This window comes from Phyllobates terribilis, unplaced genomic scaffold (genome assembly GCF_046119375.1).
Source record: "Phyllobates terribilis strain yellow unplaced genomic scaffold, ASM4611937v1 Scaffold_1__5_contigs__length_1240528914, whole genome shotgun sequence".
NCBI lineage: Eukaryota > Metazoa > Chordata > Amphibia > Anura > Dendrobatidae > Phyllobates > Phyllobates terribilis.
Genome location: NW_027362761.1, coordinates 178833508 through 179121865, shown reverse-complemented (window position 1 = coordinate 179121865; position 288358 = coordinate 178833508). Strand labels below are relative to the sequence as shown.

Genomic DNA, 288358 nt, shown 5'->3' with positions numbered 1-288358 from the left:
TGATGTTCGAGGGGCTTGGCCAGCTCTTGATTGCCGTGACCTTGTCAGGGTCGGGGGCCACTCCTTCCGCGCTTACCACGTGCCCTAGGTACTGGACCTTTGGTTTCAGCAGGTGACACTTCGATGGTTTCACCTTCAGGCCATAGCCTGCCAGGGTTTCGAACACCTCGGCCAGGTGCTTTAGATGGTCCTCGTAGGTTTTCGAATAGACGATCACGTCGTCCAGGTAAAGGAGGACCGTCTCGAAGTTTCGGTGCCCTAGACAGCATTCCATCAGCCGCTGGAAGGTCCCTGGTGCGTTGCAGAGCCCGAAAGGCATACAGTTGAACTCGCTCAGTCCCATCGGGGTGGTGAAGGCGGTCTTCTCCTTGACAGCCTCTGCCACAGGAACCTGCCAGTACCCGCTAGTAAGGTCCAAAGTAGAAAAGAAGTTAGCTGATTTTAGTGCGGCTAAAGACTCCTATATTCTAGGCAGCGGATATGTGTCTTTGTGAGTGATACGGTTGATTTGTCTTTAGTCCACGCACATTCTCATGGTGCCATCTTTCTTTTTTACCAGAACCAGGGGGTCTGCCCAGGGGCTACAGCTATCTCTAATGACCCCAGCTTCTTTCATTTCCCGCAGCATAGCCTTGGCGTTCTGATAATGCGCAGGGGGTACAGGTCGGGTGTCTTTCTTTTATCGGTGGGTGGCTCCCTGTGGGGATGTGGTGTTCTATCCCCTTTACTCTGCCGAAGTCTAGCGGGTGCTTACTAAAGACTCTCTCGTACTCCTGTACCACCCGGTAGACTCCTTGTTTTTGGTGCAGGGGAGTGGAGTCAGCACCCACATGGAGTTTCTGGCACCAGTCCTCCTTTTGTTTCTGGGAGCCATTACCCTCCGCCTGTGGAGATGGAGGCAAGGGTTCCACGGCCCTGATAGCTTTGTGTTCGACAACAAACAGTTTGGCGAGTGTAGCGTACCTGGGTAAGTGTACTTCCCTCTCCCCAATGTTGAGGATGCGGACGGGCACCCTCCCATGACGGACATCAACCACCCCCCGGGCTGTCAAAATGGTGGGCTTGCTGTCTGAGTACACGGGTTCTACCATGGCTTGGTAGTCTCTACCTCTCAACCCGATTGCAGTCCGACACCAGATCATCATTTCACTTTTGGGAGGCATGGAAATGGGGAATGGGTCACTCAGTCTTACGCTACCGATCTCACCACCAGACAGTTCTACCTGCTGCCGTCTCATCAGGGCTTTTATCTCCTTGTTGAGGACTCTCTGTTGGCTGGAACTAGCATTCACCGCCACCTGTTGTAGAATTACAATTACCTCTGAAAGACAATTTTCAATCACGTTAGTACCCACAGTTATTTTAGGGTGACTTTCACGACGGTCAATGTCCACAATAATCACTCCCTGTGCCGGCAGTTCAACTTTACCAATTTTAATGGTCATCTCCTTGAACCCCATCTGCGGCACGGGTAAGCCATTACTGGCGATGATGCTCAAGTTACTGTCTGGATACCGTGTGATATCAGCATCAGTCCAATACTGCTTAAAAAGTACATAAGGGATAGTGGTTACTTGCGACCCAGTATCCAGCAAGGTGCTCATGGGGATACCGTCCAGCACCACGGGTAAAACCGGGCGCCCCCCAACGTACTTATTACGCCAATTATAAGGACCTGGTGATCTTATGCCTGGGGGTTGGCCCTCTGCCCCAGGTTGGACCCGTTTAATTTACAGTACCTGGAAATGTGTCCGGGCTGGTTGCATCGGCGGCAAATGGGCTGTCCATCCTCTGCGTAGCGGTCTGTGGGCCTCCCTCGGAACAACGGGATCCTCCTCTGTTGACGCCATGGGACATCCTCCGGACTTGAAGCCAGCTCGATGGGTCTTGACGGGTCCACTTGTAACGCCTGGACGGTCCTGGTCAACGCCGCGACGCTCCTGGTCAGCTCCTGGACTTGGTGGTGCAGATCTTTCGACGGGACTTGGTTCAGAGCCTGTGCAGCAGCCCCCACGGAGTCCATAGAGGAGGGCGCCGCCTCCTGGTGGTAGGTGAGAGCAGGGCGCCAGGGGTTTATAGCGCCACTTGTTGCGGATTCACGGAGCACCCTTATGGCCCTGTCCTTGAATTGGGCAAAGGTCAAAGAACATGAGGCGCAGCTGGGTCCTGTGGGCGCTAGACAGCAGACCTTCTATAAACTGTTCTGTTAGTAGCTTATCCGTTTCCTGCACGCTGCCAGGGTCAGCTTGTTGGATGGCCCTCAAGGCTTCCTGCAAATTTAGGGCATAGTCTCTGATGCTGTCCTGTGCCCGCTGCTTACATCCATAGAACCTCATTTTAATTTCAGCGGAGGTACGTGTGTCAAAGGTACCCCGCAGCCGGGCCAGAATACCCTTCACGGTCCTTTTCTCCTCAGTGGGCCATGATTTTACCTCCCTTTGGGCTGCGCCAGTTAACTGCCCTGTCAATATGCTGACCTTCTGTTCCTCTGTCAGGGGGTAAACCTGGAACAAACTGTACAGCCTTTCCTTAAAGTCAGTTAGGGCATGGGGCTCCCCTGAGTACTTGGGCAGCCAGGCAGCTCCAGGGATGTAAGGCAGGGAAAAGGGCATCACCACTGCTGCAGCTGCGTTGGTGGTAGTGGGCGCCTCTGTATCCGACATCTTCCTACCCCCTAGTTAAGCGTGGCCTACCTTCTGACGATCCTCTTCTGTAGGCCGCGGCTCCGCTGCTGCTGCTCTGGACGAGGACCTTGCATCGCGTCCTGGTGACGTCAGCGTCGCTCTCTCTCCCTTCCAGGACCTTGCGCAGTGTCGGTGCGTGGGGCGGAGCTTCGGGTCTCGCGCCGTTTGGACGTCCACGCCCCTCTTCTTCCCGCGCGGCGTCCTGAAGATGGCGTCCGACGGCGGGTAAACGACTCCGGATGGCGGGAAAACAGCTGAAGATGGCGGGAACCGACTGAAGATGGCGGGAGACGGCTGGAAATGGCGGGAAGCGGCTCCGGATGGCGGGAAACCTCTTTTCAGGTAAGTGCAAAGTCTTTTTCAGGCACGCAATACCCGTTTGTGGCGGGTTGATTGCAATCCTGCCGATTACGCCAAAGCTGACTCGCCCCCTGGGCCGTGGGGCACTCGGATCCGGGCAGTAGGGGAACGATGGGAGTAGTAGTGGCAACCCGGTTCCGTGGCTCAGGGTGGTCAGGCCAGTGGTAGTCCGTTATGCGCTGATGATTATGTCCGACTACGCCACCCGTGAATTGCGGTTATTAGGAACCGCCGCTGCATGCAGACCGCTGGGGCTGATGAGGTGTGCAGCTAGGGTAGCGTGACTCCCCAGGGGAAGAGTGCGGCCCCAGGGCAGTATAATGGATGGTGGGAGTGATGGTGGTGAGAGTCCCAGTACCGGTAGTGCTGGAGGCGCGAAGGAGCACACAGACAACAGGTTGCAGTTCAGGGTCTTTACTAAAACAGGTAAACTGACCCATAAACAGTCCCGGCTAGGAGGGGACCTGGATGTCTGAGAGCAATGGGGAAATTGGCCCTGGTCAGGGTGAGGGTGTAGGCCTACCGTGCTTTCTGCGCTCCTTCTGGCTATCTCCTCCTTATAGGGTAACAGCCCACGTTTCCGAGCTTTCCGTGTACTCTCGCCTGTATGGCCTGCGACGTGGGTTCCTTTCTGCTCCCGGCCTGGTATGGCTGTGCTGGTCCCTTCTGTTGTGGCAGAGCCTCCAGGTTTCTTAGGCCAAGGAACATACAGTTCCCTGCGGACTGGTTATCTGCTGTGGGATGTGGAATCCTCCCAGCCTCAGACACCAAAGTCTGGTAAATTAAGTCCTTTATCTGCTAAGACAGGCTCACTTCGCCTCTTGTCTCTGGCTTGTGGCTCTCCTCCTGCCACACTTCCTCTTAGGTGCAATACAACTTTCTGTCCCTGCTCTGCTCCGGGACACGTCTCAGTTCTGAGACAGGTCATCCTGTTCTCACTAACCCTGCCCCCAGCACCAGCTTTTATAGGGGCAGCCTGCTCCCCCTACTGGCCTGAGACAGGAGGTACTGCATGCTAATGTTCCCCTGACTAGAGAACCTCCCCCCTGCTCTCAGACGCAGCTTTATTACATTTTGTGGCATCCAGGCCAGGGTGACACAGATGCAATACCTCTCTGGTGACTGAACCCTCAGGGGCGCCACATTTGGGGTTTAAACTCCTTGGCTTTCAGTGAATCACTATTATCTGCAGTGGAGTCCATATAATGGACATATATGGCACTCCACATGTATAGTGTCGATGAACTATTGCACTCTGACTGTCCTTAGATATCCTACTAGTAGTCTCTTATTTTTTATATCAAAAGACCTCCAAGTTACTTGATAATCATACCTGTTTATTACTGGAAAAAAGTGGATTACCACGTGTTGACACCATGCACACAGCAATTTAAATAGACACTGCTGAGTAAATATACCCCTACTGTCACTTCATTGACCTACAGGAAATAGTAGACTCCCACGTGTTGATCTGATGCATGCAGCATTCCATCCAAGTATTGTTGAGCAAATATACCCCTGCTGGTAGTATATCATCTGCTAATAATTGTTTTTAGTGGGGAATACTATTACACCTCGAGCCTGATTTTGAAGCCATATCATATGTAAATTAGCACCTCTTGAATTTGCATATAGGAAAATATATCCACCTGACTTGTGTGCTCTAAAGCCCAACATTTTCAATAAATACACAGGCCTAACTTTATTCTTGTATGAAGGCACTATAAGGCTACTAAATTATTCTATGTACACTGTCACTGTATCTTGAGTGTTTTCTATACGTATTACTCTAGAATCCCTGTCAGAGGAAGCACTTAGGTAATCCGAATACTTCCTCCTAAACACAGGTTCACTATTTCAGATTTTCTTTCAATTGTAGCGACAAGTGGATTGGTCAGATTACCTGCAGCTGGGTTTGGAGGCTAGTCAGGAGCGTTATTGTGGTCATTCATATTCAATTAGGATATAGAACAGGTTAGCATGTAGATTGGAAAAGGAAATGGTTAAGGTTAGGATTAGCTCAGTGAGAGGGCACTAGTGCTAATAAGAAGTGGGGCACTTCCTGGTTAGAGGGAGTTCAGTGTCAGCCAGTAAAATGTGGAGAAAAATTCAGGTTCAGATGGGGGGACGGGGCTGCTAGGGTCAGCATGGGCCAAACATACAGGAAAGTGGGCGGCTAAATGGAGATCCCTGATGGACATTTCAACAGCGTCTGGAGCCTAGGGCTCGGGTCAGGTACCATTGATCGGGCCTGGTCTTCCGACATCAAGAGGTTGGTGGAAATGGAGTTACATGGGGGGGCAGGTGGCCAGTTCTGAGTGCACTGCCGAAATGGACAATGAATTCCTGAGGTTGATGAAGTCAGTGAGTTTGGGGGTAGTCCAGAATGAATGTGTGGCAGAGCAGAAGAGTTGTACTAAGGAGGAAGGAAGTCTGAATTACTGTGCGCTATCCCACCTGTATTTAGTAAAAGTTTGACTGTTGCAGAGAACCTGGTGTTCTATGCATTGCGTGCCCTGGCTCCAAAGGACGAAAGCCTAGAAACTGAGGAGTTCTGTGAGTGTGATGCACCCCACACCCTACAGCACACTGGGACTGGGACACCCCTTGTCTGTAAAGTGCCAGAGCGCAAACAGACAGTAGCTCGGTCGCGACTACCGCTCAGGGGCACTTTACACATGCTATAGTACTAGAGAGTGCAACTTTATTTGTTAGTTATTAGTGATGAGCGAACGTGCTCGCCACTGCTCTTTACTCGCACAAGCATCACGGTTCTCGATAAGCTCGGCAAGTATTTCCTGGTTGCCCTGCATGTTTGGCGCTCTTTAGAGAGCCAATGAACATGCAGGGATTGCTTGCCACGCACTGTAATGCCATAGCCATGTTGGTTGTGGGCATTACAGTGATTGGCTGGCCGCACAGCGTCATCAGGCCGCCATGCTTGTCACAGTCTACCCCGGAACCAGGCAGAGTAGGGAGAGCTGCTGCTGAGTCAGGGAGAGATTTGCTTGTTTGTATATATATATATATATATATATATATATATATATATATATATATATATATACAGTGCCTACAAGTAGTATTCAACCCCCTGCAGATTTAGCTGGTTTGATAAGATGCAAATAAGTTAGAGCCTTCAAACTGCAAACGAGAGTAGGTTTTATGAACAGAAGCATAAATCTTACAAACCAAAAAGTTATGTTGCTCAGTTGAATTTTATTAAATTTTAAACTTGAAAGTGTGGGTCAATTATTATACAACCCCTATGTTTAATATTTTGTGGAATAACCCTTGTTTGCAATTACAGCTAATAATCGTCTTTTATAAGACATGATCAGGCCGGCACAGGTCTGTGGAGTTATCTTGGCCCACTCCTCCATGCAGATCTTCTCCAAGTTATCTAGGTTCTTTGGGTGTCTCATGTGGACTTTATTCTTGAGCTCCTTCCACAAGTTTTCAATTGGGTTAAGGTCAGGAGACTGACTAGGCCACTCCAACACCTTGACTTTTTCCCTATTGAACCAGGCCTTGGTTTTCTTGGCTGTGTGCTTTGGGTCGTTGTCTTGTTGGAAGATGAAATTACAACCCATCTTAAGATCCTTGATGGAGGAGCGGAGGTTCTTGGCCAAAACCTCCAGGTAGGCCGTGCTATCCATCTTCCCATGGATGCGGACCAGATGGCCAGGCCCCTTGGCAGAGAAACAGCCCCACAGCATGATGCTGCCACCACCATGCTTGATTGTAGGGATGGTATTCTTGGGGTCGTATGCAGTACCATCCAGTCTCCAAACGTCACGTGTGTGGTTGGCACCAAAGATCTCGATCTTGGTCTCATCAGACCATAGAACCTTGAACCAGTCTGTCTCAGAGTCCTCCAAGTGATCATGAGCAAACTGTAGACGAGCCTTGACATGACGCTTTGAAAGTAAAGGTACCTTACGGGCTCGTCTGGAACGGAGACCATTGCGGTGGAGTACGTTACTTATGGTATTGACTGAAACCAATGTCCCCACTGCCATGAGATCTTCCCGGAGCTCCTTCCTTGTTGTCCTTGGGTTAGCCTGGCCTCGGCACGGGAGGACACTTTCAAAGGCTGTCCTGGCCGTGGAAGGCTAACAGTAGTTCCATAAGCCTTTCACTTACGGATAATGCTCCCAACAGTGGAGACAGGTAGGCCCAACTCCTTGGAAAGGGTTTTGTACCCCTTGCCAGCCTTGTGATCCTCCACGATCTTGTCTCTGATGGCCTTGGAATGCTCCTTTCTCTTTCCCATGTTGACCATGTCTGAGTGCTGTTGACAAGTTTGGGGAGGGTCTTAAATAGTCAGAAAAGGCTGGCAAAAGAGATATTTAATCCACACATGTGAAGCTCATTATTCTTGGTGCCTGAACTACTTCTTAATACTTTAGGGGGACCAAACGGAATTCTTGTGGTTTGAGGGGTTGAATAATAAATGACACTCTGAATTAACTTTTTACGTTTAAAAAAAAAAAAAAAAAAAAAAAAAAAATTTGCTGCAGTGCATTTCCCACTTCCAGGCTGATCTACAGAACAAATGTCACAATGCCAAGTTAATTCCGCATGTGTCAGCCAGCTAAATCTGCAGGGGGTTGAATACTACTTGTAGGCACTGTATATATATATATATATATATATATATATATATATATATATATGACTCGCCCCCTGGGCCTGTGTTGTGCGTGCACGTGTATGCGGGGAATACCCAGAGCCGGATCGCTGGGGGTTGTAGTCTCCGTGGCGATGACCCGGTCCGTGCCCAGGGGGGGGGCTCTCGGGGGCTGAACTAACAGTCCTTCTAAGGATTAATTCAGCTGCATATATCCGGTGATGATACCAGGAGTTAGGCAGGTAGGCAGTGTATGTGGCAGACTGCAGTGCATATAGTGCAAGAGGGTCCATAGCACAATCCTGCTGCTGCTGTTCTTACGGACATTTGTAGACATAGCCCCATATATCAGGGGCCAGGGCAATTTTTTTTTATCTTAATCCTGGTTATTTGCTTAAAAAGCAATCCAGAGTACACAATTTTTCTGCTCTATTTGCTTGTTAGCACTGCAGAATACAGCCAGACGTGTACCATATTTCAACGATAAAAATCCAGAAATTTTAACTGAACCTGGAAAATATTGGCTTCCTTTTCCATTCTGTTGCAGTGTGTTGGTCAAGCTATTCACATTAGGTCTCTGTGTAGAATAATATTAGTAAATTACAGGCCTGCTATATAAAACCGTGGTTCTCTGTCCAACATATCACATATAACAGTGTTCCAAGGTCAGCCATTTCTGCCCTCCATTTCATTGCAGTGTGTCGGTCAAGCTATTCACACTAGGTCTCTGTATAGAATAATATTAGTAAATTACAGGACTGCTATTTAAAACCGTGGTTCTCTGTCAGACATATCACATATAACAGTGTTCCAAAATCAGCCATTTCTGCCTTCCATTTCGTTGCAGTGTGTCGGTCAAGCTATTCACACTAGGTCTGTGTGTAGAATAATATTAGTAAATTACAGGTCTGCTATTTAAAACCGTTGTTCTCTGTCAGATAAATCACATATAATAGTGTTCCAAAATCAGCCATTTCTGCCTTCCATATCGTTGCATTGTGTCGGTCAAGCTATTCACACTAGGTCTCTGAAGAATAGTATTAGTAAACTACAGGCCTGCTATTTAAAAATGTGGTTCTCTGTCTGACGTATCACATATAATTGCGGTTCAAATCCAGCCATTTGTAGTGAACGTGGAAAATATTGTCCTCCATTTATAGATTGTAGCAGTGTGTCAGTGTACATTATTTTACAGCTCCATTTGCTTGTTTGCAGAATACAGCCAGATTTTTTTAGTTTCATTCATATTACTGTATTGTGGAAGCAGAGGAACTTTTTTCAATGATCAGATGAACGTGATCCGTATGACTGCCGAAATAATACAGAAATTTTGTGGAGCTTGGCAAATATTCCACTCCATTTAAAGTCAGCCATCTGTGTTTTGTTGAACCAACTGACACTTGGTCGCTGTCAAATACCATACTATTAGTCCCATATGACTGCCCTAATAATCCAGCAATTATTGTGAGCGTGTCAAATATTACACTCCATTTAAAGTATTGCAGTTGTGGGTTCAAACCTATTCTCAGTTGGCCGCTGACAAATAGCATATCTGTGAACAATGTTGTCGGAGTATTACGCCACTTTGGTGGACTGACAAAAAAAACATACAAAAAAACAAGCTAAAATGGAAAAAATGTTAAGAAACATTCTTTCCAGGATAATGACTTGTATATAAGGCCAAAGAAAAAAAAATAAATAAAGTTATGGACTGTGGAAGACATTCATGTGACCAGAATGAACACTCATCTGTAGCTGGTGATGATACCACCTAGCAGCACCTGTCCCTATTGTAAATGCATCTAACAGCGTTATTGATAGGGAATAGAATAGATTTTATTTTTTTTTGGGCAGCACGCAGTATAAGGCAATAATACCTGGCTTTCAGATTAGACAGTTAATATTCTAGAATAGAGAATCTATTTGAATTGTCCTTCCCATTATTAAGGAGTGTGTCTCTTATACTGTTATTGCATATGCAACAATTTCAAGGGCTGCCAAAAATTAGGACGAACTCCAATACACATTTGTAGAGATGTAAAAAAATAAATAAATAAAAAATAAATACAAACACAGTAGGATCTTTCTTTAGTATAAAAACCAGACTCGCCAATGTAATCCCAATGTAATCACATTGTTCAGCTCCTGCATCTCCTCCAGTTTGGCCTCCATCTTCAAAATGACCACATCAGTCACAAGCTGGAAGCACTGCAGCACTGCCTTGGCCAAGCGGCAACAGGCTGTGCTGAAGATAATATGCTTCATGCTTAGGTGACAAACCGCCCACCGCTGCAGAGTTGTGGAAAGCTGTAACACAGCAGCCTGATCTGTGGCTCTCACATCTGTGGGTGGAACCTGGTGGCGGAGAAATGACAGCCAGAGTAGATACGGTTTCCCTCTATGCCAGTCCTTTCACAGAGCTAAAGAATATGGCTGTGATGAAATACAACTCTCACTGAGAAGCCGTGTCAGACTGAAAAACATTGGGCCAACCAGAGGATTTGATTCTGAGGGCCCACCTTTCTCCCCCACTCAAGAGCCCCATAGCAGCTGCAAAATTTGCGCTATCATGAACTCTCCTGATGGAGAAGCCAGGGCCCATCAGAGGATTCTCTGGTGGGCCCGTCCAACCCTGCCGAGAAGCAGCCCTGGCTAAGAAAAGTGTGTGAGAAGGTTCCTGGACATTCTATGGCTGCTTTATTACTGAGGTGGAAACGCACGCAAACATGGGGAGAACATACAAAATCTTTGCAGATTTGAGAAGAGGAGGAGCAAAGGGAGTATGTATAAAATATAAATTTTAATTAACTACTGGTTAAAAACATTCTTACAAATAACCAGGACAGGCAAAATAGCAACAAGCAAAAACCCTGGGGTAGGGAAAACACATGCAACATGCAAGTATAGATGGTATTATATTATGACTGATACGTGGAATCTTGACATGTATACAATTTGTCCTATGTCACACATGTGTAAATGAAAGTATGTCAGAAAAACCACCATCGAATAATTCAATGAAAAGAAACCTTACCCATGTGGCAGGTGAAGCCCCCCCCCCCCAGGGAATGCACAAGCAGAAAGTGCAGAGCCCTACGTACGCACGTTTCGCGTGTTAAACACACACTTTCTCAAGGGTAAAAGCCATGTGTCCAACTTTTCCCTCCTTGACAGAGTACACAGTGTATCAGGGCCTCGGCGCTGGGAGGGTATGAGAAAACTGTCCCAGACCTTTGACAGCATTCTGCTGCCTCTGCCGCATCTGGTTTGTGACTCCCTCGCTTGTACTCCTTGGTTGTCCAATGAACTGTCTGACTGTGACCTTTGCCGCCTGCGTTTGTCAGATGGGAATTTTTTTTTTGTTATAATTCTTCAACAAGAGCTTGAACTTAATATCTCCAAAAGTGAACTCATTTGGTTTCCTCCCTCTACCTGACTTTGCAATTTCCTTTAGGTGGTGCCTGTTAAGCGTCAGGTGTTTGCTGGATTCTAAATGGGTCCAGAACCTTCTGTAGTCTCCTATTCCAGTCCAGCGAGGGCTGATGCTGCTCAGCATCATCTTCAGTCCCAAAGCCTAGCTGGTCCACAAGACATACAGGTTGTCTCTTGGGTCTTTGTTCCTAGCAACATGAAGGATAGGTTGCCGAGGGAGACAGGGCTGTTAAAGCCTAAGTCCAGGATTCTCTGTACTGAGCATGCCCGTGACATGGCGGACCGTGATTGGTGGTTTGGGAGTCAGCTGATCCGGTGACCTGACACCGCCTGATTGGTCGCGGGTGACGTCACCAATGGTGCGATGGTGGGCAGGGCTTAATCTTTAAAAAGCCCGCCCACAAACATGGCAGCGCACTCTGATCTTTGAGCTGTGATGGTGTTGTGTGGACGCTTGGTCTCTTGGGCTCCACGTGTGCTTTCGTTTCTGGCAGGCAGGTTTAGTGGAAATAGGCAGGCTAGATGAAATAGGCAGGTAGCTTCATCTGACAGTCTGGCTCTGACAAAGAGGTCGCCTTACACCCCGAGCAGTCTGCAGACACCCTGTTCCCGGTACCACCTGTAAGCCACGTGGAGAGATACTCCTCAGTCCGGTAGCACGCCGGCTGAGGGCACGTATTCGCCGGCGTGAGTCACACACGCATCCTAGCGCCAACAGTGTAGTCCCTGTGCCGCAACAGGACTACAGATATATTATTTATCGCACATCTCTCGTTCAGTTAACGGAGATAGTGCGAATCCCTATTCCCGTTCCGGTGTGCTGTAACATGGAGGGGATTGCTATTTAAGTTGGTTGTTTCCTTCTCACCCGGAAGGTGTTCGGCCGCAGTCCACCAGGCAGCATCGCGGACCCCGGGTTCGGTTGTGTTCCATTATAATAAAGTTGTTTGCAACCGTCCCCTTAACCGTATCAGAGCGCCAAGCTGGAACAAGCTGACCCGGTAGCTGATATCACTGCAGTAGCTACCCAGGCGGCTTCTCAAGCAGCCAATCTGGTTAACTCGGCCGCGGCAAATGCTGCGGCAGCTGCAATTGCTCCATTACCCCGTTTTGCTCTCCCGGAAAAATTTTTTGGTGACAGCAGATTCTGCAGAGGTTTCATTAACCTATGCTCCATTCAATTGGAGATGATGGAGGCACGGTTCCCCTCCGAAAGGGCCAAAGTGGGTTATGTCATCTCGTTACTCTCCCATAGGGCTCTGGAGTGGGCTACTCCTCTGTGGGAGCGCAATGACCCGGTAGTGGCTAATGCGGGTCTCTTTCTTAATGCCCTAAAGAGTGTTTTCCTTGGTCCTCAGGTCACGCATGATACGTCTCTTAAGCATCTTGCGTTGGTCCAGGGTTCGGTCACCGCCAGCCACTATGCCATCCAGTTCAGAACCTTAGCGGCTGAATTGGATTGGTCTGAGCGGTCTTTAATCCCGGTGTTCTGGAAGGGTCTGGCTGGGCATATTAAAAATGCTCTATCTACCAGAGAGATTCCAACCTCCCTGGAGGAGTTAATATCTCTCGCTAACCAAATAGATTTGCGTCATGCAGAACACAAGTTAGAGCTGGAGGTCACCAGACCTCAGTGTCGGTTGGCACCATCCTTCTCTAGACCCATTTCCAAACCCGCGACTCCCGACCCGGAGCCTGAGGCTATGGATGTATCCCGAACTGAGTCTAGCTCTTCTCGTTCCCGACCTGCACATCTCTTGGAGGCCCCCGTTAATAAGGGTTCCAAGCAGTCGGGTAAACGAGTGTGTCTAACCATTGTTGGAGGAGGTGTGTTAGATTCTGGGGCTTCTTCCTCCAAATTATTGTATAAGGTGACATTGTCCTTTGTAGCATCCGCGGTTACTGCCAAGGCGTGGGTGGATTCTGGCGCCGATGGCAATTTTTTGTCATCTACGTTTGCCCAGAGGCATTCCATCCCTATAGAGTTACTGCCAAGACCAATGAACATTAGGGTAGTCGACGGTTCACTCCTGGACACGCAAATCACCCACCAGTTGATTCCCCTCACCATGTCATTTCCTCAGGGTCACCGGGAGGTTATCTCCTTTCTTATTATTCTCGGTGGATTAGATGAGGTGTTATTGGGTCTTCCATGGTTAGGTTGTCACACTCCACACATTGACTGGAATACGGGGAGAATTTCTTCCTGGAGTGAGAATTGTGTGTCTCAGTGTATGGTTACAGTCACCCGGAGGGTAGTCTCTGACCCTTCTACTGATGTGGCCTCCGGCACAGACCCTCTGTCTGTCCCCAAGACCCAGGTCTTGTCAGATTATGTCAAAAAGAACCCTCGGGTAGACCTTTTGTCCCAGTCCATGGATACGGCTGAGGACGATGATGAGCCCAGCCTCACCGTCCCTTCGGGAGGTATGCGGAGGGTGTCTCCAGTGTCTTTAAACCAGGTTCCTTCTGGGAGGTCGTTCGTTCCTCCTAATCTACAAAATGAGGTGCTCTCCTGGGCTCATGCCCCTAAGATCGGAGCCCATTTTGGGGTCAAACGTACCACAAAGTCCCTTCAACGGTCCTATTGGTGGCCCCGGTGGCGGCAGGACGTTAAGGAATATGTTCTTGTGTGTGCCTTCTGTGTGAGAGATAAATCATCCCGTCAAAGTCCGGCTGGCATTCTCCACCCGTTACCGGTGGCGGACTCCACAAATAGTGAGTCGGCTGACACTCTTCATCGTCCTGCTCCCGTATTCTATCTGGGCGACAGAGTGTGGCTCACGGCTCGCAATACTATAGTACACGGGGAATCTGCTAAGTTTGCCCCCCCCCCCCTCCCCCCCCCCGCTTTATTGGTCCTTTCAAAATTTTGGCCCAAGTAAACTCTGTAATGTACCGGTTACAGTTACCACGACACCTGAGGAGTCACGACACTTTCCATGTGTCGCTCCTTAAACCCGTTCACCTGACAAAACTCGCTGAACCCCAACTTGTTACAGACACCAGGGGTGATAATCTCGAGGTGCAGGCTATTATGGGGTCTAAGATGGTTCGTGGGAAAAAAGGTTACCTAGTACACTGGAGGGCCATGGATCTGAGGATCATCCCTGTGAAACGGTGGACCACATTCATGCTCCCCTGCTCGTTGAGGAAAATGAGTGTCAAGTGGAGGGGGATGTTAGAAGGGGGGATAATGTTAGGCATCAGGTGTTTGTTGGATTTGAAAGAGGGTCCAGAACCTTCTGTGGTCTCCCATTTTGGTCCAGCTGGGGCTGATGCTGCTCAGCATTGTCATCAGTCCCAACACCTAGCTGTTCCACGAGACGTACAGGTTGTCTCTTGGGTCTTTGTTCCTAGCAACATGAAGGATAGGTTGCGGAGGGAGACAGAGCTGTTAAAGCCTAAGTCAAGGATTCTCTGTACTGAGCATGCGCGTGATATGGCGGACCATGATTGTTGGTTTGGGAGTCAGCTGATCCGGTGACCTGGCACCGCCGGATTGGTCGCAGGTGACGTCACCAATGGTGGGACGGTGGGCAGGGCTTAATCTTTAAAAAGCCCGCCCACAAACATGGCAGCGCGCTCTGATCTTTGAGCTGTGATTGTGTTGTATGGACGCTTGGTCTCTTGGGCTCCATGTGTGCGTTAGTTTCTGGCAGGCAGGTTTAGTGGAAATAGGCAGGCTAGATGAAATAGGCAGGTAGCTTCATCTGACAGTCTGGCTCTGACAAAGGGGTCGCCTTACACCCCGAGCAGTTTGCAGACACCCTATTCCCGGTACCACCTGTAAGCCACGTGGAGAGATACTCCTCAGTCCGGTAGCACGCCGGCTGAGGGCACGTATTCACCGGCGTGAGTCACACACGCATCCTAGCGCCAACAGTGTAGTCCCTGTGCCGTAACAGGACTACAGATATATTATTTATCGCACATCTCTCGTGCAGTTAACGGAGATAGTGCGAATCCCTATTCCCGTTCCGGTGTGCTGTAACACGGAGGGGATTGCTATTTAAGTTGGTTGTTTCCTTCTCACCCGGAAGGTGTTCGGCCGCAGTCCACCAGGCAGCATCGCGGATCCCGGGTTCGGTTGCGTTGCATTACTGTAGCGCCGGCGTCCCTGCCCTCTGCTAGGCAGGGACGCTGTTCCCCTCACCCCTCTGCTCCAAGCCCGGCGTCCTCCTCCCGCTCTGCTGGCAGCGCGCGCTCCTTCCCGGCCACTGTGCTTAGGGCGCGCGCGCTCCCTCCCTCTTAAAGGGGCCGCGCGCGCCGTCCTAAGGAGTCCCCGGCCAACGGCCGGAGGACTTCACCATATATAAGGCACCTCCTCCAAAATGGAGGTGCCCGAGCAATGTTGTTGCACTGTTCACTACTCTGCTTCAGCCCTCAGGTCCCGTTGCCAGTTACCTGCCAGATTCCTGCCAGTTTGCTGTCTGATTCCTGCCTGATATTCTGCTTACCTGCCTGCTAGCCTGAGGTCCGACGGTCTGCCTACCGACTCCTGTCAGTCTGTCTAAGGACCAGCTTGCCCGCTCACCTGGGAGCGCTCCTCTGCTACCTGCCTGCTAGCCTGAGGTCCGACGGTCTGCCCTCCAACTCCTGTCAGTCTGTCTATGGACCAGCTTGCCCGCTCACCTGGGAGCGCACATCTGCTACCTGCCTGCTAGCCTACCTGGAGGCTCCGCCGTCACGTGCTGTGACCACCTGCCATTCCAGAGACTCCTGCCCGCTCACCTGGGAGCGCACACCTGCTACCTGCCTGCTAGCCTACCTGGAGGCTCCGCCGTCACGTGCTGTGACCACCTGCCATTCCAGAGACTCCTGCCCGCTCACCTGGGAGCGCACACCTGTTACCTGCCTGCTAGCCTACCTGGAGGCTCCGCCGTCACGTGCTGTGACCACCTGCCATTCCAGAGGCTCTCGCTTGCTCACCTGGGAGCACACATCTACCATCTGCCTGCTAGCCTACCTGGAGGCTCTGCCATCACAGGTCGTACCTACCCTTTACCCAGAGACTGCCCCGGTCACTTGCCGTGACCTCCTGCCCATTCATCCAGAGACTGCCCCGGTCACTTGCCGTGACCTCCTGCCCGTTCATCCAGAGACTGCCCCGGTCACTTGCCGTGACCTCCTGCCCGTTCATCCAGAGACTGCCCCGGTCACTTGCCGTGACCTCCAGCCCGTTCACTCAGAGACTGTACCGGTCACCTGCTGTGACTGCCTGCCCGTCTTCCCTGGTCGCCACCCGCTCCCTTACAAGGACCGCCCCCTTGTATAGTAGCTCAGAGGTTCCGCCTCCCAGACCCGTTACAGTTTGCTCGGGCCATGGAACCCGGTGGCACCCAAGCTCCCTCACTCTCGGACCTGTGTCATGAACTGTCCCGTCAGAGGTCCCAACAGGAGTCCATCCTGGGTCACCTACGGAATGTCAATACTCGCCTAGACACTCTGACTGCTCCACCAGCAACCACCGCCAGAGCCATGACTCGCAATCCGGCAGCTCCGCTGCCCACCAATTCTATGGTATCCTACCCCGGACCCCGGCTTTCTGCACCTCCTCGCTTCGGAGGCGACTCCGCTCAGGCTCGGGGCTTTATAAATCAGTGCACCCTGCACTTTGAACTCCTGTCCCACCAGTTTAACTCCGACCGGGCCAAAATTGCCTTCATCATGTCCCATCTCACCGGGGAGGCCCTGGCCTGGCTAAATCCTCTATGGGAGAGAGGAGACCCCTGGTGTCCGACTTGCCTGCCTTTCTCACGGCTTTCCGAAAAGTCTTCGACGAACCTGGACGGAAGACCTCATCCGCATCATCTCTGCTACGCCTCCGTCAGGGAAGTCTCACCGTGGGCCAATATGCCATACGGTTCCGTACCCTTGCCTCGGAGCTGGCCTGGGATAACGACGCTCTGGTATCTGTCTTCTGGGAGGGTCTGTCCGGCCGTATTAAAGATGAACTTGCCGGTCGAGACAATTCTACCACTCTCGATGACCTAATAACTCTTGCCACCCGGATTGACCTACGGTTCCAGGAGCGTGCCAAAGAAGTCACCCGTGAGAGGAGGTTTCCACGTCTAGCTCCTACTTTTCAGAAATCCGTCACTCCCTCCGTTTCTCCCCAGGTACACTCTCCTGAGCCTATGCAGGTCGACCAGACCAAGATGGTCAAAACCCGTCAGGACTTACGCCGTGCCGAGGGGAGCTGCTTCTACTGTGGCAGTAAGGAGCACCGGATCCGTACCTGCCCGGAGAGGTCGGGAAACGCCTGTGTCTAGGTTCGCTCAGAGAGGTCGACCTAGACAAGAATAAATCCTCTCCATCTCTGCTGCTGTCAGTCTCAATTATCTGCGGGGAGAATCGTTATTTCGAACTAGCCCAACTTGACTCTGGAGCGGCCGGGAATCTTATTTCACAGGCCCTGGTAGAAAAATACCGCATTCCCACCAAACCTCTGGCTATACCATTATCTGTCGCTGCTGTGGATGGGGGCCTCTTACCATGTCCCATCCAACTCATCACCGAATCCGTAACTCTGCAGGTGGGAATGCTGCATTCTGAGAGCATCTCTTTTCATGTTCTGCCTGGACTCTCTCACGCCCTCTTACTAGGCCTACCTTGGCTTCAGAGACATGCACCCGTGCTTGACTGGCAGACCGGAGAAGTCCTTCGCTGGGGACAGGACTGTCATAAGACTTGTTTGGTTCCTGTTCATCCCGCCCGTCCTTCTCCTACCCCAACTAATCTACCTGGACTTCCGATTCCCTATTGGTCATTTGCTGATGTCTTTAATAAAAAGGAGGCAGAGACATTACCCCCTCATAGACCATACGACTGTCCTATCGACCTGTTACCCGGTACTATGCCTCCCCGTGGGCGTATTTACCCATTGTCCGCTGCTGAGACCCGGTCGATGTCCGAATATATTGAGGAGAATTTGGCCAGGGGATTCATCCGGAAATCTACCTCCCCGGCGGGAGCAGGCTTCTTTTTCGTAAAAAAGAAGGACGGCTCTCTCCGTCCCTGTATAGACTATAGAGGCCTTAACCAGATCACGGTGAAGAATAAGTACCCCCTTCCGCTCATTCCAGAATTATTTGATCGTCTGAGGGGGGCTAGAATCTTCACCAAACTGGACCTCCGTGGGGCGTACAACCTGGTCCGTATCCGTCAAGGGGATGAATGGAAGACTGCATTCAACACCCGGGACGGCCACTATGAATATCTGGTAATGCCCTTTGGTCTCTGTAACGCTCCTGCCGTCTTTCAAGAGTTGGTCAATGACATCTTCCGGGACCTTCTCTACTCCTGCGTAGTGGTGTACCTGGACGACATCTTGGTCTTCTCTCCGGATCTCCAGACTCACCGGAGAGACGTTCGTCAGGTCCTGCTCAGGCTCAGGCAGAATCACCTCTTCGCTAAATATGAGAAGTGCCTCTTTGAGCAGACCTCGCTTCCGTTTTTGGGCTACATTATTTCTCAGACCGGCCTTCGAATGGATCCAGAGAAGCTGTCTGCCATCGAGAAATGGCCCCGACGGGAGGGGTTGAAGGCCATCCAGCGGTTCCTGGGCTTCGCCAACTACTACCGCCTCTTCATACCGCACTTCTCTTCCCGGACTGCCCCAATTTCCGCGCTCACCCGTAAGGGCACTAATCCCAGAGAGTGGCCGCCCGAAGCAGAGGAGGCCTTTCTTTCCTTAAAACAGGCCTTCTCTTCCGCCCCGGTGCTGCATCGCCCAGATGGCAACAAGCAGTTCTTCCTGGAGGTTGATGCCTCCTCCTCTGGAGCCGGAGCGGTACTTACCCAAAAATCATCTTCCGGGAGAATGGTAACTTGTGGCTTCTTCTCCAAACTCTTCTCCTCTTCTGAGCGCAACTATTCCATAGGAGATCGAGAGTTATTGGCCATCAAGCTGGCATTGGAGGAGTGGCGTTACCTGCTCGAAGGGGCTCTTCACCCGGTAATAATTTACACTGACCACAAGAACTTGGCTTACCTCCAGCATGCCCAGAGACTTAACCCGCGCCAAGCTCGGTGGTCCTTGTTTTTTGCTCGCTTTGATTTTATTCTTCATTTTCGCCCGACTGACAAAAACATCAAGGCGGACGCCTTGTCCCGATCCTTTCTGGTGTCTGATCTCGAGGAGGAACCGAAACACATCATCGATCCCGCCAGAGTAATGCAGGTGGCTCCCGTGAGTCTAAATCGTCTCCCTCCCGGTAAGACGTTCGTATCAGTACCTGATCGGGAGAAGATCCTACACTGGGGTCACTCGTCTAAACTAGCTGGCCACGCCGGTCAGAAAAAGACCCTCCAGCTTATTACCCGGCACTACTGGTGGCCTACCCTGCACAAGGACGTAATAGACTTTGTTTCTGCCTGTGTGTCCTGCGCCCGCAACAAGGTTCCGAGACATCTGCCAGCCGGTCGCCTCCTTCCGCTCCCAGTACCTGCTGCCCCCTGGCAGCATATAGCAATGGACTTTATAACTGATCTCCCCGTCTCTGCCGGTTGTACGGTGATTTGGGTGGTCGCTGACCGCTTTTCCAAGATGACTCATTTCGTTCCCCTGCCAGGCCTCCCGTCTGCACCCGAGCTGGCTAAAGACTTTATCCGCCACATCTTCCGTCTTCATGGCCTGCCCCTCCACATCGTGTCGGATCGTGGGGTACAGTTCACCTCACGCTTCTGGAGAGCCACTTGTAAACTGCTAGACGTCACCCTGGTCTTCTCCTCCGCTTACCACCCACAGTCTAATGGTCAAGTGGAGCGGATAAATCAGAACCTGACCAGTTACCTCCAGCACTTCGTTAATGCCCACCATTCAGACTGGGTGGATCTCCTGCCATGGGCCGAATTTTCTTACAACAATCACGAGAGCGAATCTTCCTCCAAATCCCCGTTTTTTGTTGTCTTCGGTCAGCATCCTCGGATCCCATTTCCCGTCTCCACCTCGGTGGACAATCCGGCTGCGGAATCTCTTGTTAACAAATTTTCCTCCATATGGGAGAGTACCCGATCCGCACTCCTTCTGTCATCCGAGCGTATGAAAAGACATGCTGACAAAAAACGTCTGGATCCTCCTCAATTCCATCCAGGGGATAAGGTCTGGCTCTCGTCCAAGTATGTCCGGCTCAAGATTCCTTCCTATAAGTTAGGGCCTCGGTTCATCGGTCCTCTGGAGGTCATCAGTCAGATCAACCCGGTGGCCTATAAATTGAAACTCCCGGCCAACTTGCGGATCCCTAACTCCTTCCATGTATCTCTCCTCAAACCTGTGGTACTTAACTCTTTTTCCAAGTCTACAGGTACGCCTCCTGCTCCGGTTTCCGCTGAAAACGAGTTTGAGGTAGAGAACATTCTGGCCACCAAAAGGGTAAGAGGGAAGACCTTTTTTCTAGTAGATTGGAAGGGGTTTGGTCCTGAGGAGAGAACGTGGGAGCCCCGGGAGAACATCCATGCCCCTCTCATCCTAGCTAAATTTCTCTCTGGCCTAAAAAAGGGGGGGCCTAAAGGGGGGGGTACTGTAGCGCCGGCGTCCCTGCCCTCTGCTAGGCAGGGACGCTGTTCCCCTCACCCCTCTGCTCCAAGCCCGGCGTCCTCCTCCCGCTCTGCTGGCAGCGCGCGCTCCTTCCCGGCCACTGTGCTTAGGGCGCGCGCGCGAGCGCTCCCTCCCTCTTAAAGGGGCCGCGCGCGCCGTCCTAAGGAGTCCCCGGCCAATGGCCGGAGGACTTCACCATATATAAGGCACCTCCTCCAAAATGGAGGTGCCCGAGCAATGTTGTTGCACTGTTCACTACTCTGCTTCAGCCCTCAGGTCCCGTTGCCAGTTACCTGCCAGGTTCCTGCCAGTTTGCTGTCTGATTCCTGCCTGATATTCTGCTTACCTGCCTGCTAGCCTGAGGTCCGACGGTCTGCCTACCGACTCCTGTCAGTCTGTCTAAGGACCAGCTTGCCCGCTCACCTGGGAGCGCTCCTCTGCTACCTGCCTGCTAGCCTGAGGTCCGACGGTCTGCCCTCCAACTCCTGTCAGTCTGTCTATGGACCAGCTTGCCCGCTCACCTGGGAGCGCACATCTGCTACCTGCCTGTTAGCCTACCTGGAGGCTCCGCCGTCACGTGCTGTGACCACCTGCCATTCCAGAGACTCCTGCCCGCTCACCTGGGAGCGCACACCTGCTACCTGCCTGCTAGCCTACCTGGAGGCTCCGCCGTCACGTGCTGTGACCACCTGCCATTCCAGAGACTCCTGCCCGCTCACCTGGGAGCGCACACCTGTTACCTGCCTGCTAGCCTACCTGGAGGCTCCGCCGTCACGTGCTGTGACCACCTGCCATTCCAGAGACTCTCGCTTGCTCACCTGGGAGCACACATCTACCATCTGCCTGCTAGCCTACCTGGAGGCTCTGCCATCACAGGTCGTACCTACCCTTTACCCAGAGACTGCCCCGGTCACTTGCCGTGACCTCCTGCCCGTTCATCCAGAGACTGCCCCGGTCACTTGCCGTGACCTCCTGCCCGTTCATCCAGAGACTGCCCCGGTCACTTGCCGTGACCTCCTGCCTGTTCATCCAGAGACTGCCCCGGTCACTTGCCGTGATCTCCAGCCCGTTCACTCAGAGACTGTCCCGGTCACCTGCTGTGACTGCCTGCCCGTCTTCCCTGGTCGCCACCCGCTCCCTTACAAGGACCGCCCCCTTGTATAGTAGCTCAGAGGTTCTGCCTCCCAGACCCGTTACAATTACAATAAAGTTTTTTGCAACCATCCCCTTAACAGGTGCCACTATAACTCCCACTCGGCACGCCTGCTATCTTGGAGTCATATTTGATGCACAAATTTCCTTTATTCAACATGGAAAATCACTCACTTGCTCATGTCGCCTGCACCTTAAAAACTTCTACAGAAGTCGACCTTTTCTCACCTTTGATACTGCAAAAATTCTTACTGTCGCTCTTATTCACTAGTGCAACTCTCTTCTAATCGGTCTCCCTCTAAACAAACTTTGTCCTTTCCAATCCCTTCGCCCAGGTCGTATTTCTATCAAGCCGCTTCACCGACGCCTCTACCCTGTGCCAGTCATTGCATGGGTTAGGTTAAACAATCACTACAGAATACAATAGAAACTCATCTCTCTCACCCACCAAGCTGTCCACAGTTCTGCACTGGCCTATATCTCTTCCCTCATTTCTGTGTATCACCCCTCCTATGCCCTCCGTTCTGCAACTGATCTAAGACAGACATCCTCCTTAATCAGAACCTCACAACTCTGTCTCCAAGAATTCTCTTGTGCCGTGCCAGTTTTCTATAGTGCCCAAAATGCATACAACGTGATAGTCACGGTAAAGGCAGGGAAACATAAAGTCGGCCTTTTGTGCCAGACTGCCAACAGCCAAGACTTCCCTGTTCTCACCAAGAGTATGACGGTCTATGTTCTCTTCCTCCACATTATCACCCAATCAGCGTTGAAATGAGATGAGGCTGGGCTGGGTAGCATCACCCTGTATAGTTCCTTGCTCCGCCTGCAATGCCTCCTCTTTAATTGTGAGCAGCGAGCGTTTCAGTAGACAGAGAAGCGGGATGGTGATGCTAATTATGGCGTCATCACCGCTTACCATCTTGGTGGAGTGCTCAAAGTTTTGGAGGAGGGCACAGATGTCAGACATCCATGCCCACTCATCAACTCTTAAGTGCGGAGGCTGACCTGAATGCCGACGGATGTGTTGAAGCTGGTACTCAACAACTGCTCTCTGCTACTCAAAATCATTACAAACATCTGCAACGTTGATTTCCAACGCGTTGTCACATCGCACACCAGTCGGTGAGCTGGAAGCTACAAACGCTGCTGAAGCCATGGCAGAGCGACGGAAGCAGTAGCTGACTTTCTGAAATGGGCACACGGCATACTTTCACAGGCATCTCTGGCAGATCCGTGTAGATTTTGAGAAACTGCAGAACCACTAAGTTGAGCACATGGGCCAGGCTTCAGAGCCGCCACCAGGTTCTCTGACACAGCTATCAACAACTCTGCAACGGTGTGCGGTTTGTCTCCTAAGCATACAGTCCTGCTTATTTTTATTGGCACACACAAAGTTTAAGTAAATAACCTGGAATATGTCCTGAAAAAATGAATCAAGTGATGGAGATGGAGGCTGAAGAGGAGGAGGTGGAGGTTGTGCAGAAGCTGTAGAATGACGTGTTCCATCCCAGGGTCCCACTGGGTCCTGGCTTCCACAATATTAACCCAGTGGAATGCGTCAGTGAGATGAAACGTCCCTCACCACATTAACTTGTCCACATGTTTGCGGTTAAGTGGTCCTTCCCACTTAAGTGCACTGGGGAGAGCACGGGTAATTTACTGGGACTCGCGCTTGTGGAAGGTGGAGACGATACCGGGAGAAATAGTCGCGGCTGGGGATTGAGTATGGACACCTGGCCGCCGCGGGCATGAGGGTGTGAAAAGCTTCCGCCTCCACGAGCCTAACAGGCAACATTTCAAGTGCAAGCAAGCAGTCCAGAATTGTGGCAGTTTAGTATTGCAGCCTGTGGGTGGGTGGGTGGTTGGCTGCATACTTGCGCTTGCATTCCAAGTAACACAAAGCTAAGGAGATGGATGATCCAACCATCATAAATAATTTGGTCGTTGTCTAGGAGACTGAGCACAATATTTACCCAGTGACATGCGTCAGTGAGATGTACCGTCCCTGGCCACATTCACTTGTCCACGTGTTTGTGGTTAGGCGGTCCTTCCCAGTAAGTGCACTGGGGAGGGCACAGGTAATGTTCTGGACTCGCGCTTGTGGAAGGCGGAGATGATACCGGGAGAAATAGTGGCGGCTGAGGACCGAGTATGGACACCCGGCCGCCACCACCATGACGTTTTGGAAAGCTTCCACCTCCACAAGCCTAAAAGGCAACATTTCAAGTGCAAGCAGTCCAGAAATGTGGCAGTTTAGTATTGCGGCCTGTGGGTGGGTGGTTGATTGCATACTTGCGCTTGCATTCCAAGTAACAGAAAACTAAGCAGATGGTGGCCTCTATCATCATCACGACCTCACCTCGGCACTATGAACTCTACTGATGGAGAAGACAGAGCCCACTCATTCTCCGCTTCTCTGGCAGGCCCGTTCAACCCTGCCGAGAAGCAGCCCTGGCTAAGAAAAGTATGTGGAAAGGTTCCAGGACACTCTATGGCTTTTGTTTTACTGCGGACAGGCTCTATACCGTCCCTGGCCACATTCACTTGTCCACGTGTTTGTGGTTAGGCGGTCCTTCCCAGTAAGTGCACTTGGGAGGGCACAGGTAATGTTCTGGACTCATGCTTGTGGAAGGCGGAGATGATACTGGGAGAAATAGTGGCAGCTGGGGACCGAGTATGGACACCCGGCCGCCGCCATGAGGTTGTGGAAAGCTTCCGCCTCCACGAGCCTAAAAGGTAAAATTTCAAGCGCAAGCAGTCCCGAAATGTGGCAGTTTAGTATTGCAGCCTGTGAGTTGGTGGGTGGCTGGCTGCGTACTAGCGCTTGTGTGTCACCCCTGTGGGTCCAGTTGCCATAGAGGTACTGCATCTCACCCAGAGGTGTGGTATCCCACTCTCAAGTAAGGAGAGAGCACTACCTGGGACCCAGCCACTCACATCCAACACTACACCACTTCATAAGGGAAAGTTCAGATAGCTCCTAAGGGAGAGCACAGGCCTGGTCCCTGTCAGGAGGGTGGAACTAAGTAGAGGAGGTGGGTGAAGGAAGTAGTTTAGGGGAGCACTGACAGAAGAGTATAAAAGAAGGGTAGAAACATCTAGAAGGATCCATTTTCCTGGTTCCAGTCCTTGGTGAAGGAGGTCAGTAAGTGAGGAGCGTGGAGGAGTGGGGTCCAGTCAGAGAGGCACAGTAGGGGAGTGAGGAGAGAACACGGGAGCAGTGAGAGGGGATCCAGAGATAGAAGGGATCCTAGGGGCACGGAGAGTGCGGAGGCCACTCGTGCGCCCGAGTTCACGCTGACCGTGAGGGGATCAGGCCGCAGTAGGGGTACCGGCCCCAGAATAGTGGAGGACTGCAAGACTCAGCTAGCAAACCGGAGGTTGCGGTATCTTCATGTGCCGCAGCCAAAATCCACACACATTCGCTGAAAAGGTGGCCTTATAGGACAAAGGGGAAAGACAGGACGTCGTCCGACAAGGCCCGCGGCCACTGGCTCGGGACACTGTGTGTGAGGCGCAGGGCAGGAGGGAGAGAGCCAGCGCAAAGAGACGACCTGGAAAGGTACACAGAAAGGGGTCCCATTCAAGTGCACCCAAGTTATCTGAGAGTTGGCTGGATCACTTGACCGGAGGACACAGGACGACGTGGGCGGTTATAACCTGCTGCAGCAGTAACCTGGAACTGCTTAAGAACTGTGATTAAAACCCGAAGACTGTACTCCACTGTGTCCTTGATGTATTGCTGAGTCACCGACCCTGCACTACACTGTCCCTGCCAACAACATCTACCTCATCAAGTTCTATTTACTGTACTGGAGCTTAGCTCTGCCCGTGGAGAGCTGAACCATCTTTACTGTGTCACCAACAGCCCCAGGGGATATGAACAGCAGCAGCGGCCACCTATAGCCACAAACCACGGGTGGCGTCACAAACTTTATTCCCCTTTTCTTTATTCCCCAATTTACATTGATTGACCGCCCTGGGCCACGGACCGGGTCACTGCCACCGTGACTACCCCAAAAAGGACCGGCCCGGCTACCGAGTACCCCACGGCCCCAGGGGGCGCGTCACTTGCATTCCAAGGACTGTGGTAGGGACAACTGAATGCTGCAAAGGGACAAGGACGTGGACGGTGACGGTTGCAAGTATGCAATGACAGATGCAGGGTGGGAGGCATCTTCGTATGCGCCATGGACAAGGGATTGGCGTGCACGCACAACAGCGGAAGAGGCAGTGGTGACACTGTTTCTGGACCTTGGTGTTCGCCCAGCTCGTCAGGTGCTTTGCTGTCATGCGCCTGAGCATGCTGGTGGTGGTCAGGCTGGTAGTTTTGGTGCTCTTGCTGATACTGGCCTGGCAGATGTTGCAAATTGCCTTTTTAGGGTTATCTAAACAGTCTTTAAAAAAGAACCAGACTCTGGAAGACCTAACAGATGTACTGGCAACTTCCGTCGTGTTGGTGTTCCAGGGAGCAGTTGCCCGCTTTGTGTCTGTGGCCACCACACTGCTTGTTCCTGCCTGTTGTGGTGCTATGCCTCCCTCCACCTGTGTGTTGCTGTCCTCGCTCTACATGTCCCCTTGCCAGGTTGGGTTAGTGACTTCATAGTCCACCGATTCGTTTTCCACCCTGGCCCTCCTCCTGTCTTTCTGTCCACTGTGTCTCATCATTATCTACCTCTTGCGACAGTAATTGCACTCTCCCATCACCACCTTCGGGTGACCATGGCTGCTCAAATTGCTACATGTGATTTTCTGTTGCCCTGTTCAAAGCTGGCCAGTCGAGAGGCCCAAATTTATCGATGGAAAAGTGAACAGCTCTTGGGGTAACCCTGGACTCTAATCTCTCTGTTAGAACTCTCCTGTTAGGTTTTTTCTATCTTGCTGGTCACATGACCTTTTTTGCCTATTTAATCCTGCTCCGCCCTCCTGGCCTTGCTGGACTTCATTGTAATTTCTACTCTTAAGCTAGCCTGGTGCTTAGTTACCTTTCTTACCTTAGTTACATTATGAGCGCATAGGGCTCATAATGTCACTTTTGCGCAAAGAACCTCAGGGATGGGCCTTTTCTCTCCAACCTAGTGATCCATGCTTTAGATCAGTGGATAGTTTTTTTTCTGCTTTGGGTTTGTTGTATGATGATCCTGATCGTGTCTCATCAGCTGAGACTGAATTGAGACGTTTGAGGCAGGGATAAGGTAATGTGGAAAAATATTGTTCTCACTTCCGTCGGTGGCCTGCCCAGGTGGGGTGGAACGATTCAGCTTTGAAAAGTTTGTTTCTTGCGGGGCTAGGTGAAAGGATTAAGGATTTGCTGATTGCTTATCCCTCACCTGGAAACTTGCAGGAGGCAATGCAATTAGCTATACGGGTGGACAGGAGACTGCGTGCAAGGGTTAATGAGAGTAAATCCTCTGCCATATCAGCTCCGAGTCTTGAGAGGGTCTGTACTGACATTGGAGAGCCGATGGAGATTGGGGCGATGGCACCCCGCTCTCAGGAAAAGACCGCAGGTCTTCTGAAGGTTTGTGCTTTTATTGCGGGAAATCTGACCATTTTATTAAGAACTGTGTGCTTCATATGAACAAAGAAAAAAAAAAGGTCAGTTACGCCCATATAGCCTGTTTAAATACTAAGGGGGTATTTCTTTCTGCTACTACTGCTGCTCAGGAAGAATTAATTGAATTTCGGGTATTTGTGGATTGTGGTTCTACTCTGAATGTGATTGATGGGGGATTCTTGGAAAAACTTAAATTAAAACCCAAACCTTTGTCATCCCCTATTGCTGTGGTTTCTGTCGATGGCTCCCCGTTGAAGAGTGTTACTCACAAGGTCTGTGAATTTCCCCTCACTATTAATGGTATTCACCAAGAAAATTTGGATTTGGTAGTATTAAATAATTTGCCTTCTCCAGTAGTTTTGGGGTTACCCTGGTTAAAATTGCACAATCCTGTACTGGATTGGTCTACCAATGAAATTAAGTCCTGGAGCCCTAAGTGTTATGACAAGTGTTGTAACGGACGTATTGCTGCGGTGGAAAAAGGGGAATTACCTGTACCTATTCAGGATTTTTGGAGAGGAGGAGTCACAAATTTTGCCTCCCCATAGAGACTATGATTGTACCATTGAATTTGTCCCTGGAGCGACTCTTCCTAAAAGTTGTTTATTTAATCTTACTATTCCTGAGTGAAAGGCTTTGGAGGAATACATACAGACAAGCTTGGCCGCCGGTCACATTAGGCCTTCCAAGTCTCCTGTGGCTGTTGGATTTTTTTTTGTTAAAAAAAAGGACGGCGGTTTACGTCCTTGTCTGGATTTTCGTGAGATTAATAAAATTACTGTACGCAATCCTTACCCACTGCCATTGATTCCTGATTTGTTTAACCAGTTAGTGGGGGCCAAGTGGTTCTTTAAAATTGATCTCCGGGGGGCATACAATTTGTTGCGCATGAAGGAGGGTGATGAATGGAAGACTGCTTTTAACACTCCTGTGGGTCATTTTGAGAATCTGGTTATGCCTTTTGGTCTTACCAATGCTCCAGCATTTTTTCAGAATCTTATTAATGACATCCTTAGACCTTTGATCGGCAAAAATGTGGTTGTGTATTTGGATGACATTTTGATTTATTCACCGGATCTGGAGTCTCATTGGCGGAGCGTACGTGAGGTATTACAGTTATTAATTGACAATTCGCTTTTTGCTAAGCTGGAGAAATGTGAGTTCGCTGTACAGAGAATTAGTTTTTTGGGCTACATTATCTCCAGCGAGGGCTTTGAGATGGACCTGGTGAAAGTTCAAGCTGTGCAGGAATGGCCTAGGCCTATTGGTTTGAAATCGATACAGAGGTTTTTGGGTTTTGCCAATTATTACCGAAAATTCATTAAAAATGTTTCCATTATTGTCAAACCACTGACCGATCTCACCAGGAAAGGTGCTAATGCGGTTCAGTGGACTACTGAGGCCATTGAAGCTTTTGTGTTTCTAAAGGAGAGGTTCTGCTCTGCTCCCATCCTTATGCAGCCTGATGTGACTAAGCCGTTTTTGGTTGAGGTTGATGCTTCTTCTGTGGGGGTCGGTGCGATGTTGTCTCAGAAAAACAAGGATGGAGTACATCCCTGTGTTTTTTTTTCAAAAAAAATTTCTGAGACTGAACTTAATTACGATATTGGTAATCGGGAATTGCTGGCTATTAAACTCGCATTTGAACACTGGCGTCATCTCTTGGAAGGTGCTGAATTTCCCATTCAGGTTTTCACTGATCATAAAAATCTGATCTATCTTGATGCTGCCAAGCGCTTGAATGCCCGTCAGGCTAGGTGGGCACTTTTTTTCTCGCGGTTTAATTTTTCCATTACTTACATCCCGGGTACCAAGAATGTTAAAGCTGATGCTTTGTCTCACAGCTTTTCTCCCATGGTCGGTGCTGAGGAGGAGGGGAGCATTTTACAAGAAGGTGTTGTGATTGCTGCATTGGACTTCGTTTTGGAAGATGAGATTCTTAAAGCACAGGAGAATGCCCCATCTAACACTCCCCATGGGAGGTTGTTTGTGCCTAGGACCTTTAGGAGAGATTTGTTTGTTGAGTGTCATGAGTCTCGGTTGGCAGGTCATCCAGGAATTTCTGAGACCAAGAGACTTGTGGGTCGCAGTTTTTGGTGGCCTGGATGGCAGAAGGAAGTCATTAAGTGGGTGCGTCAATGTACAGTGTGTGCTAGATCTAAGTCTTTACCTACTCCTGCAGCGGGGTTGCTTTGCCCTCTGGAGGTTCCTAGTGCACCATGGACACATCTGGCTATGGACTTTATTACTGACCTTCCCCCCTCTGAGAGTTTCACAGTCATCTGGGTGGTCGTGGACCGTTTTAGCAAGATGTGTCACTTGGTTCCTTTCATCAAACTGCCCTGCGCTAAGACACTCGCTAAGGCCTTTGTCAAGGAAATTGTCAGACTGCATGGCGTTCCTACTGACATTGTTTCGGATAGGGGACCTCAGTTCGTGGCTCGTTTTTGTCGTGCTTTTTGTGACAGGTTGGGAGTTCATTTGTCGTTTTCATCCGGATATCATCCTGAGTCTAATGGCCAGACAGAAAGGAAGAATCAGGATGTTGAGCAGTTCTTGCTTTGTTTTGTGGCAGACAATCAGGAGGGGTGGTCTGAGTTTCTGCCACTTGCTGAGTTTGCTCTTAACAACCATGCATCCTCTTCTGCTGGTTGTTCGCCTTTGTTTTGTTGTTCTGGGAGACATCCGTCTTTTGGGTCATTCTCCAAATTGGTATCGGCTGTGCCTGAGGAGGAGAGTTTTTCCGGTGATTTGGAGAGAGTTTGGACGGATGTGCGTGGTAATCTTCAGGAGGCTAACAAAAAATCTAAGAGGTACTTTGATAGGAAACGGCAAGAGGTATTGTTTGCTATTGGTGACATGGTTTGGTTGTCCTCTAAGAATCTGCGGTTGAGGAGTCCTTCTAAAAATTAGGGTCCCAAGTTTGTAGGGCCCTTTGAGGTGCTTCAGATAGTTAACCAATCTGCTGTTAGGTTGGAGGTTCCTACCTCCTGGAACATTAATCCGGTGTTTCATGTTTCTCTGTTGAAAAGAGCTTATGTGTCGGATGGAGACGCCTCTACCACTGTTCCTCCGGTGGTGGAGGACAGGGAATACGAAATTTCCCGCATCCTAAATTCTAGACGGTATAGAGGGAGTTTGCAGTATCTCGTCGCTTGGAAGGGTTTCGGACCGGAGGATAACTCATGGGTGAGGGCGGATGATGTTTCTGCTTCCAGACTTGTCAGAGCGTTTCACAAGAGGTTTCCTGATAAGCCTGGGCCTAGGGGATCCAGAGTATCCTCATAGAAGAGGGGGTACTGTTAGAACTCTCCTGTTAGGTTTTTTCTATCTTGCTGGTCACATGACCTTTTTTGCCTATTTAATCCTGCTCCGCCCTCCTGACCTTGCTGGACTTCATTGTAATTTCTACTCTTAAGCTAGCCTGGTGCTTAGTTACCTTTCTCAGTCAGTTTAGCTATGTCTTCGGACCTTTATGTTCTATGTTGTGTGTTTGTCTTTTACTGCTACAATTTCTGCTAGGAAGTGTCCAACTTTATCCCAGTCCCTAGTTCTTGTAGGGATCCCTCCCTTGCATCTATAGGTCTTCGTACAGACTAGCCGAGGACTTTAGCGGGTCTGATCGCAGGATCAGGTTCCCCGTTACATCGTAGGGATCTAGCTTAGTTCTATTGTAGGGACTGATCTCCTTTCTTTCCTTAGTGCTTGTAGCAGATCATAACACTCTCCTGCAAACCACATATCCAAGCTCTTTCCACTTCTGAGCGGACCGAGCGAGAGGCCAGAATCTATAAATGGAAAAATGAACAAAACAGCTCTTCGAAGTGTCCAAGTGTGGCATCAGTTGTCTCAGGGCACTCGGAATGGTGGGAGGAAGGAGGATCAGGGTGAGGAAGATGCTGACTCCAAGTAAAAAAAATCTCCCAGATCTGCACATTCCTCTATTACGAATTTACAAAAACACTAGTGCACTCCCTCATCATCTCCCTTCTCAACGACTTCAACCTCCTGCTCTGTGGCCTCCCTTCTAACACTCTCGCATTCCTCCAAGCTATCCTAAACTCTGTTGCCCGACTAATCCACCTGTCCCCTCCCTATTTCCCGGCCTCACCTCTCTGTCAATCCTTTCACTGGCTCCAGTTCAAAACCCTAACCTTGGCATGCAAAGCTATCCACAACCTGTCTTCTCCATACATCTGTGACCTAGTCTCCGGGTACTTACCTGCACGCAACCTCCGATCCTCACTAGATCTCCTTCTCTACTCCCCTCTTATCTCCTCTTCCCACAATCGCATACAAGATTTCTTCTGTGCATCCCCTCTTCTCTGGAACTCTCTACCCCACCATTTCTGACTCTCGCCTACTGTTGAAACCTTCAAAATGCACGTGAAGCCCCACCTTTTGCGACATGCGTACAACCTGCAGTAACCCTCGCTCCACCATGCCATTGCACGACCAGCTCTATCCTGACCTACTGTATCCTCACCCATCTCTTGTAGACTGTGAGCCCTCGCAGGCAGGGTCCTCCCTTCTCCTGTACCAGTCTCTGTCACGTTTTTGTTCAAGATTATTGTAATTGTTTTTGGGATGTATGTTATGCACACGCCCGGGCTGAGCGGCGTGTGCGTGTGATTGTAGTGATTCCACTGGACCATGAACCGGAGAGTGCCTGGAGGGGCGTGACTAAGTATCTGGCCGATCCGACCAAGATGGCACGACGGCATACGACGCCAGTGCACCAGGGAGAAACCGGGCAGAGGAACCAGGTGCTACTCCAGGTCAAACTCCGGACACGGGGGTTGACCCACACAGGGATTACTGGATCAGGCTGGTTAGGCTGGCGCACAGACTGGAGGGTATAGGCAGGCACGACTGGTATGCAGGCAGGCGGGTAAAGGCAAGCGCAGCTAGAGTGCAGACAGGGAGGCACTAGCAGGTAGGAACACAGGCGGGATAGGACCCAGTACACACTGGGACTCAGGAACAATACAGGTAGAGGGGTACAGGCAAGCACAGCTAGAGTGTAGACAGGGAGACACTAGCAGGTAGGAACACAGGCGGGATAGGACCCAGTGCACACTGGGACTCAGGAACAGGCAGGTTAGGCTGGCACAGACTGGTGGATATAAGCAAACACGGCAGGTATGCAGATGGGTGGATACAGGCGAGTATGCAGGCAGGGAGGTACTGGCCGAAAGGACGGGCTGGAGCACAGAAAGGTTAAGACCCAGTACAGACTGGGTCACAGAACCGCAGATGCGGTAGACAACCACAGCAGAGAGGGAACGCCCGAAGCGGTGGGCAAGAACAGAGCAGGACGGGGCTGCAGGAGCAGCGAGCACAAGCAGGGCAGGACAGGACTGCCGGAGCAGCGGGCAGAAGCAGGGCAGGACAGGACTGCCGGAGCAGCGGGCAGAAGCAGGGCAGGACAGGACTGCCGGAGCAGCGGGCAGAAGCAGGGCAGGACAGGACTGCCGGAGCAGCGGGCAGAAGCAGGGCAGGACAGGACTGCCGGAGCAGCGGGCAGAAGCAGGGCAGGACAGGACTGCCGGAGCAGCGGGCAGAAGCAGGGCAGGACAGGACTGCCGGAGCAGCGGGCAGAAGCAGGGCAGGACAGGACTGCCGGAGCAGCGGGCAGAAGCAGGGCAGGACAGGACTGCCGGAGCAGCGGGCAGAAGCAGGGCAGGACAGGACTGCCGGAGCAGCGGGCAGAAGCAGGGCAGGACAGGACTGCCGGAGCAGCGGGCAGAAGCAGGGCAGGACAGGACTGCCGGAGCAGCGGGCAGAAGCAGGGCAGGCTAGAACCGCCGGAGCAGTGGGCAAAGGAGTCAGAACAGGCTAGAACCGCCGGAGCGGTGAGCAAGGCAGAGCAGGGGGGACAGGGCTCTGTTCACACGGAACAGACAGGAAGAGAAAGGCAGAGCCAGATACCAACAGGGTACTTGCAGTGAAGTAGCGAGTGGACCACAAACTCACAAACGGGAGTACAGAGACAACAAGCAGGAGTTAGGTACGAGTTCAGACTCTGCAGAAAAAGGAAGGGAACGGACATCGGACATAGAGGCAAAACAGGTAAAGGATAGGAGAGAGTTCAGACTGGAACTGAGTGTACGGAGGAGACCGACACTGCAGAGGGATACAGGAGCGGGTCTGGGAATACGGCCCCCAGAGAGGCGGAACGAACAGGCAAGGAGCGTGTTCAGACAGGACAGACAAGATACAGGAGCGGGTCTAGGTAATCGGCCCCTAGAAGGCGGGAGGAACAGGCTAGGAGCGTGTTCAGACAGGACAGACAAGATACAGGAGCGGGTCTAGGTAATCGGCCCCTAGAAGGCGGGAGGAACAGGCTAGGAGCGTGTTCAGACAGGCCTGGAAATACAGCCTCCAGGATAGGCAGACAAGAGAACACAGAACGGGACCTGGCACCTTCAGAGTGCAAGCACACACTGAAAGAAACACTATGCTCAGGCAGGAATAGATGGGAGCAGCTGAGCTATATACCAGGTGACAGACAGCAATAGGCTGAGGACGCACAAGGGGTGTGACCCACAGCAGGTACAAAAAGCAGGAAGTGATCGGGCGCCGCCCTTAAGCAGCAGAAACAGACACAAACAGACAGCATGGAGGGAAGCCAGAGAGACATTCTGGACAGGAGATCAAGTGCGCGCTCTTGCACAGTGGGAGATGGACCACTATGCAAGGACGCCGCCAGGTATGTTACAGTACCCCCCCCCTTACGCCCCCTCTTCTTCAGGCCTGCCAGAATCTTCCGCAGGGAATTCGAGGGCCAATTCTTCACTTCGAAGAGATCACTTCCCCTGTCCACCGGAAAAACTGGTCTCCTCTGGGTAGCTAGGATGCTACCTCCCATCCAGCCACCCTTAGCAACAGACGAAACGGGTGGAGTACCAGGAACAGCACACAAGGAAGTCTCTCTCCACATATTTTCAGGTGGCACCCCAGAGGGTACAGGAGACAACTGGAAGTCCTCCACCGGGTTGGAGGGGGACAGAGACTTGGGGGTAATCTCTGCTTCGAGGTACATCTTGTCAAGCTCACAGGAAGAAATAGACGGGTTATCAGGTACATAATGAGGAAAAGTCACTGTCTCTTTGTTTTCTGGTGGTACCCCGGAGGATTCAGGAAACAACTGGAGGTCCTCCGCCGGGTCAGAAGAGTGCAGAGGCTCAGAGAAAACATCTGCTTCAGAGTACACTAGGTCGGACTCACTGGACGAAGCAGGCGAGGTATCGGGTACCGAGTATAGGAAAGTCTCTGTCCATTCTCCACCAGGTGGCACCCCGAAGGGTTCTGGAGACAACTGGCGGTCCTCCGCCTGGTCAGAGAGGTGTAGAGACTCGGGGGTAACTACCACTTTGGGGTACCCATTGTCAGGCTCACAAAACGAAGCGGACAAAGTATCGAGTACCGGGTGTAGAGAATTCTCTCTCCATTTGTCATCGAGTGGTATCCCGGAGGATTCAGGAGGCAACAGGGGGTCCTCCGCCAGGTAGTAGAGGTGCACAGACTCTGAGGTAACCACAGCTTTGGAGCATCCTTGGACATGCACACCGGTTAAAGTGGGTGAAGCATCTGATGCCGGGTGCAGGAAGTTCTCCTGTGTGGAGTCTGGATGGGCAGAAGTCTCTTCGGGCAGGAGAACTGGTGCACTACCCACGCACATTACCCGTTGGGGCTTCTCCGGGATACAGGGAGATGAAGCTTCAGTAGGGACTTCAAGGTTGGGGTCAGGAGGTCTCAGGGAGGACAGACCCTGGCGTGACGGCTTGCCTCTACGTCTAGCACGTCTGGACTGCCTCTTGAGGTTGGGAGAAGTATTCCGGAAAGCGTAGTCACCCTGTGAGGATTCTGGGTGGGCAGTAGTCTCATTGGGCTGGAGGACTATTGCGCTATCCACACACATTACCCATTGGGGCTGCTCCGGGATATTGGGAAGTGAAGCTTCAGCAGGAGCCTCCGGGTTAGGATCATCGAAGACCATTAGAAAGGCCACCAGGAAGGCCATTAGGTCCAGGAGGATCGGATCCTGTGTTTCATATAGGGGGTTGATCCATTCCAAGGCATCACCCGCCAGGTAAGACATAATGAATGCCACCTTAACCCGATCGGTGGGAAAACATAGAGGGTAGAACTTGAAGTGTAGCATGCATTGCTCCACAAATGCACGACTTTGTCTAGGATCCCCATAATAACGTAGCGGATCCGCGGGAACGAGAGCAGATAGATCCATCTGGACGGGTGCGTAATTCGCCTGGAACTCAGCTAAAGGAAAAAAAAAATATTTATTTATTTATTTTAATGCATGTATTCGCTGGAAAACTTCTCAGAGAGCGAAGGCCGTGGGGCTCAACGGGAACCATGGCCTGAGCATGCTGTTATGCACACGCCCGGGCTGAGCGGCGTGTGCGTGTGATTGTAGTGATTCCACTGGACCATGAACCGGAGAGTGCCTGGAGGGGCGTGACTAAGTATCTGGCCGATCCGATCAAGATGGCACGACGGCATACGACGCCAGTGCACCAGGGAGAAACCGGGCAGAGGAACCAGGTGCTACTCCAGGTCAAACTCCGGACACGGGGGTTGACCCACACAGGGATTACTGGATCAGGCTGGTTAGGCTGGCGCACAGACTGGAGGGTATAGGCAGGCACGACTGGTATGCAGGCAGGCGGGTAAAGGCAAGCGCAGCTAGAGTGCAGACAGGGAGGCACTAGCAGGTAGGAACACAGGCGGGATAGGACCCAGTACACACTGGGACTCAGGAACAATACAGGTAGAGGGGTACAGGCAAGCACAGCTAGAGTGCAGACAGGGAGGCACTAGCAGGTAGGAACACAGGCGGGATAGGACCCAGTACACACTGGGACTCAGGAACAGGCAGGTTAGGCTGGCACAGACTGGTGGATATAAGCAAACACGGCAGGTATGCAGATGGGTGGATACAGGCGAGTATGCAGGCAGGGAGGTACTGGCCGAAAGGACGGGCTGGAGCACAGAAAGGTTAAGACCCAGTACAGACTGGGTCACAGAACCGCAGATGCGGTAGACAACCACAGCAGAGAGGGAACGCCCGAAGCGGTGGGCAAGAACAGAGCAGGACGGGGCTGCAGGAGCAGCGAGCACAAGCAGGGCAGGACAGGACTGCCGGAGCAGCGGGCAGAAGCAGGGCAGGACAGGACTGCCGGAGCAGCGGACAGAAGCAGGGCAGGACAGGACTGCCGGAGCAGCGGGTGTTAGAACCTTGCTGTTAGGTTTTTTTTCCTTTGCTGGTCACATGACTTTGTTGGCCTATTTAATCCTGCTCCGCCCTTCTGGCTTTGCTGGACTTCATTGTATATCTACTTTCTAGCTAGCCTGTGCGCTGTATCTAACTCTGTTAGTTTGCTTGGTCTACGGACCTCTATGTTCTATCTATTTTGTTTGTTCGTCTGTCTGCTACTATTTCTGTTAGGAGGTGTCTCATATTCCTCCCAGTCCTTAGTACTTGTAGGGATTCCCTCCCCACATCTATAGGTCTTCGTACAGACTAGATTAGGACTTTAGCAGGTCTGATCGCAGGATCAGGTTCCCTGTTACATCGTAGGGATTCAGCTGAGTCTTATAGTAGGGACAGATCTCCTCTCTTTCCTTAGCTTTGGTAGCAGAACATAACAGTAAGTCCAGCCTGCAAATTCTCTAAGGAAAGATTTTTCTGTTCCATCATGGTGTCGGTTCAGGATTTGGCTCATCGCCTGCAGGGACTCTCTCTGGAGGTGGCCGAGCTCCGTCAGCACGTGAGTAACTGTCCTGGAGCACATTTCTTGGAGCCTAAGGTATGTTTGCCGGATTTATTTTTTGGTGAACACCGAGAATTTTTTTCATTTAAAAATGCTTGCTTATTGTATTTTCGTTTGAGACCTAAGTCCTCTGGGGATGAATCCCAGCGCGTAGGGTTCATAATGTCACTTTTGCGCAAAGAGCCTCAGGAGTGGGCCTTTTCTTTGCAACCTAGTGATTCATGCTTCAGATCAGTGGATAGTTTTTTTTCTGCTTTGGGACTATTATATGATGATCCTGACCGTGTCGCATCAGCTGAGACTGAGTTGAGACGTCTAAAACAAGGATCGGGTAATGTGGAAAAATATTGTACACATTTTCGTCGTTGGTCCACTCAAACAGGTTGGAACGATTCTGCTCTGAAAAGTCTATTTCTTGCTGGGCTCAGTGAAAGGGTTAAAGACCTGCTAATTGCTTATCCTACACCTGAGGATTTGCAACAGGCTATGCAATTAGCTATACGGGTGGATAGAAGACTGCGTGCTAGGGTTAATGAGAGCAAATCCTCTGCTATGTCAGTTTCTGGTTATGATAATGTGTGTACTAACAGTGGTGAACCGATGGAGATTGGATCGGTGGCACCTCGCTCTCAAGAAAAAGACCGTCGTTTTTCACAAGGCTTGTGCTTCTATTGCGGAAAATCTGGTCATTTGATTAAAGGCTGTGAGCTTCGGATGAAGAAAGAAAAAAAAAAGGTCAGTCACGCCCGTATTGCCTGTTTAAATTCCAAGGGTATATTTTTAGCTGCTTCCACGATTGCTCAGGAAAAATTAATGGAATTTCGGGTGTTTGTTGATTGCGGGTCTACACTGAATGTAATTGATGGGGGATTCGTGGAAAAACTCAATTTAAAACCTGAACCTTTATCATCCCCCATTGCTGTGGTTTCTGTGGATGGCTCCCCTTTGAAGAATATTACTCTCAAGGTCAGTGAATTTCCTCTCACTATTAATGGTGTTCACCATGAGAAATTGGATTTGGTAGTGTTGAATAACTTGCCTTCTCCAGTAATATTGGGTTTGCCCTGGTTAAAATTTCACAATCCTGTACTGGATTGGTCTACCAGTGAAATTAAATCCTGGAGCCACAAATGTTATGACAAGTGTTGTAATGGGCGTATTGCAGCTTTGGATAGGGGAGAATTGCCTGTTCCTATTCAGGATTTTTGGAGAGTTTTTTCTGAGAAGGAATCGCAGGTTTTGCCTCCCCATAGAGACTATGATTGTTCTATTGAATTTGTCCCTGGAGCGACTCTTCCTAAAAGTCGTTTATTTAACCTTACTATTCCTGAGAGGAAGGCTTTGGAGGAATACATACAGACAAGTTTGGCCGCCGGTCACATTAGGCCCTCTAAGTCTCCTGTGGCGGTTGGATTTTTTTTTGTAAAAAAAAAGGACGGCGGTTTACGTCCTTGTCTGGATTTTCGTGAGATTAACAAAATTACGGTACGCAATCCTTACCCACTGCCATTGATTCCTGATCTGTTTAACCAGTTATTGGGGGCCAAGTGGTTCTCTAAAATTGACCTTAAGGGGGCATACAATCTGTTGCGCATGAAGGAGGGTGATGAATGGAAGACTGCTTTTAACACTCCTGTGGGTCATTTTGAGAATCTGGTTATGCCTTTTGGTCTTACTAATGCTCCTGCATTTTTTCAGAATCTGATTAATGACATCCTTAGACCTTTGATCGGTAAAAATGTGGTTGTGTATTTGGATGACATTTTGATTTATTCGCCAGATCTGGAGTCTCATTGGCGGAGCGTGCGTGAGGTATTACAGTTATTAATGGACAATTCGCTTTTTGCTAAGCTGGAGAAATGTGAGTTCGCTGTACAGAGAATTAGTTTTTTGGGCTACATTATCTCCAGCAAAGGTTTTGAGATGGATCCGGTTAAGGTTCAGGCTGTGCAGGAATGGCCTAGGCCTATTGGTTTGAAATCGATACAGAGGTTTTTGGGTTTCGCCAATTACTACAGAAAATTCATAAAAAATTTTTCTAGTATTGTCAAACCTCTGACTGATCTCACCAGGAAAGGTGCTGATGCGGTTCAGTGGTCTTCTGAGGCCATCGAAGCTTTTGTGTATCTCAAGGAGAGGTTCACCTCTGCTCCCATCCTTATGCAGCCTGATGTTACTAGGCCGTTTTTGGTTGAGGTTGATGCTTCCTCTGTGGGGGTTGGCGCAGTATTGTCTCAGGATAACGGGGATGGATTACATCCCTGTGCCTTTTTTTCAAAAAAATTTTCGGAGACTGAACTGAATTACGATATTGGTAATCGGGAATTATTGGCTATTAAACTCGCATTTGAACACTGGCGCCACTTCTTGGAAGGTGCGGAATTTCCCGTTCAGGTTCTTACGGATCATAAAAATCTGATATATCTTGATGCTGCCAAGCGCCTGAATGCCCGTCAGGCTAGGTGGGCACTGTTTTTCTCGTGGTTTAATTTCTCCGTTACTTACATCCCTGGTACTAAGAATGTTAAGGCGGATGCCTTGTCTCGCAGTTTTTCTCCCATAGTCGGTGCTGAGAAAGAGGAAAACATTTTACAAGAAGGTGTTGTGATAGCTGCTTTAGACTCCGTTTTGGAAGATGAGATTCTTAAAGCTCAGGAGAATGCCCCATCTAACACTCCTCATGGGAGGTTGTTTGTGCCTGGGACCTTTAGGAGAGATTTGTTTGTTGAGTGTCACGAATCTCGGTTGGCAGGTCATCCCGGAATCTCTGAGACCAAGAGACTGGTGGGTCGCAGTTTTTGGTGGCCTGGATGGCAGAAGGAAGTCATTAAGTGGGTGCGCCAATGTACTATATGTGCTAGATCTAAGTCCTCACATACTCCTGCTGCGGGGTTGCTTTGTCCTTTGGAGGTCCCCAGTGCTCCTTGGACACATTTGGCTATGGACTTTATAACTGACCTTCCCCCCTCTGAGGGTTTTACTGTCATCTGGGTGGTCGTGGACCGTTTTAGCAAGATGTGTCACTTGGTTCCCTTCGTCAAACTGCCCTGCGCTAAAACTCTCGCTAAGGCCTTTGTCAAGGAAATTGTCAGACTTCATGGCGTTCCTACTGACATTGTTTCTGATAGGGGTCCTCAGTTCGTGGCTCGTTTTTGGCGTGCCTTTTGTGACAGGTTGGGAATTCATTTGTCGTTTTCGTCCGGATATCATCCTGAATCTAATGGCCAGACAGAAAGGAAAAACCAGGATGTTGAGCAGTTCTTGCGTTGTTTTGTGGCAGACAATCAAGAGGGGTGGTCTGAGTTTCTGCCACTTGCCGAATTTGCTCTGAACAATCATACATCTTCTTCTGCTGGTTGTTCGCCTTTTTTTTGTTGTTCTGGGAGACATCCGTCGTTTGGGTCGTTCTCCAAGTTGGGATCTGCCGTGCCTGAGGAGGAGAATTTTTCCGGTGATTTGGAAAGAGTTTGGACGGATGTGCGTGGTAATCTTCAGGAGGCCAACAGAAAATCTAAAGACTACTTTGATAGGAAACGACAGGAGGTTTTGTTCGCTGTTGGTGACATGGTTTGGTTGTCCTCTAGGAATCTGCGGTTGAGGATTCCTTCTAAGAAATTGGGTCCCAAGTTTGTAGGGCCCTTTAAGGTGCTTCAGGTTGTCAACCAATCTGCTGTTAGGTTGGAGGTTCCTACCTCCTGGAGAATTAATCCGGTCTTTCATGTCTCTCTGTTAAAAAAAGCTGTTGTGTCGGATGGTGACGCCTCTGCCTCTGTTCCTCCGGTGGTGGAGGACGGGGAATATGAAATTTCTCGCATCCTTGACTCTAGACGGTATAGAGGTAGTTTGCAGTATCTTGTGGCCTGGAAAGGTTTCGGACCCGAGGATAACTCTTGGGTGAGGTCAGATGATGTTTCCGCGTCCAGACTTATCAGAGCGTTTCACAGGAGATTTCCTGATAAGCCTGGTCCTAGGGGATCCGGAGGATCCTCTTAGAAGGGGGGGTACTGTTAGAACCTTGCTGTTAGGTTTTTTTTCCTTTGCTGGTCACATGACTTTGTTGGCCTATTTAATCCTGCTCCGCCCTTCTGGCTTTGCTGGACTTCATTGTATATCTACTTTCTAGCTAGCCTGTGCGCTGTATCTAACTCTGTTAGTTTGCTTGGTCTACGGACCTCTATGTTCTATCTATTTTGTTTGTTCGTCTGTCTGCTACTATTTCTGTTAGGAGGTGTCCCATATTCCTCCCAGTCCTTAGTACTTGTAGGGATTCCCTCCCCACATCTATAGGTCTTCGTACAGACTAGATTAGGACTTTAGCAGGTCTGATCGCAGGATCAGGTTCCCTGTTACATCGTAGGGATTCAGCTGAGTCTTATAGTAGGGACAGATCTCCTCTCTTTCCTTAGCTTTGGTAGCAGAACATAACAGCGGGCAGAAGCAGGGCAGGACAGGACTGCCGGAGCAGCGGGCAGAAGCAGGGCAGGACAGGACTGCCGGAGCAGCGGGCAGAAGCAGGGCAGGACAGGACTGCCGGAGCAGCGGGCAGAAGCAGGGCAGGACAGGACTGCCGGAGCAGCGGGCAGAAGCAGGGCAGGACAGGACTGCCGGAGCAGCGGGCAGAAGCAGGGCAGGACAGGACTGCCGGAGCAGCGGGCAGAAGCAGGGCAGGACAGGACTGCCGGAGCAGCGGGCAGAAGCAGGGCAGGCTAGAACCGCCGGAGCAGTGGGCAAAGGAGTCAGAACAGGCTAGAACCGCCGGAGCGGTGAGTAAGGCAGAGCAGGGGGGACAGGGCTCTGTTCACACGGAACAGACAGGAAGAGAAAGGCAGAGCCAGATACCAACAGGGTACTTGCAGTGAAGTAGCGAGTGGACCACAAACTCACAAACGGGAGTACAGAGACAACAAGCAGGAGTTAGGTACGAGTTCAGACTCTGCAGAAAAAGGAAGGGAACGGACATCGGACATAGAGGCAAAACAGGTAAAGGATAGGAGAGAGTTCAGACTGGAACTGAGTGTACGGAGGAGACCGACACTGCAGAGGGATACAGGAGCGGGTCTGGGAATACGGCCCCCAGAGAGGCGGAACGAACAGGCAAGGAGCGTGTTCAGACAGGACAGACAAGATACAGGAGCGGGTCTAGGTAATCGGCCCCTAGAAGGCGGGAGGAACAGGCTAGGAGCGTGTTCAGACAGGACAGACAAGATACAGGAGCGGGTCTAGGTAATCGGCCCCTAGAAGGCGGGAGGAACAGGCTAGGAGCGTGTTCAGACAGGCCTGGAAATACAGCCTCCAGGATAGGCAGACAAGAGAACACAGAACGGGACCTGGCACCTTCAGAGTGCAAGCACACACTGAAAGAAACACTATGCTCAGGCAGGAATAGATGGGAGCAGCTGAGCTATATACCAGGTGACAGACAGCAATAGGCTGAGGACGCACAAGGGGTGTGACCCACAGCAGGTACAAAAAGCAGGAAGTGATCGGGCGCCGCCCTTAAGCAGCAGAAACAGACACAAACAGACAGCATGGAGGGAAGCCAGAGAGACAATCTGGACAGGAGATCAAGTGCGCGCTCTTGCACAGTGGGAGATGGACCACTATGCAAGGACGCCGCCAGGTATGTTACAATGTATAACCCTTTTTCACATGTAAAGCACCATGGAATAAATGGCGATAAATTAATAATAAAAATAAAGTCCAGACTCACATCTACTGAGACTGGACCATGTGGAACACAGAGTGGTGGTGGTGGCAAACTGACTGGAAACTTTGTCTGCTATCCAACCAACAACCTTTTCACACTGCTCTTGCTTCAATAGTGGTGTTCCTCGGCCCCCTACAAATTGGGACAGGAAGTTCGACATGACGTGGGTGTTTGTTGTGCTCCCTCAGCGGGCACAATTTAATCTTGCCCACGGCCTCTGCGTGTACTATCACCATCACCATAACGTTCACTTCCCCGTCCCTTGACACACACCTTGCCCATTTTAAATGGAGTTTAAGATTTGTCACGTTGCCAAAAATGTCTGTATTATTACCGCAGTAATATAGGATCACGTCTGATGAGATGACCACAGTTTTAGGCAGTGCCCTGGGAGTCAGAGATGCTTCCAGGGGTCTTCCCCATGCTGTTCCCATGTCACATGCCACATGGCCAGATAAGGTAGTAAAATGTTAAAATGACATTTCCTGGTGAATGCATTTGTCACGGTTGAAAGCAATGCAAAAGTGCAAAAGCGTATCAAAAACGCTGCGTGTGACCATAGCCCAAGATGTGGAGGAGCATTTTTGTTTTTGGTTATTTATTTTGCCTTATATACAAGTCATTACCCTGGAAAGGATGTTCCTTAAGATATTTCCCAGGAAAATCCATTTTGTTTTTGTATGTTTTATTGTGAGTCCGTAAAAGTGGCGTAATACCTCTGACAACATTGTTGACAGCCGTGACCTGGGAGTCAGAAATGTTTCCAGGGGTCTTCCCCATGCTGTTCCCATGTCATCTTAGCACTGTTCCTATCGGTTTGGGCAATTTTCAGGCCCTCTGCAGACCGCTGAGGGGGGCCACCGGAAAAATGCATGAGTTTCCAATAGACTTTCATTGGGCTCGTTACTCGGACCGAGCACTCGAGCATTCCAATTTGGTCGACCTGAACAACGAGTACCCGAGCATTTTAGAGCTCGCTCATTACTAACAATTACATGAAATAAAAAGGAATAACGAAAGAAAAGTACTAAACCTGATGTTGCAGGAATGGCTCTTATTTTTTATGGAGGAAAGCACTCCAATTAGGAAAATGGAACATTCTCACAGTGAACTATGTCTTCCTGAAATGAACAATAACACAAACCCAAGCTCCAATTTTTAATAGCTCCCGATTACACCCTTATACCTCCCCTTGGTGAGCTCATATGGGGGCTGATTGTGGGATGTGCTAGGGTTGTTAGAATTTTATGAGATCCCTAACTTTCAGAATATCTTCGCCCCTGGAGGTCTCAAGAGGTAGATATTGTCGATATGTTTCCTATTGCAAGTTTACCTTTCTATAGAGATGAAACATGGCATGGATAGCATCATCCATTTGACCAATATTAAGTTGGAGGGGTTAGAATGGTCTTACTGTGATGTGAATGAATGCGTTATGTTCGTCGCTTCACTCCGATGCCAAAAATATATTCCCCATAAATATTGGATCGATGCAAACCCCAATATTCATTACTGACCACTGGCTCCAAAGTGTCTCAGACAAGCCCTTTGACCAGAGGAAGCTCTTGCCTTGGAAGTGTACTTCTCCAACTCTGAATAAATGAATCCCAGTCTTGGTGGCTGGTTCTCAGTCGATCTCCCATTGTAATTACCTGGTCACTGCAAGAGGTCCCTACTTTAATCGAGGTTGAAGTGTCAGCTGTCTCTCATTTCCCCAGTTATAATTAGTTTCTCACTTACCCAGTTATAATTAGTTTCTTACTTCCCCAGTTATAATTAATTCCATATGTTCAATGTAAGGGTTATATGTCCCCTCTCTGGAGATGTCTTTATGGATTTTAGTTTTCCTCTATGACACCTCCCCCTTTTAGAGGTGGCATGGGAGACTGATTTACAGATCGTCTCCCAAGCCCATCTCATGGCACAACCTCCCTGAATCCCACATTACCCTCTCCTTCTTTGACTCAAAGATGAATTTATCCGTGAGGTCACTCAGCGCCTTAAGACTGACGCCAGTCTGAAATTCCTGGCTAGAGGAAGCCGGAAGCGACCTTAAGGCCCAAACCTCACAAGAACCCTCTGGGACCTGCTCTGGGCATGAAACTGGTGCTGGATGATGAGAGTCCAAAAGGCAACGTGATACCTGCGTTCTGGGCACTCTGATTGCACAGTGGGGTGCAGTCTTCGGGTTTTACTCACAGTTCTTAAGCAGTTCCATGTTACCGCTGCAGCTGGTTATAACCGCCCACGTCGTCCTGTGTCCTCCGGGGAAGTGATCCAGCCAACTCTCAGATGACTTGGGTGCACTTGAACGAGACCCCTTTCTGTGTACCTTTCCAGGTCGTCTCTCTGTGCTGGCTCTCTCCCTCCTGCCCTGCGCCTCACACACAGTGTCCCAAGCCAGTGGCCGCGGGCCTTGTCTTGCGATGTCCTGTCTGTCCCCTTTGTCCTATAAGGCCACCTTTTCAGTGAATGTGTGTGGATTTTGGCTGCGGCACATGAAGATACCGCAACCTCCGGTTTGCTAGCTGAGTCTTGCAGTCCTCCACTATTCTGGGGCCGGTACTCCTTCTGTGGCCTGATCCCCTCACAGTCAGCGTGAACTCGGGGGCACTCTCCGTGCCCCTAGGATCCCTTCTATCTCTGGAGCCCCTCTCACCCTGACAGGCTATGGGTACTGCTTTCCCATCATCCTGACAGGCTGTGGGACACCCTTTTCCACCACCCTGACAAGCTGTGGATAACTCTTTCCTACCACCCTGAAAGACTGACAGACTGTGAATAAAAATTTCCCTGCCCCCCTTGACACCTCAGGAACAGTGCTAATCATGGGACAGCTACAACCAGCTATGTCAAAGTCCGTCGGCTGCACGGGACCAACAGCTTCAAGATCCCCATGGCAGTTACCATCCTCCCCTCATACCTCAGGAGCAGTGCTAATCATGGGGCTGCTACCACCAGCCATGCCACAGTTTGTCATGAAAATAGTCAGCTTCATGCGACCTCCTGCTTCATGAGCCCAGCGCCTGTTCCCATCCTCACCTAATACCTCACAATTGTTTATACAGGCCAATTGGACACCTGTTACAGGTAGCATATGGCTTCAGGGGTGTGGTTTACAGGGCAAAAGGAACAGAACTACTGAATTTTATATATTTAATCCAGAAAGGTAGGCAGTGTTTATAAAAAAATATACTAAGATGGTACAAAATGTGGAACTAAACAATATGATATATACAATTGCATAAAGTTAAATGAAATAACTAAAGAGAATTACTAAACCTGATGTTTCAGGAATGGCTCTTATCTTTATCGAGGGAAGCACTCCGATTGGAAAAAATGTAACACTCTCACAATGAACTTATGACTTCCAGAATGAACAAAGATAGAGACCCAAACTTTAATTTTTATTAGCTCTATGCTGTGCCCAAATGCCTCACCTTGATGAGCTCATATGGGGGCTGATTGTGGGATGTGCTAGGTCTTTCAAAATTTTATAAGATCCCCAACTTACAGGATATCTTTGCCCCTGGAGGTCCCAGGAAATAGATATTGTCGTCATGCTTCCTATTGCAATTTTAACTTTTTATAAAGATTACAGAAGACCTCAGTAGCACCATCCATTGGACCGTTAATATGTTGGAGGGGCTAGAATGGCCTTATGGTGATGTGAGTGAATGCATTATGTTAGTCCGTTTGCTATGATGCCAAAAATATATCTCCCATAAATACTGGATCGATGCAAACCCCAATGTTCATCACTGACGATTGGCTCCAAAGTGTCTCAGACAAGCCCTTTGAGCAGAGGAAGCTCTTGCCTTGGAAGTATACTTTGCCTCTGAATAAACAAATTCCAGTCCTGGTGTCTGGTTCTCAGAGCCAATCTGTTGTAATTATAGGGTCACTGCATGAGGTCCCTACTTCAATAGAGGTTGAAGTGTCAACTCTCTCTCACTTCCCCAGTACTAATTAGTTTCTCACTTCCATAGTTCTAATTAATGCCATATATTCAATGTGAGTGTGATATGTCCCCTCTCTGGAGATGTCTTTATGGATTTTAATTCTCCTTTATGACACAGTGTATCTGAAGCTTTCAGTTTATTGCATATGATATTTATATATTCCTTATTCCTTCCGCATAAAAAATCGGTCCAATTTTGAGCCTCGAGAGTTGTCAGAGTGAAATCCATTTTTGATTGCGTGCGTAATGCAAATGCATTCCAAGTATGCAATTTTTTCTTCACATTCATTGCATATGCAATCCGTATGCAATGCGTTTTTATCATGATCTTTTACGTACTGTCAATACGATAGATAGCTAAATATATAGATACATATACACTGCTCAAAAAAATAAAGGGAACACTTAAACAACAGAATATAACTCCAAGTAAATCAAACTTCTGTGAAATCAAACTGTCCACTTAGGAAGCAACACTGATTGACAATCAATTTCACATGCTGTTGTGCAAATGGAATAGACAATAGATGGAAATTATTGGCAATTATCAAGACACCCTCAATAAAGGAGTCGTTCTGCAGGTGGGGACCACAGACCACATCTCAGTGCCAATGCTTTCTGGCTGATGTTTTGGTCACTTTTGAATGTTGGTTGTGCTTTCACACTCGTGGTAGCATGAGACAGACTGTACAACCCACAGAAGTTGCTCAGGTAGTGCAGCTCATCCAGGATGGCACATCAATGCGAGCTGTGGCAAGAAGGTTTGCTGTGTCTGTCAGCGTAGTGTCCAGAGGCTGGAGGCGCTACCAGGAGACAGGCCAGTACACCAGGAGATGTGAAGGGGGCCGTAGGAGGGAAACAACCCAGAAGCAGGACCGCTACCTCCTTTGTGCAAGGAGGAACAGGAGGAGCACTGCCAGAGTCCTGCAAAATGACCTCCAGCAGGCCACAAATGTGCATGTGTCTGCACAAATGGTTAGAAACCGGCTTCATAAGGGTGGTATGAGGGCCCGACGTCCACAGATGGGGGTTGTGCTCACAGCCCAACACCGTGCAGGACGCTTGGCATTTGCCACAGAACAACAGGATTGGCAAAGTCGCCACTGGCGCCCTGTGCTCTTCACAGATGAAAGCAGGTTCACACTGAGCACATGTGACAAACGTGACAGAGTCTGGAGACGCCATGGAGAGCGATCTGCTGCCTGCAACATCCTTCAGCATGACCGGTTTGGCAGTGGGTCAGTAATGGTGCAGGGTGGCATTTCTTTGGAGGGCCGCACAACCCTCCTTGTGCTCGCCAGAGGTAGCCTGACTGCCATTAGGTACCGAGATGAGATCCTCAGTCCCCTTGTGAGACCATATGCTGGTGCGGTTGGCCCTGGGTTCCTCCTAATGCAGGACAATGCCAGACCTCATGTGGCTGGAGTGTGTCAGCAGTTTCTACAAGATGAAGGCATTGAAGCTATGGACTGGCCCGCCCATTCCCCAGACCTGAATCCGATTGAGCACATCTGGGACATCATGTCTCGCTCCATCCACCAATGTCACATTGCACCACAGACTGTCCAGGAGTTGGCGGATGCTTTAGTCCAGGTCTGGGAGGAGATCCCACAGGAGACCATCCGCAACCTCATCAGGAGCATGCCCAGGCTTTGTAGGGAGGCCACACACAATACTGAGCCTCATTTTGACTTGTTTTAAGGACATTTCATCAAAGTTGGATCAGCCTGTAGTGTGTTTTTCCACTTTAATTTTGAGGGTGACTCCAAATCCAGGCCTCCATTGGTTAATAAATTTGATTTCCATTGATGATTTTTGTGTGATTTTGTTGTCAGCATATTCAACTTTGTACGGAACAAAGTATTCAATGAGAATATTTCATTCATTCAGATCTAGGATGTGTTATTTGAGTGTTCCCTTTATTTTTTTGAGCAGTGTATATGTTTGATAGATTGATATATAGATAGGTAGATAGCTAGATGATAGATAGATTAGATAGATAGATAGATAGAATAGCTAAATGTCCTGTAGATATATAATGTCACAAGCCCCCTACATATAATAAACTAGCACCCTTTAGTGCATTTCATGTGGCCTTATTAAACCTATTATATAAATAAATAATTTATAAAAAATGGCGTGGAGTCCCTCCTATTTTTAATAACCAGCTAAGGAAAAGCAGACAGCTGTGATCTGGTTTTATTAGTCTGGGAAGGGGCCAATAAACATGGAGCTTCCCAGTCTATTAATATTTGCCCCAGCTGTCTGCTTAGCCTTTACTGGTTATTGAAAAGGGAAACCCCCAAAAAAGTGATGCTGGGTCACCCCTATTTTTAATAACCAGCAAACACTAAGCAAACAGCTGTAAGCTGATATTAATAGGCTGGGAAGGTCAATGGATATTGGCCCCTTCCCAGCCTAATTAATCCAGCACTCAGCCGCCCCTGAAATGGCACATCCATTAGATGTGCCAGTTCTGGAGCTTAGCCTCGGCTCTTCCCGATTGCCCTGGTTCATTGGTAATCAAGGTAATGGTTTTGGGGTTGATGTCAGCTGTGTAATGTCTGCTGACATCAAGCCCAGCGGTTAGTAATGGAGAGTCATCTGCCAGACGACCCCATTACTAACCCCGTAGTCAAAATAAATAAATACACACACAGAAAAGTCCTTAAATTGTAAAAAGCACTCCCCAACAACTTTCCTTTTACCCATTTATTACAATAAACAAATAATCCAAAGGGGTCCATCGAAATCCATAACATGGATGACCCACAATGATCCCCATCTTCTTCGACCAGTGTATGGAGCCCCGTTCAGAGAAGGCAGCTCCATAGACTGGAGCAGCAGCCACTGCCGGTTCTCATGCTGAGTAGCATGAGAACCCGGCTGCTGTGACGAACGGTGACATCAAGAAGGTACCGCAGTTCAGTGGCTGTGAACTGCCATAACCTTACTGACCTCACCACAATTCACAGCAGCCGGGTTCTCTAGCTACACAGCTTGAGAACCGGCAGTGACTGCAGCTCTACTTTATGGAGCTGTGTTCTCTGAACGGGGCTCCATAGTCTGGTTGAAGAAGATGGGGATCGATGGGACATCTATATTATTGTCACGGGTGTGTCGCCACGAAGATCGTCACGATTACACAGCCTGACTTCTCGCAGCTGACTTTTTGGTGCTTTGTGTTTTTCGGCAGTGAGGGAGTTAATTCTCTCTCTCTCTGTGCTAGACGAGGTCCAGCCTCGTCCAGCTGCAATCAATGCTGCTGTAGTGGGACTCCTTCAAATGCCTGCTGGTCTGTTAGGGAAGTGTCGGTGAAAGCATTTCATGCAGACTAACAGAGCGGATCGTGGTATTTGGAGTTTCAGAGATAAGTGTATTTGGAGTGTTTTTTCCCTTCCTCGCTTTATCATTTATCTCCTTTCCCGTTGGTGTTCCCTCTGTTGTAGTTGTGTAGTTTTTGTATGCAAGGTGGTTTTGGTTTTTCCCTTGCACTGTCTCGTTCGTCTAAGTACTGTGTGTGGGCATATTATTACTTGTCCCCTTTTGTTGTGATCGGGGTCCTTCTCAGGACTAGATTACTTAGGTGCAGGGATCCTCAGGAGGTAGGGGTTACGCTGGCGGCCTGGACCTCTGTACCTTTAACAGTACCTCCAGGTTGAGGGATTAGTCAGGGCCCCAGCTTAGGGTCAGCTTAGGCCCCCTACCTCCAGTATACAGAGACAGCGTGACATTTTCACCGACCACTTAGTTTTTCTCCAGCTACCATGGATCCAGTAGCCGGTCTAGCTCGGCAGTTGCAGAGTTTGTCCATGGAGCTGGCGGACGTTAGGTCCAAGGTTTTGTATCCTCAGGAGCAAGCCGGACCAGAACCTAAAGTAGCTCTCCCTGACAGGTTCACTGGGGGGCGGGACAAGTGTTTTGTTTTCCGGGAGGCATGCAAGTTGTACTTTCGGCTGCGGCCTCGGTCATCGGGGAGTGAAGAACAAAGGGTGGGAATTGTCATCTAGCTCCTACAAGGGGACCCACAATCTTGGGCGTTCTCTCTTCCCCCGGGCTCCCCGGCTCTCCAGTCAGTGGATAGGTTTTTCGCTGCTCTGGGACTCGTATATGATGACCCAGATCGGATCTCCCTTGCTGAGTCTAAGTTACGTAGGATTCAGCAGGGAGATCGTCCGGCGGAGGAATTCTGTTCGGAGTTCCGTAGGTGGGCTACGGACACCCAGTGGAATGACCCGGCTCTTAGGAGCCAGTTTTGTCAAGGTTTATCCGACAAATTACAGGATGTGTTGGCACAGTATGACTCTCCCGCGTCACTGGAAGCCGCTATGGCCCTTGCTATTCGCGTTGACAGACGGCTTCGGGAGAGGTGCGGGATAACTCTACCCCCTGTGATGACTCCACCTCCTACAAGGTCCCCTCATATGGTGGTTCCCCTGGTCAGTCCAGAGGAGCCTATGCAATTAGGAGGGACATCATTTCGGGGGAGGGGACCGGTGGTGCGCCATAAGACAGGAAGGTGTTTCTTCTGCGGGAGAAAGGGACATTTTATTGGGGGGTGTCCATCCCGTCCCTTGCAGAGTGAAGAGTCGTCGGAAAACTGTTGATCCCAGGTTGTGTGGTGGACGGCAATCTGGGAGTAGGTATTTCGTCCCTAGGTTCGTCTCAGTTTCTCGTACCGGCGGAGGTGGTGGTGGGTACGAGAACTGAGAGGATATCTGTTCTTCTGGATAGTGGGGCCGGGGCTAATCTGGTTGATGCTCAGTTTGCCCGGGTTCAAGGTATGCGATTGAGTGAGTTGGCTAAACCCATCCCCATATTCTCGATCGATGCCAGGCCTCTCGGTCAGGGAAGTTTTTTGCAAGCTGTGCATGACGTAAAACTTCAAGTGGGGGCGATACATAAAGAACTGTTGTCTTGCTACGTGTTGGAGGGTCTTCCCACTCCTATAGTGTTGGGCCTTCCTTGGTTAACTAAGCATAACCCGGTTATTAATTGGCAAACCAGAGAGATAAGCCAATGGAGTAAATTCTGTAATAAAAACTGCATGAACACGGTCATCGGTGCGGTTACTCCTTGGGTCTTACCTCCATTTCTGGCGGACTTTGAGGATGTATTCTCGGAGAAAGGGTGTCAGGAACTACCTCCTCATCGCGAGTATGACTGTTCTGTAAAACTGCTCCCTGAGGCCAAGTTACCTAAAGCTAGGTTGTATAACCTTTCTGGTCCTGAGAGGCAGGCCATGAAGGATTATATTTCAGAAAGTCTGGCTAAGGGGCATATTAGACCTTCATCTTCACCGGTGGCTGCGGGGTTCTTCTTTGTTAAGAAGAAAGATGGAGGCCTACGCCCTTGCCTGGATTTCCGTGAACTTAATCGGATTACGGTCCGAGATCCGTATCCGCTCCCACTTATTCCCGATCTCTTTAATCAGATCGTGGGCGCCAAATGGTTCTCTAAGTTGGATCTCAGGGGGGCGTACAATCTGATTAGGATGAAGGAGGGGGATGAGTGGAAGACGGCGTTTAACACTCCGGAGGGGCATTATGAGAACCTTGTCATGCCATTCGGTCTGACTAATGCCCCGGCGGTGTTCCAACACTTTGTTAATGACATTTTTCGCCGCCTGGTGGGACAGTTTGTTGTCATATATCTGGATGATATCTTAATTTACTCGCCTGATCTGGTGTCTCATCAGGAGCACGTTAGGCAGGTGTTACAGATCTTGCGGGATAATAAACTGTATGCCAAATGGGAAAAGTGTGTGTTCGCCGTACAGGAACTCCAGTTTTTAGGCTTCCTGGTTTCAGCGTCCGGTTTTCGTATGGACCCTGGGAAAGTGCGGGCAGTTCTTGAGTGGGATCGGCCAGAGAATCTTAAGGCACTACAACGTTTCCTGGGGTTTGCTAATTATTACCGGAAGTTCATTCGTAATTTCTCGTCCATGGTTAAGCCTCTCACAGACATGACTAAAAAGGGGACGGAATTTTCTAGGTGGTCTGACAAGGCTTGTCAAGCATTCTCCTCCTTGAAAAAATGTTTTGCCTCGGCACCCATACTCATTCAACCTGATGCGTCACAGCCATTCATTGTAGAGGTAGACGCTTCCGAGGTAGGGGTGGGAGCAGTATTGTCACAAGGTTCGTACCCTGGTAAGTGGCATCCGTGCGCCTTTTTCTCTAAAAAATTGTGGTCCGCTGAGAGGAATTACGATGTCGGCAATAGGGAACTCTTGGCCATTAAGTTAGCTTTTGAGGAGTGGCGCCATTTTTTGGAGGGGGCAGTCCATCCGGTCACCGTCATCACCGATCACAAGAACTTGCTATATCTGGAGTCCGCGAAACGTCTGAATCCCAGACAAGCTAGGTGGTCATTGTTTTTTACCAGGTTTAATTTTGTCGTTACATATCGTCCTGGGTCAAAAAATGTAAAGGCGGATGCCTTATCTAGTAGTTTCCCTGGGGCCGGGAATACGGACGACCCGATTCCTATCCTTCAGGAGGGGGTGGTGGTTTCGGCAGTATGCTCTGAGCTGGAGGAGGAGGTATTGGAGGCTCAGGGGGACGCCCCTGTTGGACCTCCGGGGAGACTGTTTGTTCCAGATCAGTTGCGACAAAAGGTGATCGAGGCACACCATAACTCAGTTTTTGCAGGACACCCGGGGAGTAGAGCAACTGTGGATCTCCTCTCGCGTCGGTTTTGGTGGCCTAACTTACATAAGGAGGTGGTAACTTTTGTCGCGTCCTGTGGGGTTTGTGCGCGCTCTAAGACCTCACATACCCGTCCGTCTGGGGCCCTCTTACCTTTGAAGATCCTGGAGCGTCCTTGGACTCATCTGTCTATGGACTTTATTACGGACCTCCCTCCGTCTTTGGGTAAAACGGTCATACTCGTTGTAGTGGACAGGTTCAGCAAGATGGCACATTTTATCGCTCTTCCGGCTCTCCCTAATGCTAAAACTCTTGCGCAGGTGTTCATTGGGGAGATTGTGAGGCTTCACGGGGTACCCTCCGAGGTGGTGTCTGATCGGGGGTCTCAGTTTGTGTCCAAGTTCTGGAAGGCGTTTTGTGCACGGCGGGGGATGCATTTGTCATTCTCATCGGCTTTTCATCCTCAGACCAATGGTCAGACGGAACGTATGAACCAGAGCTTGGAGACATATCTCCGGTGTTTTGTGTCAGAGAACCAGGAGGACTGGGCTTCTTTCTTACCTCTGGCAGAGTTTGCTCTTAATAATAGGCGGAGCGAGTCCACTGGTAAGTCCCCGTTTTTTGGGGCATATGGTTTTCACCCCCAGTTTTGTACTTTCAGTAGGGGGGGCTCTTCGGGGGTTCCTGAGGAGGAACGATTTTCCTCATCACTCGCTTCAGTATGGAGAGGGGTGCTGAAGAATCTGAATACTATGGGGAACCGATACAAACGTATGGCTGATAGGAGGAGAGTGTCTGGTCCGGACCTAAGTGTGAACGATCGGGTATGGTTGTCTACCATGAATATAAAACTTAAGGTTCCCTCCTGGAAACTGGGTCCCAGGTTCATCGGGCCGTACAGAATCAGTTCTATTATTAATCCGGTGGCATTCCATCTTGACCTCCCCCCTACGTTTAAAATTCACAACGTGTTCCACAGATCGTTGCTTAAGAGGTATGTGGCGCTGGTGGTACCATCACCTTTACCTCCCCCTCCAGTGGTGGTCAAGGGTAACTTGGAGTTCCAGGTATCGAGGGTCATCGATTCACGCTTTAATCGCCGGTCCCTTCAGTACCTGGTTCATTGGAAAGGGTATGGTCCTGAGGAGAGGATGTGGGTTCCTGCGTCGGATATTAACGCAGACCGATTAGTTCGGGCCTTCCACACGACTCACCCGGATAAACCTGGCCCTGAGGGTCCGGAGGCCCCTCGTAGAAGGGGGGGTACTGTCACGGGTGTGTCGCCACGAAGATCGTCACGATTACACAGCCTGACTTCTCGCAGCTGACTTTTTGGTGCTTTGTGTTTTTCGGCAGTGAGGGAGTTAATTCTCTCTCTCTCTGTGCTAGACGAGGTCCAGCCTCGCCCAGCTGCAATCAATGCTGCTGTAGTGGGACTCCTTCAAATGCCTGCTGGTCTGTTAGGGAAGTGTCGGTGAAAGCATTTCATGCAGACTAACAGAGCGGATCGTGGTATTTGGAGTTTCAGAGATAAGTGTATTTGGAGTGTTTTTTCCCTTCCTCGCTTTATCATTTATCTCCTTTCCCGTTGGTGTTCCCTCTGTTGTAGTTGTGTAGTTTTTGTATGCAAGGTGGTTTTGGTTTTTCCCTTGCACTGTCTCGTTCGTCTAAGTACTGTGTGTGGGCATATTATTACTTGTCCCCTTTTGTTGTGATCGGGGTCCTTCTCAGGACTAGATTACTTAGGTGCAGGGATCCTCAGGAGGTAGGGGTTACGCTGGCGGCCTGGACCTCTGTACCTTTAACAGTACCTCCAGGTTGAGGGATTAGTCAGGGCCCCAGCTTAGGGTCAGCTTAGGCCCCCTACCTCCAGTATACAGAGACAGCGTGACATTTTCACCGACCACTTAGTTTTTCTCCAGCTACCATGGATCCAGTAGCCGGTCTAGCTCGGCAGTTGCAGAGTTTGTCCATGGAGCTGGCGGACGTTAGGTCCAAGGTTTTGTATCCTCAGGAGCAAGCCGGACCAGAACCTAAAGTAGCTCTCCCTGACAGGTTCACTGGGGGGCGGGACAAGTGTTTTGTTTTCCGGGAGGCATGCAAGTTGTACTTTCGGCTGCGGCCTCGGTCATCGGGGAGTGAAGAACAAAGGGTGGGAATTGTCATCTAGCTCCTACAAGGGGACCCACAATCTTGGGCGTTCTCTCTTCCCCCGGGCTCCCCGGCTCTCCAGTCAGTGGATAGGTTTTTCGCTGCTCTGGGACTCGTATATGATGACCCAGATCGGATCTCCCTTGCTGAGTCTAAGTTACGTAGGATTCAGCAGGGAGATCGTCCGGCGGAGGAATTCTGTTCGGAGTTCCGTAGGTGGGCTACGGACACCCAGTGGAATGACCCGGCTCTTAGGAGCCAGTTTTGTCAAGGTTTATCCGACAAATTACAGGATGTGTTGGCACAGTATGACTCTCCCGCGTCACTGGAAGCCGCTATGGCCCTTGCTATTCGCGTTGACAGACGGCTTCGGGAGAGGTGCGGGATAACTCTACCCCCTGTGATGACTCCACCTCCTACAAGGTCCCCTCATATGGTGGTTCCCCTGGTCAGTCCAGAGGAGCCTATGCAATTAGGAGGGACATCATTTCGGGGGAGGGGACCGGTGGTGCGCCATAAGACAGGAAGGTGTTTCTTCTGCGGGAGAAAGGGACATTTTATTGGGGGGTGTCCATCCCGTCCCTTGCAGAGTGAAGAGTCGTCGGAAAACTGTTGATCCCAGGTTGTGTGGTGGACGGCAATCTGGGAGTAGGTATTTCGTCCCTAGGTTCGTCTCAGTTTCTCGTACCGGCGGAGGTGGTGGTGGGTACGAGAACTGAGAGGATATCTGTTCTTCTGGATAGTGGGGCCGGGGCTAATCTGGTTGATGCTCAGTTTGCCCGGGTTCAAGGTATGCGATTGAGTGAGTTGGCTAAACCCATCCCCATATTCTCGATCGATGCCAGGCCTCTCGGTCAGGGAAGTTTTTTGCAAGCTGTGCATGACGTAAAACTTCAAGTGGGGGCGATACATAAAGAACTGTTGTCTTGCTACGTGTTGGAGGGTCTTCCCACTCCTATAGTGTTGGGCCTTCCTTGGTTAACTAAGCATAACCCGGTTATTAATTGGCAAACCAGAGAGATAAGCCAATGGAGTAAATTCTGTAATAAAAACTGCATGAACACGGTCATCGGTGCGGTTACTCCTTGGGTCTTACCTCCATTTCTGGCGGACTTTGAGGATGTATTCTCGGAGAAAGGGTGTCAGGAACTACCTCCTCATCGCGAGTATGACTGTTCTGTAAAACTGCTCCCTGAGGCCAAGTTACCTAAAGCTAGGTTGTATAACCTTTCTGGTCCTGAGAGGCAGGCCATGAAGGATTATATTTCAGAAAGTCTGGCTAAGGGGCATATTAGACCTTCATCTTCACCGGTGGCTGCGGGGTTCTTCTTTGTTAAGAAGAAAGATGGAGGCCTACGCCCTTGCCTGGATTTCCGTGAACTTAATCGGATTACGGTCCGAGATCCGTATCCGCTCCCACTTATTCCCGATCTCTTTAATCAGATCGTGGGCGCCAAATGGTTCTCTAAGTTGGATCTCAGGGGGGCGTACAATCTGATTAGGATGAAGGAGGGGGATGAGTGGAAGACGGCGTTTAACACTCCGGAGGGGCATTATGAGAACCTTGTCATGCCATTCGGTCTGACTAATGCCCCGGCGGTGTTCCAACACTTTGTTAATGACATTTTTCGCCGCCTGGTGGGACAGTTTGTTGTCATATATCTGGATGATATCTTAATTTACTCGCCTGATCTGGTGTCTCATCAGGAGCACGTTAGGCAGGTGTTACAGATCTTGCGGGATAATAAACTGTATGCCAAATGGGAAAAGTGTGTGTTCGCCGTACAGGAACTCCAGTTTTTAGGCTTCCTGGTTTCAGCGTCCGGTTTTCGTATGGACCCTGGGAAAGTGCGGGCAGTTCTTGAGTGGGATCGGCCAGAGAATCTTAAGGCACTACAACGTTTCCTGGGGTTTGCTAATTATTACCGGAAGTTCATTCGTAATTTCTCGTCCATGGTTAAGCCTCTCACAGACATGACTAAAAAGGGGACGGAATTTTCTAGGTGGTCTGACAAGGCTTGTCAAGCATTCTCCTCCTTGAAAAAATGTTTTGCCTCGGCACCCATACTCATTCAACCTGATGCGTCACAGCCATTCATTGTAGAGGTAGACGCTTCCGAGGTAGGGGTGGGAGCAGTATTGTCACAAGGTTCGTACCCTGGTAAGTGGCATCCGTGCGCCTTTTTCTCTAAAAAATTGTGGTCCGCTGAGAGGAATTACGATGTCGGCAATAGGGAACTCTTGGCCATTAAGTTAGCTTTTGAGGAGTGGCGCCATTTTTTGGAGGGGGCAGTCCATCCGGTCACCGTCATCACCGATCACAAGAACTTGCTATATCTGGAGTCCGCGAAACGTCTGAATCCCAGACAAGCTAGGTGGTCATTGTTTTTTACCAGGTTTAATTTTGTCGTTACATATCGTCCTGGGTCAAAAAATGTAAAGGCGGATGCCTTATCTCGTAGTTTCCCTGGGGCCGGGAATACGGACGACCCGATTCCTATCCTTCAGGAGGGGGTGGTGGTTTCGGCAGTATGCTCTGAGCTGGAGGAGGAGGTATTGGAGGCTCAGGGGGACGCCCCTGTTGGACCTCCGGGGAGACTGTTTGTTCCAGATCAGTTGCGACAAAAGGTGATCGAGGCACACCATAACTCAGTTTTTGCAGGACACCCGGGGAGTAGAGCAACTGTGGATCTCCTCTCGCGTCGGTTTTGGTGGCCTAACTTACATAAGGAGGTGGTAACTTTTGTCGCGTCCTGTGGGGTTTGTGCGCGCTCTAAGACCTCACATACCCGTCCGTCTGGGGCCCTCTTACCTTTGAAGATCCTGGAGCGTCCTTGGACTCATCTGTCTATGGACTTTATTACGGACCTCCCTCCGTCTTTGGGTAAAACGGTCATACTCGTTGTAGTGGACAGGTTCAGCAAGATGGCACATTTTATCGCTCTTCCGGCTCTCCCTAATGCTAAAACTCTTGCGCAGGTGTTCATTGGGGAGATTGTGAGGCTTCACGGGGTACCCTCCGAGGTGGTGTCTGATCGGGGGTCTCAGTTTGTGTCCAAGTTCTGGAAGGCGTTTTGTGCACGGCGGGGGATGCATTTGTCATTCTCATCGGCTTTTCATCCTCAGACCAATGGTCAGACGGAACGTATGAACCAGAGCTTGGAGACATATCTCCGGTGTTTTGTGTCAGAGAACCAGGAGGACTGGGCTTCTTTCTTACCTCTGGCAGAGTTTGCTCTTAATAATAGGCGGAGCGAGTCCACTGGTAAGTCCCCGTTTTTTGGGGCATATGGTTTTCACCCCCAGTTTTGTACTTTCAGTAGGGGGGGCTCTTCGGGGGTTCCTGAGGAGGAACGATTTTCCTCATCACTCGCTTCAGTATGGAGAGGGGTGCTGAAGAATCTGAATACTATGGGGAACCGATACAAACGTATGGCTGATAGGAGGAGAGTGTCTGGTCCGGACCTAAGTGTGAACGATCGGGTATGGTTGTCTACCATGAATATAAAACTTAAGGTTCCCTCCTGGAAACTGGGTCCCAGGTTCATCGGGCCGTACAGAATCAGTTCTATTATTAATCCGGTGGCATTCCATCTTGACCTCCCCCCTACGTTTAAAATTCACAACGTGTTCCACAGATCGTTGCTTAAGAGGTATGTGGCGCTGGTGGTACCATCACCTTTACCTCCCCCTCCAGTGGTGGTCAAGGGTAACTTGGAGTTCCAGGTATCGAGGGTCATCGATTCACGCTTTAATCGCCGGTCCCTTCAGTACCTGGTTCATTGGAAAGGGTATGGTCCTGAGGAGAGGATGTGGGTTCCTGCGTCGGATATTAACGCAGACCGATTAGTTCGGGCCTTCCACACGACTCACCCGGATAAACCTGGCCCTGAGGGTCCGGAGGCCCCTCGTAGAAGGGGGGGTACTGTCACGGGTGTGTCGCCACGAAGATCGTCACGATTACACAGCCTGACTTCTCGCAGCTGACTTTTTGGTGCTTTGTGTTTTTCGGCAGTGAGGGAGTTAATTCTCTCTCTCTCTGTGCTAGACGAGGTCCAGCCTCGCCCAGCTGCAATCAATGCTGCTGTAGTGGGACTCCTTCAAATGCCTGCTGGTCTGTTAGGGAAGTGTCGGTGAAAGCATTTCATGCAGACTAACAGAGCGGATCGTGGTATTTGGAGTTTCAGAGATAAGTGTATTTGGAGTGTTTTTTCCCTTCCTCGCTTTATCATTTATCTCCTTTCCCGTTGGTGTTCCCTCTGTTGTAGTTGTGTAGTTTTTGTATGCAAGGTGGTTTTGGTTTTTCCCTTGCACTGTCTCGTTCGTCTAAGTACTGTGTGTGGGCATATTATTACTTGTCCCCTTTTGTTGTGATCGGGGTCCTTCTCAGGACTAGATTACTTAGGTGCAGGGATCCTCAGGAGGTAGGGGTTACGCTGGCGGCCTGGACCTCTGTACCTTTAACAGTACCTCCAGGTTGAGGGATTAGTCAGGGCCCCAGCTTAGGGTCAGCTTAGGCCCCCTACCTCCAGTATACAGAGACAGCGTGACATTTTCACCGACCACTTAGTTTTTCTCCAGCTACCATGGATCCAGTAGCCGGTCTAGCTCGGCAGTTGCAGAGTTTGTCCATGGAGCTGGCGGACGTTAGGTCCAAGGTTTTGTATCCTCAGGAGCAAGCCGGACCAGAACCTAAAGTAGCTCTCCCTGACAGGTTCACTGGGGGGCGGGACAAGTGTTTTGTTTTCCGGGAGGCATGCAAGTTGTACTTTCGGCTGCGGCCTCGGTCATCGGGGAGTGAAGAACAAAGGGTGGGAATTGTCATCTAGCTCCTACAAGGGGACCCACAATCTTGGGCGTTCTCTCTTCCCCCGGGCTCCCCGGCTCTCCAGTCAGTGGATAGGTTTTTCGCTGCTCTGGGACTCGTATATGATGACCCAGATCGGATCTCCCTTGCTGAGTCTAAGTTACGTAGGATTCAGCAGGGAGATCGTCCGGCGGAGGAATTCTGTTCGGAGTTCCGTAGGTGGGCTACGGACACCCAGTGGAATGACCCGGCTCTTAGGAGCCAGTTTTGTCAAGGTTTATCCGACAAATTACAGGATGTGTTGGCACAGTATGACTCTCCCGCGTCACTGGAAGCCGCTATGGCCCTTGCTATTCGCGTTGACAGACGGCTTCGGGAGAGGTGCGGGATAACTCTACCCCCTGTGATGACTCCACCTCCTACAAGGTCCCCTCATATGGTGGTTCCCCTGGTCAGTCCAGAGGAGCCTATGCAATTAGGAGGGACATCATTTCGGGGGAGGGGACCGGTGGTGCGCCATAAGACAGGAAGGTGTTTCTTCTGCGGGAGAAAGGGACATTTTATTGGGGGGTGTCCATCCCGTCCCTTGCAGAGTGAAGAGTCGTCGGAAAACTGTTGATCCCAGGTTGTGTGGTGGACGGCAATCTGGGAGTAGGTATTTCGTCCCTAGGTTCGTCTCAGTTTCTCGTACCGGCGGAGGTGGTGGTGGGTACGAGAACTGAGAGGATATCTGTTCTTCTGGATAGTGGGGCCGGGGCTAATCTGGTTGATGCTCAGTTTGCCCGGGTTCAAGGTATGCGATTGAGTGAGTTGGCTAAACCCATCCCCATATTCTCGATCGATGCCAGGCCTCTCGGTCAGGGAAGTTTTTTGCAAGCTGTGCATGACGTAAAACTTCAAGTGGGGGCGATACATAAAGAACTGTTGTCTTGCTACGTGTTGGAGGGTCTTCCCACTCCTATAGTGTTGGGCCTTCCTTGGTTAACTAAGCATAACCCGGTTATTAATTGGCAAACCAGAGAGATAAGCCAATGGAGTAAATTCTGTAATAAAAACTGCATGAACACGGTCATCGGTGCGGTTACTCCTTGGGTCTTACCTCCATTTCTGGCGGACTTTGAGGATGTATTCTCGGAGAAAGGGTGTCAGGAACTACCTCCTCATCGCGAGTATGACTGTTCTGTAAAACTGCTCCCTGAGGCCAAGTTACCTAAAGCTAGGTTGTATAACCTTTCTGGTCCTGAGAGGCAGGCCATGAAGGATTATATTTCAGAAAGTCTGGCTAAGGGGCATATTAGACCTTCATCTTCACCGGTGGCTGCGGGGTTCTTCTTTGTTAAGAAGAAAGATGGAGGCCTACGCCCTTGCCTGGATTTCCGTGAACTTAATCGGATTACGGTCCGAGATCCGTATCCGCTCCCACTTATTCCCGATCTCTTTAATCAGATCGTGGGCGCCAAATGGTTCTCTAAGTTGGATCTCAGGGGGGCGTACAATCTGATTAGGATGAAGGAGGGGGATGAGTGGAAGACGGCGTTTAACACTCCGGAGGGGCATTATGAGAACCTTGTCATGCCATTCGGTCTGACTAATGCCCCGGCGGTGTTCCAACACTTTGTTAATGACATTTTTCGCCGCCTGGTGGGACAGTTTGTTGTCATATATCTGGATGATATCTTAATTTACTCGCCTGATCTGGTGTCTCATCAGGAGCACGTTAGGCAGGTGTTACAGATCTTGCGGGATAATAAACTGTATGCCAAATGGGAAAAGTGTGTGTTCGCCGTACAGGAACTCCAGTTTTTAGGCTTCCTGGTTTCAGCGTCCGGTTTTCGTATGGACCCTGGGAAAGTGCGGGCAGTTCTTGAGTGGGATCGGCCAGAGAATCTTAAGGCACTACAACGTTTCCTGGGGTTTGCTAATTATTACCGGAAGTTCATTCGTAATTTCTCGTCCATGGTTAAGCCTCTCACAGACATGACTAAAAAGGGGACGGAATTTTCTAGGTGGTCTGACAAGGCTTGTCAAGCATTCTCCTCCTTGAAAAAATGTTTTGCCTCGGCACCCATACTCATTCAACCTGATGCGTCACAGCCATTCATTGTAGAGGTAGACGCTTCCGAGGTAGGGGTGGGAGCAGTATTGTCACAAGGTTCGTACCCTGGTAAGTGGCATCCGTGCGCCTTTTTCTCTAAAAAATTGTGGTCCGCTGAGAGGAATTACGATGTCGGCAATAGGGAACTCTTGGCCATTAAGTTAGCTTTTGAGGAGTGGCGCCATTTTTTGGAGGGGGCAGTCCATCCGGTCACCGTCATCACCGATCACAAGAACTTGCTATATCTGGAGTCCGCGAAACGTCTGAATCCCAGACAAGCTAGGTGGTCATTGTTTTTTACCAGGTTTAATTTTGTCGTTACATATCGTCCTGGGTCAAAAAATGTAAAGGCGGATGCCTTATCTCGTAGTTTCCCTGGGGCCGGGAATACGGACGACCCGATTCCTATCCTTCAGGAGGGGGTGGTGGTTTCGGCAGTATGCTCTGAGCTGGAGGAGGAGGTATTGGAGGCTCAGGGGGACGCCCCTGTTGGACCTCCGGGGAGACTGTTTGTTCCAGATCAGTTGCGACAAAAGGTGATCGAGGCACACCATAACTCAGTTTTTGCAGGACACCCGGGGAGTAGAGCAACTGTGGATCTCCTCTCGCGTCGGTTTTGGTGGCCTAACTTACATAAGGAGGTGGTAACTTTTGTCGCGTCCTGTGGGGTTTGTGCGCGCTCTAAGACCTCACATACCCGTCCGTCTGGGGCCCTCTTACCTTTGAAGATCCTGGAGCGTCCTTGGACTCATCTGTCTATGGACTTTATTACGGACCTCCCTCCGTCTTTGGGTAAAACGGTCATACTCGTTGTAGTGGACAGGTTCAGCAAGATGGCACATTTTATCGCTCTTCCGGCTCTCCCTAATGCTAAAACTCTTGCGCAGGTGTTCATTGGGGAGATTGTGAGGCTTCACGGGGTACCCTCCGAGGTGGTGTCTGATCGGGGGTCTCAGTTTGTGTCCAAGTTCTGGAAGGCGTTTTGTGCACGGCGGGGGATGCATTTGTCATTCTCATCGGCTTTTCATCCTCAGACCAATGGTCAGACGGAACGTATGAACCAGAGCTTGGAGACATATCTCCGGTGTTTTGTGTCAGAGAACCAGGAGGACTGGGCTTCTTTCTTACCTCTGGCAGAGTTTGCTCTTAATAATAGGCGGAGCGAGTCCACTGGTAAGTCCCCGTTTTTTGGGGCATATGGTTTTCACCCCCAGTTTTGTACTTTCAGTAGGGGGGGCTCTTCGGGGGTTCCTGAGGAGGAACGATTTTCCTCATCACTCGCTTCAGTATGGAGAGGGGTGCTGAAGAATCTGAATACTATGGGGAACCGATACAAACGTATGGCTGATAGGAGGAGAGTGTCTGGTCCGGACCTAAGTGTGAACGATCGGGTATGGTTGTCTACCATGAATATAAAACTTAAGGTTCCCTCCTGGAAACTGGGTCCCAGGTTCATCGGGCCGTACAGAATCAGTTCTATTATTAATCCGGTGGCATTCCATCTTGACCTCCCCCCTACGTTTAAAATTCACAACGTGTTCCACAGATCGTTGCTTAAGAGGTATGTGGCGCTGGTGGTACCATCACCTTTACCTCCCCCTCCAGTGGTGGTCAAGGGTAACTTGGAGTTCCAGGTATCGAGGGTCATCGATTCACGCTTTAATCGCCGGTCCCTTCAGTACCTGGTTCATTGGAAAGGGTATGGTCCTGAGGAGAGGATGTGGGTTCCTGCGTCGGATATTAACGCAGACCGATTAGTTCGGGCCTTCCACACGACTCACCCGGATAAACCTGGCCCTGAGGGTCCGGAGGCCCCTCGTAGAAGGGGGGGTACTGTCACGGGTGTGTCGCCACGAAGATCGTCACGATTACACAGCCTGACTTCTCGCAGCTGACTTTTTGGTGCTTTGTGTTTTTCGGCAGTGAGGGAGTTAATTCTCTCTCTCTCTGTGCTAGACGAGGTCCAGCCTCGCCCAGCTGCAATCAATGCTGCTGTAGTGGGACTCCTTCAAATGCCTGCTGGTCTGTTAGGGAAGTGTCGGTGAAAGCATTTCATGCAGACTAACAGAGCGGATCGTGGTATTTGGAGTTTCAGAGATAAGTGTATTTGGAGTGTTTTTTCCCTTCCTCGCTTTATCATTTATCTCCTTTCCCGTTGGTGTTCCCTCTGTTGTAGTTGTGTAGTTTTTGTATGCAAGGTGGTTTTGGTTTTTCCCTTGCACTGTCTCGTTCGTCTAAGTACTGTGTGTGGGCATATTATTACTTGTCCCCTTTTGTTGTGATCGGGGTCCTTCTCAGGACTAGATTACTTAGGTGCAGGGATCCTCAGGAGGTAGGGGTTACGCTGGCAGCCTGGACCTCTGTACCTTTAACAGTACCTCCAGGTTGAGGGATTAGTCAGGGCCCCAGCTTAGGGTCAGCTTAGGCCCCCTACCTCCAGTATACAGAGACAGCGTGACAATTATGGATTGCGGGGGACTCCTTTGGATTATTTGTTAATGGTAATAAATGGATCAAAGAGGGAAGTTATCAGGGAGTGCTTTTTATAATTAAAAGACTTTTCTGTGTGTGTGTTTATTTATTTTGACTATGGGTTTAGTAATGGGGTTGTCTGATAGACACCTCTCCATTACTAACCCCTGGGATTGATGTCTGTGCACATTACACAGCTGACATCAACCCCAAAAACATTATCCGGATTGCCACAGCACCAGGGCGATCAGGAAGAGCCAGAATTGGCGCATTTAATGGATGCACCATTTCTGGGGCGGCTGAGGGCTGATCTTATTAGGCTGGGAATGGGCCAATATCCATGGACCTTTCCAGCCTATTAATATCAGCCTGCAGCTGTCTGCTTAACCTATGCTGGTTATTAAAAATAGTGGGGACCCAACGTCATTTTTTTAATACATTTATTTCTTTATTACCTAAATACAAGTACAGTAAACTACACACACAAAGCACTGATTATATATCTCACTGACATTTCTATCTATCTATTCTATCTATTCTATTCTGACAGTTCGGGCTGTGAATTTACTGTACTTGTCTGATGAAATGTCGGGTTTCCTTTGAGATATGTACATAAAAATCGAACGGCACACAAATGGTCCGTGTGCCATGCGATTTTTTTTTCTCACAACCATTGACATGCATTGGCGATTGCGATCAGAGTCTCGCAGACAATCGCAGCATGCTGCGATTTTTTTCTCAGTCCGTTCCAAGCTGAGAAAAACTGACTCATTTAATAACATTAGTCAGTGTGCAATGCGATGTTTTCTCGTATTGCACTTGTCCGATTTATGTACTCTTGTCAGTGAGCCCTTATAGTGAGTCCAACTACGATTACAGTAGTAGTTATTGATTTTCTCAAATATGAATACGAATTAGTATGAAGTTACAAGCCAGTGAAAGAGTTATAACATGAGCCCTAGTCTCTTATATCTCTTACATTATCTGAAGTTCACACCATGTACATACAAGTAAACCACTGTTTACATTACTATGTGAATAATTGTAATCTTATAGCTCTTAGTTTACTTACGCAAGCAGTTTTATGATTTTAAAGTTCAAACATCTTTGTAAATCAGTGACAATAGCCTGTTAGACAACTTTTATCTTTACTTTTTAAGTCCAGAGATCAAAAGTCATTGTACCTTTTTGGCAACTGTTTGATATTTAATATTATCTCGCATTACTTCTTTAATGATAAAGTTCCAATGATTAATTATTTTATTAAAAACTTTTGTATGGATAGGAATATAATTTTAATGCCCTTTACATAGCCAAAATTAAAGGTGTTGTCAGATCAGCTAAAAAGATCAAGGTTTGTGTAGGCAACAAGGAAGAGATTTACCCATCGGACTGTATTTTCAATTCTAGGTACGACCCCTATTCAGCCTCATAATTACATATCCAAAAGAATACAGCCTTTAACATTGAGGGATATCTAATCTGTTAATCTTCACTATAGCTTGCCCCGCCCCATTAGATGTAACATCATCTATGACAGGATTTGCCCAAATCATGGCCAACATGAATCAGAGCCTGACTACATGATTGTAGCCAGGTATATTTCAATATGTCAATCACCTGGAGCAGCGCTGGAAGAAGCCAGCCAGGGACTGTCATGTTGCCTGTGATTTGGGCAGCATGAATTAGCTGACCGGTTCCCTTTAAAAAGTTGTATCTATAATTGCAACATTTGTTATCTCACTCCTATAAAGAAAACAGGGGAGAGAAGTGGGATGTAACAATCTGTAAATATACTTTAAAATAATTTATTAAAGACTAAAAGTTCAAAATGGCACCAAATAGAGGAGTAAAAAAGAAAATTAAGCAGACAATTCCAGATGTACCAAATGTATTAAGAGCCATGGATCTTTTAAAAATTAGCCATTGTTCTTACCAATTGCTTTGTCCAATTTCACAAAATTCCTAAAAAACTGCATAACAATTTGCTTATACCTGTATTCTGGCACCTTAATTAACCTTGTCTCTCCTGAGTAATTGTTTTATAATAGCCAATGTATATGAAGGCACAGTGACAGCAACATCTGTGAAAGTACAGGAAAGCTCCTATCAACACATGCAATTATGTCCTCTGATGCGGAAAGGTGAATGTCTGTGAGAGAATCAATTGAGATGGAGGATCCAGTGCCCTAAAGCAAGATTATCCCCATCTACCATGTACCATTTATAATATGGGTGTATTCTTATTTGGCTGAGGGGTCTCAATATCAACATCCAGCGATACCATACCATTGGTGCCACCCCCACCGTCTCTACACCTACACCCCTGGTTACTGTTACAGAGAGAAAGATTGGTTTTCCAGTTCTTTGAATCTGATCCTTTTAAATTGGTGGGGGTCCAACTCTTGGCAATCAGCTATTTTGAGGGTCTTGGGTGAACCTGCAATTGTCCTGTAACCTTCATTGAGTAGGCAGCACGAGTCAAGTGACTGGTTCCCTTTAATACATTTGGTGCATTTTGGGCAGCCCATTTGTCATACACTGAAAACTATGGCAGCAATTGGATGGCATAGATTTCTGCTAAAATGTATTCTGATTTATAACTGAAATTATAGTAAATTTGGCAGGCTCGCCCATCCCCTCTTTTTAGAAACCCGATGAACAAAATTTTCAACCTTCAAATTGGGCTTGCACAAAAAATGTGTGACTTTTCATCACCAGAAAACTAGTGCAGGGTCCATCATAAATGCCCCCCATGGTGTTGGAACTCCCAGAAATCAGTTGTAATCAATAGGAAAATCTAGTAGCAATTATTAATTTTCCCTACAGCATCACCTTGGGAGAAGTAAAGTATTACACAGTATCTATTCAGATTAATTGTCAGTCTGTGTGATGCCATCGCATATCAAGTCTGCCAGAATGGGAGACAATCTTTGCAGGTACACAGCTTAGGTTAATGGATGAAGGTCTTGATACAGTGATCTCATCCCGTATATTAATTATAGATCCCATAATTGGCTATCTGAAAACTGGACAATCAGGCAATGTTCCCATGATGAGTATTTGGTGCTTTTTTGTGGTTATAGATTTTCTGCATAATTTCTATTAGGTAAATTAGTTTACTTGCATTTTTTCCATTGAATCCCATCCACTTTTCTAAAAATTGGCATAGCAAAAATGTGTAGCTGCGAAAACTCATCGTGGGAACTTAACCTAGAAGAACAAAACCTGGTCATTCTGCTTTGAAGCTGAAGTTTCCATAAACTGTCTCTCTGATCATCATCCCATACTCTCCAACATGCTCTTATCAAATATAGGTAGTCAAATACACAACTTATATAACACAAAAACGCAAACAATATTATAATAAATATTTATTTTGCCTTACATCTCCATATTGTTCACATTCATTAATGTTGATTAATAATTACATTTCATAATTTGAAAAATTAAAATGTTTAAAAAAGTACCAAACACTTTTTAACAATATTAGTTTAAGTCAAAGAAGATAATGAGCAAAGGGTCTTTGTGTGTTCACAAATAACATACAGAATTTGAAGGAAACAGCATAACTTGCCAAATGAATGTACCCATAGCCATCATACTGAAAGTATTTGATCTTTACCTTGAAGACATTCATGGGGAAAATAATGTGATTTCCTGGGGCAAGTTGTTAAAGTTACAAGCATATTTTAACATTGGCATAAAAGGTACACATTAAACAAATCACGTTTTAAACCTAAATGTATCAGTAAAGAAATGGCATAAAAGACTGTATAAATCATCATTATGTATTACATACAGTATGTTACCATGAATTAGCACTGTTTTTATGAGATTTACTATAGAAGGTATTAGTGATTGTTATACAGATAGATTTTCTGCTAGAATGAGTATTTATGTAGTTAACTATTTGTCTAGTAAACCTAATGTGACAGATAAACAGGGTGGGCCATTTATATGGATACACCTAAATAAAATGGGAATGGTTGGTGATATCAACTTCCTGTTTGTGGCACATTACTATATGGGAGGGGAAAAACTTTTCCAGATGGGTGGTGACCATGGCGGCCATTTTGAAGTCGGTCATTTTGGATCCAACTTTATTTTTTTCAATGGGAAGAGGGTGTAATGCACACGCCCGGACTGACTGGCGTGTGCATGTTTAGTAGTTCCACTGGGCCATGAACCGGAGAGTGCCTGGAGGGGCGTAACTAAGTATCTGCCCGATCCGACCAAGGTCGCACAACGGCATACGACGCCAGTGCACCAGGGAGGAACCGAGCAGAGGGACCAGGGTCTACTCCAGGTCAGACTCCGGACACGGCTGTTGGCCCTCACTGGGGAATACAGGAACTGGAAGGTAAGGCTGGAACACAGACTGGGGGTATAGGCAGACACGGCTGGTATGCAGGCAGGTGGATGCTGGTAAGCACGACTGGTATGCAGGCAGGGAGGTACTGGCAGGCACGACAGGCTGGAGCACAGAGTGGATAGGACCCAGTACAGACTGGGACTTCCAGAACAGAACCGCAGATGCGGTGGACAAACACAGCAGGGTGAGACCGCCCGGAGCGGCGGGCAAGAGCAGAGCAAGACTGCCGGAGCAGCGAGCAAAGGGTCAGAGCAGAGCGAGGCTGCCGGAGCAGCAAGCAAAGGGTCAGAACAGAGCGAGACTGTCGGAGCAGCGAGCAAAGGGTCAGAGCAGAGCGAGACTGCCGAAGCAGCGAGCAAAGGGTCAGAGCAGAGCGAGGCTGCCGGAGCAGCGAGCAGAGGGTCAGATCAGAGCGAGGCTGCCGGAGCAGCGAGCAAAGGGTCAGAGCAGAGCGAGGCTGCCGGAGCAGCGAGCAAAGGGTCAGAGCAGAGCGTAAACCGCCGGAGGGGCGAGCAAAGGGTCAGAGCAGAGCGGAAACCGCCGGAGCGGCGAGCAAAGGGTCAGAGCAGAGCGGAAACCGCCGGAGCGGTGAGCAAGGCGGAGCAGAGCGGAAACCACAGGAGCGGTGAGCAAGGCGGAGCAGAGCGGAAACCGCAGGAGCGGTGAACAAGGCGGAGCAGAGCGGAAACCGCAGGAGCGGTGAGCAAGGCGGAGCAGAGCGGAAACCGCAGGAGCGGTGAGCAAGGCGGAGCAGAGCGGAAACCGCAGGAGCGGTGAGCAAGGCGGAGCAGAGCGGAAACCGCAGGAGCGGTGAGCAAGGCGGTGCAGAGCGGAAACTGCAGGAGCGGTGAGCAAGGCGGAGCAGAGCGGAAACCGCAGGAGCGGAGAGCAAGGCGGAGCAGAGCGGAAACCGCAGGAGCGGTGAGCAAGGCGGAGCAGAGCAGAAACAGCAGGAGCGGTGAGCAAGGCGGAGCAGAGCGGAAACCGCAGGAGCGGTGAGCAAGGCGGAGCAGAGCGGAAACCGCAGGAGCGGTGGGCAAGGCGGAGCCGAGCGGAAACCGCAGGAGCGGTGAGCAAGGCGGAGCAGAGTGGAAACCGCAGAAGCGGTGGGCAAGGCGGTGCAGAGGGGAGAGGGCTCTGTTCACACGGAACAGACAGGAAGGGAAAGGCAGAACCAGATACACACTAGATACTTGCAATGAAGCAGCGAGTGGACACTAAACTCACAAACGAAAGTACAGCGACTACGAGTAGGAGTAAGGAGCAGGTACAGACTCTGCAGAAAAAGGGAAGGGACGGACATATAAACAAAACAGGTAAAAAGTAGGAGAGTGTTCAGACAGGAACTGAGTGTTCGGACAGAAACCGACACTGCAGCGAGAGACAGGAGCGAGTCCAGGTATGCGGCCCCCAGAGAGGCGGGACGAACAGGCAAGGAGCGTGTTCCGACTGGCCTAGAAATACAGCCTCAGGAAGGCGGACAGACAGGCAAACAAACACAGAAAAAGATCTAGGTATGCAGCCCCTAGAAGGCAGGATGAACAGGCTAAGAGCGTGTTCAGACAGGTAGCTGGCTAGAGTGCACAGACAGGACACAGTTCAGACACGGGAACTGATACCGTAAGGCAGGGAACAGGAAGGACCTGGCACGTCAGCGACCAAAGGCCAACTGACAGAACAAGATGCTCAGGCAAGGATTCCAGGAAAGAGCTGGGTTAATTACCAGGTGACAGACAGCAATAGGCTGAGGACGCACAAGGGGTGTGCCCGCAGCAGCTACAAGAAGCAGGAAGTGATTGGGCGCCGCCCTTAAGCAGAAGAAACAGAGGCAAGCAGACAGCATGGAGGAAAGCCAGAGTGATAGTCTGGACTGGAAATCAAGTGCGCGCTCTTGCACAGAGGGAGATGGACCACTATGCAAGGACGCCGCCAGGTATATTACAGAGGGTCATGTGATACATCAAACTTATCGAGAATTTTATAAGAAAAACAATGGTGTGCTTGGTTTTAACGTAACATGAGTTATTTACAAGCTTCTCTTTGTTTACAGCCATTGACATGTCGCAGAGGTTAACATGGGAGGAGTGGATAGAAATTGTGTTGATTTCTGGTGAACGCAGGACCCGGGTCATTGCAGCAGATTTCAATGCAAGACACCATACGAGACCACCCATCTCCCATGCTTCAGTTAGCAAACTGCTTGCCAAATTTCGTGAAACAGGTTCAGTGTTGGATTTGTCAAAATGTGTACGCAAGAAAACTGTCACTAATGAAGAAACATCAGTGGCTGTCCTAGCTTCATTCAGCAAGACCCCACAGCGTAGCACTCGTCGTATGTCACTGGAGAGCGGCATCAGTCTAACATCCCTTCGGCGGATATTAGCTACTCACAAATGGCACCCTTATAAAATCCAGCTGCTGCAACATCTCAACGAGGATGACCCAGATCGGCGCACTGAATTTGCAGAATGGGAAAAGCAAAAATTGGAACATGACCCTCAGTTTACACAGAACATTATGTTCAGTGATGAGGCAAACTTTTTTGTGAATGGTGAAGTTAACAAACAAAACCACCGCTATTGGTCTGACACTAACCCACAGTGGATAGATCCTTCCAAGACTGATGAAACACAAAAATTGATGGTATGGTGTGGTATATGGGGTACAAAGATAGTGGGGCCATTCTTCATCAATGGAAACCTCAATGCCACTGGATATCTGAAATTGCTACATGATGATGTGTTGCCCTCTTTATGCACTGAAGATGGCACGTTCCCTGAGTTTTTCCAAGAAGATGGTGCACCACCACATTATGGGTGTCAGGTCCGAGCATTCCTACATGAACAGTTTCCTGGAAAGTGGATTGGTCGTCGTGGGCCAGTTGAATGGCCACCAAGGTCTCCTGATATAACCCCCTTAGACTTTTATCTTTGGGTCATCTGAAGGCAATTGTCTATGCTGTGAAGATCCGAGATGTGCAGCATCTGAAACAACGGATACTGGAAGCCTGTGCTAGCATTTCTTCTGCGGTGTCGCAATCAGTGCGTCAAGAGTGGGAGAAGAGGGTTGCATTGACAATCCAACACAATGGGTGTTATGATCTGCTACAAGCACTAAGGAAAGAAAGGAGATCTGTCCCTACAATAGAACTAAGATAGATCCCTACGATGTAACGGGGAACCTGATCCTGCGATCAGACCCGCTAAAGTCCTCGGCTAGTCTGTACGAAGACCTATAGATGCAAGGGAGGGATCCCTACAAGAACTAGGGAAAGGGATAAAGTTGGGCACCTCCTAGCAGAAATTGTAGCAGTAAAAGACAAACACACAACATAGAACATAAAGGTCCGAAGACCAAGCTAAACAGACTGAGAAAGGTAACTAAGCACCAGGCTAGCTTTAGAGTACAAATTACAATGAAGTCCAGCAAGGTCAGGAGGGCGGAGCAGGATTAAATAGGCAAAAAAGGTCATGTGACCAGCAAGATAGAAAAAACCTAACAGGAGAGTTCTAACAGTACCCCCTCTTCTATGAGGATCCTCCGGATCCCCTAGGCCCAGGCTTATCAGGAAACCTCTTGTGAAACGCTCTGACAAGTCTGGAAGCAGAAACATCATCCGCCCTCACCCATGAGTTATCCTCGGGTCCGAAACCTTTCCAAGCGACGAGATACTGCAAACTCCCTACCTGTCACAAAAAGCACGCCAAAAACGAGCCACGAACTGAGGTCCCCTATCCGAAACAATGTCAGTAGGAACGCCATGTAGTCTGACAATTTCCTTGACAAAGGCCTTAGCGAGTGTCTTAGCGCAGGGCAGTTTGATGAAAGGAACCAAGTGACACATCTTGCTAAAACGGTCCGCGACCACCCAGATGACTGTGAAACCCTCAGAGGGGGGAAGGTCAGTAATAAAGTCCATAGCCAGATGTGTCCAAGGTGCAGTAGGAACCTCCAGAGGGCAAAGCAACCCCGCTGCAGGAGTATGTGAAGACTTAGATCTAGCACACACAGTACATTGACGCACCCACTTAATGACTTCCTTCTGCCATCCAGGCCACCAAAAACTGCGACCCACAAGTCTCTTGGTCTCAAAAATTCCTGGATGACCTGCCTACCGAGACTCATGACACTCAACAAACAAATCTCTCCTAAAGGTCCTAGGCACAAACAACCTCCCATGGGGAGTGTTAGATGGGGCATTCTCCTGTGCTTTAAGAATCTCATCTTCCAAAACGGAGTCCAATGCAGCAATCACAACACCTTGTAAAATGCTCCCCTCCTCCTCAGCACCGACCATGGGAGAAAAGCAGCGAGACAAAGCATCAGCTTTAACATTCTTGGTACCCGGGATGTAAGTAACGGAAAAATTAAACAGCGAGAAAAAAAGTACCCACCTAGCCTGACGGGCATTCAAGCGCTTGGCAGCATCAAGATAGATCAGATTTTTATGATCAGTGAAAACCTGAATGGGAAATTCAGCACCTTCCAAGAGATGATGCCAGTGTTCAAATGCGAGTTTAATAGCCAGCAATTCCCGATTACCAATATCGTAATTAAGTTCAGTCTCAGAAAATTTTTTTGAAAAAAAAACACAGGGATGTACTCCATCCTTGTTTTCCTGAGACAACACCGCACCGACCCCCACAGAAGAAGCATCAACCTCAACCAAAAACGACTTAGTCACATCAGGCTGCATAAGGATGGGAGCAGAGGTGAACCTCTCCTTTAGAAACACTAAAGCTTCAATGGCCTCAGTAGTCAACTGAACCGCATTAGCACCTTTCCTGGTGAGATTGGTCAGTGGTTTGACAATAATAGAAAAATTTTAAATGAATTTTCTGTAATAATTGGCGAAACCCAAAAACCTCTGTATCGATTTCAAACCAATAGGCCTGAACCGCCTGAACCTTCACAGGGTCCATCTCAAAGCCCTCGCTGGAGATAATGTAGCCCAAAAAACTAATTCTCTGTACAGCAAACTCACATTTCTCCAGCTTAGCAAAAAGCGAATTGTCAATCAATAACTGTAAAACCTCACGTACGCTCCGCCAATGAGACTCCAGATCAGGCGAATAAATCAAAATGTCATCCAAATACACAACCACATTTTTTGCCGATCAAATGTCTAAGGATGTCATTAATAAGATTCTGAAAAAATGCTGGAGCATTGGTAAGACCAAAAGGCATAACCAGGTTCTCAAAATGACCCACCGGAGTGTTAAAAGCAGTCTTCCATTCATCACCCTCCTTCATGCGCAACAAATTGTATGCCCCCCGGAGATCAATTTTAGAGAACCACTTGGCCCCCACTAACTGGTTAAACAAATCAGGAATAAATGGCAGTGGGTAAGGATTGCGTACAGTAATTTTATTAATCTCACGAAAGTCCAGACAAGGACGTAAACCGCCGTCCTTTTTTTTAACAAAAAAAAATCCAACAGCCACAGGAGACTTGGAAGGCCTAATGTGACCGGCGGCCAAGCTTGTCTGTATGTATTCCTCCAAAGCCTTTCTCTCAGGAATAGTAAGATTAAATAAACAACTTTTAGGACAAATTCAATGGTACAATCATAGTCTCTATGGGGAGGCAATATTTGTGACTCCTCAGAAAAAACTCTCCAAAAATCCTGAATAGGTACAGGTAATTCCCCTTTTTCCACCGTAGCAATACGTCCGTTACAACACTTGTCATAACACTTAGGACTCCAGGACTTAATTTCATTGGTAGACCAATCCAGTACAGGATTGTGCAATTTTAACCAGGGTAACCCCAAAATTACTGGAGAAGGCAAATTATTTAATACCACCAAATCCAAATTTTCTTGATGAACACCATTAATAGTGAGGGGAAATTCACAGACCTTGTGAGTAACACTCTTCAAGGGGGAGCCATCGACAGAAACCACAGCAATAGGGGATGACAAAGGTTTGGGTTTTAATTTAAGTTTTTCCAAGAATCCCCCATCAATCACATTCAGAGTAGAACCACAATCCACAAATATCCAAAATTCAATTAATTCTTCCTGAGCAGTGGTAGTAGCAGAAAGAAATACCCCCTTAGAATTTAAACAGGCAATACGGGCGTAACTGACCTTTTTTTTTTCTTTGTTCATACGAAGTACACAGTTCTTAATAAAATGATCAGATTTTCCGCAATAAAAGCACAAACCTTCAGAAGATCTGCGGTCTTTTTCCTGAGAGTGGGGTGCCATCGCCCCGATCTCCATTGGCTCTCCAATGTCAGTACAGACCCTCTCAAGACTCGGAGCTGACATGGCAGAGGATTTACTTTCATTAACCCTTGCACGCAGTCTCCTGTCCACCCGTATAGCTAATTGCATAGCCTCCTGCAAGTTTCCAGGTGTGGGATAAGCAATCAGCAAATCCTTAACCCTTTCACCTAGCCCCGCAAGAAACAAACTTTTCAAAGCTGAATCGTTCCACCCCACCTGGGCAGACCACCGACGGAAGTGAGAACAATATTTTTCCACATTACCTGATCCCTGCCTCAAATGTCTTAATTCAGTCTCAGCTGATGAGACACGATCAGGATCATCATACAACAAACCCAAAGCAGAAAAAAAACTATCCACTGATCTAAAGCATGGATCACTAGGTTGGAGAGAAAAGGCCAATCCCTGAGGTTCTTTGCGCAAAAGTGACATTATGAACCATATGTGCTGTGATTCATCACCAGAGGATCTGGGTCTCAAACGAAAATACAATAAACAAGCATTTTTAAAGGAAAAAAATTCCTGTTGATCACCAAAGAATAAATCAGGCAAACGTACCTTGGGCTCCACAAAATGTGCTCCAGAACAGCTACTCACGTGTTGTTGGAGCTCGGCCACCTCCAGAGAGAGTCCCTGCAGGCGTTGAGCCAAATCCTGAACCGACACCATGATGGAAACTGGAAGTCTTTCCTTAGAGATATTTTTGGGCTGGACTTACTGTTATGATCTGCTACAAGCACTAAGGAAAGAAAGGAGATCTGTCCCTACAATAGAACTAAGCTAGATCCCTACGATGTAACGGGGAACCTGATCCTGCGATCAGACCCGCTAAAGTCCTCGGCTAGTCTGTACGAAGACCTATAGATGCAAGGTAGGGATGCCTACAAGAACTAGGGACTGGGATAAAGTTGGGCACCTCCTAGCAGAAATTGTAGCAGTAAAAGACAAACACACAACATAGAACATAAAGGTCCGAAGACCAAGCTAAACAGACTGAGAAAGGTAACTAAGCACCAGGCTAACTTAAGAGTAGAAATTACAATGAAGTCCAGCAAGGCCAGGAGGGCGGAGCAGGATTAAATAGGCAAACAAGGTCATGTGACCAGCAAGATAGAAAAAACCTAACAGGAGAGTTCTAACAATGGGCAGCACTTTGAACACATTTTATAAGTGGTCATAAAGTTGGTCATAAACCATTCGCATTTTATTTAGGTGTATCCATATAAATGGCCCACCCTGTACAGATTTAAAGGGGTATTCCCATCTCCAAGATCTTATCCCGATATGTAGTAGGTGTAATAAAAATAATATTAGCAAATACCTCCAATTAGAAATGTCGTATAGTCTTCTGATTCGTTATGTCGCTTACCCCATGGCATTGCAGTAGCTTGGGTATCCAGGGTTACGACCACTAGCAATTAACTGTCACTATATGAGTGGTCGTAACCATGGATGCGTAAGCTACTGCAATGCCCTGCACATGGAGCAAGTGGCATAGCGAATCAAAAGAACTATACTAGATTTTTAATTGGAGGTATTTACTAATATTATTATTATTATTAGACCTACTACATACAGTACTAGGATAGGATCTTGAAGATGGGAATACCTCTTTATGCCACATCTTTTTTTTTCCTGTAGTAACTCATTGTAGTCCATTGGATTCACACACAGACACACACATTTTATGGTGTTTTAGACACATTTTCTTTACATCATTTCCTTTTTTAGATCTAAAAGAGTCTACACATACAGTATTTTGGTTCTTGCCATTTTGGTAGCATTTTTGGGTTCAGTGTCTTTTTTTTTTTTGGTGCGAAGGTTTTTTTCTTCCATTTTGACAACGTTTTTCTATACAACGTCAAAAATGCCAGAAAAAAGGCATTTCAAAATATAGCAAAATATATATTTTTTTACTTAACTCCAGACATAAACAAGACGGCCTATAGACTAGAGTTGTCCTGCTTCTATAATAAACACCATTAACACTATCAGCTCAGCAACATTTTTTTTCAATCTCTAAAAACCCTTTTTAATAATGAAACAAGGAGTGACTAATACTGAAATCCTACTATTGTTAATTCTAAAGTGGAAGTACTCTTTAATCGGAAAAATATATTTCCATATTTTCTAAAAATAATAAAATACTATATATAATAATACTTAAAATTTATTACCTACAAATACATAAAACTCTGATCTTTGACTAGCTCATTTTAAGAATATTTAATAAATTATTAACTTTATAACAATAGAGAAATATTTTAACAAAGTAATGTTAATCTGTCAGCAATCTCCACATTAAAAAGAAATCTCCATACATTCTAGTAAAATATTAGTTCCTAGTAGTACTCTATGTATTGTTAGGAAATGGAACCACACATCTTCCAGCGACATAAACAGCTTTGATGTTCCTATCATCACCTACAGAAAATTAAAGATAAAGTGATCAGAGAATTATAGGAGTCAATATACAGTATATAATTCTAGGTAATATAACAAAACTATAGTAGACCTTGTTCAAATGAAAATAATCTCCAGAATAAACGGTGTCACACACAGACATATGGGAAGGTAGACTCTCTTATCCCACCTGGTTGGCTTGAAGGCCCCACTTAGATCTTACTCTGGCCTCTATTGATCGCCTCCTACTGTCTTACATAGTTATATAGGTTGAAAAAAGACTTGGGTCCATCAAGTTCAACCTTTCTCCACCAGTTATACATTCTCTGTCACTAGACTATATAACCCCCAATGCCATATGTTGTGAGAAATCATCCAGTCCTTTTTTGAAAGCTGTTATAGTGTTATTAGCTGTTATTACTGCCTCTTGTGGTAGGGCATTCCACAGTCTGCTCTGACTGTAAAGAACCCTTTCCTGTTTAGCTGCCAGAATTGTTAGAGAAACAACCTGGGGATGCTATATGCGGAGATATGGAATAATAATGGGGTCCATGCACTGTTCTTGTGCAAGGGCCCTTTAATATCTGTCCCCACCCCTGCAGAGACTTATATGAGTTTTGTCAATTATCAATGTCATTACTGGCTAGGGTATGTTCATACAAAGCAGAACTGCCTTGGATTTCTGTTGTAATTGCCACACCACACATTTGGACAAATTTCAGTGCATTATATGTGGATAAGGTTTTTAACCTCTGTTCAGACATAGTGAAAAATAAAGGCTCAGGAATACGAGCAAACTGTGACACCTGGTCATTCTTGTACAAAAATCTTGTTTACTTTCACATAGGAATTCACCCTTTTAAAGGCATCGGGTGTAATCTGTGGCCAATTCACAACACAATAAATGGCAAACACTAAAAATTAATCTGTGATATCTGTAAAGATCTTTGTTGGAAAAAGTACACCACATGCATCTATATATCGGTACAGCTTGTTCCCATTGCTGTGGTATAAAGATATATTCACGCTGGTATTTTGGTTTTCACTGATAGCAGAGGCCACAACATTGCTGGTTCTATCATACAGCAGATTCCTCTGACTCCCAATGGAACTAATTAAATTAAAGGGTTTTCTTGGACTCAACATAAATTTATGCAGTCACTTTATGTGACTGCAGATTGTCGAGTCCTGACAGTGTGCAGAATGCCGACTGTCAGGATTTCCCTCTATTTCTACCTTCTAGTGACTCCAAGTATGTAATTTGCATCTACCAACTAGCAACTTTTACTGCTTCTCTCAATGTTCAACCGAGAGAAGTGGATGAGAAGAAAGTCAGCACATGATGGCAAATGCAAATTGTGGTCACGTAATCATGCTCGAGCATGCAACACATAGGAATTTTGACATTTGTGCATATGGCACTGTCATGATCCATCAATCTGCAGTGACATAGAGTGACTGCAGAATTTAATGCTTAGTCCAGAAAACTTTTTTAATAATGGGGTCCTTCCCATTCTGGCATAGTGTCCTTCATTTTGATGTTGAATAATATAATGCATTCTGCTGCTAAGGCTTCATTACAGATGTAAGCAAAGTAAAGGAGAAACTGGCAACTGTCTTCACAGGGATAGTCGGAGGTTTAAGAGGTGAGTGGATGAGCTGCAATATTTTTTAGCCTTGAGTACCCCCTCTCCTAAATCAATAAACAGAGAAATGTTGTGATTTTTGTTGGTTTTGCAGGGAAAGATGTTGTTATATACAGTTATTAATATTTCCTTTTTATACAGTTATTAATATTTCCTTTTTATATGCCTTGATTATTTTTAGGAAACAAAAATAAGATTTAGTATGACTTAAGTGAATTTATTTTATTTAAGTTAAAGAAACATTGACATACATACCAAGATAAAGGAATCTCTGCAACATTTCCTAATTTAAAAAAAGAGTCAAATTTAGAAATGTACAGAAAATTCCATGTATCCAACTGTATATGTACAGTACATCAAATATGTAGCGTCCTAAATACTTCTCTGTTCACATATAAAGCTAAATGTAGAATGCTGCTGCTTCCAGAGAAGTATGAGGCAGTGACAACCTGAGTTTAAAAGAATTGTTGGATTTGAATGAAGAACATTCCAGAACCTAAAATCGGACTAGACACATTAGATGAATAATAGCTGAACCTGAAAGTGTTGGAGGGGCCATCCGACCATCTAAAATGTATGAGGAAAGGTAAGTTATATTGATTTTCCCTAAATATAAGTTGTATGGCAGCAGATTACTCCTCTCTAGCCATTGACAGCACATACATGCCAAGCAATAACTGATAATATGTATGAGGAGGGGGTCAGGAGGATCATCTATCATTCAAACTAATCTAACATGTATAGCTAGCTTTAAAATCAAATTTACTATAAAACTGTCATGTTTCCACCATTCACGGTGTCCAATGGATGCTGTGATTGACAGGTCTGCTGCCCTATGGGATCGAGGGATTGGTTAGCTCTCAGGATTGTGAGTGACAGCTCTACAGCCCAATCTGAGGCAGAGGTGTGAGTATTGTGAATGACAGCTCAGCCGTCCTATCTGGCTGGGTCTGTGGGATCTTCTCCAGGTGTCATCCATTGTGGGTGATTATAGGGCTATTTATTACTCTGACAATTCTCATACCTTTGCCAATTGTAGCTTTGCTCAAGCGGTGTGTGTGTTTGCTCTGTGGTCTGAGATGTATTCTGATCTCTGTTGCTGACATTGGATTTACCTTTGATTATCCGTTTAGCTTACCCTTTTATCTTGTACCTTCCTGATACTCTAACCTCGGACTGTTACCTGACTAAGCTTTTGTCTTTTCTCTTTGTCTATTATGAGCCCTCTTGGTACTGACTCCAGACCTCTTGCCTTTCCTGCCTCACGGTGAGTAGTGACTAGCGTCACAAAAATAAACATTTTACACGTGTTAATACTACCTCTCTAGATGTATTGGAAAAGACCTCATAAGGGCTGTCTTTGGCTTCAGGGTCGATTAGCAGTGCATCAAATTCCTTGCCCACTTTAAAGTTTCCAGTTATGTGGTCAATGCTTAAAGCTGTAAAAAAGGCATGGATGAACTGATTTTACTTATGTAATGAAATTGGCTGTCAGTTTATTTTTCTTAAATGGTAAACTTACCTTCACTGCCACCCAAAGTTGCTAGCCGGAATGCCTCCTTGTAACTTAACACTTTAGCATTAAATTCAGTTGTCATTGAGCCTTTTTGAGCATCTCTGTTCATTCCATTTGGCTTCTTCTCATTTTCTATTTCATTATTGTTCTGTCCATCTTTTGATCTTTCCATGAAAATAATTTTTGAAGTTTCTATTGCTTTCCGGATAGCATCAAGTAATGATATGGAATACCCACCAGCAATATCTAATAGAGATTATATATTTACATTTTAAATATTCTTTCATCAATTATTTCTAAAAATTAAAAAGTTATAGATCAATGGCATTGAACCATAAGATAAGTCATATCTAGAAACCATAACTAACTGGACACAAATGACATGTCTTCTTGAACAATTGTTTTTCAATTTACACCACTAACCCCAACCAGCCAACCTCCCCCAAGAATATGTATTAAATACCTTACCAGTCCCAAGCCCTATTTTAACTCTGTGATTTAGAGCATTTCGAACATCAAGGTGACCACTGCACAATCTGAAAGTAACAGAACGGATGCATGAAATATATTTAATTAAAGTGGTTGTCAAGTTCTTGAGCTGGGATAACCCCTTTAAGAACTTTTTATCATTCTATATTTTTCAGCCTATGTTGGTAGGACATTTTTGGCTGAGCTTCATATCTAAACTTTTACTAGCTATACTTTACTTTATAGAATAAAACAAAGAGATGGCCAACACATGTAAATCGATACATCATAGATATGATACTGCCAAGAGCTGCCATCTTATTTCATGGCAAATTACACATTAGAGACATGTGGCTTTCAAAGTTTTAGGTGTGAGCCATTTGCTAATTATGTTGTTTATGATCTTCCATTTTTTTCTATAAAAAAGTGTAAAATCTAAGGGGCTGAATCATCAAGATGCTCACGCTTCGAGTACAAGGAGACAAATTCATTAAGAAGTGCATCCTACTTAAAGGGGTTGTCCGGTCTAAATTGATAAGTCGGCAGTCACTTTGTGTGGATTCTCTAGTTCTGAGCCGGGAATGGCAGTGATGTATGCGTTATGCATACTCCCAGGCAAAACCCATCTAGTGGGCGCAGTCTCTCTCAATACAAGTGTATGGAGTGATGCTGCGCCCACTAGACGGGCTCTGGCCGAGATTATGCATATCGCACACATCACCGTCGTTCCCGGCTCAGAAACCAGCCAATCCTCATAGCTCACAGTGCATGCGCTGGGGGAATTCATAAGTCTGCAGCCACACAAAGTGACTGCAGACTTATCAATTTAGACTGGACAAGTCATTTAATGAGTTCAACTAATCTTGTGAATGGCATGCGCATGTGTGCACTGCGCCAGAAATGCTGCACCAGTCTGGGACTGGAGCAGCATTTCTCCTGCACAAAAGGCCAAAACTTTTGTTAAGCTGGAAGGGCGGGCGAGTGGGCATGGCTGCACCCCATCTTTCCCCGGCTCCCACCCAGCTCCAACCATTTCAGAGGAGCTGAGTCAAACTAGCATGAAAACACCAAAAGTCGCAGAATTTCTGAGCAATTCCACATTGCAAAATTTTTTTACAACTTTTCAAAAGTTTTATGCCAGTTTTATGGTGTAAAAGCTTTGATGAATCGGTCCATATGACTTATTATTTTACAATTACTGCCAATATTTATTAGCTTTTAAGTTATAATTTTAACTTTATGAATACAAGTTAGTCCTTTTTAACCCCTTTCCAATTCTTACAGTTGACATGTGTCCGCAACAGCCGCAGGTGGAATCGCGATCCACCAGCGGCTGTTAACCAGTTAAATGCTGCTGTCAATCTCTGACAGCGGCATTTAACAACGCCGCGCCAGAAGCGCGGCCTTAGCCCCGGCCTGTCTGTAGCAGACCCCTGTGGTTGTCATGAAAAGATTGCTATGAGTGCCACCTAGTGGTCGGCGCTCATAGCACAGGAGCATTTCTCCTGCATACAGGCGATCTGCTCGTCCGTTGCCTGTATGCAGTAGAAACGATCAGAAAACTACAGCTTCTAGTCTCCTATGGAGACTATTAAAGCATGCAGAAAGTGTAAAAAATGTTTTTAAAAATATTAAAAAAATAAAAGATATATAAAAGTTTAAATCACCCCCCTTTTGCCCCATTCAAATGAAAATAATAAAAAAAAAAACACATACACATATTTGGTATCGCCGTGTTCAGAATCACCCAATCTATCAATATAAAAAAAGAATTAATCCGATCGGTAAACGGCGTAGCAAGAAAAAAATTCCAAACTCCAGAATTACTGTTTTTTGGTCGCCGCAACATTGCAGTAAAATGCAATAACGGCGATCAAAACATCGGATTTATCCCAAAATTGTATTAATAAAAATGTCAGCTCGGTGCACACAAAATAAGCCCCCACCCGGCCCCAGATCACAAAAAATGGAGACGCTACGGGAAAATGCCGCCACTTTTTTTTTTTTTTTTTGGGCAAACTTTGGATTTTTTTTCACCCCTTAAATAAAAAAGAACCTATACATGTTTGGTGTCTACGAATTCGTAATGACCTGGAGAATAATAATGGCAGGTCAGTTTTAGCATTCAGTGAAAGTGGTAAAAAAAAAAACAAAAAAAAAAACAACTGTGGAATTGCATTTTTTTTGCAATTTCACCGCACTTGGAATTTTTTTCCCGTTTTCCAGTACAGGATATGGTAAAATCAGTGATGCCGTTTAAAAGTACAACTCGTCCTGCAAATAATAAGCCATCACATGGCCATATTGAATGAAAAATAAAAAAGTTCTGGCTCTGGGAAGAAGGGGAGCAAAGAATGAAAATGCAAAAACGGATATTGCTCCGGTCATGATTAATTTCTCATGATTGGGTTGGTTTTACCTATCCGACTTTCAGTCTGATAATTACCACAATGTCTGGATTATCCTCAGGACTCCTGACCCAAACACACATGACGCTGTTGAGTTCAGGTCAGGGAACCTGCCGCCTGTCCGAGCTTTGTGGTCTGTGCTTGGACAGTGAAAGTTGGAGGTGTGAAACTGCCTTTTTCTTGTTTTTGTTGCCATTTTGCAACCTGAAAACTCTTGACAGTCCCTTTAAAGAATAAAACTTGAATGTGTGAACTTCCCCTCAATACACATAGTAAACTTTATAGCTTATAATGTTGCATCTAATTTCTGTTAACTTACGAAATATTGGAATTAGGGCAATGTGATATTGCAGCACCACTTTCTCTAAATACATTTAGCTCCTCACTGGTCAGGTAGCAGCCGTGAGCCATTACTGTCTGAAATGGCAAATCAATAAAGGAAAAAAATAATGTATCAATAATATTTTGACAAACTAATACCTAACTTCAGTAACACACAATGGCTTGGTCTAAAAGATAGAAACACCAAACATTGCACACCTTTTTTTCTTTATGCAATATACATGTGCTTCTTGTAAAATTAGAATATCATCAAAAAGTTAATTTATTTCAGTTCTTCAATACAAAAAGTGAAACTCCTATATTATATAGAGTCATTACAAACAGAGTGATCTATTTCAAGTGTTTATTTCTGTTAATGTTGATGATTATGTCTTACAGCCAATGAAAACACAAAAGTCATTATCTCAGTAAATTAGAATACTTTATAACAACGGCTTGAAAAATGATTTTAAAATCTGAAATGTTGGTCTACTGAAATGTATGTTCAGTAAATGCACTCAATACTTGGTCAGGGCTCCTTTTGCATCAATTACTGCATCAATGCAGCGTGGCATGGAGGCGATCAGCCTGTGGTACTGCTGAGGTGTTATGGAAGCCCAGGTTGGTTTGATAGCAGCCTTCAGCTCGTCTGCATTGTTGGATCTGGTGTCTCTCATCTTCCTCTTGACAATACCTCATAGATTCTCTATGGGGTTAAGGTCAGGCGAGTTTGCTGGCCAATCAAGCACAGTGATACTGTTGTTGTTAAACCAGGTATTGGTACTTTTGGCAGTGTGGACAGGTGCCAAGTCCTGCTGGATCATGACATTTCCATCTCCAAAAAGCTTGTCGGCAGAGGGAAGCATGAAGTGCTCTAAAATTTCCTGGTAGATGGCTGTGCTGACTTTGGTCTTGATAAAACACCGTGGACCTACACCAGCAGATGACATGGCTCCCCACACCTTCACTGATTGTGGAAACTTCACACTAGACCTCAAGCAGCTTGGATTGTGGCCTCTCCACTCTTCCTCCAGACTCTGGGACCTTGATTTCCAAATGAAATGCAAAATTTACTTTCATCTGAAAACAACACCTTGGACCACTGAGCAACAGTCCAGGTCTTTTACTCCTTGGCCCACGTAAGACGCTTCTGGCGTTGACATTTGGTCATGAGTGGCTTGACACAAGGAATGCGACACTTATAGCCCATGACATGGATACGTCTGTGTGTGGTGGCTCTTGAAGCAATGACTCCAGCAGCAGTCCACTCCTTGTGAATCCCCCCCAAATTTTTGAATCGCCTTTTCTTATCAATCCTTTCAAGGCTGCGGTTATCCCGGTTGCTTGTGCACCTTTTCCTACCACACTTTTTCCTTCCACTTAACTTTTCATTACTATGCTTGGATACAGCACTCTGTGAACAGCCAGCTTCTTTAGCAATGACCTTTTGTGGCTTACCCTCCTTGTGGAGTATGTCAATGACTGCCTTCTGGACATCTGTCAAGTCAGCAGTCTTCCCCATGATTGTGGAGCCTACTAAAACAGACTAAGGGACCTTTTTAAACACTTAGGAAGCCTTTGCAGGTATTTTTTGTTAATTATTCTAATTTACTGAGATAATGGCTTTTGTGTTTTCATTGGCTGTAAGCCATAATCATCAACATTAACAGAAATAAACACTTGAAATAGATCACTCTGTTTGTAATAACTCTATATAATATATAAGTTTTACTTTTTGTATTGAAGAACTGAAATAAATTAACTTTTTGATGATATTCTAATTTTGCAAGAAGCACCTGTAAGAAATTGTTCACATTTACTAACACCTTTTGACCTATACACTGACAGAAAATCAAATCTATGTCTCATACAACTGAATCCCGTTTTATTTACTCAATAATGTGACTTATGCCAACTTTTCTTTTTAAAAAATGATTAAAAAGTGATTTAAAAATATATATATTTTAATGCTAATTTGTCATGCAGCATATTTGTGATTTTTTATGGTGCTGCTTACACTAAAACATGGTGTAAACTGTAAGTAAATGTTTTGGCACCTTAATACAAAAAACTAGTTAGGATCCATGAACTTCAGTTTTGTACTCTATTGTATATATTTGGTAGGCACATGAGAAGTCTAAATTTCTACTCAAGCTACTCATGAAGAACAGAATACTATATGGCATGTATAGTTTTGCTTCTACACAAAATGCAGGGTGTCCTTTTCAGTAAATACATTGTCATGATCAGTTGATCTTATTCTTCTTCATTAGCCAAGTCTAGTTGTTTTATGCCATCAGTGACTACTTATTTATGCTGACAGAAAATAGAAAATTAGCAAGTGTGTTATTATTCTTTACTGTAAGAGCAGTGAGACTATGAAACTCTCTGCCACATGATGTTGTAATAGTGGATTCACTACTAAAATTCAAGAAGGGCCTGGATGCCTTTCTTGATAGAAATAAGATTACAGGTTATGGGCACTAGATTCCATCAAGAGACGTTGCTCTCGGGAACTAGTCTGATTGCCATTTGTGGAGTCGGGAAGATTCCCCTAATATGGAGCTATTAGTGTCTGCCCTTTGGGGTTTTAGTTTTCCTCTGGATCAACATGTTAGGCTATAGGTTGAGCTCGATGAACTGAAGTCTACCGTCAACCTTAAAAACTATGAAACCATTATGGTTAAATCATTGGTCTTTATCCATCAAATATTCTACTGCTCTTTGGATAAAAAGTGGTTGTCCCATAATCATCCACCACCTACTCACTGAATAGGTTCCACCTCTGGGACTCCTGCCATAAATCAACAATCCGTGATTATTGACTTGTGTAAATGGGCCATAAGTCTCTGGTCAGTGTGTGTGTGGAGGGAGGGAAGAACTGTGGATATAAGGGCTACCTTTCTGTCACACCATTTCTGAGGGTTTGGGGGCACCAAAATATGTAGCCCAGGCATTGGGTCTGTAGGAGCATAAGTGCACATGCACAGCCATCTCTCCCATAGAAGTGAATGGAGTGGTGTGGCTTTGGGATAGCCAGTTATCAGAATTATGGAGAGATGCTAGTGTCCAAATCTCCAGGGATCATACATTTATCAGCTAAACTGTAGGTACAGTAGGTGTTAAATCTACTTAGCAGAATGACCCTTTAATAAGAAACTGTATAAAAAATGTTAAGCTCACCTTGTTTGTTAGAAGTTTATTTTTATTATATACTTCAGTATAATTTTTGTAAGCAGGAAATAATTGTAGAACCTCTTTGATTTCTGCGGGGGACTCACTGATGTGACTCTAAAAGAAGATTTAGAAACTAGGCTAAATAGTTAAATAAAATAAATGAAATTAAATTATTAAAAAAGTAAATACAATAATTAAAGTAAACACTAAAACAACAGTTTTGCAGCTTTCTGTGCTGGTATATCAATCACCCTGATTTCCTTGTGATTGCTCCTTTGACCTGTCAAAGATTGTTGCATCGTGCCAAGAAAATAAGATTAGAGGAACCAACGTGTGGAAAATGTAAAAACTGTGGCACACAGAGTTTATTTACCTAAATTGGAACCTGCAAAAATGTTTAATCTATTTTTTTGATATAGAAGTAGCAATGCTTTTACAGGAAAATACTATGTTGTATTGAGCTACCATGTGGCCTATAGGTCCTTGGGGTTCCCTACCTCCTATGCAGGAGCTGGATAGTGCAGGTAACATAGGGGGCTGTCACCCATTTCTACATGTCGGGGACTCCGGCACTACCTGAAGCCGGGTCACTTACAACCCAGGCACCTGGGAACCAGGGTCCAGGAAGCAGGTGGAAGCAGCCTCCCCAGCTTCCTGAGTTGGAAAAGAAGAAGCAGACACCTGAAGAGGATTACTGTATTAGCATTCTTGTATTTTTTTCCTGGCTTTGCTCTTTGTGCAAAGCCTTTATGAGTGTAGGAGTACAGCAACTACATTTTAAAAATATTTGAATGAGGCCTGCTAGTTGTTACCTTTCATGGGTCTATGGATGACACTCCTAATAATTTTTGTCCTGGCTTGCACTTTATGAGTGTATTAATGCATCAAATACACTTTCAAAATATTTACGTTCAAAAATGTTTCTGGATTCAATTAGTCATCCATACAGTTTAACACGGTTATTGTTACATTACGGTGGTATCTAAAAGAAAAACATTCCAAATTTTTTTCTGGATTCAATTAGTCATCCATACAATTAACATGCTTTATGTAAAATTATTTAAAATGTCTAAAAACCGCTTGGCCTGCTACAGTTCATAAAATATTTTTGTTCCAAAAATTGACTACAGTCATACATACTGTTTAACCTACTTTGTGTGAAATTTCATTGGTTTGAAATAAAAACAAAAATTGGCCTGCTACAGGTGTACAAATGTAGTAGTTCAAACATTGACTATTGTCACTGTCAGGGATTTATTCACCAATATCACAGCCTGGGAAGGTCACTCAGGACCACCCACTGTGATTTCTTGAGCGAACAGCTCTCTGCTGCCCCATATCGTCTGGACAATTACACAATTGGCTGACAATCAATGGAGGCCGCAGGCTATTCGCACTAACAGACCTGCTTTAATGCTCTCAAAACTTAAAAGGTCTCTTTCTGTCTTACCTATTGTCCAATCTGTATCTCTTTGTCCATACAAAATGGACATCCTTGTTAGTATGCCAGGGTCTATTGTAAATCTCAGTCTTTCTTACTAAAGACATCTTCTTTCAGTTATCGGCTTCAAAAGGACTTGCATTTTAACTAAGATGGTTCACCTCTCTTTGTCTGTTGTACAATCCTGCATCTAAGAGTGCCTTAATACTCTATGGATGAGTAATTGAATCCATACATTTTTCAATGCTTTTTTGAAGATACTACCAAAATGTAACAGAAAGCACTTAATACGTTATGGATGACTAATTGAATCCAGAAAAAAATGTAAACACTTTTTTTGAGTGTTATATACCACTGAAATGTAACAGAAAGCACGTAATACTCTATGGATGACTAATTGAATTGAAAAAAAATGTTCAATGCTTTTTTGGAGTATTATATACCACTGGAATGTGACAGAAAGGACGTAATACTCTATGGATGACTATTTGAATCCAGAATAAAATGTAAACGCTTTTTGGAGTGTTATGTACCACCAAAAAAGAAAACAGAAATCACGTAACACTATGTGGATGACAATAAAGTACATTTTTTCAGCCCCCCAAAAAAAGAATGTGGTCACGTGCAGCAGATATATATTTAGCAATGGACTGCAAAGCCCTAAGCCCTGCCTAGAGGCTCTATTCTGCCACTCTCCCTGCTCCTACAACTGTCCCTCCCTAGGCTAAATGCAGAATGTATCTGATACAACAGCAAAGCACAGGTTTAGCCCTTACAAGGACTGTTAGTATGATGGTTCAGCATCAGCACCAGTATCCACATTAGAGGACTCTAATTCGTTAAACTGTGCATACACAGGCCTGGATAACTGCTCTCTCCCTCTAATAAGAACTGTCCCTGAGATGTGCAATGGCGTCAGTGTTCCGAGTGTGGCGGCGCTGGTCCTTATATAACCTGTGATGATGTAATATGGCCAGCCAATCACAGTATTGCCATTACCAACATGGCTACAGCATTACAGTGACTGGCAGACAATTCCTGCATGTTTAATGGCTGTGTAACAGGCACCAGACATACGGACCTGGGATTTGAGCTTCAAATTCTAGCACTGGCTAATGCTCGCCAAGTGCTGAGTACATTAGAGCACCCAGATACTCGAGTGATATCCAAGTATTAACGAGCACGTTCTCTCATCCCTAATATATATAAAGTTTAAACCTTTTTCCCAGTTTTAAAATAAAGAAAAAAAAAATCATTAATAATAAACATAATTGGTATCACTACATCCATAAAAGTGCAGTATATCAAAATATAAAATTATTTAAAAGAAAATAAAAATAGAATAAAAAGTCAGCAATATGCCCCAAAATGGCATCAATGACAACTGTAGATCGGCATGCAAAAAACAAGCCCTCAAACAGCTCCACTGATGGAAAAATAAAGTTACATATCTCAGGAAATGGCAGTAAATTATTATTTTTTTTCTTCACAAATTTCTAAAAAATGTTCTATTACCGAAATACAAAAAAAGTGTACGAGTTTGGTATTGCCATAATTGCACGGACCTGAAGAATCATATTCCCAGGCTATGTTACTGAACTCAGAAAATACAAAACTCAAAAAACAATAATGGAATCACAGTTTTTTTCACAATTTCACCCTACTTGGAGTAATTTTTTTTCCAGTTTTCAGTACATGATATGGTAAAATGAATGCTGTCAAAACTACAACTAATCCTGCAAAAAACAAGACCTCATATGGCTATATAGATGGAAAAATATAAAGTTATGGCTCTTGCCAGAAAGAGGAGAAATGAAAAATGGTCTGATCTCTTAGAGGGTTAATGATAATGTGTACAGCTGCAGGGGAACCTGGCAGTAAGTGTTCAATTAGCATTCAGTGCCACCACAGGTGAAGTGTAATAGTACATGGTACCCAAAAAATGTGTAGACTTTCCGTATAATAGAAAGATGTGCAGGTCCTCCAGAAAGAGAGACATTCTTTGTAACCATGCTCTTTGTAGCTTCAGATAATGGATGGAAGTCTTTATTCTCAACAAGACCACTCAACAAAATAACTAATGTGGATTTAGAAAATCAGACGCACTCTTTAACCACACTGCATTTGAATCTCTGGACTGCAAACAATATATTTCTTATGTCACATAGTTTATATACTCATACCTGTATATGAAGGTCATGTTTAACAGCAAATTCGCCCAGCTCATTCAGCAACACTTCACTGCAGGATATTGCAAATCGAGGAGTTATAATGGGCTTTACTCTCTCATACTAAGGAAGGTACAAAGTGTACATTATTAATATTATCACATGTAGTAGTACTCTTATTTTGCAACTTGTAACAAAGCTACCATATACTTTAAGCTTGATATGATAAAAAAAATCTATACTGTACATCAAAGGAAAGTGTGACATGCTAAATATCTATGAGCATGTTAAAATTGTGGACTGGACTGTCACGTTCCTACTCCTGAAGACACCAATCGTGTTGTACTGTGTATTGTATTGTGCGTGTTTTATATTTATATTGTATCATGTGATGTTTGCCAATATATTGTGATATGGCAATGTATAGTGTTGGTAGTGTATAGTATAGGATAAGACATAGGTTAGGACTTAGGACACAAGATAGGTAGGATAAGTTACTGACTGTAGTTAGGTAGCGGCATTAGGGTAAGGATAGAGTTAATGTTTGGGACTAGCCCGCAGTGGGAGGAGCTTAGTGTTAGGGCAAGTGACTGCTTCCTGTTAGATAGTCAGATAGGGATAAGTTCAAGTTGAAGTACGAAAGTGTCTGTGAGCAGTGCTGCTGTTTGGGTAAACTACTAAGAAGAAACTAGGGGACAAGGGAGTAGGGCTACCTGGAACTGGCCGAAGACAAGCCAGAGTGGCCTTCCACCTTAAAGGGACCCTTGACTAGGACGACGTGTCACGAGAAACCCTGAACTTGCTAAACGCTGAAGGTAATGGACTTAAAGAGGACTGAGTTCGAGGAACTAGTGGGGTCCTGAGTGCTAGATCCAGGGTGCCCGTATTGAAGAAAAAGGACTCGGAACCGCTGAGCAGGTAGAGAGACTTGCTGATCAGTACTGTGGCGACAAGCTAGGCTATGACAAAATAGGTCAAAACAGTATGCTTATCATGGGGATACAGTGACAGAGAGTGGTTTCCTCCATTTCAGGGGTCAGAATATTGCAACGTTTGGCTACATGCACGCCTGCACTTGTTGGATCTGCTTTACTTTCAAGTTAGCTATGCAGATTTCCCTTGTTCATTGATTACAAGAGTTAAACTCTCTTGCTTGTCTCCTATAGCCTTCCGTCCTGACTGTTATCTCAGCTGTTCTGATTGCTCCACTCCCCTCTGGTATAAGTACTCTCCTTTTAGCGTGGGTAGTTGCCAGTGATAGCTTGCTATATCTTGGAATTGGTTTACAGCTGTGAACCGTGGAAAGAGAAATAATTTAGGAGTTGTCTCTGGAGATTGCTGTTTGGAAGTTTGTTTGATGTTTTCCCTTCCCTTATCTATATTTTGGTTTGCCTCTCCCTTCCTTTCCTTTAGTATACTGTGAGGCAGTGACGGGGATCGTATACGAGGGGTGGTATATATCCCCCAGAATGTGTACAGAGACCTATTAAACCCATTGAAGTGCATTGCAGTCACAGACACAGCTGCGGCTGCAATGCAGGAATGAAGGTGAGCATTGACCTGGTCAGGCTATCTGGCTAAGGCAGATTAGTAAAACCCGGCAGGGCCTTCATTTCTTGGAGGAGGCTACAGGAAAGCAGTGGGGATGGCCTTCTCCCTCCAACCCGAGTTTTTTAGTGGCTGTTGCCACAGGTTCTTTAAAAATCCTGCATTAAGGATTAGTGTTGTTCAGTGTTGGGTCCTGCTAGGAACATAGCAGGAAAGCTTGGCGGGCCTGTGTGTAGCTGAACCTACGCCTGTGAAGGCTCTGCACCCATCAGGCTCTGAGCGGCCCGGTGCGGCCGTTGCCCACGGCAACCGTTGTTATGGACTTATGTTAACTCGGCTACGAACCGGAGGACTTTCTGTTTTACCCATGAGTGCCGAATAAAAGCTGCTTATGTTGGACTTGCTTGGGTCACTGCCTCAGTTACTGCACGATGTGAACTCCGCCGCCTTACAATACCATTCCATAGTCTGGGTGCGCTTAGAGTGATTGCTGTTTTTTTCTATCCTTGTCTGTTTCTGTAGCGCCCCGAGGGTTCGGCCGCTACAGGGATATTGCACCTCAGACCAGAGGTGTGATATTCCACTCCCGGGTAAGGATGGAGTATGGACCAGGGCTCAGTTAGCTGCATACAGCACACACACCCCATTTCCGAGGGACAGCTCAACGGTGCTCCCACTAGACAGAAGTGCAGGCATGACCGACTATGTCCCTGCCTGGAGTGGGGAGGGGGGTGGAACACCCAGTGCTGTAGGGGCAGATAGGGGTTGGTTCCTGAGCGTAGGAAGGAGCTCATTGGTTGCTGGTCACCTGGGCTCATGGCTAGAGGGAAGTATAAAAGGGAGGAGCCATCTTAGAACAGTGTTCGGTTCAGTCTGTGAGGAGAGGGGAGCTGACAGGGAGCAGCAGCTCAGGCTGAGTGCCGCTCCAGAGGCAGGCCTAGAGAAGAGGCCGGAGCCTGAGAGGAGAAGGAGAAGTGGGCCTGGAGAAGAGGCCAAGGGAAGGAGGAGAAGACAGAACAGGAAAGAAGGAGAAGAGAGAGAGAAACAGAAGGGCTCAGGAACAAGAAGGTGGAAGGGACCCTAAGAACCCACGAGAATCCAGGGTGAAGGGTCAGGCAGATTAAGGGTACCGGATCCCAAGTTGGTGGAGGAGAAACTACCCTCAGCCAAAGACCGGTCGTCGTGATCATCTATTGGTGCGACACCTCATCAAACCTGCTAGGAAGGCACCATATAGGACAGCGGAGGACGGGGCCCACGTTTAACCGCACGAGTCCGCGGCAGCTGGACAAAAGTGGGTCACTGGTGAGGCAGGCCAGAGAAAGGATTAAAGGGGGTCCTGTGCCATGCTCCTGAACTGCCTGGGAGTTGACCGAGCCCCACACCTGGTGGACGCAGCACGGCTTGGGCAGTCACCGCCGGTACCAAGGTGACTAGGACCAGTAAAGAACTGTGAGTAAAGACCCTGGACTGTAACTTGTTGTCTGTGTGCTCCTTCGCGCCTCCAGCACTACCGGTACTGGGACTCTCACCACCATCACTCCCACCATCCACTACACTGCCCTGGGGCCGCATTCTTCCCGTGGGGAGTCACACTACCCTAGCTGCACACCTCATCAGCCTCAGCGGTCTGCATGCAGCGGCGGTTCCTAATAACCGCAATCCGCGGGTGGTGTAGTCGGACATTATCTAAAGTACAGTAGCAGACTACCATTGGTCTGACCACCCTGAGCCACGGAACCGGGTTGCCACTACTACTCCCATCGTTCCCCTACTGCCCGGATCCGAGTGCCCCACGGCCCAGGGGGCGAGTCATTTCCCTTTGAATCTGGACTAGTGTACCTGCTGCCTCACGCACTAGCAAGGGCCATGCTTAGGGCAAGACAGGGATAGGAACACGATTGCCGCATGGGGTGAAAGAACCCGTTTAGGGACGTCAGGCAGATCAGGGTTGCTCAGGACAAGTTTCAGGGGTTGTCTCTCTAATCTTTCCCTACTGACAGTGCTCCCCTTCCCATCCTTCTCGCCATGCGCCATCTGGTTCCTTGGTCGAGCATGACAGTGCTTCACCGACCCTGAAGTAGACTACAGAGGAAAGAGACTATGTGTGTGAAAATGCTTTGCACTGTGAAGGAAACGTCCATAAGAATTTGTACCCACTACCATTTGTACATAACCCTTACCAAGTTACCGTTCAGTAAAAACTGTGTTTTAGAACAGGAGTCTCCTTTACTGAACTCTGAAACCTATGGTCCAATACCATCGGCTTTAGGCAGCCTGCACGGGCGTGAGGCTCTTACAGCACCAACTACAACACCCAGCAAGGCCCCACTCTTTTATGTAGTGCTCCAGGGCGTGACAAGAGAAGACGAGTCCCTCGCCTGTGGTTACTGCCCCATGCCACGCTACAAGCACATAATTCCAACCCCCTTGATCAATGATGTATTAGAAGACAAAGGGCACAATTTATCAAGACCAGCATTGTTCTTGCCAGTCTTGATGAAGGGGCATGGTGGAGTTAGACACTCTTGATTTATGAAGAGGTACATTAGGTCAGGGGTTTTAGCAGACTCCAGGCTGTCATAGCAACCCATCGGTGCCCCACTATTGCATTGCGGAGACGTTGATGAGCGTTTAGGACAGTGTTCTCCGTGGGACGCACGCTGTAAATACTGCTGCCACAGATTGAAAGTCGCATTTCAAAGGTTAATTCATCGCACACTCATAGGAAGTTTTGCTTTTTAGTGCCAATTTATTTATACAAATGAAATGTAGAAAAAATAACAGTGGTGAAGGCGACAATAGGTAGACGTTTCGGCCACACTGGCCTTATTCATTAAGTCGCTACTGCAAAAAAGATAAATAGCATGATGAGAAAAAAATATAACAAAAGATGCATAGTTGAAAGTCATACATAAGAATACATCTCGGTTGACACTGAGTTACGAAAGAGGTAGGTAACAGAATAGACGGTGTCAAAAAAAGGGAGGAGGAGAAAGGGGGGGATGGAAAGGGGAGGGAGAGAGGAGGGGGGGGTCTTCCTTATCTGGCAGGGCCCGACTGATACTCTTACCACCTTTTTCACCCATCTCAACTCCATTAGACCAGAGTTACAATTCACTCTTAACCACGATGCAGACAAGATTTCATTCCTTGATACATTAGTCATTCAGGACGGCCGTGGCAAACTTACCACGGATCTATTCACTAAACCCACCGATTGCAACAGCTTGCTACACTACTCCAGTTGCCATGCCAAAACTACAAAGAATAGCCTACCCCGTTCTCAGTTCCATAGGGTCACCCGGATTGTTTCAGACCAGAACATTCTTCCACAGCGATTACAAGACATGTCACAAAAATTTCAGGAACGCAACTATCCCACCAAACTCCTCCTACTAGAAAGGAACCAGGCCCTGACCCCTACACCACAACATCCACCCACCGTAAAAATTGAAAGGATACCATTCGTTCACACATATCATCCTTTTATGCCGAAAATACACGCCACCATCAAAAAACACTGGCCCCTTCTTTCCAAAGCCTACCCAGAGATTCCGGCATTTTCAACCCCGGCTCTTATGTGCACCAGGAGAACATGCAACATTAAGGATAAAATCGTTAGAGCAGACCTTGGCAGCACACGGACACTCCCATCCCAACGTTTACTCAATACCCGTTGCAACGGGACATTCCCCTGTCTCAACTGTGCCGCCTGCTCTAATATCATTAAATCCGACTCTGTCACCCACCCCAGGACAGGAAAGAGTTATCCAATTAAGGGCTTCTTCACATGCGATTCCAACTTCGTCATTTATGTCATCAAGTGCCCTTGCGGCCTACTCTATGTAGGAGAGACGACACAGCACGTACGTGACCGGATTGCAAGTCATAAATCCACAATCCGCTGCAGTAAAAATTGGCTCCCACTACCTGACCATTTCTCTAAAGCAAAGCATACCGTTGCCCAACTCCGTTTTCAGGTTTTAGAACACGTAGCCAGACCCAGACGGGGTGGTAACCATATCAGGCTTCTCAAACAACGTGGGATACATACCTTCCAAATTCTCATGGTGAAATAAATTTAACTTACTAACGTGTTCCCTCTTAGTGGTATATATACCTGACAAATCACCTCCTTGGGGATTCAATAGTATATTAAATTGGACCTTCTAACGCACTCCTTCTTTTACAGACCCATTTAAAAATCCCCCTTCCTTCGGGTGAGTACCTACTACCCCACTACCGCTTCGTCTTTATACGCATGACCACTAACCCCTCTTTCCACCCCCACTTTACATTGTGACAGGCATTACCTGACATTCTCTCTCTCTCTACCTCTCTATGAGTATATATACCATATAGCATGTTGTGCATAATTATTCAGGAGAATCGTCCCTACTTGCCATAGCATGTCACTCCCCAATATATAGGGTTACTTTACATTACCTCCTACCTGTTACCATACCATTGCTGTGGGTTACTAAACTCTGTGCTTCTATGCCATGATGGGTCAGTTCATACACTACAAATATCAGGGTCGCAGCACCATGATAACCTGCATGCATCACCTCCCACATGTGACCTGCTCACAGCACGTCATTCCTCTGTATATCCTACTGCTACTCCCAGTTCAGCCCTCCATGCAGAGCTCTGTGACTCTGTACACGCCCACAGTTACTCCCTCTCTCACTACAACCCCCTACACCAGAGGTCCCCAACCGCCGGTCCGCAGACCAGGACCGGGCCGTTGGGGTTTTTCAGCCGGTCCGCGGCACCGCCACAGACAATCACTAAACATTGACAGTGTGCTCTGGTCTGCGGTGGCTCAGAGCACACTGTGTGGGGTGGATGCTGCCCGCTGTTCTAGACTCCCGCAGGGTAGACCTGTAGAGGACCTGTGATGACATCAAGGTACATAACTGTGATGTCACCACAGGTCCTGAAGCAGGATGAAGCAGGGGCGGAACTACCGCCCGTGCAGCCGGTTCATTGAACGGGGGCCCCGAGGGAGAGGGGGCCCCTCCAGCCTCCAGCAGGGCCGCCATCAGGGCATGACTGCCCTGACTTCAGTATGGGGCTCGGCCGGTAGGAGCACCCTCGGAGCCCCCCTCTTGTGCGTCTCTCTCCTCATGGGGCCCCCGGCCCCATGCAAAGCGCCGGGTCCAGGACATATCATAATTCCTCTGACTTCCGGTCATGTGACGGCGCCGTCACATGACCGGAAGGCAGGAGAACCTGGTGTCAGCGATTTGGACGAGCGCCAGGATTCTGCAGGGATCGCATGGGGGTAAGTATAACAAGTTTTAATTTTTTTTAAATACAATTAACTAGGAGTGGGGGGAATGGGAGATGCACATGGGGGGAGGGGAGAGATGAGAGATCCACATGGGGGGGAGGGGAGAGATGAGAGATCCACATGGGGGGGAGGGGAGAGATGAGAGATGCACATGGGGGGAGGGGAGAGATGAGAGATGCACATGGGGGGAGGGGAGAGATGAGAGATGCACGGGGGGGTGAGAGATGCACGGGGGGATGAGAGATGCACGGGGGGGATGAGAGATGCACGGAGGGGATGAGAGATGCACGGAGGGGGATGAGAGCTGCACATGGGGGGGTGAGAGATGCACGGGGGGGATGAGAGTTGCACGGGGGGATGAGAGATGCACGGGGGGATGAGAGATGCACGGAGGGGATGAGAGATGCACGGGGGGGATGAGAGATGCACGGGGGGATGAGAGATGCATGGGGGGGATGAGAGATGCACGGGGGGGATGAGAGATGCACGGAGGGGATGAGAGATGCACGGAGGGGATGAGAGATGCACGGGGGGTGGATGAGAGATGCACGGGGGGTGGATGAGAGATGCACGGAGGGGATGAGAGATGCACGGGGGGTGGATGATAGATGCACGGGGGGGTGAGAGATGCACGGAGGGGATGAGAGATGCACGGGGGTGGATGAGAGATGCACGGGGGGGTGAGAGATGCACGGAGGGGATGAGAGATGCACGGGGGGTGGATGAGAGATGCACGGGGGGGTGAGAGATGCATGGAGGGGATGAGAGATGCACGGGGGGTGGATGAGAGATGCACGGGGGGGTGAGAGATGCACGGAGGGGGATGAGAGCTGCACATGGGGGGGTGAGAGATGCACATGGGGGGGGTTATGTTTACATAACTTTGTTGCCTTATGAAGGGCGGGTAGGGCCCCCAAAATTTTCTTGCACAGGGGCCCACTACAGTCTGTGTCCGCCCCTGGAATGAAGTAAATGCAGCTGAACAGCAGCTGTCAGGACAGCTGCCCTGTCCTGCTGCAGGGCGTGATGGGGCCTCAGTGATGCGGCTCCTGGCACAGCACATTATGTGGGGCTCCTGGCATAGCTCCTGGCGGGGACCTGGTCTACACTATATGATAAGTATGCACTAAACTCCAAATCCCTCCATTACCCCGCCCCCATATGACCAAAGCCCCGCCCACCCCACCCCCTCCTTGCTGGGCCATGGAAAAATTATCTTGCTTCAAGCCGGTCCCTGGTGCAAAAAAGGTTGGAGACCACTGCCCTACACAGTGCGATGTGGCTGGTTACCATGGCTACCAATAAACAACCACTGTCACATGACAAACCAGCAACATGCAACTTCCGGGACACGCCCCCTAATGACGCACTTCCTGCAGCACTGTGTACATAAGGCAGCCTGACTCCCACACTACCAACAGCCTAACCTGGGAACGCTGCCTGTACCCTCCACTTCTACCATTTATGGGACTCCCCATCTAGAGACACCCCTGATACAGGAACTGCAGGTACTTATTGACCCCTATGGGCTTTACCCCTTATCCAAACCCTTTGACAGCACTGGTAACCGGCAATACTTCTATTTCAGCTCTCCACAGGCTGATGAACCCCTGTCTTTTGTTAAGGTACTTATATCCACTAACTTAGGCATTCTACCCCATGCCTCATGATACTGATCCGCAGGGCCGGCTCCAGGTTTTTCTGGGCCCCGGGCGAAAGAGTCTCAGTGGGCCCCTTTAACACATACCACGATTCATGATGCAGAGATACGGCGGAGAAATATATATATATATATATATATATATATATATATATATATATATATATATATATATATATAGTACAATGCAAAGATTTCACTTCTTACATTACATGAGTGATATCTATTGTAAATTCCACAATAGCTCAGAAACCGGTGAATCGCTCCACACAGAATACTGGCCCCCATATAAGGCTCCATACGGAATACTGGCCCCCATATAAGACTCCATGCGGAATACTGACCCCCAAATAAGGCTCCATGCGGAATACTGGCCCCCATATAAGGCTCCATACAGAATACTGGCCCCCATATAAGGCTCCATACGGAATACTGGCCCCCATATAACGCTCCATACAGGATACTGGTCCCCTTATAAAACTCCATACAGGATACTGGCCCCCATATAACGCTCCATACAGGATACCGGTCCCCTTATAACGCTCCATACAGGATACCGGTCCCCTTATAACGCTCCATACAGGATACTGGCCCCCATATAATGCTGCATGCAGGCTGTTACCCCCCCACATAATGCCCCATACAGGCTGTCCCCCCCTTATAATGCTCCATGCAGGCTGTTACCCCCCACATAATGCCCCATATAGGCCCCCCCCTTTTAATGCTCCATGCAGGCTGTTACCCCCCACATAATGCCCCATACAGGCTGCCCCCCCCCTTATAATGCCCCATGCAGGCTGTCCCCCCCCACATAATGCCCCATACAGGCTGCCCCCCCCCTTATAATGCCCCATGCAGGCTGATCCCCACCTTATAATGCCCCATGCAGGATGTCACCCCCCCTCTTTATAATGCCCCATGCAGGATGCCCCCCCCCTCTTTATAATGCCCCATGCAGGATGCCCCCCCTCTTCTCTTTATACTGCCCCATGCCTCCATACATTAAAAAAAAAAATCAAATACTCACCTCCCTTCTGCTACCCACTGCCCGCTGCCCACTGCTCGGGTCCGAACTCCAGCGTTGTCGGCGTCTTCCCGCTCAGCGCTCCCTGTGACGGCTCAGGGGAGGGCGCGGTGTAAAGACGTCACCGCGCCCTCTGACCTGAGACGTCACAGGGAGCGCAGAGCAGGAAGACAGCTGATCTGCGGAGGCACGGGGAGAGGTAAGTATCCAGCTGCCGGGGCCCTGAGCAAGCGGCGGAGAAGGGCGGGCGCTGACACCGCTCTCCTCCGCCCATAGCCCAGCGGGGTGCGCGACCGCCAGTGGGCCCCTCTGCCTGCTCAGGGCCCCGGCATTTGCCCGGGTGCGCCGGGTGCTGACGCCGGCCCTGCTGATCCGTATCCCCTCATTGTTGCAGCTTCTGACTGGAACTGCTCTCTACCTTCTATGGTGCCTTCCTGCTAAAATAAACTTGATACAAGTAAGGAACCCCCTATACTCAAATACCTGTGCTCCCCCTGGTATACCTTGACTGTTTTTAACTGCTTTTATTTGTATATAATATTCCTCTGCCTCCATCCTATCCCAGCCCTCCACCCCACACACCCACACCCCACCCCCCCCTCCTCTCTCCCTCCCCTTTCCACCCCCCCCTTTCTCCTCCTCCCTTTTTTTGACACCGTCTATTCCGTTACCTACCTCTTTCGTAACTCAGTGTCAACCGAGATGTATTCTTATGTATGACTTTCAACTATGCATCTTTTGTTATATTTTTTGCTCATCATGCTATTTATCTTTTTTGCAGTAGCGACTTAATGAATAAGGCCAGTGTGGCCGAAACGTCTACCTACTGTCGCCTTCACCACTGTTATTTTTTCTACATTTCATTTGTATAAATAAATTGACACTAAAAAGCAAAACTTCCTATGAGTGTGCGATGAATTAATTTTTACGTGATTTGAGGACATTTCCAGTCCATTGCATCTGCACCTCAACTCTATTTGACAGTGTGCACGCTAATTTTCAATTTACTGCATTTCAAAGGTTAACAACCACGAGACAGCTGTTAGAGGGAGATGATGATCGAATAACACAGCCATCATCTGCCAGGAATGAACCAGGCTCATTTTCTGAGAATGCATCAAAGTCAGTGAGTCAGTAAATGAAATAACTGTATGTCATATGTCAGTAAAAGGTTAAAGCTTCCATGCCTGAAAAAATACGGGTTTGTATGACAATACACTTAAATATATTGAATTTTTTGCTCTATAGAGTACATACTGTAGATATATAAATATGCAGTTGATTTATTGGTGCTAAATACTTATGTATACAGCCCATATAGTTCTTGAATTTATGCTACACAATTTTAAAGAACAATTTTGTGTGCTTTTCTTGTTAATATTTTTCTTTGGGTGTGGAGGGGACGCCATTTCAGTTTTCACATAAGACAGCCAATAAGCTAGAATCGAGCCTGATGATATTATTGACAGCCTTGACACATACCACTCCACTTGACAGTTCCCAAGGGTTCCTTGGTCGTTAACCCTTTTATCCTTTTACTAGATATAGGCGCTGTAGAAGCCCATGTGTCCATAGAGTAGTTACTTCCTATTGCAATGAGCTGAGGAAATAGGTGTCAGCAAGTCAGACTAGTACCAAAGTGACCTTCATAATGACAAAATTCAACTACAAAATGTAGTCATGGGATAGTCATGTGAACCCTTCCTGACATGGTGATTTCCTGATTTTGCATTGTTCTTTTTCAAATCCCCTTCTTCCAAGAGCCATAACTTAGCTGCAGGAAGGTTTGTTTTTTGGGGGAAAGTGGTAGTTTTGAATAGCACCATTTATTTTACCATTCAACTTACTGGAAAACAGAATAAAAAATTCCAAGTGCAGTGAAATTGCACAAAAAATGTAATTTTTGATTATGCCAAGCAAAAAATAATAAAATAACTTCTAGTAATTATTAGTGATGAGCGAGCATGCTCGGTTCTCGCCCGAGCATCTCACTGCTCGAGATGCTCGGCGCTCGCCGAGTATTTCCGGGGTTTGCTCGGCGGGAGCTCGGGTCTCCTCCCTGCATGTTTGGCGCTCTTTAGAGCACCAATGAACATGCAGGGATTGCCTGCCACTCACTGTAATGCCGTAACCATGTTGGTTGTGGCATTACAGTGATTGGCTGGCCGCACAGCGTCATCAGGTCTATATCAGACCTGGCGCCGCCATGCTCGTCACAGTCACTCCAGAATCAGACAGTGTAGGGAGAGCTGCTGCTGAGCTAGGGAGAGATTTGCTTGTTTCTAGTTAGTGTAGGTGTATCAAACTATATTAGAGACACATATCCATCTCAATAAACTTCTGAGGACTAATCCATCTGCAGAGATATCAGGCAGGCAGTGTATATAGGCAGGCAGGCAGTGTATATAGCAGACTGCAGTGCACATAGCACAAGAGGCTCCATTCCAGTTTTGTCTGCTGCTGTTAGATATTTCTAGAAATAGGCCCAGGTCTCAGGGGGCAGGAATCCAGCAATCCAGAGAATACAGTTTTTCTGCGCCATTTCCTTGTTGGCACTGCAGAACACAGCCAGGTCCTTTCCATATTACAGCGCTAAAAATCCAGCTATTTAAAACTGTGTTTTCTCCGTTACACGGATCACATATACGTTTTCAGAAAAAAACTGCTATTTCTGACCTCCATTAAAAAATTGTTTCAGTGTGTCAGTGAAGCAATTGACACCAATTTGCTGTTCAAAATAGTTACCTACAGGCCAGGTATTTAAAACTGTGTTTTCTCCGTCACATGGATCACATATACGTTTTCAGAAAATACTGCCATGTCTGACCTCCATTAAAAATTTGTTTCAGCTTGTCAGTGAAGCAATTGACACCAGTTTGCTGTTCAAAATAGTTACCTACAGGCCAGGTATTTAAAACTGTGGTTTCTACATCACACAGATCACATATAAGTTTGATCCAAACTGACAACTGATCCCACACTTGGACACTCCGAAGAGCTGTTCACTTTTCCATTTATAGATTCGGGCCTCTCGCCTGGTCCACTTGAAGAAGGGGCAAGAGGAGATCGCATGTAGCGATGCCCAAATATTTGAGCAGCCACGGTCACACAAAGGCAGCGGTGGGAAAGTGTCACAAGAGGTGGACGATGATGAGACACAATTGCCAGAAAGTCAGAAAGAGGACCAGAGTGCGGAAGTGGAAAACGAGGTGGTGGATGATATAGTAACTGATCCAACCTGGCAGAAGGACATGCAGAGCGAGGACAGCAGCACACAGGGGGAGGGAGGCAGAGCACCCCAACAGGCAGGAAGAAGCAGTGTGGTGGCCGCAGAAAGAAGGCAGGCAAACCTTCCCCGTAACACCAACACGAAGGAAGTTGCCAGTACAACTGTTAGGTCTTCCCGAGTCTGGTTGTTTTTTAAAGACTCTGCCGATAACCCCAAAAAGGCCATTTGCACCACCTGCCAGGCCAGCATCAGCAGAGGTGGCAAAACGACCAGCTTGACCACCACCAGCATGATCAGGCACATGGCAGCAAAGCACCCGACTTTGTGGGCCGAACCCCAGGGTCCAGGAACAGTGTCTGCGGGTGGCACCACTGCTTCTTCCTCTGTTGTGCATGCAAGCCAATCCCCTGTCCAAGGTGCATGCGAAGATGCCTCCTGCCTTGCACCTGTCATTGCACACTCTCAAGTAGCAGCATCAGGAAGCACGTCCACATCCTTGTTCCAGCGCAGTGTTCAGTTGTCCATACCCCAGTTTTTGGAACGCAAGCGCAAATACGCAGCCAACACCCCACAGGCCACACTACTAAATTCCCACATTTCGCGGCTGCTTGCGCTCGAAATGTTGCCTTTTAGGCTTGTGGAGATGGAAGCATTCCGCAACCTGATGGCCGTTCTTCGGTACTCGGTCCCCAGCCACTACAATTTCTCGGTGTGCTGTCCCCGCATTACACAAGCACGTGTCCCAAAACATTAGCCTTGGCCTCAACAACGCAGTTACCGGGAAAGTCCACCTAAACACGGACACATGGACAAGTGCTTGTGGGCAGGGACGGTACATCTCACTGACAGCCCACAGGGTTAACATAGTGGAAGCTGGGACCCAGTCGGACCTTGGGACGGAACATGTCCTCCCGACGCCAAGGATTGAGGGCCCTAGGTCAATCAGGGTTGCCCCCACAGTCTACAGCTCCTGCACCTCATCCTCCTCATTCTCCTCCTCCTCTTCAGCCTCCATCTCCGAAATGACCACATCAGTCACAAGCTGGAAGCATTGCAGCACTGCCTCGGCCAAGCGGCAACAGGCTGTGCTGAAGCTGATATGCTTAGGTGACAAACAGCACAATCCTGAAGAGTTGTGGACAGCTCTGAAAGAGCAGGCAGATCTGTGGCTCACACCGCTGAACCTACAGCCAGGCATGGTCGTGTGTGACAATGGCCGGAACCTGGTGGCGGCTCTGAGGCGAGGCGAGCTGACACACGTACCATGCCTGGCCCATGTGCTTAACCTCGTGGTTCAGCGGTTTCGAAAATCCTACCCGGAGCTGCCGGATCAGCTTGTTAAAGTACGCCGCCTGTGTGCCCATTTTAGAAAGTCACTTACAGCTTCTGCCGCCCTTGCCGTGTTTCAGTAGCATTTGCAGCTTCCGGCTCACAGACCTCACAGACTGGTATGTGATGTCCACACGCATTGGAACTCTACACTGAAGATGTTGGGATGGATTTGTGAACAGAAGAGGGCAGTTGTTGAGTACCAGCATCAACAAGGCCGTCGGTATTCAGCTCAGACTCCACACATAAGACCTCAGGAGTGGACATGGATGTCAGACATATGTACCATCCTCCAAAACTTTGAGGACTCCACCAAGATGGTGAGCGGCCATAACGCCATAATTAGCGTCACCATCCCCATTCTCTGTCTTCTGAAGCTCTCTCTGCTCACAATCAAAGAGGATGCATTGCAGGCGGAGCACGATGAGATGGAGCAAGGAACCATACAGGGTGATTACACACAGCCCAGCCTCATCTCATCCCAATGTGGATTGAGTGACAATGAGGAAGAGGAGGAGAAAGAACAGGAGCTAGTTTCATGCTCTATAGACGGTACTACCTACACAACTGTCATACCGTCTGTTCAGCGTGGATGGCCAGAGGACAGAGAGGAGGAGGAGGAGAGCATGGTCAGTCATCCTCTTGGTGAGGACACGGAAGTCTTGCCTGTTAGCAGTCTGGCACGCATGGCTGAGTTTGTTACATTGCCTTTCCCATGACCCTCGCATTCTAAAAATTTTGGGTGACAGTCATTACTGGTTGGTGACACTTCTAGACCCACGCTACAAGGAGAACTTTATATCTCTTGTTCCTGAAGCAGACAGGTCTACAAAAATGGGGCAGTACTAGAGGGCCCTTGTTGCAGAACTATTAAAAAAAATTCCCATCTGAAAACGTTGGCGGCAGAGGTCACAGTTCGTTGGACAACCAAGGAGTACAGGCGAGAGAGACACAACTTCAATCCAGCAGAGGCAGGGGAACACTGTCAAAGTTCTGGCAAATTTTCTTAGCCCCTCCCATCATGCAGTCCCTGAGGCGCGGAGTACTCTCACAAGGAGTGCGAAGTTTGGGAAGATGCTGAGGGAGTACCTTGCTGACCGTACAAACGTCCTCCGTGATTCCTCTGTGACTTATAATTATTGGATATCCAAGCTGGATTCATGGAATGAACAGGCTCTCTACACCTTGGAGGTCCTGGCCTGCCCTGCCGCTAGCGTTTTATCAGAGCGCGTTTTTATTGCCGCTGGTGGAATTATTACTGATAAGCGCATCCGCCTGTCAACTGAAAATGCTGACAGGCTGACTCTTATAAAAATGAACAAGGGCTGGATTGGGCCAGACTTCTCAACACTACCGAATGATAGCAGCGTAACATAAACTCAAATCCAGTGTCTTTTTTTGGGAGGTGTATTCCCATGCACCTCTTCACACCCACACATGGGTATACGCTTCTTGATTTTGGCTATTTGCTCTTGTCCTCCTCCTTCTCCTCATCCTCATCCTCCACCACCATATCACCAGGGTGACCGTGGTCCGTGATGCAACACCCACATATTTTTTTTAAAGGGTGTTTATGATTCCTGTAAAAAAAAATTTTTATACAGTATGCTCATGTATACCCCCCAGGGGTAAATGTTTGTCAACCCATACACTTAGTGCATTGGCATTACAAGTATAGGAGACCCACTCCTTTCTAATGGGAACATTTTTTTATGAAGCCCTCTAAGTCTCTTCCAAGGGGCATTGGAGTGCCTCCCAATTTTTGGCAGCCCTTGCATTCACTGCATAGGCCAACACTATGGGAGACCCACTTCCTAATAATGGGAACATTTTTTCATGAGGCCCTGTACGTCTCTTCCATGGGGCATTGGAGTGCCTCCCAATTTTAGGCAGTCCTTGCATTCACATCATAGGCTAACACTATGGGAGACCCTCTCCTTTCTAATGGGAAGTTGTCGTCACTGTGGCCCTGCTCTATGTGTCTTTAAATTGTAAGTGGGGTTTTTCCTAAATTTGGTCAGCCGTTGGACTCACTGCATACCCTATAACTGTATAGCACACCCGCTCCTTTGTAATGGAAACATGTCATTACTGTGGCCCTGCTTTATGTGTCTTTAACTTCTTAGCGGGGTTTTTCCCAAATTTTTGCTCAGCCCTTGCAGTCACAGCATGGACATTACCACTACAGGAGACCCGCTCCTTTATAATGGGAACATTTTTTTACTGAGACCCTCCTCTATGTCTCTTCAAAGGGGTATTGGGTTGCGTCGGAATTTTTGCCAATTTTTGCCTTGAAGTCACTGCATACGCAATAACAGTATAGGAGACCCACTTGTTAATAATGGAACAACAAAGCATAGCCGGCTGATGGCTCTCTAACAATAGCGAAGGCTGACTGCTGGCCTTTTAAGAATAGTAAGGGCCGCCTGATAGCCCTAGAAAATTAGACTTTGTGACTTTCAGAGTCCCTCCATCATAAATGAAACAGGATGTGTCTGATCGCCTGATGGCCCTATAAAAATAGGCTTTGTGACTTTCAGAGTCCCTCCATCGTAAATGAAACATGATGTGTCTGATCGCCTGATGGCCCTATAAAAATAGGCTTTGTGACTTTCAGAGTCCCTCCATCATAAATGAAACAGGATGTGTCTGATTATGTGTCACACACCACATGGCCAGATAAGGTTGTAAAATGTTAAAATGACTTTTCCCGGTGAATGCATTTGTCTTAAAAAATAACGTAAAAAAAACAAACAAACAGTAGAATCTTTCTTTAGTATAAAAAACAGAGTCGCCAATGTAACCTCAATGTAATCACATTGTTCAGCTCCTGCACCTCCTCCTCCATCTCCGAAATGACCACATCAGTCATAAGCTGAAAGCACTGCAGCACTGCCTTGGCCAAGCGGCAACAGGCTGTGCTGAAGATAACATGCTTAATGCTTAGGTGACAAACTGCCCAGCGCTGCAGAGTTGTTGAAAGCTGTAACACAGCAGCCTGATCTGTGGCTCTCATCGCTGAACATACAGCCAGGCATGGTCATGTTTGACAATGGACGGAACATGGTGACAGAGAAATGACAGCCGGAGTAGATATGGTTTCCCTCTATGCCAGTCCTTTCACCGAGCTAAAGAATATGGCTGTGGTGAAATACAACTTCCACTGAGAAGCTGTTTCAGATTGAAAAACATTGGGCCCACCAGAGGATTTGATTCTGAGGGTGCACCTTTCTCCCCCGCTCAAGAGTCCCATAGCAACTGCAAAGTTAGCGCTATCATGAACTCTCCTGATGTAGAAGCCAGGTCACACCAGAGGATTCTCTGGTGGGACCGTCCAACCCTGCCGAAAAGCAGTCCTGGCTAAGAAAAGTGTGTGGGAAGGTTCCCGGACACACTTTGGCTGCTTTTTTACTGAGGTGGAAACCCACGCAAACACGGGGAGAACATACAAAATCCTTGCAGATGTTGTCCTTGCTGGGATTTGAACCCAGGATCCAAGCGCTGCAAGGCTTCAGTGCTAACCACTGATCCAATGTGCTGCCGTTCACCCTCTGATATCTAACAGGCTGGAGAAACTTGCACCTACTGCCACTCTATCTTCAGCTCCTTTGTGAGAAACGAATGTATTTGGGCAGCCACTCAGTATACCAAATAAAATTCCTGAGAAAGAAATTGGGGATGGCTTTGTAACTGGTACTGGGGGCAGTGATAATACCATGGCATCGTACCATAGTTTACTGGAAATATTCCTGGCTGGTATGAGGCAAGCAGATTCCCACAGAAAAGTACCAGCAGTAATGTTCAGGGACCCGCGCTTGTAGAAGGCGGAGATAACACCGGGAGAAATAGTGGCGGCAGGGGACTGAGTATGGACAGTAGGCATGAGGCATGAAGTTGTGAAAAGCTTCCGCCTCTACGAGCCTAAAAGGCCACATTTCAAGTGCAAGCAGCTGCCCAGAAATCTGGCAGTTTAGTATTGCGGCCTATGGGTAAGTGGGTGGGTGGCTGGCTGGATGCATACTTGCGCTTGTGACGCGCCCCCTGGGCCTGTGTTGTGCGTGCACGTGTGGGCGGGGAATACCCGGAGCCGGATCGCTGGGGGTTGTAGTCTCCGTGGCGATGACCCGGTCCGTGCCCAGGGTGGTCAATTCAGTGGCAGTCTTATTAGTGAGATAATAGTCCGACTACGCCACCCGTGGAATGCGGTCAGTGCGGACCGCCACTGCAAGGCAGACCGCTGGGGCAGATGGTGTATGCAGCTTAGGTAGTGTGACTCGCCACGGGAAGAGTACAGCCCCAGGGCAGTGTCGTGGATGGTGGGGGTGATAGTGCAGATAGCCCCAATACCAATAGTGCCGGAGGAGCAAGAGGTCACAGACAACGTGTTGCAATCCAATGTCCTTTGCTCACAGTTTGTATTCTCCAGGTCACTCTCGCGAAGCAGTGACCACCCAAGCCGTGCTGCGTCCACCAGGCAAGGGACTCGGTCAACTCCCAGGTCTTTCTGGAGTACGTCTCAAAGCTCCCTTCCGTCCTTTCTCTGGCTCGTGCCCCACCAGTGACCAAGCTTATGTCCAGCTCCCATGGGCCTTCTCTTGGGAGGGCTACGTGCCCACGTCCCTGACCCTCTATGGTATGCCTTCCTAGCAAGGTGTCGCACCAAGGGCTGGTCACGACCTCCGGTTCTTGGCTGAAGATGATTCGCTTCCACCAATTTGGGATCCGGTACCCTGCTCTGCCAACCCGTCACCCGCAATCTCCTAGGTCCTTAGGGTTCTCTCTTCCTTCTCGTTCCTGAGCCTTTCTGTTTCACTTGTTACTTCTGTTCTGGTCTTGTTCCCTTTCTTTTCCACTGTTCCTTCTCCTCTCTCTCTCTCTCTCTGGCCCCGGCCTCTGTGCTAGGCCTGCCCAGGGAGCAGAGCCCATGCAGCAGCCCTGCTCCCTGCCTTCTCCACTTCTCCTCACAGACTGAACTTCTTCTTTCTCCTAGAGCTAAGATGGTGCCCACCTTTTATACCTCCCTCTGACCATGAGCCCAGGTGACTAGCAACCAATGGGCTCCTTCCTATGCTCAGGAACCAACCCCTATCTGCCCCTGCAGCACTGGATATTCCACCCCCCTCCCCACTCCAGCCAGGGACAGATGCTGTCGTGCCTGCACTTCTGTCTAGTGGGAGCACCGTTGAGCTGTCCCTCGGAAATGGGGTGTGTGTGCTGTATGCAGCCTACTGAGCCTTGATCCATACTCCATCCTTAACCGGTAGTGGGATATCACACCTCTGGATGAGGTGCAATACCTCTGTAGCGACCAAGTCCTCGGGGCGCTACACTTGCATTCCAAGTAACAGAAAACTAAGCAGATGGTGGCCTCTATCATCATCATGGCCTCACCTCGGCACTATGAACTCTCCTGAAGCCATGGCCCACCGGAGGAGTCTCTGGTTTTCTGGTGGGCCCGTCGAACCCTGCCGAGAAGCAGCCCTGGCTAAGAAAAGTGTGGGGGAAGGTTCCCGGACACTCTATGGCTGCTTCTTTAATGTGGATCGGACGTGCTTATGCATGTTATTTCTCAAACCGCATTGCAGAACAGGCCATTGCCCAGCTCTGTAGTCATGAAATTAAATGCTCAAAGTAAGATGTTTGTGTGTCAAAGCACCACCGACAAGTGCGAGTTGATGTTGGACTGGCTGCCATTGCTTCTGCAACAAGCTGCATTTGAGGACTTCCTGGGAGAAATGACACCCAGAGTAGATACAGTTTCCTTCTATGCCAGTCCTTTCACCAAGCTAAATACAACTCTCAGCTAAAAAAGCTGTGGACTGGCTCTGTCCCGTCCCTGGCCACATTCACCTGTCCACGTGTTTGTGGTTAGGCGGTCCTTCCCAGTAAGTGCACTGGGGAGGGCACGGGTAATGTCGTGGGACCCGTGCTTGTGGAATGCGGAGATGATACCGGCAGAAACAGTGGCGGCTGGGGACAGAGTATGGACACCCGGCCGCCAGCATGAGGTTGTGAAAAGCTTCCTCCTCCACGAGCCTAAAAGGCCACAATTCAAGTGAAAGCAGCTTTAGAGGACTTCCTGGGAGAAATGACAGCTGAAGTAGATATGGTTGGTTTCCCAAGTCCTTTCACCAAGCTAATCAATATGGCAGTGGTGAAATACAACTCAGCAAAAAAAGCTGTGGACTGGCTCCGTACCATCCCTGGCCACATTCACTTGACCACGTGTTTGTGGGTAGGCGGTCCTTCCCAGTAAGTTCACTGGGGAGGGCAGGGGTAATGTTGTGGGACCCATGCATGTGGAAGGCAGAGATGACACCAGGACAAATAGTGGCTGCTGGGGACCAAGTATGGATACCCGGTCGCCGCCGCCATAAGACTGTGGACAGCTTCCGCCTCCACGAGCCTAAAAGGCCACATTTCAAGTGCATGCAGCTGTCAAAAATTTGGCAGTATAGTATTGCAGCCTATGGGTGGGTGGGTGGGTGGGTGGCTGGCTGCATACTTGCGCGTGCATTCCAAGGAATGGGGTAGGGACAACTGAACGCTGCACTGGGACAAGGACATGGACAGTGATTGTTGCAAGTGCATGGCGGGAGGCATCTTCGCATGCGCCAAGGATCACTTATGATGGGCACACTTTTAGGTAGTGACCTGGGAGTCAGAGATGCTTCCAGAAGTCTTCCCCTTGCTGTTCCCATGTCTTTTCAGTTCTGTATGCATGTGCCTGATGATGTGTCACACACCACATGGCCAGATAAGGTGGTAAAATGTTAAAATGACATTTCCCAGTGAATGCATTTGTCTTGGTTGAAAGCAATGCAAAAGTGCAAAAACGCATCAAAAACGCTACGTGTGAACATAGCCCAAGGTGTGGAGGAGTATTTTTGATTTTGGTTATTTGCTTTGCCTTATATACAAGTCATTACCCTGGAAAGGATGTTCCTTAACATATTTCCCAGGAAAATCCATTTTGGATTTGTTTTTGTATGTTTTTATTTATTGTGAGTCTGTAGAAGTGGCGTAATACCTCTGACAACATTGTTGACAGCAGTGACCTGGGAGTCAGAGATGCTTCCAGGGGTCTTCCCCGTGCTGTTCTCATGTCATTTGAGCACTGTTCCCATCGATTTGGGCAATTTTTAGGCCCTCTGCAGACCGCCAGGGGGAGCCGCCTGAAAAATACTCGAGTTTCCCATAGACTTACATTGGGCTCGTTGCTCAGGTCGAGCACCCGAGTATTCCAATTTGCTCGACCCGAGCATCGAGCACCCGAGCATTTAAGTGATCGCCCAACACTAGTAATTATGATTTAGGTTGCATACTCACGTTTTTCTCTTTTAGAACCTCAACAAACCTGTGAAAACATAATATACAGATCTATAATCTGACTAGTAAATATTTACAAGAAATTAAACCTGCTGAAGTTAAGATAAGGGGCTGCATTTACTAATTCTATCGAAAACATATTTAAAATATTGACCTATCTAAGGCTCATTTTATAAGATAAGGATAGTCTGTCATACTAGGATCTTCAATTGGAATTGTACAAGACTTGACATAAGGTTTTGCTAAGGAACAGTGCCACCCGTGTTTAGGGTCAGTGTTTGGTATTGCAGTTCAGCTTCATTCAGGAGAACATGTTTGAGCTGTTACACTTACTGTTCTATTCATTTATATGAATATCCAAAGAAGACAAAGGCAGCACTCCATAGTCAAAATAAATGGTGGTTTATTGACCCATCATGTCAGGGCAATGTTTCGTCCCAAGTGTGGAACTTTTTCAAGCTTGAATAAGTTCCACACTTGGAACGAAACGTTGCCCTGACATGATGGATGAATAAACCACCACTTATTTGGACTATGGAGTGCTGCCTTTGTCTTCTTTGAATATTTTGAGGTTTGGTTTTACCTGTAAAGCATTTTTGCACCCAACTGTTTTGCAACAAGCCTGCTAGTGCTGCACCTGTATTTTTCTATTTTCATTTATATGAATAGAAATTTATTACAATAAAGGGAATCTGTCACCAGGCTTTTGCTACCTCATCTGAGAGGAGCACAATGTAGGAAAAGAGACCCTGAATCCAACGACGTGTCACTTAGTTTTGAAATGTGGATGAGGGACGACCACAGGACGAGGGGTAAAGCAGCAATCAGCAGACATGCACAAAGATTAGATAATAAAATCTAAATATTTACTAACTAGTTTATAAAAAACAAAGGAAAAGATGGTAGGTAAACAGTGAATTAATAACAAATACGATGACAGGAGTTACTCTAAATAACACTGACTAATAGTATACACAGTTACACTTTACAGAATTAACAGTTATATGCAAGGAAAATACAATGTGATAAACCCTTTCTATGCATAAATCCATAAAACAACAGTTTTGTGCCAGTACTTTAGTAATCGCCTACTCGGAGCAGTTTTTAAAATGTCTCTTACAGAAGAGGCCTTTTCTCCTAACTAACTAGACCTTCATAAAGTTATTTATATATGTGCATATATATTCAGATGTAAGATGGTACCGGTACGTCCTGAGACTGAAGTAGAAAGGTCCTTGCTGGGCTGAGTCCCGAATAATCAGAAACGCTGACTTGAAGCTCTTAGAGAATGCCGATCTCTCCAACGCAGGGCTTCTCTAAGTCCTTAGAAATAAGGCCTAATGTGGTCTAGCCCAAGATGCTGTGTACTTGGCTGTCCTCACCGAGTCAGCTCATGTCAAGCCGAACAAAGCGTCTCAGAGTCACCAAAAACAGATCCCAAGTCGCACTGCTCTATCCAAACCTTTTTTGCAATGATGCGCAGCTTTACTTCCACCTTGAACTCCGCTAGCAACTGTCATCAACTGCCAAATCCCCGCACTGCAACTCTGGCCTTGCCACTGCCCTCTACTGGCCAGATCATGTATTACATTACAAATCTCCAACAATACAGTAAACTCTGTTTAATACTTACAGTTTACTGAGTGAGACACAATCAGGGTCTTTAGTTGTAGCATGTACCAGAGCACAGAAAGCTAACCCGCCCACACCACAGCTTTCTATGTACATTGTATATTGACAGGGAGCAGCTTATCAGAGTAGGAGGCATGGTCGGTCTAGCAATCATGTGTGCTGTAGTCCTGGCAGTGGTAATCTCCAGTTGATAAAATTTTAATTGTAAGTAAATAACAGCAGAAAGCCTAATAAGTGACACTGCTGAAATCTGTGTTTTAGCCTCTATCTCCTGCTATATTCAGATTACATAGCAATAATCTGCTGACAGATTTCCTTTAAAGAGAGACTGTCAGCAAAGAATGACTGTTCAAACAAACTACAGGTGCACCCCTTGGTGTGGCAAAACATTTGTGACTCTCCAGACCCTAAAGCATAATAAATGGAGTTTTTCTTTAAAAAAAAAAAACAACGACCTCATCACTTACTTGTCTGGCTGCCCATGCTGCTCACTGCCTACCATCTTGTCTTCCGCAACTCTTCTCTGTGCCATCACATCTTCACTGGAGACGGGAACTCTGGCTATGACCAGGACTCATACATCCTTGCATGCCGTATTATTACTTCATGACATCATGGCATACGTCGCAAAGTTTATGGTATGCAGTCACCTCCAAGGCCTGGTTTGTAGCCAGAAGTCCCAGCCTAGAGTGACGATACCTGAGCTGCAGTGCATGATGGTGGAAACAAGAGACGCGGAGGACTGGATGGCGGGTAGTAAGCTGCGTGGGCGGCCCAGGTGAACCCATTAAGGTTCAACAAAATGGAAGGAGGCTAGCTATAATTTTGTCGAATTTGTATTTTAAAAAAATAGTATTCTACATACTATGAATATTTGTAAAATTCGACTAGAAATTAAATTCACCTAAATTCTCCAATCTCTAGCACATCTCTTTGGAACCATATGGTGGATTTAAAAAGAAAAGAAAGGGAAAAAATAAAAAATACAGTGGATCAGTGGTAATAAAATAAGACTAAAATATTTGTCACTTATGACTGGTTGACAGGTTCTTTTTATAATAGTTATAAGATTAGCTTTAGTTGTCTTAATTTTAGATATTGACGCTCTTATGACTTTTTTTTGTAAAGCAGCTCCCCTAAATCTTGGGGTATTCCTGTAAGCACTTGCAAAAGAAGTATTGCTATAGTACCTTTCTGTTTCTCTAATAGAGTCTTCAGTAGTTTCACAATAATTTTCATATGTATCATTACGATCCATGCAAACTTTTCCAATAAATGCTCTTTGACCATACCGACCTGTGGAAACATAGAGACACAATAATTGTCAGCTATTACTATAGAGATTGTGTCTTGAAAATAACTTGTGGTCTTGTTGAGGTAAGTCCCATGCTTGCATAGCTCTTTGCATAATGTTGGGGTCAGGTATTGCAAAATGTCACCGTGAGCTTCCAAGGACTATTAGACTCTCCTTGGACCAGTGACCACCTCAGTTTTAATACTGAATATTTCAATAACTGTGATTTACTAGGATGTTAATCACTGATCACCAGCTACTAGATAATGATTATGCTAGGAATCATTCAGTGGTTAGTAGTAACTATTGAATAGTAAATGCCTGTACCTTTGGCCTCCATAGACCAAAACCTAAATGTTAAATGACCTTGCAATTCAATTTGCATGGATGACAAAAAGAAAAAATGCCTGGTGCCATTTTACATATTGCCTAAGATTCCTTCAGTCATAAAGCATGCTCATGCAATGTCAGGTGTGACTGTATGGGCTTCCCTATAATGGATTGCAGCTATTACATCATATGGAATAGTGCAGCCAATCAGGGGGAAGATCACAGGCACTATAAAAGATAAGGGCTGGGAATGCAGTGGCCATTTTAGTAGTGATGAACAAACGTGCTCTGTTAACCCTTTAACCGAGCACTCTTGGGTCCTAACAGAGTATCTTTGGCATGCTCGAAAACTGTGTTCGAGCCGCCACGGCTGTATGTCTTGTGGCTGTTGGAGAGTCGCGACACATGCAGGGATTGCCTAACAAACAGGCAAACCCTGCATGTGTCGAGGCTGTCTAACAGTCGCAAGACATGTAGCCTTGGCGACTTGAACACAGTTTTCGAGAACGCTGAAGATACTCCGTTAGGACCCGAGTGTGCTCGATTAAAGGCTTAATCGAGCACGTTCACTCATCACTACATTTTAGGCCTTCATGGCCTAAAGGTAGAAGATAAGAGCACACAGTTCATTATTAGAGATAATGATAGAAAGGCCTAAATTGGAGTGTAGTATACTACTCACTGAAGAACATAGAAGATGGGAGTGTTAGTCTCAATCCATAAATAATACTACAAAGACTCAAGTGATAAGGAGGTGCTGGACCTGCAGAATCAGTGTGAATGTGAATTGATTGATCTGTGATATATTTCAGTACAGCACCTAAATAACACCATTTTAATCTCATTCTTGACATACTAAGAACAAGGAGGGCAATTTAAGTACCCTCAGTCCTAATGTTCCTATTGAAAAAGAACACTGAATCCAAGGCTAGTCTGCCTGGTAAGGTAAGCTTCCTGATTTGTTAGATGTCTGTTTGTATTTCTCTTTGTAAAAGGTATTTTTTTAAATAGACAAAAAGGAAGAGCCCAACATAAAAGAAATCAAATGCAACTGTTTACCTCACAAAGTGTATGTGTCTTTTAAAAAAACTTTTACGTTATTTGCACATCTACCTAGCTTTTCTCAGCATGTCCTTTTTTGGTAAAGGGAGTCTTATTTATATATTAAAAAAAAAAACATTTAGATAAAAAGTACACATTTAACTTTTTGCATGATTTATACATGATTTAAAAGTCTGTTTTAGCAAACATACAACACATGACAATTCTGCGTGCTGTTGCCGCATGTTCCCTTCAGAGCATATACAGTACCTACTTAGCAACGTAGCTTATTTTGGTTAAAGATTTGTTGCTAAGAAGGGGGAACTTAAAAAAAAAATTAAAGTTTAATGTTTTGCATGACTGTTGTACTAATCCAATTTAGCAACCATACAGCCAAATACAAAACTGCATGTTGTTGCTGCATGTTAATTTCTGGCCATGTACCTACGTAGCTTTTTTTTATTAAAGATTTCTTGTGAAGGTGGAATGGGGATTTGAGAAACATATAAAAGTAAAAAAAAGTTTACAATTTTACTTTACACAACTGTTTTACTAGTCCAATTTAACAACTGTACGTACGTTCCACAACAATACTGTGGACTGTTGCCACATCTTCCTTTCTGTGTGTGTGACTACCTACTAAAATAGTATTCTTGGTTGCAACTTTTCTGTCAAAGAAAAAAAACATGTTTTAATTTTTGAAAAAGAGAAAAATCCAGCTTCCATGATATAAAATCATAATACTTTATTCAATCCTTTAAAAGAAGGGAACTCAGGTACAACCACATGATGGACAGCTTGGGGGGAAGAAAAAATGTGCGAGACCACTGGACGCGTTTCGAGCACACTACCTGTTCTTAGACTCAGTATGACTACCAGAATGACAGTCTAAGAGCATGTAGTGTGCTCGAAATGCGTCCAGTGGTCTCACACATTTTTTCTTTCCCCCACCTCTCCATCATGTGGTCGTACCTGAGTTCCTTTCTTCTAAAGGATTGAATAAAGTGTTATGATTTTATATCATGGAAGCTGGATTTTTTCTCTTTTTTGCAAGTGTGCATCACGTCTGACAGACACGGTTTCCGTGCTTCACATCACGAACCTATTGAGACTCCCATCCAGGGTGAGCTGAAATCATCTTCTGTGTAATACATATACCTTTAATTTTTTAAGACCTGTTGTTCTAGTCCAGTTTGGCAACTGTACACCCTACAACTATACCGTGGACTGTTGCAGCATTTGGAAGCTGTGTACTTACCCGGCATTTGTTGTCCTTTTTGGCCATGGGGATTTAATTTATAATATATGTAAAAAGAAATTATAGTGGCTTTCGAAAATATTCACCCCTTTTGGTGTTTTACCTTTTTTGTTACATTGCAACCTGTGTTTAAACATTTTTGTACTCTGATTTGTGTGTGATGCATCAGCACTAAATAGTCTAAGTTGGTGAAGCGAAGTGAGAAAAATATAGGCATAAATTCAATTTATGGGATCAAATACCTAAAAATTGGCATGTGCATATGTATTCACCCCTTTTGCTATGAAGCCCCTAAAAAATTCTGGTGCAAGCAATTACCTTCATAACTGACATATTTAGTGAAAGGAAGTCCACCTGTGTGCAATCTAATTGTTACATGGTCTGTCAGTATATACACACCTTTTCTGAAAGGCCACAGAGGCTGCAACACCATTAGGCAAGAGGCACCACAAACCAAACAACTTGACGCAAACAAAGGAGATCTCCAAACAAGTCAGGGACAAACTTGTTAAGAAGTCAGCATTGGGTTCTAAAAATAACCACAATCTCTGATGATCCCCTGGAGCACCATCAAATCTATTATCATCAAATGGAAAGGACATGGTACCATAACAAACCTGCCAAGAGAGGGTCACCTACCAAAACTCTCAGCCCGGGCAAGTAGGGCATTAATCAGAGAGGCAGCAGAGACAAAAGGTAACCCTGAAGGAGCTGCAGAGTTCCCAAACAGAGACTGGAGTATTTATTCATACCATCACAATAAGCCATACACTCCATAGACATGGCCTTTATGGAACAGTGGGCAGAAAAAAGCCTTTAGTTTTGAGTTTGCCAAAAGACATGTGGGAGACTCCCCAAATTTATGGAGGAAGGTGCTGTGGTCAGATGAGACCAAAATGTTACTTTTTGGCCACCAAGGTAAACGCTATGTCTGGCGCCAAACCAACACGGCTCATAACCCTAAGAACACCATCCCCACAGTGAAACATAGTGGTGGCAGCTTCATGCTGTGGGGATGTTTTTCAGCAGCAGGGACAGGGAAAATGGTCCAAGTCTAGGAGAAGATGGATGGTGGTAAATGCAGGGATATTTTTGAGCAAAACCTGTTTCAGCCTGTCAGTGATTTGAGACTGGGATGGAAGTTCACCTTCCAACAAGACAATGACCCAAAGCATACTGCTAAAGCAACATTCGAGTGTTTAAGGGGAAATGTATACATATTTTGGAGTGGCCTAGGCAAAGCCCAGACCTTAATCTAATTGAGAATCTGTGGTCAGACTTGAAGATTGCTGTTCACCAGAGGAAACCATCTAACTTGAAGGAGCTGGAGCAGTTTTGCCTTGAGGAATGGGAAAAAATCCCAGTGGCAAGATGTGGAAAGCTCATAGAGACTTATCCAAAGTGATTTGTAGCTGTAATTTCTACAAAAGGAGGCTCTACAAAGTACTGACTTTAGGGGGGTGAATAGTAATGCACAGTGAAGTTTTCAGTTATTTTGTCCTATTTGTTGAAGAAAACCAAATGTTCACAGTTGTAGGCATGTTCTTTACATGAACTGATACAAACCCTCAAAAAAAAAACTGTGGAATTTGAGGTTGCGAGATAGCAAAACACAAAAAATGTCAAGGGGGTGAATAATTTTGCTAACCACTGTACACTAAATCAAGACATTTAAAGAAGCACTCCCATCAAAATTTTCATCCTTTTAAGATATTGACATAAAATTTTTCTGCACAAGTAATGAGTCACTGCAAAAGTCCCTGCCAGAGGGAAAGAGGGAGCAGCTGGGTCAGGAACTGAAGAGGGAAATGATAAATGCAGGGACAGGAGATTTCCTGTTTCGTCATAGAGCAGAGAAAAGAGAAGAATTAACTGGGTAGAAAGGCAAAATGAGTAATTGTCAGTACACTGCGCTATATAATATGATGACTACAAATTTTAAGAAGATAGAAACTTTAATAGGAGTTCTTCTTTAATATTATTAGATTATTCACATTCAACTAGCAGACAATTACTGCATTATACCAGAACTTACCATGGAATAATGACATGTGACATATACGATGCCCAGTCTAATTCCCATATAGTTGTACTAATATTTTATTTTCTGCTTAGGAAAAACTTGAGAAATTTTATACGAGTGTATTCTGTTATAATAATGATACAAAAAGACCATATATATTTCTGTTAGGTTGTAGACATAAATAAAAGTGTTTATTTCTTCCTTTTCACTTGATGGTCTGTATTAAAAGATGAAATTTAGTAAGGTTAATAAAGAGATACCTTTGTATAACCTGCATCTAGAATTGAACAAAAAGTTGTTTCTTACTGCCCTGGTCTGGAGTTCGTTCCAGTCCCCCATGGAATCAGTGAAGGTAAGTCTTCATCTGCATCTGCCATGCTCAGCCCTATGACCTGGGTGCCTCTGGTGTTTACTAGGTTCCGTAACATCATGAAATGGCAAGGCCTAGTAGACGCCAGATTCCCAGGATGCCGAGCCAAGAATGCCCACAATGAAGACTTCTCTGGTCTAGCTGCTGCAGGAGACTGAACTGGACGCTAGACTTTTTCCTCAACTCAACATGAATCTTTATTTCTTTTCATGATTTGCCTAGATCCAGCTATCTAATATAAATGTGAAAGTAGCACTCTTCCAGGAGACTAATAAATAACAATTGGGAAAGGGAAAAGAGCGAAAATGATGCGAGTAAAATTAATCTTTATTCAATAATATTAAAATGTATTTAAGAACTTATGAAACATACATCCCATTAAGGATGTATATTGGATCACGGTTAGTGTAAATTGCAGTTCTTGTGAAACCGTGATCCACTAGATTCCTAATAGACTCAGACAGTGAATCAGAATATAAATAGAATGCATCCCTAGCTAATGTCCTTTATAATTAATAGCTGGGTTTATATTATTAAATTGAATGCTATAAATTGTTGATGTCAAATAAATACTGTGCTAGTTGTGTTGGTATTCTCACCCAAAAAGAATTAATAGGCAGATTTCCTTAGTCCAAATATAAAAGGTATAACAGATCTAATGGATGTATAAGTATAATACACCCTGTGCAATAAGATATTACTGTCAGGGCACACTGTTCTCACAACCAGTATGGTTGATCCTTAATTATACTGCCCGCAAACTCCATTAGTGCGGCCGGAAGTTAAATTGCACAGGTGTTATCATGTAGTCTGCGGTCCCCTATGGTACAGCGGACCCGACTCAGGCTTAGCCGACTAGGTATATATGCAGCTCACCTATACCGTTATGAGCCTCTCACACACTGTCTGCACATATATTATAATGGTCAGTGGGAGAGGCAGATGATACGTCTAGACCACGGTCCCCTGATTGTACAGTAGATCCAACACATACTTTGCCGGCTTAGATGTTAATGGGGCTTACATATACCGCTGTCGGCTTCTCCCATGCTGTCAACACGTGTGTGAGCGCGATCAGCGGGGAGAGGCAATTAAGGAGTTCAACTATGTCTGCAGTCTGTCAGATCTTTATAAAACTGACAGACAGCTGGATTGAAATAGATCTTTGCAATGCAACACTATAACACTGCATTCTGCAGCGTGCGGTCAGATGTTATGGCATATTACTGTCTGATGAACTATCAGGGTAACGTCCCTGACGCGCGTTTCACGGGGGGTGAAATTTCTTTCCAAATCAGACAATGTGATTTTCAGGATTTGTTTTCTCATTTTGGATCTCATAGTTGAGGTCTACCTATGATGTCAATTACAGGCCTCTCTCAACATTTTAAGAGGGAGAAGTTGCACAATTAGTGGCTGACTAAATACTTTCTTCCCCACTGTATATTATATAGAGTCATTACAAATAAAGTGATTTACTTCAAGTGTTTATATCTGTTAATGCTGATAATTATGGCTTAGAGCCAATGAAAACACAAAAGTCATTATCTCAGTAAATTAGAATAATTAACAAAAAACACCTGCTAAGCATTTAAAAAGGCCCCTTAGTCTGTTTCAGTAAGCTCCACAATCATGGGTAAGACTGCTGACTTGACAGATGTCCAGAAGGCAGTCATTGACACACTCCACAAGGAGGGTAAGCCACAAAAAGTCATTGCTAAAGAAGCTGGCTTTTCACAGAGTGTTGTATCCAAGCATATTAATGGAAAGTTGAGTAGAAGGAAAAAGTATGGTAGAAAAAGATGCACAAGTAACCAGGATAACCACAGCCTTGAAAGGATTGTTAATAAAAGGCCATTCTAAAATTTGAGGGACATTCACAAGGAGTGAACTGCTGCTGGAGTCATTGCTTCAAGAGCCACCACACACACACTTATCCAGGACATGGGCTACAAGTGTTGCATTCTTTGTGTCAAGCCACTCATGACCAATAGACAATGCCATAAGCGTCTTACCTGGGCCAAGGAGAAAAAGACCTAGACTGTTGCTCAGTGGTCCAAGGTGTTGTTTTCAGATGAAAGTACATTTTGCATTTCATTTGGAAATCAAGGTCCCAGAGTCTGGAGGAAGAGTGGAGTGGCACACAATCCAAGCTGCTTGAGGTCTAGTGTGAAGTTTCCACAATCAGTGATGGTTTGGGGAGCCATGTCATCTGCTGGTGTAGGTCCACTGTGTTTTATCAAGATCAAAGTCAGAGCAGCCATCTACCAGGAAATTTTAGAGCACTTCATGCTTCCCTCTGCTGACAAGCTATTTGGAGATGGGAATTTCATGAAGTCATAAAGCCCACAATTGATAAACATACTTAAATTAATAAAAGAACCACACTACTATTATATATGGAGTAAAACTTATTTATTGGTCGGGTACCTTTGTCAAGTTTAATAAAATAATCAATATAGTAAATCCATGAATAATCAAATACATTAAATATTAAAACTGCTCCAGACATAAATAAATAATTTAATAAACAACTCATTAATAATTATCTCCATACGGATCCACCCAAGTATCTGGGTGACCCATCCTCTGACAAAGCACCCAAACCTCGGCATATATATACCAAAAGCAAAATAACCGGGGCGGGAGGGCGGGGCTTCTTCAGCTCTTGAGGTAAAACTGACCCCTCCTGACAGGAGCCGTCACCTTATATAGGCATATGCCCCCACTCTCCCCCCCTTACAGAACCAATCAGCTGTTCTCCATTTCCCGCTCAAAAACCAGTTAAGGCCAGATTTGTACCACTTCTGAAAGTTCCCAGTAATATTGTCAGTTACCTCATAACCTGACTTGACCATGTAATACATTAGGGGCTTATTCCCTCATGATGTCCCCATTTAAGGCAATGTGGCCATCTTATGAAGTCATAAAGCCCACAATTGATAAACATACTTAAATTAATAAAAGAACCACACTACTATTATATATGGAGTAAAACTTATTTATTGGTCGGGTACCTTTGTCAAGTTTAATAAAATAATCAATATAGTAAATCCATGAATAATCAAATACATTAAATATTAAAACTGCTCCAGACATAAATAAATAATTTAATAAACAACTCATTAATAATTATCTCCATACGGATCCACCCAAGTATCTGGGTGACCCATCCACCAGGACTCTGCTTAAAAAGCAGAGCCCCCCCCCCACAAAGCCACCCGACCAATGCTCAATCATAGTCTGAAAGTCTAAATTCAAAATGTCATAACCAACATCAGAAAGATGAACGGAATCTCTACTATACATCCCCACTACATATCCCTCCAACTCTCTGTGCCTATAGCAAAAACCGTTGAGGCTTGGCAAAAATTTGGAAAGATCTCTATTCACTTTACGCTTGATCTTTTCAAGAAAAAATACCCCATCCGATTTCCAACGAAGGCGGGATATTATCTCCGAAAAGGCAATCGTAGCAGCAGGAAAAAAAAAAAACTGGTAATCCAAAGAAGATCCTGTTTGACTTGCCAGAGCAGATCAGAAGACCGAAACTTGCCAATATCATTACCCAATAAATGTAAAATTAAAAAATCAGGTATAGGATAACGCAAAGATAAATCTAATAATACTTTCTTCAACTGTGACCAACGCATACCACGAATACCATGCCAGAAGATTTGAAATTCGGATGAACTGAACGATAAATTTTCAGAATAATTTCTTTTACTCGCCCTTCTCTGCGCCCAATAAACATAAGAGTGCCCAATAATCCATATACATCTGGGCCCTACAAAATAAAAAGAATCAACATGTAAATAACAAGTCAGGGCGAACATACAACTGGTATCGATTTGACTTCCACCTCCCTAATTGCTTAATCAAATTCTCATCTAGGCCAGCTTGGGCAGCTATGGCTGCCCCTATCCTAAACGAATGACCTGTAATATGTAAATTCCCCAGTTTCAGATCGCCCAAGCATTTCCTCAATATGAAAGAAAATTGGAATTTAGTTACTGGGCTACCATTTTTATGAATGAATAGAAGGGAAAAACCAAGGGGGCGAATTGACAGCCATCGTCTCATGTTAGACACAGGGCATAAGGGAGAATCGCTGATTGCCCTTACTATGATTTTAGTGCCCCTGCCCAACTGATCTGTCTTAGACCTCCTCAAGAAAAGGACCATACTGTGCTGTAGTACTGAAACGTCAGAAAACAGAAGCCCCGTAGGCCGAAGCCCATTATCTGACAATAACTCTCCCGTCCTCATTGCTGAAAAAAATAAAGTAATAAAAATGGGCCTAAAAAGAGTTGCTTCAAAAAGGTTGAAACAAACCTCAGAAACCACTGAACACAATTTGGACAAAAGTTCAATCGTAACTGGTCGTCTGGTATCTGCAGAAAAAGAATTACGCTTAAAACCCTTTAAAAATTGCTTTACTACAAATAATGACGACAAGGGAGCTGACCCATATAACTTTAAGAAAAATGATATCCCTGCTATACTTTTTGCCAAAGCTGAGTGAGACAACCCTTCATTCACTAACATGTCTAAAAATGACAAGGCTGAAGTAGCAAAACATGCATGAGGATCAAAGCCATTAACTTGACAAAATCCCTGCCATCGCTCCCACGCGCATGTATAACCAGCCCATGTGCGCGGAGCTAAGGAATGAATAATATATTTAGGAACATGAATTAAACCAGATCCCACAGGGACGTGGGAAGCCTCGTTCTGTCCGCTTCTGCCTCTGGATACCGCGCAAAGAATTCTTCCACCCGCTGCTGAGACAGAAGATCCGCCATTACATTACTATATTCTGTAGAAACGCAGGCTTTAAGCCAAATGTTGTGCTGAAGTAATAATAACATCAAATGCCTCAAAATTTTAGAGATCAACCCGTTTCTAGAAGACATAGTGTTAAGTGAAAAACAAAGACCCGGAGATCTGGAGCGCAACAAAATTCTACAATTATCGAGACGAGAACTCCAAATGGAAAAAATAGCAAAAACTGCAAAGACTTCAAAAAATGATATAGTAAAATCCTTACCGCAGAAAAAACCCGGCCAAAGCTCTGAAATCCATGCACCGCGGAAAAATCCCCCAAAACCGGAAAGACTAGCTGCACAAAACAATTGCAGTTTATCCGCTGATTGAAATTCTGACTGCCAGCAAGACACACCATTATACTCGTCCAAAAACCGGGCCCACACCCATAAATCCTCCTTCAGATCAGGAGAAATAATAATCAAGGACGTCGGGGAGGTGTGGCCTTTGATAGCATCGTACAAAAGCCTCAAAAAAATTCTCCCAACAGGTATTATGCGCAAAGCAAAATTTAATGCTCCTAATAAAGATTGAAAATCCCTCAAAGAAGCAGTGTCCCGTCGCAGAAAAAGGTAGACTAGTGATTTCAGCTTAATCACTTTATCCAATGGCAGCCTACATACCATTTCATTGGAATCTAACTCTATCCCTAAAAATTCCAGTTTCGTACAAGGAAAAACCGTCTTATCTGCGGCAATGGGGACCCCAAAAATAGCCATAATGGACAAAAAACGTGTCAACAATTGAGAACAAATGTCAGAACCAGAGGGGCCTAAGAATAAAAAATCATCTAAATAATGTAACACATGTCCTTGTGGAAAAATAGATTGAAGACACCATTGCAAAAAGGAAGAAAACATTTCAAAATAAAAACAGGATAACGAAAAACCCATTGGGAGACATCGGTCAAAAAAATAAAATCCCTCAAAAACAAAACCCAATGAACAATAACCAGACGGATGAACAGGAAGCAGGCGAAAAGCGGCTTGAATATTCGTCTTAGCTAGCATGGCATTGCCGCCGACATTCCGTAATAAATCTACGGCCATGTCAAATGAGGCATAATGGACAGATGCTTTAGTCTTATCCACCTGGTCGTTCAATGAATCGCCGGAAGGGAAAGATAAATGATGTATAAGGCGATAGGAACCCCGCTCTTTTTTTGGAACAACCCCTAATGGGGAGATCCTAAAATTCAAAAAAGGGGGATCAATGAATGGACCAGAACACCTACCGAGCTGAATTTCCTTAACAATTTTCTCTCTCACTACCTCAGGAAAACGTCTGGCTGAAGGTAAATTCTCAATTACCTTGCAACCAGACCCTTCAAAACTAGGTACAAAAAAACCCTCTGTGAAACCTTTAAACAGTAGCAGGGATTTCTCCCTGTCGTGATATTTGTTTAGAAACGGTAGCATTTCTACCACCTTCACCGGTGTCTTTGCCATTAAGAAATGGCTCTTTTGCAATAGCCCTTTGAGGCGACTGAGTAAATTTCTTGAAGCATTTATTCATTGGGTGAGCCCCCCCGCAAATGGAACATGCTTATAACGACAATTGTGCAGCCATCTGCAGGAGGACTCATTAAACGCGAAACATAACCCTTTCCGAATCTGTTGAGAAACCGGGTTTTTAAGAATATTAGGTTGCCTCTGTGGGACCATCATTTGTAGCCATAGGCCTACGTCTTTAACCCCCCATTTTAATGAAGGGTGAACAGACAATTTTTGCCTAAAGGCTTCATCATACAGCAGCCAAGCAGTACCGCCAAAATGGCGGTAAGCCTCCAATACAATATCTATATGTTGAAGGAGTCCACAGCAAAGAGACGCGGATTTCTCCCCCAACACGGCCGCATAAATTAAGAAGGCCTGTAGCCACGAATGAAAAGATTTAAAAATTTTCTTTTTTTCCTCATCCGATTTATCGGTCCGAAAAGCATCTTTACCGGGAAGCAGGGAAAAAACATCCAAATACTCCCCAGCCCAGATCCTTTCTTTCACCGATGCAGACAAGTGAAAACCCAAAGGGGAAACCTCGCAGGACAATGCTTCCTTGAAGCAAGCTGCAGGTACATGAGGCCTCTGAGAAACCTTAAGGGAGGACACCATATCAAACTTAGAAAATCCCCTAAGGGCATCCTGCACAGCAATATTAATTATCTCTTTAAGAGAGGCTGAGCTAGAAATAACATTATCAATTAAACTGTCATTATGCATTAGTATCTCACCATCCGAAGATCGTGCCGGAGATGTCTGCATCTGTCCTTGCGTTACTGATGTCTTCTCTATTCTCCCACCAGACCCCTGAGCGGTCTCAGTGAAAGGGGCCATCCCGGTACTAGCCACAACCGCTGGGCTCCAGGCCTGGGACACAGCTGCAGCCGCCTGACAGCTCTTTTGCTGCGGCTGCAAGCTGGCGCCCCGGCTCCACGGAGCGGTCGTGACCACTACCGCTGCACCGCTGTCTTCATCCGTCCTACGCCCCGGGGACCCGGATGCCGGCTGGCTCACGGAACCACGCCCCCTCGTAGGACTACGCGAGAGCCTGCTGACAGGCTCCCCGCTTAGCGATGCCGCCGGCCTCTTCCTGCCTTGGCTCCGCCTGCCTCCTGATGGCGGCGGTGATGGGGACCAGCGTCGCAGCTTCCTGGGTCTCGCACTGCGACGGGGAACCGGCGCTCCGTCCTGTATCTCGCCATCTACGGGCTCCTCAATCGCCCCCTCAACTGCCTCTTCCTGTGCCGCTGAATCTTCCTCCAGGCACCGCAGAAGCCAGTCCCGACCTCCCCCAGCGCTCGCCTTCTCCAGCAGCCGGCTCAGGAGCTCCTCCATCCCGTCTTCAGACTTCTTCAGCTCTTGAGGTAAAACTGACCCCTCCTGACAGGAGCCGTCACCTTATATAGGCATATGCCCCCACTCTCCCCCCCTTACAGAACCATCAGCTGTTCCCCATTTCCCGCTCAAAAACCAGTTAAGGCCAGATTTGTACCACTTCTGAAAGTTCCCAGTAATATTGTCAGTTACCTCATAACCTGACTTGACCATGTAATACATTAGGGGCTTATTCCCTCATGATGTCCCCATTTAAGGCAATGTGGCCATCTCATTCTCCAGCAGGACTTGGCACCTGTCCACACTGCCAAAAGTACCAATACCTGGTTTAAAAACAACAGTATCGCTGTGCTTGATTGGCCAGCAAACTCGCCTGACCTTAACCCCATAGAGAATCTATGGGGTATTGTCAAGAGGAAGATGAGAGATACCAGACCCAACAATGCAGACGAGCTGAAGGCTGCTATCAAAGCAACCTGGGCTTCCATAACACCTCAGCAGTGCCACAGGCTGATCGCCTCCATGCCACGCCGCATTGATGCAGTAATTGATGCAAAAGGAGCCCCGACCAAGTATTGAGTGCATTTACTGAACATACATTTCAGTAGGCCAACATTTAAAATTTTAAAATAATTTTTCAAGCTGTTGTTATAAAGTATTGTAATTTACTGAGATAATGACTTTTGTGTTTTCATTGGCTGTAAGCCATAATCATCAACATTAACCCAAATAAACACTTGAAATAGATTACTCTGTTTGTAATGACTCTATATAATATATGAGTTTCACTTTTTGTATTGAACAACTGAAATAAATTAACTTTTTGATGATATTCTAATTTAGTGAGAAGCACTTGTAAGTCTATGAGTCTGTGAAAATCAATGACAACACACATTGTCATGTGCAATGCTTGTGTTGCTGATTTCTAACATTGTCAGGATCTCTGTTGATTTGCGTATAAGAAATCATTCAAGTTTCATTCAGAAAACTTGGACAATTTTTCAAATTTTCATCTGATTTTCATCCATGTGCCATCCATTTGTCTGTTTTTCAGGTCTATATGACAATCGTGTGATGTCCGTGTGCGATCCGTTTTCATACATTTGTACTAAGAAAAGTACTTGATCAAATACTGTGTGCTATATTTACAAAAGTAATGTATCTGTAAAAATCTAATGCTATTCGGATATTTCGTGTGCAATTGGACTTTTTGTATGCACTAGTAGACTTGAACTGGTGAGTCTCATCCGAGACTCAGATGAAAGTAGTGCAGGCTGTGATTTTTTTCCTACAGTCCTCTGAATAGCCCTATTAAATAACATGGGTCAGTGTGCTATCCAATTAAAAATATGACATCACACGTGTGATTTTTCCACTCTACAGGGTCCTTGATGGATAGGAGAAACTTTGCAATTTTTTTTTCATACGAGAAAATCACTGATGAAACACTGATGACAAAAACTGAAACGCAGAACAAATACTGATGGAAATCACACTAAAACACTGATGAAAATTGGACCTTTTTTTCTACGAGAAAAGTCACTGAGGTCTTAATAAGGCCTTAAAGGGGTTGTCCAGTCAAAAGTGATAAGTCTGCAGTCACTGTCGCGGGTGTGTAAGAAGTGACAGACAGTCACCCTGCAGTTGGTTGCAGGAGATCTCTTCGTTTGGCATTACAGACAACTTCTTAAAACCTGTCTCTCTAGGACCCAGCGGCTACCTTTCTCTGTCTAATTAACACCCTGGCCTGGGTGTATAAATACCTGCTGTATGCCAGAGGTATTCATTACTCCTTGTGAAGGCTTGAGCAAGAGCAGTACCTCTTCCTCTCTGGTGCTAGAGGATGTGTGTGCATTTGTCTGGAGTCGACTAAAGCTAAGCTATTTCCCCTTGTCTGTTCCCCCTTGTTGCCTTTATTGTTCAGTGGGGATCGACTAGTGCTCATCTCCTCCCTTCCCTAGCCAGGGCCATGCGCCAGCGAAAGACAGGGCGAGGTACGCGTTTGGCGATTGGTGAAAAACCAATATAGGGACGTTAGTGGAGACAGGATAATATTAGATCAGCCTAGGAGGTCTCCACTCCCCCCTTTCCCTAGAGCCTGGGTTCCCTTTCCCTCATCCCTTAGTCTCTCCTACACCTTGCGTGACAGTCACTCTGTGTAACTGCAGACTTATGAATCCCCCCAGCACAGGCACTGTGCGCTGCAAGGATTCGCCAGTATGAGACCTGTTAACGAAGGGTATGTATGTGTTATACATACCCCTGGCCAGTGGGTGTGACCTCGCTCTCCATAAACTTGTATTGAGCAAGGCCACGCCTTGTAGTCGAACGCTTCCAATGGCCATCGGCATCACTAGATGGGACGTGGCCTTGCTCCATACAAGTGAATAGAGAATGGCGGGGCTGAATGGCTGGGGGTATGTATAGCCTATACATAGCCTCCGGTCCCGGGTCTCATACTGGCGAATCCCCGCAGCGCACAGTGCCTGCACTGGGGTGATTTATAAGTCTGTAGTCACACACAGTGACTGCAGACTTATCACTTTTGACCGGACAACCCCTTTAAGCAAATTACTTTGAATGCCCTTTACTTGTAAATAGATGATTTTGCTCTGTCACTCCTTTCTTTTGTGCCCTTGTGACAGGACACAGAGAAGATTAGATTAGATTAAGTGAGCCAGGGGTGCACATATCGTTGGTGCAACCTGTTTATTTGTACAGGGGCCCAAGAGGTAAGGGGACCACTACCATCTCCAAAGCAGCAAATGGTTTATATCATAGACAGAATTATTTGACAGCAAAGGGCCCATATACTGTTCTTGCGTCTGCCACTGAAGTGAGCCATTTTATATTACCTCAAAGGATCATCATTTATCCATGGATTAAGAAGTGTAATTTTATTGTCATAGTATGTGAACCTGGATAAAATTCTTCATTCAAAGAAAAGATCTAAAATGAAATTCCAGATCTAATAATGGGGTCCTTACTTGCAGTGTCAGCCAGCACAATGGAAGCATCGGTATGTATTGTAGCAAAGTAACAAGATGTCGTTGTACCATTTCTCAGTGTTCTTCTCTTTAAAAAATAAAAATTAAAACCTTCATTAATACACAAATTAAGCACTATATTTTGCAATATAGCTTTTAACCTCTTTATGACGTATGACATATAAGTGCGTCATAGGTCGCCTCCCCCTGTTTGGTGCGGGCTCTGGCAATGAGCCTGCACCTTTTAAGGCACTCGACAGCTGATTTCATCAGCTGACATGTGCCCCTAACAGCCGCGGGTGAAATTGTGATCCACCCGCGGCTGTTAACATGTTAAAAAAACGCTGTCAATCTCTGAAGGGTTGGCATGACAACCCGGGGTCTGCACGAGACCCCTGTGGTTGTCATGGTTGTCACTGCCGAACTGCTGTGAGAACTGCCCAGTGGCCGGCGCTCATAGCAGATGAGCATTTTTGTTACACACAGCAGGGCTGAAGCCCTGCTATGTGTAACATAAGTGAGCAGTCTCCCATGGAGACTATTGAAACATGTACAATTCACAATAAAACAATAAAAAAAAATAAAAAATACACGTATTTGATATCGCCGCCTTCAGAATCGCCCGATCTATCAATATATAAAAAGAATTGATCTGATCGGTAAACGCCATAAGAAGAGAAAAAAATCAAAACCCCATGGTTACGGTTTTTTGGTCGCTGCAACATTGCAATAAAATACTATCACAGGCGATCAAAACATCGCATCCACCCCAAAATGGTATCAATGAAAACATTAGCTCGGCACACAAAAAATAAGCCCTCTTCCGGCCCCAGATCCCGAAACATTTTTTTTTATATATTTTGGATTTTTTTTCACCATATAAATAAAAAAGAACCTATAGATGTTTGGTATCGACAAACTCGTAATGACCTGGAGAACTATAACGGCAGGTCAGTTTTAGCATTTATTGAACATGGTAAAAAAAAAAAACAATTGTGGAATTGTACTTTTTTTGCAATTTCACAGCACTTGGAATTTTTTTTCCCGTTTTCCAGTACACTATATGGTAAAATCAATAGTGGTATTCAAAAGTACAACTTGTTCCGCAAAAAAATATTGACGGAAAAATAAAAAAGTTATGGCTCTGGGAAGACAGAGAGCAAAAAACGAAAACGCAAAAACGGAGAAACCCAAGGTGGTGAAGGGGTTAAGCTACATTAGAGTCCCTGCTAGTAGTGATGAAAAAATGGACCGTATGTAATCAACAAAACTGTGAATCCATGGGTGAAATTTCTGAAGCAAAACAGAGCTGAGAAACCAAGATACGGAACAGAGAAAATTCATGACTTGTGCAAACCTACCACGACTGTGTCATACATGTTTCTGGCAATTTCTACATTCGAGTATGTATCTTCTGTTGGGAATGTAGTATGTTGCAACCACTCCAAAAGAGGCCTTTCCATTCCTGTTCCAATAAAGGCATACTGGGGTGCATGGATATGGGTGTCAATCATTCCTGGCATGAAGAACTCACTAAAATCAGAAAGCATGATACATTACTAAAATAAGGCCACATCCCTATTAATATGAATAGCTGACCATAAACTGACTCATATGGTCAGTAGGACATGATGTATTTATATCTTTTCTATGAGTAAAGAGAATTATTATTTAATTTAAAAAAATGATAACTTCCTATAAAGACTAACGTTTTTGATTAGGTTATAAGTATATTTGTTCTAAAGTCGTCACGACAGGAGAATATTAGGCAAGTTTTTTTTATACTACCCTTTTTCAGTATAATATGGGAAACAATGGCCCTGATAAATCAAGATTTGTGATTTTCATGCAGGTCTTGATGAGGGGGCATGCTGGAGTCAGATGCTCCTGGTTCATTAAGAGTTGCAAGCCTCTTAATGAATCGGGAGCACCTGAATAGTGTGCCTTGCCAAAAATCTTACTCCAGTTGCGGGAGTAAGATTTGTGGCGTAAGAAACGCCGCCGCTTGTCATGAATTTTATGAGTGGGGGTAGCCATGCCCTCATCCCAACCAAGTTCTGCCCACTTTGTTGGTACTGGTTTGAAAAATCCAAAAGTCATAAAATTTTAGTGCTGCCACTTGTTGCAAAAAAATGCTGCAACTTGATATTTAACCCAGAATTCTGACATAAAAGCTTTGATAACTTGAGCCCACAATCTCTGTCATGTGCAGTCTCTGCCTTGTGTGTCATGTACGTGTCATGATTCCTCCACTCAGTGTGTAGATGCAGTGACTGACAGTTCAGTCATCCAATCTAGTGCAGGGGCGTGCTGAGCTGTTGGTATTTTGATTTACAGCTCAGTCATCCAATCTAGTGCAGGGGCGGGCTGAGCTGTTGGTATTTTGATTTACAGCTCAGTCATCCAATCTAGTGCAGGGGCGGGCTGAGCTGTCGGTATTTTGTTTGACAGCTCAATCGTCCAATCTAGTGCAGGGGCGGGCTGAGCTGTCGGTATTTTGTTTGACAGCTCAATCGTCCAATCTAGTGCAGGGGCGGGCTGAGCTGTCGGTATTTTGTTTGACAGCTCAATCGTCCAATCTAGTGCAGGTGCGTGCTGAGCTGTCGGTATTTTGATTTACAGCTCAGTCGTCCAATCTAGTGCAGAGGCGGGCTGAGCTGTTGGTATTTTGATTGACAGCTCAGTCGTCCAATCTAGTGCAGGGGCGGGCTGAGCTGTTGGTATTTTGATTGACAGCTCAGTCGTCCAATCTAGTGCAGGGGCGTTCTGAGCTGTCGGTATTTTCATTGACAGATCAGCCATCCAATCTGAGACTGGGAGGTGCTGAGCTTCCTTCAGGTGTTCCCTGTTCCAAAGTGAATACCCAGCTAATTAGCTAAGCTGTCAGTCCCAGATCTTTGCCAGACATAGCATTTGCTTGTTGGTTTGCCTTGTATTCCTGTGCTCTGTTTGTTGATTTATTGCTGCCTGACCTTGGACCTCGTTCTGACTATCTGTTTGCCTAGCCTCTTTGTTCTGATCTGCTATCTTCCTGGTATTCTGACCTCTGACCATGACCTGACTTCACCTTTGTCTTCCCCCTTTAGCTTACTACATGCTCTCTCTTCCTGTTAACTGACATTTTTTAATGACATTTCGAATTGAGGAAAGGGCAACTTAAAAACACTTTGCTATCTTCCTATGGCCTTCTTCTGCTTTGTGGGCCTCCACTATTTTTATTTTCAGAGTGCTAGGCAGCTAGTTAGAAGAACCCATGGTTGCTGGTTTTTGGCACAAGGTTAAAGGAGATTGGATTTCTATAAAACTGGGAAATTTGCATCACCTGACCTTTCCTAACGATGATAGTAAACAAGCCATAACCCTAACGGGCTAATTAATATCTGAAACTTTGATCAAAGTAAAATCTCTAAGGGTGCCAAAACTTTTGCATCAGCCCATTTTCCTTTTTGCAATTTTTAAAATGTAAAAGATGAAAATATATACAGGTGCATCTCAGTAAATTAGAATATCATTAAAAACTCATCAACATTAACAGAAATAAACACTTGAAATAGATCACTCTGTTTGTAATGACTCTATATAATATAGGAGTTTCACTTTTTGTATTGAAGAACTGAAATAAATTAACTTTTTGATGATATTCTAATTTAGTGAGATGCACCTGTGTATATACATATTTTTTGTCTAAAATACAAAGGTAATGTGTCATCTTTAACTTTAGGCCTTATAGAGATCATTTAATCTACAACTTGCTTAACTGTTCACAATAACAGTAATTTTGACCAGGGGTGCCGAAACTTTTACTTGCCACTGTATATATATATATATATATATATATATATATATATATATATATATATATATATATTTATTTATATATTTATGTACAGACGTGAACAAAATATTTGGTACCGCTCGGTTAAAGTAAGAAAAACCTACAGTGGTCATTAAAGTAACTTGAAACTGACAAAAATAGTTTTCAATTTAAATTTACTAAACATCAGCTAATGAAAATCAGACATTGCTTTTGAATTGTGGTTCTACAGAAAAGCTTTTATGAAAATGACCTGAACAAAAATGATGGTACCCTTAATGTAATAGGATATCTGTAGCTCTCAATGAGACTTCTGCACCTGTCCTCAGGTATTTTGCCCCACTCCTCGTGAGCAATCTGCTCCTGCTGTCTCAGGTGTGAAGGTGCCTTCTCCAGACGGCATGTTTAAGCTCATTCAACAGTTGTTCAATACGTTTTAGAACGGGATACCTAGAAGACCACTTCCTAGTATTCCAATACTTTTCTCTTAGCCATTCTTGGATGTTCTTAGCTGTATTTTGGGTTATTATCCTGTCAGAGGACTCTTGACCTGCAACTCAAGCCAAGCTTTCTGACAGTGGGCAGCACAATATGCTCCACACTGCATTGATAGTATTGATATTTCATTTTACCCTGTACAGATTTAATGCACCCTGTGCCAGATGAAGCAGAGCAGCCTCAAAACATAACCAAGCCTCCTCCATGTTTCGCAGTAAGTACAATGTTCTTTTCTTTGTATGCTTAATTTCTACATCTGCGAACATAGAGCTGATTTGACTTGCCAAAAAGCTTCAGTTTTGTCTCATCTGTCCCAAGGACATTCTCCCAGAAGCTTTGTGACTTGTCAATATGCATTTTGGCAAATTCCAGTGTTGCTTTCAGTGGTGTCTTTCTTGGTTGTCTTCCATGAAGTCCAATTTGACCAAGACAGTAACTAATTTTTCAATCTGACACAGATGTACCTGGAAGTTATTTTGGGCTCTTTTGTTACCATTAGTATTATGCGTCTCTTCAATTTGTCATCAATTTTACTCTTGTGGCCACTTCCAGGGAGGATGACTGCAGAACTTTAGACCTTAAACTTCTGAATAACATATGCAACTGTAGTAACAGGAACATCAAGCTGTTGGGAGATGGTCTTATAGCCTTTACCTTTTAATATGTTTATCTACAATTTTCTTTTTAATCTCCTGAGACAACTGTCTCCTTAGTTCTCTTTGGTCCATGTTCAGTGTGGTACACACCATGATACTAAACAGCACAGTGACTACTTTGCTCCCTTTAAATAGGCAGACTGACTACACATTTGTAGACTCCTTCGATGCTAATTACAGGATACACCTTATTTGACATGTCCCTATGATCACATTATTTTCAACCTTGTCTAGGGGGTATCATCATTTTGTCCACGCCATTTTCATTCGTTTTTTACATTTTTCTGTTGAATCACAATTCATGATTTTCATTAGTTGATATTCAGTAAATTTAAACTGAAAATTACTATTGTCAGTTTCAAATGATTTTTCTTACTTTAACAGAAGGATACCAACAATTTTGCCCACATCTATTGGTGCCACAGAATTGGAGGATGGCTCACGTGGTACTGATATTTAAGAAAGGTAAGAAGGTAGATCCAGACAACTACTGTCCTGTATATCTGGCATCAGTAGTGTGCAAAGTTTTTGAGGGAATTATAAGAGATGACCTGCAGAGATATATTGGAGAGAATAATATAATAAATGATAATCAGCACGGATTCATGAAAAATAGGTTGTGTTTAACCAACATGTTGGGTTTCTATGAGGAGGAAAGTACAAATTAGGATGTTGGTAATGCAGCTGATGTGATTTATCTGGACATTGCATTTGATACTGTACCACATAGCAGCCTTACACTGAAGCTACAGAAGCAAGGACTGGGGGAAACTATATACAGATGGGTATGGAATTGGCTAAATGACAGGAACCAAAAAGTTGTCATAAATGGTAAGTTCTCTAAATAGGATATAGTCAGCAGCAGGGTACCGCAGGAATCTGTGCTAGGACCAATTCTTTTTAACCTCTTTATTAATGACCTTGTGGATGGGATTGAGAGTAAAGTGTCAGTCTTTGCTGATGACACCAAACTATGTAGGATATTAAAATCTGACTTTGACTCTACAATATTGCAAAACAATCTGGATGAGATGACTGAATGGGCAAACACTTGGCAGATGAAGTTTAATGTAGATAAATGTAGAGTAATGCAACTAGGACGGAGTAATCCTATTGCTGCATATATATTAAATGGGAGTATACTCGGGACTAGAGAACAGAAGGACTTCGGTATTCTGGTTACAAGTAAGCTGAGCAGCAGTACTCAATATCAAGCAGCAGCTGAAAAAGCAAACACGATTTTAGGGTGTATAAAAAGAGAAATAAAATCCCGCGATCCCAAAGTACTGTTACCCCTTTATAAATCACTGGTGAGGCCACATCTGGAATATGGGATCCAGTTTTGGGCTCCACATTTTAAAAAGAATATTCAGAAGTTAGAGTCAGTTGAAAGGTGGGCAACTAGATTATTACAAGGGATGGAAGGCCTGTCATATGATGAGAGGTTGAAAAAGTTGAGCTTGTTTATCTTAGAAAAAAGATGCCTCATAGGAGATCTCATTTACATGTATAAATATATGTGTGGTCAGTACAAAGGACTAGCACATAACTTATGTCTTCCAAAGACCATACTAAGGACTAAGGGGCACTCATTACAGGTGGAAAAAAGGCGATTCCGGCACCTAAACAGGAAAGGGTTCTTTACAGTCAGAGTAGTTGGGCTGTAGAATGCCGACCACAAGAGGTGGTAATGCCAGACACTATACCAGCATTTAAAACAGGGTTGGATGATTTCCTCAATACACATAACATTGTGGTTTATAGTTAATTTAGTGAACAAATTTACAATTGGTGGAGGAAGGTTGAACTTGATGGACCTAGGTCTTTTTTCAACCTATGTAACTATGTATTTTTATATATACAGTTTGTTACAGAAGTATTTGAAGAGTGGCTCAATCTTTGTGATTTGGGCTCTGCATGCCACTATTTTGCATTTGAAATTAAACAACTGAGATGCAATTGAAGCGTAGACTTTCAGGATTAATTAAAGGGGTTGAACAAAAATGTTCTGTGAAATTTTTAGAAATTACAATCAGTTTTTATAAAGCCTCTTCATTTCAGGGTGTGAAAACACAATATCTTCCATGGGCATAATACTACTCAGACAACACGGGGGGGGGGGTTAAAACAGTGTGGCAATACTTTATTGAACCACCAAACATATAACATATAGAACAGTCCCAGCAAATACCCCAAATGGTGCAAAATTACACAGTCTCACCCTTCCACTGGCCCGCCGGGAATAGAGCAACTGAAACTTGGGAATTTCCAGGGCCAACTACCTCAACCAGTGGCACCCTGCTTTGGGTAGACACCCACAGAGAGGGGGTAGCGGCAAGCTTAAGAAGCTGACAGTCCACTGAGGTACAAAGACAGGAGACCCGAGGGTCTCACCCTGTCTTCTCTGAACATATCCATGGAACCAGGTGACTGGATGGTCCCAACCTGGCTTTCTCAGAGCATATCTCTGGGTCCCAGGTGACTGGAGGGTCCCACCTGGTAACCCCAAACAGCATATTCATGGGGCTAGGTGACCGAATGGTCCCACCCTGGGTTCTCAGAACATATTCATGAGATCATGTTACAGGTTACCGGAGGGTCATAATCCTGGCTACCCCAAACGTCTTCATAGGGTCAGTGATGGTCAATGGAGCAGATCTGTATCCTTACAGCTGGGGCTGGGGTCCCCTAAGCTGGCATCCTGTAAAATCAAATCTGTATCCCTCTTGATGGAGCCATGTGTCCTAGCTGCTGTTCTGAAGTGTCTCTCTGATTCTCAGAGTCTCTCTTGGCTGTCATTTTGTAAAAGTGTTTCTCATCATTCAAGGGCAGGGAGGTGGCAAGGGCTCATGTCTCATTGTTTGAGCATTTAATTAATTTGCATAGTTTGGCTTCCATTACTGTGCAGATCAACAAGCTAGCTGGCCTGGTTCAATATGTAATTAGCATATTAGCAATCAGCATTGTTCAATGACCCTGTGCAAAGATAACAGTACAATAAACTGTAGGAGCTGATATAAGATGTAAATAACAGCTATTCATCAATTAACAAATATCAACTCAACCTACAAGAGAAGTCAACATTCAGACTTATGACAAAAGTCCATGTTTCTTGTCCCACCCAAAGAAAGAAACACATAAATTCAAAAGTCAACATAAAAATAATACTGTATTTCTGGCCTACTGAATTTAGACGTCTGGATAATTAAGATTAAAACCTGTGTCATCACACGGGATCAAAAGTAATTGGACAAATTAACTTTACCATAAATAAAATGTTAATTTTTAATACTTTGTAGAGAATCCTTTGCAAGCAATGACTGCCTCAAGTCTGGAAGCCAAACACTGGGTTTCCTCCTTTGTGCTGCTTTGCCAGGCATTTACTGCAGCTGACTTCAATTGTTGATTGTGTGTGGGACTTTCTGCCTTAAAGGAAATCTGTCCACAGGTTTTTGCTATATAATTTGAGAGCAGCATAACATAGGGCAAAAAAGATTGATTCCAGGGATTTATCACTTACTGGGCTGCTTGATGTAGTTTTCATAGGATACCTGTTTTGTCTGCTTTGCAGTCAGAGCAGTAGGACTGTGGAATGCCCTACCACAAGAGGTAGTGATGGCAGACACTATAAGGCTATGTGCACACTGTGCGTTTTTGATGCATTTTCGCAGCGCTTTTTCCTTGCGGAAATGCACCAAAAACGGTAGGTAATGTGTCTGGGAGCTAATGCAATGACAATACTGATGTGCTGTGCACATGATCCGGAATTTTCCGCTCAGGATTGTTTTTGCATTTAAATCCGCAGCATGTCCATTCTTTGCAGCATTTCCCGCCCATTGACTTCAATTGAACTGCAGCAAACTTGCAGGTATAAATATATTTGCGAATTTTCTGCGGTTGTTTGCTGCGTGTTTGACTGACTCAATTCAAGTCAAAGGGTCAAATACGCTGCAAAAACACACAAAGAATGGTACCTGGGCCGGGGAAGAAGACTTCTTCTCCCACCATCTGACCGGCACTCCTTCTGATAACAGCGAGAGCGGCGCAGCTGAGGGGAGTAGTAGTCTCCTCAGTCAAACCAGCATCTGTGTGCGGGGTGTAAAAAAAAAAGTAAAAATCTATATTGAAATAAAAAAACACTTTATTCTCACCTGTCTGGCATCCTCCCGATGTCTCCGGTGACCCGATCACCCAGCGGCTGGCGGTACACTGACGGGAGCGCGCACGCTCCCGGCAGTGTACATCGCTGCGCTGCCGGGACTGAGTTCACCGGAGTTCATCAGCTGGAGATCAGCTGAGAGCTCCGGGACCTCACTTTACGGCACTGGTGCTGCGTGGGAATTTTCCCACTAATTTTCCCACCAACACTGATGCAATATATGAGGTCACAAGAGCTGATCAGCTGATCTCCAGCTGATGAACTCAAGTGACCTCACTCCTGCAGCACAGCACTATACAGTGACAGGAGTGATTACTGTAGAAGTGACCCAGGTCGCCGTGGGACACTCGGATTACGTCATGAAGGCAGACAGGTGAGGGATATGGTTGTTTTTTATTTCTGTTTTTTTTACAGGAGACGAGAGATTCAGGGATTGGGAGAATAATAAAAACAATTATTAAAACCATGTGTAATTTTATTTCAATAAAATACTTTATTCTGGCCATGTCTTTACTGAAAAAGCATCAAACGCCTTTAGTACGGGGTTAGTAATGGGGGCGTCTTCTAGACGCCTCTCCATTACTAACCTGGGCTTTATGTCAGCCACCAATACAAGGCTGTGTAAGAAAGACTTGGCACTCGCTTCTTCAAATAGACTGAATTATTTTATTGTTCATAGAAATTCCAGATTTAATAAAGATGTTTCGGTCAGTAAGACCTTCATCAGTCATCTGGGAGTTGATTACACTGCAGAACACAGCACTGAAAAGGTGTCTGCGGTATCCATCGCTCAGACAAGTGGCACTTGTTTGTTATCATAATTGCTAATACAAGACTGTCATGAACCCCAACCCTATTACCCCACTCACCACCACTACACGGCAGAGGGAAGAGCAGAGGCTAAGCACCAGATTTGGCGCATCTTATGGATGCTGAATAAAAAATTTCTATAACTAGTCTTGAGGAATAGAATAAGGTTAACATGTACCCTCAAAAAATAAAAAATCTATACTTTATTAGATAATTTTAAAATACGGACTGAAAAACAAATATCCAACTTAGAGGATACAAAAAGCCACATCTGGTCACTCAATTCTTATGCATTCTTATATAGTGAGATCAGAACTCATGGATCAAATGCTATGTCCAATCAATACAGATATAAATCTCACTACTGGCAGCAATGGATGTTGAGTGTCCTCAGGACAAAGTGATTAAGTGCAGAACAAGTGATATAGTGGAAAAAACACATAATAAACATATATAGATAAGTCTATACATCCCTATCCAAGCTAATCAGGCCCTATGATAAAGGCTATAAAATGTAGCCGCTCCTCGGCGGCTCTCCCTCTCTGGCCCTAGATGGCCCTACTACTACGCTGCATCACAGTTCGATGCAACTTCCTCAATTAGGGAAAGAAAATAGAATATAGAAAAATGAAGTCTTATCTCAGATGAACAACATGGATGCAATCATGGATGTAGATCCCATAAACAGCCTCAAAGGCAAGCCTCGACACATTTCCCCATTGACTGGTTTCTCAGGAGGCAAGAAGGATGTGTGGTAAATCCACAAAGATATGTTAGAGCCAGATCATACCTTCGTATTGAAGACACAGTGAGTTGTGATGAGGGCTGGGATGAATGATTCACCCTTCTCTGACATAGCCCATATATATACACAATACTCCTCCCAAACTCCTATTGCGTTATTGAAGTGGATTAGAAATACCTGGTATAACCTGCATAGGTAAAGATCCTACCCCATCAAAGTTCTGTCTGTATTAGCCTCCATGTTGCCTGCATTGTGCTCTCAGCATGCATTCCAGCTGCTGGAGCGCTGAACGTCCGGTTTCGCGACGTCACTTCCGGTGCGTGTCTCATATGCGTTCCACATGGTGGAACGCACAGGCACATATGGATTATGTCACTTATGGTCTGTGCATTCAAGGCACTTCACAAACAGGCGAACCACCCGATCTATCCTTGCGATTACACATATGCCAGTGAAATGGAGGGCAGAGAATTGACATGTATGGATGCAAACAGAGACAATGGAGGGCAGAGAATGGACATGTATGGATAAAAAACAGAGACCAAACTCCCAAAAGGACCCAATACCAAACAATCAGGCACATACCATATAGAGACAAGGGACCATACAAAATGCTACCTAAAGATGTACTGAAAAGAAGATAACATACAGACATCCAAAGAGATATAAGCACAGGATTGTTATCAAATAGAACATACTATGAGTCCCATCAGATACAGGATTTTGACGTATAATAAGCATGGAAGCATTCCGAATCTCTGGTACGAAAAATCAGTTTAAATATGGATTAACGAAACAAGAGATGGCAGAAGGCTAAAGATATAATATTAAAATATGATATGAGTGTCCAAAACATGGACAACTCATAGATCATGGCAGTTATATTAATTACAAACATGGTCACCATTCCCAGGATATAACGCAAACTTAGCTCAGTCCCTGTCTTACAAAGATGGGGTAAACGATAATTGTTCATTTAATCCCCTGGGTGATAGGCTTTGTAATCTAAAAATCCATTCACTTTCTTTTTTAAGTATTTGTTTATTGTGGTCACCTTTCCTTATATTGCAACTAACTACCTCTATCACATTGAACGAAATATCTTTGCTATTACTATGGTGGACCCCATTGATGTGTTTAGCTAGGGGGGTATCTCTTTTATGGCGTATGTCGCCCAGATGCTCCCCCCACCCTCTGTCTGAATTCTCTTCTTGTTTTCCCTACATAATCAAATGGGCACCTACATGTGGCTTTATAGACCAATCCCTCAGTTTTGCAGTTGGAAAAATCTCACAAGAAAAAGATCCTTCCCGTATGAGCACTTTTAAAAGATTTTCCGGGGGTCATCCAGTCATACATTTTGCAATCATTACACCTGAAGAAGCCACAGATTTTTCTGTCCAACCATGTAGCACCCCTGTTTGGTTTTTGATAAAAACTATGGACAATCTGATCTCTAATTGACCGTCCTTTTCTAAAAGTGACACTCGGGGATTCCGAAATACTACCCCATAGATCAGGGTCTGTTAGCAAAATGTTCCAACGTTTCCTAAGTATCTTAAATACTTGTTAATTTTTGTTGTCAAACGTGCCTATTAATCTGGTGACTCCACTATCTTTTTTGTCTCTTCCTTGCAGCAGAGACTCTCTCTTGCAGTTATCTGCAAAATCACATGCTTCCTGTAATAGATGTGCAGCATAACCCCTCTCTCTGAACCTCTGTTTGAGATCAGAGGATTGTCTATAGAAATCTGTGATCTCGGAGCAGTTTCTTCGGATAGGTATACCTTTTTTAAGACCAACAGGGTGGTGACTATCAAACCTTAAAAGGCTGTTTGAAGCTGTGGGTTTTCAATGTGTAACTGTTTTTAAGAATTCCTTCCCATCCTTCATCACCACCAGATCCAAAAAAGGTAACATAGTCTGATTTGATTCTGAAGTAAACTTCAGTGCCACCTCATTGTTGGTAATGCTCATCACAAAATCCATAAGTCCTCCACTTGTACCATTCCATAAAACAAGATATCATCTATGAATCTGACCCACAACATGATCTTATTGTGCCACCATTTTACTTCCTCTCCAAAAATGTGGGTTTCCTCCCACCAGCCCAGGAAGATGTTAGCATACGAGGGGGCACATGTTCTCCCCATCGCAGTACCCCTGAGCGGGTGGAAGTATTTCCCACTGAAGAGGAAGTAGTTGTGGGTCAGAACAAATTCAAGAAGATTGACGGTAAATTGACTAGGCTTATCACATTCAATAGCTCTAGATCTTAGATAATGGTCCGCTGCAAACATGCCCGCATCATGAAGTATATTGCTATACAAGGTTTCAATGTCTATTGATGCTAGAATGACATTAGTATCGACTGAAACACCTTCAAGTTTTTTCAAGAAATCAGTGCTGTCTTTGATGTATGAGGGAAGTGTAGAAACATACGGTCAGAGAATTCGGTCAATGTAAATACCACTACTTTGTGTGAGACTATCCGTTCCTGACACAATTGGGCTACCTTTTAGAGAGGAAAAACCTTTATGCACTTTGGGAAGAGTATAGAACGTTGGCATCAGGGGGAAGAGTGGAAGGAGGAAATAAAATTCATTTTTTGATATTAGTTTTTCTGTAAAAGCCACTTCCACAATTCTTGTGAGAGTTTCTTTATACTTAGTTAAGGGTTCACTGGGTAATATCTCATAAGTATCCTTGTCGCTTAAAATAGTATTGCACATAGTGAGGTACTGTTGGTGGTCCATTATGACCAAGTTATCATAATTGCCAATACAAGGCTGACATGAACCCAAACCCTATTACCCCACTCACCACCACTAGGGAAGAGCAGAGGCTAAGCACCAGATTTGGTGCATCTTATGGATGCACCATTTCTGGGACTATTGAGAGCTTATTATTATTAGCCGCGGAGGGGGCTAGTATCCATGGCCCCTTCCCTGGCTATTAATATCAGCCCGCAGCTGTCTGTTCAACCTTTTCTGGTTAGATTTTATAGGGGGACCCTACGTCAATTTTTTCTAGGATCCCCCTGTAATCTAGCCAGTAAAGGCTAACCAAACAGCTGTGTGTTGATATTAATAGCCAGGGAACATTTTTGGCTAATGGCCCCTTCCTCAGCTACTAATATCAGCTCGCAGCGACCGGCTTTCCCTCTGCTGGTTATGAAAATGATGCCGGAGTCCACACCATTTTTTTATATTAGGTTGTGTGCCCAAGATCCGGATGTAGCAGCACTTTGGACGCAGCATATTTTTGCTGAGTCCAAAATGCTAAATGTGGTAAATCCACATGTGTTCACTGAACCATGCGGACTTACCGTATTCAATACATTTTAGTGGTCAAATTTCTGTTGCGGAAACTAGCGACTTCGCAAGAGAATTTGACATGCAGCGGTCCTGACAGACGTGCCGCCTGTCAGTGTCCACGGGTGATCCGCAGCCTCAGATGCACGCATAGTGGAAATGGGATTTCTAGAAATCCCATCCACTTTGCTGTAACATCTGAACGCTGCGGGTTTGATGCTGCATAAATACGCAGCTTCAAACCTGCAGCGGCTCCTGATCGTGGCCACGTACCCAAACTCACCCGCAGCATGTCAATTTCTGTAACGGAGACAACAGTCTCCGTTGCAGATTTTGACCAATTTAAATGTCATTATATGCAGTTGATCCGCATGTATTGACAACAAAAGTGCGGCATTAGAACACAGCGTTTTGCTGTGTCCAAAGCGCTGCTGGTTGCTGATCGGGGGGGAGTAGCGACTAACGAAACAGCTGTGAGCTGTTATTAATAGCCAGGGAACATTTTTGCCTAATGGCAACTTCCTAGGCTAAAAATAGCAGCTCTCAGCTGCCCCAGAAATTACATGAATGGAAATGCTAATGAGATTGGGTTTATTGGATTAGCTGACATCTAGCCCTTTTGTTTAGTGATGACAAGGTGTCAATCAGACCCTTTCATTACTACACCTAAGTAAACTAAAGTAAAAAGTTAAATAAACACACACACAGAGTAAATACTTTATTTGAAATACAACAGACACATTCTTTAATCATTTAAATTAACCAATATACTCACCCCAGGTCTGACGGCAATCCAAGGGTTAAAGTGATGTCCCATGTTTCTTTTTTCAAATATCTTTATTTAGCTCCGAAAAGCATTCATTGATGTACAAAAATACATCAAAAACGCATTAAAAACTGAATTAAAAACTCACCAAAAATGCGTCAAAATGCTTAAAAATTGCGGCAAAACACTCGTTTTTTCTGCAGCGATTTTCCTGCTAATAGATGCAGAAACGCTGCAGGAATATCTGCAATCAAATCCTGAACGTGTGCACATAGCCTAACAGCTTTCAAAAAATGGCTGGACGATTTTGTCGATACACATAACATTGTGAGTTACAGTTAAATTAGACAAAATGTTACACCTATAGTAGTACATTTTGTACGGTAATAGTAATTACATAACTAGTATCATAATTAGGTCAAGAAGGAATTTTTCCCCGTGATGCAAATTGGCTGAATGTGTCCTGGGGTTTTTGCCTTCTTCTGGATCAACAGATTTAGGCATAGGGATTTTAGGGATACCACCATTAGAGTCATAAGGGTAATACAAAATATAAAACTAATAAAAAAATTATAAACGGGTTCATTTTTAATTGTGATAGTGCAGCAATAATAAAAATGGTAATAATACATTTGTGAGGCCTAGTCCCAGTAAGTTAGTAAGTTTGTGTAGTGTTAGTGAAGGGAGTACAATAGGGGGAGGAAGGTTGAACTGGATGGACCTAGGTCTTTATTCAACCTACGTTACTGTGTAACTGTGATAGCACTAATAAGAGAAGCAGCCAAAAGGCCCATAGTCGCTCTGGGGGAGCTGTAGAGATCCACAGCTCAGGTGGGAGAATCTGTCCACAGGACAACTATCAGTTGTATTCACCACAAATTTGGCCTTTATGGAAGAGTGGCAAAAAGATAAACAGTTTGAAAGCAAGCCCTAAGACATCCTGTTTGCTGTTGGCAAAAAGCTATGTAGGGGACACAGCTACCACGTGGAAGAAGGTGCTCTGGTTAGATGAGACCAAAGTAGAACTTTATTCCTTGGTGGAAAACTAATACTGCATACCTACCTGAAAACCCTGTCCCCACCATCAAACATGGTGGTGGACTCGGTGGGGATGTTTTTCATCAGTAGGAATCGCAAAACTGTTCAGAGTTGATGGAAAGATGTATGGATCTCAATATAAGGCAATCCTGTAGGAAAAACAGTTAGGGGCAGGAAATGACTTGAGACTGTGGCGTAGGTTCACCTTCCAGCAGGAAAACAACCCTGAACATACTGCCACATCTACAATGGAATGGTTTATCACAAATCATATTCATGTGTTTGAATGGCCCAGTCACAGTCCAGTCTTAAATCCCATTGTGAATCTGGGGCAAGACTTGAAAATTGCTGTTCACAGATGCTCTTCATCCAATCTCACTAACCTAGAGCTAGTTTGCAAAGAAGAATAGGAAAATAGCCACTAAATGTGCAAAGCTGGTAGAGACATAACCAAAAGACTTGCAGCAGTATTTGCTGCAAATGGTGGTCCTACAAAGTATAAGTCAGGTGGGCTGAATACAAATGCACATCACAATTTTCAGATTTATATTTTAAAATATTTAGAAAACCATGTATTCCTTCCTTTATTTATGTTATTTTGTGTTGGTATATCACATAAAATTATATAGAAATATATTTATAGATATATATATAGTAGGGATTCAAACAGTAGGGATTCATTCATGGCACCCCTCACCCCCAATCCTGTATGCATGGCACCCCTCACCTCCAATCCTGGTATGCATGGCACCACTCATCCCTATCCTGGCATGCATGGCATGCCTCTTCCCTATCCTGGTATGCATGGCACCCCTCACCCCCAATCTTGGTATGCATGGCACCCCTCACCCCAAATCCTATGCATGGCACCCCTCACCCCCAATCCTGGTATGCATGGCACCCCTCATCCCAATTCTGGCATGCATGGCACCCCTAATCCTGGTATGCATGGCTCCCTCATACCCAATCCTGGTATGCATGGTACCCCATCCCTCATCCCTATCCTGGTATGTATGGTACCCCTCATTCTGGTATGCATGGTACCCCTCATCCCTATCCTGGTATGTATGTCACCCCATCCCTCATCCTGGTATGCATGGTACTCCTCACCCTAATCCTGGTATACATGGTGCTCCTCATACCTATCCGGGTATGCATGGCCCCTCATCCAAATCCTGGTATGCATGGCCCCCCAGATCCCTATCCTGGTATGCATGGTACCCCTCATCCCCCAATCCAGGTATGTATGGTACCCCTCATCCCCCAATCCTGGTATGCATGGTACTCCTCAATCCTGGTATGCATGGCACCCCTTATACCCCAATCCTGGTATGCATGGCACCCCTCATCCCCAATCCTCGCATGCATGGCACCCCTCATTCCCAATCCTGGTATGCATGGCACCCCCCCATCCCCAATCCTGGTATGCATGGCACCCCCCATCCCCAATCCTGGTATGCATGGCACCCCTCATTTGAAATCTGGTATACATGACACCCCTCATCCCAATCCTGGTATGCATGGCACCTCATCTCTCAACCTGGTATGCATGCCACCCCTCATCCCAAATTTGATATGCATGGCACCCCTCATCCCAATCCTAGTATGTATGGCACCCCTCATCCCCCAATCCTGGTATGCATGGCACCCTCCATTCCCCAATCCTGGTATATATGGTACCCAATCCCTCATCCTGGTATGTATGGCTTTCTCATCCCCAATCCTGGTATGTATGGCCCCCTCATCCCTATCCTGGTATGCATGGCATTCCTCATCCCCCAATCCTGGTATGCATGGTACCCTCATCCCCCAATCCTGGTATGCATGGTACCCCTCATCCCCCAATCCTGGTATGCATGGTACCTCTCAATCCTGGTATGCATGGAACCCCTCACCCCCAATTGTGGTATGCATTGCATCCCTCATCCCCAATCCTGGTATGCATGGCACCCCTCATCCCCAATCCTCGTATGCATGGCACCCCTCATCCCCAATCCTGGTATGCATGGCACCCCCCCATCCCCAATCCTGGTATGCATGGCATCCCCCATCCCCAATCCTGGTATGCATGGCACCCCATCTCTCAACCTGGTATGCATGGCACCCCTTATCCCAAATTTGATATACATGGCACCCCTCATCCCAATCCTAGTATGTATGGCACTCCTCATCCCCCAATCCTGGTATGCATGGCACCCTCCATCCCCCAATCCTGGTATGTATGGTACCCAATCCCTCATCCTGGTATGCATGGCTTTTTCATCCCCAATCCTGGTATGTATGGCCCCCTCATCCCTATCCTGGTATGCATGGCACTCCTCATCCCCCAATACTGGTATGCATGGTACCCTCATCCCCCAATCCTGGTATGCATGGTACCCCTCATCCCCCAATCCTGGTATGCATGGTACCCCTCAATCCTGGTATGCATGGCACCCCTCACCCCCAATCGTGGTATGCATTGCATCCCTCATCCCCAATCCTGGTATGCATGGCACCCCTCATCCCTATCCTGGTATGCATAGCCCCTCATCCAAATCCTGGTATGCATGGCCCCCCCAGATCCCTATCCTGATATGCATGGTACCCCTTATCCCCCAATCCTGGTATGCATGGTACCCCTCATCCCCCAATCCTGGTATGCATGGTACCCCTCAATCCTGGTATGCATGGCACCCCTCATCCCCCAATCCTGGTATGTATGGCATCCCTCATCTCCAATCCTCGTATGCATGGCACCCCTCATCCCCAATCCTGGTATGCATGGCACCCCTCATCCCCAATCCTGGTATGCATGGCACCTCCCATCCCCAATCCTGGTATGCATGGCACCCCCCATCCCCAATCCAGGTATGCATGGCACCCCTCATTTCAAATCTGGTATACATGGCACCCCTCATCCCAATCCTGGTATGCATGGCACCCCATCTCTCATCCTGGTATGCATGGCACCCCTCAATGCCCCGTCTCATGCTGCACATACCACATCTGCATCTCTGGCTGCTGTGGGCATAAAAGGGGACAAACTTATGGTGTGGCCCCCATGCTCCCCTGACCTCAACCCCATTGACAACCTCTGGAGCATCATCAAAAGGAATGTCTATGATGGCGGGAGGCAGTTCACATCTAAGCAACAGCTCTGGGAGGGTATTCTGTCCTCATGCAAAACAATTGAAGCAGAAACCATCCAAAACAAATTCAATGGACGAGAGCGTTCAGAAGCTCCTTTCGAACAAGGGGTCCTATGTGCAAATGTTACATCACCTAGAATAAAGTTTTGAGTTGAAAACTGTTTGATTTCAGTTTGTAATAACCTGCTAATGCTTATAATTTCAAAAATGACCATTTTTTTGTTCTTTATTAAAATGAAAAGGTTGAAAACTCTGCTGTGCATAATAATTTGGAACATGCATTTTGAGTGCAGTTTGAGTGTTTTATTTTTTTATAAATATACTGTTATCATAGGCAGTGTGTACAAAAACCTTTCAATTGTAAAAAACGAGATTAATTTGCGCTGCCCTGTGGGCCAAAGTAATTAGATCTCAGGTGTTAGCAGGTATATAAAAGCAGTTGAATAACAACCTAAATAGATTGGTAAATTAAAATAACAATTTAATGGTAAATTTTAAACTTTACCATTAAATTGTTATTTTAATTTACCAATCTATTTAGGTTGTTATTCAGCCGCTTTTATATACCTGCTAACACCTGAGATCTAATTACTTTGGCCCACAGGGCAGCGCAAATTAATCTAGTTTTTTATCCAGGTTTCTATCTCTGATACCTTCTGGACAGGTAGTGGCTCCTGTTCTAAAATTTGCTGCATACCCTTAGGACCACCTACTAGCGCCACCGACTGATGCTCATTTACACCTTTCAATTGTACCCTAATAGTTATTTGACTGGAAAATTACAATGACTGCAATTCATATAGGTAATTTGGGAAAATCTGAGAAAATATTATTTACATAATAATTTGGAACACAGTGTATATATATATATATATATATATATATATATATATATATATATATATATATATATATATATATACAGCTCTGGCAAAAATTAAGAGACCACTGCACAGTTTTCTAAAAATCACTATCTCTACATGTCTGACAGCCATTCCATTCCAGTGTCAGTTGAATTCCAACCAAAGTCCACCTCATTCTACTTAATGTGCTTCTGATTAGGTGATGACCTGAGCCAAATCTTATGTAATGAGGGAAAGTATAAAAAAAAACACTGCTGTGGTCTTCACAATCCTCTTGCAATAGGACAAGCTGGATGGCAAAACAAGTGCTGGGAATAGCCCAAAAGTAATTTGAATGAAAAAATAACTTTTAACCATACCAAAGGAGTTGGAAAGAAAAGTCTTGAGTGAGGAAAAGAAGGGCTCAATTCTGGCTTTACTAGTATAGGGATACAGTGAGCGGCATGTTGCCTCCATCCTTAAAATTTTGAAGACTGCAGTCCATTACAACAAGGTCAAGCAGCAGACATTGGGGACAACAAAGCTACAGACCGGCAGAGGGCGAAAGCGACTCTCTACTGACCGGGATGACCGTCATCTTATTCGAATGTCACTCAGCAACCGCAGGATGACATCAAGTGACCTACAAAAGGAATGGCAAATGGCAGCTGGGGTGATGTGCACTGCAAGAACGGTTCGTAGCAGGCTCCTAGAGGCAGGCCTCAAGTCATGTAAAGCAAGAAAAAAGCCTTTCATCAATGAGAAGCAAAGGAGAGCCAGGCTGAAGTTTGCCAAAGACCATAAGGATTGGACCATAGAGGACGGGAGTAAGGTAATCTTCTCTGATGAGTCTAATTTTCAGCTTTGCCCAACACCTTGTCGTCTAATGGTTAGACGGAGATCTGGAGAGGCATACAAGCCCCAGTGTCTTGCACCCACTGTGAAATTTGGTGGAGGATCGGTGATGATCTGGGGATGCTTCAGCAAGGCTGGAATTGAGCTGGTTAATCTTTGCGAAGGACATATGAATCAAGCCGCATACAAGGTTATCCTTGAAAAACAATTGCTTCTTTCTGCTCAGGCAATGTTCCTCAACTCTGAGGACTTGTTTCTCCAGCAGGACAATGCGTCATGCCACACAGCTGTAGGGATGAAGGAGCACCACATCAAGACCCTGTCATGGCCAGCCCAATCTCCAGACCTGAACCCCATTGAAAACCTCTGGAATGTAATCAAGAGGAAGATGGATAGTCACAAGCCATCAAACAAAGAAGAACTGCCTACATTTTTGTGCCAGGAGTGGCATAAGGTCACCCAAAAGCAGTGTGAAAGACTGGTGGAAAGCATGCCAAGACGCATGAAAGCTGGGATTAAAAATCATGGTTATTCCACCAAATATTGATTTCTGAACCCTTCCTGAGTTAAAACATGAGTATTGTTGTTTCTAAATGAATAAGAACTTGTTTTCTTTGCATTATTTGAGGTCTGAAAGCAGTGTTTCTTTTTTATTTTTTATAGTCTAAAACAACAATGTACATTTTACTCAAAAATATACAGTACAGACCAAAAGTTTGGACACCCCTTCTCATTTAAAGAATTTTCTGTATTTTCAGGACTATGAAAATTGTACATTCGCACTGAAGGCATCAAAACTATGAATTAACACATGTGGAATTATATACTTAACAAAAAAAGTGTGAAACAACTGAAGATATGTCTTATATTCTAGGTTCTTCAAAGTAGCCACCTTTTGCTTTGATGACTGCTTTGCACACTCTTGGCATTCTCTTGATGAGCTTCAAGAGGTAGTCACCGGAAATGGTTTTCACTTCACAGGTGTGCCCTGTCAGGTTTAATAAGTGGGATTTCTTGCCTTATAAATGGGGTTGGGACCATCAGTTGTGTTGTGCAGAAGTCTGGTGGATACACAGCTGATAGTCCTACTGAATAGACTGTTAGAATTTGTATTATGGCAAGAAAAAAGCAGCTAAGTAAAGAAAAACGAGTGGCCATCATTACCTTAAGAAATGAAGGTCAGTCAGTGCGAAAAATTGGGAAAACTTTGAAAGTGTCCCCAAGTGCAGTTGCAAAAACCATAAAGAGCTACAACTACTTAGCCTAACATGCCACTTTTGGGCTACAAGCCTACAACTAAACGGACAAACAGCACTCCGTATGGCCAAGATACGTCTTAACAATGAAAATAATGAAAATATTAGATCATGTTTGTCCGTTTAGTTGTAGGCTTGTAGCCCAAAAGTCGCATGTTAGGCAGAGTAGTTACCCATCAGGGGGAGGTTACCTTGCCGTGGTTGATGGGCACACATGAATTGGCCAATTTATGCGCTAAAAACCTTCATTGTTTGTAAGTACTTGTTGCTAAGCAGAACAGTTTAGATCTAATATTTTCATTATTTTCATTGTTAAGACGTATCTTGGCCATATGGAGTGCTGCTGCATTCTTTTGATATATTTTATAGTTACGGCAGCTGGCACCAGTTCACACTAGGAGGTGCTGGTCAGGTTTCTCTGGTTTGTATTACTATAAGAGGGTGTAACTGCCTCTTGCCTGATTCTGCACTCCTCCTATTAACCAGCAGGTGTTGTATCAACAGCTCTGCTTGCCCTTTAAATGTAGGTGATTTTAGCCCTGAAGAAGACATGTTTGTCCGTTAAGTTGTAGGAGTGTAGCCCAAAAGTGGCATGTTAGGCAGAGTAGTTACCCATCAGGGGGAGGTTACCTTGCCGTGGTTGATGGGCACACATGAATTGGCCAATTTATGCGCTAAAAACCTTCATTGTTTGTAAGTACTTGTTGCTAAGCAAAACAGTTTAGATCTAATATTTTCATTGTTAAGACGTATCTTTGCCATATGGAGTGCTGCTGCATTCTTTTGATATACAATACAGACCAAAAGTTTGGACACACTTTCTCATTTAAAGATTTATCTGTATTTTCATGACTTTGAAAATTGTACATTCACACTGAAGGCATCAAAACTATGAATTAACACATGTGGAATTATATAGTTAACAAAAAAGTGTGAAACAACTGAAAATATGCCTTATATTCTAGGTTCTTCAAAGTAGCCACCTTTTGCTTTGATGACTGCTTTGCACACTCTTGGCATTCTCTTGATGAGCTTCAAGAGGTAGTCACCGGAAATGGTTTTCACTTCACAGGTGTGCCCTGTCAGGTTTAATAAGTGGGATTTCTTGCCTTATAAATGGGGTTGGGACCATCAGTTGTGTTGTGCAGAAGTCAGGTGGATACACAGCTGATAGTCCTACTGAATAGACTGCTAGAATTTGTATTATGGTAGGAAAAAAGCAGCTAAGTAAAGAAAAACGAGTGGCCATCATTACTTTAAAAAATGAAGGTCAGTCAGTCCGAAAAATTGGGCAAACTTTGAAAGTGTCCCCAAGTGCAGTTGCAAAAACCATCAAGCGCTACAAAGAAACTGGCTCACATGAGAACCGCCCCAGGAAAGGAAGACCAAGAGTCACCTCTGCTTCTGAGGATAACTTTATCAGAGTCACCAGCCTCAGAAATTGCAGGTTAACAGCAGCTCAGATTAGAGACCAGGTCAATGCCACACAGATTTCTAGCAGCAGACACATCTGTTTAACAACTGTTAAGAGGAGACTTTGTGGGAAGGCCTTCATGGTAAAATAGCTGCTAGGAAACCACTGCTAAGGACAGGCAACAAGCAGAAGATACTTGTTTGGGCTGAAGAACACAAGGAATGGACATTAGACCAGTGGAAATCTGTGCTTTGGTCTGTTGAGTCCAAATTTGAGATCTTTGGTTCCAACCACCATGTCTTTGTGCGACGCAGAAAAGGTGAACGGATGGACTCTACATGCCTGGTTCCCACCGTAAAGCATGGAGGAGGAGGTGTGATGGTGTGGGGGTGCTTTGCTGGTGACACTGTTGGGGATTTATTCAAAATTGAAGGTATACTGAACCAGCATGGCTACCACAGCATCTTGCAGCGGCATGCTATTCCATCCGGTTTGCGTTTAGTTGGACCATCATTTATTTTTCAACAGGACAATGACCCCAAACACAACTCCAGGCTGTGTAAGGGCTATTTGACCAAGAAGGAGAGTGATGGGGTGCTACGCCAGATGACCTGGCCTCCACAGTCACCAGACCTGAACCCAATCGAGATGGTTTGGGGTGAGCTGGACCGCAAAGTGAAGGCAAAAGGGCCAACAAGTGCTAAGCATCTCTGGGAACTCATTCAAGATTGTTGGAAGACCATTTCCGGTGACTACCTCTTGAAGCTATATATATACACTGTGTGCCGAATTATTAGGCAAATGAGTATTTTGATCACATGATACTTTTTATACATGTTGTCCTACTCCAAGCTGCATAGGCTTACCAGCCAACTACCAATTAAGTAAATCTGGGGATGTGCATCTCTGTAATGAGGAGGGGTGTTGACTAATGACATCAACACCCTATATAAGGTGTGCTTAATTATTAGGCAACTTTCTTTCCTTTGGCAAAATGGGTCAGAAGAGAGATTTGACGGGCTCTGAAAAGTCCAAAATTGTGAGATGTCTTCCAGAGGGATGCAGCAGTCTTGAAAATTCCAAACTTTTGAAGCGTGATCACCGAACAATCAAGTGTTTCATGACAAATAGCCAACAAGGTCGCAAGAAGCGTGTTGGCCAAAAAAGGCGCAAAATAACTTCCCATGAATTGAGGAAAATCAAACGTGAAGCTGCCAAGATGCCATTCGCCACCAGTTTTGCCATATTTCAGAGCTGCAACGTTACTGGAGTATCAAAAACCACAAGGTGTGCAATACTCAGGGACATGGCCAAGGTAAGGAAGGCTGAAAAACGACCACCTTTGAACAAGAAACATAAGATAAAACGTCAAGAATGGGCCAAGAAATATCTTAAGACTGATTTTTCAAAGGTTTTATGGACTGATGAAATGAGAGTGACTCTTGATGGGCGAGATGGATGGGCCAGAGGCTGGATCAGTAAAGAGCAGAGAGCTCCACTCCGACTCAGACGCCAGCAGGGTGGATGTGAGGTACTGGTATGGGCTGGTATCATCAAAGATTAACTTGTGGGATCTTTTCGGGTTGAGGATGGAGTGAAGCTCAACTCCTAGACCTACTGCCAGTTTCTGGAAGACAACTTCTTCAAGCAGTGGTACAGGAAGAAGTTGGTATCGTTCAAGAAAAACATGATTTTCATGCAGGACAATGCTCCATCACATGCATGCAACTACTCCACAGCGTGGCTGGCCAGTAAAGGTCTAAAAGAAGAAAAAATAATGGCATGGCCCCCTTGTTCACCTGATCTGAACCCCATAGAGAACCTGTGGTCCATCATAAAATGTGAGATCTAGAGGGAGGGAAAACAGTACATCTCTCGGAACAGTGTCTGGGAGGCTGTGGTGGTTGCTGCACGTAATGTTGATCGAAAACAGATCAAGCAACTGACAGAATCTATGGATGGAAGGCTGTTGAGTGTCATCATAAAGAAAGGTGGCTATATTGATCACTAATTTTTTTGGTTTTTGGTTTTGCATGTCAGAAATGTTTATTTCTAAATTTTGTGCACTAATATTGGTTTACCTGGTGAAAATAAATAAGTGAGATGGGAATATATTTGGTTTTTATTAAGTTGCCTAATAATTCGGCACAGTAATAGTTACCTGCACAAACAGATATCCTCCTAAGATAGCCAAATCTAAAAAAAAAAACCACTCCAACTTCCAAAAATATTAAGCTTGAATATTTATGAGTCTTTTGGGTTGATTGAGAACATAGTTGTTGATCAATAATAAAAAAAATCCTCCAAAATACAACTTGCCTAATAATTCTGCACACAGTGTGTATGTATATATATATATATATATATATATATATATATATATATATATATATATAAATATACAGTACAGACCAAAAGTTTGGACACACCTTCTCATTTAAAGATTTTTCTATATTTTCATGACTTTGAAAATTGTACATTCACACTGAAGGCATCAAAACTATGAATTAACACATATGGAATTATATACTTAACAAAAAAGTGTGAAACAACTGAAAATATGTCTTATATTCTAGGTTCTTCAAAGTAGCCACCTTTTGCTTTGATGATTGCTTTGCACACTCTTGGCATTCTCTTGATGAGTTTCAAGAGGTAGTCACCAGAAATGGTCTTCCAACAATCTTGAAGGAGTTCCCAGAGATGCTTAGCACTTGTTGGCCCTTTTGCCTTCACTCTGCGGTCCAGCTCACCCCAAACCATCTCGATTGGGTTCAGGTCTGGTGACTGTGGAGGCCAGGTCATCTGGCGTAGCACCCCATCACTCTCCTTCTTGGTCAAATAGCCCTTACACAGCCTGGAGGTGTGTTTGGGGTCATTGTCCTGTTGAAAAATAAATGATGATCCAACTAAACGCAAACCGGATGGAATAGCATGCCGCTGCAAGATGCTGTGGTAGCCATGCTGGTTCAGTATGCCTTCAATTTTGAATAAATTCCCAACAGTGTCACCAGAAAAGCACCCCCACACCATCACACCTCCTCCTCCATGCTTCTCGGTGGGAACCAGGCATGTAGAGTCCATCCGTTCACCTTTTCTGCGTCGCACAAAGACACGGTGGTTAGAACCAAAGATCTCAAATTTGGACTCATCAGACCAAAGCACAGATTTCCACTGGTCTAATGTCCATTCTTCGTGTTCTTTAGCCCAAACAAGTCTCTTCTGCTTGTTGCCTGTCCTTAGCAGTGGTTTCCTAGCAGCTATTTTACCATGAAGGCCTGCTGCACAAAGTCTCCTCTTAACAGTTGTTGTAAAGATGTGTCTGCTGCTAGAACTCTGTGTGGCATTGACCTGGTCTCTAATCTGAGCTGCTGTTAGCTTGCAATTTCTGAGGCTGGTGACTCGGATAAACTTATCCTCAGAAGCAGAGGTGACTCTTGGTCTTCCTTTCCTGGGGCGGTCCTCATGTGAGCCAGTTTCTTTGTAACACTTAATGGTTTTTGCAACTGCACTTGGGGACACTTTCAAAGTTTGCCCAATTTTTCGCACTGACTGACCTTCATTTCTTAAAGTAATGATGGCCTCTCGTTTTTCTTTACTTAGCTGCTTTTTTCTTGCCATAATACAAATTCTAACAGTCTATTCAGTAGGACTATCAACTGTGTATCCACCAGACTTCTGCACAACACAACTGATGGTCCCAACCCCATTTATAAGGTAAGAAATCCCACTTATTAAACCTGACAGGGCACACCTGTGAAGTGAAAACCATTTCCGGTGACTACCTCTTGAAGCTCATCAAGAGAATGCCAAGAGTGTGCAAAGCAGTCATCAAAGCAAAAGGTGGCTACTTTGAAGAACCTAGAATATAAGACATATTTTCAGTTGTTTCACGCTTTTTTGTTAAGTATATAATTCCACATGTGTTAATTCATAGTTTTGATGCCTTCAGTGTGAATGTTCAATTTTCAAAGTCATGAAAATATAGAAAAATCTTTAAATGAGAAGGTGTGTCCAAACTTTTGGTCTGTACTATATATAGAGAGAGAGAGAGAGAGAGAGAGAGAGAGAGAGAGAGTATGTGTGTGTATATTATCCATATTGCATTTGTTTTAAAAAGGTGCATATCCTACATGTCAGATCAGAGAAAACCTGCTTTGTAATCACCATTGCAGGCCTGTTACAAAATTTATGTTTTAATAATGGATACTTACTTCTTGCCAAGTTCTTGAATGTTGCTTTCATCAAACACCCATTTCTGAGCCAACATTGATTGTTTCTGGGCATTTTCAAAGAACAAAATCTAGAAAAAAAAGGTGCACATTTGAACTTGAGGCATCAGTTTTACAGAATTTTTACATTATTATTTTTCTTGTATACCCTGTGCATATAAATTCTATATATGCTGAATATATCTTAATTAGTGTTGAGCGAGCATGCTCGACACTGCTCGTTACTCGCCTGAGCATCACGCTACTCGGGATGTTCGGCGAGCACCGAGCATTTCCGGGTTACTCGGGCGGGAGCTCGGGTCTCCGCCCTGCACGTTTGGCGCTCTTTACAGAGCCAATGAACATGCAGGGATTGCCAGCCAGTCACTGTAATGCCGCAGCCATATTGTTTGTGGGCATCACAGTGATTGGCTGGCCGCACAGCGTCACCTCGAGTATTTAAAACCGGGCGCCGCCATCTTGGACACAGTCGCTCTGGATCAGCCAGTGTAGGGTCAGTGCTGCTGAGTTAGGGAGAGATATATAGAGCGAAATAGGTAGTGTAGGGTCTCTAAAGCCTGCCAAATCAAACAAACAGTCCTTCTCAGGACTAATATCCATCCCAGATATCAGGCAGGCAGGCAGGCTGTATAGGAGATGCAGTGGTTATACCAGCAAATGCTGCATTACAGTCCTGTGTGCTCCTGTTGGTCAAATTGCTAGACTTATCACCCCGGTCTCAGGGGCCAGGAAAAATTTTTTTTTTTTTCATCTAAGTCCTGTATTTTTTATTTATTTTTCCCTCAGTCAGACTGTCCAAATACGCGTCTTATTAACCTTTTGGTATTCCCCCCCCCCCCCCCAAAAGAAAAATTGAGTGTGTCTGTGACTGTTCAGACACCAATATATCTGTTTAAAAGAGTCTGGTGTAGGCCAGAAAAATAGAACTGTGGTTTTGCAGTTCCACGGGTCAAATCTCTGTATTATCCTGTTTTTGGCATTTTTTGCCATTAAAAAAACTGTATTAGTGTCTCCCTGACTGGTCAGACACCAATATATCTATTTAAAAGATTCTGGTGTACGCCACATAACTATAACTGTGGTTTTGCAGTGCCACGGGTCAAATCTCTGTATTATCCTGCTTTTGGCACTTTTGCCGTAAAAAAAAAACTGTAATAGTGTCTCCCTGACGGGTCAGACACCAATATATCTGTTTAAAAGAGTCAGGTGTACGCCACATAACTATAACTGTGGTTTTGCAGTTCCACGGGTCAAATCTCTGTATTATCCTGCTTTTTGCATCTTTTGCCATAAAAAAAACAGTAATAGTGTCTCCCTGACTGGTCAGACACCAATATATCTGTTTAAAAGAGTCTGGTGTAGGCCAGAAAAATAGAACTGTGGTTTTGCAGTTCCGCGGGTCAAATCTCTGTATTATCCTGTTTTTGGCATTTTTTGCCGTAAAAAAAAACTGTAATAGTGTCTCCCTGACTGGTCAGACACCAATATATCTGTTTAAAAGATTCTAGTGTACGCCACATAACTATAACTGTGGTTTTGCAGTTCCACGGGTCAAATCTCTGTATTATCCTGCTTTTGGCATTTTTTGCCGTAAAAAAAAACTATAATAGTGTCTCCCTGACTGGTCATACACCAATATATCTGTTTAAAAGAGTCTGGTGTACGCCACGTAACTATAACTGTGGTTTTGCAGTTCCACGGGTCAAATCTCTGTATTATCCTGCTTTTGGCATTTTTTGCCATAAAAAAAACTGTAATAGTGTCTCCCTGACTGGTCAGACACCAATATATCTGTTTAAAAGAGTCTGGTGTAGGCCACAAAAATAGAACTGTGGTTTTGCAGTTCCGCGGTTCAAATCTCTGTATTATCCTGTTTTTGGCATTTTTTGCCGTAAAAAAAAACTGTAATAGTGTCTCCCTGACTGGTCAGACACCAATATATCTTTTTAAAAGATTCTGGTGTACGCCACATAACTATGACTGTGGTTTTGCAGTTCCACGGGTCAAATCTCTGTATTATCCTGCTTTTGGCATTTTTTGCCGTAAAAAAAACTATAATAGTGTCTCCCTGACTGGTCATACACCAATATATCTGTTTAAAAGAGTCTGGTGTACACCACGTAACTATAACTGTGGTTTTGCAGTTCCACGGGTCAAATCTCTGTATTATCCTGCTTTTGGCATTTTTTGCCATAAAAAAACTGTAATAGTGTCTCCCTGACTGGTCAGACACCAATATATCTGTTTAAAAGATTCTGGTGTACGCCACATAACTATAACTGTGGTTTTGCAGTTCCACGGGTCAAATCTCTGCATTATCCTGCTTTCGGCATTTTTTGCCGTAAAAAAAAACTGTAATAGTGTCTCCCTGACTGTTCAGACACCAGTATATCTGTTTAATAGAGTCTGGTGTAGGCCAGAAAAATAGAACTGTGGTTTTGCAGATCCATGGGTCAAATCTCTGTATTATCCTGCTTTTTGGCATTTTTTGCCATAAAAAAAAAACTGTAATAGTGTCTCCCTGACTGGTCAGACACCAATATATCTGTTTAAAAGATTCTGGTGTATACCACATAACTATAACTGTGGTTTTGCAGTTCCACGGGTCAAATCTCTGTATTATCCTGCTTTTGGCATTTTTTGCCGTAAAAAAAAACTATAATAGTGTCTCCTTAACTGGTCATACACCAATATATCTGTTTAAAAGAGTCTGGTGTACGCCACGTAACTATAACTGTGGTTTTGCAGTTCCACGGGTCAAATCTCTGTATTATCCTGCTTTTGGCATTTTTGCCATAAAAAAAACTGTAATAGTGTCTCCCTGACTGGTCAGACACCAATATATCTGTTTAAAAGATTCTGGTGTACGCCACATAACTATAACTGTGGTTTTGCAGTTCCACGGGTCAAATCTCTGTATTATCATGCTTTTGTCATTTTTTGCCGTAAAAAAAAACTGTAATAGTGTCTCCCTGACTGTTCAGACACCAATATATCTGTTTAAAAGAGTCTGGTGTAGGCCAGAAAAATAGAACTGTGGTTTTGCAGATCCATGGGTCAAATCTCTGTATTATCCTGCTTTTTGGCATTTTTTGCTGTAAAAAAAAACTGTAATAGTGTCTCCCTGACTGGTCAGACACCAATATATCTGTTTAAAAGAGTCTGATGTAGGCCAGAAAAATAGAACTGTGGTTTTGCAGTTCCACGGGTCAAATCTCTGTATTATCCTGCTTTTGGCATTTTTTGCCGTAAAAAAAAACTGTAATAGTGTCTCCCTGACTGGTCAGACACCAATATATCTGTTTGAAAGATTCTGGTGTATGCCACATAACTATAACTGTGGTTTTGCAGTTCCACGGGTCAAATCTCTATATTATCCACTTTTGAGTCTTTTTTACATAAAATAAACAGTTTGAGTGTGTTGCTGACTGTTCAGCCCCAAATATATCTATTTAAAAAAGTCTGGTATACGCCAGTAAATTAGAACTGTGGTTTTGCAGTTCCACGGTTCAAATCTCTGTATTATCCAGCTTTTGGCCTGTTTTACGTAAAAAAAACAGTAATAGTGTCTCCCTGTCTGTTCAGTCACAAATATATCTGTTTAAAAGATTCTGGTGTAGGCCAGACAAATAGAACTGTGGTTTTCCTCTTCCACGGTTCTAGTCTCCTTTTTATTACCCTTTTTCCATTGATAGTGCGAGTGTAAGCTATTTTACTTCATTTACAATGGGCAAAGCGCGTGGCAAGGGACGTGGAACTGGACATTATGGTGATGGCGCGTGTAGAGGATGGGGCCATGGCCAAGGTGAAAATGTGCCACAACCAACAGCCACATCTTCTCGCTCCCACTTCTTGACCGAATTACTAGGGAACCACACTACAACACCAGTATTGCAAACTGATCAGTGTGAACAGTTTATTAATTGGATAGCAAATAATACTTCCAGTTACCTGGGCACCACCACCTCCGGTCTGTCTTCCACACGGTCAAGTTTTAGTAGCCGTGAGTCTCGACCGCATACTCCTCCTCACCCTGATGCTCCTTCCTCCCACCATGCCGAGTGTCGTCAGACAGCAACTGATCCCACACTTGGACACTCTGAAGAGCTGTTCACTGGTCCATTTCATATTTGTGCACCTCGCCTGCTCCGCTTGAAGTGGTGGAAGACGAGATCCCATGTAGCGATGCCCAAATATTTGAACAGCCACGGCCACAGGAAGTCGACACTGGCAATTTGTCACAAGAGGTGGACGATGATGAGACACAATTGCCAGGAAGTGAGGAGGAGGATCATGGTGCGCAAGTGGAAGAGGAGGAGGAGGTGGATGATCTAGTAACTGACCCAAGGTGGCAGGAGGACATGCAGAGCAAGGCCAGCAGCACACAGGGTGAGGGAGGAAGAGTACCCTAACAGGAAGGAAGAAACAGTGTGGTGGCCGCACACAGAAGGCGGGCAACAGTTCCCTGTAACACCAACACGAGGGACGTTGCAAGTACAACCGGTAGGTCTTCCACAGTCTGGAATTTTTTTAAAGACTCTGCTGATAACCCCAAAAAGGCCATTTGTACCACCTGCCATGCCAGCATCAGCAGGGGTGACAAAACTACCAGCCTGACCACCACCAGCATGATCAGGCACATGGAAGCAAAACACCCGACTTTGTGGGACGAACCCCAGGGTCCACAACCAGTGTTAGCAGGTGTCACCACTGCTTCTTCCGCTGTTGTGCGTGTGATAGAACCCCCTGTTGTGCGTGCAAGGCAATCCTCTGTCCATACTGCATGCAAAGATGCCCCCTCCTCTCAGTCTTCACTTGTTATGGCAGTTTCTCAAGAAACAGCATCAACGTCCACGTCCCACCGCAGCGTTCAATTGTCCATATCCCAGAGCTTTGAACGAAAGCGCAAATTCGCAGCCAATGCCCCACAGGCCACAGTCCTAAATTCGCACATTTCACGACTGCTTGCGTTGGAAATGCTGCCTTTTAGGCTGGTGGAGACGGAATCCTTCCGCAACCTTATGGCGGTGGCCGTCCCTCGGTACTCGGTCCCCAGTGTGAGGAGTTGCCCATTTTCTAAAGACTATGATACTTTTCCAGCAACGGACCACCATTTTTGTTAATATTATTATTGTGTTTTATTAGTGATTTACTTGTCATGTTTTATATAGTTCTGCTAACTTGTCAGTGTGTACACTAGATTCACTTGTAAAATGTCCAGCATTCCACTAATCTGTATCTCAGGAGTCCATTGTTTCAACAGCCAATGGTCTCATTAGGTGAGTTTGGATTGAGACACAGTGGAGCCGTCATCACAGGGGGTCTTACATCCTTTCTCAAATGAAGGCTTCTAGAATATTCTTCATTGTTTTTGGCTTACAGTGAATGCTTGAGTGGGAGAGTGATCACTTCTGTGGTGGGAGGGGGCTGACCCCAGAGATATAGAGGAAAGACATGTTTTAGTGGGGAAGTTGATGGAAGGACACTGGAGAGATAGGACCTATGGCTGTGGACGCGGAGCTGATGGATGGCTTATGGAGTGTTGGAGCTCAGTTATCAACTGATCCCAGGTTGAGAACTTAAGGACTGAGAGAACTGTATTTTGGCATTTACTTGGAATTGCTGCATTACCATGGATGTGATTAATAAAATATTGTTGCATCGATAACCTGCCTAGGTGATTACATACAACCCACAGCCGCACATCTTTACAAGTGGTGGCAGCGGTGGGATCAGCTATCTCTGGAGAGCATACCAGGGAAAGTTACCGAGCGGTGACTTGGCAGAAGAGATGATGGAGGATGGACCGACTGAGTTGAGGAGGATGCTGGACGCGCTAGGAGAGCGGGCCACGGAGATGGAGCGGGCGGCAGTGTTAAACAAATTTCTGGGTGTGCATGTAGCAATACCCCCACCCGCCCCAGTGCAGAGGACAATGGATAACAGGAGAGAGGAGCCCGCATCTTTAAGGTACCGAGATATACCACAGTTCAATGAGGACACCTCTGATATTGATGAACATCTCCAGTTATTTGAGAACCTCTGCCTGCTGCATGAGGTGTCAGTCAGTGACTGGCCCAGATATTTGAGTGTTGGCCTGACCGGAAAAGCAAGAGAAGCTTTTAATAACTTGTCTTCGGTGGATCAGAGATGTTACTCTACCATTCGCAGTGCATTGCTAGAGAGGTATGCCGTCACGCCGGAAACCTACCGGAGAAAGTTTCGGGAGACTGACAAGCCCGCTGCACACACACATCGGGAGTTTGCCAACACACTACGAACGGCATGCACTCGGTGGATAGAAGGACTGGGGACTCAGGAAGCAGAACATGTAATGGATATAGTCATGCTGGAACAATTTATGTCAAAGCTCCCAGGTAACTTAAAGGAATGGGTGGCAGATAGAAAACCACTCAGCCTGGATGAAGCTGCAAGATTGGCGGATGATTGGTCTGCTAATCGACCAGGGCAACGTGGAAGTACAGCCCCAGTAAGTCAGGAACAGGATTTTACAGGGAGGCTTGAGTGGGAGAGTGATCACTTCTGTGGTGGGAGGGGGCTGACCCCAGAGATATAGAGGAAAGACATGTTTTAGTGGGGAAGTTGATGGAAGGACACTGGAGAGATAGGACCTATGGCTGTGGACGCGGAGCTGATGGATGGCTTATGGAGTGTTGGAGCTCAGTTATCAACTGATCCCAGGTTGAGAACTTAAGGACTGAGAGAACTGTATTTTGGCCATTTACTTGGAATTGCTGCATTACCATGGATGTGATTAATAAAATATTGTTGCATCGATAACCTGCCTAGGTGATTACATACAACCCACAGCCGCACATCTTTACACCCAGCCGACACTATTTTGCCCGGTGTGCCATCCCCGCACTACACAAGCACGTGTCCCAAAACATCTGCCGTGCCCTCAACAACGCAGTTACTGGGAGAGTCCACCTGACAACGGACACGTGGACAAGTGCTTGTGGCCAGGGACGGTACATCTCCCTGACGGCACACTGGGTAAACATAGTGGAAGCCGGGACCCAGTCAGACCTTGGGACGGAACACATCCTCCCCACACCGAGGATTGCGGGCCCTATGTCAGTCAGAGTTGCCCCCACAGTGTACAGCTCCTGCGCATCATCCTCCTCCTCCTCCTCATGTTCAGCCTCCATCTCAGATATCACCACATCAGTTACAAGCTGGAAGCACTGCAGTACTGCCTCAGCCAAGCGGCAACAGGCTGTGCTGAAACTCATAAGCTTTGGTGATAAACCTCACACTGCTTGTGAGTTGTGGACAGCTGTGAAAGAGCAGGCAGATCTGTGGCTGAGGCCACTGAACCTACATGCAGGCATGGTCGTGTGTGACAATGGCCGTAACCTGGTGGTGGCTCTGAGGCGAGGCGAGATCACACACGTACAATGCCTGGCTCATGTGCTTAACCTCGTGGTTCAGCAGTTTCTTAAATGGTACCCCGAGTTGCCAGATCTGCTCGTGAAAGTACGCCGCCTGTCAGCTCATTTTTGCAAGTCGGCTACAGCTTCCGCCGCCCTTGCTGTGTTGCAGCAGCGTTTGCAGCTTCCGTCACACCGACTGGTGTGTGATGTCCCCACATGTTGGAACTCTACCCTCCACATGTTGCAAAGGATTTGTGAGCAGAAGAGAGCAATTGTGGAGTACCAGCTGCAACAAGGCCGTCGATATTCAGGTCAGACTCCACACATAAGACCTCAGGAGTGGACCTGGATGTCTGACATATGCACCATCCTGACAAACTTTGAGGAGTCCACCAAGATGGTGAGTGGCGATGACGCCATCATTAGCGTCAGCATCCCACTTGTCTGTCTTTTGCAACGCTCTGTGCAGAGAATTAAAGAGGAGGCATTGCAGCCAGAGTATGATGAAATGGATCAAGAAGCCGTAGCCAGCGATTACACAAAGCCCAGCCTCATCTCATCCCAACATGCATTGGGGGACAATGAGGGAGAGGAGGAGGAGGAGGAGGAAGAACAGGAGCTGGTATCATGCTCTGTAGACTGTAGTACCTGTACAACTGTCATACCGTCGGTTCAGCGTGGGTGGCCTGAGGGGGGAGGAGGAGGAGGAGGAGGAGGAGAGCATGGTCAGTCATCATCTTGGTGAGGACACGAAGTCTTGCGCGTTACCAGTCTGGCACGCATGGCTGACTTTATATTACGCTGCCTTAACCGTGACCCTCGCGTTGTCAAAATGTTGGGTGACAGTCATTACTGGTTGGTGACACTTTTAGACCCCTGCTACAAGGAGAACTTTCACTCTCTTATTCCTGAGGTGGAGAGGTCTACAAAAATGGGGCAGTACCAGAAGGCCCTTGCTGCAGAACTGTTAAAAAAATTCCCATCTGAACACGCTAGCGGCAGAGGTCACAGTTCGTTGCCCAACCAAGGCGTACAGGCGAGAAAGACGCAACTCCAATCCAACAGAGGCACGGGAATACTGTCAACATTCTGGGACAGTTTTCTGAGACCCGCCCAGCTTACAGGCCCTGAGGCGCGGGGTACTCTCACAAGGAGTGGAAAGTTTCAAAAGATGGTGAGGGAGTACCTTGCCGACCGTACCAGCGCCCTCCGTGATTCCTCTCTGCCTTTTAATTTTTGGGTATCCAAGCTGGACACTTGGAATGAACTCGCTGTGTACGCCTTGGAGGTCCTGGCCTGCGCTGCCGCTAGCGTGTTATCGGAGCGTGTTTTAAGTGCCACTGGGGGAATTATAACAGATAAGCGCACTCGCCTGTCAACTGACAATGCTGACAAGCTGACCCTTATCAAAATGAATAAGGGCTGGATTGGGCCAGACTTTTCATCACCACCAAATGGCAGCAGAGTAACATAAAGTCAAATCCACTGTGTTATTTCGGGAGGTGTATTCCCATGCACCGCTTCACACCCACACATGGGTATACGCTTCCTCATTTCGGCTGTATTTTGCTCTTCTCCTTATCCTCAGCCTCCACCACCACTATACCACCAGGGTGAACTTGGTCCATGTTGCCAGCATTGCAAGTTCCTCCGTCCTAATTTTTGGCAGCTTTTGCTTGGAAGGCATAGGCAAAGACTATGGGAGACCCAATCCCCAATAATGGGAATAATGTTTTTAAGATGCTGTACTGCATGGCTCTTGTTTGCCAGCATTGCAAGTTCCTCCATCCTAATTTTTGGCAGCTTTTGCTTGGAAGGCATAGGCAAAGACTATGGGAGACCCACTCCCCAATAATGGGAATAATGTTTTTAAGATGCTGTACCGCATAGCTCTTCCAAGGGGCATTTAAACCATCTTGTTAAGCTACTGCAACCTCCACGTCTCTTCCAAGGGGCATTAAAACCGTCTTGTTAAGCTACTGCGACCTCCACCACTTTTCTCAGGGGCATTGATGTTGTCTTTTTATTCCACTGCGACCTCCACCATTATTCCGAGGGACATTAAAACCGTCTTGTTAAGCTACTGCGACCTCCACCACTTTTCCCAGGGGCATCGATATTGTCTTTTTATTCCACTCCGACCTCCACGTCTATTCCAAGGGACATTAAAAACGTCTTGTTAAGCTACTGTAATCTCCACGTCTCTTCCAAGGGGCATTAAAACTGTCTTGTTAAGCTACTACAACCTCCACGTCTCTTCCAAGGGGCATTAAAACCGTCTTGTTAAGCTACTGCAACCTCCACGTCTCTTCCAAGGGGCATTAAAACCGTCTTGTTAAGCTACTGCGACCTCCACCACTTTCCCCAGGGGCATTAAAACCGTCTTGTTAAGCTACTGCAACCTCCACCATTCTTCCAAGGGGCATTAAAACCGTCTTGTTAAGCTGCAGCAACCTCCACGTCTCTTCCAAGGGGCATTAAAACCATCTTGTTAGGCTACTGCGACCTCCACCACTTTCCCCAGGGGCATTAAAACCATCTTATTAAGCTACTGCGACCTCCACCATTCTTCCAAGGGGCATTAAAACCGTCTTGTTAATCTACTGCAACCTCCCCGTCTCTTTCAAAGGGCATTAAAACCATCTTGTTAAGCTACTGCAACCTCCACGTCTCTTCCAAGGGGCATTAAAACCATCTTGTTAAGCTACTGCGACCTCCACCACTTTCCCCAGGGGCATTAAAACCGTCTTGTTAAGCTACTGCGACCTCCACCATTCTTCCAAGGGGCATTAAAACCTTCTTGTTAAGCTACTGCAACCTCCACGTCTCTTCCAAGGGGCATTAAAACCGTCTTGTTAAGCTACTGCGACCTCCACCACTTTCCCCAGGGGCATTAAAACCGTCTTGTTAAGCTACTGCGACCTCCACCATTCTTCCAAGGGGCATTAAAACCATCTTGTTAAGCTACTGCAACCTCCACGTCTCTTCCAAGGGGCATTAAAACCGTCTTGTTAAGCTACTGCGACCTCCACGTCTCTTCCAAGGAGCATTAAAACCGTCTTGTTAAGCTACTGCGACCTCCACCACTTTTCCAAGGGGCATTGATATTGTCTTTTTATTCCACTGTGACCTCCACCATTCTTCCAATGGGCATTGCATTTCCTCCTAATTTTAGTCAGCTTTTGCTTTTCAATGCATAGGCTAACACTAAGGGAGACCCACTCCCCAATAATGGGTAGAAGGTTTTTAGTACGCTGTAATCCACGTCTGTTTCAAGGGGCATTGCAGTTCCTCATAATTTTTGGAAAGCCTTCCATTCACTGCTTAGGCCAACAGTGCACAGGAGACCCAGTTGCTATAAATGGAAAAAACGGTTTAGTTAAGGCCCTCTGACCTCCATGTCACTTCCAAGGGGCATTGGAGTGCCTCGAAATTTTTGTTAAGCATTGCACTCACTGCATGCCCTATAACTGTGTAGCCGAACCGCTCCTTTTGGTACAGAAACATATCCTACAAGACATGTGTGGTTGACTGGCCTGATATTGATGTGAATGGTCCCTGTTCCTCCTGCTCCTTCTCCTTTGCCACTACCTCATCCATCATTCATCACCTGAAGCTTTCTTTTAATGGGAGTCATAGAACTGGGATAGTAGCAGGAAATCATCCAGCAATCCTCGGAGGAGGTAGAATATGCGCCAAAACGCTGACCACCTCAGGCCTAGCCGCTACTACATACATGTGCTTGCATTCCAAGAAAACAAAGCAGATGCTAACTTCTATCATCATCATCATGCTCCTCACCTTGGCACTCTCAACTCCCCTGATGGAGAAGCCAGGGCCCACCGGAGGAGTCTGGTTCTCTGGTGGGCTCTTCCAATGCTGCCCTAAATCAGGCCAGGCTAAGAAAAGTGTGGGGGAAGTTTCAAGAAGAAATAGGGGCGGCTAGGGACCGTTTATGGACACCCGGCCGCCCCCAGGCGGCTGGGGACCGTGTGTGGACACCCGGCCGCGGGGCGGCTGGGGACCGAGTATGGACACCCGGCCGCCCCCCCGGTGGCTGGGGACCGAGCATGGACACCCGGCCGCCCAGCGGCTGGGGACTGAGTATGGATACCTCGCTGCTGAAGCAGCCATGAGGTAGTGGCCAGCTTCGGCCTCCTCCAAACTAAAAGGCCCCATTTCAAGTGCAAGCTAGCAGTATGGTATTGCAGCCTACAGGTTGCACACTTACGCTTGCATTCCAAGAAAACAAAGCAGATGCTAACTTCTATCATCATCATCATGCTCCTCACCTTGGCACTCTCAGCTCCCCTGATGGAGAAGCCAGGGCCCACCGGAGGAGTTTGGTTCTCTTTTGGGCTTATCCAATGCTGCCCTAAAGCAGGCCAGGCTAAGAAAAGTGTGGGGGAAGTTTCAAGGAGAAATAGGGGCGGCTAGGGACCGAATATGGACACCCGGCCGCCGCCTGGCGGCTGGGGACTGAGCGTGGACACCCGGCCACCGGGCGACTGGGGACTGAGTATGGATACCTCGCTGCCGAAGCAGCCATGAGGTAGTGGCCAGCTTCGGCCTCCTCCAAACTAAAAGGCCCCATTTCAAGTGCAAGCTAGCTAGCAGTATGGTATTGCAGCCTGGGGATGGGTGGGTGGCAGGCTGCATACTTGTGCTTGCATTGCAAGGAATGGGGGAGGTACAATTGAACACTGCCCTGGGACAAGGACTTGCACGGGGATAGTTGCAAGTCTGCATCTTCTGATGGGGAAAGGATCACTTCTGATGGGCACACTTTTAGGCAGTGACCTGGGTGTCAGAGATGCTTTCAGGGGTCTTCCCCATGCTGTTCCCATGTTTTTTCAGCACTGTATGCATGTGTCACACAGCATATGGCCAGATAAGATTGTAAAATGTTAAAATGACATTTCCCGGTGAATGCATTTGTCACAGTTGAAAGCAATACAAAAGTGCAAAAACGCATAAAAAACGCTACTTGTGAACATAGCCCAAGGTGTGGATGAGTATTTTTGTTTTTGGTTATTTATTTTACCTTATACACAAGTCTTTACCTGGAAAGGAAGTTCCTTAACATATTTCACAGGAAAACCGTTTCAGTTTCAGTTTTGAACGTTTTATTGTGAGCCCGTAAAAGTGGCTTAATACCTCTGACCACGTTGTTGACAGCAGTGACCTGGGGGTCAGAAATGCTTCCTGGGGCGATGCCCATGCTGTCCCCATGTCTTTTGAGCACTGTCACTATCGTTTTGGGCACTTTTTAGGCTTCCTACAGACTTGCGGGGGTGCCGCCGCAAAAATGCTCGGGTCTCCCATAGACTAACATTGGGCTTGTTGCTCGAGTCGAGCACCCGAGTATCACGGTGAGCTCGGCCCGAGCTTCGAGCACCCAAGCATTTTAGTGCTCGCTCAACACTAATCTTAATGAAGACTACATAAATACAGTGTAATTCATTGAATATGTGAGACCTGGACATAAACTACAGGGCAGAGTTAACTTTCTGTGATGACAATGTATATTCTCGATGAGTTGTATTTTAATAAATCAATAAATCTTACCTATCAGACAACCAAAATGGCATGTCTAACATCAATAGTAATCTGCAGGTAACATGTAATAGAGCATGAGCAGCGGTGGGGATTGATATATATACAGTGGAGAAAATGAGTATTTGATAAGCTGCAGCGTTCGCAAGTTTTCCCACCTACAAAGAATGGAGAGGTCTGTAATTTTTATCGTAGGTACACTTCAACCTAATATTTGGTACAGAAACCTTTGTTTGCAATTACAGAGGTCAGATGTTTCTTGTAGTTCTTGACCAAGTTTGCACACACTGTAGCAGGGATTTTGGCCCACTCCTCCATACAGATCTTCTCCAGATCTTTCAGGTTTTGGGACTGTCGCTGGGCAACATTGAGTTTCAGCTCCCTCCAAAGATTTTCGATTGGGTTCAAGTCTAGAGACTGGCTAGGCCACTCCAGGACTTTGAAATACTTCTAATGGAGCCACTCCTTAGTTGACCTGGCTGTGTGTTTCGGGTCATTGTCATGCTGAAAGACCCAGCCATGACCCATCTTCATTGCTCTTACTGAGGGAAGGAGGTTGTTGGGCAAAATCTCGCAATACATGACTCCATCCATCCTCACTTCAATACAGTGCAGTCGTCTTGTCCTCTTTGCAGAAAAGCACCCCAAAAGTTTGATGTTTCCCCACCATGCTTCACAGTTGGGACAATATTCTTGGGGTTGTACTCATCCTTCTTCTTCCTCCAAACACGGTGAGTAGAGTTGATACCAAAAAAGTTCTATTTTTGTCTCATCTGACCACATGACCTTCTCCCATGCCTCCTCTGGATCATCAAACAGACCTTGACATGTGCTGGCATGAGTAGGGGGATCTTGCATGCCCTGCAAGATTTTAATCCATGACGGCGTAGTGTGTTACTAACGGTAATGTTTGAGACTATGGTCCCAACTCTCTTTAGGTCATTGACCAAGTCCTCTCGTGTAGTTCTAGGCTGATTCCTGACCTTTCTCAGAATCATCCTAACCCCACGTGACGAGATCCTGCATGAAGCCCCAGACCAAGGAAGATTGACAGTCATCTTGTGTTTCTTCCATTTTCTAATAATTGTGCCAACAGTTGTTGCCTTCTCAACAAGCTGCTTGCTTATTGTCCTGTAGCCCATCCCAGCCTTGTGCAGGCCAACAATTTTGTCCCTGGTGTCCTTATGTAATGGGTCTGGGAGGCGGAACCTCTGAGCTACTATACAAGGGGGCGGTCCTTGTAAGGGAGCGGGTGGCGACCAGGGAAGACGGGCAGGCAGTCACAGAAGGTGATCGGGACAGTCTCTGAGTGAACGGGCTGGAGGTCACGGCAAGTGACCGGGGCAGTCTCTGGATGAACGGGCAGGAGGTCACGGCAAGTGACCGGGGCAGTCTCTGGATGAACGGGCAGGAGGTCACGGCAAGTGACCGGGGCAGTCTCTGGATGAACGGGCAGGAGGTCACGGCAAGTGACCGGGGCAGTCTCTGAATGAACGGGCAGGAGGTCATGGCAAGTGACCGGGGCAGTCTCTGGGTAAAGGGTAGGTACGACCTGTGATGGCAGAGCCTCCAGGTAGGCTAGCAGGCAGATGGTAGATGTGTGCTCCCAGGTGAGCAAGCGAGAGTCTCTGGAATGGCAGGTGGTCACAGCACGTGACGGCGGAGCCTCCAGGTAGGCTAGCAGGCAGGTAACAGGTGTGCGCTCCCAGGTGAGCGGGCAGGAGTCTCTGGAATGGCAGGTGGTCACAGCACGTGACGGCGGAGCCTCCAGGTAGGCTAGCAGGCAGGTAGCAGGTGTGCGCTCCCAGGTGAGCGAGCGAGAGTCTCTGGAATGGCAGGTGGTCACAGCACGTGACGGCGGAGCCTCCAGGTAGGCTAGCAGGCAGGTAGCAGATGTGCGCTCCCAGGTGAGCGGGCAAGCTGGTCCATAGACAGACTGACAGGAGTAGGAAGGCAGACCGTCGGACCTCAGGCTAGCAAGCAGGTAGGAGGAATGTCAGGCAGGAAACAGACAGCAAACTGGCAGGATTCTGGCAGGTAACTGGCAGGTAACTGGCAACGGGACCTGAGGGCTGAAGCAGAGTAGTGAACAGTGCAACAACATTGCTCGGGCACCTCCATTTTGGAGGAGGTGCCTTATATATGGTGAAGTCCTCCGGCCATTGGCCGGGGACTCCTTAGGACGGCGCGCGCGGCCCCTTTAAGAGGGAGGGAGCGCGCGCCCTAAGCACAGTGGCCGGGAAGGAGCGCGCGCTGCCAGCAGAGCGGGAGGAGGACGCCGGGCTCGGAGCAGAGGGGTGAGGGGAACAGCGTCCCTGCCTAGCAGAGGGCAGGGACGCCGGCGCTACAGTACCCCCCCCTTTAGGCCCCCCCTTTTTTAGGCCAGAGAGAAATTTAGCTAGGCTGAGAGGGGCATGGATGTTCTCCCGGGGCTCCCACGTTCTCTCTTCAGGACCAAACCCCTTCCAATCTACTAGAAAAAAGGTCTTCCCTCTTACCCTTTTGGTGGCCAGAATGTTCTCTACCTCAAATTCGTTTTCAGCGGAAACCGGAGCAGGAGGCGTACCTGTAGACTTGGAAAAAGAGTTAAGTACCACAGGTTTGAGGAGAGATACATGGAAGGAGTTAGGGATCCGCAAGTTGGCCGGGAGTTTCAATTTATAGGCCACCGGGTTGATCTGACTGATGACCTCCAGAGGACCGATGAACCGAGGCCCTAACTTATAGGAAGGAATCTTGAGCCGGACATACTTGGACGAGAGCCAGACCTTATCCCCTGGACGGAATTGAGGAGGATCCAGACGTTTTTTGTCAGTATGTCTTTTCATACGCTCAGAAGACAGAAGGAGTGCGGACCGGGTACTCTCCCATATGGAGGAAAATTTGTTAACAAGAGATTCCGCAGCCGGATTGTCCACCGAGGTGGAGACGGGAAATGGGATCCGAGGATGCTGACCGAAGACAACAAAAAACGGGGATTTGGAGGAAGATTCGCTCTCGTGATTGTTGTAAGAAAATTCGGCCCATGGCAGGAGATCCACCCAGTCTGAATGGTGGGCATTAACGAAGTGCCGGAGGTAACTGGTCAGGTTCTGATTGATCCGCTCCACTTGACCATTAGACTGTGGGTGGTAAGCGGAGGAGAAGTCCAGGGTGACGTCCAGCAGTTTACAAGTAGCTCTCCAGAAGCGTGAGGTGAACTGTACCCCACGATCCGACACGATGTGGAGGGGCAGGCCATGAAGACAGAAGATGTAGCGGATAAAGTCTTTAGCCAGCTCGGGTGCAGACGGGAGGCCTGGCAGGGGAACGAAATGAGCCATCTTGGAAAAGCGGTCAGCGACCACCCAAATGACCGTACAACCGGCAGAGACGGGGAGATCAGTTATAAAGTCCATTGCTATATGCTGCCAGGGGGCAGCAGGTACTGGGAGCGGAAGGAGGCTACCGGCTGGCAGATGTCTCGGAACCTTGTTGCGGGCGCAGGACACACAGGCAGAAACAAAGTCAATTACGTCCTTGTGCAGGGTAGGCCACCAGTAGTGCCGGGTAATAAGCTGAAGGGTCTTTTTCTGACCGGCGTGGCCAGCTAGTTTAGACGAGTGACCCCAGTGTAGGATCTTCTCCCGATCAGGTACTGATACGAACGTCTTACCGGGAGGGAGACGATTTAGACTCACGGGAGCCACCTGCATTACTCTGGCGGGATCGATGATGTGTTTCGGTTCTTCCTCGAGATCAGACACCAGAAAGGATCGGGACAAGGCGTCCGCCTTGATGTTTTTGTCAGCCGGGCGAAAATGAAGAATAAAATCAAAGCGAGCAAAAAACAAGGACCACCGAGCTTGGCGCGGGTTAAGTCTCTGGGCATGCTGGAGGTAAGCCAAGTTCTTGTGGTCAGTGTAAATTATTACCGGGTGAAGAGCCCCTTCGAGCAGGTAACGCCATTCCTCCAATGCCAGCTTGATGGCCAATAACTCTCGATCTCCTATGGAATAGTTGCGCTCAGAAGAGGAGAAGAGTTTGGAGAAGAAGCCACAAGTTACCATTCTCCCGGAAGATGATTTTTGGGTAAGTACCGCTCCGGCTCCAGAGGAGGAGGCGTCAACCTCCAGGAAGAACTGCTTGTTGCCATCTGGGCGATGCAGCACCGGGGCGGAAGAGAAGGCCTGTTTTAAGGAAAGAAAGGCCTCCTCTGCTTCGGGCGGCCACTCTCTGGGATTAGTGCCCTTACGGGTGAGCGCGGAAGTTGGGGCAGTCCGGGAAGAGAAGTGCGGTATGAAGAGGCGGTAGTAGTTGGCGAAGCCCAGGAACCGCTGAATGGCCTTCAACCCCTCCGGTCGGGGCCATTTCTCGATGGCAGACAGTTTCTCTGGATCCATTCGTAGGCCGGTCTGAGAAATAATGTAGCCCAAAAACGGAAGCGAGGTCTGCTCAAAGAGGCACTTCTCATATTTAGCGAAGAGGTGATTCTGCCTGAGCCTGAGCAGGACCTGACGAACGTCTCTCCGGTGAGTCTGGAGATCCGGAGAGAAGACCAAGATGTCGTCCAGGTACACCACTACGCAGGAGTAGAGAAGGTCCCGGAAGATGTCATTGACCAACTCTTGAAAGACGGCAGGAGCGTTACAGAGACCAAAGGGCATTACCAGATATTCATAGTGGCCGTCCCGGGTGTTGAATGCAGTCTTCCATTCATCCCCTTGACGGATACGGACCAGGTTGTACGCCCCACGGAGGTCCAGTTTGGTGAAGATTCTAGCCCCCCTCAGACGATCAAATAATTCTGGAATGAGCGGAAGGGGGTACTTATTCTTCACCGTGATCTGGTTAAGGCCTCTATAGTCTATACAGGGATGGAGAGAGCCGTCCTTCTTTTTTACGAAAAAGAAGCCTGCTCCCGCCGGGGAGGTAGGTTTCCGGATGAATCCCCTGGCCAAATTCTCCTCAATATATTCGGACATCGACCGGGTCTCAGCAGCGGACAAAGGGTAAATACGCCCATGGGGAGGCGTAGTACCGGGTAACAGGTCGATAGGACAGTCGTATGGTCTATGAGGGGGTAATGTCTCTGCCTCCTTTTTATTAAAGACATCAGCAAATGACCAATAGGGAATCGGAAGTCCAGGTAGATTAGTTGGGGTAGGAGAAGGACGGGCGGGATGAACAGGAACCAAACAAATCTTATGACAGTCCTGTCCCCAGCGAAGGACTTCTCCGGTCTGCCAGTCAAGCACGGGTGCATGTCTCTGGAGCCAAGGTAGACCTAGTAAGAGGGCGTGAGAGAGTCCAGGCAGAACATGAAAAGAGATGCTCTCAGAATGCAGCATTCCCACCTGCAGAGTTATGGATTCGGTGATGAGTTGGATGGGACGTGGTAAGAGGCCCCCATCCACAGCAGCGACAGATAATGGTATAGCCAGAGGTTTGGTGGGAATGCGGTATTTTTCTACCAGGGCCTGTGAAATAAGATTCCCGGCCGCTCCAGAGTCAAGTTGGGCTAGTTCGAAATAACGATTCTCCCCGCAGATAATTGAGACTGACAGCAGCAGAGATGGAGAGGATTTATTCTTGTCTAGGTCGACCTCTCTGAGCGAACCTAGACACAGGCGTTTCCTGACCTCTCCGGGCAGGTACGGATCCGGTGCTCCTTACTGCCACAGTAGAAGTAAGTCCTGACGGGTTTTGACCATCTTGGTCTGGTCGACCTGCATAGGCTCAGGAGAGTGTACCTGGGGAGAAACGGAGGGAGTGACGGGTTTCTGAAAAGTAGGAGCTAGACGTGGAAACCTCCTCTCACGGGTGACTTCTTTGGCACGCTCCTGGAACCGTAGGTCAATCCGGGTGACAAGAGTTATTAGGTCATCGAGAGTGGTAGGAATATCTCGACCGGCGAGTTCATCCTTAATACGGCCGGACAGACCCTCCCAGAAGACAGATACCAGAGCGTCGTTATCCCAGGCCAGCTCCGAGGCGAGGGTACGGAACCGTATGGCATATTGGCCCACGGTGAGACTTCCCTGACGGAGGCGTAGCAGAGATGATGCGGATGAGGTCTTCCGTCCAGGTTCGTCGAAGACTTTCCGGAAAGCCGTGAGAAAGGCAGGCAAGTCGGACACCAGGGGGTCTCCTCTCTCCCATAGAGGATTTAGCCAGGCCAGGGCCTCCCCGGTGAGATGGGACATGATGAAAGCAATTTTGGCCCGGTCGGAGTTAAACTGGTGGGACAGGAGTTCAAAGTGCAGGGTGCACTGATTTATAAAGCCCCGAGCCTGAGCGGAGTCGCCTCCGAAGCGAGGAGGTGCAGAAAGCCGGGGTCCGGGGTAGGATACCATAGTATTGGTGCCGGATTGCGAATCATGGCACAGGCGGTGGTTGCTGGTGGAGCAGTCAGAGTGTCCAGGCGAGAATTGACATTCCGCAGGTGACCCAGGATGGACTCTTGTTGGGACCTCTGACGGGACAGTTCATGACACAGGTCCGAGAGTGAGGGAGCTTGGGTGCCACCGGGTTCCATGGCCCGAGCAAACTGTAACGGGTCTGGGAGGCGGAACCTCTGAGCTACTATACAAGGGGGCGGTCCTTGTAAGGGAGCGGGTGGCGACCAGGGAAGACGGGCAGGCAGTCACAGCAGGTGACCGGGACAGTCTCTGAGTGAACGGGCTGGAGGTCACGGCAAGTGACCGGGGCAGTCTCTGGATGAACGGGCAGGAGGTCACGGCAAGTGACCGGGGCAGTCTCTGGATGAACGGGCAGGAGGTCACGGCAAGTGACCGGGGCAGTCTCTGGATGAACGGGCAGGAGGTCACGGCAAGTGACCGGGGCAGTCTCTGGATGAACGGGCAGGAGGTCACGGCAAGTGACCGGGGCAGTCTCTGGGTAAAGGGTAGGTACGACCTGTGATGGCAGAGCCTCCAGGTAGGCTAGCAGGCAGATGGTAGATGTGTGCTCCCAGGTGAGCAAGCGAGAGTCTCTGGAATGGCAGGTGGTCACAGCACGTGACGGCGGAGCCTCCAGGTAGGCTAGCAGGCAGGTAACAGGTGTGCGCTCCCAGGTGAGCGGGCAGGAGTCTCTGGAATGGCAGGTGGTCACAGCACGTGATGGCGGAGCCTCCAGGTAGGCTAGCAGGCAGGTAGCAGGTGTGCGCTCCCAGGTGAGCGAGCGAGAGTCTCTGGAATGGCAGGTGGTCACAGCACGTGACGGCGGAGCCTCCAGGTAGGCTAGCAGGCAGGTAGCAGATGTGCGCTCCCAGGTGAGCGGGCAAGCTGGTCCATAGACAGACTGACAGGAGTAGGAAGGCAGACCGTCGGACCTCAGGCTAGCAAGCAGGTAGGAGGAATGTCAGGCAGGAAACAGACAGCAAACTGGCAGGATTCTGGCAGGTAACTGGCAGGTAACTGGCAACGGGACCTGAGGGCTGAAGCAGAGTAGTGAACAGTGCAACAACATTGCTCGGGCACCTCCATTTTGGAGGAGGTGCCTTATATATGGTGAAGTCCTCCGGCCATTGGCCGGGGACTCCTTAGGACGGCGCGCACGGCCCCTTTAAGAGGGAGGGAGCGCGCGCGTGCCCTAAGCACAGTGGCCGGGAAGGAGCATGCGCTGCCAGCAGAGCGGGAGGAGGACGCCGAGCTCGGAGCAGAGGGGTGAGGGGAACAGCGTCCCTGCCTAGCAGAGGGCAGGGACGCCGGCGCTACACCTTAGCCAGCTCTTTGGTATTGGCCATGATGGAGTGTGATTGATTGATTGTGTGGACAGGTGTCTTTTATACAGGTAATAAGTTCAAACAGGTGTAATTAATACACGTAATGAGTGCAGAGTATGGGGGCTTCTTAACCCCTTTACCCCCCACGGTGGTTTGCACGTTTATGACCAGGCCAATTTTTACAATTCTGACCACTGTCACTTTATGAGGTAATTACTCTGAAACGCTTCAATGGATCCCACTGATTCTGAGATTATTTTTTCATGACATATTGTACTTCATGATAGTGGTAACATTTCTTCAATATCACTTGCGTTTATTTGTGAAAAAATCTTTAATTTGGCGAAAATTTTGAAAATTTCACAATTTTCAAAATTTGAATTTTTATGCCCTTAAATCAGAGAGATGTTACACAAAATAGTTAATAAATAACATTTCCACATGTCTACTTTACATCAGCACAATTTTGGAACCAAAATTTTTTTTTATTAGGGAGCTATAATGGTTAAAAGTTGATCAGCAATTTCTCATTTTTCCAACAAAATTTACAAAACCATTTTTTTAGGGACCACATCACATTTGAAGAGACTTTGAGGGGCCTTTATGACAGAAAATACCCAAAAGTGACACCATTCTAAAAACTGCACCCCTCAAGGTGCTCAAAAACACATTCAAGAAGTTTATTAACCCTTCAGGTGCTTAACAGGAATTTTTGGAATGTGGAAGAAAAAAATGAACATTTAACTTTTTTCAAAAAAATATTTCTTTAGACCCAAATTTTTTATTTTTGCAGGGGTAACAGGAAAAAAATGGACCCCAAAATTTGTTGTGCAATTTCCCCTGAGCATGCAGATCCCCATATGTTGGAGAAAACCACTGTTTGGGCGCACGGCAGGGTTCGGAAGGGAAGGAGCGCCATTTGACTTTTTGAATGTAAAATTTGCTTGAATAATTAGCGGACGCCATGTTGCATTTGGAGAGCCCCTGATGTGCCTAAACAATGGAAACCCACCACAAGTGACACCATTTTGGAAACTAGACCCCTCAGGGAACTTATCTAGATGTGTGGTGAGCACCTTGAACCCCAAGGGGCTTCACAGAAGTTTATAACATTGAGCCGTGAAAATAAAATGTTCACATTTTTCTCACAAAAATGTTTTTCAGCCCCCAATTTTGCATTTTTATAAGGGTAACAGAAGAAATTGCGCCATACCATTTGTTGTGCCATTTCTCCTGAGTAAGCCGTTACCTCATATGTGGGATATTTTCGCAGGGGTAACAGGAAAAAATGGGCCCCAAAATTTGTTGTGCAAATTCCCCTGAGCATGCAGATACCCCATATGTGGGAGAAAACCACTGTTTGGGCGCACGGCAAGATTTGGAAGTGAAGGTGTGCCATTTGACTTTTTGATTGTAAAATTTGCTTGAATAATTAGCGGACGCCATGTTGCATTTGGGGAGCCCCTGATGTGCCTAAACAGTGGAAACCCCTCACAAGTGACCCCATTTTGGAAACTACACCCCTCAAGGATTTTATCATGTAGTGAATATTTATAGTGAACATTGTGAACCCAGAGGTACGACACAGAAATTGATAACATTAGGTCATCATATTGAATAAGTTGCCATTAGTCCTGAACTCAAGTGCTCGCTATTTGAGTTTACATCGGGTACTCAGGTATGCACCATGTATCAAGGCTGCTCAAGTGACATGCTCGAGTCCCCGCCCGCATGCTTTATTAGACACCAAAAAAAAGATATGCATGGCAGGCAATCCCCATGAGGTTTTTTAGGGGGGGAGACTCGAGCATGTCACTCGAGCACTCGCGATACTCGGTGCATACCCGAGCACCCGATGCAAACTCAAGTAGCGAGCACTTGCGATCAACACTAGTCGCCATATCATCATCATTTTTTTTTTTTACTTTTGAAAAAATCTCAACCCTAGCACAACCCAACCCTAACACAACCCTAACCCTAACTCTAGCACAACCCTAACACAACCCTAACCCTAGCACAATCCTAACCCTAGCACAACCCTAATCCTAGCACAACCCTAACCCTAGCACAACCCTAACCCTAACCCTAGCACAACCCTAACCCTAGAGTTTACTTTTTACGCCGTTCCTCATGCGGCATAAGTGATTAGATGACTTTATTCTTCGGGTCTGTGAGATTACAGCGATACCAGATTCATATTGGGTTTTTATGATTGACAGCTGTCACACACTAAAAGACGCATTTTTCTGCAAAGACTAGTTTTTGCATCGCCATATTTTGAGAGCTATAATTTTTCCATATTTCAGCTGACAGATCATGTGACGGCTTGTTTTTGCAGGACAAGTTGACTTTTTTATTGGTACCATTTTCAGACACGTGACATTTTTTGATCGCTTTCTATTCAGATTTTTGGGAGGCAGAATAAACAAAAACCAACAATTCAGGAATTGTTTTTTTAGGTTTTTTTTTATGCCGTTCCGCGTGTGGTGAAATTGATAATGCAGCGTTATTCTTCCGGTCAGTACGTTTACAGTGGTACCACATTTATATTGTTTTTTTATCTCTAGGCGCTTTTACACAATAAAAACTATTTTATAGAAAAAAGAATTGTTTTTCCATCGCTATATTCTGAGAGCTATAACTTTTTTATTCTTTGCCTGATGGAGCTGTATGGCAGCTTGTTTTTTTGTGGGACAAGATGACGTTTTCAGCTGTCTCATTTTTATTTACATTAATTTTTTTGATCGCGTTTTGTTCCATTTTTTGTTTGGCGGTATGATGATAAGGCATCGTTTTTTGCTCTTATTTTTTTACGTGTTCACTAAAGGGGTTAACTAGTGGGACAGTTTTATAGGTCAGGTCGTTCCGGACGCGGCGATACCAAATATGTGTACTTTTATTATTTTGTTGGTTTTTTTTTCATAATAGTGTTTATTGATGGGTACATTATATTTTTATTTTTGGGGGATTATTTTTTTCATTTTTTTGAATATTTTTACAAATTTTTTTTAGTTATTTTTTTCACTTTCTTATTTTTTTTTAACTTTAACACTATGTCCCACTTTCAGATCGCCTGTATAGCACAGAAATGCAGCACCATCCCTGTGCTATACAGGTTGTCACAGATGCACAGGGAGAAGTTACTTTGGTTATGCACTGCGTATGCACTTCCTGCCTCCTGGTGACCTAGATGTTGTCATGACAACATCGGGTCATCATGACAACACCCAGGATCTGACTCAGACGCCGTGGGACGCCGGGGGAGGAGGTGAGTATCGTGCTTACCTCCGCACTTCGATTGCAGCATTGCGGGGGTTAATGTGCTGGGAGCGGTGCGGGACCACTCCTGGCACTTAGTACTGGGTGTCAGCTGTAACAATCAGCTGACACCCGACGGCAATTGCCCCGCACCGCTTGTGTGCGGGCGCCATCACCGCTCGCGTAATGGTACGTACCTGGCCCTATAGGTCCAGGGCGCAGCTACGTACTATTATTGACGAGGTCGTAAAGAAGTTAAAGAAAAACTAACCGGTCTGTAAGAGCCAGATTTCTTGCCAGTTTGTAGGTGACCAAATACTTATTTCATGCAATAAAATGCAAGCTAATTATTTCAAAATCATACAATATAATTTTCCGTTTTTTATTTTTAGAATCTTTCTCGCACAGTTGAAGTGTACATACAATAAAATTTACAGACCTCTCCATTCTTTGTAAGTGGGAAAGCTTGAAAAATCGGCAGCGTGTCAAATATTATTTTCCCTATTGTATATTATAACATATATATAGTTGAAACCAGAAGTTTACATACACTATATAAAAAAGACACATATGCATGTTTTTCTCAATATCTGACATGAAATCAGAATAAACCTTTCCCGTTTTAGGTCAATTAGGATTACCATAATGTTTAGTATTTGCCAAATTCCAGAATAATGAGAGAGAGAATGTTTTAAGGCATTTTTATTACTTATTGCAAAGTCAAAGGTTTACATACATTTCATTAGTATTTAGTATCATTGCCCTTAAACTGAATGACTTGGGTCAAATGTTTGGGATATCCTTCCACAAGCTTCTCACAATAGTTGGTTGGAATTTGGGCCCATTCCTCCTCACAAAACTGGTGTAACTGATCCAGGTTTATAGGTCGTATTGCTCACACCTGCCTTTTCAGCTTTGCCCATACATTTTCAATAGGATTGAGATCAGGGCTTTGTGATGGCCACTCCAAAACATTGACTTTGTTATACTTAAGCCACTTTGTTACCATTTTGGCAGTATGCTTCGGGTCATTTTCCATTTTATCAAATTATTTAGAAGAAAAAGTTTTTTTCTGTCTGAAAAAATAGTGACTATTCTGAACAAAAACAGTTCATGAGTTCATGAAAAAATACACAATTGCAAATGTAAAAACAGCGGAGGGAGTTGAATTGGTCGGGAATAGTTTACTTAAAACATTAGCAGTGCATTTTGTAGGTCAAGCACAGTTTACTTGCACACATTGGTCAGGGCAATTGAGTTGGTCAGGTATTGTTTACTTTCACACATTGGTCGGGCCTTGTAAAGTACTTAGTACTTTAGAGTTCCATCTGAGTTTCACCCATTTTTAACTGATACATTGTTAAGAGTCAATGAGTAAAAAAAAGTTCACACAGTCTACCTTCTTCCGTGAAAAAAAATGATGAGGAAAAAAAGACATGCAATAGAATCCAACTAGGAAGCAACTAAGATGACAGCTGAGGTCAAAAATCAGTCCATTTCTCTTGAGTGGTAACACATGGATAAGTGAATCTATAGTTTGATGGGTTCTTATCTAGCAAGAGAATTATTGTTTTATTGGGTTTCAGACTATGCCACAGAGTCTATAAAAATGCTGGCTAAAATAATACAGCATACTATGCAACTTTGAAAACAGATTACTGACTGGGGTGGAATACCTATATTAAAATTTAAACTTTATTAGGAAATTAAAATTTCATTATCCACCATACTATTTGTGCAGTCTATCCTCTCTGACTCTTGGATAAGGTCATAGCTGGATACTAACAATAAACAAAATGTAATAAAAAAAATATGCATTTTTGTTCTACTCATAATAATTCTATTATTCCATTCAATTGCAGCACTATACTTTAATTACTACCTCACATAATACTCGTAATGCTTAATCACTTCAAACTGCACACTTGATTCAATTGTGCTTGATTCTATTATATATATATAGACACTTGTTATTCCACTTTGCCTTTAATTGAATAGGCAAAAGAAACCCCTTCAGCCAGGGCTGGCTCCAGGTTTTCGTGGGCCCTGGGCGAAAGAGTCTCAGTGGGCCCCTTTAGCACATACCACCATTCATGATGCACAGATACGGCAGAGAAATATAGGTATACAACACAGGGCCCAGCCTGCCCCCTCATCCTTCACATATGCAGACATGCACACACACACACACACACACACACACACACACACACACACACACACACACACAGAGTACACAGACATGCACAGAGTATGCAGACACGAGCGCACACACACATACATGCGGTACGCAGACATGCGCACACATACACACATGCACATGGTAAACAGATATACACACATACAATACACAGACATGCACATATACAGTACAGACCAAAAGTTTGGACACACCTTCTCATTTAAAGATTTTTCTGTATTTTCATGACTATGAAAATTGTACATTCACACTGAAGGCATCAAAACTATGAATTAACACATGTGGAATTATATACTTAACAAAAAAGTGTGAAACAACTGAATATATGTCTTATATTCTTGGTTCTTCAAAGTAGCCACCTTTTGCTTTGATGACTGCTTTGCACACTCTTGGCATTCTCTTGATGAGCTTCAAGAGATAGTCACCGGAAATGGTTTTCACTTCACAGTTGTGCCCTGTCAGGTTTAATAAGTGGGATTTCTTGCCTTATAAATGGGGTTGGGACCATCAGTTGTGTTGTGCAGAAGTCTGGTGGATACACAGCTGATAGTCCTACTGAATAGACTGTTAGAATTTGTATTATGGCAAGAAAAAAAGCAGCTAAGTAAAGAAAAACGAGTGGCCATCATTACTTTAAGAACTGAAAGTCAGTCAGTGCGAAAAATTGGGCAAACTTTGAAAGTGTCCCGAAGTGCAGTTGCAAAAACCATCAAGCGCTACAAAGAAACTGGCTCACATGAGGATCGCCCCAGGAAAGGAAGACCAAGAGTCACCTCTGCTTCTGAGGATAAGTTTTTCCAAGTCACCAGCCTCAGAAATCGCAGGTTAACAGCAGCTCAGATTAGAGACCAGGTCAATGCCACACAGAGTGGTAGCAGCAGACACATCTCTACAACAAGTGTTAAAAGGAGACTTTGTGCAGCAGGCCTTCAAGGTAAAATAGCTGCTAGGAAACCACTGCTAAGGACAAGCAACAAGCAGAAGAGACTTGTTTGGGCTAAAGAACACAAGGAATGGACATTAGACCAGTTAAAGTCTGTGCTTTGGTCTGATGAGTCCAAATTTAAGATCTTTGGTTCCAACCACCGTGTTTTTGTGCGACGCAGAAAAGGTGAACGGATAGACTCTACATGCCTGGTTCCCACCGTGAAGCATGGAGGAGGAGGTGTGATGGTGTGGGGGTGCTTTGCTGGTGACACTGTTGGGGATTTATTCAAAATTGAAGGCATACTGAACCAGCATGGCTACCACAGCATCTTGCAGCGGCATGCTATTCCAACCGGTTTGCGTTTAGTTGGACCATCATTTATTTTTCAACAGTACAATGACCCCAAACACACCTCCAGGCTATGTAAGGGCTATTTGACCAAGAAGAAGAGTGATGGGGTGCTACGCCAGATGACCTGGCCTCACAGTCACCAGACCTGAACCCAATCGAGATGGTTTGGGGTGAGCTGGACCGCAGAGTGAAGGCAAAAGGGCCAACAAGTGCTAAGCATCTCTGGGAACTCCTTCAAGATTGTTGGAAGACCATTTCCGGTGACTACTTCTTGAAGCTCATCAAGAGAATGCCAAGAGTGTGCAAAGCAGCCATCAAAGCAAAAGGTGGCTACTTTGAAGAACCTAGAATATAAGACATATTTTCAGTTGTTTCACACTTTTTTGTTAAGTATATAATTCCACATGTGTTAATTCATAGTTTTGATGCCTTCAGTGTGAATGTACAATTTTCATAGTCAAGAAAATACAGAAAAATCTTTAAATGAGAAGGTGTGTCCAAACTTTTGGTCTGTACTGTACAAACATATACACAGATACATACACATACATATTTGAACACATTCTTAAAAACACATATAAAACAGACATAAATATATATATACACAGTCATACACACTGAAATACAGAGACATTCACATCATACATGCACACTCACACACATCAGAAATATTTTGAAAATGGAGATTGGGGAAGCTCGCTCACCTTCCCCCAGCCTCTGTCCTGTCCAGCTCCTCAGTCATGTGGCTGTGCAGGGCCACCGAGCACAGCGCGCAGCCATGTCTGGAAAGTGACAGCACTGGGCCTGATTGGTTGAGCAGCAGCACACTGACCGCACACTGACTGCTGCTGCATGAAGCAGAGCAGGGCTCGGACAGCACCGGCGGCCCTGCACAGATTCGGCCCGGGCCCCGACGGTGAGTGGGCCCCCCTGATGGTCCAGGGCCCCGGTACTTGCCCGGGTGCGCCGGGTGCTGACGCCGGCCCTGCCATCAGCCATATATATAGCCACTTATTATTGCACTTAATCCTCAATCAAATGAGCACTGAGTAACCCCTTAGGCTGATAGTACTACCCTATAAGTGTATACCGTGATAATAATTTACTCATGAAATATTTATACTAATCCCTTTGATTTATTTAGAAAATATAAATTTTTCTTTTCCCACAGGGGATTAGATATCCTTTATACAAGGAATTTTTGTGTTACACCTTGTTTAAGCACATGGTTGGTGCATTATACTGCTTGCATCAGAGCTCCTTCAATAGACATTCTTTATGATTGAACATATACGAAGCTGACAGTCTGTATGGTCCCTTTTATCTAGAAATACTGTGAACACTATGTCACTTCAACAGTATTTCATTGCTCAGTTATCACTATATCCCGGACTCCCTAGACTCCATTCATTTCATACCAGGTGATTCTCATATAGGGTTCTCTTAGTCTAGACTCCCTACAATTAATTCATACTCCTACTACACCTCGACGCGTTTCACCCATCTCTTTTATAGGTACATCAGGAGATTAATTATACTTTCATACATTAACTGTGCTAATTAATGTATTCCACAGCACAGGAACTATTCCTCCTGGCCACGATAATGGCTAAAATAATACAGCGTAGCTATGCTACTTTGGTAAAACAGTAGCCCCATGATGCAAACATGCAGATCTTATGTTAAGAATATGTTATTTCCATTATTATGCTTCTATGACACATTGCCTTGTTTTTTATTATTTGCTATAAAGATGATTTTGTAGACCCGAGGTTATTAATAACATTTGCAACAGTCTTGTGAGACTTAGGGTTAGGGTACATTCACATACAGCAGATTTGTTGCAGAAAATTTGAAGATTGTCCCATTTATCTGAATGAGTATACATTTGTCATCATACCTACTGTCTTTCATTTGCTTACTGAGGCCTCATCTGCTAAGAACGGCGCACCGTTTCTCCTGCATCCAAGATGGCCACCTCAGTAGCATAGTAAGTTACATAGTAAGATAGTAGCGTAGGTTGAATAAAGACCTAGGTCCATCCAGTTCAACCTTTCTCTCCCAATTGTACTCCCTACACTAGTAAATGAAAAAATTGCACCCACAGCAAAGGAAATACAAGGAGGTGTAGTGCAGACTGACCACTGATCTCCCTATGCCACTGTGGCTACCATCTTGGATGCAAGAAGACCAAGGACAATCTCAGTGAATGAGACAGCCATAGGCAAACTGGGGGCTCCAGGTAGGTTACATGACAAATATATACTCCCTATTCAGTGCCAGAGTGAAGGGCCACTTTAAAAGAGAGTAGCAATCGGCTATGTACAAATAAAGCCATATATAATAGATCACCTTAAAAAAAAACAAAAAAAAACAAGAATGTAGTTTGGGATCAAATTAGGTGAGGATCATGAAATAACATAATATAATCTAATACATAATGAACATGTGACAAAAGGACAAAAGGAAATCAACACTGTCAGTGCAGATTGTAGAAATGTAGAATACAATGTAATGTAGGTTCTCTCTAATTTCTTTGTGTACTTATACCTTGAAACACTAGCCTTGGTGATTTCATGATCAGTGGAAGTTTTCCAGTTAACCCTGCAATAATGTTGTGAGATCTGATTATGCATAATATTATTCTTAAAAGAGTTCCTTTCACCAAGATTTTCATGTTGAACTGAACACAAGATATAATGGTGCCTGTAGAGCGGAATAAAACTGTCACGATTCCGTCTTTAGATGTGTCTGGAAGCAGTGAATGACAGATCAACCATCCAATCTAATACAGGGTCGTGCTGAGCTGTCAATATGTTGAGTGACAGTTCAGCCGTCCAAAAAGGGTCGGAACGTGTTGGGGCTTAAACAAAATTACGGTTAAGAATATGACGCGCCCCCTGGGCCGTGGGTTACTCGGTAGCCGGGCCGGTCGGTGATGGGGAATGTCACGGTGCCAGTGACCCGGTCCGTGACCCAGGGCGGTCAATTAAAGGGCAAAATAAAAGGGGAATAAAGTTTTTAGGATAATAATGTTCGTGACGCCACCTGTGGTATGAGGCTATATCAAGCTGCGCTGCGGTGCAGATCCTCTGGAGAGTTGGTCTGATCCCTCCTCGTAGGCGTGGATTCGGGAGCACGGGTGGCATCCGCACTCACCGTGCCCCTGGGATCCCCTCTGTCTCTGGAGCCTTCCCACTGCTCCCGTCGTTTCTCACTCTCTCCTGGGCCTCTTACACTGGGCCCTGCTCCTCTCTCCACTCCTCCTGAGCAGAGCTCCTCCTGACCTCCTGCTCCCAGCTCTCTTTCTGAACTCTCTGACTCTGAACTGACTACTTCTAGATGGTTCCCCTCCTTCTTATACTCTTCCTGACGGTGCTCCCCGATCTACTTCCTCCACCCACACCCACTACATGGTTCCACCCTCCAGCTAGGGACCAGGGACTGTGCTCTCCCTTAGGAGCAATCTCGCCCTTCCCTACTGAAGTGTAGTGTGTTGGATGCGGGTGTGTGGGTCCCAGGTAGTACTCCTTCCTTACCTGAGAGTGGGGTACCACACCTTTGGGTGAGATGGAGTACCTCTTTGGCGACTGAACCCGCAGGGGCGCCACAAATGCATACCCACTTCCACTCATCCCTGACTTTTATAATCAGCTTCTGGGGGCCAAAGTTTTTCTTAAGTTGATCGTAGAGGGGCATATAATTTGATATGAACCCGGAAGGGTGATGAGTGGAAAACTGCGATTTTAATGTCTGAGTGTTAGTGATGAGCAAGCGTGCTCGTTTAACCCTTTCGCCGAGCACGCTCTGGTGCTTTCCAAGTATCTTCAGAATGCTCGTATATCAAGTTTGAGTCCCTGCGTCTGCTTGATTTATGACTGTTAGTCAGCCTCAACATATGCAGAGATTGCCTGTTTGTTAAGGAATTGTCACATGTGTTCAGCAGGGACTCGAACTTAATAAACAAGCACGCCGAAGATACTCGGAATGCACCCGAGCGTGCTTGGCGAAAAAGTTAAACGAACACGCTCGCTCATCACTACTGGGGGCATATTTGAAAATCTTGTCATGCCTTTTAAGTTAACGAATGCACCAGCAGTTTTTCAAAAGTTTATGAATTATATCCTTTCTGATTGCATTGAAACTTTTATTCAGGCTTACCTTGATGATATTCTAATTTTTTCGCCTAATCCGGATTCGCACTATGAACATGTCCGTTTTGTTTTACAAAAGCTTAGGAAAAATTCTTTGTTTGCTAAATTGGAGAAATTTTTTTTTCTGTTCAAGAAATATTGTTTCTGGGGTTCATTGTATTGGCTGATGGGTTTAAGATGGATCCTGAGAAGGTGCAGGCTATAATTGATTGGGTTCAACCTCGTGACCTTAACCCCTTAACCCCCGAGGGTGGTTTGCACGTTAATGACCAGGCCAATTTTTACAATTCTGACCACTGTCACTTTATGAGGTAATTACTCTGGAATGCTTCAAAGGATCCCCCTGATTCTGAGATTGTTTTTTCGTTGCATATTGTACTTCATGATTGTGATAAAATTTCTTCGATATCACTTGTGTTTATTTGTGAAAAAAACGGAAATTGGGCGAAAATTTTGAAAATTTTGCAATTTTTATGCCCTTAAATCAGAGAGATATGTCACACAAAAGAGTTAATAAATAACATTTCCCACATGTGTACTTTACATCAGCACAATTTTGGAACCAAAATTTTTTTTGTTAGGGAGCTATAAGGGTTAAAAGTTGACCAGCGATTTCTCATTTTTCCACCAAAATTTACAAAACCATTTTTTTAGGGACCACATCACATTTGAAGTCACTTTGAGAGGTCTTTATGACAGAAAATACCCAAAAGTGACACCATTCTAAAAACTGCACCCCTCAAGGTGCTCAAAACCACATTCAATAAGTTTATTAACCCTTCAGGTGCTTCACAGGAATTTTTGGAATGTGGAAGAAAAAAATGAACATTTAACTTTTTTCACAAAATTGTTACTTTAGACCCAATTTTTTTTATTTTCACAGGGGTAACAAGAAAAAATGGACCCCAAAATTTGTTGTGCAATTTCCCCTGGGCACGCAGATACCCCATATGTGGGGAAAAAATACTGTTTGGGCGCACGGCAGGGCTCGGAAGGGAAGGAGCGCCATGTGACTTTTTGATTGTAAAATTTGCTTGAATAATTAGCGGACGCCATGTTGCGTATGGAGAGCCCCTGTGTGCCCAAACATTGGGACTCCCCCACAAGTGACCCCATTTTGGAAACTAGACCCCCAAAGGCACCTATCTAGATGCATAGTGAGCACTTGAAACCCCCAGGTGCTTCACAAATTGATTCGTAAAAATGAAAAAGTGTTTTTTTTTTCACTTTTTCATTTTTACGAATCAATTTGTGAAGCACCTAGGGGTTCCAAGTGCTCACTATGCATCTAGATAGGTGCCTTGGGGGGTCTAGTTTCCAAAATGGGGTCATTTGTGGGGGCCGTTCCTCATGCGGTATAAGTGATTAGACGACCTTATTCTTCGGGTCGGTGAGACTACAGCGATACCAGAATCATATCGGGTTTTTATGATTGACAGCTGTCACACACTAAAAGTCGCATTTTTTGTAAAATCTAGTTTTTGCATCGCCATATTTTGAGAGCTATAATTTTTCCAGATTTTGGCAGACAGTCATTTGACGGCTTTTTTTTTCGCGGGATGAGTTGACGTTGTTATTGGTGCCATTTTCAGGCACGTGACATTTTTTGATCGCTTTCTATTCCGATTTTTGGGAGGCAGAATAAACAAAAACCAACAATTCAGGAATTGTTTTTTTTGTTTTTTTTTATTCTGTTCCGCGTGTGGTAAAATTGATAAGGCAGCTTTATTCTTCGGGTCAGTACGTTTAGAGCGGTACCACATTTATATCGTATTTCTATGTTTGCACTTTTACATAATAAAAGCAATTTTATAGAAAAAAATATTTTTTAGCATAGCTTTATTCTGAGAGCTATAACTTTTTTATTTTTCGGCTGATGGAGCTGTATGGCGGCTTGTTTTTTGCGGGACGAGATGATGTTTTCAGCGGTACCATTTTTATTTATATTTGTCTTTTTGATCGCGTGTTATTCCATTTTTTGTTTGGTGGTATGGTGATAAAGCATTGTTTTTTGCTTCGTTTTTTATTTGATTTTTTTACCGTGTTCACTGAAGGGGTTAACTAGTGGGACAGTTTTATAGGTCAGGTTGTTCCGGACGCGGCGATACCAAATATGTGTACTTCTATTGTTTTTTTTGTTTTTTTTTTATAATAATATTTATTGATGGGTACATTATATTTTTATTTTTGGTGGATTATTTTTTTATTTTATTTTTTTTACAATTTCTTTTTTATTTATTTTTTCACTTTCAGATAGTTTTTATACTTTATTACTTTGTCCCACTGTGGGACTTTCACTTTTTTTTCTCTGATCGCCTACATAGCATAGGGATGGAGCACCATCCCTGTGCCATGCAGGCTGTCAGCGCTGCACAGTGAGAAGATTGTTTGGAGATGCACTGCGCATGTCCAAAAAATCTTCCTGCTGTCTGGTGACCCGGATGTTGTCATTGCGACATCGGGTCGTCATGGCAACATCCTAGAAGCCACGGCAGTCAGCGCTGGAAGCCGGAAGAGGAGGTGAGTATCTGCGATCACCTCCCCTTGCCACCGCAATGCTGCGATCGGCTGCGATCGACTTCGATCGCAGCATCGCGGGGGTTAATGTGCTGGGAGCGGTGCAGGACCGCTCCCTGCACATAGTACCGGGTGTCAGCTGTGACAGCCTGTGTGCGCGCGCGATCGCCATGACGTACTAATACGGGTCTGGCTCTTAAGTCCCAGGGCACAGACGCGTATTAGTACGTCAAATGTTGTTAAGGGGTAAAAGTATTGCAATGTTTTCTAGGATTCGAGAATTACTATAGAAAATTTATTAGGGTTTTTTCGCAGATCGTTAAACCTCTTACTGATCTCACACGTAAGGGGGGTGGATCTTAGGGTTTGGTCTCCGGACGCTATTGGGGCCTTTAATAAATTTAAGGAATGTTTCATATCCATTCCAGTTTTAATCCAACCCAATTTTCAGAAACCATTTATCAACGAGGTGAATGTTTCAGAGATCGGGGTAGGAGCTGTATTATCTCACGGTTCCAAAAATCTAACCAACTTGCGACCATGTGCATTTTTCTCTAGGAGATTTTCATCTGCTGAGTGAAATTGTGATGCTGGGAATCAAAATCTGCTTGCTATCAAATTAGCTTTTGAAGAATGGATTCAGTTTTTTGAGGGAGCTATCCATCAGGTCACTGTGGTGATGGATAATAAAAATTTAGCTTATATTGAATCAGCTAAATGGTTGACTCAAAGACAGGTCAGAGGGTCCTTATTTTTTTCTGTTACGGGTCCGGGTGGTGGAAACTCTGTGCCGAGGTGCAAAGAGGGACCCAGAGGGGCGTGACTAAGTATCCACCCGAACCGACCCTGGTCGTACGGCAGCAAACGACACCGTGACCAGGAAGGATCCGGGCTGAGGGACCAGGTGCTACTCTGGGGACGACCTTGTAAGAGAGCAGGTGGCTCCCACGGGTCAGATGGCTGGGACTGACCGGTATGGCGGATGGACACGGCAAGCAGGCGGAAGTCTCTCGTAGCAGACAGGTGGTCACAGTTCGAGAAAGCAGGGCAAGTAGCAGTCTTTAGGTTTACCAGGAAGGTGGTCACAGCAAGTGACGGCAGGGTCTCCAGGCAGGCTTGCAGGAAACAGTCAGGTGCTCCCAGGTGAGCGGGCAGACGAGGCGGGTAACTGGCAGGTAACTGGTGGGTGCTCCCAGGTGAGCCGGCAGACTGACGAGGCAGGTAACTGGCAGGTAACAGGTGGTCGCTCCCAGGTGAGCGGGCAGACAGACGAGGCAGGTAACAGGCGGGTGCTCCCAGGTGAGCGGCCAGACAGACGAGGCAGATAACTGGCAGGTAACTGGTTGGCGCTCCCAGGTGAGCGGTCAGACAGACAAGGCAGGCGGATGCTCCCAGGTGAGCGGACAGATAGCCAAGGCAGGTAACCGGTAGGTAACAGGTGAGCGCGCTGGCAGGTAACGGCCAGATAATAGGCTGGCAGGCAGAACGAGAAGTCAGGCTAGCAGCAGGACCTGAGGGCTGAAGCACAGATCAGACACAGTGCAAACAACTTTGCTCGGGCACCTCCATTTTGGAGGCGGTGCCTTATATATGGGAGGTCATCCTGCAATTGGCCGGGGACTCCTTAGGACGGCGCGCACGGTCCCTTTAAGAGAGGGGGAGCGTGCGCGCGCCCTAAGCACACAGCCGGGGAAGGAGCGCGTGCCGGAAGCAGCGGGGAGAGAAGCGCTAGAGGACGCCGCGCCAGGAGCGGGGAGCATAGAGGGACGGCGTCTCTGCCTAGCCAGGGGCAGAGACGCCGATGCTACAGTACCCCCCCCCTTTAGGCCCCCTCTTTTTTAGGCCAGAAACAAATTTTTCAAGGAGAAGCGGGGCGTTGATGTTCTCCCTGGGTTCCCAAGTTCTCTCCTCTTGACCAAACCCCTTCCAATCTACCAGAAAAAAGGTCTTTCCTCTTACCCTCTTGGTGGCCAGAATACTCTACCTCAAAGACGTCTTCAGCGGAAACCGGAGCAGGGGGAGTACCTGAATTGTTGGAAAAAGAGTTAAAGACAACGGGTTTGAGGAGAGATACGTGGAAGGAGTTGGGAATCCGTAAGGTGGCCAGGAGTTTTAATTTGTAGGCCACTGGATTAATTTGCCTGAGGATTTCGAAAGGGCCGATGAAGCGAGGACCTAACTTGTATGAGGGTATCTTGAGCCGTACATGTTTGTAGGAGAGCCAAACCTTGTCTCCCGGACGGAATTGAGGCGGATCCAGACGTCTCTTATCAGCATATCTCTTCATCCACTCGGAGGACAGAAGAAGTGCGGACCTAGTGCTCTCCCAAATAGTAGAAAACTCACTGACAAGAGACTGCGCGGCAGGGTTGTCCACAGAGGCGGAGACGGGAAACGGAATCCGGGGGTGCAGGCCATAGACAATAAAGAACGGGGACTTGGAAGAGGATTCGCTCTCGTGGTTATTATAAGAGAATTCGGCCCAAGGAAGGAGGTCCACCCAATCAGAATGGTGGGCATTAACAAAGTGCCGGAGACAGCTGGTAAGGATCTGATTGATCCGCTCCACTTGACCATTGGACTGAGGGTGGTAAGCGGAGGAGAAATCCAGGGTGACATCCAGCAGTTTACATGTGGCTCTCCAGAAGCGTGAGGTGAACTGAACCCCTCGATCTGACACGATGTGGAGGGGTAGGCCATGGAGACGGAAGATATGGCGGATAAAGTCCTTAGCAAGCTCAGGTGCAGACGGGAGACCAGGCAGGGGAATGAAGTGGCGACCACCCAAATGACAGTACACCCGGCAGAAACAGGGAGATCGGTAATGAAGTCCATAGCGATGTGTTGCCACGGGGCAACAGGTATGGGAAGCGGCAGGAGATGACCAGCTGGTAAGTGTCTGGGAACTTTGTTGCGGCCACAAGATGAACAGGCAGAGACGAAGTCTACCACATCCTTACGCAGAGTAGACCACCAGTAATGCCGAGAAATGAGTAGGAAGGTCTTCTTTTGGCCGGCATGGCCAGCTACTTTAGAAGAATGACCCCAGCGAAGAACCTTCTCACGGTCAGGAGCCGCCACGAATGTCTTGCCGGGTGGTAGACGAGTCAAATCCAAGGGGGCCACATTCATCACCTTGGAGGGGTCGATAATGTGCATAGGCTCCTCCTCTTGGTCGGAGGACAGGAAGGATCGGGACAAGGCATCAGCTTTGACATTCTTGTCCGCCGGGCGGAAATGAAGGATGAAATCGAAGCGGGCAAAAAAAAAAGACCACCGGGCCTGACGTGGATTAAGTCTCTGGGCATTTTGGAGATATGCCAGGTTTTTGTGATCCGTGTAGATGATCACCGGGTATAGAGCCCCTTCAAGCAGATAGCGCCACTCTTCCAGCGCCAATTTGACGGCCATCAGTTCTTGGTCTCCTATGGAGTAATTGCGCTCAGAGGAGGAGAAGATTTTGGATAAAAAGTCGCAGGTTACCATACTCTCCAGGATGAAGACTTTTGGGTGAGCACCGCTCCGGCTCCAGAGGAGGAAGCATCAACCTCCAGGTAGAACTGTTTGTTGCAGTCCGGACGGTGCAGCACAGGGGCAGAGGAGAAGGCTTGCTTCAGGGAAAGGAAGGTCTCCTCAGCTTCGCCATACCTTGGAATTCTCTCCCTTACGGGTGAGCGCAGATATGGGAGCAGTCCGAGACGAGAAGTGAGGAATGAAGAGACGATAGTAATTAGCGAAGCCCAGGAATCGCTGTATCGCCTTCAAGCCCTCCGGACGGGGCCACTTTAGGACAGCGGAGAGCTTCTCGGGATCCATTCGCAAGCCTGTCTGGGAGATAACATAGCCTAGAAATGGAAGAGAGGTCTGCTCAAAAAGGCACTTCTCGTATTTAGCATAGAGGTGGTTCTGCCTGAGCCTAAGCAGGACCTGACGAACATCCCTCCGGTGTGTGGGAAGATCCGGAGAGAAGACCAAGATGTCGTCCAGGTATACCACCACGCAGGAGTAAAGAAGGTCACGGAAGATGTCGCTGACCAGTTCTTGGAAGACGGCGGGGGCATTGCAGAGGCCGAAGGGCATCACACGGTACTCATAGTGTCCGTCCCGGGTATTAAATGCCGTTTTCCACTCGTCTCCTTGAAGGATACAGACCAGGTTATACGCTCCACGTAGATCCAGCTTGGAAAAGATCCTGGCGCCTTTAAGGCGATCAAATAACTCAGAGATGAGCGGAAGGGGGTATTTATTTTTAACAGTGATCTGATTGAGTCCTCTATAGTCAATACAGGGGCGTAGCGAGCCATCCTTTTTTTTGACAAAGAAGAATCCGGCTCCAGCCGGGCAAGTAGACTTCCGGATGAATCCTCTGGCCAGATTCTCCTCTATGTACTCAGATATGGCCTGGGTTTCAGCCGCAGACAATGAATAAATACGCCCATGGGGTGGAGTGGCGCCAGGTACCAGGTCGATCGGGCAATCATATGGCCTATGAGGTGGCAATGTCTCTGCTTCCTTTTTACTGAAAACGTCAGCATAGGGCCAGTAAGGAGCCGGAAGACCGGGCAAATTAGCTGGGGTAGGTGGAGGATGAACCGGACGAACCGGAACCAGGCAGGTCTTAAGGCAGAGCGGCCCCCACCGGAGTACTTCACTGGAATGCCAGTTCAACACGGGTTCATGTGTCTGGAGCCAAGGTAGACCTAGCAATAGGGAGTGGGAGAGTCCGGGCAACACATGGAAGGAGATTACCTCAGAGTGCAGCATTCCCACCTGCAGGGTTATGTGTTCCGTGACGAGCAGGATGGTCACCGGAAGGAGTCTTCCATCCACGGAGGCGACTGACAAAGGTTCAGCAAGAGACTTGGTGGGAATATGGTATTTCTCAACCAGGGATTGGGAGATGAGGTTTCCAGCGGATCCAGAATCCAGGTGGGCGAGTTCAAAGTGACGGTTCTCTCCCCAGGAGATAGATACAGACAAAATCAGGGTTGGAGAGGACTTACTTTTGTCTAGGGCGACCTCTCCGAGCGGTCTTAGACACTGGAGTTTCCCGGCCTCTCCGGGCAGGAACGGATCAGGTGCTCCTTACTGCCACAATAGAAACAGCTCCCCTCGGCTCGGCGTGAGTCTTGGCGAGATTTGACCATCTTGGTTGGGTCGATCTGCATGGGTTCGGGTGAGTGCGCCCGGGGAGTGACAGAAGAGGAGACAGGTCTCTGGAAAGTAGGAGCTAGGCGGGGAAACCATCTCTCACGGGTAGTCTCTTTGGTGCGTTCTTGAAACCGGATGTCAATCCAGGTAGCCAGCAACACCAGGTCATCCGGGGTGGTAGGAATGTCCCGACCGGCGAGCTCATCTTTAATCCGACCGGAAAGACCCTCCCAGAAGACGGACACCAGGGCCTCGTTATCCCAGGCAAACTCAGAAGCGAGGGTGCGGAACCATATGGCATATTGGCCCACGGTGAGACTCCCTTGGCGGAGACGTAGCAGAGAGGAGGCAGATGAGGTCTTTCGTCCCGGTTCATCGAAGACTCTCCGGAAAGCAGTGAGGAAAGACGACAGGGCGGCCACCAGGGGGTCCCCTCTCTCCCACAGGGGGTTAAGCCATGCCAGTGCCTCCCCAGTGAGATGGGACATGATGAATGCCACTTTGGCCCGGTCGGAGATAAACTGGTGAGCCAAGAGTTCAAAGTGCAGGGTGCACTGGTTTATGAAGCCCCGAGCTTGAGCGGGGTCGCCTCCGAAACGGGGAGGTGCAGAAAGCCGGGGTCCGGGGCAGGATGCCATGGTATTGGTGGGCAGCGGCGCTGCCGGGGTGCGAGTTGTGCGACTTGCGGTGGTTGCAGGTGGAGCAGACAGTGTGTCCAGGCGGGAGTTGACATTCCGCAGGTGGTTCAGGATGGACTCCTGCTGGGATCTCTGACGGGAGACTTCCAGGTATAGGTCAGAGAGCGAGGGAGCTTGGGTGCCACCGGGTTCCATGGCCCGAGCAAACTGTTACGGGTCCGGGTGGTGGAACCTCTGTGCCGAGGTGCAAGGAGGGACCCAGAGGGGTGTGACTAAGTATCCACCCGAACCGACCCTGGTCGTACGGCAGCAAACGACACCGTGACCAGGGAGGATCCGGGCTGAGGGACCAGGTGCTACTCTGGGGACGACCTTGTAAGAGAGCAGGTGGCTCCCACGGGTCAGATGGCTGGGACTGACCGGTATGGCGGATGGACACGGCAAGCAGGTGGAAGTCTCTGGTAGCAGACAGGTGGTCACAGTTCGAGAAAGCAGGGCAAGTAGCAGTCTTTAGGTTTACCAGGAAGGTGGTCACAGCAAGTGACGGCAGGGTCTCCAGGCAGGCTGGCAGGAAACAGGCAGGTGCTTCCAGGTGAGCGGGCAGACAGACGAGGCGGGTAACTGGCAGGTAACTGGTGGGTGCTCCCAGGTGAGCGGGCAGACAGACGAGGCAGGTAACAGGCGGGTGCTCCCAGGTGAGCGGCCAGACAGACGAGGCAGGTAACTGGCAGGTAACTGGTGGGCGCTCCCAGGTGAGCGGTCAGACAGACAAGGCAGGCGGATGCTCCCAGGTGAGCGGACAGATAGCCAAGGCAGGTAACCGGCAGGTAACAGGTGAGCGCTCCAGGTGAGCAGGCTGGCAGGTAACGGCCAGATAATAGGCTGGCAGGCAGGACGAGAAGTCAGGCTAGCAGCGGGACCTGAGGGCTGAAGCACAGATCAGACACAGTGCAAACAACTTTGCTCGGGCACCTCCATTTTGGAGGAGGTGCCTTATATATGGAATGTCCTCCGGCAATTGGCCGGGGACTCCTTAGGACGGCGCGCGCGGTCCCTTTAAGAGAGGGGGAGCGCGCGCGTGCCCTAAGCACACAGCCGGGGAAGGAGCGCGTGCCGGAAGCAGCGGGGAGAGAAGCGCTAGAGGACGCCGCACCAGGAGCGGGGAGGTTAGAGGGACGGCATCTCTGCCTAGCAAGGGGCAGAGACGCCGATGCTACATTTTCTAGATTCAATTTTTCTACCACGTTCAGGCCAGGGTCCAAGAATGTGAGGGCTGATGCCTCATCATGCAGTCTTGATTCAGTTTCTCCTTCAGAACCTCCTTCCTCCATTTTTCCTCAGAGTATGGTGGTTTCTGTGGTAACCACAGATTTGGAAGAGGGAATCCGTAAAGTCCAGTCGTTGGCTACTTCTTCTACTCCAGGGTCCAAATAATTTTTGCCTGTGTTTTCAAGATTACTTCTGTTGCAGGAGTTTCATGATTCTGTCTTGAGTGTTCATCCTGATATCACAGCTATGCAAAAAGCTATTACTATACTGTTTTGGTGGCCATCTATATTTAGTTATATTAATGCATTTGTAGCCGCTTGTGTAGTTTTTTGCGCACGCGCTAAAGTCTGTCATAGTTGGCCAGGCGGTTAATTGGCTCCATTGTTAATTCCAGAAAGACCGTGGACTCATTTGTTCATGGATTTCATCACTGATTTGCCTTTGTTGGGAAGGAATACTATTTGGCTGATAGTTGACCGATTCAGCAAACAGACTCATTTTGTTCTATTATCTGGGTTACCGAATGCTGAAACACTTTTCAAGCTGTTTATCATTCATGTGGTAAAATTGCATTGAATCTCTCTGAACATTGTATCTAAGAGTGGGTGCAATTTGTCTCCAAGTTCTGGAGAGCGTTTTGTAAGAAATTGGGGATGGAGTTATCATTATCCTCTGCTTACCACCCTGAAACCAATAGTCAGACAGAAAGCACAAATCAATAGAACAAATTTGAAGATGTTTCATTGCAGCTCAGCAGGAGGACTGCTCCTCATTTTTACCTCTTGCCGAGTTCGCTTTTAACAGTCAAGTCAATGAGTGCACTGGAACCTTGCCTTCATTTTGCAATTATGGTTTTCATCCTTATTTTGGTGAATTTTCTAGGATGAGTTCTGGGCATCCTAGATGGTTGCCATACAGAAACTTGGGGATATCTGGAGGAGGGTTCAGAAGAATATTAGGGTGGCTCAGCTTCGCCAAAAACAGAAGGCCGATAGGAAACGCTCAGCAGGTCCCATCTTCAAAAAAGGTGATAAGGTTTGGTTATCTTCCAAAAAGCTGAAAGTACCATCAGCAAAGTTGGGTCCTAAATTTCTTGGCCCGTATGAGAGACTGGAAGTAGTTAATCCGATGGCCTTTTGATTAAGACTTCCTCCAACTCTTGGCATCCCAAATGTGTTCCACACATCCTTGTTGAAAGAGTTTGTCCCGTCGGTGTTGTCTGCCTCGTCTCCACCTTCTACTGTTTCTGTCGATGGAGGTTTGGAGTATGAGGTGCAGAGGATAGTGGATTCTCGAAGGGTCCGGAATTCTCTCCAATATCTCATTCATCGGAGAGGATACAGACTCGAAGAGAGATCATGGGTTCCGGCTCGTTCCTTGAAGGTTGATTATCTGGTCAGAGCCTTCCGTGATAGGTTTCCTGGGAAATCTGGGGGTGCGGTGGCCCCCCTAGAAGAGGGGGTCCTGTCACAATTCCACCTTTAGGTGTGTCTGGAAGCAGTGAGTGACAGTTCAGCCATCCAATCTAGGACTGGGGTGTGCTGAGCTGTCAGTATGGTGATGGACAGCTCAGCCGTCAAATCGGAGGCTGGGTCATGTTGAGCTGCCAGTATGCTGAGTGACAGTTTAGCCATCCAATCAGGGCCAGGACGTGCCAGGGCTTCATCCATGCGTCTTCTATTCGAGTGAATGCCTGGCTATTTAGCTGGCTCTCTACCTCCAATTAGTGCCAGTTGTAGCTTTGCTCAAATGGTGTGTGCTTGCTCTGTTCTATGTGTTCCTGTATTTGATCTTTTCTGCCCGACTTTGGACCTTGCCCTGACTATCCGTTTTCCTTGCCCTTTTGTCTTGATCCGCTACTTTCTCGGAATTCTGACCTCGGACGGTTACCTGACTACACCTTTGTCTTACCCCTTTGTTTATGATGAGCCCTGTTGGTATCTGATCCAGCATCTCTTGACTATCCAGCCTCACGGCATGTCCGTGAGTAGTGACTAGCCTCACAAAAATGTTTTTCTTCTTTTTTTCAATGTCATCTCCCTGTTGTGGAAATATTAGCAATCAAAGTATTTGGCATCTAATGAGTTAACTTTAGTTAAGTTCAAGTGGGTGGTATTCGTTTTTAATAGGGGAGTTTACTTCTTATATTCCGTGTATGAGTTGCTATCTGATAACACCCACTTGGACTTAAATAGAACCTGACAGCTGATACATGCTTCCTAATCCATGGGCAGCATGTACAAAACACTGACTGTGCGGTGTCTCAGAGGAAAAACATGCTTTAAAAGCCGCTGGGGACCGAGCTGCCCTGGATTGACAGGTATATGCCTATATGTGCACATAGGCAGCATGTATCAATTGACAGGTTCACTTTAGCAAAAGTTAACTCATTAGGTGCCAAATACAGTACAGACCAAAAGTTTGGATACACCTTCTCATTTAAAGATTTTTCTGTTTTTTCATGACTATGAAAATTGTACATTCACACTGAAGGCATCAAAACTATGAATTAACACATGTGGAATTATATAGTTAACAAAAAAGTGTGAAACAACTGAAAATATGTCTTATATTCTAGGTTCTTCAAAGTAGCCACCTTTTGCTTTGATGACTGCTTTGCACACTCTTGGCATTCTCTTGATGAGCTTCAAGAGGTAGTCACCGGAAATGGTTTTCACTTCACAGGTGTGCCCTGTCAGGTTCAATAAGTGGGATTTCTTGCCTTATAAATGGGGTTGGGACCATCAGTTGTGTTGTGCAGAAGTCTGGTGGATACTGTTATGAACTGCAACATAAACTAAGGAAAGATAGGGGAAAGCTGTCCCTACAGTAAGACTAAGCTGAATCCCTACGATGTAGCGGGCTGCCTGTTCCTTGTGAACAGACCCGCCTTAGTCCTCGGCTAGTCTGAACGAAGACCTATAGAATTTAGGGAGGGGTCCCTAAATGAACTAAGGACTGGGACAAAAATGGGACACCTCCTAAACAGAAGTTGTTGCAGAGCACAAAAGACAAACTGACAAAAAGTACTAGAGGTCCCAGAGGACCAAGCGAACTAGACAGAGATAGGCACCGAAGCACCTGGCTAGAGAGACAGTCAAACAACATTGAAGTCCAGCAAAGCCAGAAGGGCGGAGCTGGAATATATAGGCAGATAGTCACGTGACCGCAAAACACAAGATAGAAAAAACTAACAGGAGGGTTCTAACAGATACACAGCTGATAGTCCTACTGAATAGACTGTTAGAATTTGTATTATGGCAAGAAAAAAGCAGCTAAGTAAAGAAAAACGAGTGGCCATCATTACTTTAAGAAATGAAGGTCAGTCAGTGTGAAAAATTGGGAAAACTTTGAAAGTGTTCCCAAGTGCAGTTGCAAAAACCATCAAGCACTAGAAAGAAACTGGCTCACACGAGGACCGCCCCAGGAAAGGAAGACCAAGAGTCACCTCTGCTTCTGAGGATAAGTTTATCCAAGTCACCAGCCTCAGAAATCGCAGGTTAACTGCAGCTCAGATTAGAGACCAGGTCAATGCCACACAGAGTTCTAGCAGCAGACACATCTCTACAGCAACTGTTAAGAGGAGACTTTGTGCAGCAGGCCTTCATTGTAAAATAGCTGCTAGGAAACCACTGCTAAGGACAGGCAACAAGAAGAAGAGACTTATTTGGGCTAAAGAACACAAGGAATAGACATTAGACCAGTGGAAATCTGTGCTTTGGTCTGATGAGTCCAAATTTGAGATCTTTGGTTCCAATCACCGTGTCTTTGTGCGACGCAGAAAAGGTGAACGGATGGACTCTACGTGCCTGGTTCCCACCGTTAAGCATGGAGGAGGAGGTGTGATGGTGTGGGGGTGCCTTGCTGGTGACACTGTTGGGGATTTATTCAAAATTGAAGGCATACTGAACCAGCATGGCTACCACAGCATCTTGCAGCAGCATGCTATTCCATCCGGTTTGCGTTTAGTTGGACCATCATTTATTTTTCAATAGGACAATGACCCCAAACACACCTCCAGGCTGTGTAAGGGCTATTTGACCAAGAAGGAGAGTGATGTGGTGCTACACCAGATGACCTGGCCTCCACAGTCACCAGACCTGAACCCAATCAAGATGGTTTGGGGTCAGCTGGACCGCAGAGTGAAGGCAAAAGGGCCAACAAGTGCTAAGTATCTCTGGGAACTCCTTCAAGATTGTTGGAAGACCATTTCCGGTGACTACCTCTTGAAGTTCATCAAGAGAATGGCAAGAGTGTGCAAAGCAGTCATCAAAGCAAAAGGTGGCTGCTTTGAAGAACCTAGAATATAAGACATATTTTCAGTTATTTCACACTTTTTTGTTAAGTATATAATTCCACATGTGTTAATTCATAGTTTCGATGCCTTCAGTGTGAATGTACAATTTTCATAGTCATGAAAATACAGAAAAATCTTTAAATGAGAAGGTGTGTCCAAACTTTTGGTCTGTACTGTACTTTGCGTTCTAGAATGTGTTGGACCCCCACCAATTAGCTATTGCTGACTAAAGGATACTCCATTAATGTAACCAGGCAACCACTTTAAGAATTACTCATATTTCTGTTTTACTTATAAAGTAAGGGGAAAATGTTTGTAAGTAGATGAATTATTGTGTGTATATAGTTCAGTTATGCATCTTTATCTCTGTCTCTCCCAAATAAATTTGTAAATATGAAATTTCTGAAATTTTCAGGGTTCAATTTTTTTTAAAAGAAATACATCTGGTGGAGAAACTGTTTGAAATTTACTTATATAAGACTTAGCATTAGTATTTGGTCAGTAGTCGGTCAGTAGTTTTTCTCAGGAGTGGGAACCAAAACCAGGAGTGGGTGATAAATGCAGAATTGGTGACTGGTTTCTATTATGCCTTTTCTCTGATTGTTCCTCACTTGGTTTTGTCTCACACTCCTGAGAAAAAATACTGACTGAATACTGACCAAATACTGATAGTAGGGCAGTGGCCCAAAACACAGAATGGATGTGAATCTTTCAATTATATTTTTTCTCTGTAAGTTCCGCTCCTGATTTTGGCATACAAACACTGATGAAAAATACTAACCAAATACTGAACATGTGAATAAGCCTTTGCAGAGTATTCAATTTATATTTTAGATTATAAAGCGGATCATTAAAATCCACTTCAAAAAACTTCTTGAATACATACTCAAGAAGTCTGTTATGGCTATTGCCCCAAAAACAGAAAAAACTGACATCAAAGAATTTCGCTGATAGATTCTCATGAGATTGCAGAGGAAAAAGGGGGAAACTAGGTCATGTGCCCTAAGTGCTGGGTGCCAAGAAACTCTGCCCCGGGTTCTGACAACTCTCTCGGCTGCCCCCTTTCTTCTTTTTAGAGACAGTAGGGGTGGATGAGGGTAAAGGGAGCAAGAAGAGGGGGTGACAGGGTTCAAAATGCATATCAGGGGTCTGAAAATGAGTTAAGGTAGATTGTAGACTGTAACAATGTAATTTTCTTAACTAAGAATAACTACTAATATACAGGTATTTAAAAAAATGTCATGTCAAAAGGTATCCAAATCGTTTGAAGGGTTTCTCAACTGGAAGAGAAGTTATCACATTGATAGGATAAGATTGGTGAGGGTCCAATTGCTGGACAGATTGGCAGAGTGGGGCACTTTTATCCCTGTTAGAATAGTATAGAGCAGCATTCTATTCATTTATTATGGGGTTGCCGGAAAAATCCAAGAACAGCGCTCTGCAGTCCTATAGGGGTTGAATGGAGCAGTGGTTAGGCATGTGCACTGACGCTTAAATCTGATGGGAATAAAAGTGTCCAGTTCTGCCGATCGGTGGGGGTCCGAACACTGGATAGGTGAAAACTTCTTTTCACCTGACAACCCCTTTAAGATTTTGCATATGAGGTTATTGTTTTTTTTTTAGAGAAATAAACTAAACATTTCAAGAGCTTTAGCTAGGAATCACATTCATTGACCTTCAGAATCTTGACTTGCGACACAACTGACGTAAAAGAATTTTGCCGTATAAAACTTATGTTGCTCTTTGAACTCAGTGCAAAATGAGAGGAATAGAAACTCTCTGCAGGTCAAGAGAAAAGATGGAACTGAAACTAAACAGATTCTAATAGACGTTTAGATATTTGCATATTTTATGAGCTGGGCATAATTAATGTGAACAGCTCATGCATTCTTGTGCTTCTATTGTGAATATTTCTGTTTGCACATTGTCAGGTGTCTATTTAATCTATGACAGCTTCCTGATATGGAAAGTACAATGTTATTGATGTTTACCATAGTCACCATGTGAAGGCAGTTATTTAACCCCTTAATGCCATAGCTAGCATTGTTCTTTAGGCTGGATTTACAGACAGCATGTAGTTTCATTCCTCGAGAGAATAAAGTTGAATATTGACAAGTTGTAATATTTACAATATGTTTGGAAACTGTGTTTTTTTTTAATTCAGCATTTTCTGCTGAATGCCCTTTTGGTGCATTTTCCAATAGATTTTAAATGACTTGATAAAAGCGAGAAAAAAAAGTCACTAAAACACTTTGAAATAAGGCTAGACCTTAGAAGTGTTTTTAACAAGGTCTAAAAGATATGAGAGCAGTTTTTTTTGGTCTATTTGGATAATTGCATTGAAGATGTTTTCTATTCCTTTTAAAAACTGGAATAAAAAATAGAAAAAAAAAGTGTTAAAGCAAACCTGTCAGCAGGATTTTGCTAAGTAAACTACAGGCAGTGTCAGGTTGGGGCTGTTACACTGATTAAAATGATACCTGAGGTGAAGAAATCCATCTTGTGTTTCTTGTTTAATCAGTGTTTGCAGTCTTGAGTTAATGAGATTCTCCTGCTCTGGGGCGGACTGTAGGCAGGGTCTTATCCTCGTGCTCTAGGCCAGATCACCAAGGTAAGACCTGCCCACAGGCCCGCCCCAAACCACAAGCATGTTCTTCATCACATAGAAAGACAGACAGCCAGACAGAGAGAGAGGGAGTGAGACAGATAGACAGCCAGAGACGGAGAGTCAGCCAGAGACAAAGAGTCAGCCAGAGATGGAGAGACAGCCAGAGATGGAGAGACAGCCAGAGACAGAGAGACAGACAGCCATATAGACAGCCAGAGAGAGATAGAGAGACAGGGAGAAAGAGACAGCCAGAGTCTCTCTATCTCTGGCTGTCTATCTGTCTCTGTCTGTCTCTTAGTCTCCCTTTTCTCTGGCTATCTGAGTCTCTGTCTTTGGCTGTCTCTCTGTTTCTGGTTGTCTATGAGTGTCTCTGGCTGTCTCTTTGTCTCTGGCTGTCTATCTGTTTCTCTGTCTGGCTCTCTATCTGTCTCTCTGGCTGTCTATCTGTCTCTCTCTCTCTCTGGCTGTCTGTCTCTGGCTGTATCTCTGTCTGACTGTCTATCTGACTGACTGTCTATTTGTCTCTCTCTGTCTCTGGCTGTCTCTCAGTCTCTGGCTGTCTATGAGTCTCTCTGTCTCTGGCTGTCTCTTTGTCTCTGGCTGTCTCTCCCTTTCTGTCTGTCTATCTGTCTCTGGCTGTCTATCTGTCTCTCTCTCTGGCTGGCTGTCTCTGGCTGTATCTCTGTCTCTGGTTGTCTCTCTGTCTGGCTGTCTATCTGTCTCTCTGACTGACTATCTATCTGTCTCTCTCTGTCTCTGGCTGTCTCTCTGTCTCTGGCTGTCTATGAGTCTCCTTGTCTCTGGTTGTCTTTCTGTCTCTGGCTGTCTGTCTCTCTGTCTGGCTCTCTATGTATATCTCTCTCACTGGCTGGATGTCTCTCTGTCTCTGGCTGTCTCTCTGTCTCCGGCTATATCTGGCTGTCTATGTGCATCTCTGTCTGCCTCTCGATATGTCTCTCTGTCTATCAGTCTCTGGCTGTCTCTCTGTCTATTTCTGTCTCTCTCTGGCTGTCTCTCTCCCTCTCTTGCTTTCTCTCTCCCTCTCTGGCTGTCTATCTGTCTCTCTCCCTCTCTGGCTGTCTATCTGTCTCCCTCTCTGTCTCTCCATCTTGCTGTCAGTCTCTCTGTCTGGCTGTCTCTATGAAGAGGAACATACTTGTGCTTCAGTGCAGGCCTGTGGGCTGGTGTTATCTTGCTGATCTGGCCTAGAGCACAAGGATAAGACCCTGCCTACAGTCCCGCCCCAGAGCACAAGAATCTCATTAACTCAAAACTGCAATCACAAATTACACAAGAACCACATGATGGATTTCTTCACCTCAGTTATCATTTTAATCAGTGTAACAGCCCCAACATGACAATGCCTGTAGTTTACTTAACAAAATCCTGCTGACAGGTTCCCTTTAATTACTAGAGTAATCTCACACTGCACCAGAGTTGCTGCTCCAGTGGTCTTCAGTGTGTTCTCTTCAGTAGCAGAACTGTAGCACTAGCAGAAGTTGTGCTGAGGTTTATAATTCTACTGTAACACATTCATATATCAGTGGTTTATTGTGGTTTTATTTTACATATATCAGTGGTTTTATTTATATATGGAAATAACAAACACACAGCTCAGGAAAGTGATAGCCACAATTAGTAGAACCGATCTGCATGTTGCCATTGGTGGGGGCTGGTGATCTTGCAAGATTTACAACAGCAGCTTGTCAGGAGCTGGGAGGGAGGGTAATGGAGGTGTGCAGCTATCTGCTGCACAGAACTAAATGGGCTGGAGAGAGCTAACTGGGATCTTAAGAGTTAACTCCTCTCCTTGAATATAAGTACTATGCACGCTTGGTCAGGCACTAGTGTCCAAACTCCATTGAAACGAACTGTACAGTATGTAAGATAACAAATCTCATAGCAGGAGAATGATAACAGAAAGAAAAAGTAAGTCAATTGCAAACATTCTCTCTAACTAAAGTAATTTAACATGATAATACTCCTTCAAGAGTTTAGTTGAAAAAAAATGGGGAAAAAATATTTTAAAAATGTAGCCATTTAACTGTGCATGTCTGTTTTTGCGTGCTTTGTTTCCTAGTCTAATTAGATAACCGTACACACCACTTCTATACTGCAGTCTGATTCCACACTTTGCTTTCTGTACTTGTACCTACCTACCCAGCATTTCTTATTACATCCTTGTTGGCAATGGTTGAATAATTGTGATTGAAAAGCTTGTCAAAAGAAAATAAAAGAAAATTGGCAATGGTAATAAACTGGATAATGTAAAAGAAAAAAAACACAGCAAAGAATGTGGGAACCACTAGCATCATCAGCACCACCACCAACACCAGTCATCTGGGTAGTATTAGTAATAAATGCAAGCCACAATTGGCCTCCCTTGCCACTGGTGGGGATAAAGCTAAGGGAATTATGCAATATATGGAATATCACTGGTCTCAGTCACAGTAGGATAATGTTACCTCTGACAGTGACACTGTCATTTTGAGTCAGAATTCTGCACAGTATGGTTTGTCTGAATACAGATGAATAAGAAGGTTAATTTTTGGAAGACTGTCCACCCTGTTCTAAAAATGAGCTGCTGGATACTACAAGATTACCATCCATTTCTATGATGAGGCCACTTTAATATTACCAAGGCTGTGTTTAAGCTAAGGAGCTTGGAAGAAAGAGCTACACATGTCTTTCCAGGGCAGTTGTAAATTTTGTAACATTGTTATTTATGCGAAATTTGAATTTCAAAAGATTTGATCATATCATTAAGTTCATATTAGTGACATTAAGCTCTTTACGACCTTGGACTTATGAGCATATCCAAGGTCGTATCCCAGCGTGTTTCGGCGCTGAGCCCGCATGTTTTCGGGCACATAACAGCTGATCTGTACAGCTGACATCTGCTCCTAACAGCCGCGGATGGAATCGTGATCCACCTGCAACTGTTAATATGTTAAATGCCGCTGTCAATCTCCGACAGCGGCATTTAACATGCACGTGCCAGAAGCGCATCACTAATCCCGCCCATTGGCGCCAATGTCACATGACCACGGGTCAGCAGGAGACCCCTGCGGTTGTCATTGCCGGGATGCTATGAGCTCCACCCAGCGGTCGGCGCTCATAGCAAGTGAGCATTTTTGCTACACACAGCAGAGCTCAAAACACAGGCGATCACATGATTGCAGCTTCTAGTCTCACAGTCTCTATTGAAGCATGTGAAAAGTAAAAAAAATGTTTTTCAAAATATTACAAAAAATTAAAAAACTATAAAAAGTTCAAATCACGCCCTTTTTGCCCCATTCAAAAAAAATACAAATCAAATATAGACATATTTGGTATCGCCACGTTCATAATCACCCTATCTATCTGTATATAAAAATAATTAATCCGATTGGCAAATGGTCTAACGAGAAAAAAATCAAAACACCAGAATTAAGTTTTTTAGGTTGCCACAACATTGCAATAAAATGCAAAACATTGTATCTACCCCAAAATGGTATGAATAAAACTTCAGCTTGGTGCGCAAAAAATAAGCCCTCACCCAGTCCCAGATCCCAAAAAATGGAGACGCTACAGGTCTCGGAAAATGGCGCCATTTTTTTTTTTGCAAACTGTGGAATTTTTTTTCACCACTTAAATAAAAAAGAAACAATACATGTTTGGTATCTACAAATTTGCAATGACATGGGGAATCATAATGGCAGGTCAGTTTTAGCATTTAGTGAACATGGTAAAAAAAAAAAAAAAAATCAAAAATTTTGAATTTTTTCCCATTTTCCAGTGCATGATGTCATTCAAAATTACAACTTGTCCCGCAAAAAACAAGCCCTCACATGGCCATATTGACAGAAAAATAAAAAAGTTATGGCTCTGGGAACAAGGGGAGCAAAAAAACGAAAACGCAAAAACGGAAAAACCCAAGGTGGTAAAGGGGTTAAAGAGAACCATTAAAGGTTACTTTGAAACATGGATAGTATGAAACAAAATATGCTGGTGAGTGATGTTTTATTAAATTCGACTGTTGAATATGGGACTTTATATTTATATTTACCTGTCGGATTTAATAGAACATCACTCACCAGCACATTTTGTTTCGTACCATCTATGTGCCAAAGCAACGTTTGATATTTCAATGACTCAAGTCATTCTACAGAGCACGAAAATACTTTTTGGCAGTAGAGAAAGCTGATTCATTTTTCCATTAAAGAGAACTAGTTACACCCAACAGTCTCATCTGCAAGCAGAAGCAAACTCATGTATTCATGTAAGTTTCTGCTTATTCTGGGTTTACTGATCAAGAGGGCAATCCTAATCAGTGATTGACATTTACTGATAAAGTCCTGACCCAGATCCATACTACAGTTATATGAAAAAGTTTGGGCACCCCTATTAATCTTAAGCTTAATGTTTTATAAAAATTGGTGTTTTTGCAACAGCTATTTCAGTTTGATATATGCAATAACTGTTAGACACAGTAATGTTTCTGCCTTGAAATGAGATTTATTGTACTAACAGAAAATGTGCAATCTGCATTCAAACAAAATTTGACAGGTGCATAAGTATGAGCACCCTTATCATTTTCTTGTTTTAAATAATCCTACCTACATTTTACTGACATACTAAAGCACTTTTTTTGGTTTTGTAACCTCATTGAGCTTTGAACTTCATAGCCAGGTGTATGCAATCATGAGAAAAGCTACTTAAAGTGGCCACTTGCAAGTTGTTCTCCTGTTTGAATCTCCTCTGAAGAGTGGCATCATGGGCTCCTCAAAACAACTGTCAAATGATCTGAAAACAAAGATTATTCAACATAGTTGTTCACGGGAAGGATACAAAAAGCTGTCTCAGAGATTTAACCTGTCAGTTTCCACTGTGAGGAACATAGTAAGGAAATGGAAGAACACAGGGACAGTTCTTGTTAAGGCCAGAAGTGGCAGACCAAGAAAAGCATCAGAAAGGCAGAGAAGAAGAATGGTGAGATCAGTCAAGGACAATCCTCAGACCACCTCCAGAGAGCTGCAGCATCAACTTGCTGCAGATGGTGTCACTGTGCATCGTTCAACTAGACAACGCACTTTGCACAAGGAGAAGCTGTATGGGAGAGTGATGCGAAAGAAGCCGTTTCTGCAAGCACGCCACAAACAGAGTCGGCTGAGGTATGCAAAAGCACATTTGGAGAAGCCAATTTCTTTTTGGAAGAAGGTCCTGTGGACTGATGAAACCAAGATTGAGTTGTTTGGTCATACAAAAAGGCGTTATGCATGGCGGCAAAAAAACACAGCATTCCAAGAAAAACACTTGCTACCCACAGTAAAATTTGGTGGAGGTTCCATCATGCTTTGGGGCTGTGTGGCCAATGCCGGCACCGGGAATCTTGTTAAAGTTGAGGGACGCATGGATTCCACTCAGTATCAGCAGATTCTTGACAATAATGTTCAAGAATCAGTGATAAAGTTGAAGTTACGCAGGGGATGGATCTTTCAGCAAGACAATGATCCAAAACACCGCTCCAAATCTACTCAAGCATTCATGCAGAGGAACAATTACAATGTTCTGGAATGGCCATCCCAGTCCCCAGACCTAAATATCATTGAACATCTGTGGGATCATTTGAAGAGGGCTGTCCATGCTCGGCGACCATCAAACTTAACTGAACTGGAATTGTTTTGTAAAGAGGAATGGTCAAAAATACCTTCATCCAGGAACTCATTAAAAGCTACAGGAAGCGACTAGAGGCTGTTATTTTTGCAAAAGGAGGATCTACTAAATATTAATTTCACTTTTCTGGTGAGGTGCTCATACTTATGCACCTGTCAAATTTTGTTTGAATGCAGATTGCACATTTTCTGTTAGTACAATAAACCTCATTTCAAGGCAGAAACATTACTGTGTCCAACAGTTACTACATATATCAAACTGAAATAGCTGTTGCAAAAACACCAATTTTTATAAAACATTAAGCTTAAGATTAATAGGGGTGCCCAAACTTTTTCATATAACTGTATATATGTTCTAAGTTCTATTACCTCTTCCTTTAATTACACATTCCTGCCTACACTTATTAATCATATCTTCTGCCAAGTGCCAGTCTTGCCTAAATCTATTGCCAATAGTCTGTTGACGGTGCATATATTTTTGTGCTCTAAATAACGCAATTCATTATCCTTTATTGATACAATTTCCAAATCCATGTTTTTAGAGCATGAATAAGCTGCTTTTTCGTTCAGTCCCAGGCCAAAAGACCTAATGAGTTCCAGGCTATTAGATATTCCAAGCTATAAGACTAATAAATCAGTGATAATACACAAAAAAATTCTGAAACATTCACCTCTTACATTATATGAATGGTCCAGTGCTAACATTCGCTTTTGCAGAACCCTGTAGTACTTTCCACTCACAAATTAACAAAAGGTTAACTCCTGTAAATTAATTACACATTGCTTTTTTTTTATAATGGTTAGATTGTTTTCTTCTACCATCTTTAATATTTAACGTGAGAAAATGAGATAATCAAAATTTGTTTTTTTTTGTTGGGTCAGTTATTTACTAAATAATTAAATACTTAAAATTGGTAAATAGAATATGAATGAACCTAATGCAAATTCCAACTGAATAAATACAAAAATAGAAAAATAACATGTAAGCTATCACTATATATTGTAACAGAATTAATGTTAAGTTGTTGCACTATATATGACATGATAGACCCGCATATGACTATTAACATAAATATGTATTTACATATTTATTATTAATGAAGAATATACTTACTTTGCCAGCCTTGTCTGTGCCCAGGATGTGATTTTCTATGACTTCACAGTCACAGCTTGTAGTTGAATGTATAAAAGTGCCCTTGAAGACATGTTGCACTGCATCCATAGCAGCTGAGCAGTAGAAGCAGCAGATGTCTATAAGCAGGGTGGGTCCAGGCTCTGCAGTACAGAGCAGTCTAATGCCTCCTAATTGCCTTACTGTATCAGCATTCATACAAGGAGGAGACTGAGCTCACAGCTTTGCACCAATGACTTCTCTTGCTTCATTGCTGCCACTGTTTTATCTTCCTTTACTTAGAAATATCTAATAGGCACCTAGAAACATTATACTTCTCAGAGGTTACTCAGCAAATAGTTTCACAATAGGAGCCGCTGCATGAATATATTTCTGCCATCCTTCTCCAAGCAAGGTGTTCTTACCTGTCACGCCATTTCAGGCATGCACTGTTATGTATGCTTATTTATCTGTAAAGCTAAAATAAAGGAAAAGGTCATGTTTAATAGTTGTAATGAAGCACAATAAAACCAACAGGCTCTGAAGTTCAAAGAGCAGAACGTCCGTATATTTGCTTAGCTAGACTACTGTAAATTACTTCACTATTATTCTGGATAGGACACAATCATTGCTTACAGAAGCAAAAGCTATAGGACTTCAGAAAAGTAGTATAAATGGCATTTTGCATGAGGGCCCACTCAATATATACATATTTTTGCTATATAGTGCAGCATAAGCTATTCTTAATGGGAACATGTAAAACAACAGTATTAACCTGCTGAGATAGGGTTAATCTGCAGGTGTGGTGCCCTGCTGCGCATTGGTGCCACAGAACCCAGAAGGGTGCATGGATGGACTTCTCCACAAGAGGCCCTCACACATTCACACACCTCCACCCTACCACCTCAGACCAGCAGAGGGAGCCCGTTAGGGATATATATAGGGAGGGTGGAGCCAGGCAGCTCAGTTTGAGTTTAGTGTTCAGTCAGACAGAAGTGAGTCTGTGAGCTGAGAGCTTGCTGATGCTCAGAGAGCAACGAAGAGGCAGCGCACTGGCTGCAGTGCTTAGGCGAGCCAAGGCCTACAGCACGTGTGAAGGCCTAGTGAGGGCCTTGAGTGGGCCGAAGGCGAGAGGAGAAGGAAGAAGTAGCGAGGGGGCAGAGGAGCATACCAGGCTCACCCCGAGATATATATACCGGACACCGGGTCCGCACCTACATGGACATTTATACCCAGTAGGAACCACCGGAACCCCTGGAGGACTACAGGTCCCAGGTTCACCAAACGCTGATTACAGTACCAGGGCTAGGAGTCACGGAGGTCCCAGCGTCCACGGAGAGTGATCTTCAAAGAGAAGGCCCTACCACCAGGTCAGCAGGTGCAAAGAGAGACAGCAACCAAGCTAGGCCTAGTTCCAGGCAGGCCAGAAGCTTAGCGAGTAAAGCAACGGATCAGGAGGCCCTATACCCGCTCACTGGGGAGAGTCCAAAAGTGCGCCCTTCGCCTGGAGTACCCTGGACGGTGCCTGCAACATCACCAGTAAAGGTACTGAAGCTTACCCCCGTGTGAGTGTCCGTCTTTCCTCCGGGACCGTCCTGCCGTCTCTCCCCTGGACCACCATCCATTACACTCCACGCTGCCCTGGAGCTAGCTCTACCTGTGGAGAGCCACACCATCCCTGCTGCCGCAACACCAGCTCCAGAGGACTGCTCCGCAGCGGCGGCCCCCTTTAGCCGCATTCCACAGGTGGCGTCACGAACTTTCCAAATCCCCTATAATATCCCCCCCTTTTACTGACCGCCCTGGGTCACGGACAGGGCCAGCTACCGTAATATTCCCCAGCAACCAGAGGCCCGGCTGCCGAGTACCCCACGGCCCAGGGGGCGCGTCAGCCTTGACGTCACGAACAGGATTTCGTGCCCGTTGTCACCGGGTACTGTGCGCCTTAAAAGACTGTAATACTCACTGTGGTGAAGATTTCCTGCCATTCCTGAGATTTCCCGCCATTGTCCGCCATCTTCCTGTCGCCGCGCAGGAAGAAGAGGGGCGTAACCGCGGGAATCGGAGAGGCGTAACCGCTGGAAGCGCGCGAAGCCCAAGACACCCCCCGCCCCTGACGTCGAACCAGGAAGCGTCAGGTCCTGGAAAGAGCCCAGGGGACGCTCTGACGGCAGACGCGAGCGACGCAAGGTCCTGGTGTGACGCCTCGCTCCCGCTCGCTAGCCCTACCCTGAGAGATGGGGGTACTCGGAACCGGGCCTCCTGGTGTACGGTGGATGCAGTCGTGGCCTAGGCCCGGCCCGTGCCCAGGGTCGTCACAGTAAAAATAAGGGCCAGGAGGGACGGTGGTAATCGAGTGGATGTAATGACTACGCCACCTGTGGTGCCTGGTGATTCACCACCAGCGCTGCGCAGTCCTCTGAGGCGGGATGTCATGGCAGCAGAAGATGGTACTACTCCCCACAGGCGGAGCAGGGCCTCAGGGCAGAGAAGACGGATCAGGGGGGTCGTAGTGGGTGGTGCAGTGTGGTGTTGCGCTAAAATAAGGAACCAGAGGCAATGGATGCAGTCTTCCAAGCTTTACTTACGTTGTTAGGTGTCAGCTGCAAGGCTTCTCCTTGCTCCTCACGGCGCGCTGCGGCCACCTGGAAGGGGTTCAGCACACTCCGGGTAGTTCGGGTGCATCAATCTGGACCCCCTGCACCAGAGCGTTCCTAGACTTTCCCACTAGGTCCTCTCCTGTCCGTGTGTGGTGCGTGTTACAAGGCTGGGTCTCCCTCTGGCTATACACAGAACAAGGGTACGGGTGGCGACTCCGCTCCGTTCGTTACCCGGTGAGATCTTCTAAGCCTCCAGGCTTTTCTGACTAGGACATAAAGCAGCAAAGCCAGATATCGGGGGCCGGTACCCCTTTTGCAGCAGGAGTCCCTCTGACTAGGCCAGAATAGTGAGGACAGGTGGCGTATGCCACTCCGTCTGCATCCCCCTGGGATCCTTTTGCCTGTGGAGCTTGTCTCCTCTGCTCCCCTCCAGGCCTTCTTAGGTAGGGACCTTGACCGGGTAGAGACAGCCGTTAACTCTAGCCCGCTCCTCGCCTCAAGGCCGGAGAACGAGGACCGTGTATCTCCAATCAGCTGCAGGTTCCACTGGAAAGCCACGTTCAGTGATGAAGACCACAATCGAAGGACCTTGAACCTAAGATGGCCGTTGATTAAATATGATTGAATGAGTGTAACCTAAAGTGCGTCCTCCACCCTCACCCACTACATGGTTCCCCCTATCTTTTGGTTCCCCCCATCTCCTCTATCCCGGCTGGGGCAGCACTATGGTGCCTTAAAGCCCCCCTCAGGACAGGAGTGGTGTAGTGTTGAATGGATGACTGAGTCCTGAGAGGTGCTCCACCCTTACCTCGGAGAGGAGATACCACACCTCGGTCTGAGGTGCAGTACCCCAGTGGCGACTGAACCCTCAGGGGCGCCACATTGGAAGAAGACCGTCGCCCGCAGAGCTGCGGCCTACCCGAAAAAGGAAGTGAAGAAGGTAGGCTCCAGTTCACTAGGGGGGCGCAACAATGGCCGACGACCAGCAAGCTGCCGGAGCACCAGTTAACACTCCTGATGCCCAACCTGCGCCCGGCGCTGCACAGGCCGGAGCGGCCGCTCCACCAGCAGGGGTCGTGACTCCGTTAATACCCATGGCCCTGCCGTATATCCCTGGAGCGAAATGGCTTCCCCAGTATAATGGCAAACCAGACACCCTGTCTGGATTCAAGAGAAAAATATGCGGTGTGCTAGACATGTATTCTATGACTGGTAAGCAGAGAGCCGCTGTTGTGTTGGGACAATTGACTGGTGCCGCAGAGCGGGAAGTTGAAACCTGGCCAGCCGCAGACGAGGAATCAGTATCCATCATCTTTAAGAGACTGCAAACTGTGTTTGAAAACCGCACTGAGACGGATCTCCGGATGAGGTTCTACCACTGTGTCCAGAAACCTGAGGACAGTGTCCGGGACTACGCCTGGCGCTTACAGGAAGCCCTGCGGGCCCTGAAACAGGTTAGTCCAGCCAGTGTACAAAATGAAAATAAAATGCTGACGGAACAGTTCATCCGGGGGTTGAGGTCCCAGGAGGAGAGCAGAACTGTACGGTGGTGGGCCTTAGATCATCCAGATGCCACCTTTGACACCCTTAAGGACATGGCTATAAAGGGTCTACAGCCCCTGGAAACATCAGATACTGCTATCCAACGTTACCAGGGCAAGACCACCCCAGTGTCCGCAGCACCCACTGCTCCTTCATTAACGGCTGGAACAAAGATGCAAATGACTCGCACCCTGTGCCATGGGGCACTCGGATCCGGGCAACAGGGCAATAATGGGGGTAGTAGTGGCAACCCGGTCCGTGGCTCAGGGTGGTCAGACCAGTGGCAGTCTTCTATATGTTTTGCAATGTCCGACTACGCCACCTGTGGATTGCGGTCAGGGCTAACCGCCGCTGAAGTGCAGACCGCTGGGGCAGATGTAAATGTGCAGCACTGAATAGTACAACTCCCCACGGGAGGAGTATGGCCCCAGGGCAGTATATAATGGATGATGGAGGGGATGATTCCGACCGCAATAGCCAGGAAACGGAGGCCTCTTAAACAGTTCAGGGTCTTTATTAGAACAGGTGAAACGACCCAAAACAGGCCCGGCTAGGAGGGGGCCTGGATGTCTGAGAACAAGTGGGAAGCTGGCCCTGATCAGGGTGAGGGTGTAGGCCTACCGTGCTCTCTGCACTCTCTCTGGCTATTTCCCTCCTTGTGGTGTAATAGCCCACGTTCCTGAGCTCACCGTGTCTTCTCGTCCGTATGGCTGGCGACTTGGGTCCCTTTTTACTCTTGGCCTGGTGCGGCTTCACCGGTCCCTTCTGCTGTGGCGGAACCTCCGGGCTACTTAGGCCAAAGGACATACAGTCCCCTGCGGACTGGTTATTTGCTGTAGGACTTGGAATCCTAACAGCCTCGGACACCAAAGTTGGTAGACTAGCTTCTCTATCTGCCAGGACAGGCTCGCTTCGCCTCTTGTCCCTGGCTCGTGGCTCTCCTACTGCCACACGGCCTCTTAGGCTGCAACACAACTGTCTGTCCCTGCTCTGGGACACCTCTCAATCCAGAGACAGGTTGTCCAGTTCTCCCTAACCCTGCCCCCAGTTCCAGCTTTTATAGGGGCAGCCTGCTCCCCCTACTGGCCTGGGACAGGAGGTATTGCATGCTAATGGTCATTGACCAGAGAACCTCCCCCTTGCTCTCAGATACCGCTTTATTATACATTTGTGGCATCCAGGCCAGGGTGACACACAAACAGTGCCTCCTAGCGAGCTGGACAGTCTATGCTCTGAAGTGCGCCAGTTAAGTAAAACCCTGGCCACTGTCCTGATCACCCTGCAGCTACAGGAGGAGCCAGAGCCGGAAGGAAGGATACTACTCGCCGACAGCCCTGAGTATGAGAAGAAGAAGGAGGACAACGCCACCCCGTAGGAGGACAACGCCGCCCCGGAGGAGGACACCGCCAACCCGTGGGAGGACCAACGACCAACGTCACCCTCCAGGAGAATTCATCTGCTACCGCTGCCAGAAGGCAGGCCACACAGTGCGGAACTGTCCTTTAAACGAGCAAACCCTGGGGCCGAGGGCCGACACCCAGGAGTAAATCAAGCAGGCCCATCAAGCTGGTACCATCGGTTCGTGGGAGGAAGACCTTTCTAGTCCATTGTGCTGGATGGCATCGTGACACCTGCCCTGCTGGACACTGGATCTCAGGTAACCATCATACCTGATGTCCTCTACAAAAGGTACTGGTCCATAGATGAACTCCAGCCACCAGCCCCGAACCTCTCCGTGTATGCCTCTAACGGCCTTCCTCTTAATCTAGTAGGGGTTAAGAATGTGACAGTGAAGGTGGGGAGAGCGGAACTAAAGGACCAAGGACTAATTGTAGTGGAGTCTAATCCTGGTGATACAGACTTGTATATGATACTTGGTACAAATATTGTCGGTAACTGTTTGGGAGAAGTGTTGTTTTTGCTCCAACAGATTGCTGACACTGCCAAATCAGGGCAGAGGAAGGTGCTCCAGAGGGAGATATGAGCCCTCCTGTAACAGCAACAGGTAAAGCTAACAGGTGGAGAGATTGGTAATATACGGGTGACAGACCCGATACCCATTGTGATTCCCCCGATGAGTGAAATGCTGATTTGGTGTAGAGCAGCAATAGGTCTCAAAGGACAGAACTATCAGGCGGTAGTGGAGCCCATTACTTCGGAGCACAGACCTACACTCTTAACTCAGAGGGGTGGTTGATGTACGCAATGGGAGGGTACCCGTACGACTCCTAAATTATGGGAAGGATGAAGTTAAATTACCAAGATATGCCACTGTTGCCAGGTTGTATACTGTGGATAACAACGCCATACACACAGTGGAATCCTTGACCCCACCAGATACAGTGGAGGACAATGAATCCGAAGCTCAGTTGGAGGATTGGTGTCAACAGCTCCATGTTGGAACTGACGCCACTCCAGTCCATCAAAAACAAGGGGTATACAGGGTGGTCCAGAAATACGAACAGGTATTCAGCAAACACCCACTTGATTTCGGGAGGATTAAAGGGGTACAACACTATATACCCACAGGTGACCATCCGCCCAACAAAGAACGTTACAGACCAATCCCACCAGCACACTACCAGAAAGCGAAGGAAATGTTGCATGACATGAAGAAAGCAGGGGTAATAAGACCAGACCCTGGTCCTGGTCAGGAAAAAGGATGGAAGCATGAGGATGTGTGTGGATTACAGACAGGTAAATCGCATAACACATAAAGATGCATACCCTTTGCCCCGTATAGAGGAATCCCTGGCTGCATTAAAGTCTGCAAATTACTTCTCTACCCTTGACCTCACTAGTGGGTACTGGCAAGTAGCAGTTGCTGAGGAGGACCGGGAGAAGACGGCCTTCACTACCCCGATGGGACTCTGCGAGTTCGACAGTATGCCATTCGGACTCTGTAATGCCCCTGGAACGTTCCAGAGATTGCTGGAGTGTTGTTTGGGACACCGTAACTTTGAGACCGTGCTGCTATACCTGGATGACGTGATAGTGTACTCCAAGACGTATGAGGACCATTTGAAGCACCTGGCGGAGGTATTTGAGTCGTTGTTCCGGTATGGGATGAAATTGAAGCCTTCCAAGTGCCACCTGCTCAAACGGAAGGTCCAGTATCTGGGGCACATCGTCAGTCCAGAAGGAGTAGCACCAGACCTGGAGAAGGTCACTGCCATCCAGAAATGGCCGGAGCCGAAGAACCTCAAGGAGGTACGTCAGTTCCTGGGACTGGTCGGGTATTACCGGAGGTTTGTGAAGGACTACACCAAGAAGGCAGCGCCTTTGCAAGATCTCCTGGTAGGACAGTCCAACAGAGGCAAGAACCCCCCCTTCCAGTGGGGTAAAGAGCAGGCTGAGTCCTTTGCAGTGATGAAAGAGATACTGACTGTCCTACCCTGACTACAGCCAACCTTTCCTGCTGTACACTGATGCCAGCAATGAGGGACTAGGAGCTGTCTTAAGCCAGAAGCAGTATGGCAAAGAGAAGGTGATTGCGTATGCCAGCAGGAAGTTCCGTCCTACCGAGAGGAATCCAGAAAACTATAGCTCCTTCAAGTTGGAGCTCCTGGCCTTGGTCTGGGCCATCACTGAACGATTCAAGCACTACCTGGCCTCCACTAAGTTCACGGCCTATACTGACAACAACCCCTTGACACATCTAGAGACAGCCAAGTTGGGAGCCATGGAACAGCGTTGGATGGTCCGGCTGTCAAACTATCAGTTCACCATCAAGTACCGTGCAGGCCACAAGAACGCCAACGCCGATGCCTTATCCAGAATGCCTCACCAGACGGACACTGAAGAAGAAGTGGATGACCTGGAGGAGATTGAGCTACCTGCCTTCCACAGAAATGAGATGGTCCACGAGCTGCGCACCTCCAGGAGGTATCGTGGTAAATCACTCAACCCGTTACCTCATCACAGTTGGAAGGAGACCCAGGACAGCAACCCGGTTGTCAGCCGTATCAAAGAACTGATAACCCAGGAAGGTTCCTCCCTGGAGAAGGACGCTCCTCCCCAAGACAAGCAACTGTGAAATGAGAGAAGCCGGCTGTTCATCTATAGAGAGAAGCTGTGCCGAAGGTATGTCAACCCTAGGACCCATGAGATGGTATGGCAGATCGTAGTGCCCAGGACAGACATCCAGATGGTATTGGAGGCCTACCACAATCAAGCAGGGCACTTTGGCTGGAAGAAGCTGGAAACCCTCCTGAAGAATCAGTTTTATTGGGTTGGAATGCGAAGTTCCATAGAGAGGTGGTGCCGGGATTGTGGACCCTGTAGCCTCAGAAGAAAAGACTACAGCAGACAGAAGGCACCCCTGCAGTTCATCAAGACAACCCAGCCCCTGGAGATCGTCGCTCTGGACCACGTCAAGCTGTCACCCAGCAGGTCAGGCTACTCGTATGCCCTGACCATGGTGGATCACTACTCCCGGTTCCTGGTGGTAGCCCCCGTCAAGGATCTGACGGCAGAGACTGCAGCAAGGACATGTCAAGCATACTTCTGCAGGCCCCATGGATACCCGGATAAGGTGCTGACGGATCAAGGCCCTGCCTTTGAAGCCGAGCTGTTCAAAGAGTTTTGCCATCTGTACGGGTGTAAGAAGATCCGGACTACACCGTACCACCCCCAAACCAATGGGTTATGTGAAAAGATGAATAACATAGTCATCGACCTGTTGAAGACCTTACCTCTAGAAGAAAGAAACCAGTGGCCAGACAAACTACCTGACCTGGTAGAGCTGTACAATCACATACCTGTGAGTTCCACCAATTGTACTCCAGCGTACCTCATGAGAGCAAGTTGCCCATGGACCTGGAGCTTGGAGTGGTAGAGCCAGAAGCAGATATGACCACTGAAGACTGGGATGTGACCCGACAGGAGCAGTACAAGAGAGTACAGGCCTGTGTCGAAGAGTGGGTGAGAGATAAGCAGGAGGCACAGTACAACAAGAGTGCACCCGCCGAACCCTTGACACCTGGAGAAGTTGTGCTGAAACGAAGGAGAAGAAGCCACAAACTTGACGACCAGTGGGAAAGGGAACCTTACACTGTGTTGAATTTCAGATTCGACAATAGGAAAACCTGTCTAATTAGCAAAGACGGAGGAAGAACAACTGCAACGATATCAAGAGACCATCTGAAGTTGTGCCCAAGTCCGCTGAAGCCCCAGGAAGAAGTGCCTCTCACCGTACCGGAGGAGCCTAAAGAAGAAGTACTCCATACTGTCTTAGGAGATTTCCCGGCAGATTGGCCTCAACTGGATGGAGCGGTAATCATACCTGTGCTACACTTCAACCAACAGCCAGAAGACTCTCCACTGCAAGTAAGACCTGTAAGTGCCCCAGAAGAGGCTGCTCAGGAAGAATCCCCGGAAGAAGGATCACCGGTAGAAGCAGAGCCAGTAGGCCCAGTAACCAGTGTACTTGCCAGTCCCGTAGAGAGGTCAAGGCAGTCTTGCAGTCCACCAACACATAGTGCTGATAGAGCGGAAAATAGCGCAAGCATCCACAATACACGCATTCCAGTACTACGTAGGTCATCGCGTAGCACAAAAGGCCAGACCCCAGTCAGGTATAGAGAGTGAATAAAGAAACGCTGACAGTATAAATAGTTACCCAGTAGGGTATTGCATAATGTTTATTGTATAAACTGAAATTAAATATATGTGCTTATTTAGTGACCCGTAAGGGTATATATAAAAGACTCGTAGGCTGAGGACTGTGAGCAGCCCAAAAACTGTCATGTACTGTAGCGCCGGCGTCCCTGCCCTCTGCTAGGCAGGGACGCTGTTCCCCTCACCTCTCTGCTCCGAGCCCGGCGTCCTCCTCCCGCTCTGCTGGCAGCGCGCGCTCCTTCCCGGCCACTGTGCTTAGGGCGCGCGCTCCCTCCCTCTTAAAGGGGCTGCGCGCGCCGTCCTAAGGAGTCCCCGGCCAATGGCCGGAGGACTTCACCATATATAAGGCACCTCCTCCAAAATGGAGGTGCCCGAGCAATGTTGTTGCACTGTTCACTACTCTGCTTCAGCCCTCAGGTCCCGTTGCCAGTTACCTGCCAGTTACCTGCCAGATTCCTGCCAGCTTGCTGTCTTATACCTGCCTGATATTCCGCTACTTGCCTGCTAGCCTGAGGTACGACGGTCTGCCTTCCAACTCCTGTCAGTCTGTCTAAGGACCAGCTTGCCCGCTCACCTGGGAGTGCACATCAGCTACCTGCCTGCTTGCCTGAGGTCCGACGGTCTGCCTTCCAACTCCTGTCAGTCTGTCTATGGACCAGCTTGCCCGCTCACCTGGGAGCGCACATCTGCTACCTGCCTGCTAGCCTACCTGGAGGCTCCGCCGTCACATGCTGTGACCACCCGCCTGTCCAGAGACTTCTGCCCGCTCACCTGGGAGCGCTCATCTGCTGCCTGTCTGTTGGTCTTCCTGGAGGCTCCGCCGTCACATGCTGTGACCACCCGTTTATCCAGAGACTCTCGCCTGCTCACCTGGGAGCTCACGTCTACCATCAGCCGCCACAGGTCGTACCAACCCTTTACCCAGAGACTGCCCCGGTCACTTGCCGTGATCTCCTGCCCGTTCATCCAGAGACTGCCCCGGTCACTTGCCGTGACCTCCTGCCCGTTCATCCAGAGACTGCCCTGGTCACTTGCCGTGACCTCCAGCCCGTTCACTCAGAGACTGTCCCGGTCACCTGCTGTGACTGCCTGCCCGTCTTCCCTGGTCGCCACCCGCTCCCTTACAAGGACCGCCCCCTTGTATAGTAGCTCAGAGGTTCCGCCTCCCAGACCCGTTACAGTTTGCTCGGGCCATTGAACCCGGTGGCACCCAAGCTCCCTCACTCTCAGACCTGTGTCATGAACTGTCCCGTCAGAGGTCCCAACAGGAGTCCATCCTGGGTCACCTGCGGAATCTCAATACTCGCCTGGACACTCTGTCTGCTCCACCAGCAACCACCGCCAGAGCCATGACTCGCAATCCGGCAGCTCCGCTGCCCACCAATACTATGGTATCCTACCCGGGACCCCGGCTTTCTGCACCTCCTCGCTTCGGAGGCGACTCCGCTCAGGCTCGGGGCTTTATAAATAGGTGCACCCTGCACTTTGAACTCCTGTCCCACCAGTTTAACTCCGACCGGGCCAAAATTGCCTTCATCATGTCCCATCTCACCGGGGAGGCCCTGGCCTGGCTAAATCCTCTATGGGAGAGAGGAGACACCCTGGTGTCCGACTTGCCTGCCTTTCTCACGGCTTTCCGGAAAGTCTTCAACGAACCCGGACGGAAGACCTCATCCGCATCATCACTGCTACGCCTCCGTCAGGGAAGTCTCACCGTGGGCCAATATGCCATACGGTTCCGTACCCTTGCCTCGGAGCTGGCCTGGGATAACGACGCTCTGGTATCCGTCTTCTGGGAGGGTCTGTCCGGCCGTATTAAAGATGAACTTGCCGGTCGGGACATTCCTACCACTCTCGATGACCTAATAACTCTTGCCACCCGGATTGACCTACGGTTCCAGGAGCGTGCCAAAGAGGTCACCCGTGAGAGGAGGTTTCCACGTCTAGCTCCTACTTTTCAGAAACCCGTCACTCCCTCCGTCTCTTCCCAGGTACACTCTCCTGAGCCTATGCAGGTCGACCAGACCAAGATGGTCAAAACCCGTCAGGACTTACGCCGTGCCGAGGGGAGCTGCTTCTACTGTGGCAGTAAGGAGCACCGGATCCGTGCCTGCCCGGAGAAGTCGGGAAACGCCTGTGTCTAGGTTCGCTCAGAGAGGTCGACCTAGACAAGAATAAATCCTCTCCATCTCTGCTGTTGTCAGTCTCAATCGTCTGCGGGGAGAACCGTTATTTCGAACTAGCCCAACTTGACTCTGGAGCAGCCGGGAATCTTATTTCACAGTCCCTGGTAGAGAAATATCGCATCCCCACCAAACCTCTGGCTGTACCCTTGTCTGTTGCTGCCGTGGATGGGGGCCTCTTACCACGCCCCATCCAACTCATCACCGAATCCATTACTCTGCAGGTGGGAATGCTGCATTCTGAGAGTATCTCCTTTCATGTTCTGCCTGGACTCTCTCACGCCCTCTTGCTAGGCCTACCTTGGCTCCAGAGACATGCACCCGTGCTTGACTGGCAGACCGGAGAAGTCCTTCGCTGGGGACAGGACTGCCATAAGACCTGTCTGGTTCCCGTCCACCCCGTCCGTCCTTCTCCTACCCCAGCTAATCTACCTGGACTTCCGATTCCTTATTGGTCTTAAGCTGATGTCTTTAATAAAAAGGAGGCAGAGACACTACCCCCTCATAGACCATACGACTGCCCTATCGACCTGTTACCCGGTACTACTCCTCCCCGTGGGCGTATTTATCCATTATCCGCTGCTGAGACCCGGTCGATGTCCGAATATATTGAGGAGAATCTGGCCAGGGGATTCATCCGGAAATCTACCTCTCCGGCGGGAGCAGGCTTCTTTTTCGTCAAAAAGAAGGACGGCTCTCTCCGTCCCTGTATAGACTATAGAGGCCTTAACCAGATCATGGTGAAGAATAAGTACCCCCTTCCGCTCATTCCGGAGTTATTTGATCGTCTGAGGGGGGCTAGAATCTTCACCAAACTGGACCTCCGTGGGGCGTACAACCTGGTCCGTATCCGTCAGGGGGATGAATGGAAGACGGCATTCAACACCCGGGACGGCCACTATGAATATCTGGTAATGCCCTTTGGTCTCTGTAACGCTCCTGCCGTCTTTCAAGAGTTGGTCAATGACATCTTCCAGGACCTTCTCTACTCCTGCGTAGTGGTGTACCTGGACGACATCTTGGTCTTCTCTCCGGATCTCCAGACTCACCGGAGGGACGTTCGTCAGGTTCTGCTCAGGCTCAGGCAGAATCACCTCTTCGCTAAATACGAGAAGTGTCTCTTTGAGCAGACCTCGCTTCCGTTTTTGGGCTACATTATTTCTCAGACCGGCCTACGAATGGATCCAGAGAAACTGTCTGCCATCGAGAAATGGCCTCGACCGGAGGGGTTGAAGGCCATTCAGCGGTTCCTGGGCTTCGCCAACTACTACCGCCTCTTCATACCACACTTCTCTTCCCGGACTGCTCCAATTTCCGCGCTCACCCGTAAGGGTACTAATCCCAAAGAGTGGCCGCCCGAAGCAGAGGAGGCCTTTCTTTCCTTAAAACAGGCCTTCTCTTCCGCCCCGGTGCTGCATCGCCCGGACGGCAACAAGCAGTTCTTCCTGGAAGTTGACGCCTCCTCCTCTGGAGCTGGAGCGGTACTTACTCAAAAATCATCTTCCGGGAGGATGGTAACTTGCGGCTTCTTCTCTAAACTCTTCTCCTCCTCAGAGCGCAATTATTCCATAGGAGACCGAGAGTTATTGGCCATCAAACTGGCATTGGAGGAGTGGCGTTACCTGCTCGAGGGGGCTCTTCACCCGGTAATAATTTACACAGACCACAAGAACTTGGCTTACCTCCAGCATGCCCAGAGACTTAACCCGCGCCAAGCCCGGTGGTCCTTGTTTTTTGCTCGCTTTGATTTTGTTCTTCATTTTCGCCCGGCTGACAAAAACATCAAGGCGGACGCCTTGTCTCGATCCTTTCTGGTGTCTGATCTTGAGGAAGATCCGAAACATATCATCGATCCCGCCAGAGTAATGCACGTGGCTCCCGTGAGTCTAAATCGTCTCCCTCCCGGAAAGACGTTCGTGTCGGTACCTGATCGGGAGAAGATCCTTCACTGGGGTCATTCGTCTAAACTAGCTGGCCACGCCGGTCAGAAAAAGACCCTCCAGCTTATTACCCGGCACTACTGGTGGCCTACCCTGCACAAGGACGTAATAGACTTTGTTTCTGCCTGTGTGTCCTGCGCCCGCAACAAGGTTCCAAGACATCTGCCAGCCGGTCGCCTCCTTCCGCTTTCTGTACCTGCTGCCCCCTGGCAGCATATAGCAATGGACTTTATAACTGACCTCCCAGTCTCTGCCGGTTGTACGGTCATTTGGGTGGTCGCTGACCGCTTCTCCAAGATGGCTCATTTCGTTCCCCTGCCAGGCCTCCCGTCTGCACCCGAGCTAGCTAAAGACTTTATTCGTCACATCTTTCGTCTCCATGGCCTGCCCCTCCACATCGTGTCGGATCGTGGGGTACAGTTCACCTCACGCTTCTGGAGAGCCACTTGTAAACTGCTGGACGTCACCCTGGACTTTTCTTCTGCTTACCACCCACAGTCCAATGGTCAAGTGGAGCGGATCAATCAGAATCTGACCAGTTACCTCCGGCACTTCGTTAATGCCCACCATTCTGACTGGGTGGATCTCCTACCATGGGCCGAGTTCTCTTACAACAATCACGAGAGCGAATCCTCCTCCAAATCCCCGTTTTTTGTAGTCTTCGGTCAGCATCCTCGGATTCCTTTTCCTGTCTCCACCTCTGTGGACAACCCGGCTGCGGAATCTCTCGTTAGCAAATTTTCCTCCATTTGGGAGAGTACCCGATCCGCACTCCTTCAGTCGTCCGAGCGGATGAAAAGACATGCTGACAAAAAAAGCCTGGATCCTCCACAATTTCGTCCCGGGGATAAAGTCTGGCTCTCATCTAAATATGTCCGACTCAAGATACCTTCTTACAAGTTAGGGCCTCGGTTCATCGGCCCCCTGGAGGTCATCAGTCAGATCAACCCGGTGGCCTATAAATTGAAACTCCCGGCCAACTTACGGATCCCTAACTCCTTCCATGTATCTCTCCTCAAACCTGTGGTACTTAACTCTTTTTCCAAGTCTACAGGTACGCCTCCTGCTCCGGTTTCTGCTGAAGACGAGTTTGAGGTAGAGAACATTCTTGCCACCAAAATGGTAAGAGGAAAGACCTTTTTTCTAGTAGATTGGAAGGGGTTTGGTCCTGAGGAGAGAACGTGGGAGCCCCGGGAGAACATCCATGCCCCTCTTATCCTTGCTAAATTTCTGTCTGGCCTAAAAAAGGGGGGGCCTAAAGGGGGGGGTACTGTAGCGCCGGCGTCCCTGCCCTCTGCTAGGCAGGGACGCTGTTCCCCTCACCTCTCTGCTCCGAGCCCGGCGTCCTCCTCCCGCTCTGCTGGCAGCGCGCGCTCCTTCCTGGCCACTGTGCTTAGGGCGCGCGCGCGTGCGCTCCCTCCCTCTTAAAGGGGCCGCGCGCGCCGTCCTAAGGAGTCCCCGGCCAATGGCCGGAGGACTTCACCATATATAAGGCACCTCCTCCAAAATGGAGGTGCCCAAGCAATGTTGTTGCACTGTTCACTACTCTGCTTCAGCCCTCAGGTCCCGTTGCCAGTTACCTGCCAGTTACCTGCCAGATTCCTGCCAGCTTGCTGTCTTATACCTGCCTGATATTCCGCTACTTGCCTGCTAGCCTGAGGTCCGACGGTCTGCCTTCCAACTCCTGTCAGTCTGTCTAAGGACCAGCTTACCCGCTCACCTGGGAGTGCACATCAGCTACCTGCCTGCTTGCCTGAGGTCCGACGGTCTGCCTTCCAACTCCTGTCAGTCTGTCTATGGACCAGCTTGCCCGCTCACCTGGGAGCGCACATCTGCTACCTGCCTGCTAGCCTACCTGGAGGCTCCGCCGTCACGTGCTGTGACCACCTGCCTGTCCAGAGACTCCTGCCCGCTCACCTGGGAGCGCTCATCTGCTGCCTGTCTGCTAGCCTACCTGGAGGCTCCGCCGTCACATGCTGTGACCACCCGCCTGTCCAGAGACTTCTGCCCGCTCACCTGGGAGCGCTCATCTGCTGCCTGTCTGTTGGTCTTCCTGGAGGCTCCGCCGTCACATGCTGTGACCACCCGTTTATCCAGAGACTCTCGCCTGCTCACCTGGGAGCTCACGTCTACCATCAGCCGCCACAGGTCGTACCAACCCTTTACCCAGAGACTGCCCCGGTCACTTGCCGTGATCTCCTGCCCGTTCATCCAGAGACTGCCCCAGTCACTTGCCGTGACCTCCTGCCCGTTCATACAGAGACTGCCCCGGTCACTTGCCGTGACCTCCAGCCCGTTCACTCAGAGACTGTCCCGGTCACCTGCTGTGACTGCCTGCCCGTCTTCCCTTGTCGCCACCCGCTCCCTTACAAGGACCGCCCCCTTGTATAGTAGCTCAGAGGTTCCGCCTCCCAGACCCGTTACATGTACGTAGTTGCACTCCCTGGAGTGCCTTTTAAGTGACCACGGAACAAAAACCCGTTTGGCGTGGCCGAAGACGCGGTCCAGCACCTGGATCACCTATGCCCTGTAGCCACGGCCAGGGCCTACGTTGAGGGTTTTCAGGCAGGTCCCTCATGTTCCTTCTTCGGTGAAATGGACACCAAGTTACGGAACTTACTGTAACCGAATTAATGTTATTCATAATTGTAATAATTGTATTATAATGTTACCTGTAACGTTCAAGAAAAGTGCCTCCCATAAAGGGAAGAAATGTTATTGTTAACCTGTTTTGAAAAAAAAAATGCTTCAGTCCAGGAGTACTGAGTTTTACTAGGGGGGAATGTGGCGCCCTGCTGCGCATTGGTGCCACAGAACCCAGAAGGGTGCATGGATGGACTTCTCCACAAGAGGCCCTCACACATTCACACACCTCCACCCTACCACCTCAGACCAGCAGAGGGAGCCCGTTAGGCATATATATAGGGAGGGTGGAGCCAGGCAGCTCAGTTTGAGTTTAGTGTTCAGTCAGACAGAAGCGAGTCTGTGAGCTGAGAGCATGCTGATGCACAGAGAGCAGCGAAGAGGCAGCGTGCTGGCTGCAGTGCTTAGGCGAGCCAAGGCCTACAGCACGTGTGAAGGCCTAGTGAGGGCCTTGAGTGGGCCAAAGGCAAGAGGAGAAGGAAGAAGTAGCGAGGGGGCAGAGGAGCATACCAGGCTCACCCCGAGATATATATACCGGACACCGGGTCCGCGCCTGCAGGGACATTTATACCCAGTAGGAACCACCGGAACCCCTGGAGGACTTCAGGTCCCAGGTTCACCAAACGCTGATTACAGTACCAGGGCTAGGAGTCACGGAGGTCCCAGCGTCCAGGGAGAGTGATCTCCAAAGAGAAGGCCCTACCACCAGGTCAGCAGGTGCAAAGAGAGACAGTAACCAAGCTAGGCCTAGTTCCAGGCAGGCCAGAAGCTTAGCGAGTAAAGCAACGGATCAGGAGGCCCTATACCCGCTCACTGGGGAGAGTCCAAAATTGCACCCTTCGCCTGGAGTAACCTGGACCGTGCCTGCAACATCACCAGTAAAGGTACTGAAGCTTACCCCCGTGTGAGTGTCCGTCTTTCCTCCGGGACCGTCCTGCCATCTCTCCCCTGCACCACCATCCATTACACCCCACGCTGCCCTGGAGCTAGCTCTACCTGTGGAGAGCCACACCATCCCTGCTGCCGTAACACCAGCTCCAGAGGACTGCTCCGCAGCGGCGGCCCCCTTTAGCTGCATTCCACAGGTGGCGTCACGAACTCTCCAAATCCCGTATAATATTCCCCCCTTTTACTGACCGCCCTGGGTCACGGACCTGGCCAGCTACCGTGATATCCCTCAGCAACCAGAGGCCCGGCTGCCGAGTACCCCACGGCCCAGGGGGCGCTTCAGCGGCTATTAGCATTCTAAAGCACTGAAAGCCCGGCTACTGGGAGGAAATGAACTTTATTCCTCCCTGGCAGCCTCCAGCTTTCAGTCATAGGGGTGCAGGTTCAGTCATTGCTCAGTATGAGGTGCGTGACGTCTGTAACCAAGCCCTGGCAATGATTGACAGACCAGCATGGCATCAGGGCTGAGCCGGCTGTTGTAACAAAGTCCTTACTAAGAGCTGAAAGAGCCTGGAAAACAGTGTAGATAATTCTTCAAAGCAGAGAATGAAGTTTATTCAGAGGTACGCGGCAGAACAGTTCAGAATGCAGGCAGGGAAAATACACTTGACACTCGCAGGTGTCTAGATAAGCAAAACTGCATTGGGATATCTGGCGATGGTCTGGCCATGGTGTGGCTTCAGTCTGGCCATGGTGTGGCCTTGGCAATGGACTGCCTGTAGACTGGCGATAGAATGGCGATAGAATGGCCCCGAACAACAGTATCAAAGCCTTTTTATGCATAGCTTAAACAAAAGAACTACATATTGCGGCAAAAGGCGTATTCATGATAACATCATACTGCAGGGAAAACGTGCATTTTAGAACAACAATGTGATAATGCAACATGACAATATTCATGAGTATTTTTACCAAACTCCATTAAATCCATAAATCCCCATGTCCTTACTTAAGAAATGACATATTGACAACTATATTGTCCTAATTTCTATACCACAATTACAATAACATTATTTACTACCCTATAACACCACTTATTTACTCTCACATTGACTTGCAGCTGCAGCTATTAACCTTTGTGTATACCACCATACCTGCTAATGGCACTGGCATCATTTTATGGCTCCATTGTGACTAGGACATGTGTAGGACTTGCATCTCATTAGCTGCAAAACTCAGTTCTCAAACTTCTGAGCAAGATGGCTGCTAGGTTTAACATGTCTGTTCAGAATATTAGGACTTCTCATTCTCTTACAGCTGTCAGTCAGTGCCAGGGTACGGTTACTGACGCTACTCACTGTACTGAGTGGTGACTGAAGCCAACCTCTATGACAGAAAGCTGGAGGCTGATGGAAGGAATAAAGTTCATTTCCTACCGGTAGCCGGGCTTTCAGTGTGGAGGCCACATGGCTTTAGAGCGCTATTACCTGCAGATTAACACCATATCTGCAGGTAATAACATTTTGGACATGATAGGTTCCCTTTAAAGAACAATGTAGAAGTTTTTGTGAATGGTTGTGTATTCCTGGTTTCGTTGATGTGCGATTTCTGGGTTGTTCGCTGTCTCAATTCCTTCTCCCCTCTGATATATTTCCCCTAATGTAGATTACATTTTCCATGATGCCAGGGTCTCATTATAATGCTCTTGCTTCTATCTAATGGTTACCAGTAATAGATCAGTGACATAGAGCTGATGTTCCCTGATGTACAAGGTCTCAGTGTATCATAAGTGATGCAGCCTCACCTTGTCTCAGCTACCATATCACTGCTTTTTAAGATAAAGCAGAATTAATAGACCAGAATTATTAAACTGTGTAACATAAAAAGCAGCCAATCACACTAAAGCTTTCATTTCTCAAGAGCAGATTACAAAATGAAAGCTATGCTATGATTGGTTGCTATGAGCAACAAACATAGTCTTAAAGGGAACCCATCAGCAGGTTTCTTTGCCATAGACCAAACACATATGTGTTAGGCTGTGTGCCCACGTAGCATTTTTCAAGCGTATATGCTGCGGAATTTCCGCAGCGTAAACGCTTGAAAAACGCATGTATATCCGCACCCCATGGTCCCCAATGGGATTCCGCAAGTTCTATGCACATGTTGCGGATTTTTCCGCAGCGTTTATGCCGCGTTCAAAAATCCGCAGCATGTCATTTAATTTTGCGTTTCCGCAAGCGGAATTGCCTTAGTCCAATGCATAAAAAACGCAAGGCAATTCCGCATGTGGAAAACGCGTGATAAACGCGCGAAAAATGCGCGATAAACGCGTGCGGAATTCCGCATGCGTTTTTCCGGGAGAGGACTTGCATTTATGCAGCAGAAATTTTCTGCTTCATAAATGCAACGTGGGCACATAGCCTTAGGTTACTGCAATGTAGATTAAAGCTATACCATCTTTATCTTCATTGTAATCCTTGATTCTATTTCAAAGTAGGGGACTTAGTCAACACTTACAGCTCTCCTTTTTTCTATCTTTCACCAAACTCCGTTGTCTGAAGCTCAACTTGCCTGAATGACCTGCCTCCCCCGTCCGAAAACTTGCGCAGGCAATGTTACTCCCCATGCCAGTCATTATCTTAGAGATGGTGGCACATGCGCAGACGCATAGTCTTGATCTCGCTGCGTCATTAGGACTTAACTGAGCAGGCACCGCCGCGAGTGTGGCGTAATTTTGGTGGGATTAAATAAGTTGCATAGCTAGAATATTGATAATTAGTAAACATTATATATGCAAAGAATAATGCTGGAGTAGTTAAAGGGGTATGCTCAAATTTAGACGTTATTCTTTTGGGAATGTGCAGCGCTTGGCTATCTCTGGCAGTCCAATGTCTAGCAGAATTAATGGTGTGGCAGTGGACTTGATCGAGCATTGCTCCATTCATACTGGGCTCTACCAAGAGGTCAGGATCAAGAGCAAAATTGTAAGACAGTTGGGTTGTCTACACACAAGCTGAGGGCTGAGGTCAACAATGAGAATAAACAGTCAAAGCCGTGCTGGAGGAGTGATCCAGAGTACATGTACTATTGTCTATAACTGGCAACTGGAAACAGACTGCTGGGGGGTTTAAATAGGGCTCATAGCAGGAAGCCAAAAAGATATCAATGCTCAAGAATTAACCAACAAGTTCCCTGTCTGGATGGCACCACAAGTACCAGAATACTAAGGAAAAATGCTCCTGTATCGCACCGCATCATCTAATGTGAAGGAGCGGCACTGCCTAGTGTTAGATGCCTAGTGACAAATGCAGAAGTTAAAGGTGTGAGTTCAGATATGGATGTTAAACTACCGCTCCTCTTTAGAGAAGCTTCTGGAACCATAGGGCCAGGCTTATCAGGAAATGACCGATGAAATCTCCAGATTAGGTTTTTGGCATTGATGCTACTAGTGGAAATCTAAGATCTTTACTCTGACCCATAAGTTTTCCATTCTACGAGTTACTTTCTTGCCCCTCTCAATACCCGGGAATAAAGGACTTTTTGTACTTCATACTCAAGACTGCCTCTAAATAAACACAGGAGGAGGAAGATTTCTAACGGTGAATTGGTGAGAGGTATGCTTTAACAAAGGATTTGTGAAACACAGTGGTATCCAGAAGGAAGGGGGAAGCTTCAAACGGAAGTCTACTTTATTAATTACCTCAGTTATCTCATATGGACCAATAATCTTGTGCCCTAGCTTAACTGAAGGGACTTTGAGTTTGATGTTTTTAACCACATCTTCTCCAAAACACAAAGTTTGGGTGTGATTGGGGCTTTCTGTGTGTTATCTTGGCAACTCTTAATAAGGGATCCATGCACAAGCTTTACGCTAGTCATTGTCTACAACATCCAAAGGGTTGCAGTGGCTTTCACCATTTAAATGCTGTACAGGGATCTGGTCTTACACAGCACCCCTTGGGTTAGAGCAACGGAGTAGGCTGCTGGCCATTAGAGCGAGCTGGCAGAGAGAAGGGTTTTCAGACCAGGTTAAATTCAGAGACAGATCTTACAGGGTAGTTAAAATACAAGCCTAGTTCAGGAACTAAGTATCATGAAAATCAAGATACAGTGGTTAGAAAAGCATGAGACCCGTTTAGAAACAATTTATAATTGAAAATAAAGGGAGACTGAAGGAGATTCAATTGGGTGTGGCCTTCCCACAGCTTACAGCAAAGAGCTAATACATAAGCCATATGTACCCACAAGCTCCGTGCAAGTACGGCACCACAAATCCCAGATATCACTTAGCCAAACTTCGCCTGTGACGCCCCCCGTAATAAGTAATAAAGTTGTGCAATGCCTAGCGACAGATGCAGAGGCAGTAAAAGTGAGCTTAGATATGGACCCATTGAACTAGGTTCATCGGGAAATGACTGATGAAATTTCCTGATCAGGTTGTTCACATTGATCTTATATTATCTGAAACTCAAGGTCTTTCCAATCTACAACATACTACATGGACCCTCTCACTAACTGGGAATCTAGAATCTTTTGTACCTCGTACTCCAAACAGTCTCTGACCAAGACAGAAGAAGGTGGAAATCTAACAGGGTGAACTAGAAAGACATATACTCTAAGCGGGGATTTATGGAACACATTAGATATCCCAAAAGATGGAAGAAGCTTCAGCCGGAATGCTACACAGTTAATGATCTAAGTTATTTCATAGGGATGGACAACCATACCTTGTCCCCAACAGAAAACTTAGGCCCACCCCTAAGTCTCATATTAGCAGAGGAAGTCTGTCTACCCCGTTCACTTGACCTCAGACCAGATACCATTAACCTATTAATATATTTGTTAGCGCCTGGATTATTCAATTCAGAGGCCAAAAAGACAAAGCAAGGATGATGCAGAAAATTACAACAGAATGGAGAAGTCTTAATGGACTGTTGATTCTGAATATTAATTGCAAACACAGCTAACAGAAGATGTTCAACCCTTTCAAATTAATGATCAGAGACATAACACCGAAGATATTGCTCAAATGTCTGATCAGCATGTTCTAACCCACTATTGATCTCTAAGTGGTAGGTGAAATTCAATATTGATCTTATTACACAATTTAGAAATTAACTGAATTCCCTGGTTGGAAACGATATTTTCTGGAATACCATGTAGTCGTGCAATGTATTTGATGAATAACTTACACAAGGTTTGAAATGTAGGTAAATTAGACAAAGGAACAAAGTGACACTATTTACTGAATACGTCAACCACCACACAAATAACAGTTTTCAATTCAGAGGATAGCAGGTCTGTAATGAAATTCATGGAAAGGTGGGTCCAAGGATTTTTAGGAGTAGGTAAGGACTAGAGTCTGGCAGGACAGGATTGCAGCATTGTAGCTCGGTCACAGACTTCACATGCAATCACATATTCCTTGCAATCCCACACAATGGTTGCCACTAAAAATTCCTGGTAACCAGTCAGATAGTATGGTTTGTCACAGGGACACCTGTGCGTACTGAATCATGGGATTCCTGAAGAACTTGCAGACAAAACTGAGGAAGAACAAATAATGTATGGGTAGGAGTCTTGTCATAGGCTAATTACTGAGAGCTATGGTTCTCCTCAAAAAGATCTATGAAAACAGAGGATACACTTATACCCTCAGCTAGAGTGGGAACTTTTTCAAAGCTTTAACATTTATACCAGGTCTAAATGTCACTACAAATTCAAACCTAGACAAGAATAAAGCCCATCTGTCTTGCCTCGGATTTAGTCTCTTGACATCCCTTGATAATAGTGACTTTATGCTTGCTACCTTGTAGGCAGTGGAAGTGGTGCCATTCCTCGAACATCCACTTGATTGACAACAATTCACAAATACCAATAGTATAATTCCTCTTTGCAGAGGAAAATTCTCTTGAAAAGAAGTTGCACGGACTGGCTTGAGTGAGAAACCTGAGGTTTACCTTCTGATAACACATCAACTCCAACTTCTGAGGCATCTACCTCCACTAGCTCCATCTACCTCCAAATGGATGCTCTAGATCAGGTTGGACCAATACAGAATCTGATGAGTAACGTTCCTTTAATTCTGTGAAGGCATGGGCTGTCTCTGATTTCCAGTTATTCACATCCTCGCCCTTCCTAGTTAACTGTTAGTTATCTTTTAAACATTTTTAGTACATTTAAGGTAGTAATTTTCAAAATCAAGAAAGTATTGCAAGGCTTTCAGAGATTTGGATTTTACCCAATCCTTGATAGCTTGGACCTTAGTGGAATACATTCGGAAACCTTTTGGAGACAAGATATAATCCAGGAAATTTGCTCCCTGAACCATTAAAAAATTATCTTTGAGTTGTGAATGGGACTATTCAGATAACCAAGAAAACAGCACATACTGGTAGTAAAAGTTTAAATGACCAGGATCAATTATGCACATCCAGAAGAAACAGTAAGTGAAACACGCTTACTTCAAAACCAAAACAGAAAAATAAACGTTCTTGATGTCAGATATGGTAACTTGTACATAAATCAAGGGTTTCTCAACAAACATCCAGGTTAAGTTCAAACAATAGTCCTTCACTTTTCACAGTGATCTCTTCAGACCTTATAATCCCAGGCTGAACGTTCAGACTGAACTTCCGCTCAATTCATCAGACAAAGAGCATACTGCTCTCTGGTGGTTGGCTTTTAATCAATCACACTTCCATCTGTGGCTTCTGGTCAGGAGGAAAAGATGTGCAATGGAGTATGGGAGTGACCTACCCACCCTGACTCTTTAGTCACTCCTAAAAAACCTGGACCCAAACTCTAGTTAAATAAACTACTCAGTGACATATCATCACTGGTCATAACATTTCCAGGATTTACATGACAGAAAAAAGAAGCCTCAGTGACACCTGCCACCCGCAATCTTAACTCCTGATTGTTTACAGTCTTAGACGTACAGTGTATACATGCCGGTTATGTGACTCATAGTCACATGCTTAAACCAAGACTAGATATACCAGCACATATTGAGCACTTATATCTGTGAATGTGTTATCAATATTTTGAAAAACAGCTGGGACATTACTTGATCCTAAAGGAATCACAAGATACTTATAGTGAACCTTAGGAGTATTTAATGCAGTTTTCTACTCATACACCATCCCTGATGCAGATCAAATTGTATGCCCCATTGAGATCCAGTTAGCTGAGCCAACGGGCTCCCAACAGCTGGTTAAAGAGATTAGAAATAAGTGGCAATGGAAACATATTTTTACAGCATCATGTTAAGTTCCCGGTAGTCAATACATGGTCTTTTTTACCAATATCAAAGAAACCTGCGCCAACTGGTAACGTGGACTATCCGATAAGCTGTCTGCTATATAATCTTTCATGGTCTGACATTCTGGACCTGAAAGATTGTATATTTTAGACTTGGGAAGGTGAGAGGCAGGTGCCAGATCAATGGGAACAAACATAAACTTTGTGTGGGAATAATTTTTGAGTTTCAAACACAGAAAGAACATGGAAAAAAATGTTCATATATTTCAGGTAAACCGCCAGCTAAATTCACAGATAAAGACATACATTTATTCTAACACTCAGGTATCCAGCGTACAATATCATCCTGCTGCCAGTCAATAACTTGGTTATGTTTATTTAACCAAAGCATAGCCAAGACCACAGATGCTGACAGGCTTTCAAGAACAAAAAACAACAAAATGGAATCAAAATTAGAGTTGAGCAGATTGAAATTAAAATTTGCCAACTTCGCCACATTTTCCCCAAAATGTATTTTATTTGCCACAAATAATAATATTGTTAAGCCTCTAAATGCTTCAAGGTTTTCTAGGACTGTATTGAATCTGTTTTCAGTTATTTAACAGAAACACAACCTTATGAACATACAAGTGACCGCAATCTATCTGGCTAGGGGAAAATGGATGATAACCAACAGTCTATATAACAACACACTGCAGTGTCAGACTTTTAGTTTACTTAAATGGAATATGTCAGCAGGTTTTTGCTACCTCCTTTGAGAGCAGTATGATGTAAGCAAAGAGACCCTGAAACCCACAATGTATCACTTAGTTTACTGGGTGCAGTGGTTCTGACACAATGAGAGCTTTTAGATTTAGCAATGCAGCAGAGCTGAGAAAGCTAACCCCGCCCACACCAGGCTCTCTATGTACAAATTCTACACAGGGTGAGCTGCTAACCATAGAAGGGGGTGGAGTAGGACTAGCTTGCAAGTGCTGCTGTAGCTGATGTAGTCCAGACAATGAAAATCACTAGGTGATAAAACCTTCAGAATAAGTAAACAACAGCACACAGCTGGACATGTGACACGTCATTGAAATCTGTGTTTTAACCCCTACCTCATGCTGTCCACAGATTACCAAAAGCTTGCTGACAGATTCCCTTTAAATTGTAATAATAATCCAAAAATTATCCAATTTTTGGGAGATGACTCCCTCGTGGTTGTTCACAGGTGGTGCAAACATATGATGCCTCTTCCGGGCTAAAAGCCTACAATTTCTCATAGTGTAGAGATCACGTAAGTCAGTCACATTATCGCAATAATCATATGTCATTGTATAGGCACACCTACCATGGAGAGGGGCAGTGAACGTATAGCAGCATCATGGGGTAACAGCCATAACTGACCTTAGTTATGTAAAATATAAAAGAGCAGCATATGCAGTCACATCGTCAAACATATAAAACCCAACAAAGAAGACAATAGCTTCACATCTCACTTTTGTTACGGATCCGGGTGGTGGAACCTCTGTGCTGCGGTGCAAGGAGGGACCAGAGGGGCGTAACTAGGTATCAACTCAGACCGACCAAGGTCGTACGGTGGCTCAATCGACTCCGTGACAGGGAAGGACCGAGCAGAGGGACCAGGTGCTACTCTGGGGACCGACCTTGTATGAGAGCAGGTGAGTCCCACAGGTCAGAAGGCAGGGACTGACCGGTACAGCAGATGAGCACGGCAGGCAGGCTGATGGGTGATCCGGGCAGACGGACAGGCAGGCACGGCAGGTAACAAGCAGGAGCCTCCAGGTAGGCTGACAGGTAGGCACGGCAGGTAACAAGCAGGAGCCTCCAGGTAGGCTGGCTGGTAGGCACAGCAGGTAACAAGCAGGAGCCTCCAGGTAGACTGGCTAGTAGGCACGGCAGATAACAGGCAGATGCTTCCAGGCAAGCAGGCGGGTTGAGCCCATAGACAGACTGACGGACTGGACCGTAGGCAGACTGTGGGCTGGAGAGTAGACAAGCTGGCGGACAGGACTGGTAGTCAGGCTGGCGGACTGGACTGGTAGTCAGGCTGGCGGACAGGACTGGTAGTCAGGCTGGCGGACAGGACTGGTAGTCAAGCTGGCGGACAGGACTAGTAGTCAAGCTGGTGGACAGGACTGGTAGTCAGGCTGGCGGGCAGGCAGGACTTGTAGTCAGGCAAGCAGAGGGACCTGAGGGCTCAAGCAGAGTTTAACACACAAAGCTACAACCTTGCACGGGCACCTCCATATTGGAGGAGGTGCCTTTTATAGGGGAAGTCCTCCGGCAATTGGCCGGGGACTTTTTAGGACGGCGCGCGGCCCCTTTAAGAGGGAGGGAGCGCGCGCCCTAAGCACAGAGCCGGGGAAGCTGCGTGCACCAGCAGCAGCTGCAGGGAGGCCAGAAGACGCCGGAGCAGGACCGCGGCGGTAAGGGGGACAGCGTCTCTGCCCGGCAGGAGGCAGAGACGCCGATGCTACAACTTTGTATCAATTTATGTATAAAATGATATTGGCACAGGGACAGGTATCTCATATGTGATTATTGAAGACAAACAGCAGCATAAGGCCACTAATAAATACAGTTATATGAAAAAGTTTGGGCACCCCTATTGATCTTAAGCTTAATGTTTTTTAAAAATTGGTGTTTTTGCAACAGCTATTTCAGTTTCATATATGTAATAACTGTTGGACACAGTAATGTTTCTGCCTTGAAATGATGTTTATTGTACTAACAGAAAATGTACAATCTGCATTCAAACAAAATTTGACAGGTGCATAAGTATGGGCACCTCACCAGAAAAGTGCTGTGTTTTTTTGCCGCCATGCATAACGCCTTTCTGTATGACCAAACAGCTCAATCTTGGTTTCATCAGTCCACAGGACCTTCTTCCAAAAAGAAATTGGCTTCTCCAAATGTGCTTTTGCATACCTCAGCCGACTCTGTTTGTGGCGTGCTTGCAGAAATGGCTTCTTTCGCATCACTCTCCCATACAGCTTCTCCTTGTGCAAAGTGCGTTGTCTAGTTGAACGATGCACAGTGACACCATCTGCAGCAAGTTGATGCTGCAGCTCTCTGGAGGTGGTCTGAGGATTGTCCTTGACTGATCTCACCATTCTTCTTCTCTGCCTTTCTGATGTTTTTCTTGGCCTGCCACTTCTGGCCTTAACAAGAACTGTCCCTGTGTTCTTCCATTTCCTTACTATGTTCCTCACAGTGGAAACTGACAGGTTAAATCTCTGAGACAGCTTTTTGTATCCTTCCCCTGAACAACTATGTTGAATAATCTTTGTTTTCAGATCATTTGACAGTTGTTTTGAGGAGCCCATGATGCCACTCTTCAGAGGAGATACAAACAGGAGAACAACTTGCAAGTGGCCACTTTAAGTAGTTTTTCTCATGATTGCATACACCTGGCTATGAAGTTCAAAGCTCAATGAGGTTACAAAACCAAAAAAAGTGCTTTAGTAAGTCAGTAAAAAGTAGGTAGGAGTATTTAAAACAAGAAAATGATAAGGGTGCCAATACTTATGCACCTGTCAAATTTTGTTTGAATGCAGATTGCACATTTTCTGTTAGTACAATAAACCTCATTTCAAGGCAGAAACATTACTGTGTCCAACAGTTATTACATATATCAAACTGAAATAGCTGTTGCTAAAACACCAATTTTTATAAAATATTAAGCTTAAGATTAATAGGGGTGCCCAAAATTTTCATATAACTGTAAATAGTAAATTTAATTTTAAGGAACTAAGCATGTGAAATTAAGAAAAAGTCAAATAACATTGAAAAAATAGTGCAATAAATACATAAAAAAAACATTTCATAATACAAATAAATATGGAGAAAGGAATGTGACACATAAAACCTAATGTAAAAACGCTATCAAAACTGTGAAATCAGTGAAAATGAGTAAGTGCATAAAAAGTGCATAAAGATAATACACTGCTCAAAAAATAAAGGGAACACTTAAAGAACACAATGTAACTCCAAGTCAATAACACTTCTGTGAAATCTACCTGTCCACTTATGAAGCAACACTGATTGTGAATCAATTTCTTCTGCTGTTGTGCAAATGGAACAGACAACTGGTAGAAATGATAGGCAATTAGCAAGATACCCCCTATAAAGGAGTGGTTCTCCAGGTGGTGACCACAGACCAATTCTAAGTTCTCATCCTTTTTGGCTGTTGTTTCGGTCACTTTTGCATTTTGTCACTGCTCTCACCCCTAGAGGTACAATAGCATGAGGCGGTGTCTACAACCCACAGAAGTTGCTCAGGTAGCACAGCTCATCCAGGATGACACATCAATGAGAGCTGTGGCAAGAAGAGTAGCTCTGTCTGTCAGCACAGTGTCCAGAGCATGGAGCAGATTCTGTACCAGAAGACAGGCCAGTACACCAGAAGACGTGGAGGAGGCCGTAGGAGGGCAACAACACAGCAGCAGGACCGCTACCTCTTCCTTTGTACAAGGAGGAACAGGAGGAACAGTGCCAGAGCCTTGCAAAATGACCTAAAGCAGGCCTAACATCCATGTGTCTGCTAAAACTGTCAGAAACAGACTCCATGAGGGTGGTATGAGGGCCCACTGTCCACAAGTGGGTGATATAATTACTGCCCAACACTGTGCAGGGCGATTGGCATTTGCCAGAGAACACCAAGATTGACAGATTCGACATTGGCACCCTGTGCTCTTCACTGATGAGAGCAGGTTCACACTGAGCACATGTGACAGAGTCTGGAGACATCGTGGAGAACGTTCTGCTCCCTCCAGCATGACCAATTTGGCTGTGGGTCAGTAGTGGTATGGGGTGGGCATTTCTTTGGAGGGCCGCACAGCCCTCCATGGGCTAGTCAGAGGTACCCTGACTGCCTTTAGGCACAGGGATGAGATCCTCAGACCCCTTGTGAGACCATATGCTGGTGCGGTTGGCCCTGGGCCCCTTCTGATGCATGACAATCTCAGACCTCATGTGGCTGGAGTGTGTCAGCAGTTCCTGCAAGATGAAGGCATTGAAGCTATGGACTGGCCCGCCCGTTCCCCAGACCTGAATCCGATTGAGCACATCTGGGACATCATGTCTCGCTCCATCCACCAACGTCATGTTGCACCACAGACTGTCCAGGAGTTGACACTTTGATTTTGAGTATCATTACAAATCCAGACCTCCAAGGGATATTAATTTTGATTTACATTGATAATTTTTATGTTTTATTGTTCTCAACGCATTTCACTATGTAATGAATAAATATTTGCAACAGGAATATTTTATTCAGTGATATCTAGGATGCGGTATTTTAGTGTTCCCTTTATTTTTTTGAACAGTGTATATACTCCAAAAATTAATATGGCAACTCAGGTGTCAAATATGAGGAAATAGGTTACACTGAAAATGTATGTAATGACAGACAAACTAAATATATAAAGAGAATAAAAAGCAGATACATGTGAATACAATCAAAGAATACATAATGAATATAACTGATGTGAATAAAGTCAAAGAAAACATCATCTTAATTATGGTAAACCAAGATCTTTAGTCAGTTGTGCATCAACAAAATTTGCTGCAGAACCACATTCAATAAGGGCCTCAAGAGACACAAAAAAGATAAACCGACAGAGAACAATAATTTTGCAGAATCAGGGAAATAAAATTACACCCAGGGTCGGTCTGGCCTGGCGGGAAATCGGGAAATTTCCCGGTGGGCCCCGACATGAGAGTGAGAAAATTGGTGGCGGGGGCCCTTTAAAAGTGTGAGCCCTTTAAAAGCGCGGCTGAATCAAATGTAGCGTCGCGCACGGCACATTCATTGGTGACAGCGGGCCTGCAGTGACATGCATGCAGCATACTTACCACGTGAGTCTCTGACACTAAGAGGATGGACTCTTTCTGGGGGGTGACACGCACCGCGCTCTGCTTTCCCGCTGGCTGGCAGACTGTGGTGTGGTGTCAGGTGACGCTAACGCCGCTCTCTCCTGGCCTCTGATACGCCGCGGCCGCGCTCTGCAGTGGTCTCTCTGCTCCGGGGCCATCCTATGATACGCCGGCGCCACCGAACCCAACGTCTCGCTCTGCTCTCCCTGCTCCCGGGCTTCTCATACGGTCCCATCCCGGCTCCATATCTGTTCTGGCATGCTCCCCTGTAGTAATACCGGCTCCCGACCAGGTGGTGGCACCGCCCCCTTCTCTCCAGCTCTGACTCTGGGCTTTTTAATACCGGCTCCGGGGCTGGATATGTGGAATGTGGTCTGGCCTGGAATTGGAAACAAGGCTGCAGGCCTACAGCTCTCACTGCTTCAATTTCATGTCAAGAGCACCGTGCCAAATAGTCAATAACGTTTTTATGGGTGAGTTATATGGCTGTGTGTGTGTATATGCCTGCATGTGTGTGTGTATATGCCTGCATGTGTGTGTGTGTGTGTATATGCCTGCGTGTGTGTGTATATGACTGCATGCATGTGTGTGTGTGTATATGCCTGCATGCATGTGTGTGTATATGCCTGCATGTGTGTGCATATGCCTGCATGTGTGTGTGTGTATATGCCTGTGTGTGTATATGCCTGCGTGTGAGTGTGTATATGCCTGCGTGTGTGTATATGCTTGCGTGTGTGTGTGTATATGCTTGCGTGTGTGTGTGTATATGCCTGCGTGTGTGTGTGTATATGCCTGCGTGTGTCTGTGTGTATATGCTTGCGTGTGTGTGTGTATATGCTTGCGTGTGTGTGTGTATATGCTTGCGTGTGTGTGTGTATATGCCTGCGTGTCTGTGTGTATATGCCTGCGTGTGTGTGTGTATATGCCTGCGTGTCTGTGTGTATATGCCTGCTTGTGTGTGTGTGTATATGCCTGCCTGCGTGTGTACAGTGTGTGCGTATATGCCTGCGTGTGTACAGTGTGTGTGTATATGCCTGCGTGTGTACAGTGTGTGTGTATGTATTTGAGTGCCTGCATGTCTACGTGTGTATATGTGTCTTCACACGTGTGTGCGTGCTTTCCTGCGTGTCTGCATTTTTGTGTGTGATTGTCTGAGTGTGTCTGAGCATGACTGCGTGTGCATTTCTGTGTGTGCTTGCCTGTGTGTGTATGTGTCCCCATTTCTGTGAGCATGTGTATCTGTGTGGGCATATTAGGGCTCTTTCACATGTCCTGATATTTACGGGACTGGAGATATCCGTGTCCACCTGTGTGTCATCCGTGTGACACGTACCGGCGCTTGGGAATCAGTGTACAGTTAGCGCTGTTCCCAAGAGCCGGGTGCTGAGCGCTGCCCTCATCATAGATCCCTGCCGGTGCTGCGATCAGCAGCAGGGTCAATGATGAGAGTAGTAGTCTACTCCCTCCATGTCCAACTGTAAAAATAGGAATAAAATAAAAGAATCCTTATACTCACCTCTCCTAAGTGTCACCCACTGTAATCCGTGTGAGCGCTCACGCCGAGGAGAATGACTCCTGCAGCGAGCGGGCCCCGGAGCTGCACTCAGTGATTGACAGGGCACCCCTTGTTGAGTGCAGCTCCGGGGCCCACTCGCTGCAGGAGTCGTTCTCCTCGGCATGAGCGCTCGCACGGATTACAGAGGGTGACGCTTAGGAGAGGTGAGTATAAGGATTTTTTTATTTTATTCCTATTTTTACAGTTCTACACGGAGGGAGTAGACTACTACTCTCATCATTGACTCTGCTGCTGCTGATCGCAGCGCCGGCAGGGATCTATGATGAGAGCAGCGTTCAGCACCCGGTGCTTAGGAAGAGCACTGTTATCAGTGTGCGGGACGTTTTGCGGGAGGTGCAGCAGGTAAAAACATTCATTTGAATGGGTCTACGTGTACCAATGTCTCTGGTACGTGTGGAAACTGTCACCGCATGTAGTGACGTGTGAAAGAGCCCTTAGTATGTGTCTGTGTGCGCTTGTTTTCCTGTGTGTAAGCGCGCTTCTGCATGTCTGTGTGTTCTTCCGAAGATTTATTATATTTGGGGAGAGATGGAAGAGAAATTTTAGGAGACAGAATGGGGAGATGTGTGAAAAAACAGTATAGTGAACCAGAGGAGGGGTGGGAATGAGTGCAGGAACAGAATAGGGAAGGGGAATGTGTGAGGAAACAGTATGGAGAGTGGGGGAATAGTGTGAGGAGACAGTATGGAGGGAGAAAAGTGTGAGGTGACACAGCACAGAGACTAGGTAGTGTGGGGGAAGGTATAGAGATGCGGCAATATAGGGGAAACAGTGTGAGAGTACAGAAAGGGGGGAACAGTATGCTGAGGAGGGGGGAGTGTGATGAAGGGGCACAGTATAGAGACTGGACAGTATAGGGGGGACACAGTGTGAGAGGACAATGTGAACAGGGGGCCCAGTATGGTAAGGAGAGGACAGTGTGGAGAGCAGGTACCATAAGAGGGGTAGAGTGTATGTCATGTTTTGTGCAGGGAGCATTGTAAGAGTTAGGTTTATTCAGGGCTCAGTGTAGATATTTTTATTCAGGAGCATTATAATGACACTGCTATCTTTAAGGGCATCGTGTCGGGATGTGCTGCAGAAGACCGGAGAAGATGGAAGTCTGCAGAGACGAGCTGTGGATGAGAAAAGTCATCATGGAGACTGGACAAGAGGTAAGATACCTGGATGTAAATGTTAATTTGTGATCCTGCCTGCGTCTCATCAGTACTGTGGTTCCTGTATGGTCCGCAGTCTGATGATGACTGATAACTCCCAGTATCTCTATTGTTAATTACATACTGGGAGTTGTAGGTTTATGTGATACAAAGATATATGGGTCTGACCTGACATTACAAATGATGGTGGTTCTGGAGGTTCAGATGATGTATTCATGTACTGATGTGTTTGTGCGCGTCTGCGTATCTGGAATAATATGTATTTTTGTAAGATGCGTGTATGTAAGAGTCCATTGTGGTGTGTAATAACATTCATATGCTTGAGGCACCTTTACTAAATCAATTAGGTCTCTTTCACATGTGTTAAGGAATTCCATTTGTCTTTCCACATTTAGGAACAGACAAGTGAAATTTGCTAACCTTGTCATAACTGTCACCATAGGGATGTGCTTGTATGAAGCGGGTTCAGGAGCTGAGCCTGCTCCATACCGGGCAGATGTCGGCTGTGTTACATAGCCGGCGTCTGCCTGTAACAGCAGTGATCAGAGCTCGCCTTGATTGCTGCTGTTTTGAGTATTTAAGTGCCCTTGTCAATCACTGACAGCGGCATTTAGATAGCACAATGGCCGGTGCATGCAGTCACCTGCTCCCTTCAGCCCCCTGTGATGCAGATGCAGGTTGCTGATGGGTTGCCAGTAGTGCTGAGTGAGCGTGGTCGGATAAGAGACATTACAGTCACCGCGAACTACAAAGTGAGCGTGCTGCAATAACGTCCGGCACCTTGATTGTGACACTTCCATGGAGCCCAACCTCAGGCTGAGCTTCATTGAATGACTAACATGGCAGCTGCACCTGGCAACTAGTGCTGAGTGAGTGTGGTCGGATAAGGTGTGATCCCAGCATGCTCGGGTGTTATCCGAGTATCTTGTAGTGCTCTGCTAATATGCTCGAGTCCCTGCGGTAACATGTTTTGCGGCGGTAGACAGAAGCAACACATGCAGGGATTACCTAACAAACCGGCAATTCCTGCATGTGTTGCGTCTGTCTACCGCCGCAAAACATGCTACCCTGGGGATTTGAGCATAGTAGCAGAGCACTACAAGATACTCAGATAACACCCGAGCATGCTGGGATCACACCTTATCTGACCACGCTCGCTCAGCACTAGTTGCCAGGTGCTGCTGCCATGTTAGTCATTCAATGAAGCTCAGCCTGAGGTTGGCCTCCATGGAAGATGTCACAATCAAGGTGCCGGACGTTATTGCAGCACCCTCACTTTGTAGTTCGCGGTGACTGTAAAGTCTCCCTCCTTGCACCGATCCTATGACAGGAAGCGAGTGGCGGTAGGGAGAATAAAATGTAATTTTCTCCGTGTAGCCAATGCTTTTCCAATAAGCCGTCTAACCAGGCTTTAAACCCTATTTACCTGCAGATTACCCCTATATCTGCAGATAAATAGCGTTTTTCAAGGTGACAAGTTACCATTAAAGGGACTCTGGCAGTACGGAATGACTGTTCGAAGAAAGTCCTGCCGCTCAGTGCTTCACAGCGCGGCCAATCATGTAATTATAGTACATTATAGAAAAGCATAACAAGTAATAAAACCTTTTATGGTAGGCTGTAGTGTGGGCCCCTAGAGTCAGTTCTCCTGGTGGGCCCTAGGCACCCCAGTCCGACCCTGACTACACCTATCTGGTCATTTCTGGACACACCTAGGTGCTGGCACTCCTCAGGTTGTAGTAGTCTTGTGTGGGCATGTACTGTACCTGATGACCAGACTCTCCTGAGCATTGATCCAGCTTTATTCATAGTTACATATAGTAGTTAGATAGTTTGAAAAAAGACCTAGGTCCATGAAGTTAAACTTTTCTCCACGAATTATACATTTTGTCACTAAATTAACTGTAACTCACAATGTTATGTATATTTGCTTGACCCCTTGCTGTTGTAAGGACTGAGTCACCCCAATCTGCTTGGGCTTCTCAGTAACTGTAGTAGGTACATGAGTCTTAGGTTGAAGTGCAGATTCAGGGATGCCATCCTGTCTGCGTTCATGCAACCGTAAGATGGATTGCCAAGGAGAGTCAAGGAAATCAGGAGGAGGAAACAGTACTAATTTGTCCTTAATTTGGTCAGAAAGTCCAGTACGTAAGTGTGGCACCCCAGGGGTCTGGTTTCCACAGTAACGGCAATGTTGTGTCTGAGAGCAGGTGGGAGGTCTCTTGGTCAGGAATCCTATGCATGCCACACCTCCTGCCCAGTCCTGGGAGGGGAAGAACTTCCCCTATATAAACCTGGGGCTGAGGCAGGGTTAGGGAGTTCAGAGGGAGAGTTCAGCCAGGAGGGCTGACAGGGAGCTGTGGCTCCGGCTGGGCCCAGCTCCTGGGCCATGCCAGAAGTAGAGACAGAGAAGAGAAGCAGCTATGGGAAGAAACAACAGGAGCTCTGTGGGAGCAGTGCTACAAGGAGTCAGGGGCTGGCAGCTGCAGAGCTCGCCCTGACTAAGAAGTTATCACCGGACCCGGAGTCCGAGGCTGTGGGGACTAACTCCTATCCAGCGGCAGAAACCGACCGGCAGGGGATTGCAGGTCCTCTGGCCCAGAAACCCGAAGGCACGGTCACACGCGTGGGACCAGCACCGCTGTCGCGCAGCGGAAGCTACTAGAAGGCCCCGAGTCACCGGCCATACGGGTGAGCACCACACGGTACACTCAGGGACGTGGGCTACTTATACCCGCTTCTAGCAAGGTAGCCAGAAGAGTATCGTTAGTTTGGGAGGCCTACAACTCCGCCTGGCCAGGGGAGATCCCATCTGCTCAAGGACTGACCAGGCCCCAATCGCTAGCCAGTACTCCGGGAGGGTCTATCGTTGTCACCAGTAAAGACCCTGAACTTCACCGTACCGTCTCCGAGTGGTTCCTGCTACCCCCATCATCCACGTCGGCTGCCCTGAGGCCATACCCCTCCCGTTGGGGGTTACACTATCACGCTGCACAATCCTACCACCGGCCTCAGCGGTCTGCCCTGCAGCAGCAGCTCCTTAGCTGTACTCAACGGGTGGCGTAGTCGTCCAACATCTACCGCTAATACAGCGCCACTTAGTCTGACTCCCTGGGCATGGACCGGATCACCGCCACGAGACTACAACCCTCAAGAGATCCGGCTCCGGGTAAGCTCCCGCGTGCGCAACGCAGCGCGACACAGGCCCAGGGGCGCGTCAACTTTTGGCGTAGTCGGCAGGATTTCGTGCCCGCAACCACCGGGTACTGCGTGCCTGAAAAAGACTGTTCAAACTTACCTGTGGTGAAGATTCCCGCCATCCGGCGCCATCTTCCGCTTCCTTCCCGCCATCGGTGGAGTTTTCCCGCCATCCGGCGCCATCTTCGGCCTTCTTCCCGCCATACGTGGAGTTTTCCCGCCATTGGACGCCATCTTGAGGACGCCGCGCGGGAAGAAGAGGGGCATGGACTCCGAAAGCGCGCGAGAACTGAAGCCCCGCCTCACGTCCGGACGTTGCGTAAGGTCCTGGAAGGAGCCCAGCAGACGCCGACGTCACAGGAGCGCGACGGAAGGTCCTCAACCCTGACGATTCACTGCGGAGCCGCGGCCTACGGAAGAGGATCATCGCAAGGTAGGCCACGGTCCACTAGGGGGGAGAAGGATGTCGGATACGGAGGAGAGCTTCACCGCTTCAACCCCCGCCAGCGCCACCGCTGTTGCGGTCATGCCTTTCACCATGCCCTATATCCCGGGGGCAGCCTGGCTACCCCAGTACTCAGGGGAGTCACATACCCTGCATGACTTTAGAGAAAAGCTGGATAGCCTCTTCCAGGTGTACCCCCTCACAGAGGAGCAAAAAGTGAGCATCCTGGTGGCCCAATTAACCGGGGCAGCCCAAAGGGAGGTAAAGTCCTGGCCACCTGGGAGGAGGACTGTCGCAGAGATACTAACCCAGCTAACCGAGGAGGAGCTGCAGTACTACCAATACGAGGAAAGCCAAGAGGACCCGGACGGGTCTGAGGACTACCCTCAGGAGGGAGCACAAAGAGGACATAGCTACTGAAGGGAAGTAGCGTGAATAAAGAGCTGTAAATAGTTACCCGTAAGGGTACAAGGACTGCTGCTAATTAAAATATGGTCCCCGTTGGGATTAGTGAATTGTTCCCCATGTGCCCCTATCTTAAACCAGGCTGAGGACTGTGAGCAGCCGTTCCTTATCCCCACTGGCCGAGGACTGAGAGCGGCCATATCCTGTAAATAATTATGTGTTTCTAGTAATTTATGGGAGTCTTTGGTGGATTTACCGGGAATCCTTTGTACATGGTTGGAGCGTAACCCAGGAATGGACTAAAGACTGTTAAGGACTCGGGGCAGGACAGACCCCTACCTGGTTACGTCTCCCTGTTTTGGTGAAATGGACACCTTGCTTTTCTTCAAAACTGCACCCGTTTGCGGACACGCCGTAACCATCTTTATGTGTTTTTCTTATTGTATTATTATTGTTTATACCTTGTTATGTTTTTCTAAAAATATGTTTAGTCCCGGAGTACTAAATTTCACTAGGGGGGAATGTGGCACCCCAGGGGTCTGGTTTCCACAGTAACGGCAATGTTGTGTCTGAGAGCAGGTGGGAGGTCTCTTGGTCAGGAATCCTATGCATGCCACACCTCCTGCCCAGTCCTGGGAGGGGAAGAACTTCCCCTATATAAACCTGGGGCTGAGGCAGGGTTAGGGAGTTCAGAGGGAGAGTTCAGCCAGGAGGGCTGACAGGGAGCTGTGGCTCCGGCTGGGCCCAGCTCCTGGGCCATGCCAGAAGTAGAGACAGAGAAGAGAAGCAGCTATGGGAAGAAACAACAGGAGCTCTGTGGGAGCAGTGCTACAAGGAGTCAGGGGCTGGCAGCTGCAGAGCTCGCCCTGACTAAGAAGTTATCACCGGACCCGGAGTCCGAGGCTGTGGGGACTAACTCCTATCCAGCGGCAGAAACCGACCGGCAGGGGATTGCAGGTCCTCTGGCCCAGAAACCCGAAGGCACGGTCACACGCGTGGGACCAGCACCGCCGTCGCGCAGCGGAAGCTACTAGAAGGCCCCGAGTCACCGGCCATACGGGTGAGCACCACACGGTACACTCAGGGACGTGGGCTACTTATACCCGCTTCTAGCAAGGTAGCCAGAAGAGTATCGTTAGTTTGGGAGGCCTACAACTCCGCCTGGCCAGGGGAGATCCCATCTGCTCAAGGACTGACCAGGCCCCAATCGCTAGCCAGTACTCCGGGAGGGTCTATCGTTGTCACCAGTAAAGACCCTGAACTTCACCGTACCGTCTCCGAGTGGTTCCTGCTACCCCCATCATCCACGTCGGCTGCCCTGAGGCCATACCCCTCCCGTTGGGGGTTACACTATCACGCTGCACAATCCTACCACCGGCCTCAGCGGTCTGCCCTGCAGCAGCAGCTCCTTAGCTGTACTCAACGGGTGGCGTAGTCGTCCAACATCTACCGCTAATACAGCGCCACTTAGTCTGACTCCCTGGGCACGGACCGGATCACCGCCACGAGACTACAACCCTCAAGAGATCCGGCTCCGGGTAAGCTCCCGCGTGCGCAACGCAGCGCGACACAGGCCCAGGGGCGCGTCATAAGCGTAACTCATGTGACCTCTCTCCCGGCAGCTCAGCACTATACACTGCAGGGGTGATGACACTCCTGTCAGTGTATCACTGGCTGCCAGATAGAGCAGTTACATCTCCGAATGTGGCTGTTCTATCAATGATTCAATCGCCGTGGTACAATCTGGATTATTCATCACATCGGGGAGAGGTGAGTATTACTGTATATTGCTTTATTATTTTATGTTTGTTACAGAAGACATGGGCTTCAGTGGATTAGGCATTAGGTAAGTATAATTGTTTTTGGTAAATTAAGAATCATAAATAAAGGAGTCTGTGTGATTATTTCAAATAAAGTACTTTATTCTGTGTGTTTTTTTTTTCTTACAGTTTTACTATGGGTTTATAATGGGGGTATCTTATAGACGCCTCTCAATTACTAACTTGGACTTCATGACAACTGCCAATACAAGGCTGACATGAACCCCAACCCTATTACTCCATTTGCCACTGCATAAAGGCAAGTGGGAAGAACGAGGCTAAGCACCAGATTTGGCACATCTTATTGATGCGCCATTCCTGGGGCAGCTGAGGGCTGATATTATTAGCCTCGGAGGGAGCCATCATCCAAGGCTCCTTCCCTGACTATTAATATCAGCTCACAGCTGTCTATTTAGCCTTTGCTGGTTCGATTTTATAGGGGGACCCCACATCAATGTTTTTATGGGATCCCCCTGTAATCTAGCCAGTAAAGGTTAATCAAATAGCTGTGAGCTGTTATTAATAGCCATTTTGGGCAAATGGCCCCTTCCCTGGCTAGTAATATCAGCCCCCGTGATCGACTTCCCTCTGCTGGTTATGAAAATTATGCAGGAGCCCACGCTGTTTTCTTTTTTAAAAGGAAAAACTGATTGGCACATCCAAAACAGAAAACTGGTGTGTACAGGTGTTTGCTAAGAGTAGCCATCTCCATATATAACTTCTGTTTTGGAAGTGACGGTCAGTCTTTTTCGTTTATATGCATAGGCCTTCTGACTGAGCACTCCGCCTCTAAGCCACAGGTGGTTTTAATTACAGCAGTTTCTTACTTTCCCATACACATGCAGACTTTAGTCTCTAAGAGAGGGTTCACATTGGTAGGTTCCTGGTAACGACAAACGCCTTATCGTGGCTATCAGGTACACATGAATTGACCAATTTATGCACAAAGATTTCTCAATTATTTCTATTTTCCTGACCAGTATTGATATTCAAATTTCATATATTTCATGTTTGCACACTTAGCGCTGCAGAGTGCTACTTTATTTGTTAGTGGTTTTTTTAATTATTATTTTACACTTAATGTACACTGTGGGTACTGACTACAACTCCCATCATTGTCGCCTGGTCGTGCTGATCTCAGGAAGACCAGGCGACAATGATGTGAGCTGCACTCAGTACCCAGCACTCGGCTCTCCGACATTCAATAGTCCGGCACTAGAGCTAACGTGAGACCCGGTGGCTTGAACTCAGGTAACCTTCAGTTACCAGAGTTCAAAGCCACCGGGTTTCCCGGCAGCTGTGAGTCCCAGAAAACTCATAGGAAACTTTTAGGGACATTTAGGCTATGTGCACACTTTCAGTATTTGATGGTAGAAATTTCTGCAAGGTTTCTGCATCTCTTGGTAGCAAAAATTCTACGGAAAAAACGCTGTTTTGCTGCGTTTTTGGTGCCTTTTGTGCATGCGTTTTTTTAAGCATTTTGTACAGCAATAAATGCTTTTTGTAGCTAAATAAAGATATTTGAAAAAAGAAACGTGAGACATCGCTTTAACCCTTGGATTAACGTCAGACTTGGGGTGAGAATATTGGGTTAATTTAAATGACTAAAGAATGTGTCTTTTTTATTTCAAATAAAGTGTTTTATTCTCAGTGTGTGTTTATTTAACTCTTTACTTACAGGTAGTGATGGGTGAACCCCTGACTGTTCGCACGCCGAACAGTTTATTAAAAGTTCAAGTACCGAATCCGAACACAGACACCATTCATATGAATGGGGGACCTGAACATCCCGGGTTTCCCACGCTGACATCTGCGTGACAGCGTGAGAAACAGCTGCTCTGATCGGCGATAACATCATCGCTCCTGTGTCAGTGTATAGCGCTGAGCTGCCAGGAGTGAGGTCACTCAAGTTCATCAGCTGATGAAGCTCCGGTGACCTCACTTACCTTGGATACTGGCCCACACTGAGGTTAATAAAATCATCCCTCAGCCGCCCCAGTTATGGCGCATCAATAAGATGCGCCAAATCTGGTGCTTTGCCTCGCTCTTCCCACTTGCTCTGGTACGGTGGCAAGTGGGGTAATAGGGTTGGGGTTCATGTCAGCCTTGTATTGGCAGCTGACATGAAGCCCAGGTTAGTAATGGAGAGGCATCTATAAGACGTCCCCATTACTATCGACATAGTAAAGGATTTTAAATAAACACACTGTCTGAAAAAATCCTTTATTTGAAATAAAAATCCACATGGTTTTAATCATTTATTTAAAAATAAAAAACACAGTAGATTCACCTAATGCCTAATCCTCTGAAGACATTGTCTCCTGTAAAAAAGCTGAAAATAATAAACAACAAAAATACTCACCTAACGCCTAATCTGCTGAAGCCATTGTCACCTTTAAAAAAACAAAAATAAAAAAACAACCATATTCCTCACCTGTCCAACGTGATGACATAATCCAGAGTGTCCCACGAAGATCTGGGTCACTTCTAGAGCACTCACATCAGCAATCACTGATGTGACTGTTCTAGAGGACAGCAGACTATACACTGACACAGGAGTATAATCACTCCTGTGTCAGTGTATAGCGCTGAGCTGCCAAGAGAGAGGTTACATGAGTTCATCAGGTAATGATCAGCTGAAAAGCTCCGGTGACCTCACTTACTGCACCACCGCTGCATGAGAAATTTCTCATGCAGCTGATGAACTCATGTGACCTGTCTCCCGGCAACTCAGCGATCACGCTCCTGTCAGTGTATAGAGTGCTGACGGGTGATCTGATCGCCATGGGACACTCACAATTATGACGGATAGATGAGAATAATGTGTTTTTTATTTTAATAACTATTTTAACTTTTTTTTTTACACTGTGAGCACAGGGGCCGGCTGATGAGACTACTTCTCCCATCAGCGGCACCTGCGCTCGCTGTTTAGAGTGACAGCAGGCGCCAGCTGAGGGTGGTACTAGTCTCATCAGACGACATCTGTGACCAGTGGTAAGTTTTTTACCGCGGGTGACAGTCAGAGCTGCGGGATCACGCTGATATCTGACAGCATGATCCTGCAGTGCTCTGACGGGCGGTAATGATGTTACCACTGATCAGAGACCCTGTTTCCCATTGTGTCACGCAGATGACAGTGTGGAAAACCACTGATGTTCAGTTCGGGCTCTACCAACTCTTGCCAATTTTGAGCAAAATGCTCGGGAATCCGAACGTGCAATGTTCGTGCCGAATTTGAAATTACCGAACATTTTCCGAACATGTTCGCTCATCTCTATTCAGAAGGAACTCTGAACACATTGCAGAAAGCTGATGAGAACACAGTTAAAGACCATGTGTTTTTCTGTTCTGTACACAACTTATAGTCATTGACATCATATAATACATTGACTGCAGAGGTCTGCTACAGCCAAGAGGTCTGGTGCAGTCAAGTCATTTATTAGCCCTGGAACATAGAGGATGGTTCTCTAACAGGAACTTTAGACACGGTTTGACAATAGAAACTGTATACATTATGGAGCAGATCTCTTAGACATGATGATGTCTACTGGTGTACTTGCTTTGAAAATCCATGTCGAAATGGTTACATCACCCTTTTTGAACATTTTCTTGCCTGAAATTAAAATGTACATTTTTGTTCTGAAATGAAATTATATTTAAAGAGAGACAAAATCTAGAAAAGAATAATAAAAGGAAAAATTTGTCTAAGGCCAAGAATAGATCACACAATCCAATTCAACCGCAGTTTTTCCTTGAATTTTCTAAAAATGCATTCAAATTGAAAGTCCGGCCACAAGGGCTGTTAGAATTTGTCTGTATTCTCAACATTAAGAATTCTGTCGCAGAACTGTTTGAAATGTCAAAAAATATTGCAACATTTTTGCATTTTTACCAGTGCACCTCCAACTTTTTGAAAAATGGGGAGTTTTGTGGGAATGGGTGCAACCTTGCCGAACTCTTCTTAATGAATTTGGCGCATCTTACTCCAGCACACTTTGGATCAAGATTGGCATACAGAACGCCTGTCTTCATAAATCAGCCTCTTACTCTTTCTTTAAAAAGCTGGTTCAGCACTATTTTACACAGTTAACTGAGGACTTTGATTAACCTGAACCATAGTCACCTTTAACATTGTTTGTTCTGCAGCTTTGTTTTGTGCATTTTTACATAAGCCAGGTAGTAACCGAAAGGTCATGGACTTTCCCCGGTATCATGACAGAAATAGCTGCAGATGGGATGACAGCTTTCTAGTGATTTCAGCCTTTCGTCTTTTTATTCACAATCATTTATAGATTTTTAGATTTTACTTTCCAGTTAGCTAAAAGATATTGTATATCTAGGAAATCTTTATGTTTATTATTTTATCATAATTATATTTTAGTTTCCTATTTATTCCCAGTCAATCAATTTTTCAGCTATTCATAATATAATTAGCAAATAATTCTTACTATTGCACAATATGTATTATCTATTCTTGCAGGAGAATTATTCTCTTAGGTAAAATCACAACAGGTAGGATGCTATGGAATTGGGTCATAATTAGAATAACCCAAATTATATTACTATTAATAGATAGCCTGTCCCAGGACAGTGAATGAAAGAGAAAATGCATCCACTTAAAGGGATTCTGACAGCTGAAACATGATGACCAAACAGTTGGCAGCAACTATTAGCCACTGGCTATAGTACCAAAGCCAGGTATGTTTGACTCTGAAACGCTGCAGCGTTTCAGAGAAAAACATACTGTCATGGACCCCGGGGACCTAAACCACGCTATACACTAATGAATCGGTAATCGAGCGGGTCCCCGATGGCTTCTCCATGCCTGCTGACAGTGACTGTCAGGTTTTTGCCTACCTGCTTGTATGGGCAAAGACCTGTCAGTTACTGTCAGTGGGTTGGGAGAAGCGGCCGGGGACCCACCTGTCTGACTAGTATATAGCGCGGTCTAGGTCCCTGGTGACTATTAAACTATGTTTTTCTCTGAAATGCTGCAGGGTTTCAAAGTCACACATACAATGGCATGTAAAAATCTGGATACCCCTGGTCAAAATTACTGTTATTGTGAACAGTTAAGCAAGTTAAAGATTAAATAATCTCTAAAAGGCCTAAAGTTAAAGATGACACATTTCCTTTGTATTTTAGGCAAAAATATATATATATTTTAATCTTTTACATTTTAAAAATTACAAAAAGGAAAATGGGCCAATGCATAAATAATGAAGATCTCCATTTTTTTTTCTCTTTCCCGCATTTACAGTGGGGAGGTGCAGTCTGTCAGCCTATCAGCAGCGCACACACGGAGCGAAGTGCTTTTTTTCACACAAGCAAGGGCATGTGTCATTGGCTGTGTATGTCACATGTCTTTGCCCTATAAGACCCAGCCATTTTCCCCGTCGCCACCATTTTCTCACTGCTGCAGCTGAGTGTTAGACGGCACTGCTGCTGCTGTTAGTGTGGCACCCCAGGGGTCTGGTTTCCACAGTAATAGCAATATTACGTCTGAGAGCAGGTGGGAGGTCTCCTGGTCAGGAATCCTATGCATGCCACACCTCCTGCCCAGTCCTGGGAGGGGAAGAACTTCCCCTATATAAAACTAGGGCTGAGGCAGGGTTAGAGGAGAAGAAGAAGAAGAGGAGTCCCAGATGTAGACATAGTCTAGTCTGGAGAGGAGCGGCTATAGGAAAGAAAGATCAGGAGCTCAGTGGGAGCAGTGCTAAAAGGAATCAGGGGCTGGAAGCTGTAGAGCTCGCCCTGATTGAAGAGTTCTTACCGGACCCGGAGTCCGAGGCTGTGGGGACTAATCCTTACCCAGCAGCAGAAACCGCCCGGCAGGGGATTTCAGGTCCTCTGGCCAAGAAACCCGAAGGCACGGTCACACGCAAGGGACCAGCACCGCCGTCGTGGAGCGGAAGCTACCAGAAGGCCCCGAGTCACCGGCCATACGGGTGAGCACCACACGGTACACTCAGGGACGTGGGCTACTTTTATCAGCCTCTAGCAAGGTAGCCAGAAGAGTACGATTAGTTGGGGAGGCCTACAACTCCACCTGGCCAGGGGAGATTCCATCTGCTCACGGACTGACCAGGCCCCGATCGCTAGCCAGTACTCCGGGAGGGTCTACCTTTGCCACCAGTAAAGACCCTGAACTACACCGCACCGTCTCTGAGTGTTTCATCATCCCCGTCCGCTGCCCTGAGGCCATACCCCTCCCGTTGGGGGTTATACCATCCCCGCTGCACAACCGTATCACCGGCCTCAGCGGTCTGCCCTGCAGCGGCGGTCTCATGACCGCATTCAACGGGTGGCGTAGTCGAACATTCTAACATCTACTGCTAAATACTGCCGCTCAGTTTGACTCCCTGGGCACGGACCGGGTCACCGCCACGAAACTACTACCCCTCTCAGATCCGGCTCCAGGTAGGCCCCCGCGTGCGCAACGCTACTCAGCACAGGCCCAGGGGCGCGTCAACTTTGGCGTAGTCGGCAGGATTTCGTGCCCGCAACCACCGGGTACTGCGTGCCTGAAAAAGAGACTTTTCAACTTACCTGTGGTGAAGATTCCCGCCATCCGACGCCATCTTCTACCTTCTTCCCGCCATCCGTGGAGTTTTCCCGCCGTTGGACGCCATCTTCTGCCTTCTTCCCGCCATCCGTGGAGTTTTCCCGCCGTTGGACGCCATCTTGAAGACGCCGCGCGGGAAGAAGAGGGGCGTGGACTCCGAAAGAGCGCGAGAACTGGAGCTCCGCCTCACGTTCGGACGTTGCGTAAGGTCCTGGAAGGAGCCCAGCAGACGCCGACGTCACAGGAGCGCGACGGAAGGTCCTCGCCCCTGACGATCCACTGCGGAGCCGCGGCCTACGGAAGAGGATCATCGCAAGGTAGGCCAGGGTCCACTAGGGGGGAGGAAGATGTCGGATACGGAGGAGAGCTTCACTGCCACAGCCACCGCCAGCGCCACCGCTGCAGCGGTCATGCCTTTCACGATGCCCTATATCCCGGGGGCAGCCTGGCTACCCCAGTACTCAGGGGAGTCACATACCCTGAATGACTTTAGAGAAAAGCTGGATAGCCTCTTCCAGGTGTACCCCCTCACAGAAGAGCAAAAAGTGAGCATCCTGGTGGCCCAACTAACCGGGGCAGCCCAAAGGGAGGTAAAGTCCTGGCCACCTGGGAGGAGGACTGTCGCAGGGATATTAACCCGGCTGAAGGACACCTTTGATACCCGCACCTCAGCTGAGATTAAGCTTAGATTCTACGGGTGCAAACAGCGAGCACATGAGAATATAAGGGACTATGCACTAAACCTACAAGAGGCCCTGAGAGCCATTAAGCAGACCGACCCTGACGGCGTGGGAAACGAGGACAGGCTGTTGACCGAACAATTTATAGAGGGACTATATTGCAATGCCCTCCGAACCCAGTTGCGGGCAATGGCCTTACAGGATCCTCATCTGGACTTTGCACAGTTCAAGGACAGAGCCATCCGGGTGCTCCGAGAACCGGCACCGGGTGGCGTTGTGACCCACAGGCGCCCTACTACCGCTTACCACCAGGAGGCGGCGCCCTTGTTGGCAGGGCCTGTGGGGGCTGATGCGCAGGCTTTGAACAATGACCCGGCTCCAGACCTGCACCATCAGGTCCAAGAGCTAGCTAAAAGCGTTGCTGCGCTAACCCGAACTGTGCAGTCGTTACAGGTTTCTGCTCCAGGGAAGATCCAGCTGGCATCCGGACCGGAGGACATCCCGTGGCGTCGACCAAGGAGGACCCCACCGGCCAGAGGAAGACCCAGCGACCGATACAACGAGGACGGACAACCCATCTGCCGCCGCTGTAATCAACCCGGACATATGGCAAGGTACTGTCCTTTAAACTGGCACAACCTGGGGTAGAGGGCCAACCCCTAGGAATAAGATCACCAGGCCCATCGAACTGGCGTGACAAATACGTGGGAGGACGTCCAGTCTTGCCTGTAGTACTGGATGGCATTCCTATGAGTGCCCTACTTGACACCGGGTCACAGGTCACCACCATCCCGTACGTGCTCTTTAAGCAGTACTGGAATGACTCGGATATAACCCGCTACCCTGACGACGACTTGAGTATCATCGCCAGCAATGGTCAACCCGTGCCACAGATCGGATTCAAAGAGATGACCATTAAAGTCGGTAGAGTCGAACTGGCAGCACAGGGACTGATCATTGTAGACATTGACAAGCGCGAGAGTCACCCAAAGATAACGCTAGGAACTAATGTGATTGAAAATTGTCTTGCAGAGGTGATTTTCATTTTACAGCAGGTTGCCAAGAACGCCAGCTCCGGCCAGCAGCGAGTGCTCCAAAAAGAGATCCGGGCACTGATGCGGCGGCAACAGGTGGAACTCTCCGGTGGTGAGATTGGAAGCGTGAGAATGTGTGACCCTTTCCCAATTGCCATGCCCCCAAAAAGTGAAATGATGATTTGGTGCCGGGCAGCTATTGGTCTAAGAGGTAGAGACTACCAAGCAATGGTAGAACCCGTCTACTCAGACAGTAGGCCCACCATTTTGACAGCACGGGGGGTGGTTGATGTACGCCATGGGAGGGTGCCCGTTCGCATAATAAACATCGGGAAGAGAGAAGTACACCTGCCCCGGTATGCCACGCTAGCTAAATTGTTCACCATAAACCAGAATTCTGTACAGGCCGTGGAACCCTTGCCTCCATCTCAACCAGAGGAAGGTAACGGCTCTAAGAAAACAATAGAGGACTGGTGTCAGCAACTACATTTGGGTACTGACTCCACTCCCTCACACCAGAAACAGGGAGTCTATCGGGTGGTTCAAGAGTACGAGAGAGTGTTTAGTAAACACCCGTTAGACTTCGGGCGAGTAAAGGGGGTAGAACATCACATCCCCACGGGAGACCATCCTCCCATAAAGGAGAGGTATCGTCCCGTACCCCCTGCACACTACCAACACGCCAAGGGGATGCTTAGAGACATGAAGGAGGCTGAAGTAATCAGGGATAGCTGTAGCCCCTGGGCAGCTCCACTAGTCTTGGTTAAAAAGAAGGACAACACCATGAGAATGTGTGTAGATTACCGGAAAATCAACCGTATCACACACAAAGATGCGTACCCCTTACCAAGGATAGAGGAGTCTTTGGCTGCTTTAAAATCTGCTAACTTCTTCTCTACTTTGGATCTCACTAGCGGGTACTGGCAGGTTCCTGTAGCAGAGGCGGACCGGGAGAAGACCGCATTCACCACCCCGATGGGACTTAGCGAGTTTACCTGCATGCCGTTCGGACTCTGCAACGCACCAGGAACCTTCCAACGGTTGATGGAATGCTGTCTGGGACACCGAAACTTCGAGACGGTCCTGTTATACCTGGACAATGTCATCGTCTACTCCAAGACCTACGAGGACCACCTGAAACACCTGGCAGAAGTGTTCGAAGCCCTGGCAAACTACGGCCTAAAGGTGAAACCCTCCAAGTGTCACCTCCTGAAACCAAGGGTGCAGTACCTGGGACACGTGGTGAGTGCTGATGGAGTGGCTCCCGACCCTGATAAGATCACCGCAATTAAGGAATGGCCAAGCCCCTCCAGCGTAAAGGAAGTGCGGCAGTTCCTCGGGTTGGTAGGCTACTACCGAAGATTCATTCCCGGTTTCACCAAAAAGGCAGCTCCTATGCAGGACCTCCTGATAGGCCAGTCCAGGAAGGCCAAGAACCAGAAGCCACCCTTCAGATGGGAGAAGCTGGAAGAAGAGTCCTTCCGCCAGCTGAAGATGGCTCTCACGGGGGATGAAATCCTGGCGTACCCTGATTACAGCCAGCCCTTTATCCTCTACACCGACGCAAGTAACATCGGGCTAGGAGCCGTACTGTCCCAGATCCAGCAGGGGAAGGAACGGGTAATTGCTTACGCCAGCCGAAAACTGCGACCCACCGAAAGAAACCCTGAGAATTACAGCTCATTCAAGTTAGAATTCCTGGCAGTGGTGTGGGCAGTCACCGAACGCTTTAGGCACTACCTCGCCTCTTCCCGGTTCACCGTGTACACGGATAACAACCCGTTGACACACCTGCATACGGCAAGACTCGGTGCCCTGGAGCAGAGATGGATGGCCCGCCTGTCCAACTATGAGTTCACGATCAAATACCGGGCAGGACGCTCCAATACCAACGCGGATGCCTTGTCCAGAATGCCAAACCTACCGGATGTAGGGGAAGATCCAGAGGAACTGGAAGAAGTTGAACTCCCCGCGTTCCACCGTCATGGGACTATCCAGTATTCCCACCGTGTAAGGGGTAAGCAATCTGCTACGTTCAACCCCTTACCTCATTACAACTGGGCGGAAACGCAAGACAGTGACCCCGCCGTCCGACTGGTGAAGGAGATGCTGACTCAGCCAGATGCCCGCCTTGACCCAGACGCTCCGGAGGAGGCCAAGCAACTGTGGGCTGAGAAGAGTCGACTGTTCCTTTACAAGGGGAAGTTGTGCCGCAGAATGGTTAACTCCCGGACGCATGAACTGATCTGGCAAGTAGTGGTGCCAAGAAGAGACGCGGCTATGGTACTGGAGGCATACCATGACGGAGCTGGGCACTTCGGATGGAAGAATCTGGAGTTCCTGCTGCTCGGGCGGTTCCACTGGGTAGGCATGAGGGGAACCATCGAGAGGTGGTGCAGAGACTGTGGACCGTGCCACCTAAGAAGGAAGGACCGTGCCAGCCAGAAGACTCCCTTGCAGCCCATCATCACCCGACAGCCACTGGAACTGGTAGCCCTGGACCATGTGAAACTGGCTCCAAGCAGATCTGGGTATGTCTACGCCCTCACAATCGTAGATCATTACTCCCGGTTCCTGGTGGTGGTCCCGGTCAAGGACTTAACGGCTCAAACAGCAGCTAGAGCCTTCCAGCAGCACTTCTGCCGTCCACACGGATACCCAGAGCAGGTGCTGACGGACCAGGGACCTGCCTTTGAAGCGGAAGTCTTCCAGGAGTTCTGCACTCTGTATGGCTGCCGGAAGATAAGAACAACACCCTATCATCCGCAAACCAATGGACTCTGTGAGAAAATGAACCAGGTGGTGATAGACCTTCTGAAAACATTGCCCCTGGAAGAACGCAATCTGTGGCCTGAGAAACTGCCTGATCTGGTGGACCTATACAACCACATCCCGGTAGGTTCTACCAACTGTACCCCGGCTTACCTAATGAGAGCAAGACCTGGTAAGCTCCCTGTTGATCTGGAGATGGGAGTCCTGACACCCGAGGACACTTCACCAGAAGCAGACTGGGACACAGAAAGGCAGCAGCAGTACCGGAAAGTACAGGAGAGCGTGGAGCGAAGTCTCTGTCAAGCTAGAGAGAGACAGGAGAAGACTTACAACCAATATGCTCCCGCTGTTCCCCTGGTACCTGGAGAGCAGGTCTTGAAGAGGAAGAGACGGCTCCACAAGTTGGACGACCAGTGGGAGAAGGACCCGTACACCGTACTACCCTCAAGCCATGAGAACCCGAAAGTCTGCACAATCAGTAAGGACGGAGGAGAAACCACAGCCATTGTATCCAGAGATCACCTGAAGAAGTGTCCCGAACAGCTACGGGACCCTGAAGAAGAACAAGAAGACCCTCGACCCGCAGAGGAAAGGGAGGAGATGGTTAGTACTGTACTCGGAGACTTCCCTCGGTCTTGGACTCAAGTAAATGGCGCTGTTGTGGTACCCGTCCTCACCTTCCTCCAACCAGCATCCCAAGTGCCTACGGAGAAACAGGTAGAGCTGGAAGAGCAGCCGGTCCAGGAGGCAGAAGACCCCACACAAGCAGACCAGGAGGATCAACCCTCTGCTTATAGTGAGCCTGCCGTACCCCTAGTGAGCCAAAGAGCCTGTAGACAGCTGCCCAGTTTATCTTTGACAGCTCCTACACCCCGTAGCTCAGGACCAGTCAGTCAGCTCCGTAGGTCCACTAGAGCCACTAGAGGCCAGTTGCCCGTACGTTGGAGGATCTAAGTGTTTAGACTGCTTTATTTGTATTTACCTGTTTATTGTTGCCTGTAAATAATTGTGTATTTTTAGTTATTTTATAGGTGTCGTTTAGGGATTATCCGGAATCCTTTGTACATATGTTTGGAGCGTAACCCAGGAATGGACTAAAGACTGTTAAGGACTCGGGGCAGGACAGACCCCTACCTGGTTACGGCTCCCTGTTCCTTGGTGAAATGGACACCCTTGTTTTCTTCAAAAACTGCACCCGGTTGCGGACACGCCGTGACCATCCTAATGTGTTTTTCTTTATTATGCTGTTTCTGTTTATACTTGTTATGTTTACAAAAATATGTTTAGTCCCGGAGTACTAAATTTTACTAGGGGGGAATGTGGCACCCCAGGGGTCTGGTTTCCACAGTAATAGCAATATTACGTCTGAGAGCAGGTGGGAGGTCTCCTGGTCAGGAATCCTATGCATGCCACACCTCCTGCCCAGTCCTGGGAGGGGAAGAACTTCCCCTATATAAAACTAGGGCTGAGGCAGGGTTAGAGGAGAAGAAGAAGAAGAGGAGTCCCAGATGTAGACATAGTCTAGTCTGGAGAGGAGCGGCTATAGGAAAGAAAGATCAGGAGCTCAGTGGGAGCAGTGCTAAAAGGAATCAGGGGCTGGAAGCTGTAGAGCTCGCCCTGATTGAAGAGTTCTTACCGGACCCGGAGTCCGAGGCTGTGGGGACTAATCCTTACCCAGCAGCAGAAACCGCCCGGCAGGGGATTTCAGGTCCTCTGGCCAAGAAACCCGAAGGCACGGTCACACGCAAGGGACCAGCACCGCCGTCGTGGAGCGGAAGCTACCAGAAGGCCCCGAGTCACCGGCCATACGGGTGAGCACCACACGGTACACTCAGGGACGTGGGCTACTTTTATCAGCCTCTAGCAAGGTAGCCAGAAGAGTACGATTAGTTGGGGAGGCCTACAACTCCACCTGGCCAGGGGAGATTCCATCTGCTCACGGACTGACCAGGCCCCGATCGCTAGCCAGTACTCCGGGAGGGTCTACCTTTGCCACCAGTAAAGACCCTGAACTACACCGCACCGTCTCTGAGTGTTTCATCATCCCCGTCCGCTGCCCTGAGGCCATACCCCTCCCGTTGGGGGTTATACCATCCCCGCTGCACAACCGTATCACCGGCCTCAGCGGTCTGCCCTGCAGCGGCGGTCTCATGACCGCATTCAACGGGTGGCGTAGTCGAACATTCTAACATCTACTGCTAAATACTGCCGCTCAGTTTGACTCCCTGGGCACGGACCGGGTCACCGCCACGAAACTACTACCCCTCTCAGATCCGGCTCCGGGTAGGCCCCCGCGTGCGCAACGCTACTCAGCACAGGCCCAGGGGCGCGTCATTAGCGCTATATTGTGTAACTGAATTGCAAGTGAATTTTCTCTTAAATAGACAGAAAGGTTTAGGGAGTAGGGACTAGTTGTAATTCCAGCCCTTTTGAGGGCTAGGTTACAGCAGTTCCTAGCACTTTTTGCCAGGCAGGTCTGTTTTAGTGCTGTGCAAGTGTTTTTCACAGCATTTGGCTAAATCTAGCTAAGCAAATCCTTTTGGGCCTCTTGCAGTGTGTGTTAGTGGAGTAGCGTATCTGTGTTGCAAGCTACACCACCTGTGTATGTAATACAAATTTTTTACTGCACCTAGCCAAGTAAAACCTTTTGGGCATAGTAGCAGTGTGTGGTACTCATTGTATTAGGCCATCTATACCAAGCTCCACCAGCTTTGAAATTAATAATAATTTTTAGCTGCATCTAGCCCGGAAAATAATTTTGGGCATAGTAGCAGTGTGTGGTACTCATTGTATTAGGCCATCTATATCAAGCTCCACCAGCTTTGAAATTAATAATAATTTTTAGCTGCATCTAGCCCGGAAAATAATTTTGGGCATAGTAGCAGTGTGTGGTACTCATTGTATTAGGCCATCTATACCAAGCTCCACCAGCTTTGAAATTAATAATAATTTTTAGCTGCATCTAACCTGGAAAATAATTTTGGGCATAGTAGCAGTGTGTGGTACTCATTGTATTAGGCCATCTATACCAAGCTCCACCAGCTTTGAAATTAATAATAATTTTTAGCTGCATCTAGCCCGGAAAATAATTTTGGGCTTAGTAGCAGTGTGTGGTACTCATTGTATTAGGCCATCTATTCCAAGCTCCACCAGCTTTGAAATTAATAATAATTTTTAGCTGCATCTAGCCCGGAAAATAATTTTGGGCATAGTAGCAATGTGTGATACTCATTGTATTAGGCCATCTATACCAAGCTCCACCAGCTTTGAAATTAATAATAATTTTTAGCTGCATCTAGCCCGGAAAATAATTTTGGGCTTAGTAGCAGTGTGTGGTACTCATTGCATTAGGCCATCTATACCAAGCTCCACCAGCTTTGAAATTAATAATAATTTTTAGCTGCATCTTGCCTGTAAAATAATTTTGGGCATATTAGCAGTGTGTGGCACTCATTCTATTAGGCCATCTATACTAAGCTTCACCAGCTTTCAAATTACTAAAAATTTTTAGCTGCATCTTCCTGTAAAATAATTTTGGGCATAGTAGCAGTGTGTGGTACTCATTCTATTAGGCCATCTATACTAAGCTCCACCAGCTTTTAAATTACTAATAATTTTTATCTGCATCTTGCCTGGAAAATAATTTTGGGCCTGTAGCAGTGTTTGGTACTCATTCTATTAGGCCATCTATACCAAGCTCCACCACCTGTGTATCTAATAAAATTGTTTTACTGCTTCTAACCCAGCCAATCCTTTTGGGCTAGTACCACAATTTGGCCACTCAGCTCTGTTCGGTTTCCATCCATCGTTTTTTGTGCAAACAATTCCAGAGTTGTCAATTAGTTAACCACCAAAATGAGTGGCAAAAGGCCTGCTGCTGGTGGAAAGGGGAATAGGCGTGTTGGGAAGGGAAAAAAAGGTTGTGTCCGTGGGGTAGGTGTTAAAGCAACAGTAACATCTGCAGAAGAAAGACCATCTTCCAGCCAAACTAAGATGTCTACTTCTTTTAGTGGACAATGTGATACGATCCCTTTCTTACGGCCACGCCCATCGCTACAAATTCCAGATGAGGCACAAAAACAGCAGGTGCTTCAACGGATATCAATTGCTCCTTTAAGTGGACTTTCCTCCACCTCTTCAACATCACAAATACTCCAGTCCTCAGAGGTGTCACCCCAATCGCACTTGCTTCCTCACAGCTCCCAAGTCTCCAGCTGCCCGTCTGAGTATGGGGTAGAACAGATGGTTGACTCTGCAGAGCTGTTTACTCATACTATAGCCTGGGAATCAGAGGTCGGCTCCAGAGCTTCTGTGAATCCAGACGAGGAAATGATCTGCATTGATGTCCAGAATCTTTATGAGTCGGATCCAGGACCAGATGAAGAAGGTTCTGAGCATAATGTAGACCCTCGTCCCCAAACTGTAACTCCTGTTGGTGGAGACAATGAGGAAGACGATGATGAGACTCAAATACCTGATTGGAGTGACAACTTGAGTTTTTTGTCAGGGCAGGAAGAGGTTGGCTCTGAGGACGACGGGTGTGAAAACACACAGGGTGATGATGACGAGGTTGCAGATCCCACTTACTGTCAACCCACAGTCAGCCAGTTGATGAGGTCAGCAGAGGAGGTGGAGGAGGATGCTAGTGACGACGAGGTCAGATTGCGCCTTCCTGGACAGAGACGTAGTACTGGAAGCACGTCAACAACAGCATCCTCAACCACTACTCTGCCTCTGACCACAAGTCGTGGTGGCTCTTCAGGTCGCATGGGTTCTAAGCCTTGCATAGCCTGGGCATTTTTTCAGATCGATAAGGATGACCCAACTGTAACATTTATCACCAAAAGCTAAGTAGAGTCCAAAAAATCCATAGTTTGAGTACTTCATGCATGAACCGTCACATGGATATGAAGCATAAGTTGCAGTGGGAAGCTCACTGTGCTACAATGCGGCCTAGCCGGCCGGGCCAACCACTGTCTGCCCCATCTTGTGCATCCGCGGCCTCTTCATCCTCTGTGACTGGGGGGACAGCAGTCACACCTGTTTTGAGATTCAGACCTACCACCTCTTTACCCGCAACAGCCAGTGTGATTGGCAGGTCATCATTTCATTTGGAAGTGGAAACATCAGCTGGGGTTGAGCGCTCTCCGACATCGAGAGCACCACCTTTGGATCAAGGCAACCTAACTTTTCCGCCTGCATCTTCCTCACAGACCGTCAGTTTGCCGGGGACACCCTAATCAACCCTGTCTAAGCACAACAGCCAGCCCTCGGTCCCTCAGATGTGGACAAGTAAAAGACCATTTCCTCCTAGCCATGAGAAAGCTATGAGGTTGAATTTCACCATCTGCAAGCTCTTGGCTACAGAAATGCTGCCTTTCCGCCTGGTGGACACAGAAGATTTTCGAGACCTTATGTCCGTCGCAGTGCCCCAGTACCAGATGCCCAGTCGGCACTACTTCTCAAAGAAAGGTGTGCCTGCGCTCCACAAGCATGTCGCACACAACATCACCGCTTCTTTGAGAAACTCTGTGTGTGACAGGGTGCATTTCACCACAGACACTTGGACGAGTAGGCATGGACAGAGGCGTTACATGTCACTGACTGGGCACTGGGTAACTATGGTGACAGCAGGACAAGGGGCTGCTGTCCAAGTCTTGCCGTCCCCACGAGTTGTGCGTCAATCCTCTTTATCTCGAAGTTCCTCCACTGCTTCTGCCTCCTCAACCTCCTCTCGGTCCTCCACCTGCACCCAAAGCCTGTCTTGTCATGCCACCCGCTTTCTAACTGCGCAGAAGGGATTCTGCACACCTCCTTACTATGCTGGCAGCAGGGCTCAACGTCATCAGGCGGTTTTTACTTTGAAATGTCTGGGAAATGTGAGTCACACAGCTGAGGAGTTGTGGTCAGCTCTGGAGAACCAGTTTCATGAATGGTTGTCTCCACTGGACCTGCAACCAGGGAAGGCCGTGTGTGACAATGCTGCAAACCTGGGTGCGGCCCTTCGCCGGGGCAATGTCACACACGTGCCTTGTATGGCTCACGTGTTGAACCTGGTTGTCCAGCAATTTTTAGCCCACTATCCCGGACTAGATGGTCTTCTGCAGAGGGCACAGTCGCTGTGTGCTCACTTCCGCCGTTCACATCCCGCAGCTCAGTGACTTACATCTCTACAGAAGTTGTTGGGCCTGCCACTTCACCGGCTAAAATGCAATGTGCCAACACGGTGAAATTCAACTCTGCACATGTTGCAGCGACTGTGGCAGCACCGACAAGCCCTGGTGCAATACGTTCTGACTTATAGCCTGGGCCAACGAGATCCAGAGGTGGGGCAAATCACGCTGGAGGAGTGGTCTCAGATCAGGGACCTATGCACCCTTCTGCACAGTTTTGAAATGGCGACGAAGATGTTTAGTGCTGACAATGCCATTATCAGCATGACTATTCCGGTGATTTACATGCTGGAGCACATGTTAAACAGAATTCGGAGTCAGGTGGTGGGACAAGAGGAGGTGGAGGAAGTAGAGGAGGAGGAGTTGTATGCGGAAGGGCTAACATCTGCAAGGTCCAGACGGTCGGCAGCACCAAGGCGGCAGGCATGGGCGGGTGGGGGAGAGGGATTAACCAGGGCGCATGGTAGCAGCCAAACTAGTGAGGAAGGTGCAGGAGCCCAGGAAGAAGTGGAGGACGAACTGGCGATGGGCATGGAAGACTCATCAGATGAGGAAGACCTTGATCTCATTTCTGTTGTGCGAGGTTGGGGGGAGAGGGCAGAGGAAGGAAGCATGATTCTTACCTCACCACCAACACAACAGGGACTTGGTGCTCCTGGATGCGCAAGACACATGAGTGCCTTCTTGCTGCACTACCTGCAACATGACCCTCGAATTGTCAGAATTCAAAATAATGCTGACTACTGGATAGCCACACTCTTAGATCCCCGGTACAAAAGCAAATTTGCCGAATTAATTCCTGCCATAGAAAGGGATTCACGCATGCAGGAGTATCAGCAGAGACTGTTGCAGAATCTTACATGTGCTTTTCCACAAAACACCAGTGGTGCATGTAGTGAATCTCACAGTTCTAACTTGCCAACCATGGGACTGTCAAGTCTTCAGCACTCAAACCGTAACAGAAACACAGTATCTGCTGGTAACAGCAATTTTGTGGAATCCTTTCACCACTTTTTTAGCCCATCCTTTGCAAGGCCACAGGAGACAAGAAGTCAGACACATAGTCAACGCCTAGAGACGATGGTACAGGAGTATCTCCAAGCGAACATCGAAGCCATGACTGTGTCACTGGACCCTTGCTCTTTTTGGGCTTCCAATCTGGATGAATGGCCGGAGCTCGCCACTCACGCCTTGGAGATCTTGTCATGCCCCGCAGCCAGCGTTCTCTCTGAACGTGTGTTCAGCGCTGCTGGTGGTGTGCTGACAGATAAGCGCACGCGGCTGTCCACTGACAATGTAGACAGACTCACGTTCATAAAGATGAACAAATCATGGATCCGCAAGGACTTTTCTACCCCTGTGTCATCCTGGGGAGACTAAAAGCTTGAGGATTTGTTAAAATCACCTCACCAACCATTTTAAGCTTTGAAATTAATAATAGTTTTTAGCTGCATCTAGCCCGGAAAATAATTTTGGGCCTGTAGCAGTGTGTGGTACTCATTCTATTAGGCCATCTATACTAAGCTCCACCACCTTTCAAATTAGTAATAATTTTTAGCTGCATCTTGCCTGGAAAATAATTTTGGGCCTGTAGCAGTGTGTGGTACTCATTCTATTAGGCCATCTATACTAAGCTCCACTAACTTTCAAATTACTAATAATTTTTAGCTGCATCTTGTCTGGAAAATAATTTTGGGCATAGTAGCAGTGTGTGGTACTCATTCTATTAGGACATCTATACTAAGCTCCACCAGCTTTCAAATTAATAATAATTTTTGTTCTCTCTGAACGTGTGTTCAGCGCTGCTGGTGGTGTGCTGACAGATAAGCGCACGCGGCTGTCCACTGACAATGTAGATAGACTCACGTTCATAAAGATGAACAAATCATGGATCCGCAAGGACTTTTCTACCCCTGTGTCATCCTGGGGAGAGTAAAAGCTTGAGGATTTGTTAAAATCACCTCACCAACTGTTTTAAGCAACTCTGGGGCAATTGATGCCACTTAAGTGGTGTCTGTGCCCCAAATTTTTGGAAAAAATGGAGACTCTTTTTGGAGTCCATTTGCTGTGTTTTACGTGACGTTGGCATCGTCAATTACAGGTGGGTTGGGTCTTTTGCCCCCTTTTAACCGTAAGAAACTAAATACACTATGGCTTGGGGTAACACAGATGGTTGAGTCTGAAGAGCTGTTTACTCAGAGGTCTGCTCCAAAGCTTCAGTGTCTGCTAGTCAGCGTAGTAACCCAGCTGCGAAGCAAGCTGCACTGCCTGTGTATCTAATAATGATTTTTATCTGCATCTAGCCTAGGCAGACTGTGGTGACCCCCAACCAAACCCAGACGCTCAGCCCCCTACCGCCCCCCTTTCATTGACAATACAATCATGTAACTCTTACAACTAGATGGGTGAGGATCGGTCACAGCTTTATTAACTGTTTATACTCATTACATTAGAAAGGCATTTTATTTCTAAAATAATTCAGCTTGTTGCAGCATGCACTGTGTCTCCAGTCTCCACAACGGCAAGTTGTCCAACAAGTGTAACTCTCCAACATGTCCTTTCTATTTCCAGGCCACGGAGGATCCTGCATACTCGTATGCAGGACTCTGACCCCATCCATCACTCTTAACGCTTGTTCCACTCTGTCCTGGAGTCCTGACAGGAATATGTCCAGTCCAATATCTATTAAGTGAACACCGTCGGGCCGTATGAGGCCTGCTTTATCTCCTTCCAGTTGTCCGCCTCTGTCTCTTATAAATTTTGGCATCCAAATATTTATTAGCCACCTTGTCTGTTCGATAGCCGTGATGTCTCGGGCACCTTGCCATACCACGCTCGGCACAATCTCTGCCTATTTTTGTGAAAAATTCTCTGAAGCGCTCAGTGTCTAGTTTCATTGTTGCCATTAGTTATGCGCTCTTGTGATAACCTAGGTCGTTTCCCCCGGCCTGTATAACTAAGATGACCGGACCTCTTGCCTCTCTCCCTACCTTGATTACCTCCATTAGTACCTGTGGCCATTGCAGGCCTCTAATACCTCTCCAGTTCAAATATGTGTTATGAAACTCTAATTTCCTCCCGCCTGGGCGGACTTTCGCCCTTTTTTCTGCCCAATATATATACGAGTGGCCTATTGCCCACACTGTTGGCTTAGCGTCACCTGTAAAAGAAACAAACCACGTTAGGATAACAAGTCCGGTCTTATGTATCTTGCCAAACACATGAATCGCCATCTCCCTATCCTCTGAACTTCCATTTGTGACAGTCCTGCTCTTGCTGCTTCCGTGGCCTCGTCTATGCGGAATGATTGTGTCCCATAATCTTTGGGGTGGTTCCCTGCCGATGTTATGCATTTATTAAATATAGCTTGGAACTGGTATCTTGATAATGGCGTTCCATCAATGTGTGATAGGAAGAAATTACTTTGTGATCTGATGGTTATATATGTTTTTACTATTGTTACCCAACTCAGCGTACCATTTATGGGTTGTAGAAGTACCCAAGTGCCCCTGCCCGCTGGAACCGTTTTCGATTTGCGTATGCGTAGACGTATTGCATTATTGGCTATGACTACGTCCTGGTGTAATAAGCCTCCACTGGTGTTAATTTTGGATTGAGGGACTAATTCGCTTATGCATAGCGCCCCGAAGAAGGCGATCGCAAATACAGTAGACAGTAGTGTTGCTTCGAATTGTGAGTATCATGTTAATGGTGTTAGGGATATGATGTGAGAAATCAGTTTTAGTGATACGGGACGGGACGTCTACACTCCTGACTTGGCTGACCCCTTTTCCACCCTTTTATGGATTGTCTGATGATGAATCTTTGTCACATGTCCCAAATTCAGTAGTTGGGAGTGAAATGCTACTCCGGTCAGCCACCGCTGCGCTGACGCCCCTGATATGGCCCTCATCATTAGCTATGTTGACTTGTAATCTGGCTTGTTCACATTGGTAAACCCGTCTGCCTGCTACTAGTCGTGTCCACTGTTCCCATGCCTTACCGTATGCTTGCCACATCGACGGGGCAACTGACGCTCTGATTAATGGCATCAACTATTCTCCACTAGATCCTATAGGGAGGGTGGGCAACTGTTGCCCGATGGGTGGGCGTTGGGGAGGAGCTCTGTGAAAATCTGCCAATTGAATTGTGATAAAGCGTTAGCAGCAGCGTTAGACCCCTCAGCATCGTGGCTAGCGCGGACCCATACATTGTGTTTTAGGCACAGGAATGCTAGCCGGCGTAGTAGGCCTAGCACTGGGAGAGACGATGATGCCATATTATTAATGAAGTGCGCTAGGCTGGTGTTTTCTGTTGTGAAGAGTATATTTTTGTTAGCCAGGCGCGCGCCCCATATTTCTATTGCTACCACTATTGGAAACAGTTCCAGGACTATCTGTTTTTTTGTCAGCACTTGTTCTGCCCAATACGGAAGCCATAAGCTTGTGCACCATTGGTTATTTAGTATCGCTGCATATCCGCCTGATTCTGCCGCCCCGGTGAATAACCTTAGTTGAATGTTGGACTGTTCTGCTGACATAAATAACGTGTGACCGTTGAATGATTATAAGAAGGTTTTCCACACCTCTAAGTCCGCCCATAGCTGCCTGCTGATTCTGATTGTATGACTCGGTTTAGATGCCCCTTTTGTTGCGGGCGATAAATGAAGAGAAAAATCCCTTCCGACTGGCATCACCCGGCTCGCAAACACGAGGAGACCTAGTAATACTTGCATCTGCTGTAGTGTTACTTTCCATACTGCGCAAAAAACCTAGATCAGGTGTAATGTTTTGGTATTTTTTCCCATGGGAGGCGGAACAACCTTGCTGTGGTGTCGATTTCGATGCCTAAGAAAGATTTTTTTTAGTTGTGGGGCCTATGTTTTTGGTTGGGCATAATGGGACTCCAAACCGACGGGAGATGTTTGTGAATTCGTTGAGTAAGGGGCAGCGAAAGTGGATAACCTATCGCCACATGGCAGAAAAAGAAAGGAAAAAATCAGCTCAACCACCTAGAAGATCAACAACACGGAGCCAGGAGTGCTACCAGACGAACATGAGGAACCAGGTAGATCCAGCTGAACAAATCTTCTAAAATCCACTTTTTATTGGGTCATACAAAAAATATTTTAAAAGTCCACCTTGGAGAAGAACAGCAAACGCGTTTCGAACTAAAGGTTCTTAATCATTGCATATCAAAAAAAACAGCAAGGAAGTGGTATTTATATGTCATGTCCTGCTATGCACCTGTTCAAGGCTGAGTTAATCAGAAATTTAAACACACATACCATGTTAAAATCGTATAGCATAGAAACAATGCATATAAATGTAAATAATCCAAAAGAAAAAGAAAAGAAGAAAAAAGGAACATATATATAATAATAATCTATAAATGATCATTCATAATGATACATCAAATCATGTCTGATGTTTAAACCTGCTGGCACATGTGTATTTAAAGTATAAATCCACCAACTTTCTCTGTTAAGGAGCTTTCTCCTATAATCATCCACCAAATCTCCACCAATCGCCACGGCCCATGGAGGGGACACCACAGTCAGTGAATCCTTACTTATTTAGTATAGAGTCTACCAATACTTTGGACGTATTAGCCCAGCTGCGAAGCAAGCTGCACCACCTGTGTATCTAATAATAATTTTTAACTGCATCTAGCCTAGGCAGACTGTGGGGACCCCCAACCAAACCCAGACGCTCTGCATCTAACCCAGCCAATCATTTGATAGTATTGCTAGTAGCAGAGTCGCATGGGCTCTAAACCTTGCATAGCCTGTGCATTTTTTCAGATCGATAAGGATGACCCAACTCGTGTTATCTGTAACATTTGTCACCAAAAGCTAAGTAGAGGCCAAAAGATCCATAGTTTGAGTACCTCATGCATGAACCGTCACACGGATATGAAGCATAAGTTGCAGTGCGAAGCTCACTGTGCTACAATGCGGCCTAGCGGGCCGGGACAACCACCATCTGCCCCACCTGTGTCATTCTGGGGAGACTAAAAGCTTGAGGATTTTGGAAAATCACCTCACCAACCATTTTAAGCAACTCTGGGACAATTGATGCCACTTAAGTGGTGTCTGTGCCACAATTTTGGGAAAAAATGGAGACTCTTTTTGGAGTCCCCTTGCTGTGTTTTACATGACGTTGCCATCGTCAATTCCAGGTGGGTCGGGTCTCCCCCCCCCCCCTTTTAACCGTAAGAAACTACATACACTATGGCTTGGGGTAACACAGATGGTTGAGTCTGAAGAGCTGTTTACTCATACTATAGCCTGGGAATCAGAGGTCTGCTCCAAAGATTCAGTGTCTGCTAGTCAGCGGAGTAGCCACAGCCTGTAGATCTAATTACAATTTTTTTTTTCAAATTCAAGTTTTTTTTTATTTTTGTGTTGAAAAAGTACAAGAAAATACAATATACATAGTAAAAGGGGTAGTATAACTATAAATCTATACATAACGACAGTACATTGGGGGGTACAGGGAGGGTTTTCCATCAATATCAAGATCAAGCATGTATTTTTCCATATGAAAGAGAGAGAGAGAGGGAGCGGACCACGGCGGACCACCAATCAATAGAGTGTGATTATGATCATTGTTGTGCCGACATCACGGATAACTTTAGTTGGGGGCTAGATGGTAGGCGTCAGAGTTTTGCAAATCAATCCAATCCCTCCAAATCACACAGTATCTATCAACATCAGCCGGTGAGATGGCAATCAGATGCTCCATCCTATTAAGGAGGGAGATCTCCGCAAACCATTCCTCCACAGTGGGTGGGTCTCTGCTTTTCCAGTGTCGTGGAATGACATTCTTAGCCGCCTGTATTAGGTAGCCTATTGATGACCTTTTATAACTACGTTTACTTATTGGTAACATTGATAAAAGGAGGGCTTCTGGCGTATTAGGGATAGTCAAACCAGTTATTTTCTCAATCATGGGAATCACCTTTGCCCAAAATTCATTTATTATAGGGCATGCCCACCATATGTGTGACATTGTCCCTTCCCCCTCCCCACAACATCTATCTGAGACCACTGGATACCATCTATGAAGGACTGCTGGTACCCGGTACCATCTAGAGATAATTTTGAAGGAGGATTCCTGAGCTTTGGACCCTATTGAGGTTTTATGTGTTAGGAAGAAACATTTATTCCATTGTGAGTCAGAAAAGGACTTCCCCAGTTCCCTTTCCCATGCACTGCAGAATCCTGGCCTATTGTCAGTTACCTGGGCAATGAGGAGATTATACAGTAGGGAGATGGAGTGTGTAGGGGGTGACAATGATAGGCTCAATTTTTCAAAGTTTGTGAGATCTCTATGAAGATGTGTGCACTTCTTCACAGTTGAATAGAAGTGTTGTAACTGGCTATATTCAAAATTAGCCTTCGGGGAAGTGGCTCTTCCCTGTAACAAGTCATTGAGGGGGAGCAGCGAAGTATTGGAGATGACATGAGAAAATAATATCGGATGGGATTTATTTGAACCGAGAAATCTATTTGCAGATAGTCCTGGTGGGAAATCTGAATTATCTGAAATCGGGAGGAAGGGGCCCTGGGGGTCGATTGAGGATAAGCTTTTTTTGGGGGATCTCAAAGCCAAAGCAGTGGCATAAGTACTATATGACATGAGGCCAAGAGAGGGGACAATTAAATGGGCGCACCATGGGAGAGTGGTAAGAGCTTTAGGACAAATGGATTGAGCTATTTTGACCCACAATTTCCCCTCCGAATGATGGAAGACGTCCAGGATTCTAGCGTGTACTGCTGCCATGTAATACCTTCTACAATCCGGAAGGCTAAGGCCCCCCTTTTGTTTGTGTCTGATTAGAACGTCCCCCCGAATACGTGGACGCCCACTTGCCCAGATAAATCTGCAAAAGCTACTGCGTAGTCTTTTCCAAAAATTTGAGAGAATTACCACGGGAATGGTTTGGAAGAGGTATAAGAGTTTAGGTAGGACGTTCATTTTTAGTATATCTATTCTGCCGAACCAGGAAAAATCCTTCACCGGCCAAGAAGTAAGATCTCTATGGAGTTGTTCAATAAGGGGCCCAAAATTAAGATAAAATAGATGGGAGAGGTCTCTATGAATACGAATTCCTAAGTATTTGATACCCTGTGAGGGCCAGGCAAAGGGAAAGTTGGACTGGATGGAATCCTGTATGGATTTGGGGAGGGAGACATCGAGGGCCTCAGACTTCGCTGCATTGATTTTAAAATTTGACCATGTACCAAAGTGATCTATTTCAGCCATAACAGCAGTGATGGATATATGTGGTTGAGTGATATATACTAGGACATCATCAGCAAATGCAGAGCACTTGTACTCGGTGCCTCCCATCTCAATCCCCCTAATATTGGGGTTATCGTGAATTGATGAGAGCAGGTGCTCCATCACTAGGATGTATAAGAGAGGGGACAGAGGACATCCCTGCCTTGTCCCATTGGTGATTATGAAAGGTGATGATAATGTTCCATTTATCTTCAGCCTAGCTGACGGATTGCGATACAGGGCCATGATTTTGGCTATAAAAGGGTCCCCTACCCCAAGCTTTTTAAGAGAATAATATATGGCGTGCCAGGAGACTCTATGGAATGCTTTCTCAGCATCCAACGAGAGTATCTAATTACAAATTTTTAACTGCATCTAGCCCAAGCAATACTTTGGGCCTAGTAGCAGTGTCTGTTAGTCAGCGGATTAACCCAGCTGTTAAGCAAGCTACACCACCTGTAGTTTGGACACTTAATTTTTTCAAAGGAAATGGTTCGGGCCCCCGGGACACTCAGTGAAGAGCATCGGGGAGGCACCCCAAGGCACAGGGGCTGGGACTGGCGGTAGGACGCCTTGCGGTGGACCGCCAAGCTCGATCCTTATAAAAGCTTTTTAACTGCAGCAGCTTTAGTGGACGCTACTGGAGCTGGAATTACCGCGGCTGCTGGCATGAGACTTGCCCTCCAATAGATCCTTGTAAAAGGATTTAAAGTGCACTCATTCAAATTAGAGAGACAATTTAAATTAAAAAGATTAGACCTGCCTCCACCTCAGGGGGGCTCGCTCGACCCACCAGCGGACAGGCACCAGTATTGGGAGAGGGGGGCTGGCCGTCAGGGTCCACCGCGGCTCTGGCACAAACCCGGCGACACAGAGGTCGCACGGGCAGGAACGGACTGGCTGTGTCGGCTTCGCACTTTTTTGGTTTTAGAAGGGCATGACATGCCTACATCTGTGTCTCCCCCTCCTTTTACTCCTCCACCTCTTTTCTTTTCGCATGACTATATGTACTTGTCACTTTTCCATGTGTTAGTTGTGTCTTCTGAGCAGTTTGCCAGCTTTTGGACACCTTTGAAGTGTTTTCTATGTGTTTTCTATGTGTTTTCTATGTGTTTCTATGTGTTTTTGTTTGCCTGCCATTGGTTTTAACGGTGTTCGAAGGTGTTCGACGAACAGTTCGACGAACAGTTCGGCGAACATACGGGTGTTCGACGAACCGAACCGAACTCGAACACTACGGGGGTGGCTCAACACTAGTTATTTCCACAGGGAGAACATGGGATTATTATTGCACTCTGCCCTCTGCAGAATATCAGACTATAAACCCCTTCTTATCCTGTATATAGTCGGGTTATATGAGACAGGAGAAATATTAATTATTTCCATAGGGGGAGCATATAATTATTATTGCACTTTGCCCTCTGCAGAAAATATAGACCCCTTCTCATCTTGTGTATTGTCGTAGTTATATGAAAAAGGACGGATTTTTTTTCCCCTTCTCCCCCCTTTAATCTTTTTTTATATATAAACTACAATCCACTAATAGAGGATACAGATAACACGATTCTATCTATATTGTGCTCTTGTCTAAAAGCAATTGGTATGCAATATCAGTTTACTGCCTGTAAATTTCTGTTGAATCACAGATTGCTTTTAGACAAGAGCACAATATAGATAGAATCGTGTTATCTGTATCCTCTATTAGTGGATTGTAGTTTATATATAAAAAAAGATTAGAGGGGGGAGAAGGGGAAAAAAAATCCGTCCTTTTTCATATAACTACGACAATACAGAAGATGAGAAGGGGTCTATATTTTCTGCAGAGGGCAAAGTGCAATAATAATTATATGCTCCCCCTATGGAAATAATTAATATTTCTCCTGTCTCATATAACCCTGACTATATACAGGATAAGAAGGGGTTTATAGTCTGATATTCTGCAGAGGGCAGAGTGCAATAATAATCCCATGTTCCCCCTGTGGAAATAACATATTCGTCTAAGGGTTGTCAATTTAGGATAGAGATATATTGAGAGTAGTCTAGACATCAGTTATTACACATTGGGTGATTGGTTTTAGGGAATATTAATATCCTGAGTATGACCCGTGTGATAAAAGAGGGGACATACAGGATAGACTGCATTTAGTACGGTGGTTTTGTTTATCATATTTTAATATTTATAATAAAGTATCATTTTTTTATTATTGCTATTATTGAGCAGAGCGAAACCGCCGGTGCGGTGAGCAAGCAGAGCAAAGCGAAACCGCAGGTGCGGTGGACAAGGCAGAGCAGAGCGAAACCGCCGGAGCGGTGGGCAAGGCAGAGCAGAGAGGAACCGCCGGAGCGGTGGACAAGGCAGAGCAGAGCGAAACCACAGGTGCAGTAAACAAGGCAGAGCAGAGCGAAACCGCCGGTGCGGTGAACAAGTAGAGCAGAGCGAAACCGCAGGTGCGGTGGGCAAGGCAGAGCGAAACCGCAGGTGCGGTGAACAAGGCAGAGCAGAGCGAAACCGCAGGTGCGGTGAACAAGGCAGAGCAGAACAGGGCTGAAGTTGCAGGCAGAGAGGACAGGGCTCTGTTCACATGGAACAGACTGGAAGATACAGGAAGGTGGCTAGAACACAGGAGGTAGATACGGAGGAAGGGAAAAGGGACAAGCAGAACCAGATACACACAAGGTACTTACAATGAAGTAGCGAGTGGACACAAAACTCCCAAACAGAAGTACAGAGACAACGAGTTGGAGTTAGGTGCAGGTTCAGACACTGCAGGAAAAGGGAGGGTACGGACATAGAGACAGACAGGTAACAGACTAGGAGACAGTTCAGACAGGAACTGATACTGAAACAAGATACAGGAACGAGCCTGGGTATACGGCCCCCAGAGGCGGAAACAGACTAGAAGTCACAGGTAACAGGCCTGGGTATAGAGGCCCCAGGGTGGCAGAAACAGACTAGAAGTCAGAGATAACAGGCCTGGGTATGCAGCCCCCAGGGTGTCAGAAACAGACAAGATACAGGACAAGACCTGGCAACTCAGAGGCAAGGAGCACACTGATAGATAGTGTTGCTCAGGCACCTCCTTCTGGGTGGAGGGGGTTTAAATATCCAGTGACTCACAGCAATAGGCTGAGGACGCATTAGGAGTGCGCCCACTTCACATTTGAATTGGCTTTTAGGGGCCTATATGTCAAAATATACTCAAAAGTTACTCCATTTTAAAAAGTGCACCCTTCAAGGTATTCAAAAACACAATTAGGAAGTTTGTTAACCCTTTAGGTGCTTCACATGAATTAAAACAAAGAGGAAACAATAAATGAAAAATATGTTATTTTCCACACAAATGTTGTTTTAGCCAGACTTTTTTCATTTTCACAAGGTTAACAGGAGAAAGTGGATGTACAATTTGTTGTTCACTTTCTCCTGACAATAACAATACATATATTTGGTCAGAAATTACTGTTTGGGTGCATAGCAGGGCTTGAAAGAGAAGGAGCGCTATTTGAATTTTGGAGCACAATTTTGTCTGGAACAGTTTGCGAAAATAGTATAAGCCCCACAAGTGACCCTATTTTGGAAACTATACCTCTCAAGGAATTCAACGAGGGGGTGAGGTGAGAATATTGAACTCACAGGTGGTTCACAGTATTTTATTACATTGGGATGTAAAAATTTAAATTTTTATTTTTTCCCAAAACATATTACTGTAGCCACAAATGTTTCATTTTCACAAGAGTTACAGCAGAAAATAGACCACATAGTTTGTTGTGCAATTTCTCCTGAGTACGACAATACCCCAAATGTGGCCAGAAGCTATTGTTTGGGCATGCGGCTTGGCTTAGAAGGGATAGAGCACTATTTGAATTCAGGAGCGCAATTTTGGCCAGAATCGATTGTGGATGCCATGTTACATTTGAACTGATAGTAGAGTAGCCACCGGGGGGAAGGGCAGAGAGTGTGGTCGCCCCGGGCCTTGTGCTCTAGGGAGACCACCTGGAGCGACGCTACTTTTAACTGTATTGGCATGTGCAGAGCGCTGATACAGTTAAACTCTGGGACAGAGCAGAGACACATAATCTCACTGCTGCAAACAACAAGGCCGCTATGGGGTCCGTGAGCCGAGGGGGCTTAGTACCAGCGCTGGCACCAGGCCCCCCCCCCCCCCGCCCGTCATCGCAAGTTCAACTGTATCGGCATCCTGGACGCCGATACAGTTGAAAGCAATGATGAAAGAGGGAGCGTCTAGGGCTCCAGTAGGAGGAATATTAGAGAGCACACAGTACTACACAGTAGGTGCAGTAATAGGGGCACATACAGCAGCAGCGACTCAGATGTGTCTTTGTTGTATTCTCTGCAGCCGGGTCCTGGCTGGAAGAAGTTGTAGGGGATTAAATAGCATGGGGTGGTGTGGGCACTGCTCTTGGCTGTGAGAGCCGAGTGTCAGCTGTCATGTTAGTTGAACACCCAGTGGTGTTTGTGAGGGCACAGCTCCTGTGCCTGCGTGATCACCAGAATGTATCCATACGTCCAAGGTCGGGAACCCCTTCCTAGCCAGGATGTATGTATACATCCAAGGTCATGAAGGGGTTGACAAATTTTATATTGTCAGGTGTGTAATTGCTGAGGTGGGGCATGTGCAGATTGATACACTGGGTCTTGCGATGTCATCATGACCTTAATAGTCATGACCCGTCCCATCAATAGACATGTTGCATATCACTAACATGTCTATTGATCTTGTGATTTCCATAATTAAATGACATCATTTCCAAGTGTGAAAAACTTGTTGCATCATTCCCAATATTTAAAGATGTTATCTATCGCCAGAAGCGGAGCACAGCCATGGGGGCGGACTGCACGCCCTCATACGCCAACCTCTTCCTGGGCGCATGGGAGAGGCAGGTTTTTGGTGGCGAGGGCGCGGGGGCCACTGACCATGTGCTGTGCTGATTCCGTTACATTGATGATGTTTTATTTTTTTGGCGTGGGTCGGTGCAGCAGCTCGAGGAATTCATGGTACAACTCAACTCCAATGCATGGGGCATTAGACTGACATATACTTATAACACCAAAAGAATTGATTTCCTGGACGTCAGTCTGGAGGTGGATGATGCTGGTCTGGTCCAGACTGACGTCTATAGGAAACCTATTTCTGTCAATGCCCTAATTCATGCAGGAACTGCACACCATCCCACCACTATTAGGGCCGTCCCTATATTGTTATACTGTAGCAAGAAGAAACCAACTGAGCTGGGCAGGGAAAAATTAGATTTATCTCAACCTTTAATCATGAATGGGAGAACAAGAGGAAGATCATGACTAAATACTGGGACATTCTGACAACCGATGCCTCCCTGGGACCAGCCCTTGGGGATCACCTCCTTATGACTTCGAGGCGAGCCAGAAACCTAAAGGACATGTTGGTTTCTAGCCATTATGCCCCAGTTCGATCAAACCCCTTTGGATCCCACGGACCAGTTCTGGGATCGTTTCCATGCGGCCGCTGTCTTGCCTGCACCAATGTCCTGCGCTGCAACGCGTTCACGTCCTCCGATGGTACCAAACAATTTGACATCAGACATCACATTTCTTGTAGCACGAGCAATGTGATTTACTATGCTACTTGTGCTTGCCCATTGGTTTATATCGGTCTTACATCACGGGAATTGAGAGTACAAGACAGTGGCCAACATTACTGAACTTAAGACGATCCCTAAACATTTTAGGGTCGCTCACAACTGTGACCCCAGCTGCTTTAAGGTCCGTGGGATCGATGTGATCCATATGGGTGCACCGGTCGCCAACGTTAGAAAGGTTCTGGCTCAAGTTGAGGCCAAATGGATTATGACGCTGGGTACTTTGGCACCAGGTGGCCTTAATGAGTCTCTCTCATTTTCTCCGTTTCTTTAATGCTGACCATTGATTATTCATGCATGTCACTCTCACCTCCCCGCCTTCTTTTGTGCGGTGGTCATTCATTATTTCTTTATGTTTTATATTTTTATTTATTGTTGTTTTTTTAATAATTTTCCTTAGTTTCGTCTTGACTGAGAGGTTTTCTCTTTTCCGCTTGTCTCCCCTACCCGTCACTGTGGGTGCGTCATGGATTGAGTCATCTGCGGGCAAATTTACCTGGATGCCTGAAGATGAACATTATTTAAATATTGAATTATGCTTTATGTATTTTGCTGAATTACTATACTGTCATTATCCCTTTAATTAAGTGTATGCACTCACTATATGTGTTTTGTGTTTTTACTTGTATCCAGTATTATGTGTACTGACCAGTTGTTGGTTGTTTCCATTGCACTAATTCCTAAACTTCCTCCTCTGCGGTGCGCATGCGCTGCCTCCTCTGGTGGCCGGGCACGCACCCGGTCGTCTCCATGACGCCTGCGGGTGTTCGGGTGCTTGGGCACTTTCTGTGCTGGGCGCCCGCGCATGTGTGGTGCGTCTTGATGGCCTGGGTGGGTGCTCGGCGCCTGGGTTGGCTGCGCATGCGCCGACTTTGAGCATACGGGAGAGGCATATATACACGCCCCCTCCTTTCGATCATATGATCGGTCACGTGAGGCCTCACGTGACCGGCGCTGGGGGCTTAAATAAGGTCCTCTTGTTACTGCTAACTACTGCCCCTTGAGAAAGTGGCTGTGTACGCCGTGAAACGCGCATCGGGGTCTACCACCGCGCCCTTGTGCTGCCTCTTTAGCCCACGGCCCACAGCCTTTCACTACCGGTAAGACAATCACAGGATTAGCTAGTTATATGAAAATTTCTTATGGACGTTCCAGATACATTTACATTGGCATTTGTTAAACGCTGGTGATTGTTTATATGCCCTACCTGTGCTGCACTTTATAGTCCTATTTTGCAGCCTATTATGACATTTTTCATTAGGGTCCTGTTTTTGGGTTGTGGACTAATTGGCTGCACATTTGTTGCCGTCAGCTGCTAGTGTTTGTTGTTTATATGAAATTTTTGTATTTATAAATAAAATATGTACATTTTAGCCATTATAACTGTCTGCTTTCATATAATGCTTGCTAGGAGTTGGTATGATTTGGTGCTTGTCAGAAGGAACTTCTCCCACCATAATACTAATATTTGGGCTATTCAGCTAATTTTCATTCCCAAGAAGACTCATGGCTGTACTAGCTTAAAAGGTGCTGAATACTTATGACCATGTGATATTTCAGTTTTTCTTTTTTAATAAATTTTAAAAAAATTCTACATTTCTGTATTTTTCAGTCAAGATGAGGTGCAGAGTGTACTTTAATGAGAAAAAAAATGAACTTTTTAGAATTTACCAAATGACTGCAATGAAACAAAGAGTGAAAAATTTAAAGGGGTCTGAATACTTTCCGTACCCACTGTATACTTACATTTTTCTTTATATACATATATTTATATACTGTATATGTAATCACATGGGCTATGCTGGCACTGTTGATAGTTGTGCCCATCAGGCAGGCATGGTGGCAGCCTGTACCGTGTGACCCCTGCAGGCCTGTACTCTGTACAGGTCACTAAAGAGGTCGGTACTTGCTGTCAGGTGTCACATGCCAGGGATTACTAGTTATACAATTCCCTATTACAGAGGGAATGTGACAGGAGGGGGCGCAGAGATGAAGGCAGGTGGCGGTAGAGGAGGAGGGGGTGATCTGCTTGACATGCCCTGTGCCTGTACCGGCCAGATCACAGTGCTGCTCCCACTGGAGGCGCAGTGGGATTTGCACTTGCTCGCTATCTACCCACTGCTGCGATGCTTGGGCCAAGCTCAGCGCCCAGAGCGGAGGCCACAGCCTGCGCCTCTCCGTGCATCCTCCCTCTCTCCTTCCCTCCCTCCTCCACTTGTTGTTGCGCTGTCGGAAATAAGACTCACCTGCCAGAGAAGAAGAAATCACAGCAAGGGTGCCGGAGAGCAGAGGCGGCCGCCTCTCAACGGTAGTGGTGATGAGCAGCAGCGTCTTGCGGCCTCGAACAGACGGTCTCATCATTCCCCTTCCCCCCAACCCCCAAGGGAGACACAAAATGAGCAGAGCACAGACAGCGGCTGGGGCGAATGACGGAGAGAAAGAAGGGTTTATGAATGAGATGTCACTAAGGGGGTGAGAATGCCGGGTGGCCGGGGAGAGTCAGCCTGGGACTGAGCTCGTAACACCCCCCTCTCGCTGTTGCTTTTACGTCCAACAGCTGGTATATAAAAACATAGTAGGTATATAAAAACATGCGTGTATTCGAATGCAACGTTGTGTCAAAATTTCAAAGCAATCGGTGAAGAACTTTCGAAGATATAAGATTTTGAACAAACAAAATTTTCCATTTTTATTTATATATAAGATATATAAATTAAGAAACTCCTAAAACACTTTTCTGTTACTTTCTCTTATTAGATCTGTGGCACCCGGGCCTGTTCCTGAAACTGCTGGAGAGTAGAATAGGAGGAAAGACCTAAAATCTTATCAAAAGCTCTTACACCAAGAACTGCTGCAGCGATACGGTGAACGGGAGAAGAACGGCTTATTTCCAGCAGAGCTGTGGAGTCAGACAGGGCTGCAGCCTAAGTCCAACACTCTTCAACATTTACATAAGTAAACTGGCCACTGCACTGGAATCTTTCTCAGCACCAGGACTCACACTTCATCATGCCCAGGTGAAATTCCTGCTGCATATGCATATGCAGATGATCTACTGCTGCTGTCATCAACCGAGAAAGGTCTCCAAGACAACCTGCAAATCTTGGAGAACTTCAGCTCCACATGGGCATTACTCATCAAACCAAAGAAAATCAACATCATGGTGTTGCAGAGGAGAAAGACATGATCGGACCCTCCTGGACCCCAGAGACCGCCAGCTCTTGAGCCGGTACAGACTCAGTGCCCACAGTCTGGCCATTGAATACAAACAGCGCTACAACCCCAAGGAGGACAGACTGTGCCCACACTGAGACCTGGAGGCCCTGGAAGATGAAACTCAGTTCCTGCTACACTGTACCAAATACTCAGCAGTGAGGGACACTTACTTCAGGAGACTCTCCAATCTCTTCCCAGATTTTAGCTCCATGAAAGAGGGAGAGTGTGAGGGGCACAGAGTGGTAGTTGTGGAGAATGTCTGATGTTTTCCTACACCCTGGCCTCCCACAATTAAAAAATAATGTCCTGTCTTTTGTGTGACCTGTATGTATTGGATAACACTCACATTTTCTCCTGAGGGCTCAATCTGTTCCACGGTCCCAATCACGCAGTTCACACCACACACTTGATCCGTTCTTGGCAATGAAAGCAAGGCTGGCTCCTCCATACCTTTCCCAGGCCATAGGACTCGGACGTTAAGGGATATTTCACTGAAATTGGTCGCTGCCGTTCTCATTATGCTGCCTTCTTTTCCTTTAATTTTCCTGGTATCCTGAGTGACTTTCAGCCCACTGACCCTGAACTTCTCCTGTATTGTTTCTTATTTTTCTTTAACCCCTTAGTGACCACTAATAGGTCTTTTTACTGACCTGCGATATAAGAGACTAGCATCCCCCGACAGGTGACAATCCTGTAGCTGTCGGCTGTACACTATAGCTGACAACTTTCTGCATCAACCATGATCAGTGTTGGCACCAACTATGGTAATTTAACACCTTAGATGCTGCTATCAATAATGACTACAGAATCTAAATAGTTAACAGAGTGTGGGGGCTCCCTCTTTAACCCCATCGGCACCCAGAGATCTTGATTGTGTGGTCTTGATGTTTGCCATGGCAGGTAACGGCCAAATAATGGCCTTAGAGTCTGCTGGCTATAGCCTGTTCAGAAAATATCAAAATTTAGGTGGTAAAAATAAACTCTTTCATTCCTAACATGACACTTTGCATTAATTCTTGAAAAGTACATGAAGGTAAAGTAAATGAAAAGTAAATGAATTAACCGAAAGTAGTTTTGAATATGTTGAGGGGTGCTGTTTTTAAAATGGTATCACTTTTGGGTGGTTTGCAATATATAGGACCCCCAAAGTCACGTCAAAACTGAACAAGTCCTTATAAAAATAAGGTTTGTAAGTTTCCTTGAAAAATTAAAAATATACTGCTACATTTTTAAACCTTCTAAAATGCTAACAAAATAAAACAACAATTTACAAATGGTGCTGATGTAAAGCTGACATGAGGAAAATGTTATTCATTAACCGGTTCAGGACCGCCCACTGTACAT

The 288358-nt window shown here is 46.6% G+C and overlaps 1 protein-coding gene and 1 long non-coding RNA gene across 3 annotated transcripts; one reads left to right on the top strand and one right to left on the bottom strand.

The window, feature by feature from the left end:
• Positions 1-77183: 77183 nt before the first annotated feature.
• On the bottom strand, positions 77184-213985 carry GDA (guanine deaminase). Of its 2 annotated transcripts, none has more exons than XM_073670450.1 (14): positions 213919-213985; positions 158682-158770; positions 132534-132705; positions 131173-131260; positions 115399-115504; positions 112577-112604; positions 91174-91281; positions 87556-87663; positions 84371-84468; positions 81644-81711; positions 81182-81421; positions 80980-81098; positions 79915-79942; positions 77184-78034 (listed from the first exon to the last, which is right to left on the bottom strand). In XM_073670450.1, the coding sequence occupies exons 2-14, from the start codon at positions 158735-158737 to the stop codon at positions 77964-77966; spliced, it is 1290 nt and encodes a 429-aa protein (XP_073526551.1). In that variant the 5' UTR covers positions 158738-158770; positions 213919-213985; the 3' UTR covers positions 77184-77963. The 2 variants fall into 2 exon arrangements, with proteins under 2 accessions (XP_073526551.1, XP_073526530.1); XM_073670429.1 differs by lacking the exon at positions 213919-213985 and adding an exon at positions 213497-213893.
• Positions 213986-244393: 30408 nt separating this feature from the next.
• Positions 244394-287118, top strand: LOC141166230 (uncharacterized). The gene is made up of 3 exons (XR_012251261.1): positions 244394-244524; positions 246684-246781; positions 286556-287118. It is a non-coding gene; the product is annotated as an uncharacterized lncRNA (long non-coding RNA).
• The last annotated feature ends 1240 nt before the right edge of the window (positions 287119-288358 follow it).

Bases quoted from the DNA above. Each gene is read 5' to 3' on its own strand.
- GDA (XM_073670429.1), bottom strand. From the start codon at position 213,712: ATGAATGCTGATACAGTAAGGCAATTAGGAGGCATTAGACTGCTCTGT. The intron at 158,771-213,496 runs GTAAGTATATTC...TTTTTTTTCTAG, and splicing joins GCACAGACAAGGCTGGCAAA to ATTTTGTTCTTTGAAAATGC. The intron at 131,261-132,533 runs GTAGGTTTGCAC...TATTTTTTAAAG, and splicing joins ACATGTATGACACAGTCGTG to AGAAGAACACTGAGAAATGG.